Source organism: Eptesicus fuscus, chromosome 17 (assembly GCF_027574615.1).
Source record: "Eptesicus fuscus isolate TK198812 chromosome 17, DD_ASM_mEF_20220401, whole genome shotgun sequence".
NCBI classification, from domain to species: domain Eukaryota; kingdom Metazoa; phylum Chordata; class Mammalia; order Chiroptera; family Vespertilionidae; genus Eptesicus; species Eptesicus fuscus.
The window spans coordinates 11664600-11944988 of record NC_072489.1 but is presented as its reverse complement, the minus strand read 5'-3'; the positions used below and the strand labels follow the sequence as shown (position 1 = coordinate 11944988).

At 57.9% G+C, this 280389-nt stretch overlaps 1 protein-coding gene across 4 annotated transcripts; it reads left to right on the top strand.

Annotated features, from left to right (window-relative positions):
• Positions 1-57820: 57820 nt before the first annotated feature.
• Positions 57821-277605, top strand: ZMIZ1 (zinc finger MIZ-type containing 1). Of its 4 annotated transcripts, none has more exons than XM_054728695.1 (25): positions 57821-58099; positions 103283-103398; positions 121128-121216; positions 141656-141737; positions 176693-176801; positions 181679-181792; positions 188641-188746; positions 245853-245997; positions 254876-254990; positions 255923-256140; positions 257045-257243; positions 258143-258415; positions 261388-261570; positions 262704-262781; positions 263368-263542; positions 264063-264204; positions 265715-265925; positions 267041-267146; positions 268056-268216; positions 269171-269238; positions 269540-269608; positions 270040-270284; positions 271533-271699; positions 275697-275954; positions 277347-277605. In XM_054728695.1, the coding sequence occupies exons 5-25, from the start codon at positions 176742-176744 to the stop codon at positions 277452-277454; spliced, it is 3201 nt and encodes a 1066-aa protein (XP_054584670.1). In that variant the 5' UTR covers positions 57821-58099; positions 103283-103398; positions 121128-121216; positions 141656-141737; positions 176693-176741; the 3' UTR covers positions 277455-277605. The 4 variants fall into 4 exon arrangements, with proteins under 4 accessions (XP_054584670.1, XP_054584668.1, XP_054584669.1 ...); XM_054728693.1 differs by having other exon boundaries at positions 258125-258415; XM_054728694.1 differs by lacking the exon at positions 141656-141737 and having other exon boundaries at positions 258125-258415.
• Positions 277606-280389: the final 2784 nt, after the last annotated feature.

The following is a 280389-nucleotide window of genomic DNA, read 5'->3' as shown; positions in this document are numbered from 1 at the left end:
TTCAGGCCCCCAAAAGGCCTGAACTTGACCCTTATCCATAGGAGGGAGCGGGAGCATGAGAAGAATATGACTTGGCTTTGGGCTTTGATGGAGCTGAGTTTGAATGACCTGTTTAGGTCAGGCCCTCCCCCATACCAGGTCTGCTTCCCCCTCTGTCAAACATACGGGACAATCCCTTTTATGGAGAGCCTGCTACATGCCACCTATCATCCAGGTGTTAACTCAGTTCATCAGAGCGCTCATGCCGGGAGGCAGCTGCTGGGACTGTTATCAGCATGTTACAGATGAGGAAACTCAGGCCGGAGAATTAAATACCTCTTCCCATTGCGAATGGCACACCAGGAATCAAACACAGGCAGTCAGCTCATGTCTAAACCCTCGGCCACTCCACTTCTCTGCCTCTTGCCATGCCATGCGTGCCCATCTCTCGGGGCTTGTAAGGTTTCAACGAAATGCACTGACAGCGAGCTAGCGTCACAGTCAGTGTGCTGAAACAGGAACCAGAACTTTCCACGTGTTAACTCGCTGGGTCCTCACAATAACCTCTCAGGTAGGTACTACTGGGTCTCCATTTACAATGATGAAACCAAGAACAGAGAGGGTGGGCTACGTGCCTAAGTCACCAAGCTTGGGGTAGCAGAGTTGAGCCCAGGCAGTCTGGCTCCAGAATGCGACCTTGACCCTGTGCCAAGGCATGGAAGAGCCTCGCCCAGTGCCCAGCACATGGCACATAGCAGCGCCCAGTGAGGGGCCTTTCTTCCCCAGGGCAGCCCTTCTCCCTAAAAGGAAGCAGAATGCAGTAAACACCAGGAAGGCTCCTGCATGTACCTCCTGCAGGCCAGGCTCTGGGCAGGATCTGAGGTGTGCCTTCAGGCCCGGGTCCCAGGGCTCCCAGCCAGAGTGTAGAGTTAGAAGACTCAGAAATACATCTGGTTTGGGGAAGACTGGGGGCTTTTTGGTGGAGGTGAGCTGACAGGCAGGTAGGTGAGCAGGTGGGGTGAGTCTGAGAAGGGAGAGCACACGCCCAGTAAGCAACTGGACTGGAATAAAACCTGAGCGGTGAGAGGCTATCAGACATGCAGGGCTAAGGGAGCAGACAGACAGGAAGGATTGGCAGGATCTCCCACCAAAAAGTCCCCCAAATGCCTGTGGGCCAGGAACGTGGTCAAGGGAGCAGCGAGCGAGTGGACAGCTTCAGAGAGCGACAGGAGGAGCAGAGAGCCACGGGAGGGGCAGGCAGCTCCACCAACCTGGCATGCAGGCCCAGGCCAGCCCTGCCCCTGCCCAGGCAGGAACCCCAGGCCTTACTCCTAGGGACCTACCCTCCTCTCAGTACTTTTGCTCCTATCCTCCAGCCGCCTGGGACCCCACCCCTTAAATCATCCCTCCAGATCATTAAGCTGGAAGTCCGTAATGCTGACACTCCCTCGGAGAGCATTTATCTGGAAAGCCATAAAATCACACCACGAACGTTAATTAACGATTAGAGATGTTTATCCCTCCGCCATCTCTGGCCCGTGGGAGTCTGTCGTGGGGCCAGAGGCCAGCTTCTTTGCCCAGAGTGGAGGTGGGTGGCTGGCTGCCACTGCTGGGGTCCGCCATCAGAGCTGTGCCAATGGTGGAGGACAAGTCACCCCTGCAGGCCCTCACTGAGATCCTCAGTAGCTCACCAAGCCACCTTCCCTTCAAAGCCATTCAGGCTGGCTCCTAACACTCTGCCATTCCTACCTTCATGCCTTTGTGAGCTGTGCCCCTCACCAAGAATACTAGCCTGCCCACCCCTTCAGGCCCGACACCTCCATGGAGCCCTCCCTGACCAGTCGGTACAGATGTGCTCCCTCTCAGAGCCTCGGGGCTCTGGCCTCCTCTCACATTCGCCTGGACTGTGGACATCTCCGTGTGTGTCCAGTGGCTGCACCTTGATCCTCAGCCAGACTGGATGCTCCCATAAGATACAAATTCACTGTCCCCCATGCTCCACCCCTCCCATTCCCAGCACAGAGCTCTGCACCCAGTGAGACCTCAGAAATGAGCCATGACAGAGTGTTAGAGCTGCAAGAGGACCCACTCCATTCCTATGCAGCACTGAGCAAGCACGGACATCTGCATGCAGCTCTAAGGAGCAGGCCGGGCTCCATTTCACTGGGGCTGGTGACTCAGACAAGGCCACGGACCAGAGACACCACCTAGAAGCGGAGACCGGGACTAGCAGTTAGGAGCTGTCTTATGCTCTGACAGCACTTTGGGTGGTGGAGCCAGGACTTGAACCAGCGTCTTCAGATACCTAGGTCTGGCTCCCCAGAAAGTGTGCTGGCCCACCTAACATCACCTGGAGGAGGGGGGCTGCATGGCATCCAAGGCTCCAAGACCTAGGTCGGCTCTACCCTCAACAACCTATGGCACCCCAGGTGTGTCCCTGAACCCCTGTGCCTCAGGGTGCAGATGGCAAGTAGATGATAAATCCATGCTGCATGGGCAGGGTCTGAGTAGAGGACTGGCCAACGCGCCCATCTAACCTAAATCCGGAAGGATCTGGGTTGGGAGAGGGCTCTGGGGGCCAAGCGGGCTCTCATTTCTCCTTGCACACAGGTGTTAACACATGTGCCGCCCCTTCGTCCAGCCTGCCTGGCTCCCTGCAGGTGTGGCTGCTCGTGGCTGCCCGGGGAGGAGGTGAAGGCCAGGCCAGCTCGCCAGAGCCCTGGTCCCCCCAGGGCTGTCATTCACCCACCCGGGCCCAGTGCTTCCTCCGATTGAGCCAACGCCAGGCAGCAGCCAGTTTGACTCACAGTGTTCTTATCTATTCTGAGCAGCCAGCACCCACCACCCACACACCACATGGAGCCTCCCTCTGACCTATGAGTCACTAAAGCCCAGTATTAGGTCATCTAGCCCACTTCGCCTGGAGGCTCGCCCCAAGACGCTCTGTGGGGGTGAAGAGGGCTCGGTAATCGGTAATCGGGAGAGCTGTGCAGCAGAGCTGGCCGAGGAGGCCGAGAGCCCGAGGCATGTAAAGCTCGGCAAGGCTTTCAGGAGAAAGCAGGACAAGGCTCTCAGACATCCTATGTCTGTGTGCATGCGTTTGCGCTTGTGTTCCATGAGCACGGAGAGGGATGGGTAGACACAGCCCAGGCTTTAGCATCGCTCGCTCTGCAAAGTGAGAATTCGGAGGGTGGTGAGTATTGGCATTTGCCTTATATGACCCTATGCTCCTCGCTGGTCACAGTGAGGATGCATCTCATCTTCATTAAATCAATTGTTTAAGTAAAGTGTTAGCAAAAGAAAATGGCTAAATGGTTTAACCCAGCATTTCCCCAAATCCTTTGGTGATGAATTGTTGTTTGTGTACTGCCTAGAAGCTTCCACTGGAACTGGGATGTGCATGGGATATGCTTTGGAGACAGGCAAACTTGTCTAGTTTTTAATAGAAAAAACCACGGTCCCTTCTGCCTCAGAGAGCCAGAGAGAGGAAGAGGCTTGCAGATGCCTCATCAGTATCAGAGCTAGACTGTGGTCACAGCTCCCTCTGTCCCCCCCACGCCCTGCTGCTCTGCCAGGCTCCCTCTCTGAGTTGGGGTAAGCTGAGGGCGGGGAGGCGAGGGGGTGAAGCAGTGACAGGAGAAACACCTTGTGAGAAAGTGACAGGGCCACAGAGGAGTGGGCAAAGCCGGCACTGGGGGCGGCACGCACGAGCCCTCTTGGAAGGAACGGAAATCAGGTGGCGCTGCACAGCCCCTCGCATCCTGCCATCGAGAGCCAAATCCCTGCTCCGGCCCTCCCGGCTCTGTGGCCAGCAGGCTGCTGGATGCCTCTGCCATGGCGTGGGCTGGTGAGATGACCTCTTCGGTCCCTCCAGCCCCAGAGTCCATGATTCTGGGCTTCGCAGTGGTCGCGGTAGGTGCAATCCTGTGGGTGACCTCCACTTTACAGATGGCGTAACGAACTGAGACCCTGAAAGGATAATTGGCTTCTTCAAGATCAACTGAGAAAACATGGAGTCCAACATGGCCGTCCTGCCGCCGGCCTTGCCGAGGGGAGCGCTCTGCTTCGTGGCCTCAGGAGCTGCTGCCTGGGTCCAGCCAGCCCAGAGTCTGGCCACCTGGACCTCAAGTACTGGCTTCCCGGGTTATAGGCGTGTGGCTTGGACCTGTTGATTAGCCTCTCTGAGCCTCCGTTTACTCCTCTGCAACTGAGAATACTACCTCATTGACTCCATTCAAATCCAGCACGGGGCCCAGCACACTCAGGTCTTAGAAAAATGAGAATTACTATCATGCCTCTAACTCTAAATCATCCCACAGTTGAGAGAAGAAGGAGAAGTAGGGTTTGATCTCAAGGATACTGGCCTGAGGGTCCAGGGACTCGTGTGCCCCAGACAGACCCTGGCCTGTCTTCCACAGACCGAGCCAACTCCCAGGGCAGCAGCCAGTTTGCTGCCCATTTGAGGCTCCCATTTGGAGCCTTGGTTGCCCCCGCTGTAGCAGAAGGGGCAGGATGGGTGACCTCTGAGAGCCCGCAGCTCTGTCATCTGAATGGGATAATGTCTCCCATGCAGCGCTCTCTTCCCACCATGGGGAAGCGTGCCTCCAGCAGCCTGCCGTCCTTTCTAAATGGGGGCAGGGGGGGGGGGGAATGTACATGATTCACAAGGAAGAAGGGCCAGGACAGGCCAGAGCTAAAGAGAACATGAACAGGGTGCTTTCCGTATGTCAGCCACTGCTCCAGGAGCTTCCCACAGGTGACATCATTCTGTCCCATGAACAAGCCTATGAGGCCCAAATCATTAACCCACTGAGAAAACTGACATCCAAAGAGATTCAGCAACATGCCCACGCTCACAGGGCAGCCTAGGCACGTTTCAAGGAGAGGAGTGGGAATCCCATCCGGGAACCAAGTTTGCCTTCATTCAGGTTCTGTTGAGTCTCAGGGTCATTGTGCCCAGGTCAGGAAAGGCAGAACCCTCTCCCTGTGGGGTTGCAGAGGGTCCCTGCCTTCCCATCACCAGGAAGGAGGCGCCTGCTGGCCTGAGAGAGAAGCTGGACCTGGACCGCTTTGTCTGGTGGCCACTGGGCCAGGGAGCTGCTCCGTCCACCCTGGTCACTCGAGTCCGTGGCCCCCACTACAGCCATGCACTCCAAGGCAGTTTGCTCCTCGATGCTGCGTGTAGAATATTTGTCAGTTCTTGACACTAATATTATTTAAGGCCCAACGTCTAATGTAAGGCTTCCTTTTAGCGAGATTGTCTCATTTAATAAAACTCCCTGTCTCGGTTCCCCCAAGGTAATCACGTTGATGATCACGCATTCCCTGCACTCTGATTTGATCTGGGAATAGAATTATCACGCAGGCCTGCTTTGTTGTCAGATCAGAGGTTTGACTGTTTTCCCCTAGAATAGATGAACAGAAGCCATCCAGGTGAAAGGCAGTCCTTTGCTCACCTGGGGCCTTCAGTCGCTGGCCTCCTTACTGGGCCACACCCTGTCCACCCTGTCAAGAGTCACTCTTTCACTCATTCATTCACTCACTCTTTCATTGATTTCATCGACAAACACTTCCCCAGTGCCAGTACCCTAGCCCAGTGGTCGACAAACTGCGGCTCGTGAGCCACATGCAGCTCGTGAGCCGCGGTTTGCCTCTCTGTTGACTAATGAGTTTGCCGACCACTGCCCTAGCCTATACCCAGGCTCTGAGATGGGACTTGGGGCGGACTAAGACAACAATGCCCTACCCTGAAGGAACAGAGGACTTAGTGGACTGGCTCTATCCCTTGTCTTCCTGCAAGTGTTCCCCACCTGAGGTGGCACCAATATGGCAGCCAGGAGAAAATTTAGTCACTCAAACAGAGGTGACACGGAGAGGAGACCTGGGCTCAAAGTGGACCCTGGCCCAGCATCACTGTGGCCTAAGGTGAGTCTCCTGACCCGCCTGAGGCTGTTGGTTCACAGGAGGGAAGGACATAAGGAGACCATGGATTCAGGGTTGGACAGAGCTGGGTTCAAATCTAAGCTCTGCTTCCTATTAATTGTGTGACCCCGTGGCGTGGTGCCACCATTGAGACACCACCTCCTTCACAGAGACATTGTGGGCAGCGTGGGACGAGAGGCGCATCTTTAAGTGGAAGCTCACGCAGGAGCCCCTCTGCACTTGCACAGCCTGAGAGGGCGGCCTCCAAAATGTGTGCACTCAGAAGAAGGAGGACGATGAGATGAGAAGATGCGGGACAAGGGCCCAGCTGGTGGCACATGCTCAGTAAACTCCTGTGTCATTAGCATCACTGCTGTTACTCATCAAGTGAGAAGCAGAAGCTGTTTAAGAACTCTGGGTGTGCAGAACGGATGCTGGGCTCGGAGTTCCCGTCTCCCATGCTGGCGATGAAGGGTGAGTCCCTTCACCTCTCCAGCCTAGGTGTCCAGCTGTGGCCTGGTGACCCAGTGGGTGTGAGCAGGTGGGGGGCATGTCACTCACCCTTCTGTGCCCTCTGTCGCTGAGCTAGTTGACCCAAGGAAGGCCAGGGGTCTGATGAACCCCAGAGAATCCCCCAGCCTGGGGATGCATGAATAAGGTCGGCAGCTGAGCCCAGGAGGCAAAGAGGGGGTGCTTGAGGGCTTCCAGGGAACCGGCTCCGGGGCTCAGCTGGCCCAGCTGTGTGATGAGCATCTCCTGACTACACCTCACTAGCGGTGTCCTGGAAACGGGCACAGGACATGGAACCAGGAAACCCTGCCTCCTCCGGGCACTGACCGTGGGACTCCGACACTCAGAGCCTAAGGTTTCTTCCATGGCGTTTGGTGTATCAGCGACGGTCCTGGCTGGAAATGGCCCTCAAGAGGGTGACTGAAGAGAGTCTAAGGAAGGGACTTTTAAAAAGCATGGGAGCTGCTCCCACCCCTGGATGAAAGCCGAGGGGAAAGGAATGACTCCAGAGCCCTTCTGTGGGGAAAGAGAAGAAAGCCAACAGGAGCTGTGGCATTTGGTAGAGGAGGATGATCATTACTAATCCACCTGGGGAGGAAGCCATGGAATGTGTATTGATTGAATCACTGAGTGAGTAGGTGAATGAATGAATCTGACCTCCTGCTGATTCATCCTGTGGCAGATCTCATTCCAAATGACTGATCCAGTGTCTCCCATCCCACACATTCTTCTTACAAAGGGACTTCAACACTCAAATCCAAGCACAACTGTGATTCCCACAGAAGTGACATGGCGTGACCCCCGTTGGGCCACAAAAGGCGAGCCAGCATGGCTCTCTTTGGAGTGCTCACTCTTGGAACAGCCACCATGCCATGAGGAAGCTCAAGCAGCCACAGGGAGAAGCCACATCCAGGTGTTCCAATGACTGCCACACTGAGGTCCCAGCCCGTAGGTCAGCTTCGACTGTCACGCCTCTGAGTGAGTGAGCCCTCAAAGCGTCCTACCCTCAGCCTTTGAGGTTTCCGACCCCAGGTCCCAGACACCATGGGGCAGAGGCGAGCTGCCCCTGCTGTGCTTTTTCCAAATGCCTGGCCTACAGTATCCATAGGCATAACGAAAGGTGGGCGCTTCAGGCCACAGTATCTTCAGTAGTTAGTTACCCAAAATGTTTGCTTCAGTGCATAGGGGCCACCCTTCCAGAGTACAGAGCAGGCTGAGCCAGTGGAGCGTGGCTTTGAGGGGGATGGAGAAGACTCAGCAGCACAGATGGAATGTCTAGGCCAGGGTGTTAGGGCCTGATGAGCGCCGTCCAGCGAGGCAGACTGTGAAACCCTACTCTGACATGAAGGTTAGTCTACTAATAATCCGCACTAGTGCCTCAGCTGCCTAAACAGCCTTCGCATCTCCTGCCTGTCTTCCCCACCCTGCCCGGCCCTGTCCACACTGCCCGAGAACCAGCAGCCCTCTAGCTGGTCACGCCCTGACTTCCCGCCGGAGCTGCCCCATCCCCAGGGCACCCCAGCACAAACTCCTTGGCCAGTGAAAGCTCAGCGCACTCTGAGCAGCAGGGGAAGGAAGGGGAGTGGCAGGGTGCCTGGGGGACTGGCCTGGTCACTCTGCCCTACACACACCAGACACATGCACACCCTTGCCCTGTCCCTCACCTGGAATTCCCTCCCCACCACACATGCAACGACACCTTCCAACAGTTAACCCGCAGCTATGGGCTGCATGTTTTGTCCCCTTAAATCCATATGTTGGGCCCTAATCCCCAATGCAATGCTGTTTGGAGGCAGGGTCTTGGGAAGTTAACCAGGTCATGAAACCCTCATAATAGGATTAGTTCCCTTATAAGAAGAGACAGGAGAGAGATGGTCTCCGTGCCAAGTGAGGACGCAGCAAAAAGGCAGCCACCTGCAAACCAGGAAGCGAGCCCTCCCCAGACACCAGCTCCCTGATCTGGACTTCCAGCTCAGAGCCGACAAGTAAATGTTCGTTGATGAAGCACCCAGTCGGTCTCCCCAGAAATCTAGAAAGATCTGCTCTCAATGGCATTCCTAACAAAACAACATCACACTCAGTATTTCAGTCACTATTAATAACGACAATGCACTTCCTCATTTAATCCTCACAACAGCACCACGAGGAAGGTTCTAGCATCACTCCCACTTCACATAGAGGGGAGGTGACTGGCCCAAGATCACCGAGGCAGTGAGGACCAGAGCGGGATACAGAGTCTGTCTGCTGACTTCGAGGCTGCTGCTCTCTCTCGCCTCCTAACGGTTCCCACCCGCCAGCTCCAACTCTGAGTGTGGGCCTGGGCCCAGAGCAGGCACTCAACAAATATTTGTGGAACTAATAAAACCTCAACAAATGCTCCCCGCAGGACTAAAGCTCTGGTACCGAGTAGAAACCGGGCACCTCGGCGAGCTCCCGTTCACACGCTCCGTTGGCGTCTGCACGCTGATGCACCGACGGCTCTTGTGTTTGGAGGCGTTGCGTTGCCTTCGGCAGCAAGTCTGCATGAGCAGGTACACGGAGTCCCCCGGGGAATCCTTCCAGCACAGCATTCGCATGTGAGGCAGGGAAACATTCTAGAACAAATAGGTTCTGGTCTTCACAACACCACTGAGAGGGAGGTGGCAAGGACTCGGGGTCCCATTTAACGAATGGCAAACTCAGGCCCCAGAGTCAAAGGAGGTCACTCAGAGAGGGAGGGCCCCACCAGCTGCCTTGATGTCCAGGAGGGGCTTGCAATTGCCCGGCTCCCACCACGGCCATTGTGACCGGCATTGGACCCCTCAGCCCCGTAGGAAGCAGAAAGGGTGCGGCCTAGGGAAAACATGGCAGCCTCACTTGATCAGAGGGCGGGCTCGGAATTCTGCGTAGGCCTCCCTCATCCCAGACACCTCCTCAGCCTCCCCTCCCGCCTCTGCACCCAGCAGAGCAGCCCAGCGTGCGGACTGAATCTCCTGAAACCAGGCAGCTTTGCAGGGGAAAGGAAGGAGACTTGGTTCTCAGAGGACTGTGCCCTTGAAGGCTGTCCTTGCCAGGGAGTGAGTGACAGGAGAAACCCCTCACCCCAGTCTCCCCTGGAGTGTCAGGCCCCACCGCTAGGGTGGGAGGAGGTGTGGTGAGGTGGACCCACCCCCAGGCTGAAGGCAAAAGCCCCCTGGTCCTTTGACTTCCTAGGTGACCTTGGGCAAATCACATCCTTCCGGGCCTGTTTCCCCATTTGAACCCTCCATTGCTACTGCCAGGGGGAAGTGCTCTTCTCCGGAGATGAAACAATGGCACAACGTCACACTGACCTTGTGATGAGCTCCCGGCCCCTAATCCTGACTCACGCTGTCAAGCTGTCCGGCACAAGGGCAGCCTGGGTGACCAAGTGTGGTTGCCTATGCCAAATGGAATCGGACTGCATCCAAGGGACAAGTCTCAGCTGAGCAGGGAGCCAGGCCAGTTTCTCAGGAACGGTACCCAGCATCGACACAGAAGCGAGATCAGGACCCACAGAGAGGAGGGTGGTCAGGAAGCCAGCGCAGGGCGGGGAGCCAACCGCTCAGGAAGGAGGCTGTGACAAGACCCATTCTTGTCAGGGAATGGCCACCCAGGCATAGTCCCGGCTGCCAAGGATCTGCGTGGCCAGAACCTGGAGGGAGATGGGCCCGCGTGGTCCCGAGCAGACCCAGCGCCGGCACTCTTCAGCGGGTATTTGTGCAATTGAACCCCGGATCAGCTGAGGAATAGTGCGCGCAAAGGTACAGTGTGTGTGACTTAGTTGTATCCTGCCTGTTCCAAGGGATTTATTTGCAAGGATAGCTAAAGTACAGCAACGAAACATTCATTAGAAATTGATAGGAAGGTAAAAGGCAAAACCGAGGAAAAGACATTAAATAAACCGGAAACCTGACTAGTTCAAAAATGAAGACTACAAAGTCCTAAACATATTTCAAGGGATAAAATTTTAAATCGGAACTTCCTAGTAACAAGTGCAAAAGGGGAAACCGGGTCAGTTACTGATGCCCATGGAATTACATGTACCTGGTGTGTATATATGGCCTGATGTTTAGGAAAATCATAACTGCCTCTGGCTGTAAAGCAAGGATTTTTCCTGGCAGCCTTTTATTACAAAATTCTCAGAATAGACACAAAGACCGGTCTCATGGAGATGTTTTCTGGGGAGTAACATCATACAAACAGTCATTCGATAAAGGCAGCCCTCCAGGGACCAACACAACATGCTAGGGAAGTCACCCTCTCCCGGCCTGGCTTAAAGCATAGGCACATGAGGCTAAGACACCTTATTTTATTTTTTAATTTATTGGGGTAGCATTGGTTAATAAAATTATATAAGTTTTAATTCTGTAACACATCATCTGTGTATTGTATTGTACTGTGTGTTCACCATCCCAAGTCAAGTCTCCTCCCATCACCACTTATGCTCCCTCTACCCTCTCCTATCTCCTTTCCCTCTGGTAAGACATTACGGAGTATTATTGCTATTACTACTAACAGCATTTGCCATTAGTTTATTTTTCTAAAATTCACTCATGCAGCCTGTACTTCCTGAGCACCTGGTTCGTGCCAGCATTGTAGGGGGCATTGGAGAAGCAGTGCTGAGTTGAGCAGACATGGACCCTGGGCTCCTAGGGCTTAGGTTCTTGGAGGCAACCTGTAAGCAAACAGTCAATTACTGACCACAATGGAACAAGGGTCCTAAGGGAAACCCCGAGCATTATTGGAGGGCCGAGGAAAGGCCAGACACTGCACATCCAGGAAGGCTGCCTGGAGGAAGTGAGACCTGAGGTGGGCCTGTAAGAAAAAAAAGCTGTCAGGGAAAGACCTGGCAGGAGAAGTGGCTAGACCACCAGAAGTCAGGAGGCTGAAGAACCCATCATTGCCCAGAGCTGCCACTGGGAACGGCCTTGGAAGGGCCCCCAAGAGGCCAGGCCTGGTTGGGTTGGGCCCATCACCAGGCCACACTGAGAGGATCAAGCTCGGGCAAAACCGCAAGTGTGGCGGAGCTGGGAGCAAATGGCCCAGCCCCCAGCAGCCTCTCTGGGTCCTTCCCTGGTGGTGCCCCTTCCCTCCTTCTCAGGGCTTGGCCCTGCTGCCCAGACTCAGGGATGCGGGCCCTCTTGGGTTGTTCACAGCCAGGACAGCCTCAGCTAACAGAGGAGCAGCAGGCAGTGCTGTGGGCAAGCCACCCCCAGATATGAAAACCAGCTTGGTTGTTCTAGAGCCGAAAGGGCCCTTCACTATCAGCCAGCCCAACTCTCTCATCTTACAGAGGGGGAACCGAGACCCAGAAATGGGAAGGGGGTCTTTCAAAGCCACATGGTGACGACTCCAGTCCAGGGGCAGAGCGAGCAGAAGTAAGGAGACAAGGCGAGTCAGCAGGGTCTTTAGGGGGACACGGAGGAAAACTCTGGCAGAGGCTCCGTGAGAACAGGAGAAGGAGACCACATCTCAGACCAGGGCCAGGTCCCAGAGCTGCAGTTTCCTCATCTGTTCCATGGCAGTGATACCAACCCCTCCCACAGTGTTCCTGGGAGAACGGGAGAGCACCCTGTAGACTGTACAGTCCTGTGCACACGGAGATGGCACACGGGGCCAGTAAGAGGGCGATGTGAGGGATAATAATAAAGGGCCACACTCATTAGAGCACTCACTGTGGGTGAAGCACTGCTCTGACAACAACCCTCAGCATCTGCATCTCGCAGACTGAACAACTGAGTAAAGCGCATCAGTCCCCCCTTATCCGCAGGGGATACCTTCCAAGACCCCCAGTGGATGCCTGAAACCACAGACAGTACCAAACCCTACACATAGTATGTTTTTCCTACACATACACACCTAATCAAGTTAACTTTATAAATTAGGCATTGTAAGAGATTAACAACAAGGGACTACTAATAAAATAGAAGTTATATAGATAATATACTATAATAAAAGTTACATGAATAGCTTTGGGATCATCACTAAGTAAAATAAGAGTTACTTGAACACATGCCATGAGATTCGACGATAGTCGATCTGATAACTGAGACAGCTGCGCAGTGACTCAGAGGTGGGTGACGTACCCAGCGTGGATGCGCAGCCTAAAGGAATGATTCATGTCCCAGGCGGGACAGAGCAGGACAGCATGAAATTTCATCATGCTACTCAGAATGGCACACAATTTAAAACTTACAAATTGTTTATTTCTGGAATCTTTCATTTAATCTTTTGGATCCTCGTTGACCATAAGCAACAGAAACGGCGGAAAGCAAAACTGTAAATGAGGCGGGAGTTTCGTAACTTGCCAAGGGTCTCACGGTTTACAAGAGGTGGTGCAGGGATCAGGACTCTTAATCATACACAAGAGGGCCTGATTCGGGTGCCTCAGCTCTGAGAAGGGTGCTGAGCGACAGAACCAGGAGATGCAGAGCCCCCAGGTCTCAGTACTCTCTGCTTGGAGCAGTGTTTTGCCCTGCCGCAGCCAGCCTCCTAGGGGCTGGGAGGGTAGGACGGTCTGGGTGGGCCCCCTGAGGTGACCCTGGTGGGCCCCAGCTGGCAGAGCTGTCCTCATTATCTATTGCTACGCAACAAATCACCACAAAACTTAACTCCCAGATTCTGTGGGTCAGCGGTTCCGAGCGAGCACAGCAGGAATCGGCTGTATCTGCTCCATGGCGTCTCAGGTCTCGGCGGGAAACCTCAAACAGTTGGGGAGGCTGGGTGGCTGGGCTCAGCTGGGACTGTTGACCAGAGCACCTAGACATGGCCTCTGCATGTGGCTTGGGCTTCCTCTCAACATGGCAGCCTCAGGCTAGTGATTTTTCTTACTTCTTACTGGGTGGCTGAGGGCTCTAAGAACAAGTGTTAACGAAATGGAAGTTGCATTGATTTTACCTACTTAGCACCACTTCTGTCTTCTGTCTTTCTGTGTGGGATGAAGCAGTCACAGATCTGTCCAGATTCAAGAGGGCGGGACATAGACCCTGTCTTTCCATGAGAGGGGTGTTAAAGAATCTGTGACATGTTTTAAACCAGCACAGTTGCCACAGTTGGGCCAGCAGCCTGCTAGGAGAGCACAGCAGGGACCCATCCCTCCATGGCAGATTCTCAGAGGCTAAAGAAAGGCGTGGTCAGTCAGGGCAGAACCAGGACTCAGCCAGGCCCACCTAGGCCTCCTCTCCCTGTGCTCCTGGCCTCCTGCACCCCACCTGTGACTCAAACATCCTCCCCTAGAATGAGCGGGATGTTAGACCAGGCACTCACAAAGGCAGGGCCGCACATCTCACCGCTGCTGCAGAGGGATGGCCTGGAGTGGGTCATGGGACATCCCAGGGCCTCGGGCTCCTCGCCTGCACAGTGGTGATGCTTCTTGCCTCCCAGGGTCCTGGGGAGGAATGGAAGCGAGAACATAGGTGAGACCAGACATCCAGTAAGCTCCCAGTGACTGCGGTTTCCCTCCAGGGAGAAAGGGGTGGGGCGGTGCCACATGAAGGCAGAGGATCTGCGGACCTGACTCACCGGGTTCTCTCCCGGGGACTTAACCAGAGCAGCGTGTCTGCACTTGAAGCTGCGGAGGCACCTCCAGGGCCTGTGGCTCCCAGCTCTAATTACAGCTTTCTGGACAGGTTTCCTGTTTGGGAGCTGGGGGGTCCCCTCAGAGGAGCCACAGATAATGAGCAGCTGGCTGTAGAGCCTCCATCCATGGGACACTGACCTCGGAGCAGGCCCAAGCAGGCCCACCTTGGAGGGCAGAAGGCTCTCAATGTCTCAACACTGCCTACACACACACATGCACACGCACACATGCAGACACACCACCATGGCCACAGGATTTCCCCGTCTCTACTTGCACAGCTCCAGTGAGAGGGAGCTCACCACCTCACAGGCAGCCTGCTAACCTTTGGACAGTGAGGTGGTTAGAAGCACGTCCCAGATCAGCCTGCCCTTCCACTTCTAGGTACCGGTCCCCAGATCCATCAAGAGTAAGGCAACGGGGAACAGAAAAAAAGGGTGGCCCCGGGGGTCAGGAGGAACTGGGTTCGAGTTTAGATTCCACAGCCTTGGTCAAGTCCCTCCACTTCTTTGAGTCTCAGTTTCCCCAGCTGGAAAATTGAAAATAATACTACCCAGTGTGAAGGGAAGCTGGAGGGTGAGATGCCACAGCACCTGTGAAAATGTCCAGCATACAGTAGGTGCCAAATAAATGTTGTTTCCTCTCCCTTCCCCCTTGGACTCTGCATTAGGTGCTGCTTTAGGCTTAGCGAGCAGAGGCACACTCAGATGAAAGCAAGTGACTGTCTGGCAGACCCACGGGGACACCTGCTGAATTAGAGAGGGCACGAGGCCACCGCCCCAGCCACACCGCAAAGCCTCCTGGCAAGCTGGGAGCAGGGGGCAGCTTTCCCATTTCAACTTCTAAGTGCAAGTAAATGTCTATCGAATAAAGCACGGATGGATGGATGGATAGATGGATGGACGGACAGACAACGGACTAGTTTAAACAAGCTTCTAAGTCTAACCAGGAAACACTCACCCCCTTTTAGTTCCAGCCCTACTGGATGTCATATTTTTGTGGAGAAAGGGTGTAAGGCAGTGATTTCTTAACTTTTATAAGCATCAGAAGAGAACTCGTAAAACACCGATTCCTGAGTCCACGTCCGGAGATGTAGACACTGAGGGCCTGGGTGGGGCCTCGGTCTGCTTTCCTGCAGCTGCCTGTGCGGCTGCCGCTGCTCGTGTGGGAAGGTCTGGAGAGAAGCAGAACAGCCCCCAGTAGGAAACAGGCCCACGGCCAAACTGGCTAAGCTGGGCTCGGGGACGGTAGCAGCGGGAGAAGGAAGGGGCCCCTCCCAGCCCTGGGAGGCAAAGGGTCATATGACACCACCTCCACTTCCCATCTCTTCAAATCTCCTCCCGTCTCACTGCCATACTCAGAGCAGCCAGCCTGGGCTCTCGGACACTGAGATGGTCTTATTAGGTTCAAAGACAGCACCTCCTGGCGAGGAGTTCGGGCTGCACAAAATTCCAAATGAATAGGTAAGGTGTGCAGGAGCCAGGCAGACCAGCCACCCATGACAAGCCTTCAGGCAGGAGGGGAAACCCCTGGAAAGAAGAGCCTCCTGGCGCTCCAAGACATGCACACATATGCATGCATGCATGCACATGCACACATGCATGCATGCACATGCAATGGAAGAAGCTCCAGCCCCGCCCCCAGACGCCCTTCCTTTCTGTGGTTCCCTGGCTGATGGAGCAGAGCTTCCGTTCAGGATTCAGCACAGGCACTAACTTGCTGCTTGAAGGGCCCTGACCAAGTCCCTTCCCCTCGCTGTGTCTTGATTTCCTGCCTGAGGTGGCTGGACGAGGCCTTGCCTGGAGGAGGACCTGGCAGTACCTGAGCCACTGATGTGCTCATTTATTAATTCTTTAGTTCCACGGATATTCATTGAGCAACCCCTGTGAGCCCAGCTCTGATCTATAGCCCTGAACAGAAGTGGGATGAAGTTCATGCCTCAGCTGGCCCCATGGTCTGTACAAAGCTCTATCCCTTCCATGTCCCCCTCACCTTCACCGTCGCACAGCACCTTCAGACAGCAGTGTGAGATGATGTCCTCCTCCCTGCTTTACAGATGAGGAGACTGAGGCTCAGAATAGGTGGCAGAGCTGGGGTTCAGACACTCATAGGGTCCCTGAGCCATCACTCAGCCCTGACAGCTCTGCCCCTGACCGAGCCCTCCCATCCTCTGACGATCAGCTGGGTGGGGGGCATTCCTTTAGGAGAGGTCCCCCCTCTGCCCTCCAAGGTCCACCACTCCACACGGAAGTGGAGGACCAGAGGCCATGGAGTCTGAGCCCACCCCACCTCAGATTTGAGGATTCCAGGCCAGGCCCTAACTTCCACCACCCCACCCCGGGGAGGGCAATCCAGGCCAGGCCGTGGGTGCCCCGAGTCCCCTGATGCTCCAGGAGTACCAACAGATCCTCTCAGTCCCCATCGCCACGCACCCTCTCATCACTCTCCCCGAGGGCCTGCACATGACCCCAGAGGCAGAGCAAGCCCACGCATCAGGCACTCACTCTACATGACACCGAAAAATGAGGCAAGTTCAGTTTCTGCTCACTTGTCCCGTGTTTTGCAATCCAGAAACTAGAAGGAGCTGTTTCAGCTTCAACATACAAGGAAGCCTAGTGTCAGCAGGGAAGATAAATCTTGTTCCATGTTTCTCTGCAGGGTGGGAGTGAGCACCAGGACCTTCTGAGGGCTTGGGACCCGAAAGGTCTCGGCCAGCCTTGGCCCCGCCTCTCCGGCCTACGCTGAAGTGTGCACAGTCCCTTCCCACGGCCTAGGGGAAACTCTCCCCGCTCTGCCTCTCCAGATCTGCCCTCGGTGTGCTTCCTTCCCGGGAGTCCTCCAGGAAGCAGCTCACAGCCCCACTTTCTCTCCAGTCCCCACGGAGCTGAGCTGCATGAAATTCCAGGGATCCCTGCACTCCTGGACCCCACATCCTGCCTCAGGTGGCTGCCCTTCCTAGGCAACTCGTCAGGTCTCAGAGGGCACAGCACACCCCGGAGCCCGGCTCAGGCCACACCCGGGCCATCTAAGACCAGCTCTTCCAGAGGCTCTGTGAGGCGGAGTGCTGTTTGCCTAATACGCTCTCTCCTCTGCAAGTGAACGGATTTTCCAGAGGCTCCAACAGGTAAATGCAGAAGCAGGAAGGACAACCCAGCTGTCTTCTCTTAAGTAAACCACTGAAGAGACTTGCAAAAATGGAAAGTGATGGCGCTCCGAAGTATTTTTATCTTAGAAAACAGTTATTTCACATGAAAAATATATCAACATGTAATGGTTTACTCTTCTTCTTCAAGAATAAATATTTTATGACTTGTCATTTCTAATTTCTAATGTGGTACATGAACAAAAGCTCTTTCAGGTCTCCAGTAATTTTAAGAGTGTGACAGGGTCCCTGAGGCCACATTGGAGAACTCTTGGGTGCAGAGAAAGTGCCCCATCCACTGCAGGTGACCACACAAGAGGTGGGAGGTGGGGCTAACCAGCAGGCAGTCCAATCCAGAAGCAGAAGGGGCAGGGACCTGCGGGGGAGGTGACCGGGGCTGCCCTTGAATTGGGAAATAAGAAGTTAGTTGGGCAGGCAGCCAGGGGCAAGACCTGGGAGGAGGGAGACCTGGACAGAGACCGGGGGAGAGTTGGGAAAGGCAGCCACATGTATGAGGAGGGGGGACTGCAGCCCAGAGCAGGTGTGCAGAGGGAGAGGGTCACATGGAGTAGCATGGGACAGAGAAGCCGGGGCGGGCAGAGGAGGCCCACTGCGGGCAATGCCTGCACTGCAGCCCCTGGTTCTGCAAGGGCATCTCCCTGGGCTGCAGACGGCAGTCTAGCTCTGCCTGCAGGCCAAGGAGTTGGCTTCACCCCCAGGAGCCCAGGACCTTTCCCTTCTCACTCAGCCCTCCCTTATATGAGGTCAGTTGAATATTTCTGTTCCTTGTCACCCTCAGAGCCCCAACAAAATAGCCTTGACTTCTGTCCTAGCTCTAGGACCCTGGGCTAGTACAGAGCATCTGTCCCCACGTTGTCAGCACAGAGATGCTGAGTCCAGCTGCCAGAGCAGGGGAGGGCTCATGAGGACTGCCTCAAGACACATGCAGAGGGCCTGGCGCGTGCTCTGCCCTCAACAGGTGCAGCTAATATTAGTATGCTTGCTCCTGCCTCGACGGCCACTGTTATTATTAGTGCTGGTATTAATATCCCGGCAGGAAATGGTGCTCAAGGTCACAGAGCTCCCAATGTGACTGAGGGACAAACAGGAAGGGCAGGAGCGGTCAGAGGCAGAGCTGGAGTCAGAACCCACTCCCCTGTCCCACCCAGCGTGTCCCAGGGCGACTACCAGCGCCTGGAGGCTGGGAACATGCCAGCACCATCCACACTCCCAACACCACGCACTCCTCTCTCAGCAGTTATTTTTTTGGACACATCTCATGGGTTAGGCACTGTCTGCCCACAAGACTTGGCCCAAAATTGGCTCAGTCAGTGTTTGTAGATCAATCGTTGGCCTCGCCCATCTGGCTGGCCACTGGGCATCTAGGATGGAGGTGGGGTGTGGGAAGGGTTCTCTGAGCCACCCCTCCGACCATCAGTACCAAAAGCACAGTCGTACCTGCCATGACTCTGGGATCCCTCTGAGCAAGACCTGGGTCCTCACCCCCTTTCAGGCAAGGAAACAAGGCCTAGGGAGGTCTAATGACCATGTCTGGATCCACAGCCAGGCCTGGGAAAGCACAGTGCAGGTTCCAGGTCCCAGAGCGTGGCTGGGGTGGCCACAGCGGCTCAGGCAAGCAGACAGGGCTCAGGACACGCCTGAGAGCGGGAAGTGGAGAGCAGGGTCTCAGGGGTCTTCACGGGCAAAGGGGAAGGTCTAGGAGGGGAGCCTGTGTCAGAAACCCCCCTAGAACAGCCACTCCTCCCACTCTGCTCCAAGGAGCAGCTCCGGCCTCAGCTGCTTACTTCCCACTCACATAGCAGAGCGTCCGTGCAGACAGAGCCAGCTGTCCTGAAGGAAGGAGGCTGGAGCCTTGCAGAGCCGCCGGCCTAGCCCGGGCTCGGGCATGGAGGAGAGGCAGTGGCCTGAGAATGCTCGCTGGCAGAGCAGCCAGGTGGGCAAGAGGAAGATTGAGGGGCGGGGGCCAGGGGCACTATGGCAGAGGAACCAGCTTGAACTAAAACTGGGAATCCACAGGCCCCAGGGGAGCAGGGGGAGCCCAGGAAGTCAGGGTCAGGGTCAGGGTCAGGGCCAGGGCCAGGGCCAGGAGGAGGTGGGTCTAATGTGGGACCCTTCCCTCCCTCCCTTCCTACCCTGTACTTCTCTGTCCCCTCCAGAGTCAAGGTATGTCTTCCCAATCATGAGGCTCCTGAAGCAGGCCCAGGTCATCCTGTCCATTTCCAAACCCAGGACCTGGCCAGAGCATGCTCAGTAGCACTCCTGAGCAGATGCTGCAGAGGCCGGCTCCGGACCCAGGGCAAGCTCAGAAAACAACACTGCTCTGACAGGCTTTCCTGATTTGTTTTTGGGTGTTGAGACCCAATGGAAAAGGGGGTGGCAGAGAGGAGGTCCTGGAGTGGGGGTGAGCCAGCCAAGGTGACAGTGAGACTGAGGCGGGTGTCAGGCCCCACGCACAGCAGCAGCTCTGCGCACAGCTGAGGCAGGGCTCCCAGGCCCAGAGGCCCCGGACACCCCATTGTGAGCTGAGGCTGAGGCTGATCTTTGGCCTCCACTAGAGTCTGCAGCTGATCTGGGCCTCCCTGATTGGGGCCCGCTTGGCAGAGAGCGGGATCTGGGGACAAACCCTCCTCAGGAGGCGCCTGGCAGGAGCAATGCTGCTGGGCCTGGGGCCTGGTGTGCCCAGGGAAGGAGGTGGGATCAGCGCAGCCCAAGGACAGCAACTCTTGCACGAATTATGGAGGGAAGAAATGGCACTTTGCTCAAGGAGCCCCTGTGGGGAGGAGCAGGAGGGCGGTGGGACTTGACAAGGTCTGCCCTTGGTAGGACCGCGTTCTGGTCCAGCGCTGCCTCTGGTTTCTGGGTCTCCTTGGCCGAGTCAGTGATCACTGTCTCTGAAGAGCTAGGAAGGCTCTGCCATTGGGTGAGACCCACAGCTAGGTCTGTACCCCCAATCTCCCTCACACACATGCATGCACACACAAACACACATGCGCGCGCACACATGCATGCACCACAGCACGCATGCCCAGCGTGGCTCCATAAGTGCTCCTGGCCTGCAGGGGAAGGAAGCAAGGAAGCGGCAGCCCAGGCAGCAGGCCCAGCAGGGCCCCTAACAAAGGCGGTGGGGGGAGACGTTGGCAGCCAGAGGAGTGGGGGAGGGCGGCTCTGGCTGGGGAGAGATGTGGCTGGGAGCCTAACAGGCCACCAGCAGCCGCAGCATCTGCTTTTTCTCACCTCTAAAGGGAATCGATTTGTCTCTGACTGATTTCCCTGACGTCTAGTTTTCCTCTCTGCCCGGCTGTCAGCCCAGCCACTGTGTGCAGGGGAAGCGGGGAAGCGCCCTGGCCGCCTGCCTGCCTGCGCTCTCCCCCACTCACCACCCCCACACACTCACATCACACGCTGCACTCACACTCACATGCCCAACAAAGAACCCACACCCGCACCATAGCCACCAGACAGCCGCTCCCACATCCAGATTGACAGACACCACACAGACACACACACACACACACACACACACAGACACCATACAACACGAGCACATGCACACACCACACACACATACCTCTGCACTCACATCCCAGCACTGCAGAAATACGACCACAACCCACACTCACCATGTACTCACAAGGTCACACTCACAATCCACACACACACCTACTACACTGCCACTCACACCAAAGCGGACATGTACACACACTGTAACTCACCCAGTCTCACACTCCCAGATAGCGCTGACGTGTCCACACACTACATAGTCAACCAGGCTACATCCCTGCTCACACAGACACCCCTCCACACACACACACACACGTTCTCACACCTCTGTCCCCCACCGTGGCCCCACCAAGCTGCTGTGAACCACAGCTCCTCAGAGTCTCCTGGGACCCTGAGTGTGATGATGTCACTGCTGCGGCCGACACCTGTGCTCAGCAAGGGAATCTGGTGGGAAAGTCTTGGCCGGACACTGGCACCCAAGCCCTGGGCGAGGGAGGATGGGCGTGGCCAGAGGAGCCGCTCAGGAGGCGCAGTGCGCAGGCTGAGGCCCAGCGGCCTTTCGGGCCCACGGGCTTGCTGCAGAGCCCCGGGGTGAGAAGCTAACCCTGGAGGGTGCTGGTGATTTGGAGTGTGGAGTGCGGGTGTTGAGCCCTCCAGGTTACCAAGATCTGGCATGTTTCCTGGTCACAGGCACATCGACGGGGATTCCCAGGGCTCCATAGAACCCTGGCTAATCAACAGCCATAACGGGAGTAAACAGCAACAATAATGCAAACGGACCTTCTCAATGTTCGTGGATCAAGTTTACTTCCGTGGCAGCATCTGACTGGCTCCTGGAAATATCCACTCAGGTATTTTTATTATTATTCCCGTCTCATGAATGAGGACACTGAGGTCTGGCCTGGGAAAGGGACTCACCACGATCCACACGGTTAGTGAATTTAGACCTCAGGCTCGAATCCAGGTCTCCTGTTCCACGGCCTGAGATTCAGACCAAACCAGCCAGCTCCAGATAACGGTCCACCTGCTCTCAGCAGCCCCGCAAGGCCAGTCCCTGCGGCACCACGCCGCCTGGGGAGCACCAGGGAGCCCCAGCGTGGGTGCTGGCAAGGTGTGTGTGAGGATGTTCGTGTGGGCACACGTACTTGCTGGAGATACGCAGAGGGTGTGTGATTGTCAAGGCACGGGACAGGTGTGTGGAGGGGAGGCATGTGGGAGCAGGCTCTGTGGGCAGTTGTTGGGAGAGCGTGAGTCTACATAGGATGCGTGTGACTGCATGTGAGCAGCCAGGTGTGCAGGGGACGTGCTGCAAGAGAGGTCCAGGTGTGACTGTGGGTTCATGTGCACTAGGAGGGTTGTGTGAGGGTGAGGAGCTGGTGGATGCGTGAGAGGTGATGGCTGCCCAAAGATGCACACATCAGTGTGAGAGCATGGGGGCACCCCCATCACAGTGCATGCCCACCAGGTGAGGGGCAGGCTCCGCTTGCTCCCCTGTCTGTTGCCTGGCCCCTGCCCCTCGCTCGGGGCTTTATCTGGCCAGGCAGCTCTGCTCTCGCAGGCAGCGGGTGATTGATTCATAGAACTGGTTCTCAGCTCTTCAAGGTCTGGCTAGAGATAAGACACGAGCACCAACCCAGAGTGGATGCTGAAGATTCAAGGACCACAGACGCCCCGTCCTGAGCCTTTGCCCCCCTCCTCTGCTGCCAGTGCCCCTCACACCCACCACAGCGGCACACAGAAGTCCACGCCTTCCAGCGAGCACCTGGAGGGCAAGGCTGAGGCAGGGGCCCACCTCCCGCCACGCCTGGCGCAGACCAAGCCATGCATGGTGAGTTAATCCCCAGCTGAACACCTCGTGGCTTCCTTCACGGGTCCATTCATTCTGACACCTGACTGAGCGCCTACTAAGCACCCAGCGGAGGGGCTCCTGGAGCCAGGAGGCCAATCAGACACAGGCCCTACCGCACAGTATGTGTGGCGATGGGCCCACTCCAGGCCAGCGGCAAGGAGCCCAGCCGGCGTGGCTCAGTGATTGAGCACCGGCCTATGAACCAGGAGGTCAGGGTTCGATTCTGGGTCAGGGCACATCCCTGGGTTGCAGGCTCAATCCCCAGTGTGGGGCGTGCAGGAGGCAGCCGATCGATGATTCTCTCTCATCACTTATGTTTCTATCTCTTTCTCCCTCTCCCTTCCTCTCTAAAATCAACAAAATAAAATGTTAAGGAGGCAGGAACGTAACCCCAAAGCCTGCTCACATGAGCAGAAGCGCAGGGCTCAGCTCTGCAGTTGCTTTGTGGGGGGCTCCCTGGCAGGTGCCAGGAGGACAGCAGATTGGAGAATGGCACTGACAGCAATGCCACCTCCTCCCCTTATTGTCTGTCACGTGCCAGACGTTGTGCCACCAAGCAGTTCAGTGACTGTCGCTCTACCTTGTCCAAAGCCTTATGAGGTGAGCACTGTTATTACCCAAGCTAAGGCCCTATCCACAGGATTTGAGAGCATGAGGGCGGTGGACAGAGGAGGCTTACAGAGGCCCAGCCCCTGCCCTTGGTGGGTAAGAGAAAGACGATTGTCAACCTCTTGCAGGGCTCCTGCCAGGCTGCTCCCAGCTCTCCCAGGACCAGGTCCCCAGCGTGGGTAGGGCTCCCGGGATGAGGGCAAGAAGGCCAAGTGTGGGGGAGGGGATGAGAGGCCTGCCCTTCGCTCAGGCGGGGGAGGGCTAGCTCGAGGTTGGGGCCTCTGGGGCCAGGGACCACCGGGCTCCTCCCTGTACGGAGCAGCCATGGCCAGTTGGCTGCTGGGAAGGGCTGCCTCCACCCCGCAGGCAGCCCTTCTAGGACATCCCCACCATCCTAGCCTGGCCCAACAGGGCGCCCCCTCACTTCCTCAACGTGGCCCCCTGCAGACCGGTGATTCTGAGGATGGTCTCGGGCCAGGGCCTGGGGACCTGTCTGACGGGTGGGGAAGCTACAGGTCTCGGAGCAGGTCTCGGATCCGGGTTCAAGTCTCCCAATGCGCTGCGCACCTCACACGGAGGCCATCTGACGTGAGAGGGAGTCAGTTCTCCACCCTTCTTCTCTTCCTCCCACCCTGCCTCCTCTTCCTCCTTTTGCTCTCCTCCTGCTTCTCCCTGTGCCTCGCCTTTAAGTGAAGCAGTGAAGTGTCCTCTGCTTCCCGAGGAGGAATCCCTGTGTGAGGGAGAACCGGAGAGCGGCCACCTGAGGGCCGCAGCGGCCATGGTGTGTGACCGCGAAGGGAGGGCCGGGTCGGAAAGCAGGCGCCCCTGGAAGCTAGAGGAGGCGAAGAACTGGGTTCTCCCCCAGAGCCCCCGAAGAACTGACTTCAGCCCAGTGGGACCCATTTGGGCGTCTGACCTCTATAACGGCACGACAGTAAGTGTGTGTTGTTTTAAGCTACAGCTGCCGTGGTCCCTTGTCACAGCAGCAAGGGGAAGCCGTACGCCGTTGTGTGTGCCCAGCACCCTCCAGTGACAGGGAACTCCCTCCAGCGCAGCCAGCTCCCCTCATTACCAACCCCCTCCTGGGGTCCAAAGCGTTCCCTGGGGACTGCTTTCCAGTGTGCCAGCTCTGCCTCCCGGCATAAGGCAGTGATGGTGGCCTGACCCCCCTCCAGGCTTTCCCTCTCTGCCCAGCATCCGGGAATTCTCCTCAGATTGCCCCACCAGAAACTCCTCTCAGAAAGATCTTACTTTCTGTTCCTAGTCTTCTTCTGAGTTCTGGGGCCAGTCATGCCCAGGCCAACATTTTCAGGAGCATAGACTCAGCCTGTTTACCCAGAAGGCATTGCGGTAGGATGCAGTCGTGGATTCTGCTAGCTGTGTGGCCTTAGATAAAACCACACCCCCTCTGGACCTCTGATGTCCCATCTGTGCAATGGGGTGAAACCTCAGGAGCTCTGAGGATGGCCATCTTACCTGCCCTGATTCCTTTGCCAGGACACAACTCTGAAGTACCTGTCTTCTCTCCATGTTTCTTGTCATTAATAGGAAAGAGGAGGAAAGGGGGAAAGAGGGAGAGGAGAGGAGAGTAAAGGAGAGGAGAGGAGAGTAAAGGAGAGGAGATGAGAAGAAAGGAGAGGAGGGGAGAGGAGGGGAGAAAGGGAGGAGAGAGGGATGGGAGGGGAGAGGAGAGGAGGGGAGGGAAGAGCAGGGGAGGGGAGGGAAAAGGTAGGGAGGGAGGAGAAAGGGAGAGGAGAGGAGGGGAGGGGAAGGGTGGGAAGGGAGAAGAAAGGGAGGGGAAAGGTAGGGAGGGGAGGGGGGAATGGTGGGGAGGGAAGAAAGGGAGGGAAGAAAGGGAGGGGAGAGGTAGGGAAGGGAAGGGTGGGGAGGGGAGGGGAAGGGTGGGAAGGGAGGGGAAAGGTGGGGAGAGGAGGGGAGGGAAGAAAGGGAGGGGAGAGGTAGGGAGAGGAAGGGTGGGGAAGTGAGGGGAAGAGTGGGAAGGGAGGAGAAAGGGAGGGGAAAGGTAGGGAGGGGAGGGGTGGAGAGGGAAGAGGAGGGGAGGGAGGAGGGGAGAGGAGTAGAGGGGAGGGGAGGGGAGGAGAGGGGAGGGGAAGGGAGGGAGGGGAGGGGAGATGGGGGCAGAGATGTAGGTCCCTACAGAAATTGTATTCGAATGCTTTATTACGTGCTCTGGCTTGGGCAGCACCTTAGTTAATGGTGTGTCAGATGATGGTACAAATTTATAGCTGAAGGTTTACATCACAGGCAGCTGGAATGAATGACAATAAATTAATTTAAAGTGCTACCAAAGTGTTCCCCAAAGTATATGTGCTTATGAGCTCTGGGCTAATAATTTATAAATGCATGCCTTTTATAATCCTGGTCTTAAGTCTTGAAAGCAGCTAGTTAAAAAGCAGTCACATGACATAAATTATTTTTATTAATATCACTAGTGCATGATTAGGGTGGCGGGAGTGGTGGTCACCAGCCCATGGTTTCTGCAGCCAAGCACCTCCTCCCTCCCTGTCCTCCTCAAACCTCACAGCCCAGGCTCCATCCCATCCCAAGAACCTCTTGGGCTGCCAGAGCTTGAGCTGATGCCCCATCCCTGATCCCTCTCCCTCCTGGGATGAGAATCCCACTCCATCTCCACGTGGGTTCCCTTCCCTAAGGAGTTGTTACCACACCTATGTGCTCCTCAGATAGGAGGGAACAAATATCTTTATGTGCAATCAGAGAAAGAGATTTGTTGAGCCTCAGTTGCTCTATCTGTAAAATGGGCATCATGACATTAATTTCGATTTACCTCAGAGGGCCATTGAGAGAATTAAGGCCACAAATTAGCTTTCAATAATATGTGTTGTTCTTGAGGGCTTCTCTCCACTTACTACCTGTCCTACAAAAGAGAGAGGGAAAATTTTGAAGTGGTTTATATGACCCAGAACCTTGTGGTTGTTGACCTGCTCAGATCTTCTTGATAAAGTATAAGATGACCCTCCCCTCCCAGAACCCCACTTCAAGGTCTTCTTCTCTCTCAAGCCAATCCTACTACATGTGCCCTGAGCCCCAAGTACTGTCACTTTTTTGATGGATCCATCAATTATCTTCTTATGGCTTCACCTTCTCCTATGTTATGTTAAAGACTGCCCAAATCTTAACAGCACCTCTCATCAAGAGATGGAATATCCTCCCTCCCTTGAGTGGGAGTAGCCTGAGATTTGCTTTGACTTATAGGATGTGGTGGGAGTGACACTGCATAACTTACAAGACTGGATCTTAAGATATCTGCAGCATAGCCCTGGCCGGGTAGCTCACTTGGTTAGAACACAGTCCTGATATACCAAGGTTGTGGGTTCCATCTCCGGTCAGCACACAGACAAGAATCAACCAATGAATGCATAAATGAGGGGAACAACAAATCAATCTCTCTCTCTCTCTCTCTCTCTCTCTCAAATCAATTAAAATTACATATATCTGGAGCCTCTGCTTTGGAGTGGGTATTTGAAATACTCCCTCTTGGACTCCAGCTGTTATGCTGTAAGGAAGGCCACATGGAGGAGAACCAAGAAGCTCCGGTCAGCAGCCCCAGCCGAGCTCCCGGCCAACGGCCAGCACCAGCTGTCAGCCATGTGAGGGGCCATCCTGATGTTCTAGTCAGACCTACAGGCAACTACAGCCCAGGTGAACAAGCTGAACCCAGGCAATCCAAGAACTGTGAAAGCTAATAAATGGTGGTTGTTTTAAACATTAGTGTGGGGTGGTTTGTTACATGGCAATGGATAACCAGAGCACCCCTCTCTACTGGCTGATTCCCGTCAGCATTTAAACACACCCAAGCTTCTCTCATCTAAAACCCTCCTTGGCCCTGGCCAGATAGCTAGTTGGTTAGAGCATTGTCCTGCTATGCCAAGGTTGCAGGTTCAATCCTGCTCAGGTCACATGTAAGAAGCAACCAATGAATGCATGAACAAGTGAAACAACAAATTGCGCTCGCTCTCTCTCTCTCTCTCTCTCTCTCTCTCTCTCTCTCTCAAATATAAATAAATAAATAAATAAATAAATAAATAAATAAATAAATAAATCCTTCCCTTGATGCCATGTCCTCAACCTTAACTCACACTCCTGTTCACAACCAAACTGCAAGGCAGAGCAATTGGTCCCAATGATGTCTCCTTCCATCCCTATCACTACTCCTCAGCCAGGCTTCTGGCTTTCACTTTTCCCACTCCTCTAAGGGACTCAGCTCATGGTCACCAGGGACTGGCCATCCTTGAGTCTTGCAGGTCACCTGACTTGACCCTTGGGCAGCATGCCTCTTGGTGTCCCTGCCTCTCCTTTCAACTTGGTCCCCCTCTGCTCCTTCACACACTCCTTGGTCCACACCCCTAATTCTTCATGCCATTTCCTTGGTCTTGCTTGAACACCTCTTTTCCTCCTCTTTAAATCCTCGTGTTCCTCAGGTCTCTGTCTTGAGCCCTCGGCCTTCACTCATTTCCAGGGAAGTTCATACACTCCCTCCTCCATGCCAATGTCTCCCAAATCTGTGTCTCTAGCCATGATTCCCTTTCCAGGCCAAATATCCAACTGCCTCCTCGACTCTCATTTGGATATCTTCCAGGCCCTTTAACCTCAATAATTCCCACACTTCCTCACTCATTGTCTCTACACTTCCTACCCCCTCCTGACATGCTCCTCTTCAAGGGATTAGCACTATCTTCTGTTGGTTGCCCAAGCCTCAAATCTGGGATCTACTCTTATTCCATCCTGCCCCTTTCCCCACAGAAAAATCAGTCATCAGATCCTGGTAAGTCTACCACTAAGTGGGACTATAATCTATTCTTCCATTGTCCTTATCCAGGTCCCCACCATCCTTTACCTGGGGTACTTATAACACCCCTGACTGGTCTTCCTACATGACTCACGCATCCAATCCTTTCTCCACTCTGAACTACAGAAACCCTAATTAGATCACGTTGCAACTTCAGTTTTTCAATTGATCCCCTCTTCATGTGTCTCACGACCAAAGCTAACCATTTCCCACATTCACACTGGGCTCATTCCTCCAACCTGTTGTGTGCTGTCTCATGTTCTTCCTGCCCGGCACACCTCCTCTGAGGTCCAGCAATCACCTCCTCCTCAGGCCTTGATTTTCCTGGGGAAGCCTTGTCTGTCCCACCCACCCACACGCACCCTGCCCTCTCTATCTCCCACCTTCACCCTGCCCTGGCCTTCTCCCTGCCTTGCCCTGCTTTCCCTTTCTCCCAGCACTTATCTCCCTTGATGTTAACTGCTTGGTGAGCTGTCTTCTCAGCTCAACAGTCAGCTCTGGAGGGGCAGGAATTGTGTATTATGACCTAGCACAGTAGTTGGCATAGAGTGGATACTCAATCACTATGTGTGAATTAATGAATGATAAATGAGTCTTGAGAAAACGTCACCTTGCCTCCTCCAACCCCTGTCAAAGCCCGGCTCTAAAGGTTTGGAGAGGAGTCCCCATTTTCACCTTTCATTCACCCACTCAGCGACTCAACACCCACTTATTGAACATCTATTGTGTGCCCAGCGATGGGATGGACCAATAAATGTCCAATGCATGAATTAACAAAACACCTCAGAAATAAAAAGGACCAAACTGCAGATACACACAACAACATGGACGAATCGCAAAAGCAATGTGCTAAGAAAAAGAAGCTGAACAGCAGACTACACACTGGATGACTCCATTTATATGACCTTCTAGAAAAGGCAAAACTGTAGGGACAGAAACCAGATCAGGACTCCCAAGGCATGTGTCACAAGAGGACAAGTCAGGCAGGAGCAGAGTTGTCTTTTGAAAATGAGCCTCAAAAATCACGCAGCTCTGTTTCTGCCACATTCTATTCATTAGAAGTGAGTCACTAAAGTTGGCCTGGATTGACGGGGGTGGAAATTATGGCCCACCTTTGATGGGAAGAGCTTCAAAGAATTTGAGGACATCATTTTAAACCAGCATAGGGACCACCTGACTGCCAGCAATGCCATGTCCACCAGGCCTGGTGGCCACGTGTACTAACATTCACAGTATCTGTGGGCATGAAGCACCTGGGTGGCCCAAAGGCAGCTCCTTTTCATTGTAAGAACATTATTATTATTATTATTATTATTATTATTATTATTATTATATTAGAAGAGTATTTTTGGAAGAAAAGAAAATCTTCACTATCTGCTACTTGTTCTCTGTGTGACTATACATCATTTACCTTCTCTCTGCCTCAATTTCCTGATCTGTAAAATAGACGTAGTTATAATCTCTACCACATAGTGTTATTGTAAATGAGGTCATTGTGTAAAGTGTTTAGAAAAACACATAGCACATGGCAATTCCTAATAGCACTGTAGTCTTTTATGAGCTGGCTGGAGGAGCTCATGAGCTTAATAAATGAGATGATCCATGGAAAGAGCTTAGAGCAGGGACTGCTTGGCACATGAAAATAAATCAATTACATGTTACTGTTATTATAGTTATAATTACTAGCTTTCGCCTCCTCAAGACCTCAAGGATAATGTGCAAACTCCTAGACTGTCATTCAAGGTCCTTTGCATATACATCCCTGCCTATCACCTCTAACACTCCCCTCACACACATCCCTGAACTTGCCTCAGAACTTTCACCTATGCAGCCCCTTCTTCGAAGGTGCCCTCCTCCATCTCTCCCTGGTGAATGTCTATTCATCATGAACATTGAACTGGGAGTCAATGATGTCAACTTCTAGCTATGACAGAGTAAATGGTAATTAGACTAGCCCTATCACCATAAACAAAAGAAAGGATTCCCTGACCGGTTTGGTTCAATGGATAGAGCATTGGCCTGCGGACTGAAGGGTCCCAGGTTCGATTCCAGTCAAGGACATGTACCTTGGTTGCAGACACATCCCCAGTACGGGGTGTGCAGGAGGCAGCTGATCAATGTTTCTCTCTCATCCATGGTTCTAACTCTATCCCTCTCCCTTCCTCTCTGTAAAAAATCAATAAACAATATTTTTTAAAAAAGAAAGAAAGGACAAAAGAAAACTGAGCAAACATAGAAAAACCTATTTTCACATAGAAGCATAGGTCGGTGATCCTGAGAGAAGGAAAACAGATTAGGTAAGCTCTATGATTGCCTCAGTTTTCTAATTAGAGACATGTTCCAGGCCACTGAACAAAGAGAGAGAATCCAAGTGGAGCACAGCAGTCTCACTGAGCTAATGAGACAGAGACTAGAGCATAGGCAGCCTGAGGATGCTGGAAGTTATGGTCAGAATACTAGAGAGGAGGGAGCTAGGCAGAGAAAGATCTAGAAATCTTCATAGCAGTCTTCTTGAGCCTTACAATGAATTAAAAACTGTATATGTCTAAGATGAGACTTGATGGAGCCAGTCAAAGACCAGCTATCAGAGAAATAATTACTATCAGGGAGCTATGAGTTTAACAACTACCAGAGCTCACAGAAAGATGAGAGACTTTGAGTTCCAACCAGTCAGAATAGAGGTTGGATCAATTTAATAAACCTTAAAAATGAGCCTCAAAAGGAGCAGCTTGATCCACAAGTAAACTAACTGCCTGTCAAAGCAATATATTTAATACTCTTTCAACAAGACAACAAAAGACAAACACCCTGAAATGGAACATCGCATGTCCAGCATCCAAACAAAAACTCCTAGACATGCAGGAAAGCAGGAAAATGAAACCCACAACCACAAGAAAAATAATTCAATAGAAACAGACCTAGATTGCAGAAATTATGGAATTAGAAGACAATGAGATTAAAATAGCTATTATAAAAATATTCAAAGATTTAAAAGAAAATATGATGAAGTGAGAAATGGGAACCATAAAAAGAAACAAATAGAACTTCTAAAGCTAAAAAATATAATCTATTAAATTAAAATTTTACAGAAATAAATTAATAGCATCTACAACACTGCAGATAAAAGCATCTGTGAAGTTGACGGCAGACAACAGAAATATCAAGGGAAATTTAAAAATATTTTGAACTGAAATAAAAATATAATATATCAATATTTGTAGGATGCAGCCTAAAAGAGTGTCTGAGGTAAGTGTATAGCATTAAATGTTTATATTAGATAAAATAAAAGTTTTAAACATTTGTGCAGAAAGAAGTTAACAGAACAAGCCTGAGATTGATACCCTTAGAGAAGCCTGCTTAAAAGGTTGACTCTTGACTGACATCTGGGAACATATATCTCAGAAGAGTTCCCATGCTTTCTTTATAAAAGTGTCTTATTGTAAATAATGTGGTTTATGCTCAACACCACTTTCTTTTGGTAGTTTGGAGGTTTGGTATGTGCCCGGTAGAAGGTTCCTGTGTGATGAGCCCCCAATGAAAACCCTGAGCACTGAATCTCTAATGAACTTCTCTGGTAGACAACATTTTACATGTGTTGTCACAGCTCCGTGCTGGGGGAATTGAGTGCATGCTTATAGCTCCACTCACTGCGAGAAGACTCTGGGAAGCTTGTGTCTGATTTCCTTCACACTTCATATCATGTGCCTTTGCCCTTTGCAATTTTGCTTTGAATCTTTTGTTGTAATAACTCTAAACAATGAGTATGACTGTATGCTCAGTCCTGTAAGTACCCCTAGAAATTCCCTGAAGCTGGGGGTGGTCTTGAAAATTTCAACACACCATGGATTCTCCATAAAAAGTTTGGGGAAAAGCCCAGCCAGTATGGCTCAGTGATTGAGTGTCAACCCATGAACCAAGAGGTCCCTGATTAGATTTCCAGTCAGGGCACATGCTCAGGTTTTGGGGTCAATCCTCAGTGAGAGGTGTGCATGAGGCAGCCAATCTATATTTTTCTCTCATCGATGTTCCTATCTCTCTATCCCTCTGCCTTCTCCTCTCTCTAAAATATATATATTTAAGATTTTTGGGGAAAAAGACTAAGTTAAACCGAAAGTGAGTAGAAGGAAGGAAATAATAAAAAGTAAAAGTCAATGAACTAGAAAAATGAATGTACACTAAAGAAACTCAATAAAACCAATAGCTTATTGTTTTAAAGAGATCAATAAACATCAATAAACCTGTAGCAAGAAAAAAGAAATAAAACATAAATGATCAATATCAGGTATCAGCATGGGTTCATCACTACAGATTTTACAGATGTTTTAAAACTAATGAAAGAAATTTTGAACAGCTTTGAGATAATAACTTTGGCAACCTAAATGAAATAATCAAATTCCTTGAAAAACAAAAATTGACACAAGAAGAAACAGAAATCATAAGTAGTTTGATACCTATTACAGAAATTTAATTCATAAAATCTTACATAAAGAAAATTCCAGGCCCATCAAATGTTTAAATAAAAAAATATTAATTAAACAAACTCTTTTAAAATCTAGAGGAGAATAAAATACTTCCCAACTCTTTCATAAGGTCAACATTACCCTGATATCAATACCAGAAGGAAATATTTCAAGAAAACTACAAACCAATGAAAAAATAGAGCAGACTTTTTAAAATACAGAAATTAATAGGCTGGTTCTAAAAATTATTTGAAAATGAAAAGGGCCTAGAACATCCAAAACAAATTTGAAAAATAAAAACAAGCTTGAAAGATTCACATTGCTTGATTTCAAGACTTTCTATATAGTTATAGTGGTCAATTGAGTGTGGTATTGGTGTAAGATACAACATATGGCACGAAGTGGCAAAACAGACCCATACACCTGTGATCAATTGAATTTTTTTTAAACAAAGGTGACAAGGTTATTCAATGGACAAAGGATTATTTTTGTAGGAAAATGTGTTAAAACACATGGATATCAGACTTCCAATTTCTAGCCTGGCATCTAAGGAGCTCTCCTATCTTCATAATAAGAAAAAAAAGCTAAACAAACTGAAAATCAGCAACTCTTCTTAGATTCATTAAAGTCATGAGTCAAATTACTGCCTCTAAAAGTGAGGAGACAGACAGGTAGATAAGACAAATGCCCAGAATCACACCTTACTGGAGCAGGAACCTATGAGCAGGAACCTCTGTGGGAACCAGGACCACATTTCTTTTATCTACTACATCAAGTCTGGCGTTCAATGAAAAAAAAATTACAAAACATAATAAAAGAGGGGAAAGCAGTTTGAAGAGACAGAGAAAGCATTAGAACCAGACTCAGATATTTTAGGAATATTGGAATTATCAGACCAAAGATTTAAAATAACTATGATTCATATGCTAAGGGGGAAATAGGCAATATGCAAGAATAGATGAGTAATATAAGCAGAGAGATAGAAATTCTAAAAAAAGAATTAAAGTAAAATGCTGGAAATCAAAAGCACTGTGACAAAAAACGAAGACTGGTTCATTCTCAGACTGGAAGCAGCTGAGGAAAGAATCTCTACTCTTGAGGCGATCTCTATAGAAACCTCTCAAACTCAAAAAGACAAAGGAAATCCCCAGAAGATCCAAGAACTATAGGACAACTACAAAAAGTGTAACATACATATAATGGGAATAACAGAAAAGAAAAAAGAGAAACAAAAGAAATAATTGAAGGAATAATGACTGAAATTTTCCAAAAATTAATATCAGACACCAAATCACATATTCCAGGAAGCTCAGAGAACACCAATTAGGATAAATGCCAAAAACCTATACCTAGACATATAGTATTCAAAGTGAAAAATGTCAGAGATAAAAAGTCTTACAAGCCCTGGCCCGTTAGAGCATCATCTCATACATCAAAAAGGTTGCTGGTTCAATTCCCAGTCAGGGCACATGCCTAGTTTACAGGTTTGATCACCAGTCAGGGCACATATAGGAGGCAACCCATGATGTTATTCTCTCACATGGATCTCTCTCTCTCTCTCTCTCTCTCTCTCTCTCTCTCTCTCTCTCTCTCTTCCTTTCTCTCAAAATCAATAAAAAGCATATCCTTGAGTGAGGATTTTTTTTTTTTAAGTCTTAAAAGTAGCCAGGGTCAGGGTAAGGAATAACAATTCTTATGTATAGATGAGCAAAGATTTTTATCAGACTTCTCAGAAACCATCCAAGCAAGAAAGAGTGAAGTAAAATAAAGTGTTGAAAGAAAAAAATCATCTCGCTAGAATTCTATATCCTGCCAAATTATCTCCTCCAAAAGCAAAAGAGAAATAAAGACTTTCCCAGACAAACAAAAATTGAGATAATTTGTTGCCAGTAGACCTGCCTTTCAAGAAATGTTGAAAGAAGTTCTTCAGGGAGAAGGAAAATTATATAGATCAGTAACCAAGATCTCCCTAAATAAAGGTAGAGCATTAGAGAAGGAATAAGTGAAGGTAAAATATAAACTTTCATTTTTCTTATTCTTAATTGATCTAACAGATAATGGTTGTTCAACATAATAGCCACAACATATTTGATTATTATAGCTTCTGAGTAGGTGAAATAAATGTTCACCCAGAAAATCCTAAAACTGGAAACAACCCAAATGTATAGGAACAGATAAACAAATGGTTGTATTCCTATTCCTTCCTCAGCAAGGAAAGGGCCAAGCTACCAATACATGATGCAGCATGGATGGGTCTACACCAAAGGCCACACATGCTTAATTCCATTTATAGGAAGTCATAGAACACACAAAACTAATTGATAGCTTTAGAAATCAAACCAATGGTTTCCTGAGTAGGGAGAAAGATTGATTTGGAAGGGGCATGAAGAAACTTTGCCGAATGATGGACATGTGCCAAATCTTGAGTATGTCAATGCTTATCTCATTATCTACATTTGTCCAAACTCATTGAGCTGTACAATTAAGTTTGTGTGTTTCGTAAATTATTCCTCAATAAAATTGACTTTAAAAAAAAAAGAAATGATTGGAAGGAGGAAAGGAATGTAGTGTTGGGAGAAGGAAAGGGTGGGGCCTGGAGACTGCAGAGGACCCCTTGAAGGGTTTGAGCACCATTCCAGGGGTTCTCAGGAGTCCCTGGGGTTGTCTTTTCCTCTTGCCTTAGCAGAAGCAGCCCTGGAAATGGCAAGGCCAGGGCCACAGGACCTGAAGACCTGATCCTTTGTGGTATTTATTTCGGTTCAATTTGGAAATAACTTATTGAGCACCACCTGCATGCAATCTTCTATATGCCAGGAGATGTATTCACATTAATCTCTTACAGACTTTGAAGTCGGACTGCCTGGATTCCAACCCTGGCTCATGATCTTGACCAAGTTCTCAACTTGCCTGTGTTTCCTTCTATAGAAAGTAGAGATTAAAATCGTGTCTCCTTGCATGTTTGTTGTAGGAATGAAAGGGGGTGGTTCTTGTAAAGCACTTGGCTAGCTTACAATGCAAATGCGAACGATTGCAGTTGTCCTGTTTACTCCCATCAGGCCTCCAGGCTGCATACCCTGTCTGCGCCTCTCACTGGCTGTACTTCAGCCCCTCTGAGTCTCCATTCCCCAGAAGGTAGACATTGTGTCCAGCCTCCCTCATGAGGCAGTTGAGGATTAAAGAGGTAATAGAAGAAACTCTCTCGGCTCAGTGCCTGGCACATTGTAAGTGCTTAAGAAATGTGGACTACTCTTACTCTTTGTCTGACCATTGCATTTTATTTATTTATTTTAAAATATATTTTTATTGATTTCAGAGAGGAAGAGAGAGGGGGGGAGAGAGAGAAACATCAAGAGGAAACCAGGAGTCTCGGGGCTGCCCCTGCCCCTGGGAGCCCAGGGAAACAAAGATGGAGCAGGTGCTGCCCAATAGCAGGGCACTGACCCCTCCAGCCTACAACAAGGGGGTCACCTGTCCTTCCAGGCTCAGACCAGGTGCCACCTCTTCTGAAGCCATTTGGGCTGTGTCCTTAGACTCATCATACGAAAGACTAAAAATAAAGCGTTTCATTTCATTTTCAGCTCAGATTCAAGTCTTAGCACTGTGATGGGGGCCTATGGGGAGAGAAGGCTTCAGGGGGCATTTGGCACAGGGTCAGCCCCGCAGATATTAGGACTGACTTAATATTAGTGTCCTTCAGAGTCAAAGGAATGGGCTTCGTTATTCCCGTTTTATTCACAGGGAAACTGAGCGGCTCGGGCCCGAGGACACAGCTTCCTTCATGCCTGCCCTCGTCCTAGGACAACAATGACTGCAGAATGGGAGAAATAAGGCCAGAGAAGGCAAGTGACTAACCAAGGCCACATAGCTACTGGCAGAACCCAGACTTGACCCTGGAGCTCCTGACACCAAACTTGACCACACCCCCATAGAGGCTCAGACTGAGCTGGTGGGTGTTGCTATCCAGGCCCAGACCCCATGGGGAGGAAGAGCTCATGGCAGGGCCTGCTGCCACCTCTAGGACTGAGACACAACTTCTGTGGGCCCAGGGCAGGCTCTGCAGCTGAGCAGGGGCTGTGGGGAGCTGGGGAGCAGGCCAGACCTTCTCCACACTGAGCAGAGGGCCTGGAGGCCTGGCGTGGGTCCCCGGATGAAGAAGGAGGAAGCTGGATAGGCCCTGGGCAGACTGGTGTCTCGGAGCAGACTTGGGTTCCTTCCTCACTGCCTAGCTGTGCCACTTGCCCACCTGGGCCTTAGTTGTCCCATCTGTCCCCTAAGTGGGGTGGTCTTGCCAGCCCAGGAAGCATTAAAAAAGGTAAAAATCTACAGCTTTGACATGAACAAACCAAGGTTCTGGTCCCTGATCTCCCAGTTCCAAGTAAAATGTCTTTAGATCATCACAAACTCTCTGCGCCTGTTTTTTCATCTGTCCAATGGGGCTATGACTAGATCATGATGCTATACCAAAATTTACAGCTGTGACAAGTATCACATTCTGGATTTTTCTTTCAGGAAATGAAATTCTGAGCACCCCATCTTTCATCATCGGGCTGTGTTTCCTCGGCCTCAGAGAAGGGAGGCTCCGCAGGGCCTCGTGCTCTGAGACGGAGGCCCCTCACGTTCTGCAGTGTCTTGCTTCTCTGCACGTAAGGCTGGATCGGGTGCAGGACTGGCCTCCCAGGCATGCCCAGGCCATTTCACACGCCAAGGCCAGGTCCTCTTTTCCTGCTTCCCTTCCCAGTCTGCCTCCCTCATCTACTCCCACAACCTCAGCCCCCGAAACTTGGAGCAGTTTCTGCTCCAGCGCTCAGACCCCTCAGGTAAAGGAACACAATGGCCTGGTCAGCACGGGAATGACAGGTGTGGTCTCTGTAGACATCCTCCTGCACGGGGTGAATGATCAGTGGGGTCTGTGAGGCCCACTCCATTGTCACACCTGGGTCTGCTGTGAAGACAAATGAAACCCTACAGAAGGTGCCAGCCCTTTGCTGGCCCACAGCAAGGGTTTCCAATCCTCTGTGCCCATATCCTTCGATCCCTGCCTTCCCAGGAGGCAGACATTGCAGATGGTGTAAGAGAGGCCCAGAGAGGGTAAAAGCCTTGGGGAGGGTCACACAGTAAAACAGGGTACCCAAGGCCTGCAGCGCGCACTCTTTCCCTGTCCTGGAGGCCTTGACCACCAGGAGAGAGGGTGAGGCAGGCACACTCCTGGGGTGTCTCATTGCCAGCCCTGTAGTGATGTGGGTCCTGATGATAGTTAAAATTAGAACTAATTAGAGAACTGTTTTTATTACAGGGATGAGCATGTGGGCAGCGGATGAGCCAGCACGGCAGGGATAGGCGCAGGGCTGGCAAGGACCAGCATCCCACGGAGACTCTGTGCTGGCCAGGAACCCAGGGAGTCAGCCTCTTAATATGAGCAAGGAGGCCTAGGCACTCACACCTTAGTTTTCCTGTCTGGGAAACGGGTACAAGGGCCACAGAGAGGCTGTGAGCCTCAGACACTTTATTCTTCTCACATTAAAGTATCTTTGAGAGAACAAGTTTGCTGTGGTCTGAATGTTTGTGTCCCTCCAAAATTCATACGTTAAATCCTAATCCCTATCATGATGGTATTGGGAGCTGGGGCCTTTGGGAGGTGATTAGGTTATGAGGGTGGGCATGATGAATGGGATCAGAGCTCTTATAAGAGAGACCCAGAGAGCTCCCTCGCCCCATCCACCGTGTGAGGGCACAGCGAGAACGTGGCTATGAGGCAGGAAGTGTCCTTCACCAAACACGGAGTCTGCTGGAGCCCTGACCTTGGACTTCCCCCTCCAGACCGTGCGAACTAGATGTGTGTGGTTCAGAAGCCACCCAGTCTGGGGAACCTGTTACAGCAGCCTCTCGGACTGAGACAAAGGTGGTCCCACTCTCCACACCCTCCAGCCCACAAATTTCGGGAGAAGAGGACAGGAGAGTGTCCGCAGGTGTCGTGGCCTCCCTGCGCTTCTCTACCCCCCGGGGTCTCCCCAGGAAACCCGCCACTGGGGGCGGAGAACTGTTCACCTGTAGGAATGCCTGTGACACTCACAGGCCGTCAGGGACTCATTCACTTTACAGATAGGCACTTATTTCAGAGAAGGAGATGCCATGGGCGACGCGGAGGTGGTGGGGAAATGCAGACCACCTGGCTTCCTCCTCCATAGATGGTCTCAAAGCTGGGGTGACGTCGGGATGCTTGAAACAAGATCTAGGAAACCCAGTGGATGGGGTTCAGTGAGAAATGAAAGCCACAGTTCTCAGGGGGGCCTAGGTTACCAACACCTCTCAGGCACACTGGGACTACTGATAAGAGGACACCCCCAGTCTCACCCCTGGCTGCTGGGTGGGCTGGGGTTCAGGACCCCACGGGGAAGCTGGGAGGAGGCCGAGAGCAAGGAGCCTAGCTGCCCTGAGTAGGGCCCCAGTGTTCCCTAATGGTCTGGCCTCCACAATTTCCGCTCCAGCTGGGGTGTGGGGCACCTTCTTTTCCTGAAAAGTGGGTTACAGCCCCTTCACCTGCCTCCCAGCCTCCACCTTTGCCTGTAGTCCTCCCCCTCTGCTGCCCACATGGTCCTTCTGGAGCCTGGTCTTGACCGTGGCACGCTTGCTCACCCACCTTTGGCAGCTCCCATCACCTCCGTCAGTTTCCCCAACCTGGCTGGCAACGGAAACTTCCCGAGGCCCTTGTTACGTAGACAGAGGCTCCAGCCCTCGGCCCGACAGACTTCGGAGTTCACCAGGCTCTCTCCAAGACTCCCCCAAGCTCCTTATCTGATGGCTAAGCCATCTCATGCTCAGAGAGGCTAAGTGACTTGCCAGAGGTCACACAGCAGGACTGGAAACTTGAATCCAGTTCTGGTGACTTGGTTAAAATCAACACCCTATCTACAGAGGGGCCAGGAGCCCAAGACAGCAGCTCCGGGAAGCTGTGCCCTTGGCTGGGCAAAGCTGGCCCCCGGTGTGGGTGGGGGAAATGTCAGGTAAGGAAGGAGGGGGTTGAATGGCGAGCTCTGAAGGAAGGCAGCACCGTGCAATGGGCAGAGGCCCGACCATCGATCCAGAGGCTTGGGCCCAGCTGCCTTCGCTGAGCCTCAGGGCCTCTGCGGGAAATGGGTAGTCAATACTCTGACCTCACACGTGTGCAGCGGGTGCTGCAGAGCCAGCTCGGAGCCGGGCGCACGGCAGGTGTTTATGCAAGCCCCTGCCTTGGCACAGGATCCAGAGGCTCAGGAGTGTGGGTGTAGGCACTGCCAGCCCCAGATCTGCACGCCCTCCCCAGCTGCAGCCCACAGTGGGGCTGTGCAAGCCCAGTAAACAACCCTCCACCCCCCTTGCCAAAAAGAAACTTTTTTAAAGCAACAGAAACCAACATCTCTGCATGCTGGGTGTTGGTGACAGGAAAAGGCTTCAGAAAGGAAAGGGCTACCAGGGGTGGGGGCGGAGGCCAGGCAGAGAGGAGGGGAGAAACGGAGATCTGATAAGGGAGCTCTGCTGTCTGCGCCCAGGACTAGCCCACGAGACTGGGGCATGGGGCGCCAGCGAGGCTTAGCCCTCTGCAGCCCCTGCAACCGCTGAGCTGGACCTGGGGTCCGGAGGGCTCCCCGGGGCGGCACCCAGCCCTGCTGGGCACTAGACAATAGTGTCCTGGGCTCAGTGAGGACCCCTCCTTGGGGCAAGCTGTTTCCCTGAACCAGCCCGAGGTTCAAAGGTTGGTGGTCCCTTTGTCTAGCTCAGCAGCCAACTCACCCATGGCCTTGGGCCAATCTCTGCCCCACTGAGCCTCAGTGTCCCCCTCCCTGCAAAGGAGGTGCTGGCTGTCTGTGGTGACAGCACCAGGACACAGTGCTAGCCTAGAAATGGGAGGTTCAGGGTCACGGGCTCACTGTGGGGCCCTGAGTAAGCGGCTGTAGCTCGCCTGACCGAGGCTGTCCCCATCTGGCACTGAGAGTCTGCACCCAGGACACCTCACACCCGGGGACCCGCTGGTCGCCCTTTGCTGGTCTGGGCTAGAATCTCCTCTGATGAGACTTCAGAGGTCTCCCCAGCTCCCGGATGGTGCTCCCCATGACTGAGGACCTGTCCTCCTGGACAGACTCACAGCCTGGCTGGAGAGACTGGCCTTGAACCTTCTTCCCCAGGCGCCCAGGCAGCCTCCAGGACAGGAACCAGCGGGGAGCAGGTACAGAAGGCCCAGTGTGGCCTGGGCCTCATGGGAGGGTCTGACAAGCAGAGAAGAGCAGCAGTGGGCATCCTAATGGGGTGACAGCTGGGGTCATGGGAGGCTGGACAGTGGCCGTGCCAAGCACCCTGTTGGGTGGGGGTACCGGGCGGTGTCTGTGCCGAGCACCTGCTGGGTTGGGGGCCCCGGCTGGCCCTCACGGGCCCCACAGCTGCATTTCTAAATGCACTGCCTCTGTTTCCAACTGCCTTAGCTGCATCCACTGCCAAATGATTTGCATCAAAACAGACACATAAAAAGGAAAAATGCAGCAAGGTGTTGTTTATTGTTGTTGAGTGAAGATGGGCCTTTCACTGACTGAATCCTGAAGGGTGCTCTGGAAGAGGGTGCCCAGGCCTCGCCCATCACGCTTCCCTGACCCCCGCACAGCCATCCCGGTAGGGACAGACCACCCGAGAGAACCGGGAGGCCTGGTGGAGGGGACCTGCTGACACCCAGGCCCCCACCCCCACCCCAACACATGGGCAGCTCTGCCCGGCACTGCCCACCGCCAAACCCACCGCCTCAAAGCAGCTCACCAACGGCGTCAGGATGGCAGGGAGTCACCAGCCATCCTAGTTTCTTGTGCCCAAGAGACCTCACACTTCCTAGCAAGTCACTCACCTCTGAGCCTCAGTTACCTCGCCTGTAAAGGAGGGAGTAAGACAGGCTCGGGGGTGTGGCCCATGGGGCAAGCTCAGGGGGCTGAGGGCTGCCAGGAAGCCCCGCACACTCATTCCCAACCTGCCCGGAAACCGCCCCCGGGAGGAGCCGGGAGCTCGGGCTCTGCTGGAGAAGAGGAGGGGCGGGGGGGGGGGGGGAGGGTACTGGTAAATGCTGGCACTGGCGCTGGCACTGTGGCCACCTCAGCAGGCCTGCGGCCTCAGTGGGGCCGGTGCTGGGTCTGCCCTTCCTCGCTGAGCACGTGCTGAACAGCTCCAGCCTCTCACTAGGCGGTCACATGACTTCATGCCCTCACATACATGCCGGGAGTCATGCCCTCCTCCCACTTGCCTGTTCACTCTGTGTTCTCGGTGATCCTCTCCAGAAGGCCTTGGTGTTCCATTTCCAGAAGCAGTAAACTGAGGCCAGGGAGGCAGTAACTGGCCCAGCATCCCACTGCATGGAGTGGAGCAAGGACTGGACCAGGTCAGCCCAGAGCTCTGGGCTCTCTCCGCTGCGCACCAAGTCCCAAAGGAAAGGGCTGTTTGCGAGCCACCAAGGTTTCTGGGCGGGGGAGTGGCCTGTTGGGCGGCTGTGCAAGTTGCACAGAGGGCCCTGAGCCTGGAGACAGCAAGACCAACAAGGAGGCCACGAAAAAGGTGCAGGCAACCGGCGGAGCAGAGGGGAGGGGTGTTTGAGGGATGCTGGGAGGGCAGACCACCACGCTCCCAGCCTATGGGGACTCGGAGGCAGGAAGAGGAGGCACGTGGGGGGAGCAGGTTGGGGTGGGGAGGACATCTGGGGCGCACAGCACCCACACTCAGCGCCACCTTCCATTCCTCTGCGGGGTCATTACCCCTCCTCCCGGACAGGAGCAGTGGGGACTGCAACTCCCCCAGTACAACCTGGCCGGTGCGAGGTGGTGCCCACACCCACCCCGCCCCAGGCTACTGCACCCCTACATTCCCCAGGCGGATTCCCCACGCCAGATTGATGAACAACATAATAAACGGGGCAATCACATTATTCCTGAGTGCATTTTAATAAAAATCAAATAAAAGCAATTATGTGAATTTTCAAGAGGATCACCTCTCCTCCTTTCCCCAAGGTAGGAAACAGAATGAATTCAGGAAATCATTAAAATCAGAAAGCCAAGCTGTGCCACCGCGGCTGGCGCTGCCACGCAAAGCGGCAGGGAAGCAGGCCCAGCGCACGGCCCTTCCCCAGCTCTTTGAGTGAAAGTCCACCTGTGGGTGGAGAAGGGGGACGAAGGGCCGGAAGGTGCTTTGGATCCAGGCTGCCTTTGCCCAACCAGGAGGAACTTACTAGCTTCAAAGGGCCCTCGGCCTCCCCGAGGGGGAGCGCCTAGCCTGGCAGCCGGGCTGCGGCCTGCAGGGTGCCCAGGTGAACACGGCTCACCCTTCTGTGGAGGACATAGACTCTCAGGCCAGCTGGACGCCAGCGTGCTGGGTCTGGGTGCAGAGGACAGGGTCCCTCCAGTGGCAATGGTCACCTGTGCCCACTCCAGCACCCCTGCAATCTACAAGGCTTTCCTGTCTGAGCGGGCACGCTAGCGCCACGTGACCCTCAGACAGATGGGCTCATTTGGAGCTGAGGTGGCTGGGGTCAGAGGGGCCCCGTGACCCACCCGAGGCAGTGCCAGGACTGGAGCTCAGTTCTCCTGGGGCCCCGAGGCAGGGCCAAGTCACCTGGCCGGGTGGCCCAAACACAGTGCGGCTTGGTCTTCCATGGGCACTTACAAGAACAAGCCCTGACCACCGCACTGCCATCTCCCGGGCACTGGCCTGCGCACCGTCTCCCAACACCGTGCAGCGTGTTCGTCTTCTTGGCACAGGTTCAGGGCTGAGCTGCAGCGAAATGACGCAACCTGCCCACAACCCCACAGCTAGAAGCAAGGAACCCTGGGTTGCCCAGGTCTGCCAGGGTCCAGAACCAAAGATCCTGATTGCCAAGCCACAGTGCCACCTTCGTCACAGGAGCGAGGCCGGCCTCAGGGCCTCCGGTTGCACTCGGGTGAGGGGAAGGAAAGACAGGGATCTTCACTTGCCCGGCCCTTGTACTCACGTGGGCTAACCCACGCCACCCTCCACCCGAAGGGGAAGCCAGGGGTGCTCCAGAAGGAGCACCCTATCACCCCAAGACCATCTTCCTCAGACACAGGAGCCTGGGTCTCCGCTGGAGGCAAGCTGGAGAACTGGCCGCCTAGGTCCCCTTCTAGGGCAGCCTGAGTTAAAGGACCAGCCCGGGGGCTGGGAGGAGAGAGCCAGCATTGTTTGCGTGTGACCTTAGACCTCTCTGGATGTGCAAGTGTGTGTGTGCACTGGGCATATTTGTGTGCCTATAAGTCTGAGCGTGTGTGCGTGCGTGTGTGCGTGTGTGTGCGTGCGTTGGGGTTAGGGGTGATCGGTCCCCAGTTCAGATATTCGGTACTGTCCCACACTGTCTCCCCTGACTCAGATCAGAGATACCCTTAATCCCTGCTGCTGCTAACAGCTATGGCGCCCTCCTACAGGACGCTCAGGGAACTGTCACCCCAAAACTGAGGTTGTCATGGAGGGGAAAGGATTCCGTGTGGCCCCTCCCAATGCCAGGCTTCCCTGGCAGCAGGGTTTCTGGCGGCCCTGCACCATCTGCTCCCAGGATCTCATCCCATCTCCACCGGTGCCCGCTCTGGCCTCTGGACCTCAGGGGCCACATAGGGACGTGGAGGCAGGGGCACCTGGCTTTCAGAGCCAGTGCCCAGGGGAGAGCAGACCAGGGAGACATGTGAACACTCCTTCATTCCTGCCCCCTCGGTGGCCAGCTGCCCCCACACTGCTCTGGCGGCCTCTCTGGTTTGGCACAAAGCAGGCATCCCATAAATGCGTGCTGTGCAGGACTCAGGAGAAGCGGACCTGTCCAGCAGCTGGGGGAGGGGGGGGGGGGAGTTGCAAGCAGGGAAAGGAAGTGCCCCTGCGTGCTCTGCAGGGCCTGTGGACTTAGGACCACATGTGTGCACATGCATCTGTAGGCATGTGCATTGACGTGTGCGCTCCTGTGACCACACCCACCTGCTGGCAAAGCCCCAGACCTGCACACACGTCTTGCACACACCCATCAACACAGCAGATAGATAAGCAGCAGCCCCAAGCCCTGGGCATCTCCTCTCAGCTTGCCTCCAAGTTCCCCACCCAGACAGGCCTTGGGGCCAACTGGCTAGGACCATGAAGGTCCTGGCCCATGCGGTTCCACAGGGATGTCATTGGTCATGTCTTGGTCATTCTGGAAGCATCTGTCTGGGTCTAATGCCTGACTGTGCCTGGGATCTGGGGATAAAGTCTGCTCTTAGTAGCTTCTAGAACATCTGCCCTGGGATAAGGGCTAAAGAGGGATGCCCAAGGACTCTGACTGGGTAGGGAAGGGCACATCCAACTATGCTGTGTGGTGGTGGTGGGGGCGGTGAGTGCAAGGGGGCACGGAAAAAACCTCCCCCCAAGATGAAAGCTTGGAGTTGGACCTCGATGGAACTGGGTTTCCCAAGCCAACTAGATGGGAAGGGCATTCCAGGTGCAGGGAACAGCTTATGCAAAGGCATGGCGGCATGCCTTGTTCAGGGCTGCCCAGCAGCCCGGGTGCCGGCCCTGTTTCTGCTGGCTGCACCAGGAAGAAATATCCTTTTATTCTCTGGAGTGAGGGCAAAGCGGGGCATCCGCTGCACAGACCCCGGAGCGTGGTTAGGGCAGAAGGCAGCCCTGGTGGGAAGGTGCTCCTCAAAGCTCCTCCTGGGAGTGCAGCATAGAATTCAATACCTCAACAGTGCAGTTACCCGAGGGATCCCACGCAGGAGCTAGAATTGTTTGTTAAAAAGAGGAAGGGAGTGATGGATGACTCTCAGGCAGTGGTTCCCTCTACGAAGCAAGAGCCAGGGAGACAGAGTGTCACCGATGTCCACAATACTCTAGTTCCGAAATGCAGTGGTCATGGCTGTTCATTTGAATGTGTGTAGTCTTTTATATGTATGAATCACAATGCAATAAAGTTTTCATTGTGTTTATGCCCGAGTTCATGGGGCTGTCCCAAGGCCAGGTTGGAGGAGATGCCTCTACGTGACTACCTGAGTGTGATCCTCACAGGTGCCCATCTCCTGCTCTGGGCAGTGTAGGGGCCTAGTCTCTTGTCCCAGCTCCCCTGGGTCCAGAGAAGATTCTAATCATTTCCAGAACAAGGCTGGTGCAGCTAGAAAGTGAGTGATGGATACCCAGCCAACTTGCTGTACGGGCTTCCCTCCTCTGGGTCTGTTCCCTCTGTATAGTGAGGGACTCTGCTCGTGTCCTGGGTTTGACGGCTTAGCAGCACGGCTACCCGAAGCAGTTTCCCTACCTGTAAAGTAAGGACCATAACAGAGGTGCTGTGAGGACTGAATGAGATGATGCCCTTTAAGACACAGTTCCTGGTATGCAGCGACTAGTGGTGCTAAAACAGCCACGGAGCAAAGACCCTCAGTGGAAAGGGAAGGATTGGAAGATGGAAGACAGTGCTGCAGGTCTCCACCCACCCCTCACTGGCCCAAAGCCTCTGATCCTTTTACCCCGGCCTCACTTTGCTTCTGTATAAAGTGAGAAAGAATGAGAAAGCTCTGGCAAAGGAGAGCTTGTTGCAAACGCCAGGGCCAGCAACCAGGGCTCTAATCCCCAAGACCCCTCCCCAGGGGAGAAACCCCAATCTGCCACGGGAGGGGATCTACAGGCTCAGGCCAGCCCAGCGCCTGCTCCTGCTCCTGCTCCGAGTTAGGGGCCTGGGCTAGGGGAGTGGATCAAAGGCAGAGGGAATTAGCATCACAGAGAGCCTGGAGGAGGGGAGGCCAGGATTAATCCACTCTCCCCTTCCTGCTGTTCCTTCCGCTGCCCCAGGAGTGGGGGGAAGGGTGAGCGGCCAGCCCCCAAGTCCCTACCACACCCCTGAGGCCCCGTTCCTAGGGAAAGAGGCAGAGCAGGGGCAGTGATTTGGGTGAGGCCTGCAGTCCACAGTGGACACACTGCACATGCTCTGAAGAATGAAGATGCCTGAGCCAAAGGGATGTCTGCAGAGGCTGGAGCCTGGACAGGGGGCACGGGGCCTGCCATGGGAGACCACAGATCCCACTGTGCCATTCGGAGGACACAGGAGCCTGTGTGTAGGGATGGGGGCACTCACATGGGTATCTTTCAGTCGGCATGGACCACGTGGGCGCCTGGGTGAGAGTGTGCAGCTCTGTGTGGCCGGGTGGGAACAGCGCCTGCACCGCCAGCCTCGGGGTGAGTGTCTGTGTGAGCTGGGTGACTCCGGTGTCGGTGCTGAGTGTGCGAACATTTGGGTTTGCATGCGACAGAGGAGCTGCCGGAGAACTGTGACATGAGGGCACGTGTGAGGGGCTCAGAACTGTAGTATTTCCAATCTGGGAACCATCTAGAAGGGTCCAGACGACCCTCTGGCAGGCCTGCTTCCGGTTTCCACTGGCTTCACCTTTCCTGCCATGGAACTGCACTGGGATGACCTGGCTGAGTCTTTTTGTGCCTCAGTTTCCTCATTTTAAACGGGGGTGATCACAGTGTGGTTGTGAGGATTAAATTAGTTAATACATGGGAGGTGTTTAAAGCAGTCATTGGCACGCAGTGAGTGCTCTCACAGGGCTCTATAGCACCGGAGTGCTACCTGGAGAGGGGACGGCAGGGTTGGACCGGGCTGGCAGGAGGAACAGGGTCAGCCCGGAGCCTGCCGAGAGCTGTCCTTGCAGAGGCCTGGGAGGAAGATTGCTTCTCGGCCAGCAGAGCTGGGCAGGCTTTGGCAGGGCCGGGGAAATGGAGCATGTGGTGTTGGGAGAATCACGAGGCACAACCTGAGCCAATTTGGCAGGCTTGGCACTCACTGGCCTTCACATAGAGCTCCTCCCAACCCTCCCCTTCCAGCTTTCCATTCCCTCCAAGTACCTCCCACCTACTTCCTGTCCCAGGAGTGGCAGGCACATCACTCCGCCAGCTCTGATTCATCCTTCGACTGGCTGGCAAGGTCCACTCTTCATGCCCATTTTGCAGATAGTGAAACTGAGGCTCAGAGACATGGAGGGACGAGACCAAGAGGCAGAGCTATCGATTCAGGCGCCTAGGACTTTGGAATCTCAGAGTAGTTCACAGAGAAGCAAAATGCCCATCTGGCCCCTAGGGCAGCCCAATTGGCTCTCAACCCTTCAGGGTCCACAGGCTTTCGAAGCCTCTGAAACAGTTCCCTTAGCTGTTTCTGAATCACAGACTGAGCAACACTCCCCTGCCCACATTTACTGTCTGTGCTCCACCCACCCTCCAGAATGCCTAGCCCGGCACTTAAATGAAGCCTTAATACACCTCTCCCACCGCTACACCTTTGCTCCTGCTGTTCCCGCTGCTTTGTTCATCCCCGTCCAAATCCTCCTCACCCGTCAGGGCCCATTGCAAATGCCAGTGCTTTCATGAAGACTTCTCTGCTTGCTTTGTCCATGAGTGATCTCAGTCCCTCTGAGTCTGAGTCCTCGCTCAGCATTAACCAGTTTACCTTGGGGTGGTCCTCTAGGCAGACCAGGAGCTCCTCTATACAGCCTCCCCCCCTCCCCACAGGTCTGGGGTGTTCCCAGACTGGGGGGCAGCGTGTGCACTCACACCCACACTGCTCCAGAAGCCCCTCCAAGCCCTTTATTGTGACCATATAACAGCACTCGACCGACCGCTAAGGAGCAGATTTTCCTGGATTCAAATCTCAGCTCTCCCACTCACTAGCCGTGTGACCTGGGGCCTGTTATCTAGCCCGTCTTTGCCTCAGGTTGCTCATCTATGAACAGGAATAGGAATAGTCCCATTACCACGAGATTGTTGTGAGAATGAAACGGGTTGATATACGTGTTTTAGACTAATACCCTACACATGGCAATTGCTGCATGAGTGTTTGCCACTGTTAGTATTTATACTGCTGATGTTATAACCAGGAGAACGCAAAAAGGCGCTGTCCCCGAGCGGGTGGGAGTCCCGACAGGAACCGGAAAGGGGTTTACATCTGTAATCTCCTGTAATGGTCAAACCACCTTGGAAGTAATCATCGTCAGCCCCACTCTACAGATAAGGAAACTGAGGCTGCAAAAGGTGGCATGAATGCCCTGAGGGCCCACAGCTCTAAGCGGCGGGGCTGGATTCGGAGCCGGGCCTGAGGCTCCAAAGTCCACGCTCTTTCAACAAGCCCGCGCAGCCTCTCAGTCTGGCAGCGAGATAAGCCTTGTACACAAATAGCTGTGATCCAAGGTAGAAAGTGATAAGTGCCAAACAGGGACGATAAAGGCTCTGGGAGGGCGGGGGCCTGTCCACCTCCGGGCGGCGGGGGGGGGGGGGGGGGGGGGGGCGGGGGGGGGGGGCGCGGTGTGGAGGCGGGGAAGGCGTAGGTCAGAGCAGGCTTCTGAGAGTAGGTGGCATCTGAGCGCAGCCTCCAAGGTGGAAAGGCTGAGCGGGGACACTTTCCAATTGGACAGGCCAGTGTGACGGAGGACATGGGCCACTGTGCCCACAGTACCTGGCACAGCGCCCGATGTGTCCTCGAGGCCCGAGAAATATATGTGGGAGGCGGGGAAGGAGGGAAGGAAGGAAGAAGGGAGAGGGGGCGGGGAGGGCAGAGAGGGAAAGCGAATATACCCTGGCCCCACTTGGTCCAGGAACTTCCCTCCTCACAGAGAGACAGGGTCAGTCCCTCCAGTTCTCTGAAGGACTTCCTGGAGCCTAGGGTTCCCGTTGTCCTGTGACACCCCAGAGAAGTAGCTCAGGACATCCAGGCCAGAAGTCCTGACAATGAGATGTTTTGCTCAATACCAGGAAGAACTTTCTGACAAGTCAAGCCGGACAGGGCTTCTCTGAGGGGTGGAGCAGTGGTCTGTTGGAGCCAGCTCCAACCGGCTCACGAGGGCTGACGGACACATTTGTGGGGCCTGTGTGAGCTGGTTGATGTTCAAGTGGCAGCCTGAAATTGGCCACGGTGGGAGTATTTACACCATGGAAATCGGTCAATGCTATAAATCAGGTTTTCCCCACTTTGGAGAGCCAGGTGTTACACATTTACCAGCACACCACTAGGCAGCGTCTGCTCTATGAGGCCGCAAGCACCCATTCCCAGGAGGATGCTAGCAGGCACAGTCACCCCCTGGAAAGAATGAGGCCGGGGGCTTCTGCCTCGGAGAGGGGCTCAGATGAGATGGCCTCAGTAGCCCCTTTCTGGCCCTGAGAGCCTATGAAATGTCAGGTTTTAAAAAAACTAATCAGGCTAATCATTCATGCCAGGAAATCATTAACTACTTGACTCAGAGGCTGGGAGTAGGGAAGGGACCTCAGCAAATATGAGAAGACCACATACTTGCAAATGTCACAGGTGGAAAACCTCATCCAACGTCACACAGAGAATTAGGGGCAACTCTGGGGCTAGAATCTGCCTCTGCAGCCACCCAGCCGGGACTTCTCCCAGCGCATTGGGGCTGGTACAGACGGAGGTTTTCCACCCAGTCTGGTGTGTGTCTCCTCACCAGGATATCAGCCTGTGACAGCATGGGCCACCCTGTTTCATTCACTGTTGGATCCCCAGTGCCTAGTCTCGTGCCTGGCACATTGCAGGTATTCAATAGCTATTAGTTGAATGAATCAATGTGTCTGGGATCCTGTCTCCTGGCAGCATTTGGAGAGCTGGGAATGCCATCCTCTGAGACCATTACCCCCCGGGTCTCCACTCCTGCCTAGTGACATGGAATCAAGAGACCAGCGTTCAAATACCAACTCTGCCCTTGCTTGTATGGCCTTGGCCAATCCTCTGGCACCCTCAGTTGATTCCTCTGCAGAGTGGGTTGTGCAATCTCTGCCTGCATCTTCAGGCTACTGTGGCACTCAGGTGAGACATAAAGTGCTTTTCATAAACTCTAAAGTGCTGTGCCCACTGGAGTAAGTGGGGAGCTCCGAAAGCTGGCTTTGATGGCAGGGCCCAGCCCAAGGGTTCTGGTGGACACTGGATGCTGGCCAGGCTGCTGTTCTCAGGGCTGCTGCTTGGGGTAATATGGGCCTGACCAGCTTGTGATGGGGGAGGGTGTGTGTGTGTGCAAAAGGGAGCTCAAGGTTTTAAAGGGGCAGGTACAGGAGAATAAATGACAATAGCCAGGGAGAGTTTGGGGAACCCTTTCCCACCTAAGACCAGTCTCTTGGAGCAGAAGGAACAGATGAACCAGTGAGTTTATTTTTATTTATTGGTTGACTTTAAAGAGAGAGGAAGGGGGAGAGAAAGGAAGGAGGGAAGGGGGAGAGAGAGAGAGCATCGATTTGTTGTTCCACTTATTCATGCATTCATTGGTTGATTCTCATATGGACCGTGACCTGGGATCAAACCCGCAATGTTGGTGTATCGGGACGATGCTCTAACCAACCGAGCTACCCACCCAGGGCTGAACCAGTGACTTTATTTTTTTTTTAAATATATATTTTATTGAATTTTACAGAGAGGAAGGGAGAGGGACAGAGAGTTAGAAACATCGATGAGAGAGAAACATCGATCAGCTGCCTCCTGCACACTCCCTACTGGGTATGTGCCCGCAACCAAGGTACATGTCCTTGACCGGAACCGAACCTGGGACCCTTGCGTCTGCAGGCCAATGCTCTATCCACTGAGCCAAACTGGTTAGGGCTGAACCAGTGACTTTAAAAGCCATTTTTGTGTCTCTGCAAACTGTTTGTCTTCCCCCACCCCCACTTTCCCCCTCCCTCCCCCATCGCCACCCAGCAACCCAGCAACCCCCAGGCCTTCACCACTGTAAACTGCCTTAATGGGTGAGCCTGGACTGGCAGCTACCAAGTCAGAGGGAGGGGAGAATGGAAATTCCTGGCATGTTCTGAAGTCAAACCAGTGTTCCCAATGATTCCATGGAGGTAGGATTTCTGCCACTCTCCCAGGCTGGCATCTGAGAGCCGTCTGGGAGGGTGGGGGGACAGGCCGGCAGGGAGGGAGGGAGACAGCTCACCTCAGGCTGTGGGTCAATGCGGAAGGAAAGCAGGGGTGGCAGTACTGCCACAGCCCTTCCAAGTGGCATCTGATTTTTGCAAAGAGAGTGAGGGCAGTAGGAGCCCCAGAACTGGGGCCAGGAGGGCAGGTGAAGAGGGTTCCCGTGGAGGGGCCGCAGCGACAGCCGGGCCCCCAGCAGAAAGCACAATAGAAAGGCCCTGTGTCAGCAGCCAGGCCCCTGGGCGGCCGAGCTCTCAGCTCCATTCTGTTCGGCGGGATTCTAGTTGGCACCAGCTGCAGTCAGGGACAATGCCTGGATTTCTTTCTTTCTTCTTCTTTAAGAAAAAATTTTAATAGAGGGGAGAGAAGGACTGGAGCCACTCATTGAACAGCTCAGCATCGTGGAGGCGTCTGGGACCGAGTGTCCTTGAAAAAGAGCACAGACACAGAGGCCCCACAGCTGGCTGCAAGGTGCAAGGAGGTGCAAGGAGGTACGACATGCTGAGGGCCGGGGTCTCAACCCAGATGCTGCCTCGCACTGGCTGTGTGACCTTGCGCAGTCCATGCCTCCCTCTGGTCTGTTTCCCCACGGCCCCCAGCAGAGCTTGCCGTCCAGAGCCCGCTCCACGTGAACTCCTCTCCTTCCCCCAAACGGTTAGAGTGGCATGTGGTGTGGGCAGTCCTTCCTGATAGCTCGTGAGCTCCTGCAGGGCTGAGTCTGGCTCACCCGTGTGTGAGCCCTGCACTGCACCCGACTGCCCTCAGTCACTGAGCACGGTGCTGGCTGGTGGGACAGAGCACTGAGTCAGCCTGCACCTCACTCTTGCTGGGAGGTGGACTGTGGTGGGGGGATATGGGTACACGTCATCAAAATAACCTCCTGGACTGGTGAGGTGTCACAGTGGGCAAACGAAACTCCTTCTGCCTCAGTTTCCTCATCTGTAAAATGGATGTTACTCCTCCTCATCAGCTCGTGAGAAGGCTGGAGGAGTTCATGTGTAGGGGATACTTACTCCCCACACACAGAGTTTGATAAGTAACTGCTATGGTGATAATGACACTGGAGGCAGGGACAGCAGCAGACAGGGGTTGAGACAGGTAGACAGCACATCACTAGAATGATCAGGTTAGGATTCTGGCCTGGAGGGCGGAGGGGTGTGTCCCAGGAGGCAGGACCAGCATGAGGGAAGAGTGTGTATGGCATGCTGGCAGTGCTAGAAGCTACCCAGCTCCAAGGGGCTGGCAAGCAGGGAGGAGCCTTGGGGCTGGACGACTTCTGTCCAGGTGAGGAGGGGAGGTGCTGAGGCTGATCGCTTCTTCCACTCCCCCAGTGCAGAAGGAGACTCCCCCCTCGGGTGCAGGAGCTGTCAGGACAGAGGGAGGAGGCTAGGCCCCCCTCCAGACATCCCCCTGGCAGTGCTGGGTGGAACACTGGCTCCCAGATTGCTCCTCTAAGGCACCGGCACAGGGAGAGGGCGCTGGATTGGGAGGCCCAGTCCTCGATCCAGCTCTGGCACTTCCCAGCCAGGAGGCCATGGGAAAACCACCACCTCCCTTTGGGACTCAATTTAGGCACAGGTAAAAGGGCCGATGTGAGGCTCAGAGGGTGAGAGGTACCCCATGAAGCAAGGTGTTAAGGTCATTGCCTAGTCACAGCTCCCTCTGTGTACACCAGGGGCTGTCTGAGTGCACCCCCCAAAGCAGGGTCCCCCTCAACCCCGAATTCCACTGTAGCTTAGTCCAAGGGTTGAAGACTCAGACCTGCAGAATCACAGGACACTCAAAGGCAAAAGCTCCACCCAGCACCCCCTGTGTGTTCCACGTTAACTTGACAGACGAGGAAGCGGAGCGCAGGGAGTCGGTGATGTGCTCAAGCCGCACAGCCGTTGGGCAGCGGCCTGTTGGGGCGAGTGTCCCTGCTCAGGGGCAGCTCTGTCTCCTCTCGGGGACCTCCCTTTGGAAGAAGGGGGTGGTAGCTGAGCTGTGTCTGAGACCACGGGGCAGAGCTCTGGATGGAAACCGAGAAGACAGCGTGCTTGGTGGAAGGGCCTAGAGAGCCGAGGAGGCTGGGAAGGTGTGGCCTCAGAGAACAGAGGGGCAATGGACATGGGAAGCAGGTGGACCAGGGCAGCCTGATGTGCTGAAGGGAATCCACTACTGACGGGACCCAACCACCACCCTGAGAGGCATAGGCCCCCGAGCTGGGCAGTAACCAAATCCTCCTGGATCCACCAAGGCAAGAAGACTAAATGGACTCCCTGTTACCCCACTGCCCTGGGGTGGGCCCTGATCATTCCCCAGTAGGTGAGTGAGGGGCCAGTGCTGGTGCTGAGATGAAGACAAGTCCCCATTCTCAACCCTCAGGCCCAGCCCAGTCCTGAACCCATCCCAGCCACACTGAGCAGGTCACTTAACCTCTCTGAGCTTTACTGGGGGGGGGGGGGGGGGGGTGCGGAGGGAGGAGGAATTACATTTTCTGGTTTGTGGAAAGGACAGAATGAGAGAGTATTTCCAAAGTGTTTGGCACACAGTAAGCACTCAATAAGTGACCTTCCTTCTGCCCCTTTCTCCCTGGCTCCCTTTTGGGAAGTGAGGGGTGGAGAGTGAAACAGAGAAGGCAGTCCTGGAGAAGTAGGAATCCACCCCCACGCGTGCCAGTTCTCTGGTCCCCAGCCCACAGAGGGGCCCAGGATGAGGCTGAACTCCCCGCACCCTACACAGGTCCTCTGCTTTGCCCCAGGACCTAAAGCCTCCCACCCCTGCCTTCCTCCTGGCTCCCTGGACTTCTTGGCTCCCTGCTCCCTTGGTCCAGGCCTAACCAATGGTGGGTGTGGGCCTGCCCCTGCATTGGTGCCCACAGGCCGACCCGTGTAGCCTGCACCTTCCTGATGACACTGAAGCTGCCTCTGCAGCCAGGTGATTTGTGGGTCTGTACTAGCTGATAGGACCCACTTCCCGCTCTCAGTGGGTGGAAAGTGAAGCACTCCCCTCACTGCTTCACCCCCAGAGATCCAGGCCCACGGAGGCCAAGGCCCAGAGAGCAGGCTCAGGACATACAATCCCCAAAGAAGCCTGACCACTGCCATAAACCTTGCCCTTGGTTTACAGAAACCCAGAGAGGGCTAGCAACTTGCCTAGGATCACACAGAGAGTGGATGGATGAGGATGCAGAGCTGGGGCTGAGAGGCCAGAAGGAACGTCTGTTAATGAGAGTCTGAATTCTATCAGGATTGACCTTGGGCAAGTCACTCAACAATACACTCTTCTCTGAAGGGGAGATGGTAATAGCACCTAACTCCAGGCAATGTGAAAATTTAGTAAGTTAATGCCAAGAGGCCTTCATCAGAGTACCCAGCACACAGTAGGTACAAAATAATCATGGCTTCTTTCAAGACCCCACAGGGATCCAACCTGCCTTGTTATTTCCCTGAAAGATGAATAGAGACAGCAAAGGCCTGAGCCCCAAGAACGGGAGCCCAGCGTCCCCCAGGCGGCTTGGGCCCAGGTGAGATTTCTTCGTCTTGCTGCCATCAAGTGTCATGCTTGCCCGTGGGAAGAGCTGGAATTTTCTGAGGCTTCATGCTACAGAGTGATGGGCTTGCTTTTGTGCTGGGCTGGGCTCCTCTGCCATCTCTAGTAGCTTCCCAGTTTTCAGATGTAAAGGGAACTGGGTGGGGGTGGGGTGGGAGTCTTCTGGACAGGAGCTTTTAAACATGAGTGACCATCCCCAAGGTCACCTGCATCCTCTACCTCCTGGAGGTGGTGAGCCCTCACACATTGAGAAATGTTCGGAGGACAGAGCATCCTGACCTAGATGGTCATCAAAGCAACAGGAACTGGTCTAGATTCTGCCCTTCAGGTCCTTAACCATCAGACACTCTGCCCTGAGGTTTTGGACATGGGTGAGGGTGGCACTGCGGCTGTTGCAATGCTATGAATTGCTGGGAGTGGAGGGCAGCTGTGGCTCCAGCCACCATTTAGCAAGCTGAGTTCCCACCTGCCAGCCCTGGGTCAGGCCAAGGGTTTCTCAGGTCCTTGCTTAGGAAACTGGGCCATCCAGAGGCTGAGGGGGAGGGGCTTCCTCCCACAGAAATGCGCTGGGACCATGCCTCCCTGGTGTCCCTAGAGGTCTGGAGCTTTCATACCATCCATCCTCTCCAGGGATGTTCAGCTGCCACCTGTGCCAGAGCAGTGAGAACGCAGTCCATGTGACAGTTCGGAAGACTGAGGCCCAGAAAGGAGTGCCTTCCCTGCACCTAATAGCACAGGGAGGCAAGATTTCCCCTGGAAAACCAAGCAGGCTCCCGGCATCCCCACGCCCCCTCGTCCCGTGGACCTGAGCGGCAGTCCTCTGAGCCCTCAGGAATCCAGGCTGAGTTCGCGGGCTGTCAGGCTAGTGCAGCTTTGAGAATGAAATCAGGGCTGGCAAATTCATTTTGCCTCCTCTCCCTCGGCGGTTAAAGGAGTGATCTCGCTGGCCCTGGAGGAGTTCAAGCCGAGGTCAGAGAAGCTTTCTGAAAGATGTTTAAAATGGGGCCAAGGAGGGTACTCCGGCCTGCGCCCGCATTGGCCCAGGGTCCGTGCTGATCACTGCCCGGGAGGCCGGGGGCGACCCCCGAGTCTTCGTGGCACATCCGCACTCCCAAGCGGGCCTCGTCCATCAGGCAGCAGCCCCAGCCGAGCCAGGACGTCTTCCGCTTGTCTCAGGCCCCGCGGGAGACCCCCGCCCCGCTGCCTCCCGGTGTCCGCCCCCGGCGGTGTCATTGTTCTCTGACGTCACGCCTCGGCCCCGCCCCTCGACCCCCACTCTCCCTCACCCCCACCTCCAGCTCCTGGCGCCCGAGACTCTGCAGCCTCCCAAGCCTTGGCCAAGCAGGGCTCCCCCCGCGGCCCGGCCGGGGCTGCGCCCCCTTGCGCTCTCCCCAACTTGCCTTTGTTATTCCAGCTCCCTTCCTCGCCTCGCCTCCGACACCGCGGCGGACTGCAAAACATGGAGAGCGGAGTCGCCGCCACACCTGGAACCCGCTCCGGGAGCGGGGCTGAAGCCTCCCCGGCTTGTGTGGGGAGGGAAGCGCGTGCGGGCGCGCGAGTGTCTGTGTCTGTGTCCAACCCGTGCTGCTCGAGCGGCGATTATGATTTGGGACTGAGGCACCATGAGTGGTGGGCTTGAGGAAGGGGTGTGGAAGAGGAAGGGAGGAGGAGGTGTGTTTGTGTGTGTACGTGAACGTGAGGATTTAGTGCACAGGGTAATGTTTTGTTTTTTGAGTGTATGTGTGGTTGCACACCGATGTGTGTGTGCCTGTGAAATTGCGTGCGTCTGTGAGTGTGCTTGCTATGGCCGTGTACACGCATATTTGTTAGGGTAAGTGTGCGTGTTTGCGTGTGTACGCGCGAGGAAGCGTGCTTGTAATACTGAGTGTGGGCGCCAATGTGTGTGCCATTTGTGTAGGAGTTTCCGTGTGAGTGGCAGTGGACGGGAGCCAAGGTGGGCGCCCACTTAGATGCTCTCAGGGGTGGGTCTGCGAGAGAAATGCCGCGAGTGGGAGCACCCAACTGCGCCGTGTGAGCGCCAACGCTCTCCGCAGACCCCGAGGCGGTGTCCAGCTCCAGACTGAGGGCTGGGCCCGGGTCCGGACGCCTCCCCGCCGCCCGCGAGTATTGGGCCCAGGGCACTCCCTAGGGCCTTCAGGGAATCTACACGCCCCCAGATGCGATGGGTACCCGAGACGGACCACGCGCACCTCTCCTTCCCAGCCGTCGGAGTGCAGCGCACCAGCCTCCCCCCACATCGCCCTTGGTGGTGGTGGTGATGTGTCCTCTGCTCGCCCCACCCACCCGTCCCCGGGCTTTGGGGAGAATCCCAAAGCCCCCTGCAGAGGAAGGCGTAGACGACCTTGTTAGCAACTCGCTCACCCCCAATTCGGGGACCTGACTGCGTTCGCAGCCGGGTGTGCATTCCAGTCGGGGGCGTGCGACCGAAGGGGGGTCACTCCAGTGAACCGGGTGATTTTAGCCCCCTTCCCAGTGTGGCCCCTTCCAAGCTCAGCATTTCTCTCCTACTCCAAAGTTGCTGGGGTAGAGGTGGGGGCGGTCTGGGAGTAGTGGTGGGAGTAGGAGAGAAAAGGGAGGTGGGTGGCTGGGGTGGGGGGTGTTACGTGAAGTCCATCAGAGCCAGAGAGGGGGAAAGCTTGAAGAGGGCTCAGACCGAGGAGCCGGTAAGAAAGAAAGCAAAAGAAGGGAAAGGAAAGGAGGGAAAGAAAGAGGAGAAAGGGAAAGGGAAAGAGAGCGGAGAGAGCGCGCGAGCAGAGGAGAGCCGAGCGGCAGCGGCAGCGGCAGTGGCAGCGGCGGCTGGGCGCCCCGCTCCGTCTGATACTCCGCACCGGCTTTTGCGGGCGGCCGGCGGCGCGGGGCCCTTTGGAAATAGAATAGCCAATGTAATCTGACACTTCAACTTGCTCGGCTCCGGGCGAGTTGATTCACTTACTCACCCCCTAACGCCGAGTTCCTTTTCACTGTCTGTGGACATTAAACAGCGAGCGGCGGCGGCGACCGGGAGCGAGCGGCCGGGCGGCGGGCGGGCGGGCGAGCGGCGATCGGGCGGCCGAGCTAGTGAGCAGCGCCGGCGCAGCGCGGCGACCCCAGCCCCGGTCCGCGCGGAACAGGAGCCGGAGCGGAGCCAATCTCGGCGCCCTCGCAGCGCGCCTCCCGGCCCGAGCCAGCCCTGCGCGGCGGCGGCGGCGGCGCGTCCTCCGGCGGCGGCAGCGGCGCTCGCAGTGCCTGGTAAGTTTGAAGCCAGACCCGGGCGCCCGCTGGCCCCGGGCCTTCCTCCCGCTCGCCATGGACTCTTGGGGTGCGAGCGTGGGGCGCCCGATGCTTGGGGCTTTTCCGTCTAAGGGTCCGCTGGGGCTAGGAGAGCAAGGCGGGCGAGCGGCCGGCAACCGGGCTCCGCTGCGCTCCCCGTGGCGGCCGGGGGCCGAGGCCCAGGCGACCAGCGAACGCCTGGCGGTGCGGAGCCGGCCGGGGCTGCTCGCGGGGGCCGGGCTCATCGGGTGTGCGGGACTGGTGCGGCTGTGTGCGCGCGGACCCGGTGCCCGCCTCCTGCCGGTGCGCCTCCAGCCTTCGTTCTACACCCCGGGGCCGGGCAGGACCGGGATTCGCGGAAGGAGGGAGGGAGGGAGCGAAGGATTGGGCTAGGAACACCTCCGTCTCCCTCGCTTCCTCTGCGAAGACGCGAAGTTGTGAGCCTGTCTGTAGGAGAACCGCCAGGGACCGCGGCGGATTTCGGGGTGGCTAGGGGTGGCGGTATTAAGTTGTGCATCTAAATTTCCAGGGAAAACACACACTTTTGTAAATGGGAGGTGGGGGCGCGGTTAAGTTGTTTGTGTGTGAATTGCCCGAGGAGACGTGGTGCGCAGCACCGGCGTTCCCCGCCGAGGGGTGTGTGTAGGGGCTTCCTGTCGGTCTTGAGAATCCGGAGGGGCATTAAAGGCAGCGCCTGGATGGGGCTGCCCCGGCCAGGAGGGGAGCCCCGAGGGAAGATATGCGTGTGTGCGCGCGCGCGCGTCGCAAATACGAAAGTAATTTCCCCGGGTTCTTTCTTCCTCTTCGTCTCCGGCGGCGGCGGCTGCGGCCCCTGGGGAGTGGGAGGCCAGCCGGGGCGGAGGTTGGGGGGCCGGGCCAGGGCTGGAGCTGGGGTGGGGGGCGGGCTCTGGAAGCTTGTTTCACATTCCTGGCGTCTGGGCTGGGGAGAAAACAGTGGGGAGCGCGGCCTCGGCGTCTGGGGCGCGGGCAGCGGGCGCGCGTCGCCCCCTCGCCAGGGACATCTGTCCAGGAAGCCAGCCGGGCGGGGAGAAGGCCCGGTAAGGAGGGCAGGCTCCCCGCCCCGGAGCAGCGGGGGCGCGGGCGAGGGGCGGCCGCCTTCCCGGCCATTGTGCGCCAGCAGATTTTCACGGGAGACTGCCCCGGAGCCTCCGGAGAAGGCCGGGAGCCGGCCTCAGCCCTGGGTTTAAAAGACACTCCAGGAATGTAAACAACCCGGGCGGGAGCGCGCCAGGGCAGCCGCCCGGGCCCCCCCCCCCTCCCCGAGGGGCTGCCCGACGGTGGGGCCGCCCGGCCCTCCCCCTTTACCTGCCCCAAACTTTTCTTCCTCTGCTTCCCTTACCACCTCTACTCTCCCGTGGGGCACGGAGCGAGGGCCACTCCCCAGGCGCGGGCCCAGGGCCGCTGGCACCTGGTGCCAGACCCCCGAGGCCTGGCGGCCGGGCCCCCGCTTGGGTGTCCAGAGTTGCGGCTGCGCCTCCCTGGGAGCCGCCAGCTTCCAGAGCAGGCAGTGCCTGAGTAACTGGGGCTCCGAGAGGTTGCTCGCCTGCCTGCCTGCCTCCCTCCCTCCTTCCCTCCCGCTGCTCCTTCCCCCGCGCTCCCCCTTCTCCTCTCCCCTGACTGCTTTTCCAATGCCCTGACATGAGGGAGGAAGATTTAACTTGGCAGCCCAAACAAATGTTCTCTCAGAGGTCCTCCAAGAAGCTGGCGGCTGGGCTGGCAGGGTGAGGGCACTGCTCCGCCAGCCTTTTCCTCCTCCCTGTTCTGCCATGGTCATTTGGAGCCCCCTGGGTAGATGCCCGGGGCATGGGAGAGTAAGACCCACCACCACAGATTTAAAAGGGTAGTGGGAAGCCTCCTGCGGAAGCCGCTGGCTTGGTGCTGGGTAGGAGCCACCGGAGCTGCCTTGTGATGCCAAGGGTTTTCTGGAGGACTTTCTTGAGCAACAGTTTGTCTGCTGCAACCCGGGGACAGGGCCTGGTGGACCAGAGGGCTAACCAGGGCTGTCTCCTCCTCCCTGTGGGTGTGAGGACAGGCTGGTTACACAGGTCAGGGCAGGAGGCCAGAGGCTGTTCCCAGAGGAGCCTGGCTTTGCTTATTTTTGTTTTTTTGAAGGTGGAGATAAAGGGGCAGGCGCTCTGGCTGCAGAATGGGCAGCTTGGCTGGTGATGAACTCCAACTTGCCTTCACTGGTGTTTGTACGGTTCTGGGGGTGTAACGTGGCTTGTAAGCTATCTGGGAAGTTTAGAAGAGGGATCAAGCCCCTAATTTTGTCCTGGCTGCTTTTGGAGGGGGTCCAGAGTGGGGGGAATTCCTGGCCCCTGGCCTGCTCGCTTGCCTGGCCCTGGTAGCGTGGTTTGTGAATGCCCCAAGCCTGTGCTGACCTTTCTTTCTTCAAGTTGAGGATGTTGAAACACAAGCATCAAACAAAAGACACATTGAAAGCTGTATCTGCCACAGAGCACGTGTGACTTTGGGGCCAAGGGAATGCATTTGGAGGGAGATGATGTTTTCTTCTGAGTTTTATGATTTCGGTTGGGTTTTGTTTTTCCCAAAAGGACAGAACCATCTCCTTGTCCCAAGTCACGAGGTTATGAAATGCTGTTTTCACATGCAAATCTCCAAACTTTCAACTTCTGAGAGTTGGTGGCAGTGACCTGGGGCAGGAGAGTAAGAAAATTTCAAAAGTTTTAAGTGGTTTTGGATTGAGTTTTGAGGCACTCGGTGTATGGCTCACAGAGAAAAGTTGGGAATAAGAAATTACTGGACTTATGGGAAATTTTGATAACTAGCCCTGTCTATGCAGGAAAGGATTGCTGGCTTCTTTGTGGGGACAAAATGTCCCTTTTTCCTCCCAAGGAAAGCGGGAAGGCCCATCCTCCTCTTCACAGCCAGGAGCAAGGTCAAGAAAGGCCAGAGACGGTGGGGTTTGGCCACAGAGCCATGGTCGGTCTGTCTGTCTGTCTCTCTCTCTCTCTCTCTCTCTCTCTCTCTCTCTCTCTCTCTCACACACACACACACACACACACACACACTCCCCTAGCGAAAGTCACACAAACTTATCTCCATTCCTGGTCCCCAGAGATGGGCCTCCACTGGACAGGTGTCCATTGTCAACTGACCCTGGAAAATTGCAGAGGGAAGGACTCAACTCAGAAGAGCTGCAGACTTCACTTTCCCCTGATTGACAGAGATGGAGGTGGATAAGGAAGGCAGACACTTTGAGGCCTGCTGTGTCCTCTAAGAGTTTTGTCACAAGAGTACCCGTGTGTGAAGCCACTGATACTAAGTTCTCTGGCCTTGGCCAGAGTCCAGTAGACGCTGTGACCCCAGGCCCAGGGAGAGACGTTGCTGTAAGAAATTCAGGAACCAACAAGTTAATTTCCGGAAGCTTCTTTGGGCACTCTGTCACGGAACCAGGAAGCAGGGCCTGCCAGGCCATGACTGGGTCCCATACGTTTTCATTCATAACTTTGCTCCCGAGGGCTCTTGCCTGGCTTCTATCACTGCCTCATCTTTATGAGGTTCCTTAGGTTTTGTATGGACAACAAAGGCCGGGCTGCGGTAATTACCCTGGACACCGCTGTAGTCTTGCCTAGTGACAACTCTGGCCTCTCAGCAGGACACTGTGGCCTCAGCCCACCCTTTGGGGGCGGGGGAGAGGGCGCTCTTTGTCCCTAGAGCCCCCGAGGATGAAGGGAGACAGAGCGTGGTCAGGGCTGTAAGCTCCAGGGAGGAGTCTAAGGTATGAGGTTGGGCCCTGCCCTCAGGGAGGATAAAGCGAGGCTGAAAAAACAGCCCCAGGCACAGGCTCTGGAAAAAGAGTCCAGAAATCGGTGTGATTATGTGGGTCTTCCCATTACCTGAGGCGATGGGGGAGAAGTGTCAGGAGGCTGTAGCTGGCTGGCTCCTTTGGGCCAGTGGCTTCACTCTGCTGGGCCTCAGTTTCCTCACCTGTAAAATGGATCCAAAGGCAGAACCCCTCTCACCCACTTGGTTGCTGTGAGGATGAGACAGATGTTGCCACACAAGAGTCCTGGGAGTGTATCCCCCAAAGTCCTGGCAGGCTCTGGGCACAGAATGGATGGAGCACAAAGGGGTTGGATTGGGGTGCTAGAAACATTTTCCAGGTGCTGTTCTCCCACCCAACCTACCTCCCTGACAGCTTATTGTCTAGCCTTGGCTTGCATGCCCCCCACGACAGGGCGCTCACCACCTATGGGCAGCTTCTGCCTTCAGTGGACAGCTCTGGCTGTTAGCATGCTCTACTGCATGGCATACCTTCTGGAAATCAACACCTCCTGACCCTCACCCTGCTCCTGCAGATCCCAGCTTTGTTCTTTCCGGAATGATCGGAGTCAAGCCCCCAAGGATGAGGGAGGCAGAGGCTGCCTGGGCTGGAAGCTTCAGGCATAATCTGAGGTTGGACCCTGCCCAAGCAAGCCACACTGTTATGGGATGGGGAGGGGGGGGGGGCACCCTTCAAGTGGCTGCTTCCAGCCTTACTGGGCGTGACCTGTGCGGAGTGGGGAAGGGTCTGCCCAGGGGCTCACCGTCCTGTCTTTGTGTGCTGGGCTTGCCTCTTGGCACTTCTCTCGTTGGATCCGGGATGAGGAGAAGGAAGGAGATACATAAAGGGGTGGGGTTTGGTCAGGGGCCCAGCATTGTTGCCATAGATATTTCCTGAGAGCCCACGGTGTGAGGACTGTGGCCCGTGAGACCCAGAAATGTGTAAGTCGGTTCCTGTTGCTTCGGAGTTTCCAGCCCAGTCAGGGCAGGAAGATCAGTCTAAATAAATAATTAACCACTACCAGCTGGCTGCCTGCCACGGGGCGCGCGATGCAGCAATAACCGCGGCCCTTGCCTTTGTGTGGCACTGGGTGGATTTGGAAGCACTCTCCCACTTTGATTAACCCCAGTAATAACAGTGCAGCTAGCTACTATTTGGAATTACCCCCATTTAACAGAAGAAAACCGAGATTCACAGAGGTGACACGGCTGTGACTAAGCCAGGACTCAACTTCAGGCCTTACAGATGCCACCACTCTTGTGCTGCCACCTTCCCAGCTCACCGACCAGACAGGACCCGGATGCAGAGGCTGGCCGGGACCCCGAGAATAGGGGTGGGGGCCTTAGGTTAAGCAGGAGGAGCTGTGCCCAGGAAGGGCCACAGGTGGGCTCACCTGTCCCTGCTCCCACTTTTGGCAGCACACCGCCCACCCCACCTGCAGCTGTGCCCCTGAGCTTTCTGTGCCCGCCCCCCCCCCCCCCCAATCCTTCCATGACTTCCTGGGTGCACATGTTTGTGCATGGGCCTTCACCACCATCCCTGGCCCTGGATCAGGAAGCAGAAATGTTTTTAGGCCCCAGGTTCCTGTGCAGCCCAAGGCTCTTCCCTGGGCTGCGATGGTTTCTATAGATACAGACGTTGACTCAGCCTGCCCCTCCTCTGGCTGAGTCAGTGCCCAGGCCCTGTGGGGTAGCTGCCCTGTGGGAGCTCTTGGGTTCCTTCTGCATAGCCTGCCTGCTGCCTAGGACCTGTGCCTGCTTTTCTGAAGCTCATCTGAGTGCCACCCCAGGACAGGGCTGCATCGGGTGGGGTCCAGAGTAGGGAGCAGCTGGGCAGGCTGGGCTGGCACCTCCCCGGGAAGCCTGGCCCAGTTTGGCACACCTGCACAGGTAATGACTGTAGCCTGGGAGGGCCCCGGGCCCCACCTGTCAGGCCCAGCTGCTGGGGTTACTGCAGGATCATGCTGGGGGAGGCCGGGGTGTCTGAGCTAATTAGATTTCTTAGATTTCAATGCGCCCCTAATCCTGTTAGCCCGGCTGTAATTGTAACCACTTGAAGGTTTCAGCTGTGGCAGGCTGTTGAGGACAGACGGTGTGGGGACTCCACTCTGCCCCAGCCCCAGCTTAGACAGCCGGCTGGGGACTGGGGACTCCTTCCCAGGTCTCTGGGGTGGGGCCTGAGTGGTGGTAGGTGGTGTAGAATCTTAGCATCACCCGCTGTCAGAGCAGGCATGGCCGCTAGACATTGTCGGCTTCAACCCTTCACTGGACACATGGGGAAACTGAGCCTGCCTGGCTCAGGGCCTCGATGGCTAGAAGTGGCAGTGTCTCTGGGACTTGCGTTGGTCTGACTTTGTGATCCTTTTCCCTGGAAAATTCAGGGCAGGTCTGGAATTGCCCAGGGGCTAGCGCACCCTCCAGATGTGTTTTCCCCAGAAATAGGGGCTTGGGGGCTTCATTGGCATTACTTATTCTCTTTCCGATTCCCGTTGGCATTACCTATTCTCCCCTCTCCCCCCAACACACACACACACACACACACACACACACACACACACGTGAATTCTGGGCCCACAGGATTGCAGCCTCTGCTGGCCCGGGTGTCTGCGGAGAACCAACGCCTGCCTCTCCCAGGCTCCCAGACATGGGGCTCCCCGCTCCCCCACAGTCTTTCCCAGATTTTTGGTCTCTTGGAGGGTCCAATTCAATGCAGATAATTGCTTTGCCAAGAAAACAGCAAAGCTATTCTGATGGTGGGGGGAGTGTTGTTAAAATATAATCTCTTCCAAATTTATTTTTTTTGGTGTCTGGCTTTAATAGGAACTGCGCCCATTCCCATCTTTTTTCCTGCCCTACCCCAGTTCTCATTTCCCCACAACTCCAGCCATCCACCCGCAAGGTTGGCACTTGTGGTGGGAGGGGGGGGGGCTGTGCCACCTCAGAACCCCTGCCCTGGAGTGTCCCACCAGAAGTTGCATCGTGTCCTCCTCTTCGCTTTGGAGCACTGGGGGAGAAGTGTGAAACCTCCGTCCCTCCGGAAGCTCCCTGGCTCAGGGTTTTGCCCCCTGGTTGCCTAGTCTGACCTTTACTTTTCTAACCCAAGACACAACTGTGGAAACAATTGGCCATATCCAAGGACAGCGGCGAATTAGTGGCAGAGCCAGGCCTGGAACCCTGTCTCTTCAGCCCATTAGATCATTAAACATTTATTGAGCATGTACTGTCAGCCAGGTGCAGCCCTGTTAGCCCCCCTCCAGATCTCGGACTGACTGCTGCTCCTGTTGTTTTTTGTTTTTGTTTTGTTTTTTAATATATTCTTATTGATTTCAGAGAGGAAGGAGAGGGAGAGAGAGAGATAGAAACACCACTGATGAGAGAGAATCATTGATCGGCTGCCTCCCTTCACTTCTCCTACTGGGGATCGAGCCCACAACCCAGGCATGTGCCCTGACTGGGAATCGAACCATGACCTCCTGGTTCATAGGTCGACACTCAACCACTGAGCCACACCAGCCGGGCTTCTCCTCTTTGACTTGGGAAGGGCCAGCTGAACCGGGAGGACGGGGCTCATCTCTGAACTCGGGGTCAGAAATAAGGGACGATTTCAGCAGTACCCCAGGTCCTGCCAGCATCTCAGTATATATTTAAAAAGTAATAGAAGGTTGGTTGCATTGCAGATTTGAAGGAATTAAGACTTAAACCCTCTAGGGAGGGTACAAGGTGTCTCATCTGCCTAGGCCTGTTTATTCCAAGAAGATGGGTGGCTTCTTCCGCCTGCCCCCTCCACGTACTGTAATGGCCCCTGCTGCCTGGTTCCTGCTGTCACTTCCTCTGTGCGTGGAAAAGCAGAGAAGGAGCCCTCTGGGTCCTCCCTGGGAGTCACCCTCCTCAGGCCCAGGTGACAGGATGTGAGGAAGAGCCAGTGGGCTCAGGACAAGGGAGGAGATGCCGGTGCCTGGCCTTTGCCTGGTCTTCTGGCTCTCCCCAAACTCCCACCCAGCTCCCTGGTGAGTTGGGCTGAAGGTGGGGAACAAGGCAGACGTCTCGGACCAGCCGGCACCCTGGCGGAGGGACAGCGGGGGCACAGAGACCTGGTGGGAAGGGTCCTGAAACCCTTACTTGGCACTTGCAAGTGGGAAGGGCCCTTCGAGGATCTATGTCCAACCTTCTTGTTTGCAGGTGGGGGGACCCGAAGCCCAGAGAGATGAAGGGACTGGCGCAGGTCACACAGCGAGGTAGCTCCCTGCACCCCGGTGTCTCACCAGGGCGGGGCTGAGAGGTCTGGGTGGGGAGGGGTAGAAGTTTCTATTGATGTGCTTTGGGGCTCCTGCTGTTGTTTACATCTTTAAAACAACTTGCCAGAGCCTCCCATCCATATCACAATAGCCAGCATTTCCTGGGCAACTGTTTTGTTTTAGGCTCTTCGACTGACTGCCTGGGTTCGGCTCTCAGCTTCGCCTCTGGGGATCTCTGTGACTATGGGCGAGTTAGGGCTACCTTCTCCAACTTTGGGCTCCACATCTGCAAATCAGGCTTGTTAATAGCATAAGAATAACATACCGCCTTCCCCATAGGTTGAGAAGATGGAGCACAGACAGTGCCTGACACATAGTAGGTACTCAAGAAATGGTAGCCTCAGTCATTGTCATGACCATTGCTCCCGTGACACCTGGTGCAGCCGTTAGCATTGCATTACCGCCAACTTACAGATGAGGAGACTCAGGTCAGGCGGATTGCCCAAGGCCACCTGGTATCTCAGAACCAACCGAAGCCGGCCTGGGATCCAGGCTCTCCCCAGCCCTGCCGTTATTCATAGTTTCCCTTTGTAGCAGAAAGGGCTGCTGGCAGGTTATCTCTGAGAGCGTGGAGATCTGCAGACCTGCGTGCCTGCCTCAGCACCTTGCTTTCCCACCTGTAAGTCGAGGCCAGTGATGCTACCTCCCCCTCGGTCCGTTCCTTTGTGGGGCAGAGGACGGAGGGACTGAGCCTTGTCAACCAAAATCGCTGTGAACCGGAACTAACTATGGGACCTTCTGCCGGTCACGAATCCCTCCTGGTCCTCAGTTTCCTCATCCTCATCATGAGCTAAGACCACATGAAGGTTTCCCAGCGTGGGTTCTCAGGGACCCTCGCCCACAAAAGGGAGGAAAGTGGATCACTCTCTCCCTCTCCTGGGAACCCTTTGGCTCAGTGTTTCCCCAAAAACCCAGTGTTTCCTAAACTCCAGGATGCTCCTCTCACCTCCCTTTTTAAAAAGAATATATATTTTTATTGATTTCAGAGAGGAAGGGAGAGGGAGAGACAGATAGAAACATCAATGATAAGAGAGAATAGCCGATTGGCTGCCTCCTGTACGCCCCACTCTGGGGATGGAGCCCACAACCCGGGCATGTGCCCTGACGGAATAAACCTCGATCTCCTGGTTCATAGGTCAATGCTCAACCACTGAGCCTCGCCGGCCGGGCCCACCTCCCTTCTTTATATAGTGGTGCATCCTGGGAAATGCCAAGCCAGATGGTCCCTTCCAGCTCTGGCATGGGTGGTGTCCAGAGGATGGTTTCCCTGCCTGAGGCCACCTTCCTGGGGCACCGCTCCTGCTGGCGAGACGGACAGCTTCTGCATGGACAGAAACCTCCCCAGCCGGTGCTTCTTGGCACCTTTCCCCCTCAAAGCTGCAAGTTCTCTGCCACTTTCTCTGGCCTCCGCTTCTTTTATTGTTAGCAGACCACGAATCTGTTTGTGGTGGGGCAGTCCCAAAAGCAAGGCCCCCGTGGCAGAGGGGTGGCAGCTCTGCGGTGTCCCTAGAGATGGGCCTCAAAGACTTGCCAGCTGTCAGCAGGAAGGGCCTTGGACCCAGCCTGCAGGGCCGTGAACCCCTAAACCTGCGTGCACATCTTTGAAAACGGGTATTTTTCTGCCGAGATGACCCACGGTTTATGCATATCCCTCAGTCAGTTTGGATGCCCGAGAGCAGCGTACGGACATTGGCCTTCATCCGAGGGGCTAAAATTACCCTGGCCCTTGAGTGGAACTGTTGTGTCGTCTCTCCCCTCCTCCTGCCCACAAACCCTTTCATTCCAAGTCATTTGTGTCACCTCGCTAGCCACAGAGGCATTGTGTATGTGACTCCTGCTTCCCTTCCAGCCGGGCGTGTACGAGTGAGGAAACTGAGGCCGAGGGAGGGGAAGGGACCTAACCAAGGTCACTAACAGGGACATAGACCTGGCAATGGAGCAGATGGCCCAGTGCTGGCTGACCTCACTGCTGAAGCTGTCCAGTCTCGTCCGCTATGAGATGTGCCAGTGTCAGGCGAGAACACCCCCAAAAGAGCAGGTGGGGATCAGGGTGAGGGGAGGAAGGCCCGCCCCTCCCTCTAGGAAGGCTAGCAGGCTGGTTTACTAGTAGGGCTGACCTCCTGTGTCAGGCGGCTGATTTCAACCCTGCTGGCTGCTCTGCCTGTTTATCCCGCTCCGGTTAATGTTTCCTCCTCATGGGCCGTGGGCCCACTGACATTTACACAGAGAGGCACTCGGCAGGGTGTACGAGCCACTTGTGAGCCCTTGGCGGGGGGTGTGGTGCTGCTGTTAGTAGGAGAGGCAGCTGGGCCGTGGGGAGAGCTCTGGCCCCAGCTGGGTCCCCGAGCCGGCAGGAACACTGTGTGACCAGGACGAGTCCCCCGCCTGCTCCCAGTCCTCAGGTCCCTGACTTTCTGGGACTCTGAGGAGTGGGCTTTGTGGCCGGCAGGGAGCAGGTCAGGGGCTGCTTGGCCATCAGCCTCCCTGCTTTGCTCAGACCCCTGCGCTCCAGGGCCTCCTCGTGCATCTGATCCTGGAAAAAGGGAGGAAACCGCAGGTGCTATTTGTTGTCTGCTGTTGGGGACAGGCTGTGACTGTGAAAGGAGTTTCCTTAAGGCTGTGCGTGCAGCGTTGACTTACCTTCTGCGGAAGCGCTGGTTCCTCCAACGCCAGCCCGTGACACCTTCAGTGTCCTTTGTGCTTCGTCTGAGGGTCGGTCCCTGGCAGGAGTGGAGCTGCTTTGGAGCTTGGAATCTTGTGGGCCCTGGAATTCTCAGGGCTTTCTGCCTTGGGGATGGCTGCCCTCCTGGGCCGCTCCCTAGAGGTGTCTGGGCCAGCACAAGACCAAATCCTCCTGCCCTTCCCCCCCCCCCCCCCCAAGGGTTCCAGATACTTCTTTCCCCGGTATTCACGGGACCTGTGATTTGCAAGACCACAGGGGAGCTTGGTGGCCACCTCATCTGAAGCCTGTTACACAGCATCCCCACAGCACCTTCGGGTGTGGGTTTGCACACCTCCAGGGACAGGCCGCTCCCTGCCTCCCAGCGGCCCCTCCACCTAGGAACTTCCACCTGTTATGGGGCCGGGAAGGATGCCTTCTCTACTTCTCATCTCGGGACCATGCGAAATGTGGTGAACTTGGGTCTCGGAACTCCCTTCTGTACTCAGCATCAGAGATGTGTTCCCAGAGGCTTCTCCTCTCTGCGCTGAGTGCAAGGCTGGACTCGGCAGAGCAGGCTACCTGGAGGAGGTGGCCTTCCTCGATCCCCTTATTATCTCTGCCTCTGGTGAGAGCCTGGGCAGCTTGGAGGCCTTGGGCCCGACCTGGAAACGGTCTAACTCAGGTCGTGAAACGTGGAAGTAGGCTGGGGAGGTCCCAGCAGTGGCTCATTGGGGTCCCAGGGAACGAATGTGGCCCCGGCATCTGCTCCTCCAGCTGAGCCAGACATGCTAAATGGTTCCAGAAGGCTGGCACCTTCCTGGCTGCTTCCAGCATACTCACCTGCCCCCTGGCACTGGGGTCCTTTGCTGGGAGGAGGCCAAGGAGCTGTGAGTAGTGCTTCCTCCCTGCCGGCCTCCTCCTCACCGAGCCCCTCTCTGCCCAGCTCTGCTCCCTGCCACTCTGTCAGGGAACACCCTGCCTAAGTGTCCTGAGGCCCCAGAGACCTGGGGTGTCTGCAAAGAGCACTGGATTTGGAGTCTGAACTGCCTCCTACTGACGTCTCCCGGGGGCTGTTGTGGAGTCGGGGGAGGACTAGCACTTTGCATGCTGCGCAAGCGTCCGAGCAGCGGCGGGAATGTAATGTTTTATTACCTTGTGCAGTGATGATAATGTCAGCACAGAAAGGCGTTGGAAATCATCCAGGCCAACCCTCTCATTTAGCTGCTGAGTCTGACCCCAGAGAGGACAGAGGCCATCCCAAGGTCACAGCAAGTCCGTGGCAGAGCTGGAGCTAACCCCCAGGCATCCTGACCATCAGCCATGCCCAGGCCCTGCCTTGTCATTTGACAGAAACCTTTTGCTGGAGCGAGACACAGGGAAGGCTCCCATGGGTGTGGCACTGGCACCTGGCTGGCCTGGTCCTTACTACCCACATCTCACAAAGCTTCTGGTGCTTACACCTATGGCTGGGCTAAACGGAGTGCTGAGCCCTGGGGTCCCCATAAGACAGCCAGCTCCCCCAGCCTGGGGCCCCTGCCCTGTGACAGGGCGCTCCCCTCCACCTCCTGGTTCAGACTGGGTTGCCTTGTACTCTGCCTCCTGTCACCTGGAATGGAAACAGGATTTCCAGGAGCCCACCTGAGACCCCTTGCCCACGTGTCTGGCCCAGCTGGCTGCAGGATGTTACCCTGGCCTGGGGCCATGGCCCTAGTTTCAATCTGGTGGGACCCCTCCCAGGGCTCTGAAGACCCAAAGATGCCCAGACTGTTGGAGCAGGAGGGAGCCGGGCCACCAGCTTTTCTCATCCTCTTCTCATCCCCATTTCCCAGATTAGGAAACTGAGATCCAGAGAGGGAAGGAAGCTGGCTGCAAAACCAGTAGGGTACCAACTCCTCCCACCCTAGCCAGCCTGGCCTCCTCCTGTCTCCTGCTCCCTGAGGTTGATTCTTGGGCTGCCCAGGCCTAGTGAATGTGCAAACAGGGACACGGGGCAGGCGAGGCCTTGCTCCCCTTTCTGGTTTGGGGGCCAGTGCCCTGGGAGGTCAGCACATATTTCCTGTGGATGGGTCCCCCTGCCAGCCTGAGCATAAGGTTTCCTGTCTGCACCTACTGTGTGCCAGGCACTATTCCAGGCCTTGGAGATAGAGTGGTGAACTTGGGTGGGGATACAGAGGCTCTGCTTATATTCTCATAAGTGAGACAGATAGTCAATAAGTCTACGACTTAATGTATATTTTAAAGAAAAATAAATTAGGATAAGGTGATATAGGGAGGTGGGTGGCAGATTGAGCTTCTTTAGATGGAGCGATTAGGGAGGCTTCTCTGAAGAGGCTGCATTTGAGCAGATACCAAGCCTCAGGGAGGTAAAGGGGTGAACCCATGAACCTTTGGGAGAAGAACACTCCAGGCAGCGAGCACAGCATGTGCAAAGGCCCGGTGGCAGGATCATGCCTGACATGCCGGGAGGCTAGAGTGGCTGGGTGGAGGGGGAAAGGGAAGGAGATAGAGAGAAAGGGAGGAAGGCGATCAGGGGCCAGATCACAGAGCGCCTTATGCAGCATGGGAAGGGCTCCGACTTCCTGCTCAGTGATTTGGAAGCCACCGGAGGATTTTAATGAAAGGACATGAGACTGTCTGATGTGCCCTCTGTGAAGGTCCCTCTGGCTAGTGAGCTGAGAATAGATTGTAGGGACAAGGGTGGCAGCAATGAGCCAACCCCGCAGCTTTTACAAGAATCCAGATGAGGATGTTGGTGGTCAGATCCTGGATGTATTTTGAAGGTTGACCAAGGTTATGCCCATCAGCCCACGGGAAGTGCCTGTCTATCTTCACAACGCAGGTTGAGCAGTCAGGGTTGGAGAGCTGGCCCAGGTCTCCAAGTCCTGTGGGTCCAAGCCCTTTGCCTTGTATGCCTGTCACCTCCCATGTAGCCGTAAGCTACTCTGTCATAAGATGCCCATTTAACAGTTGGAAAAACAGAGGCGTGGTGAGGTGCTCCTTGTACACTTGTAGTTTTGCCATGCTGCATTTGGCCGCCACCGCGAGCCTTCCATCCGTCTCCAGCACTTTCATTTCCTCTGCTTCACGCGCTGGTGTTTTCCCACATGCTGGCACGCTCAAGCCCTGGGGCCTTCGCCTATGTCAGCTTCTTCACCCCCACAGTTTTATCTGGTTAACTCCGATGCACCCCCTAAGGGCCCAGCTCAAAAGCTGCCAGCTCTGAACTCTTCCCTGCCACTTTCAGACACTGGGGATTTCTTCCTCCACTGACCATTCTTCGGTTTCTCTCCCTCTTGTCCTCCACTGCCTGGGATCAGCCCGAACTGAGGCTTGGTCTGTGCCTCCCTGCACATCCCCTCCTCCTTTCCTCTCTGTCCCCACAGCCTGGCCCAGGGCCAGCACAGAGGAGGGAGCAAAAACATTTAGTGTATTCCTGGAGCAGTAGCTGGTTACTATGGAAACAAGGAAGTGTTGCAATTCCCCTAACTTTTGAGATTGGGGTCACAGAGGGCAGCTCTATCTTGGCCCCATAGGATCAACCCAGGATGACCATCCTAGGGTTCTTGATTCAAAGTCATCTTAAGCCGGTCCCTTGGGCCTCAGTTTCCCATTAGTAACATGGGGGGGCGGGGGCACTGGGACTGCGTGGTGGTTTCCAGCTGTAACATCCCATATTCCTGTGTCTCTAACCCTTCCTCAGGCAGGCCCTCTGCCCTCTCTGTGCCTCCATTTCCCCATTTTGTTCATCTCTCCCTTCCAGGAGGATACCTGCCAGCGTCAGGAAACTCCAGATCGCAGTGTCCACAGCCAAGCGGCCCTCGATAACTAAACGGGCACTCTGTGACTTGCAGAGGCACAAACAGCGAGCCCTGCTTCCCGGGGTGGCAGCAGGGGAGCAGGAAGGTGGGCTGGGGAGAAGCCAGGCCAGCTCGCTCTGGTCTGAACCTGCACGAGCCCCCGGGTCTCTCCTTCCCTCACCTTGAAGGTGGCAGAGCCAGTGTGCGTACGGTGGGCCCTGTCTCAGCTGGACGCTGCCCGCTCAGCCCCAAAGGCCGCCCGAGGCCGGCAGTGGCGCTGAGTGGGTGGGCAGTGCCTCTTGCCATGTCTCTCCTCTCTCCACTTCGTTGCTCAGAAGCCAAGAGTTAGCCGAGCGCAAAACCGCAGCCTGGCTGCCAGCACCCTCCAGAGCCCTGCTGCGCGGCAGGGCAGTTCTGGGGACTCCACACCAGCCTGCAGGGTTCAGACTGGGGAGGCCAGGGGTCCCAGGTGCCCAGCATGGGGCCAGGCCCTGAGCCAGGTCCCCACCTGCCATTTGTACCTGCCATTGAGCTCAGTGGGCAGAGGCCTCAGCCTGGTGAAACCCCACCTGAGTGCTGCTTCGGAGTGACTAGCCGCCTCCATCAGGCCCGGAAAGAGGGTGACTTGGGGTGAGAGCCTGTGGGGCTCTCGGGGCCTGCTCGCTCATCTGTAAAATGGGTGGAGAGTGCCCCCTTCCCCGGGCTGCTGGGAGCGGAGGCCGAGGAAGGCAGTGTGTGCCTAATACAAACGCTGGTTAGGGCTGCCAGAGGGCAGCGAGCAAGACCTCGGCCAGAGATCCCTCTGAGCATCTTTTTCGAGAAACGAAAGCCTGAAACTTCAAGAATGAGAATCTGGCTCTGCGTGGGAAGCACCGCCCCTCTGTTGCTAAGCAGTGCCCAGGGACCTGGCCGGCCATCGGTGTGCCTTTCCTACTGGCCCCGCTCCCTGGGCAGCTCTGGGCACTGGACGGGGCCCTGGCCACTCCCATCTACAACACGGGTCAGCTCCCTGACCTTGTCAAGACCCCGGCGCTCTCTGCCCTCAGTTTCCCCATCTGTTCACTGAGACCCCTTCTAGCTAGGACTCCCATGGAAGCCTGTTTGAGCAATTGCACCTCCAGGCTAGGCGAGGCTTCGACTCCCGCCTCCCCCAAAACCGAATGCTGTCTACCTCATCTTTGCTCACAAAGTTCTCGCTTTGGTTACAAAGGGCCTGCCAGCTGTCACCAGGGCTTTAGCCTTCAGGTGGGCGGTGGCCTGGGTCCCCCAGCTCCTCTTGATTGGCATGCCTCAGTTTGGTCATTGCCTCCTCCTGGGGGCTCTCAGGTGGCTCCCTCTGTACTCCCCAGGCCTCCATGTGCTCCCCACTGGACTGTCTCCTCCACAAAGGTACCAGCTCCATCTCATGCCTGTGTCAGACGCAGAGCAGAGAAGGTATTCATTAAAACTCCGGGAGCTGGGTGATGGGACGGAGACCCTCAGCTGTCCAGACAGTTCAATTTTCTCAGCACATGGGCTCCACTCCGCTCTGTTCACTTGCTGGGGTTTTGCTCAGTATATAGGATTTTTTTTAAATCAATTTTTTTGTGAGCTCTAAGGCCAGGACTGGTTTTCTATACTTTTGATCAATCCCCCTCTTCAAGCAGATGCTTTCTGACTTGCGTTTTTGCATTTCCTTTGTTTACCTGGTTTGAGTAGCTACTTTTTTTTTCCGTTTTGGATTCCATATAGTAAATAATGCCACCTCTCGTTTGATTCAGATTTCACATACCCAAGAGGCAGCGAGGTTAGTAAACATTCTGCGCTGTTTCTTCTCGGCTTTGTTGTGTTTTTAGTTTGTGTATTAGATTTTATCTGCCTTTTCTTCCTGCCGGAGCCCCGGCACTGCATCTTCCCAGGGCTTGCTCAGAGGCACTGTGTCTGCTAGGACTGCCAAGTGGGATAGTGTAGGTTGCACCTTGTACAACTTGGGGGCATTGACCTTGTAGTCCCCATACTTTGTACATACAGGTTTCTAGTGGATGGTGGCAAAGTGTTTTGAGGAATGGGAGCCTTGTTCTCATTCTTACAAAGCCGCTGTAAGGACTGGAAGCAGGACTGCCATTGGCCCACTGCCCCGACTGAAACTTGAGAGTCACCCTTAACTCCTCCCCAGAACTGCGGGCTGTGACATTGGGTGTCCATGTCCCCACTGTCCTGCCCAGAGCCTGGCCTGTGGGGGCATGTAATCAGGGAACTGATGCCTTTGGGCTCCACCTTCCGAATGTTCTCGGAGCCACCTCTTCTCTCCACCCCAGGCTGTGGCCTCCCCTCTCCTGTCCTCTCTCTACTTGGCCACCAGTGTGACCTTAATGAAAAGCAGCTCTGATCCTGTTACCTCCTCTGCTCTACTTACAGCGCCTTCGTGGCTTCCTACCACCTACAGCCTGGCGCTCAGGGCCCTTCATTCTCTGGCCCCAGCTGAACTTTCACTTTGTGCTTTGCACATTCTGTTCTTTGCTCTGTCTGCCTGGTGAACTCCTAGGCATCCTGCAAAGCCCTGCTCAAGCCTTGGCTTACCCTTATGCACCAGCCAGGTCAAGTGGAGGTTCCTGCCTTTGCCCCCGCTCCGCCAGCACTGTTTTCCGACCACTGCCGAAGCCCTCATCTGGCAGGATCACAGCTACCTTCAGGGCACCCCAGCCACCACATTTGGCATCTAGCAAGCATTCCAAAATGCTGAATAGGTGGATGAATAAAAGACAGCTACACTTTACATAGAGCTGATAGGTTTTGTGATTTGGGAATCTATCTATTATCTATCTATCTATCTATCTATCTATCTATCTATCTATCTATCTATCTATCTATCATCTTTGCACTCACAGTGGGTGCCTTGGAAGTGACTTGCACACTTCGTTTGAGAAAGAATTGAATAGCTCAGCCCCAGACTCACAGCTGCTTGTGTACATGATCTGAGCCCTTGGCTCCTTCGTTTGCCTCCCCTTTCCAGTTAGAGCCAGAGGGGTGTTGGGGCCAGGCCTGGTTCCCAAGAGCACCTCCTAGCCTGGGTGGTTTGCCCAAAGCTGCCAAAGTCTGAGGCCACCTGGGTGTCCGCTGTGCCCACGTTGCTGCCCTCCTCAGGTTGGCTTCCGGGGAGAATTGGCTCAGCAGCAAGAGCCTAGCCAGGGTGCAGCGCCTCTTGGGCAAGTCTCCCTGGGCAGGGCCGGGGCTGGAGCCTCGTACACACGGCCTACGCACCAGGCGAGTCTGCGGGCAAATGGGCTCCAGCTTGCCATGATACTGGGGGTGGGGGGAGGGAGGGCCACCCTCCTGTTGGGTAAACATGGGTGTTCAGACCTGCCTAGACACATCCCTGTGCTGTGTCGGTTAGAGGCGCAGGATGGCATTTCACTGAGCTGGAGTTGCCAGGTGTCAGCCAGAGGGTGACGAGGAGGAATGCTTGAGCCTCCACAGGCCTTGCCTGGGGCTCGGCCCCTCCAGTCTTTGCTAGAAACAGAGCAGAACAGAGATGAACAGAGGGGGGAAATGGAGGCACAGAGAGGGCAGAGGGCCTGACTGCTGTCCCGCCCACCCCTGATGATCTTGTCTCCACCTCAACATTGGCAGCTCCCTAGGACCTGGGGAGAGTGGGCGGCCGGGGAAGGTGACTTTGCTAAGCCATGACTGAGGTCAGAGCTTCTGGCCTGGCTGTCCTCACTGCAAATGCCTTTCAATCGGCGTCATCTGAGGCAAAGCTGACATCCTCGGGAACACCCATTGTGCACCAGGCAGGGCTCTGGTGTGCCGGAGGGTCACGAAGCCCTCAGAAGCAGGTGTTGTTCCCACTTTAACCCGGAGGAAGGAGCTGAGGAGTGACGTGCTTCAGGCCCCACAGCTGCCCAGGGGAATCTGGTCTCTTTCTCCATGTGACCCCCTTCTCGATTTTTCTTTTTCAATGTATGCCCGTTGGTACAAATGAGTATCCCTGTGGGCATAGTTACCAGCCCTGCTTCTGACTGGAGTGCTGCCCTGGAGGTGGTGGACGGCGGCCGCAGAGTTGGAGCAGCTGGCGGCGTTTACTGCTGCTGCGGAGAGCATCTCTGGTCCAGGCTAGAATATGGGCGTGTTGCAACGTTTCCCCCGCACACAGCTGGAGCCCAGGGGCCTGCGTCAGTGGAGGGCAGTGTTCCCTGGGCACTGTGTAAGCAGAATGAAGGCCACCACAGACAGAGAACTGGAGATGCCACCCGGAGCCCAGCATCGAGGGCAGGATGCTCACTTTCTCTCCCTGCGATGGACTTGCCTAGGGGTTTCCTGTCTTCTGCGGTTTCCTCTCAGCTGGCCTCGGCCCAGGGCTGTTGGAGGCCCTGCCTCACTTAAGGGGAAGCAGTGCACCCCTCTCCCTGGGCCCTGAAAACCTGTGTCTACAGTGTTGGATCAGACGGGAGTCAGGTAGAAATTGGGGGTGCTGAGCCTCATGGGCACTTGGAGTGCCAGCTGTGTGCTTCCCAAAGGTGAAATCCCATGCAGGGCATGTCAGCCAGATGTGTTCTTCATTTGTAAATGGGATTAACCCCTGGCTGGGGGGAGGGGGGCAGCTGGAGCATCACTTGCACCGGCTGCACCTGGAATGGGAACCAACTGGCCATTCCCAGCACAGCGTCCAGCTCTTCCTTCTCGTTTGTCCCTCCCTCTCCCACTCCCCTAACCCCACCCCGGCCACCTGCTCCCTTGTGCCCACGCGAACGTGTCCATATGTGCACATGTGGGTCCCTGGTTTTTGGAAGAGAGTGGGGACGGGTTGTAGGGAGGCAGAGCCCAAGTGTAATTTTATTTCTGTGGTTCTCCTTTCAAGCTGTCACAGTAAATCTGTTTTACGTGTCACTTTGTAAATCATTATGCAGGATTAAGCCTTTTACCAGCTTTTAAGCCTTCTGCAGCCATCGACGCCCCACCTCTTTCCCCATCCTGCCTTCCGAGCGCCCCGCTGCTCTGGGCACTGGCCTCCATGCTGTTCCTTCCCTCCTCACTCCCCTCCTTCAGGCCCGATCGGTTAGAATGAGAGTGGGGACCTGGGAGACAGCACCCGTTTCCCATTTTCTGATGGAGGAACAAGCTCAGGAGGGCAGGGACGCCCTGGCCTAGTGTGCAAGATGCTCAGTTGTTTTCTGAGGCCCCTGACGCAGTGGGGAGGGAGGCTGCTGGCAGTAACCAGGGCAGTGCAGCTGGAGGGTATTCCTTGCCACCCCTTGGAGCCTGGACACCTCTCTCTACCCCGTGGCTGTGGCCAGATCACTCAAGAACCAAAGAGAACTCCAGCTCAGGAGAGATTTTGAGGGTCAGGGTCAGGGTGGGCAGCCCAGATGTGTTTGTAGCCAGTGAAGGGCCTTCTGCCCCCTCCCGGGGTGCAGGGCCAAGGACACAAGCTGGGGTGACAGGGAGCTGGAGATGGGGGTATGGTCAGAGGCCGCGCTGGCATGTGGGATCTCATTATTTATTCCTCAGAAACCCTTGCCCTTCTCCAGAGAAGGATTCGGGATGCAGAACAGTGACGCCATTGGCTGAGATGTTCGGAGGTGTTCAGAGTTTGAGACGGCGGCCCCTCCTGCCAGGCCGAGAGCCAGCGGTGTGCCCTGTGCATCTCCCAGCACCACCCGCAGGGCCCCGGGCACTCTGAATGGCCAGGCTTGGATGCCCCCCTCCCCCAGCCCTATTTCTCACGGCCTTTTCCATCAGGTGGACCAGCCCCCGCCCAGGCCGGAGGATTCCAACGCTTGCTGGTAAAGGCCCTGGCCTCGGCTTTGGAGGCTAACACTTGCCCAAGCTGCCTCCACCACTGCCGCTCTCAGACCCCCTTTGTCTTGAGACCTGACAGATTGACCACTTGCCTGCAGTTTCAGCCCACCAGGAGGCCCTCTGGGGTGGTTCCTTGGGGCAGGGCCCTGTCCTTGGCACGTGAGGGCTCCCGATGGAGGACAAGAACCTGACTGGGCAACATTCCCAAAGCTCCTGCTTTCTGCCGCAGCCCTCACCGTGCCGGATGGCAACTGCCTGTTTGTTTTCCCGTTTCTAGACTTGAGCTCCTTCTAGCAGGCCAGGCCTTGCCTCTTGTAGCCCCTAGCACAGTGGTCGGCAAACCGCGGCTCGCGAGCCACGTGCGGCTCTTTGGCCCCTTGAGTGTGTGGCTCTTCCACAAAATACCACGTGCGGGCGCACACGCACAGTGCGATTGAAACTTCGTGGCCCGTGCGCAGAAGTCGGTTTTCGGCCTGAGCGAGTCTATTTTGAAGAAGTGGTTCTCACGCCGAGCCACACTCAAGGGGCCAAAGAGCCGCATGTGGCTCGTGAGCCGCGGTTTGCCGACCACTGCCCTAGCATGTTGGTGAGGGCCTGGGGGCACAGGCTAAGCCAGAGTTTCTTGGTGGAAGGATGGCTAAACATATATCCGGAGACCTTGGCTTCAAGGAGTTTCACAGCCCATTTGGAAATTAAGCCTTGGCTACTTGGCAAATCAGGAACGACCTATCCTGAAAGCGCCAGAGAAATCAGCTAAGGCGTTCCAAGGAGAACTTGGACCAAGTGAGAGATGAGAATGGACCAGTGTGGTCAGGGAGGGCTTCCTGGAGGAAGAGGCTTTAGCTAGAACGAGGCAAGGAGGACGTGGAGGAAAGACACCTCTGGGAAAGGCCTGAACAAAGAAAAGGAAGTGTGCCCACCTGAGGGTCTGGGGGAGCTCAGCCTGCGCTCATTTCTTCAAGAAGTAACCTGGACCCAGTTTCCAGGGGTAGCTGGGACCCCAGAGGGAAGGCACAGTTAGGAGGGGACCCTATACTGGACACAGGAAGGGCAGTGTTTTAGGAGATTAATGAGGTAGCAGGGAGCTGCCTGGATTGGAGGGGGAGACCAGAACGCTGTAAATAACACGGGTGAGTGGAGCCCCGCAGGTGTACTTCAGAACCACCCAACCTGTGCTGGGTGGGAGGACCGGTGAGGGTGGTGCTAGGGGGCTGACCGCTCCTGCAACCTGGCGCCTCGCTCCATGCTGAGAGGGTGAGGAGGAGGTGCAAGCAGCAGCGGGTTCTGAAGGTCTGGGTGCAGGCTCGGCCTGGCTACTCCCTCACAGGGCGAGGTGGCCCTGAGCCTCTGTCCTCAACCTGCAAATGGGGGACTTGAACAACCCCCACCAAGCCCTCTGCCGGCTGCTGTGAGGAGTAAGCTATGCTCAGGGAAGGGAAGGGCTCTGTGAGCTGCCGTGGTCAGGTCGTTCATCCAGTTCCAGGAAATTGGGGGCCACAGTAGCATGCCCATTGCACAGCGGCTGGCCTCCCCAGTTCTCCAGATGGAGGGAGCCTGGGGACCTGAGTGTCATTACCAACAAATCCTCTGCCCGTCACTTCCCTCCTTCAGGCCTCAGCTTCCTGTAACTGGGTCCATGCTGGTCATCCCTGCCTCCCTGGGTGCTGCGTTGTGGTGACAGTGTGCCGTGTGCACCGTCGCCAGTGTTCCCTGCTAGGAGACCGAGGCTGGGCGGGCTTCTGTGGGCAAGGCCGGTTGTCACGACAGCATTTAAGCCGTGGTGCCTCCACCGAGAGCTCCCCTGCACGTCTCTTGGTCTCTGGGGACTTCTAGGTCCGTTTTGCATTTCCTTGCACTCCTGCCCACTCTCCAGACGCCCCGTGTTACCCAAGTGGGCAATGAACCCTTATCAGATGCCCCCACCCCCACCCCGCGAGCCCTGCACATGGCTCGTGGCTGTTAACAAACCCCAACACCCGCGGGCAGAGGGGAGGTCAGGCAGCTCGCTTTTCTATAAGACAGGTGGCTTTTTTTTTTTTTTTAGAACAGATCTTGTTCTTCTGATAAAAGAGCCCTGGAGAGAATGAAGAGACAGGGTATAGGAAACAGCACCCCCAAAGCTGTTTGAATAAGATGCAGGCAGTTGAGGGGCTGATCTACCAGCCACTACGACAAAGGCTCCTGGGAGCTTTACAGTGGGGGAGGGTAAGGCTCAGAGAGCAAAAGGGACCGTGCTAAAGCCACTGAGCGAGGGCGACTGGCTAGGGTTTCAGCGCTGTGCCATTATCTCACTTAATTATCCGTGTGCATTATCTCATTTAATTCTCCAAAGAAGCCTCAGGAGGAAGCGATGACTTTTATCCGCGTTGAACATACGTGCACAAGTGGAGTGGGGCTCGGAGAGATTAAGGCCACAAAGCTAGACCGTGTCGGAAGCAGGATTTGAACACAAGTCTCAGATTCTGCGCCATTCCCCCTCGTAGGGATGCCGCAAGGAGGGCCTCTCCCTGGGCCAGCACTCTCCCCCCACCCCCTGCCCCCCGTGAAGTGCTGTGAGGACAGCTTCCTCTTTCTAGGATGTGTGGGTGCAGAGGGCTCTCTGTATTGGGGAGATAAAAGAGCCCGTTTGGGATGATTTTATCAGCTTAGCAAGCCGGTTTGACTTACAGGAAGAAGCCAATTTGCATTTTGGGAAAGAGTTGAGTGTAAAGGCCGCGGGGAGCGCTGGGTGGATTTATAAATAAACAGTTGGCCAAGGGCATTGTGTGTCCCCAGTTGTACAATGCTGGGCTCGTATTGACACCACAGACCCGTTCCGCACGTCACAGCTGCCCTTTGGACAGAAAGGGCCCAATTGAGTAAGAGCACGCCGCCAGAAATGCCAGGGAGCCGTCCTCTGAGCTGGCTCCCCGGGCAGGCAGGCAGGCCGGCCGGGTGAGTCCGGCTGCGACCGGGTCTGTGTACTGTGCCTGCTGGCACCGTGGGCAGGTGAGAACCCACCGGTGATGCCACGTGAGGACAAAGGAGGCTGTGAGCGCTGGGGCCGGCAGCCTCCGCTCTTCCCACAGCTGGAACGGAGGCACCTGAGCCCGGTTCCAGACGCTTGGGCTGCCTGCACACTGGCCACCACACAGCCTCCAGGACTGGGCCACCCCTCGCGCTGCCCCCAGCAGTCCTCATGCTTTCTGTAGGACTTACTTCCAGGTGATTTTGAATATTCAGTGAGGCGGCGTCAACAGGAGACTTCCCCGTCGTCCTTGCCCTGCCCTGCGGTAATGGGGTGAAGTGGGGCACGTCTAATGCCTCCCTGGGCCTCACGTTCCTCTTGGAAAAGCAATGGGGCTGCATGCTGGCGGGGGGCCTGGGGACCCTCAGGCCAGAGGGCGCTGCTCTGGCTCCCAGTTCCTACCTGGATCAGCTGGAGTCAAAGCCTCCATCTTTCACCTGCGGCACCTCCAGCGCTCCACTTCCCTTCTCATCACCTCGGTTTTCCTGGGTGTAAAGTGAGGATAATGGAGCGTATTAGGAGGACGGAATATAATAATGTATGGTCAGTGCTTAGCATCGAACCAGGCACTTGCTAAATGCTCATTAATAAATTGTAGATGAAATACCTATTTCGGGGTCGGGGGGGGGGATCCGTTTTCAAATCAGAACACTAGTAAGTCAAATATTCTGATTTGATTCCAGATGATAAAGATAATAGCCATAACACGTAGTTAGAAGACTGCCCCACCAGGCCCATCTGTTCACCTGCCGCTTCCAGAACTTCCACGGGAACCCGTCACTGCCGATCCCACTCGCCGAACTTCACGGGTTCTCCCGTGGTGTCTTAGCTTTTCTGGGGTCCAGCTCACCTCTTCGCTCAAGTAAGGATCATCACGCCTTTCTTATTTGACGGCTATGAGGGCGGATGTGTTGCTCCCCCCAGCCTCCCCTTGCACCTGTTTCCTTGGTAATGGAATGCACCTAACAAATTGCACGGCATGAACCAGGGCCCTTGGGACCTGTCCACCCAGAGACACCCCCTGCACCCCTAGGCGCCCAGTTATTCTACAGGGTATGGTAGGTCCCTTCCCCTTAAAGCCCAGTCTTCAGTGGAGATCCACGTCTCCTGGCCACTTGGGATTCTGCCCCTCAGTCCTCATGGTCAGTTTAGGCGCGGCAGACAGCAGCGCTGAAGGCACCGTAGGCTTGTACTGTGTGGCCGCTTAGGGAAACACCTCCTTTGGTTGCTGAAACTGCCATCTCCTGAGATCCCTTTGAGACGGGAGTCTCCTCGTCCATTTCAGAGGGAGGTAATTGGGCGGAACTTGGTACAGTGAATTACATCTCTGCTTCGGTGGCAAGGTAGGGATTTGAACCTGGCTCCTGACCTAACCTCAAGCCCTCCACTTCCTGGCCCTGCTGTGGAGAGTTCCTGGAAGAAGCTGAGGGTGAAGGGTGGGAAAAGGAGAGGAAGGAAGTGAGTCCTGATGGACAAATGTTTGTACCAGCAGCTAGAAGGAAAAGGGCTTCACCGAGCTTCTAGTGTGGAGGTCAGGGGTGGGAGGAGGAAAACCGCCCGGAGACAACAGGCCATGTTGGTGAGAACTTGACCTAAATGCTGCCCCGGGCATTGACAGAAACTGGCTCCTCAGTCCCTGCCTACTGTCAGACCCAGGCGCTCATCCACAGTGGGTGTGGGGGCTGCAGGGGGCAGCACCCAGAGGCTCTGGGGCCACGGGGCGACCAGAACTGATAAGCTCCCTGTCTGCAGGGACCCAGAGGGGGGAAATGGGTCAACAGGACGATCGGTGCCCCCTTGTATAAATTACGATAAGTGTTAAGGAAAACACAAGTAGGGTGCTGGATGGGGAGTACCAAGGGGTGGACGTGGGGGGGCCTTTAGGCAGGAAGCCTTTCTGAGGAGGGCCGTGAGGTGATGGGTAGAGAGGAGAGAACCTGCAGCCAGGCAGGCCCTGGCCCTGGAAACAGCCTGAGCTTGACATGTTCTAGAAATGGAAAGGAATCTCGTGTGGCTGGAAGATAGCGGGTAAGAGGCCAGGTGGCCTGAGACGAGGTGGGCACCATTCACGTCTTCCACTTGCCCCCGATAGCAAGCTGGGCTGCCAGGCTTGTGTGAGCCTGGGCTCATATCTGCGTGTGGGTTCCGTACAGGCCAGTTCCCTGCCCCGGCCAAGGGGCAGGTGACAGATGACATCAATGGCTATTTCTGCCTCTTGCCAGCCACCTCCATCTTTGTAGCATGAATGGGAGGCCTGGCCTGAGCTCCTGTTTGTCCCCAGCTCGTCTCTCCACAGGGATTCCATGCTTGGCACTCACCCAGGGGCCCAGGACACACCCAGGCTCTCCCACCTGAGGTCAGCCCTGGCCCCACAACCTTTATTTACTTTGGTCCTTGCTCAAAAACTCCGGTAGCAAGCTGCCTGGAATGAAACGCGAAGAACTCAAGATAATAATAAAATCAATTGGACTGTTTCCTCAGTAATTCTAGAGACTGATGCATCATTAATGTTGGTAATACAGTGCCTGTCAGATCACAAACTTCTCAATAAATGTGCAGCTGGCAAGCCCTGATAGAAATTGGAGGCAAGCAGAGAATGAGATTTGGGGCCTTTGATATATGGGGTGTCAGCAGTGCGGTGAAGTTTTTATCAATTTCTGTCACTTTGGGCTTTTGTGCTCACTACATATGTGGTCTTCATGGCACCTCTCTGCAGGCTCCCTGGTTGCTAACTGCACCCCAGGAGTGTGAAGAAGAAATGCTGCTCGGGGGACCTCCACACTCGGCCTGGAACCTTGTGTGGGGCCTCGCTACTGAGAACTGCCCAGGCCACATGGTGGGGAGGATGGGCAAAGCCAGAGGCTTTGGACCTGACCTCATGCGTCACTCAGCTACTCCACAAGCATTTATTGAGTCTGTGCTGGGTCCAGGATGCCACTGGGCCCTGCCCTTGTCAGTTCTAGGGTCTTTGATGGAAGCCTAGGGCGTGGGGAGTAGTCAAGGGGTCATTTCTACCTGAGGGTCAAGGGTCAGAGCAAAGTAGGAGTTCCGGAGCTAACGTAGCAGTCAGTGTCTGCCAGGTAGTCGGGCACTCAGGCCCAGAAGCACGGTGGCCCTGGAGTTTAGGGGGAGGGAGGCTTGGAAGGGCTAGGCCCCAATGGCATTGGAGAGAAGGTAGGAGCCCCTGGAGGCAGCAGCGCATGGCGGTCAGTGCGTGGGCTCTGGAGCCAGAGTGCTGGGGCCAAATCCAAGCTCCCATGCTCACCAGCTGGGCAGCCTCAGAGAAGTAACTCAGCTACTCTGTGCCTCAGTTTCTTCATCTGTGAAATGGGGATTTAGTAGCAGCAACACCTACCTCCAGGGGATCTTGTGAGCATGAATGGATGAATGCTGGTACCGAGCTTAGAACAGGATCTGGTCCACTGTGAGCACCTGGCCAATACTGGCATTGCTTCTGCCCATTTATTTCCGTTAGCCCTCCAGCGACCTGAGAGCCAGCCACACAGATGGGATTCAGAGAGGTGAAGGGGGGCGTCCAAACGTATGCAGCCCGTAGGAAGCAGAGCTGGGATTTGAGCCCTGCTGCTGAGCCGGGGCTCTTGTGCCGTGGGCCTCAGGTGCCCGGGGAGAGGAGTGGCATGGGGACGGGCCCAGTCTGACACCCTGCAGAGGACTAGAACTATGTGGTCAAGTCGTTAGCAGGGAGGTTAATGAGCAGGGCAGGCAGTAGGTGGGCTTAAGCTTTGTTGGTGACTTCTGGGGCTGGAGAAATTCTGAGACTCGGGACTTGAGTATGGGGTGTCAGGGTTGGCTCCCGAGGTTTGGCAGGAGAAGGTGGGCACCGTGTGGCAGATGAGCCAGATAGGAACCACTTTGTTAGCAAGTCCCAGCAGCGGGCAGGGTTCCAATGTTCCTACCGCCCCCTGCCAGGGAGCAGGCCCTGAGAGCCAGCAAGGCCTGCAGCCTCCTGGACGCCCGCCCCAGAGCCATGGCCTGGGAAACACAGTGAGAGGACCCCGGGCCGTTTGGAGGACGGGTCGGGGGGTGCATTCGGATGCAGCCATGGCTGCGTGGACTGCTGGGGCCCACCCCGAGGGCCTGGGAGTTGGGTGTGCCCACGCTGGGAGGCCAGTGCTCCTTGGGGTCTCCTGGGCACAGGGCCTCCCACCCCACTGGGCAGGGGTTCTCCCCAATCTGCCTTTAATGTGTTCCTCCCATGGCTTCATGGGAACCCCAGCATTTACTGTTGGCTCTTTATCTGTGTTTGCTTTGAAAGGAAGGCAGGGTTGCCAGGTCCCCTGGGGCTTCAGGAAAGAGGAAGCAACCTTGTTAGACTGAGGTGTGGGAAAGACAGAGAGACGTGTGCTTGGAGCAAGGAGAAGGGGTATCTGGGTCCAGGTCTGCCCCAGGCTCTCTCTGCACCCCTTCAGGCCTCCGTGATCCCTACGAGATCCAGGTGCTGAGCCTGGGACGCTGCTACTTGTTCTAGGTTAGGGAGGGCTCGCATTTCACAGGTGACTCCCCTGAGAGGCATCTCTTTCCATAACCCCACCCCCCACCATGGGTTGGGCTTGGAGGAAGGGTCCCCTCCCACCCAGTAACTTGCCCTGGTGGTAGTGGGGGCTGGGGTCTTTCCACTACCTGGAGGCAGGAGGCAGGTAGGAGCATGGGTGCCGGCTGATTCCATCCTGAGTGGGTCCCACCACCACTGTATATGACCTGAACAAATTCTCAGCCCCTCTGAACATCACTTTCCATGTCACCACAGTGGGGATCCTCGTACCCACAGGATTGCGGGCCTTGTAGGCCATGCCTGGTGATGCTCAGAACATGTGTGCTGTTGAGTGCCAGCCTGGGACCAGGCTCTAAATGAGCGATCCTGGTTTGACCCAGGAGCTCAAGGCCTTGCTAGGGAATAAGACAGGCCATCATCTTCCTATAGCAGGAGAGCCTAGTCGCCCGTGGAGCAGCGCAGGCCAGCCTGCTGGCTGGGCATTCGGGGAGCGCTTTCCAGAAGAGGTGACCTTCAAGCTCACTCCCCCCCCCCAAAAAAAGGATGAGTCAGGGAATGCTCAGCAAAAAGGGGACAGCAGACAGTATCAGACCTGGGTAGGTAGGAGGCAAGGCCAGGGAACTCAGCGAGGGCCTGATCATGTCTTAAAGGGCCTTAAATGCCATCATGCCTTAAAGTGTATCCTTGACACAGGTTCAACAAAAAAAGATTTTGGGGTGAGGAGTGACGTAGCCGGATCAAATCTGTAGAATGATCACTGTGGTGGCCACCTGGCAGCGGTTCTCACAGAGGCCTGAGGCATCCTGCCACTGTCCAGGAGAGAGGGCATGAGCTGCCCCCACAATAGGGCCTGGGCACGGGAGCAGGGGGCGCAGCAGGGGTGGGGTGGTCTGCAGGGCCATGGGGTACTGTGATTTCCTAGGGACATTAGTTCCAACTGCCTTGGGGTGCCCTGGGCCCTTGGGGCTTCTGCACACAGAACCCCCCAAGCTCCTGTTTAGCTGTGCAGATTCTGGGCCTCTTGCTGCATATCTGAGCAGGTGTATTTAGAAACCTGGTCTCACGCCGCAGGCCTGATGGGACATGGAGGCTGGGGCGCAGAGGGTCCCGAGAGGACAGCCGCCTCTGGAGGGAAATGGTGGAGCTGATTACAGGTTGCAGAATCGTGGAGCGATGCCCGGGGCCACTGTAGAGGGTGGACTTCATCACCAGGAGGCGAGAAGACCGAGTGAAGTCAGCAGACAGTTGCCGAGCCCCTTCCTTTTCGGGCTCTGCAGGTGTCCAGGGGGAGCTGCTGGCTGTCTAATGACAGGGCACAGGGCACTGTCAGCACTGAGCTCACTCCGCTGGGAGGAGTGGGAAATCCCCAGGCCAAGAAGTGAGGGAAAGGCATCTGAGGCAGAGGGAACAGCACCTACGGAGCCTCATAGTACCAGAGGACTGCTGTCAGAGGGCACAGCCCTCAGTCAGGCCACAGGCATGGACTTCGTTCCCATCTGGCCTCTCCAGTGAGAGAAGAAAAGCCAAGGGTTGCCGGATTCTGGGGAGCCTGAGCTCCTCACCACGGCGGCCATGTGGGGTGAGGGGGCCGGCGGTGCTTGCCAGGCGCTGCATGCCCAAGGAGGGTGGCTGACCGACACGCCGCCCTCTGGCAGCCTGCGTGTTTCTTGGCATGGCCACATTGACGGGAGCCGTGCGGTGGAGAAGGGCCTGTTTGCCCAGGAGGCGGGGCTGTCCCTAGCTGGCGACTGGCACCTGCCCCTCCGGTGTCAAAGTCCATCCGGGCGACCTGGGGCAGGCAGGGAGGAGGGTGGCCAGGTGACGGCCATCCTGGCAGGTGTGCCTGTCATCCCAAAGACAAGCCACAGGTCCCAGGGGCCTGCTCTGTCCCTTGCACTGACCCCCCCTCCTAAACACACACACACACACACACACACACACACACACACTGAGGATGGACCGTCAGCCCTCCACACTCAGGGGACGTGACGTAAGGAACAAGGTGTCAGTTATTTACCACCAGTTGCCACAACACAGAGAGGTAACTGAGGACCAGACAGGGGGCGTGGCCTGCCCCGGGTTACATACACAGGGAGGACCAGCGGCTGCTCCCAGGCTTCCCCATGGCACAATGGCCCCCAAAACTTTGGGAAGAGCTGGCTGGGCCCCTCGTGGCTCAGGATCTGGCCACCTCCGCCGTTGCTCTTGCCGTCCTGCATCTCTGATCTCCGGGAGGAGGAGCTGTCTGCCAGCAGTGAGCAGTCTCCTCCTGGGATCACAGCCGTGGGCAGCTTTCCTCACCTCCCTCCACCCACAGCCGCCCAAGGAAACAAACCCCAAAGCCCTGGTCCTCGCCAGCCCAGTAGAAGGTGTGCGGCGGGGACGTGGGCACAGTGAAATCTCGAGCCCCCCTGGCAGGGCGGCAGAAACCCAGCTCTGGAAGTGTGTAAACATGGTTATTTTTAGCCCTCGGAGGGCTGTGGGCGCAGCAGCGTGACCCGCATTTGGCTCAGCCCCTTCCTTCTGCCCCACCCAGAGAGGAGGCCTCCTGTGGCCCCCCGGCCGCCCCCATCCGTCTCGAGGCTGGGCCAGTGAACTCCAGGACCCTCTCGGAGGGGAGCCTGGTGGAGGCCTCAGCGAAGCTGCCCAGAGCTGGGAGCTGAGGCCAAGGCTGGCTCACAAGGGGCAGGATGTGGTTTTCAGAGAAGCGACATTTCAAGCTGCAAGAGAAATATTGGAGCCACACAATTTCATGCGTTTTCCATGGGCTCTTATCCTCTCAATCCTCGTGCCTTCCCTGGTCGAGGCGTTAGGAGGCCTGGTCCCAAACCATTGTGCTGCCACTTTCGCCATCGTGGCTCCCCGGGGGGTAGGGTGCCTCATCCAAGCCCTCACCCGTGAAGTGGGATAATTCCCACCCTGGCTGGTGGGGGCAGGGGGGGGCTAATGAGATCATGGACGTCCACTCACTTGTTCATTCAACAAACACTGATGAGCATCGATTTTGTGCCAGACACTGTTCTAACCACTGGATAGACGCAGGGAGCCAGCCTGACAAGGGGCTGGGCCTGACATCGTCAGGGTGGGGGCGAGAGACAGATAATAAGTGAGTGCCTACAGAAGCAATAATCATCTTGCAGTACCTGCAATACAGGGACAGTATGGAGTGGTGTGTTATGGAGTGACTGCATTTTAGACAACGACAATCTGGAAGGGCCCGTTGAGAGACTTAAATAAAATAGAGCCGCCATGGTGGAGACTGCCCACCACACCCTCCCGCCAGCCCACCATCGGGGCTGGGACACCAATGGGGCAGGCGGGCAGCGATGGTGGTGGGCAGGCATGTACTGGGTGAGGTGAGCAGGGCCCAGATGCAGGCCATGTGGGCCGTGGGGGATGCCTTGGGGAGGCCATAAACAGGAAAAGGTGTACTTTACAGCTACAAAGGAGAGCAAGGGGGAAGTGAGAGTGGGAGGCCAGTGAGGGGCTGTTGCCTTTGCCCAGGCAAAAGGGCTGGCAAGAGGCGGGCAGATTAGAACACAGGAAGGGTGAACACATACAATATACAGATGATGTGGTATGAATGGCACACCTAAAAACCTATATAATTTTATTAACCAATGTCACCCCAATAAATTCAATAAAAAAAAAAAGGGAACACAGGAAGGGTGAGCCAACCGTGGAAACGGCAGATGGCTTGGCTAAGAGGGAGCATCAGAATCCAGGAGGCTCCGTGACTTTTGGATTTGATACCCGGATTGGGGGTGCGGAGAGCAATTGATTCTGAAGAGGCCAGGCACTGGAAGGGTGGAGGGAGACCAGGATCTCGGGGGACAGAGCTAACTGGACACGTGCGTTTGCAATGTCTGTCAAAATGCGAGTGGAGAGGACCGCTCAGGGGAGTGGTGACATGGGGAGCGCCAGGCCCCAGTCTGGCACCGATCCCCTCGGGGGGCTCTCTGCCAGCCTCAAGCCAGGCTGTGTAGGGGGGTGCTCCCTCTGGGTCTGGCCTGGGGTTTGTCCCAGTGCATCATGGAAGAAGGCTTTCTGGTTCCCTGGCTGGTGGGAGGGCGTGGTGCGCAGTGCCTGCAGCCTCGGTGGGAGGGAGTGGGAGGCTCTGTGTGGACGGCTGGGCTGGCTGGACTAGAGACATCCAGCTGGGAACACGAGCACCGTGTGCCGCTGGTGGGCCCGAGCCCTAGGTCTCGCTACCAAGCCTCCTCCTGAGCTGCATTGACTTCTTACTATGAAGCAGCAAGGATGCTTCTCGTGCGGCTGGACCCAGGTGCCAAGGACAGAGGGAGGGGCAACATGCTTGGGATTTTTAACAACAAACCTGGTTCCTTTTATTTTGTCAGCAGCCAGCTTTGTGACCCCCAAACACATCCCCTCCCCGTCCCCTCCCTGGGCCTTGGGGTTCCCCCCTGAGACACCAGGATGGAGCAAAAGATCCTCAGAGTCCTACAGCGAGTCTGCCTCCCTCTCTAGACTCCGCATTCTGGGGGCAGAGGTTTGGTGTTGAGGGTCAGGGAGTGAGACAAGGCCTGGAGCCCAGAATGTGGAGGCGCCTGGCAGGGCCCCGGGGAGCAGGTAGCATAGGGGCCACTCAGAGGACGGTCACGGGAAATGAGGTAGGGATTCCCGGCTGCCTGTGGGAGTCAAAGGGACCAGCTTACCATAGAAGCAGCTGTGCCCTTGGGAAAATCTCTTGGCTTGTTAAAGCCTCAGTTTTGCCATCTGCAAAATGGGAGTAATGAACGTCACTGGCCTCAGAAGGGTGAATAACTACTGAGGTAGCACGAGGAGAGCAACTGGCTCAGCTCCAGCTCGGAGACCACCTTCGATTTCTGGAGGTTGCCCTCCCCTTGTCCCTCTCCAGGGCTCTTCGGCTGTTGGGGCTTCCTGTGAGAGCCATAATCCTGGGCCTGGGAGTCCGGCCAAACCCCACTCAGGCAGTGAGCCTCGCCGTGGCCTCGGGGACTGGCCCATTGCCGTGGCTCTCTGGGCGCGAGCACAGGTACGGCTAGAGGAGGCAGTGATGCGCTCTCTGAAATCACACCGGTTTTGCGCTTTATTGCTCCAGAAGAGCGGGCTTTGCCTTCCCATCAGCATTGACGTGGTTGTTGTGTTGCTGCTGTTGTTGTTATTGTTGTTGTTGTGTGTTTTAACTGCTCTGGGCTTTAGAGCTGTGGTGGAAAGTGAGGAAAATAGCAGATGCTGTATCCATTTGCCACCAAACTGTCTGGAAATGCTATAAATATTTTCTATAAAGACAAGCTTCCCTAGCCCGATGTGTTAGTTACCTCCTCCCTGACAGAGTGATTTCCGAAAATTAAGACAAATAACCTCTTAAATCACAGTCGTTAACCTCAGGTGTAAAAACCGTTAGCACGCCAGCCGTGGGCCAGAGACTCCGCGCTAAGTGACTGCGTGTGGCGTTGAGAGGCGGCGGCAGCCACAAGGAAGGAACGCTGTGCGTGGTCAGAAGGCCTGAGCCAGAGGCTGGCTCTGCGTGCCCCTCGCTGCTGTGCGACCTCAGGCTGGTGGGCTCGCCTCTCGGAGCCAGCGGGCGCACCGAGCTGTGCTGTGTTCCTCCAAGTACACAAAGGTGACCCTGAGGTCTGTGCCCTGCATTAATCGCGGCTGAGCGCAGCCCTCTGCCCAGTCCCCTCCGCCCCCTGGCTGCGTTGAGGACAGCGCCCAGCGCCTGGGCCCGGCATGCTTGCTGGTCTCCTTTCCAACAGAGGGACCTTGGAGCCTCCAGCAGGCAGGCAGCAGAGAAATGCGTTTGCTCTCCTGCCCTTGTTTTCACATTTAACTTCTATTCGTGGTGAGAGAGGCTGATTTTGTATTTAAGGTAACAGGACAAAGTTTTTTGTAAGTAAGTATACTTTGGCAAAAACTGTGAATTGATTTCAAGAAAAATATTAAATAGATGGCAGCCTAGATGGCAGGAGGAAATGACAAAACCCAGAAGTTGGTTAGGGGACGTGAGGGGCTCAGCAAACTGTCCGGGTTTCCCTTTTCTCTCCCATCACCTCCGTGGACTTTTACCTCCTTCACCTTTTATCTCCTTGTAGAGGGGTGGACAGGGAGGGGCTACTGGTAGGACATGTTGATCAATTGTCTTCCAACAACACAATACTCAGAGGTGAACACTACACCCCATAACATGGGGCTGAGGGACTCCCTCTGTCAGGGCGCAGACTCCACCCCTGCCCAGCATGGTTGACCCCTGCGGGAGTGTAGTAGTTGCTCCACTAACGGGGATGTGGAACGCTACAGGTTTTGGAGCGACAGCCTAGAGTGCTATTTAGAAAAGTCATTCCAAGGTCACGTTTGAACTCTGCTAGAGAGTATGGGGATCGATTGGTAATGTCTGCCACAGGTGTGGGACAGCAGCTGGGTGACATGTCTGCATTTCTGTCGCTTGGGTGCCCCCTAAGCCTGCGGCTGAGTCCTGTCTGCTTTGCACCCCCAGCGCCAGGCATGGCGGTCAGCCAGTGACGGAGCTGGTGCTCCTGGAGCAGCCCTGGCCCATTATGCAGGGGGCATCCCCCAACTAAGTCACAGGCCCCAGAGGGTCGCACCTGGCCCTGTGCTCATGAAGCCCCTGCACTTCCTGTGTCCCCTCCCCACCATGGCCAGCCCAGGCTGCACACGGGGCAGCTGCCCAGGAAGTGTGCTCATCAGACCCCAACAATGGATGTGCTGCCCAGGTTTCCGATCCCTCGTCCGTTATTCTGGGGATCCCCGCTGGAGCGGGCGTACAGGCGTTTGGTTTGGAAGTCCTGGCTGCCACATGTACTGGTACACACATCATGATCCTGCTTTGTTCTGCCGTTGTCCTCAGAGTGCTCACTCTACACTGTCTTCATAGCTGACCTGCAGACCAGGCAGCCTGATTTGCCCCTATTTTACAGGTGAAGAAACTGAGGCCCAGGGTTGACAAGTGACTTGCTTGAGGTCACATAATCAGTTAATGCAAAGACCCTGCCTGAACCCATGACATTCATCTCTTGGCCACTTTTCCTTCCACTTACAAAAATAGCTCAAAGGACTTGATGCATCCTGGTATTTAAACTTCATTCATTCGTTCACTCAGAATCTTTGTAGCCTTGTGGGGAGGAGCCCTGGAGCCAATGGCCTGCTTTGCATTTCAACCACTTCCTGGCCATATGACCTTTGGCACGTTCTCCTCTCTCTCTCTGTGCCTCACTTTCCCCATCTATGAAATGGGCATAAATACCACCTGGGGCTGTTGAGACGAGTAACATGTTAAGAGTGCCTGGCTCAGGGTGAGGGTTGAGTTCAGCTGGGGCCCCTCCCGTGCGGGCACTGAGGAATTGTGGAAGTGAGCTGGCAAGAGCAGCTCATGGTCTGATGACTGGGAGGTGAGAGTGGATGTGCACACCAAGAGGGCATTTTAGGCAGACAGGCAAAGTCAAGTGTGCCAACCACCGTGGGCCGGTGGGAGGAGGGATGGGGCCTTGAGAAAGGCTTACCCCCCAGAGGGAGGCCATCAGAACGGGGCTTGCGGAGGGCAGGCGGACCTGCCAGGCGGAGGAACCTGAGTGCACAAGGACACGGGGCAGGAACTGGGGTGGCCCGGGTTCCAGTCCTAGGGTGCTGGTGGGGGGGAGGGAGGGCTGGCCTGGCCCTGGCAGATAACAGTATCCAGGACTTCTGGACAGAGGATCGCTCCCATCCCCACTCCCTTTCACCCCTGCAGCTGAGGCCTCTGGGGTGGGGTGAGGGCTGAGGAGAAGCAGAAAGGCCAGGTATTGGTGTGTCCCGTGGGAGGCAGTGAGAATCTTGCCCGAGCGCTTTGGCACCGGTAATTGTCTATTGTTCATCGGGTGATGAGCCAGCTCCCTGCCATCTGTCTGTCTGCCTGCCTGCCTGTCTGTCTCTCCTCTCCTGCGTCTGTCTGTGCACTGCAGTACCAACAGCCCCTCCTTAACACACAGCCCCCACAGATCTGCTTGCAGGCCCGGAGTTAACCCCCCCCCCGCACACCCAAGACCCATTTATTCTGCGGGGGCCTGGGCCCACTTGAAATCCTCCTCGCTCCACCACAAGATACAGATGGTTGTATTATTAATAGTCGTGATTAATCGGCATCCGTGGAGGCGCTTTCCCCTGGGCAGCACATCCCCAGGACAAGCAGCCCCAGGAGGTCCCTCTCTAGTCCCCACTTGCAGGGGGCGGGGAGGCCAGACCAGAGGTGACTCACAGGAGATGCAGCTGGGAGTGGCCCAGGCCTGGATCCCAGTCTGGTGGCAGCACCCCATTGTTCTGCCCAGAAGTGGAATCTTCCCCACACCCATCTTCAGCCCCAGCACAGCTCAGTCCTGGGGTGCTGGTTGCTAGGAGAAGCCCTCAGCACTGGGGGTAGGAGGGCAGCGCTCAGCTTGTGGGTGAACCCAGGCATCTCGGGTGAGAGCAGAGGACGGAGGTAGAATGGGAAGCCAGAGGGAAGCAGGGCCTCAGGAGGGAGCAGGAGAGGGATCTCACGGGGCGGGGCTGAGGACAGGGAGGTAGCCTGGGGTGGGGTGGGTGCTAAATAACAGGTCCCCTCCACCCCCACCCAGACGGTGGGCCTGGACCAGATGCCGGCTCCTTCTCTGTTCTAAGCGCTGCGTCCTAGGGATGATTTAATGCCTGCAGCAGGCGGCTTCCTGATTGATGGGCTGTGCTTGACAGGCCTGACTCCATGAGCACAGCGGCGGCGAGGGGCCCTCGCTCAGTTCCGCAGATGGATGCTTGCCCACCTGCTGCCCTCGCCCCTCTCCTGGGCCCTGTGTGTGTGTGCATCAGAGCTGTCCACGTCCCTGCTCGGTGGTCCCCCAGTGCCTGAATGCAGGTGTGTGCTGTTCTGGGCGTGAGCATGTGTGTAGATGAGCACATGTGTGCCCGACAAACACGTGTGCCTGCATACACGAGTGAGGGGAGTGCATACCTGTGTGTGCCTGTGTCAGGGTGACAGGTACACACAGGCGGTCACCAGCTCATCTGGTTTTCCTCAGATGGTTGCGGTCCACAGCCACACACCCACACACTCATACACACCTGGTGACCTGTGTGGCTGGCCGAGAGACATCGCAGCCTGATCAGTAAGAGTTTGCCCTGATAACTGAGCGCAGAGTGCCCTGGCCTGGGGGTCCTGCAGGGAGGTGGGAGGTGGGCTCATCCTCAGAGCATCTCTGGCCCATCCCCATAAGGGACCACGTTTGGAACGCAGGTGGATGCACAGTGTGCGCTGTATTAACATCATGTTACAATAGCACCTGCTTCCAGCCCTCGGTTCCATCCGTCCCCACCCAAGAAGAATGTTCAGGGCAGCTCAGAGGGGCTGTGGTGAAATCGCACTCCTGCCTGCAGGATGTGCCCTGGGGATGGAGGGGGTCAGTGCTGACTCTGCTCCCTCCTGGGAATCAGGGTGCCATGCCCCACCACAGCCCCCTGGCTGTCCAGGAGGAGGCTGGCGGTCACCTCTGCCCCTACCTCAACTGCATCCCCTCTGACCTGAGGCCTGAAAGGGGGCCCGGAGGGGACTGTGACGTGTCACCTGAGAAGGTGGGACTGCAGACCCCACGCCGAGGCGCTTCCTCCTCCTGCTGGCTGCAGACTGACCCCAGGAACAACCTCATCCTCACGTTGGGCTCTTTGGTCAGTGCCCCGCTTTGTGCCAGCTGCTGGGGTCCAGAAGATGTGCAGAGTCTCCTTCCCGGCAGGTGCTTCCCTGAAGAAAGGAGCCCCTGGTACCCAGGCCAGGGCAGGCAGATGCAGCCAGGGCTCTAAGGGCCCAGAGGTGTGGGGGCCACTGTGGGCCCAGATGGGCAGGGAAGAGAGGCCGCCAGGGCTGCAAGGACAAGGGGATTTAGCTTGCTGGAAGGGACAGCATTCCAGAAGGACAGAAGTGTGTGGGCAAAGGTTTGGAGTCGTTCCTGGGAAAAGGCATGCCCTCTCCCGCAAGACATCTGGGCTGTTCTGGCCCAGGCAGCCTCAGCTCTCCATGCCCAGTGGCCATGGGGTGAAGCAGATGGCTGGCGGGGGGCGGGGCCACCTCCGCCCAAGCCAAGTGAGGCCAAGTGGCCCACACAGGCCAGAGCCTGAGACCTTGGCACCAGCCACTCGGAGCTCTCAGCTCGAGAGTTAATGATTCATTTGTGGCCAATTTCTGCTGGCCTTTGCCTGGCAATTCCCAAGCCTGCCCCTTCCCTCGGCTCCAGGAGTCCAAGAGCACAGGCTCACTTTCACTTGGCCGAGAACATCTCACCCACTCTCCAGGGAATGGTTTTTAAAATTACAGCAGGAGCGATGCAGGTTAGCCATTAAGAAGAACTAACTCTGGGCTGCAGGCCGGGGCTGGGGTGGTTGGTTTGACTGTACCAAGTGCTGAAGGAAGGAGCCCTGTTGCTGTTCAAGGTGTCCCTCCCTCCCCCCCTCTTCCCCCCATTTAGTTCAGAGCAGATGCGAACAGAATCCAGTTTATTATAATGCAAAAAGTTACAAAGGGGTAAGTAGAGCTTGACCCAGAGCAGGACTTGCCTGGGGTTAAAGAAAGTGATAACACATGCAAAGGCCCTGGGGCACGCAAGTCCAGGGGAGGTTGTTCTGGAAGGTTGAGGAGTTATGGTATGGCTGGAGTCTAGAGGGTGTGAGAGACTTCTAGAAGTATGGACACAACGGACAGGTGGTTTGACAGTGGGAGATGCTGGCAGTGAGGAGTCAGGGCTGGTACCTCAGCAGGGACAGGTGTGTTTGATTGGGGTTTTGGGGTCACGTGTGTCTTGTTTCTGTGGGTCAGCACACCTTCCTTGGCAGGCTGCTCTGCGCCAGCTCAGGCCCTCGCCCTGCACAGGTCCCTGTGCCTGCGTGGAGGGAGACTGGAGGGAAGGGGTCCTGTGCGGCTACAAGGTGGCGGAGCCCAGTGCCCTTGGTGTGAGCGCAGGGCTGTGCAGAGTGGCTGATGACTTTCAGACCCACCCAGGCCCGTCACCCCACGCCCCTGAGTGACTGGCAGGGGTGTTGGGCAGCCTTAGGAGCCGTGTTCCCCATAGACTGTGGGCAGAACCCCGGGAGGTTAGCCCTGTCCTGTAAGATCAGCCTGGTCTTACTGAGTCCACATGGGAAGACGTGTGCCCCCAGAGAGGCACAGCCCCGGCCCCCACCTCCCAGGCCTGGCTGGGGGCACACGTATCCCCCTACCCCCTGCACATTTGAGAACATTTCCTCAAACCGGGCAACATAGAACAGCCTGATTCTCTAGGTCACAGTGTCCAGGGGCTTGGGGCAGGGCTTCCGTGATATCTTTCCCACGTTGCAAATTTAATTTCTTCTGATTATTTCTTGACAGTCCCAGGCGTTGGTGGTAAACAACCGCTCTCCCCAGAATGTTTCCCTGTGACAGCAGCTTTCTCTGGCGAGGGTGCTATCAACACTTGGCAGGGCCTCTTCCCAGCTCCCTGCTCCTGCGAAGCTGGGGCTTCTGAAAGACGTTCAGGAATGTGGCGCTATCCCTGTGTGCTGGGGGAAGGGGCTGGGCGGGCATAGGCTCAGCCTCTTGTTCGCCGCCGCAGCCAGCAGCTCAGCCTGGCCTCGGCCTGGCCTGGGAGCCTCAGATGGCCCCTGGTGGTGGATGGTCCCCAAGAGAGGGTGGAGTGGGATCGGGTGTCCTCTGGCTTCCACAGCCCTCGTTTTTGGGTCCTTGGCACAGCTCAGGGCAGGAGGGAGCCCGACTCCCCCGGGCAGCTCTGCCAGGCCTGTCTGTGGCCAGGAGACCAGTGGTGTCCCAGCCCCGCAGCCTCCACGGCCTGCGTCATGCTGGCTTAGGTGTCCTGAGTCAGAGCCAGGAAATGGATCTGCTGTGCGGGGGTGGAGGTGCGGCTGCCCTGGCAGCTGGGGTGAACCCCAACCTCCTGCTTGTCCACGTTGTGGGGGGCGGGGGCTGGCTTCGTGCATCCCTCCCCTGGCCTCGCCTGGATTGGACTGGTGCTTGGAGGAGAGGCTGAGGTGACAGCTCCCTGCTCTATTTACTGTGCCCAAGCCCCTAACCCCGCAGGCAGTGACTGACATTGACAGGAAGGAGGCTGGGACGCAGCACAGCTAGGCTGCTGTGCCTTCGCTGGGGCTGGACCGGCACCCCTTTCCTGGAATGCCTTCCAGGCGTGGCCTCTGGGCAAGAATTTACCACGAATTGCCTCTTTGGTGAAACCTTCCTGGGCAGCCCCTCCTCCAGCGCAGCTGTCCCTTTTCCTGCAGCCACCCCCTCGGCCTTCCCTCAGGACTCCTGTTACAGTGTTCCGGTTACAACGTGTGTGATCGCCTTTTCCTCAGGGCCCCCACGGTTACCTGTGTGAGTGCTCAGGGTGTGATGTTTCTGTGTATCCCGCATGCCCGATACATAGTAGACACTCAATAAAGGCAGGCTGGATTTAATTAGGGGGTTCCCGAAGGCAGTGTTGGAGTATCATTTGTCAGTGAGCTGGTGAAGCGGGGAGGCCGGCCCTCCTGCGCCAGAGCCCCTCCGCAGCCTCAGCGGCCCGGGTAGTGCTGGGGGCTGCAGCGGCCCCCCCCTCTCCATCCAGCCAGTGCCTGCCTGGCCGCTGCAGCCAGCTCCCCGGGTTACCCGTGTGATCACTCTCCAGAAAACACCCCAGTGGAAACTGCATGAATGATTGATAAGAGCTGAGAGCTGTTTAATTTTTTCCCCCTGTTTAATGGCTATCAATAATTTAATACGCTCTCTGTATGTTTTTAAGAAATAGCACCCATTTTGCCGTCTCCGGTTTAGCGGGCTAAATGATTTAAGTGTTGGAAATGTGCTTGAGGATGGAAGTTGAGTGAGTCAGAGCAATCTGGAGGCCGGGTTGGGGAGAGGCGGGTTCAGAGCCAGCCAGTATCTTGGCCTGGATGGGTGTGTGTGTGTGTGTGTGTGTGTGTGTGTGTGTGTGTGAAGGTGGGCGGGAGGGAGGTGGGAGGGGGCGGGTAAAAGCCAGTGGCTTTCTGCTAAGAGCAAGATAATTGCTTTTCCGGGTCTCACTGAGCAGCAGCTGAACAGCTGTCAGCTCCCTCCCCCCACCCCCAATGCAGAGCTTTTCTAGATGATTCTGGGGGGCCAGGGTGGGGGCTAAGAAGGAACTGCTGCTGGTACCACCATGGGCTGAGAAACCCCCTCCCCCTGACATCTTGGCCCCGTCCAAAGCTTTCAAATCATTTTTAATGATGCAGTTAGTTTGCTGCCTGTGTGTCTTCCAGATGGGGTATGGTTAGTGTGGAGTGGGGTCTCAGAACCACTAATCTTGGGCCCCAGAGGGGCTTGGAAGGTCATCTGCCAGTGCTCCCCCAAACTTTCCAGATGCAAAGGATCACCTGGGAGGACTTATTAAAAATTTAAATTTCTGGGCTTTATTCCAGACCCACAGACTTCCATTCTCAGGGGAGAGGCCTAGGAAGCTGTAGGTTTAACAGGCAGCCCAGGTGATTCTTATCGTCAGAGGAGTTGGGGAAATACAGAGGCCAGCTCCAGCTCTGATGCCTGTAGCACCCACAGCACCATGTGGCTGATCCCCTTGGCTTGCATGCCTCTGGGGATGGGGAGCTCATTACCCGAGACAGCATACCCACCTGTGGAAGGCTGGACCCAGCCAGCTGCCCTCCTGTGCATGGAGTTACCTCTTCTGCAGGGGAGACTGCCTCTCCTGGGTTATCTGTGCCTCTTGGTTGGGCAAGGAGCTTTCTTTCTTAGCAAAGGCCTTGGAGAACAGAGAAAATGCCCCAGGGTGAGCCCAGGCATCGGGTGGGGAGGCACTCTCCTTCCTCTCCAGGCTGGCTGCTGTGGCCTCCCTAGCGGACTGCAGTGGGCACAGGAGCTCACAGCGGCAGTGAGGACCCCCAGGGAGGCAGGAAGGCTGCTGGGCCTCAGCACTGTCTTGGCCTGTGGGGCAGTCCTCCCGCAGGATAGAAAGCGGGGTCTCATCTGAGCCTGTTGACGAGGCAGCATCTCTCAGATGGCAGTGGGAGGACTGAGGGCACAGGGGGCTCCCCCAAGGTCACACCTCCATTGAGGACAGAGCTGGAACTGAACAGGTGGGACGGGGGGCCCTGAGAGGGGCATCCAGGACTAAGGCCCTGGTGCTGGGGGTCAGTCGAGATCCCACCCCAGCCGTACGAGAGCTGCCGGGGTGAGTGGGGGGAGGCCTCTCACCTGGATGGGTGCTGACGGAGACCGAAGGGTTTCAGACCGCGGTGCCTGTCTGTCTGCCGGGCTTCACCGCGCCCCTTTGCTTTGCCTGGCCGCTTGCTTTGTGTGGGCAGCGCTGACTGGAGGTCAAGCTTGCCGCTTTATTTTGGTCGACAGTGAAGAGGAAAGGGGTGGTGCGCATTTCACGGGTGTCGCCGTCCACTGTACAACGGAGGCCCCTGAAGTCCTCCCCCACTCTGTAGGTCCCCTTTGGAACCCCAAATTCATTCCCGCCCCGATCTATTTGGGAGAAGCCCAGGTCCAGGAAAGTGCTGCCCTACAAATGGGACTTGTCATGGCCAGACCGCTCCCCTTCACAGCCCCCCAAGTCTGCTCTGATCATCACAGCATTACCGGAGGGGGTTTCAACCCCGGGGGAAGAGGAAGAGGGGTGCCTATCCCTGACAGGGCCCCTGTTTGGAGAGCTGCAAGAGCTGGGGAGACAGAAGGGAAAGACTTAACTCCACGCTCAGGAAGGCCCAGGCCAGGAAGAGGGCCGTGTGAATATGGACACCTGGGCAAGGCCTGGGGAGCTCCGGGAAGGCTTCCGGGAGGAGGTGCCACCTGCCCTCAGGCTTGAAGCACATGGGAACGGGAAGGGCACCCCCGTGCAGAGGTGTGAGGCAGCGCTGTGAGTGCAGAGAGGAGAGCTGGTGCAGGCGGGCCGGGGCGGGCTGGATCTGGTACACCGGGCGGGCAGAGAGCCCCAGAGGTTGGTTTGTTTTTAGCTTCTATTGAAGTATTCCATCCACTCAGGAAAGTGTGCATGTCCTAAATGTGGCTTGACAAATGGTCATGAAATGAACACACTCGTATCTGCCACACTCCGAGAAATAACATTCCAGACCCCTCGGCCCCCTCGTGTGCTCCCCTCCAGTCACTGCTGCCCCCCAAGGATGAGGACTGTCCTCACCTCCACAGCTGCTGTCAGTTGCCTGTCGCTGCCCCGCACCACCTGAAACGCGGTGAAATGAAGAACTGCCATCGACTAGGCTCGGGCCCTGTGGTTTGCCTGGGCATCCTCTGCTGCTTTCCCCTGCGCTCGCGTCACTCCAGGCACCTGAAGGGCTGGCTGGGCCGGAAGGAGGAAGGAGGCCTTAGTCACGTCTGGCAGTTGGTGCTGGCTGTTGGCTGCGCGGCCTCAGTTCTCCTCAGCCCCCCCGGTAAGGCGGACTGGACTGGCTTCCTGCCAGGGCCAGGCAGGGTTCCAAGAGGGTCGAGGCCAGAAACAGCAGGATCTCATGAGGCCTAGTCTCCGTAAGTCACACAATGCCACTTCCATCAAATCCTACTGGTCAAAACGCGTCTGGAGGCCAGCCCAGACTCACGGTGACCAGCAGCCTCCACCTTGGATAAGAGGCGCTGCGAAGAACCCGGGCGCATTGGGTCCCCCTCAAGCACAGAGGAGTCGCTGTGCCTGTCTTTGGCCTGTATCTAAATGGACCCCTTAAACGTGTTCTCCACTGTGTCTGGGTTTTCCGGTCAACATTAGGTTCATAAGATTGATCTCTATTGGGATATAGTTGCAGGTCGTTTGTTCGTTCGTTCATTGCTGTGTGGTATTCCGTCCCGTGCGTAGTCAGTGCTGATGGTTATTTGGGAAGTTCTCATTTGGGGGCCATTATGAAGACCCCGCTGTGAACATACCAGCACACGTCTTTGGGTGACCACATGCCCATGTTTCTGTGGAAGTGGGAATGCTGGGCCACGGATAGACCACAGGCTAGGAGATAGGCTCAAACTGTTATCCACGGTGGTGAGCAGTGTGTGCCCCACCAGCAGCATTTGGAAGTTCTGCGAGGGCTTTGTGGAGGGGAGTGAGGAGGTTGGGGTGGGGGTTAGAAAAGCCCCCAAGCTGAGGATGGGTGGAGGGATATCTCTGACCCTGGTGCTCCCTGTCATGTCTGTTCTCGGCCCTCCCCTAGCCTCGCACCTCCACGCTGGGGGGAGTTGGGCCCTCAGACCAGATGGCACTTTTCTGCGTGTGACCTCACCTACTGTACTTTTTCCCACCCCAGGGTCCTCCCAGGCCCTCTCTCTTTTACTCAGCAGCTGCCTTCCATGGCTGGCCTGACCCGCCCACAGTCAGCGAAGCTAGGTGCCTGCGGAGCTGATGCGTGAGGACCAGGAGTGGGGGAATGGCCATAGCGGCCTCGGCCCAGATGTGGGCAGTGGGCAAGGCCAGGAGACTGGTTCTGCTTCCAACCTTGCACTCTCCTGCTGTGGGATCCTGGAGGAGATCCCCTATCAGGGCCTCAGTTTCCTCATTTGTAAAATGATAGACAAGGCTACCGACCTCACCAAGTCTCCTTCCTCTCACCAGCCTGAGCCCTGTATTCCAGAATCTACGAAGGAATGGCGTCAGGAGGCCCTGGGAAAGCTCAGCAGGCTTCCTGATTTCAGGGCGCATGTCAGATGCCTGATTTTGTTCAGCTTGTTCACTGAATACCTTTGCTGCACCATTTATCAGTCACTCACTCATTCACTCATTCATTCATTCATCCGTAACATCAAGCAGTTTATGCGGCTGTGCCTGCTTCAGGGGACAGAGAGAGGAGCTAGACTTCATTCCTGGTGCCCCGCGCTCTGCCCAGGGAGGAGACCGGCCTGTAGAAAGCTGGAGGGGACATGGCCAGTGAGACCCAAGGCCACTGGGGGATGCACAAGGACCAGGGGGTTCCACGAAGGCAGCTGAGCTGAGTCTCAAAGGCCAGGGGCTTTGAAAGACAGGAATGTGGGGTACGGGCTCCAGGCAGGGAACCCAGCACATCCCAGCTAGCTTCACTGCTGCTTGGGGTACAGGGTACCTAGGGATTGACCTCACTGCTGGGCTGGTTCTGAGATTCTAACGCAAAGTTCAGGAGATGGGCCTTCATTGGGGTGTTGGGGAGCAGCATTCAGTTTCTAGGGTGGCTCCACTTCCCTGGCCAGCTCAGCCTTCCGGGAGATGGCCCGAGGGGTCTGGGCAGGCGAGACCTAGAGTTCGCTGAGAGCGGGTGCGAGCCACCCCCAGGGTAAGACTTGGAGCTCACTGTGCCCTCTTCTGCCTCCACAGGATTCAGCTGTGCTTGGCCAGGTTGGACTGCTGGACCCCTGCCTCCTTACCCCCACCTCCTTTTCCTGACACTCTCAGCAGCCTTGAGTGCTGATCGTGAGCAGAGGCCTTAGCAGGTAAGCGGCATGGGCTGGCCCTTCACACTGTGTCTGCTGGTGGGGCCCTGCTGAGCGGCTGGTGCTATTTCAGGTCTGGAAATCCAGGAGCGAGGCTGTCATCTCTGAGGAAATAGGGAAGGGGCTTACTTCTGAGTATGGGAGTATGGAATCCAGGAAGGCTTCTTGGAGGAGGTGGAGCAGGTTGTGGTCCAGAATGTCTCTGACAGGGCTGAGATTTTCATGAGGAAGAAGGTGATTTGGGCGGCCTCGTTACACATGGGCCTGATGCTCTCCTCTATAAGTACAGATACACATACAAGTCCCAAGGATACTTAAGCACACAGACACATGTGTACTTGTAAAGCTGTCCATGCATGCTAAGGGTAGACAGGTGTGCATGCGCACACATACAAGAATGGTTGTGTGTACACAAAGACATACTCCCTCATGTGCATATATACACAGACATCATCCAGGCATGCTACAGACATTCTCGTGTGCACACAGACGGACTCACATGCACATGCATGCTCACAGACACATGGTCATAAACTTCTGTGTTGACGCTCCACACAGGCACAGGTTCTCACAACACATGGCATTCTCCACACAGGGACATGCTCACAGGCACTCACGGGCAGAGATGGGTTCCAAGGAGAAGGGGCTGTTCAGGGCTCACTGGCTTCTCGCCCGCAAAAGCTCCCAGCAGCCCCTGTAGTCGCTGCACAGTTCTGGGCCCAGGCTGAGCCATGGCTTCTGTAGGAATGTCAGGGAGGGTGTCTGAGGGGCAGCCGTGTGGCCATGGATAAGCTCTTGCTCTCTGTGGCCTCAGCTTCTTCATCTGGAACCAAGAGCAGTCACTGTCTCCCCCCACCTCCTGGACAGGGTGTTGGTGAGGATTAGGGACCACCGGTGCCCAGTGCCGAGGCAGTTCCTGACGCCAGGGCTCCAGCAAGTTGGAACTGTCATTTTTATGAGAAGGAAGCAGGTGGAGGATTTGTGGGTGCTGCCGAGGGATGTTCATGGGTCCCTGTTCCTCATCCCCTGGGGACTCCATCCTAGCTCCCTGGAGCCTGGATGTCCTCTGAGTCTTGGGCACAGCCAGCTGGCGGGTCTGTGTCATCCATCAGCACTTCCCCTGTTGGTTCCTGAGGAGTTGGGGTCTGTGGCACCAGTTTCATTATCTCAGCCGCACTAGAGTCCCTGTGGGGAGACCGGCACATTACCTACATGAGCTCACTAAGTATCCCCAAGAATCCTGAGAGGGAGGCCTCACCAGTTTCCAGATGAGGAAACCGAGGCTCAGGGCAGGTTGGTGAGGTCCTCAGGGACACCTGCTCACTCGTGTTGGAGCTGAGCTCCTGTCCCTGTCATTGGAGGCCAGGATTTGTGCTCTTTTCTCCACGGTGCTCCCTTCAGGGGAAGGTCATTTCATAATGAGGAAACTGAGGCTCTTAGTGGTTGGGCTTCAAAGCCAGGAAGTGGCAGCTGCACCCCAGATTCAAGACTTCCTTTTCCCTTCCTTCTCTTGTCCCAGTAGGGCCCTTACAAGTTATTTGGGTTTTAGCCTGACCCGGAATTCCACAGGCAAAAGTGTCAATTTTTTTTGCAAAAGAAGGTGGGCTATTCTCTGGGATCCACTATCTGGGCAAAATCTAGTAACTTCCTCTTTGAAACCCCTTTGTAAATGTCCTTAGTGTGGTCCTTGGAAACCTGGCCAGCAGGAATCTCTAGGGTACCCAGTGCAAATCAGGTAGCTGGTTCTGATTCTAGGAGCTTCTGATGGCCGCTGGTAGGGGGAGGGGAAAGGGCCAGTGAATGAACTTGCACTTCTCTGGGACTTCACGAGAGTCAGGCTCTCCACGTGGTCTTCCTTTTCCTTCTATAGCAACCCAGCAAATGTCTCCGCACCTCCCAGGGCCCCTGACCTGCCACCTCCTGGAGCTCCTTCCCAGAGGGGCTGCCGGTCCGCCCTCGCTGAAGCCCCAGTGCGAGTGGAAGACTAGCTTTTCCCCTGTAAGGAGCTCCGCCCCTGCCCCGGAGAGGCCCCTGAGGTGCCTGGTGGAGCCAGAGGCCTGGCCAGCTGGAGTAGACAAGCCCCCAGCCGGGCGGACTGCAGCCAGGTGTGTGTGGCTCTGAGTCCCACAGAGGCAGGCAGGGGCGAGAGGGCCCCAGCGGGTCTGAGCCCTAACAGCCGCAAAGACTGGACATAGTGAAAGGGTATCTCGTGGAGGGCATGACAGCTGTCCCATCTGGCTGGCATGTAAAAGACACTCAAAACCCCTTTGGTGGGTGAATGTAGAGGGCACTGACATGACTCAGGGGTCGACTCTGGGCCTAGGCTTGGGGTTTTCCAGCTCTGCCACTCCTCTCTGCGTGACTCCAGAGTAGGGGCTTAACCTCTCTGTGCCTCATTTCCTCATCTGGAAAGTAGGGACAGAGAACCTGCCTCACTGAGCGATGAGGCATTCAGTGAAGTAAGCCCTCTAAATCCTCAGCCTGGACCGTTAGTGCTCCACGCAAATGGGTCGATGGTGAGCCAGCAGACAGAGGTGAGTGAGGGAGCTAGCCCCGAGGGCTGTGCCACATGGGGCAGTGACATGGTTAGATTGACATTTTAAAAAGAATGGAGGGGACAGCAGGGATTGGGGTTAGGCCAGATTTGGGTTTCATTGGAGGCAGTCCCAAACAGCTGTTGATTAGAGCTCTGTGGGCGGGACCTAAGGTGGCCTCCAGCCCCTAGTTTGTGGCTTCAAGCTGCCAGCATGTGCCATCAGCTGTCAGTCAGCAGACTTCCAAGGTTACATGGGTGCAGGGCAGGTTCGTGCTGGCTGCAAAGACCTTGAATGTCAAACTCAGCTCATAGCATGCCTGGCTACGCAGAGCTGGGTTTCCAGGGTCCCCATGTGGCATGCCTGTCAGTCTTCGGCACCAGCTGAGAATGCAGCCCCCTCCCTGCCTGGAATCTGTTGCCTATAGTCCAGGCCCCTCAACCTCCAGCCTTTGCAGCCTGCCCTGACCCTGAAACCCCTGCCCCAGCTTGGAGCTGAATATAGTCTACAGCCCACTGGTCATTCCTGCCTGAGGTAGAACCCTCCCTGGGTGAGCAGGATGGGGCTGCTGTCCTGGCAGACCCTCTGAGCACGTCTCTCAAGCCTCAGTCCTGCTGCAAACCTGTCTTGTGATCTTGGACAAGTCACTGCCTCTCTCTGAGCAGTTGTTCATTGAACTGTAAAACCAGAGGGCTGGGACAGGGTAGGGGTCACCAACTACAATGATCTCAAGGGTCCCAACAACTCAGTGAAGCTTGGGAGTCTCCCACCATGCAGATGAGGAAGCTCAAAGCACAGAGAGGTTAAGAAACGTATACAGGGTCACAGAGCTCTTGGTGCAGCTGGGATTCAGCCCAACTTCACCTGATATCATTATACGTTTCCCCCCACTACATCAAACTGATACCTACCCAAGTTTGCTGGGCGATCCATTCACTTCATCAGCCAGAGAGTGTTATGCTAGACACTGGCATCCAAAAGTAAATCTGCATTCGAGGAACTGGGGGAACACAGCCCCAGGCTCAGGCAAAGGTCGGAGTCTCCAGGACTCTTCCCTGATGCTGGAGGAGGCAGGCAGGGGAGACTGCCTGGAGGAGGGGGCTGGATCCCTATATAGTGGAGTGGAGGTGAAGGGTTTTCCTGGGGTCTCTGCACAAAAGGGGGCTATAGAGCAGCAGCAGCTCCTCTGTGAAGGCTGGGAGGAGAGAGCTGGACTCTGCACAAGAGCTGAGGCTCATAGCTCACCCAGAGACTGTGGAGGAGCAGGGCTGGGGGCTTGTCTACTCTAGCTGGCCGGGCCTCCGGCTCTGCCAGGCCCTTTGCAGCACCCTGCCTCTTCTGGGGTCCCTCCGGGACCGGAGGCCGGAGCTTTTTATCAGAGGAAAAGCCAGTCTTCTAAAATGCTGAAATATGAAGCTGCCCAGGGTGGTGCCCAGGTGCCACCCTCTATTGCCACTGTCTGTGCCCCTGTCTGATATGGGCCTGACCTCAGACTAGGGCTGGGGTTGGAAGGGAGACACGGATGGATCTGTTCAGTGATGTAATGGGGACAGAGAGGCCCAGAAACCAGCTCAGGGTCATGCAGCATCATCATGGCAGGTGCAGGAGGTGAGCAGGCCGAGCAGGAGGCATCCCTCCCGGGGCTGGGTCCCTCCCCTGGCTCCCACAGAGTCCAAGGGGCTCCTTGTGGATTGTATGTGTTCACCTGTGTGGGTGTGTGTGGCTGCACGTGGACTCGAGGGACCCCTTACCTTGGCCACCCGAGGGGCTTTGCAAGGACAAGTCGGATTGGGAGGGTTGGCAAACTACACCTTGAAGGGTTCCTTTGGTGTTACTCAGGCGGGTGCTTCCCTCCAGCTGGTGTTTGCTCACCAGACTCACACTGAGCTGTGGAGTTTGAGGACAGCCCCGCCCCTGCCCTGGGTCCCAGGTCCAAAGCCTCTGTGACCTTGCAGGGAGGGAGCAGATACTGGGTGGGGCTGCAAGGGCGGCATCTTTATTTGAATCATCGCATCCTGGCCGCCTTCGGGAGTCTTTAGAAATTATCTGGCCCAACCCCTCCGAGCCTCAGATGGGGAAACTGAGGTTCAGAGAGAGAAGGGTGCACCCCAGGGCCTCCCAGCGTGGCGCTCCCAGGCTTTCCGCTGACCTCACTGCTCCAATGCAGGGAATGCATGGTGAGTGTAGCTGCTGTAGGGCAAGACCTGCAGCAAAGTGACCTAGGCTTGGGGCACGGGACACTGGCTGTTTGCAGAAAGGCAGGACTGACCCCAGAGGGGCAGGGACCTGAGCAGGCCTGAGAGCTATCTATGCAGGGCTTAGTTTGCCCTGGTTTTATTCCACCTCCTGTAACCACCGCCTCCTGCTGAGCCTGCCACCATTAGGGCTTCTCCTCCCATCTGTTTACCCTGAGAGCCAAAGAGGCCTGGAGGTTTGCAGGCCTGAGGCCATGGCAGAGAGAATGAATCTCTAGAGTCAGGGCCGATTTGAAGCTGACAAGATGCAAGGGGGTGAGGAAGAAAAGTGGACTTGAGAAAGAGGGCCATCCATATTCCTGGTCAGTCCCCTTCACCGAGCCCAGCGGGGGTTGGCGGCCTGCAGCCTGGAAGGCTGCTGGACCTTTCGTAGCAGGGACAAGTGTCTAGGTGCTTTGAGTGACAAGAGGGCAGGGCGGGCTCTCTGGAGTAGGTGGACCTTCAGCTGGGCCCTGAAGAATGAACTAGACTTTAAACTGAAAACGTTCCACACAAAGGGACCATCTGGGCCAAGGCCCAGCGGCAGGCATACTTGGGGCAAATCAGTGGGGCTGAGACTGGGCAGTGGAGGAATGAGGCTAGAGATGCCCCCTAGAGGCCAGATGGCAGAAGGAGGAGGAAGTATTTTGTACTTCGCTTCTGACTTGCTAAGTGTCCCTGAGCCGATCACTGGCCCACTTCTGTGCCTCAGTTTCCCTTGGATCTCCCTGGGGCTTCAGGCACCTGGGAGCCACAGCAAGGCAGTGCTTCGGTGGAAGGTCAGCCGTTGGGGAGGGTTTAGCGGGCACCAGGATCCTGGGCTTTTTTCCTCCCGCCAGAGTTGGACAGCTGGCCCAGGACATTGCTGCTAGACCCAGGGCATCTCTGGCTGGGAGAGTGGACCTCAAACTTGGGAGGTCTGCCAGGAGTCTCCCCAGTAAAGATAAAGGGAATATCAGCACCCTGGGACAGACCCACCTAGGGACTAAGAAACAGTGCTGAGAGTTTGGGGTAGGCTTCCCCTCTCCTTCCTGCTTCTGGGGAAGAGAGGGAGTAGGTGGCCCTCCCCAAGGCTGTGGGTGGGCTTAGCGCCCAATGGAGAGGAGCTGTGTCAGGCCTGTGATCTGCTGTGGGCTCTGGGTGCCTGGCGCCCTCTGGGTGCGGGCCCTCCGTGGCTCTGGGCTCAGCCCAGGTTGTATTTGCAGCAGCCTCTCGGTCACCCTCTCCTGTCAGGAGAGTGGCAGCCACAGGCTCTTGGATTCCCAGTCCCCGGGATTGCGCAAATCCTCCCGGCAGTCAGCTCAGGCCAGTCCCCTGGGGACCGGCCCGGGTCCCACTTGGGAAGCCCGGACCTCTTCTCTGGAATAATACTGCAACCTCACCACAGCAGGGAGGGCAAGCCGCGCTCAGGCTGAGCTTCTTCGTGACCCCAGCTCCTGTCATGACCCTCGTAATATCCAGTAGGCTTAGCAGGGGCCCATTTTCCAGAGGAGGAAAGTAGAGTCCGAGAAGACACATGGGACTTGCCCAGAGACATGCATTAAGCCAGACTCAAGCCCAGGACTCCAGGCCATGGGTCCAGCTCCTTCTGAGACCGAGCCAGTATTTCTTGCTCAGGCCCCCAGACGGGGGCGGGGAGGGGGGGGCGGGGAGGGGCAGGGCCTGGCAAGAGAAGATGGAGGAAGACCTTTAGGGGGTCGAGAAGCTGGAGGCAGAGGGCCAAGTCACTGTCTCTGCCCCTCGGCTCCAGCCACTTGGATTCGCTGGGTCTTCCAGTGGCAGCGACATTTACCTGGGGGGGAGGGGATGCGGGGGGCAGGCGGGGAGGGCCTCCTCCCTCTTGAATCCAGGTGCTAAAAATAACTAGGCCCAGCTTCCTGGGGCCCCTGCCCAGCCAGTGCCTGCTGGCCTCGGCCACCTTTTTCCTGGGTGCTGGAAGCCGGTTGCTTTTGAGCATGTAGTTCCTATGCTGGGGACTTCCTAGGAGTTGGGACAGCAGTGGCATTGCATGCTCAACTCCTGAGACTGAAGACGGGTCCGTGCAAGGCCTACCTGCTCCCCAGGGCTCCTGCCTGAACGCTGGCACCCATCCTCTTTTCTCCCTGGCCAGGCTGGACACCCCCCCCCCCCAGGGCCCCCCCCCCCCGCTTCCTTGAGCTGCTGGAGTTTTTCCTGGGTTACGTGGACTCTAAGGGGAGGGGAGACTGTGGCTCGCACCCTCAGAGTTATTAGCACTCACCTTGAGTTCTGTACCGTGCCCCACACAGATGTATAGTCGTGGCCCCTGTCCTCACGCTGGGCGTCATCCTGTCACAAAGCTGCCCAGAGGAGCCCAGATTTGGGGGCTGGATACGTTTAAATCCCGCTGTGCGATCTTAGCCTCCGTATTCTCATCTCTGAGGAGAGCAGCTTGACCTTGGAGTGTTATTGCAGGAGTGAAATGAGGTCATGTGCAGAAACGGCCAGATCCAAAGAGCCGGGCCCATGGGCCAGTAGGAGGCCCAGCGCCTCTGGGGCTTGCCTTTCTCTTGCTGGGTAAATAGACCCTGAAACCCCAATACATTTGGTTGATGTGTCTGGACCAGGAGGGGGAGGTCTGCCCATTCCTTGCACCTCCAGAGTGGCCTGCGACCCCTGCCTCCCGGTGTTAGTCCAGTTCTTGCCCTGGGTCAGTGTGGCCAGAACGGTGTTGACATTGGCCTACATGCCCCTGGCTGTGGGGCTAGCCCAGGGGAAATGGAGATGGTTTTCTGAACTCGCCCACTCTGAGAACTGGGGCCAGTGGGTCAGCTCCTCCACACCTCAGTTTCCCCATCTGAAAGTGGGATAATTAGTGGCCCTTACCCATAAGCGTTGTGAGATTAAATTAGGAACGTACGTACTGTGTTTGGAAGCGGGTCTTGCACGGGGTGAGCACTTGGGGTGTGTTAGCCGGTCCTGTAGCAGCAACAGTAGCAGTCGGTGGCAGGAACCGTGGCCACCTGCCATTTGTTGACTGTATTAGTGTCAGATGCTAAGCCCTTTACATACATTATTTAATCTTCGTGGCAACCATATGAAAGGCCCTCCTATAAGCTCTGTGTTCCAGATGAGGGACCCGAGGCACAGAGAGAGCACCCAGTCTGAGAGTGGTACAACTGAAAACCTATCTCAGAGCCCTGCCAGGGTGACCAGCCGCCTGGGTTTGCCTGGGACCATCCCAGTCTTAGAGCTGGAAGTTCCACATCCTGGAGACCTCTCTGTTCCAGGCCCACCAGAGGGTCTAAGCCCGCTGAGCCGGCCCCGTCCTTGGCTACAGGGCTGGCTGCTGCATTCTGGGCTGGGCCCCCTCCCACACCTCATAGATCCCTCTTCCAGCCCCATCACCCTCGCCAGCTGGAGGGCCTGGGTCGTGTCCAGTGCGTCCTGGGCTGCGCCTCACCGGTCCTCAGTCTCACCATGTGCACCGAGAGCTTGGGCACCTCTGCTCCCTGCTTTCTAGAGATGCTGGAAAGTCCCTTAAAGGAGAGAAGGCGAGTGCGCCCCGCCCCAGCCCTGGCTGGGCAGCCTGGAGAGGTAGCACTGGCCCTTCCGGTGCATTGATGGAGAGCGCTGCTGACAAAGGAGAAAGGTCAGCAGGGGGACAGAGCGGACTTGGTGGCGGCCTGCTAGTCTCAGTGCCCTCCCCCCACCCCGGGGACAGGGCTTCCTGGGGGAGGGGCCCCGTGCTCCTTGGGGTCCTGGTCAATCCACATTGACTCACGCAGGCGTGGGGTCAGGGAAGCGGCTGGGGAGATGCCTGAGTCGCCCTTGACACCTCTGTCTCCCTCACCCCCACACCTGACAGTTGGTTTGACACCTTAACCATCTCTGGTTCTGTGTGCCACTTAGTGCCCACATCCTCTCCTGGCATTCAGGTATCACCATCTTCTTGCCTCTCAATGACTGAACCCTTCCCAGCCCTCCACTGCCCCCCATGACTTCCCTCTGTCATCAGGAATAAGGTACAAACTCTGGGGCCGGCATTAAGGCCCTCTTAGTTCAGTGAGGCAGCCCAAAGCTGCCAGTCCTTCCTCAGGCTGCAGTCGACTGCAGACGAGGTCTGAGCCTTCCTGGCCCTCTCTCTGTGCCTGGGCATCTTCTCTCCAGACATGCCTTTCCAGGGCCTAGCCCATAGCTTTTCTCCCCAGAGGCCGTGGGGGCAGATGGAAGAGGTCACGTGTGAGGTTGCAGTGTATGTACCCTGAGTGCCCACCCAGCTTGTCCCGTGTGCCAGCCTCACCTAGGCTGCAGCGCTGAGCCCACTGTGACCAGGAGACCAGCCTGATGCATGGACCACTCCGTGCCGTTCCTCAGACTCGGCCTTGAACTGTCCGCTGCATCTCATGCTCCAGCTCCTGGAGGGGAGGGCAGGAGCCGTCTGTCTCCCCAACTCACAGGAGGCCAAGCCCCCATCAGGGCAGGATATCAGTGGTTAGTGCACAGGCTCTGGGGTCTCATCCCAGCTTCATCCTTTACTAGCTGTGTGACCTCGGGCAGTCACTTAACTTCTCTGAGCCTCAGTGGTGGTTTGTGAAATGTGGGTAACAATAGTCCGTCTGCCACAGGATGGTGAGATTCCATGAAATGACACATGTTAAGTGTTCCCAGGGTCCTGGACCATTTGAGGATTAATAAAGTTAGCTTTCATCATCATTATCGTCATCATTATCAGCACAGGCAGGTCCCATATCCAAGAAGTGAGGGCCCTCCTGCAAGTGGGTGTCTCCTGGTTATTGGGACCCTCCACTTCTGGCCCCCACTGTCCCTCTTTGTCCTTCGTCCTGTCCCTGCACCCCTCTCCCACATTTCCTAAAACCCCAGGAAGACCAGCCCTCCTGGCCTCCTGTTGTCACCCGCCTTTTCCCCTGGGCCCCACGGATGCCTTTGGGTCTGGGGCCAGCATTTATCATCGGTTTCTCCGAGGCCTCTCACAAGTGCCTCGAGAACAGTAGGCGCCTAAGGAGAGTTGGGTTGAACTGATGTTCCCCGAGCCCAAGTCACTTCCGAGAACAACACAGCAATGACTAGCCGGGCCTGTGGGCTCATCCGAAGGCCCTTGAGGGGCATTTCTGAAGCCAGACCTGAGCCCCCTCACACCGGGTCACAGCACGTGTCCACTCTGGCCTCCTGGATTCAGGGGTTTGGGGGCGGGCCGGGGGGGGGGGGGGAGGCGCAGCGCTGGGGTTGGGCCTCTCTGGAGGAAGGTGTTTCAAGGCTGCTTCCTCTCAGGGCCTCTGAGCTGTCGCTCCTCGTTTTGTTTGACCCGGCCCTTTCCCCACCCCCACAGTCCTCTGTTAAATTGTGTTATTATATTTAAACAAATCAATTCCATTGCAGAGTTTTTCCTGTCCTAATGATGAGTTTGCAGCACAAATGCCATTGATTTCTCACAGCCCTGAAAACCAGTTGATGAATAGCACCGGCTTGTCTTTGGAGAGGCACTTAGAGCAGTTCTGCAGGGCCCCTCACCCACCCGTGCACTGTCCCTGTCACCCCCACCCCACCCCACGGCACTGCTGCCTGCAGGGGGCGAGGCTGTGTGACCGAGGGAGGCTGCAGCGGTGGAATGTCATCGCAAGGGCCTGCCCTTGTGCTGGTGAAACAGTCACAGTGGAGATTTTTATTGATTTTGGCCGAAGGCAGGAGCACAACTTACAGGGCAGAGAAGTGGTGCCGTGTGATCTTTGTCCTCCTTACAAGTTCAGAGCTCACGGTCCTGACAGTGACAGCAGCTCTCATTCTAGACCTTGACGGGGCTGCCAGTCACTGCTCTTTTAAAGGGGCGGTCCCCGAGGTCAGAGAGCTGTCCTACTGGAGAGCGGGAACTTCCCTCTGTGAAGTCCTTGGGAACCTCTGCCATCAAAGTCAAGGCTAAACCGCTAGGCAGGGCTTTGCCTTTCAGATCACTGCCAGGAGTCAGGACCTGTTTGAGCTTTTTGATGACCCTAGAGCTTGGGTGGGCAGCTGTTTTTGTTCCCAATTTAGAGGAGGGCAGCCTGAGTCAAGGGCAGCCACTGGATTGGGAAAGGGCTGCTGGTGCTGAGACCAGCCCTGGTGGCCTGAGTGCGGCCTTTGTGCTCCCATCTGTCCCACAGGGAAGCCCCTCTTCCTACCAGACTTTCTCCCACCCGTTCCCCACCCCTGAGCTTTCTGTCTGCTGAGCCCAGACTGCCGTGTGGGTCACTGAGCAGGGGTCTCAGCTCCGTGCCTGCAGCATGCCAGGCAGCCTGTGAACTGGGCTGGGGCAAGGCAGGAGGGCTTGGCAGGGACTGGCACACTGGAAAGTGCCCGCCTCACCTAAACCCGTAAAAGTCACAGGGTTCTAAGAAACTGTACGGGATAGGACTGTGGGCTGAATTTGCCACCGCCTCTCAGGAATTCTAATTCAGGCCTTTGTTTTAGAGACAAGAATGTGTGGCCTGGAGTTGGGAGTGGCTCTTCAAGGTCACACCACTTGGCAATGGTGGAGCAGGGGTTTGAGCTGGAAAGGGGGGGGGGGCAGCTCTCAGGGAGTGCTGCTCCCCTCCCCCAGCAGTCAGGGCTGGGGGCTCAGTTCTAGGGGAGATAGGCCCCTCCCTCAGGAGACCCAGTGGCCCAGCATACCCCCCCCTTTCCCTTTGCCCCCAGTGCGGTTACCCTCCCCCACAGACAAACCTCCTGTCCCTCCTAATCAGGTTAGCCTCCTGCTCCATGCCTGCTCTGCTGAGTTGTACCAGCTGCCTCTAATGGCCTGCCGACCTGGCCCTCTCCTGGCTCTGCGCGTGGGGGAGGGGAAGCTAGGCTAGAGCTGTGTGTGGGAAGGGTGCTCCATTCCCTCCCTCCGTTCAGACCTTTCCGCGCCTTCTAGGATCAAGTCCAAATCCTTAGCTTGGCATCCAGGACCCATCACAACGAGACCCGGCTTGTTCCTCCAGCCTCCACACCCCTGGTGCTCTTTGCCACAGTCTCGGGATGCTATTTGCTACCTCCCTGCCTTTGCATATGTAGGTTCTTTGGCGACCTCCCACCTCCGAAAACTTCTACACGTCCTTCAAAACCCAACTCTTGGGCTGCCTCCCCGCAGGACTCCTGCCCATAGACTCCCACTGGGTGCTCCACTGGTCTGGAACTTAACCATTAATAGTACTGTTGGGTGCATTGCTCCTAGACCTGGATCCCCTTGAGTTCCTGGAGGAAAGGGAGAACGTTCTAGAAGACTATGCATCAGGGTACAGCGTAGAGAAGTGCTCAGTGAATGGGGCCAGCAAAGAAGAGAGGAATGGGGACCAAGGCGAGGGAAAGAGAAAGACAGGAGTGCATGGAACAGCTGCTCCCAGCCCCTCCGCACCACTCCAGCCTACTTCCTGACAGGGAGGTCATTCTCCCCGACACGTGTGGGGCCTGAAATAGACACACGTGGGGCCTTGGTGGGGCACAGTCTCAGGCCAATGTTAAGCAGCCCAGCCCCCCATTCCCTGGGCACTGACGCTCCCTCTCCACCCAGGGCCCTGCCCTGCAGCGCAGACCCCTCCCCCAGCAGTGCCCAGGCCTCTTCGCTCTGTTCCTGCTAACTTTGTTTTATAAATAAACTGTATAAATAGGTTCCTCTGATTCCTCGGGAGCTTGCAGCCGCAGCGTTTAAGGATTGGGGCACTGCTGTAGGCATAATTGTACTACCGAATCCATCAGCTGCCTAATTACCATTCATTTTGCATTTATTTCTGCTAATTAAAAAGAGAGAAACTCCTAACAACTTTTACGTAAATACTATATTTGTTCTATGTTAAGATGGGATGCTAATTTGCTGGTAATTAGCTGATTATCTAATTTTATAGCTATCACACAGGACGGCCCTGTCTCCCCTTCTCACCCCAGATACCACTCGAGGCCTCCCTCCGATCAGGTGTTAGAGGAGAGGGTCAAGGGAGGTCCCCGAGGGTTGATAGAGGGTCTGTCTGAGGCTCGGGGATCACCAGAAGCAGGGCGTGTTGTCCGGGCTCGGGGGGCGCGGTTTGACTGATCGAGCTGGGAGGAATCTTTGGTTCACACACTATTCTGTACAGATGTAGACACTGAGGCTCAGGGAGGCCCAGCATCCCCCAGAAAGGCAGTGGTAGAGACAGACCCCCGGCCACGTGTTTGGGCTACCCCTCCAGCGCTCACCCCACTGTATGGAGCACTGTCAGGAGGAATTTGCAGGGCGATGGCTTTATCTGCAGCTAGAGAAATATCTGGGCCCAACTCCATCCCAAGTGAGGGGAAGAGGTTGCCTGGTCAAAGCCTATGGCGCAAACCAAACCCTCTCGTACCCTTCTGGAAACTTCTGCTTCCTCCCACTTCCCCGTCCAGCACAGGGCTCTGCTCCCACAGCCCCCCGGCTCCCTTTCCAAGCCTCACTCCCCCAGCCGCACCAGCCCGGGCCTGTGCACGGTGGACGCCAGCACGTATGCAAGGCTCTGGTTTCCAGACCGTAACACTATGTATTTTTGTGTGAATTAGAAAAAAAGCCCATAATTTTACAGACTGTATTGCCTTGGCTCACTAAAAAGAAAGTGGTTGGTTCGAAATGATTTAAATAACAATATGTAAATAATTGAGGTGGAACACAGGATGTGGCTTACAGGATCTAGTAACTGAAGTTGGGGACACACTCGGGGAGGGTCTGAGAGCATCAGGTCAGGAGAGCAGGTGGAGGAGGCCAAGGGCAGCAGAGGGACCCCAGGGCAGGGTTGGCCAGTCCCTAGCCTGGTCTGCAGGCCACCACTGCCCCATCCCCTACCCAGGATGACAGGCCCCCGGGGTCATGCCCTCCTCTCCTCGGCCCTGCAATCAGCAGGAATTAGCCCACCACAGAGAAATCACTGGCTTTCAGAGTCAGTTTAAATGGGGCTCTGTTTCGGGGAAGCCAGGAAGTCAGACTGCTGCATCTCACCCCTGTGACCAGGGGCAGATGAGTGACTTTTCGGGGACTCCCTGGCTGGCCCAGCTCCCCAGGCATTGGTGGGTGAGTCCCTGACTGGCCTTTTTCTCTCTCTCCTGAGCAGTCTGTGACGGCCAGTTTTAGACGTAAAGGGAAAATGGCTTTGACTAGGCCAGGTGTCACCTGGGCGGCCAAAGCGGTCAGGGCCAGGGTTGGCATGGCCTGATGGAAATCCCAGAGGTCAGGCTGTGCTTTCTGGAACCTCCGGCTCCTCCTCTGTAAGTTGGAGACTGTCATGCTTTCCTTCCAGGGTTGCTGGGAGGGGCCTCAGAGCCGCGGGCAGAGCGCCCCGGAGAGGAGCGCTCAGTGCAGCTGGTGGAGAGCCCGATGACCCGCCCAGGGCCCCCCTCGGCCACCCACCCGCCCGCCGCCACTGTGTCTGTGCGAGGTGACCCCACTGCCGCCAGCGATCTCCCGCTCATCTGCCCTTTTATCGCCCTGCACACAATCAGGGGAAGCCGGGAAGGCCACGGGGGCTGGGCAGATGGAAAACAAAGAGAGAAAACAAAGGCACTGCTCCGAGGAGGCCAAAAGGCAGGCTGCCTCCTCCCTCTGCTGCCTGGCCAGCCTGGCCCACCAGCGCCTGGCCTTGGCCACCCCCAGGCTGCCGGTGACCTGCCCCACCCCCGTGGAGACGAGCCTCAGACCTCACATGGTGCCTCCACTCGCTGGGTGACCCCTTGACCAGTCACTTCTCCAAGCCACCCTTTTCCTGTTGGTAAAATGAGAGAGTTGGACCGCACGCTGCAGGACCTTCAGCAAACCCGCCCCCTCTCCCTACCCCTGGGCAGGGGTCCCGTTGAGGCTGTTCAATTCATCTCTAGGACACCCCCCAGCCTCAGAACGTCAAGGTGGGCCCACTTCTGCCCCTAGAGAGGACCCCAGCGTGCCCTGGCGGAGCAAGGCAAGCACGAGGCCCTACACTATCAAGATCTCGGTATCTCGGTGCGGGTCTGTAAGCATTCGTGTGGAACGGAGGAATGGTTTAATCAGAGGGGGCTTAACCCGCGTCGGCCCTTGGTGGCTGCTGCTGCTGGAGCCTTGAGAGACGGACACTCTCCCGGGCCCTCCAGGGCAGCAGTGAGGAGGAGGTTCCTAACAGCACCGGGCGAGGCCAGGCTATCTGGGCCATGCTGTGTGACCTTGGGCTGCTTTCTAAACCTTTCTGTGTCTGTATTCTCATCTGTTAAAATGGGTATAGTGCCTACCTCGTAGGTTGTGGTTAGATTGAGTGAGTTAATTCACATACAGTACGTTGAACACTACCAGATGAAGGTCTACAATGTGAGGTACCGCTCTTGTCATCAGTTTCAGCACTCTCACTGGTTAGGGGTGGACATACCGGGTCACCACAGAGCTTCAGCCTCCAAGCCCCTCCCCTGCACTGCGTGGCCAGGGTGGGCGTTTTCCTGGCAGCTGCGGAGGGTGCCAAGTGGGAGGGCAGGTTGCTGGGAGGTGCGTTTCTGGGTAAGCATTTCCGGTAGCGGTTGAAAGGGGCCAGGATTCCCAAGGCTCTGGGAATTTGTCGTCATTTACTTTCTCATTCTAAATATTCAGTTGTGATTTTATGTCTATTTCTAAAGAGGGCCTCCGGAATAGTGTAAGCTTCAGGTCCTGCCCACCTGGACCTGCTTGTTTCTGTCACCGTTATTGTATTTTCAGGGCTGGCGCTGGCCTGCCCGCTTTCGGCCCCGGCAGGAGGTGGGCCTGGGCCTGGGAGCTGGAGGGACCCAGCTCTCTCCCTGTAGACAGCCTGCCTCCGAGCACCCCAGACGCAGCCTGCAGCCCAGGCTGAGGAAGCCTGAGGGGGGGCAGGCGAAGAGAATGGGACCTCAGGGAAGGTCTCCTGGAGGAGACCCCAGATGTGCAGGGGCCCCTGCGCTGTAGGCTGGGGCCCTGTCCTCTCCCTCCTCCCTGCTCCCCATCTTGTGTGTGCCCCGTGGGCAGGCGCAGGGGCCGTTGGGGAGCAGGTTGCTGAGTTGGAACAGTTGCCCCTGAGGCTGCCACCAGGCTGGCTGGCTGTGTGCCGAGTCCCGGGTTTAGTGCCTGGTGGAGGCCCAGGTTGGCCCCTGCCCTCAGAGCTCTTGCGGTAGCTGGAGGGGCGGGGAGTGGGGGAGGGGTGGCGGTATTAGAGAGGAGCGAAGAGAGCCCAGAGGTCCGAGGGCTGGGCCCTTGGGGAGGGCGGGCCCTTGGCTGGGAGGCCCCGGAGGAGTGGAGCCGTGGGCCCTGGCGCCTCCACTGGCAGCAGGGCCTCTTGTCCCGGGCTCTGACAGGGACATTTATAACTCACAGCTGTGCCGTCCTGGGCCCAACTGACTGGTAAACCGATCTGGCTTCAGGAAGTCTCGTCCCGAGGCCACTCCCCACCCCGACCCCACACTCTCTTTCACCTCCTGATACCACATCCTGTTCTCCGCAGAGGGGCCCAGCCGGGGTCTCCAGCCATGGGCAGAGCTGGAGGAGTCAGAGAAGTTCAGCGGGGCCTGAGACTCTCAAGGTGGGGCCTCTGGGGTCACTAGGATCTACCCCCGAAGGCACCCCCAGGGGACCCAGGCACATAGGGAGCCAGAGGGAGGGCACCCCAGAAGCTCACAGGAGCTGAGGGCAGGAGCTCAGATGGTGGAGCCCAGGACTGCGTTCTGTGCTTCCGAATCTAACCAGAGGGGGATAGACTTCCAGCCCCTGCTGACCAACTCCGGCCTGGGGGAGTCGAAAGGAAAGGGGCCAAGGGGAACCGGAGGCCTCAGGGCACCTGGGAGAGACGCATCTCGGACCCTCGGCAGCCCTGCATGGCCTGGCGTCCTGCGCTGGGTGGTCCCCTCCTGGGGCCAATTCACTCACAAGGCCTGGAGCCCAGTGCCTAGGTTCTCACAGCAGAGTCCACGCTGGGTGAAGGGTCTCGCCCAGCGGTGGGAAGAAAGGACAGCATTAAACACGGCATGCTCGCTGGCTCGGCCCCTCCCCTCCCGTGCCCTTATTTGCTAACTTTTCTGGGGTCCTGTCTACCAAGCACCCCTCCCATGCCTCTCTCCTTCCGCACAGAAGAGGGTCGATAAACAATAGTGAGTCTGCCAGAGCTTGGCCTTCGGAACCCCGGTAACCTGTGAAAAGTTTCTAGAATTAGTGCCCGAAAGAGCGTATATTTTTGTTTCCTTAGTTAAATATTTATCAAGGTGTATTAGAAATATATACCTAGCATATCAAACCAGCTATTTCACGGATATGATTGCGTTGGACAAGACCAGATTGGAGCTAAAAAAAAAAAAAAAAGCGAGTTGAAGTAAAGATAAATATTAAGTCATCGCTCAGATAGGACTCAGCGAGGACCAAGAGTCACCAAGGCCTGAACTTCGGGGAACGCAAAATGAGTGATGGCCAGGGCTCGTCTCTGTTTTAAACTCTGGTTCTGAGCTTCCCGTCAGCTGTAAGCAAACCGCGTGGCCCTGCACGCGGGGGAGGCGGGACGCCAGCCGGTTCTGCGGGGAGGTGCGCGCACATAAAATGGCTCCGAGTGTGGTCAGAGGTCTGGTGAGCGATTCATAATGAGGAAGGAATTCAGGCAGGGGTCACAGAGTGGCTTTGGAAGTGGCTGCCGGCCGTGTGAGATAATTCCCCGGAGCCAGGCAGGCCCAGCGAGGGAACACTGCGGGGCTCTTAGGCCGCTAAAAATACCCGCCACTTCTCCCGTCCCCCTGCCCGGGCGCACAGGGGGCCGCACGGGGGGGCCACGGCTCTCTGCTTTTCTCACCAGGAAGAAAGAGACAGCACAAAGCCCCTGAGCCCCAGAAGAAGCAAAACAGATATATTGACCACATTTTTAAGACTCCTGCTAGGAGGCGTTGGCTTGGCGTGCGCAGGCTGGGGAGCTGCTTCAGGGGCCCAAGAGGCGCCCAGAGCCAGCGGTGGGAGCAGAGGTGGGAGGCCGTGGGCGGCTGTCTGTCCCTGGCTGCTCACACGTGTCCGTCTCTCTTGTGTCCCCAGGACGAGGAGGAGGCCGTTGGCGTCAGGCCAATGCTGCGAGGGGTGTGAAAAGAGCCGAGGTCCATCACTCCGCTGCCAGACCTAGAAAGGTAACACCAGATCCCCGGCGCCCTGATGCCCAGGCCACTGAGCCTTCTCCTGAGACCTGGCCGGGGGCGCGGTGGCCAGACTTTCCCCCAGCCTTTCCTGACCCAGGCTGCAGGCTTCTTGCACCTCCTTGTGTGTCCAGCACAAAGTGCTGCTGGGCTTCAGTTTGTCCATCTCTAAAATGGGTCCCCTAATTCTTGAGAACTCTGAATCAGGGGTCCCGGCTCTGGTGGGAGTAGCATGGAGGCCACGAGGTCAGCAGGGCCCCTCGGGGCTTGGGAAGAGGGTTCCTAATGCAGGCTTGGCTGAGAGGCATCTCACTGGAGCTGTGGCTGTGGCTGTGGTAGTATTTAAACTCCAAAGGGATTTCTCTGCGTAAGAATTGTTATCGGTATTTTTAGACCACAAGACCAAGGCACAGGGAAGTTAATGGGCTTGCCAAGGGTCCGCAGCCAGCTCTGGCCACATCGGAGCAGCTCTGCTGTATCCCATTTGCCATATCAGCTTCTACACTTGGACTGCACGGCACTGGTCTGGCCTGTCCTCCCCAGAGAAGTCCAGCTGTCGATCCCACGCAACTAACTGCCAGTCTTACTTGTGTGCCTGTGTTGGGCCTGTCCATCCACCCACCGCTTATCCACTCACCTAGCCAGCTTTCTCTCCATCCTCCCATCCAACCATCCTTCCATTTACTCCTTCATCTGTCCATCTGCTCATCTACCCATCCACCCATCTTCTAACCATCCGTTTACTCATTAATTCACTCACCGCTTACACCAGGCCCGGCCCACGCTGAGGGCTGGCTTTTGAAGACGATCAGATCCAGCCCTGCCCTGAAAAAGTGCAGTCAGCGATGGAGGGGGACACCTGGTCCCAGAGCCAGACCCACCTCCATCAGCTCAGTGCTCAAGGCCTGCGTAGTGTCTGCCTGCACGGGGAGGGGCCGTGTGCCGGCTCGGCAGGCAGGCATTCGGGGAAGGCTTCCCGGGGGAAGAGGCACTGTTCACTTATTCACGCCCCAATGTTTCCTGGGAAAGTCTCTGAGCTGGGAAAAACTGACAAAATTTCCTTTCCTCACGGCGCTTCCATTCTCACGAGCAGAAATGGACAATAAATACTCCGAACGTGGTATATAACATGTCCGGTGATGCTAAATTTCTAGAAGGGAAGTTAACTAAGTAAAGTAACCGCGTTTGCAGGTGGAGTAAAGTGATCTTTGACAAAGGATGGTCAAGGGAGGCCTCTGACCAGGTGGCATTGGAACAGAGACCTGAACCCAAGGAGGTAGGGACTGGGGTGCACTTGGGGTGCTCAAGGAAGTGGCAGAGAAGTCACGAGGCTGGAGTGAAGTGGGGGGTAGAAGGAGAAGGCAGAGAGAGCCTGGGGACCCCCTCATGTAGACGGGCAAGAGGGGAGCCCGGGGATGGCTGGGAGGCTGCGGGCCACATCCAGGCAGGGGTGGCGGCGGTAGGGGGAGAGGTGGTTGGGAAGCCATTGAGTCTGAATATAATTTAAAGATCTTGCGGCCGAGCTTGCGGCCGGTGGATTCGAGGTAGAGGATGAGAGAAGAGGGGGAGAGTCGAGGAAGGCTCTGGGTGTGAGACTGGAGCCCTGGCAGAGCAGAGAGGGTCCGTTTACTCAGCCAGGGCTGACGGCAGGGGAGGCTGAAGGAAGCGAGGAGCTGTGTTTAGACAAGTTACGTTTGCGATGGCTTTGAGGCTTCCAAGTGGAAGGGCTGAGCAGGCAGTCGGATGGATGAGTCTGGGAGGCAGCGTGCGTCCCGACTGGAGGTACATATGTGGTAGCTGTCGTGTATGGATGCTGTTGCGGGAGGGAGTGGAGCTAGAGCAGACCACAGCCTGAGTCTGTGTGACTGTCACCGGGCACCCAGCCCCTGGAGGGAGGGAAGGAGGGGGGTGGGCAGTAAGCAGACCGAGAAGGTGTAGCCAGGCAGGGAGGAGAACTGAGACAGCGGGCTCTTCATGGATGGGGAAGGTTTTGCTGGCAAAGAGGGAAAGGACGCCTCAGGCAGAGGGAACAGCATTAACGAAGGCTCAGAGGCCTCAATAAAATGAGCCATGTGTGGAGAGAGGTGGTAGGGAGGGAGAAGGGACCAGAGCAGCTTCCACACCTGGCCACACAGGGGCCCAGGCCCTGGGTGTCTGGCTGGGCTGTGGGTTTGCTCATGTGCGGGACCCTCCCTGTCACTCTGGCGGGCATTCCTTGGGCTCAGCCGAACCTCTTGCCCTGAGGTCTGCATACTTGGCGCTTTCTTTTAAGAAGCTTCCCCTCCCTCTCCTGACCTCCTCCCTCCTCTCTGGGGCTCTTGGGCCCCTGAGGCCTCCCCTTTGCCTGGAGTGCTTGTCTGAAAACACTGGCTCTAGAGGTGGCTGCCTGCAGGGGGAAGGGCACCCAACACCTCCCTATTGAACCCCTAAGCACTGTCTGGATCCTTGATCTTAAAAGAAACTGTGGAAACTTCGAGGACTGTGAGTGCGCGTCAGAGCTGCCTGCTGATGCCCAGCAGTTAGAGCAGCCGAGCGCTCTGCCTTTGGTGGGCAGGTGTGTGCGTTGGGGGTCGGGGGTCGGGGGAAGGCGTCCGCCCTTGTGCGTCTGCTGTGTTTCTCACTTGGCACTCAGCTCTCAGTGGAGAGAGGGGCCCGGCCCGTTCACGGCGCCTGCGAGAGGCCCCTGTCCCTGAACCGGCCTTGAGGATAGGGTGGGCCAGTGCTCAGCGTGGTGCTCCGGGTGGGATGAGGGTGGGAGGAGCATGCACACCACACCGCCGGGGGGTTGCAGGGGCACGGACCAGCCCGACCGCCAGAGGCTGATGGGACTGGGGTGTGGGGGAGGCTTGGGAGACTTCTCCACACTGAGACTAGGAGGGGGAGCCCAGCAGGGACTTTGTGACCCCTGAGTCCCTCAGGGATGTCTGCCTCTGGCTGCTTCGGGGACTGGGTGGGGGAGCTGAGGGAAGCTGCTCGGATGATGCGTGCTCCATGGCAGGCCGCCCCGGTCATCTCATTAGTGTGCCCCTCGGATGGGACAAGTAATCCTGTGCCTTAGACTCACTTTTCTTTAAGCCTGTCCCCACCGATATCTCCCTAAATCCGCCCTCCCCCGCCCCCCGCCTGTGTGACGTTGGGCACGCGTGGACATATCCCCATTGAGCAGATGGGTAAATCAGGGCCGGAGAGGGCGAAGCTGGCATGATGCCAGAGCTAATTAGTGGTGGGGGTGGAGCTGTGAACTAGGTCTGTCTGAATCCTGAGCACTCTTGCCCGCTGCCCTCTGCCACCTCCCGGGTTCTTCTACAATATCCGGCCCTGCAGGCCACGTAAACCCGCTCTCCAGCTTCCTCCTTTTGTAGGTGAGGAAACAGAGGGCCAGAGAAGGTAAGACACTAGGCCATGGCCACACAGCAAGTCAAGGGCAGAACCTACACCAGAATCTGATCTGGCTTACTGTGTCCACCCACCCCCACCCAGCCGACCTGGACCCCGCCCACTTCCTCTTGGAGCTCCCACTGCCTTCTGTCCCCCCCTGGCCTTGGGCATTCGCTCAGATTGAAGGCACCAAGTTCCTCATCAGAAGGCTCCATTGTGCCTATTGTTTAAATATAGATTACTAATGAAATGCCTTTTCATTGCCTTCCCCGTGAATAGTTTCCGTGTAAAGTTAATTTGCAGTGTTATGTAAATTCTGTTTAACTTCAATCAAGTTTCTAATTATGTTTTTACCGCAGTAATTCCCATTTGATTTGTCATCTCCTGTTAGGTATTTAATGTTCGGTGGGCGGCTGTGCTTTCTCTCTGTCTCTCCCGTTACCAAGGCCCTCTCCTGCCCTGACCTCCCTCTGCCTGTGTCTTTCTCCTTCGCTCCTGCTCGCTCCATCCTCTGGCCCTTCCCTGTGGGTCACCTCCCACCTCCTCTCCTTCCTTCCTTCCTCCCTCCCTTCCTCCCTCCCTCCCTCCCTCCCTCCCTCCCTCCCTCCCTCCCTCCCTCCCTCCCTCCCTCCCTCCCTCCCTTCCTTCCTTCCTTCCTTCCTTCCTTCCTTCCTTCCCTTCTTCCTCTCGAGCTGCTCCTTCTTCCCTCTGTTCGCCTCTGTTCTCTCTGGCTTTGCTTTCCCTGCCCCTCTCCTTCCTCCCTCCCTCCTTCCTGCCCTCTTTCCCAGTGCTGTTTCTCCCATCTTCTCTCTCCATTTCTCTGTCACTCCTTCTCTCTTTCACTCTTGCTGTTCTTCCATTTCCGATTTTTCTCCACTATCTCCCACCCCACCCTAACTCTCTCTCTCTCTCTCTCTCTCTCTCTCTCTCTCTCTCTCTCTGTTCTTGTTTGTACCCCACGTTCTCCCCTTCCCCACATTTTCTTCTCTTTTATGTCTCCACCTCTTCCTCTTCCATCCTAGAGCCCTTCACAAAGCCACGTGCCAGGGCTGCTCCGAGTGGTGGGACAGGCGGAGGAGGAGGAGGGGCTGGCTGGGTGTGCGTCCCTGGAGAATGAGGGCCTGGCCCTGAGTATCTGCTTAGAGCTCTGTGCCCAGCCCTGTCCAGGCGCCGGCCTCTGGTACCCCGGGAACTGGTAGGACACGAACGCCAGAGCTGGCCTCTCTGGGTGCAGCTCCTGATCCAACCCTTACCAACCGTGGCAGTCAGGTTGCTGACCCCCCGTCTGTAAACGGGGTGACAACATGACCGCCTCATAGGGCTGTGGTGAGAACGTAGTGAGACAGCATAGGAGAGGGGCTTGGTTCTTATTCGGGAGCTCTGGCCATGCCCCTCACCTCCTCGTGCCCTGCCCCAGGCGCCTCTGCAGCGCTGCTGCTAGGGTCGGGGCCCGGCTTGAGGCGGGGGGGATGGAAGCCACTCAGACGCCCTCCCCCCGCCCCCCACAGAGCTGGTGCGTGGTCCACCTGGAACAGGTCTCAGCCCTGCCTGCCAGGAGAGGTGGCTCGCCTCAGGGCTGTGATGACAGGCTGCCAGTCTGTGGGGGCATCTGAGGCATAGACCCCCCAAAGCTAGAGCAGCCCTCAAGACCCTGGTCTAGGAAACCGTAGCCAGTCACGTGGCCAGACCTTTCCCAAACAGCAGCCCAAAGGCAGCCGTGCTCTGCCAGGTGGACTGGAAGCTCCCTTCTCCACCGTTCTCGTTCCCTGGACGCCCGGGGCCGGGCTGTGGAGTCCAACTGGCAAACCGCTGCTCCGGGTGCAAGGCCTTACAGGCCTGTCTCTGTCTCCCTCGGAGAAAACCTCGGCTCCCCTCCTGCCCCACATCCGCGTTCTGGGCTCTGGATTCTCCCTGCGTGAGAGCCGAGAGCCGGAGAGCCGGAGAGCCGCTGGGCCACCACAGTTTCCCAGCAGGCATCTGCCCTCTGGGTGGGGAGGGCGGAAGGAAAACACCAGACCGAGGGCCAGGAGGCGTGTGTCCTTCCCTCCACTCCCCCTTCTCCCCGCACTCCCCCCCATTCCCATCCAGCACGTCCCTGGCGTGTCCAGGAAGCAGAAAACAAGTGTTTGGAGAAGGCATTCTTTTGGGTGAGGAAAGGCAGGCCGATCACTTGTCCTTCAGAGACAAGAAACCTGAGCCAGCCCAGTCCCTGCCCTGCTGGGCCACATAACCAACCACCTGACCTGCAGCGAGTGTGCGTGTGCGTGTGTGTGTGTGTGTGTGTGTGTGTGTGTGTGCGTGCGTGTGTGTGTGTGTGTGTGTGTGTCCCTGGTCTAGGAAACCTTAGCCAGTCACGTGGCCACTTTCCCTGTTTGTTTAAGTAAGCAGTTCAGGCTGGCTGTAGCCAGGCAGCTAAGACATGGAGCCAGGGGAGGGGGCCACACAGGCGTGGGCGGCGACGTGAAGATCGCGGGGACAGAGGGCAGCCCTGAGCCGGGCATGCAGTTCTTGGGCCTCTGGATTCGGTGTGAGGAGGCCTGGCCTGGGAATGGCCCTGCTCTGATCCCCTGCTCTCCCTGGCTCCCCACCTCCACCTGTCAAGAGAAGGTATTAGACTTGCTGACTACAGAGAACGCTCCCAGCCCCGAAACAGAGAGGGCAGGGACTCTCTGTCCAAGGGGAGCTCAAAGAGGCAGAGCCCTGGCCAGAGAGAGGGGCACATGTGGGCATGGCCACTGTCTGTCGTGTCCCCGGAGTGGCTGCTGAGCCCTGACCCCTCGGCAGGAAAGCCCACGTCAGGCCTTCCCTCATGTGTCCAGCAAGCCTCTGCTTAAGTCAACAGATGGAGCACCTACTGTGTGCCAGGACCTGTGCCGGGCTGGGGCGTGGGGTTGTCAGAATCCCATACCCCTGCCATGCTTTCCTCCTGTCGGAGGGGCAGGACCATTTTTCATAGAGCAAAGACCCTGGTCCTCACCGCTGCCATTCCAGGAGGTGAACCCCCGAGCTGGGTAGGGGGTGGCAGGCAAGGGGGAGAGATGTCACTGAGTCCCTTGTAGGCTGAGCAGCTGGGGCTCAGGTCCCAGGGTCCCCTTCCTTCAGAGTGGTGGAGCTGGAGCCAGGCTTCCCAAACAGATAACAGCAGAGCGAAGGGACTTCTGGGGCCTCCGGGGCCTCCCCACGCCCCTCTGGGCAGCAGAGCCTCAGGAGAAATGGCAGGTGTCCTTCTGCCTTCCTCCAGGTTTGCCTGGCCTGTTGTAAGGGCACAGTGCCCCTCGGGCCTGGTGGAGGAGGGGGCTGTAGTGGCCTTGGGTCCATGCTTCTGAGGGCCCATCCTGTGTCCGTGTGCTCCCCTCTCCTTCTTTGACAAACCATTCCTGGCAGCCAAGTCTGTGCCAGGCCTGTGCTCAGTGAGACACATGTGCCCTGCCCAGCCCACCTCCAGCAGCATCTCCGGGGCTGCGGGTCCAGGGTAAGGTGACGCCCAGGAGAGGGGCCATCATGGGGTGGGGGTCAGGGTTAGCAGACCCCACAGGCTGCCCTGGGTTCTTGGGAAGCTTAGGCATACTTTTCCTCAGGTGGGCTGGTGTCTGAGCACATGGAGCGTGGGAAGACCTGGTCTCGCTTGTGATAGATTTGAGGGTGTCCTACCGGGCTTGGCTCCTGAGCTCAAGGCTGTTCCAGCTGGGAAGCTCCCATACAGAAAAGGGATGGAGCTGGTGGCCAGTGGCTGAGCTGGTGACACAGGCCAGCCATCCTGCCGCCCATGACGACAGGTGGATTCTGGCCTGGGGTGGCTATAAGCTCCTGGGCCAGCGTTCCGGAAGCCTGCCTAGGCCCGAGTGTCCTGGCCTGGCCTCGCATGCCCCCAGGGTCAAGAGGCTCAGTACTGCACATGGCTGTCTTAGAAACTCTTCCTGGTAACTTGTGCCCTGGCCGCCCAGTGGGCTGAAGCCTGGCTCTGTGGTCCACCCTGCTCACTTCAGGCCTTCAGCCTCCTGACCGAGCCCCTCTCAAGAGTTGCTCCCTCCAGGCAGAAGCTCAGCGGAGTCCGCAGACCGCCCAGCGCCTGTTGGATGGGAGTAGTGTGGGCAGTGTCCTGCGCTGGGCAGCCCCGCCTTCCCAGCATGGCCCCGGGGACTGCTGTGAGTTTGGCTGTCAGCCTTCACGGGGAGGTCCTTGAGGTGCCCCTGGTACAGGCGGGAGCCCTGAACCCCAGCTCTGCCCCTGTCCCTGGGGTGCTCTCAGACAAGACCAGCCCATTCAGCCCCAAACTGAGCGACGAGAGGCTTTTGTCCATGGAGGGCCCACAGGCAGCTGGAGGGGTCCCGCTCGCGCTGGCAGTGCTTTCTGAGGCACCTGTTTCCAGAGCAGCCTGAGAGAGACCTGAGCTGCCACGACCTCCTGTAGCCAGTGCCCTAGGAAAGCAGGGGAGGGCCTCTGTTCAAACCGCTCCCCCTCACTGGGCCAGGCCACCAACCTCTCCACTCCAGCATACCCTCCTGGAGGACAGGTGAGCCCAGCTCCTGAGGCCCAGACCATGGTGGGCCCACAGCACCCTGGGCCAAGCTCCCATCCCACCCAGACGGCTGGCACTTTAAGGACCCAGGCATGCGAAGCTGGGTGGGATGAAGGGGTCTTGCTATGAGGGTTTGATGTCACCTTGTCCCTAGTGTGGGGGCTGTGCTGCCCGGCTGGGAGGCCACCCCTCTGCAGGACCTGCCACACAGCTGCTCATCTCTGACCACTAGGAAGTCCTGCCTTGGAGGCCTGAAATGGGTCCCGCTTCAGCTTCTTCCTTGTCCTAGTCCCTTCGTCATGGCCCAAAAATGACCCTGCCCCTCTGCCCAGAGTTGGGGGAGCAGTGATCCGACTGCTCGGGGCGGGCAGGGGGCTGATCCTGCTCAGCTGTGTCTGAAGTTGTGAGTTACTAGGAAAACACCCCCGTGGTACTTCTGCCAAGGCCTCCTGCTAGAAAACAAATCGCTGGAGGTTGAGATCAGAGGTCAGAGGCCACCGAGCAGGCCAGGGCGGCCTGCCCACTCCTGCTCCAGAAAACTTTGGCATTTCTGAGGAGGCTCCACGGGGCCCTCCCTGCCTCCCAGGCTGGGTGGGACCTATGGGACAGGAAGCCAGGGCGGGCCTGGAGGATGGGACTCAGGGTGAACTGGGTCTGAGCCAGGGATGAGGCGAAACCCAATGCTGGCCTGGCCCCAGGGCCACAGCCACACAGGTCACTGGGCCTCAGTAAGTGGCCACCGCCCCCACAACAGGAAACCCTGCCCAGGCACCCCCCGTCCCACCCCATGTTCCCAAGGGTGGCGCTTCTACTATTTCCCGTGGGAGCTGCTGCCAGGAATCATGCCCTCTTGAGAGAGGAAGCGGGACCTCAGCTCTGGGCTGCCCTGCCCCTGACCTGTTCTGACCCCCTCCCGCTGGTGGAAGCTCTGGGCCCACACCCATTCCTCACCCCACACATGCTGATGACTTATCTTCTCCCAGACAGCCAGGCACCTTTATGGGCTGGAGAGAGAAGCTCTAAGTGGGGCTAGGCCTGGGAGCCCAGAGAACGGGGTTTGGGGTCTAGGATCTACCACCAGCTTGCTGGTCCCTTGAGCAAGTCACTCAACCCCTCTGGCCTCATCTGTAGAAAGGAAGGCCAGAGAAAGGAGCTCTGCCCAGCTGCGAGCATCCCATGGACAAAGGGTTGGGGTAGGGTGAATTTTGTATCCTTTAAGGGCAACCACATTGGGATTAACTGCCCAGACTCCTGTCACGCATCCCAGCCAAGGGCGCTTTGTCCATGATGACCCCGAAGCAGGGAGAGAGACATGGGTGCCTGCCGGTGTCTCCGTGGCAGACAGGGTGATGCTGGCATGGCCCCTCTCTGGGTCATTCCATCGCTGGCAACACGGGCAAAGCTGGGTACCTCTGCCCAGGAAGGAGCCCTCCTTTTTCCCTCCCCCGGAGCTGGAGGTGGGGCGTGGGGGATCCCTCTGCTGCCATTAGGCATGTGGGCCAGGTTAGCAGGCCTGTGGCTGGGGCTGGAGAGAGCAGTGCTAAGGGACAGCGCCCGCCACCCTCCGCCTCCCTCCAGGAGGTGCTCTGAGGCCTTGGGTTTGCCTTTGGATGTGGTGTTGAGCCTAAGGTGCAGGGAGGAACAGGGTAGTAATACTTACTGCTCCAAACGCTAGGACAGCACCCCATGGAGGGGCTGCTCTCGTACTTTCCTTACAGAAGTTCATGGTCATCACAGCGACTCCGGGAGGTGGAAACAGACACAGAGAGGTGAATCGGCCTGCCCAGGATGGTTACACTGGGCTTTGCACTGGGCAGCTGGCCCCAGAGTCAGTGCCCTTGCCCCCAACAATTGTGCAGCATGTCTGATCCATGACACCTCCCCCTGGGCAGCCCCCAGCCCAAACCCAGCTTAGTGTCAGCTGGGGCTAACGCCCAGGATTAGCTGTTTTCTCAAGGGGGCCGAAGGGAGAGTCAGGACACCAAGGTGAGTAGACCCAAGTCGCCATGACTTTGGATGGTTAACACAGACTCGGCGCCACCCTGAGCTCGCGGGCCAGCCGAAAGCTTGTCAGCGACAGGGACACCATAGGTCCCAGCAACCCAAGTTCCTCCCAGTGGGTGGTGACAGCTCAGCCGCAGTCTGCATCTGCCTTTCAGAGCCAGTGTCAGGAGGATCTGTGAGGAGTCCTGGAGACCTGGGAGCAGGGTCTGGACCCCTGTGGCCCTGGTGGGTGTTAATTTCTTTCCCAGGGTGAGAGTCCACACGGGCCAGGGCATTCCAGGCCTCGGGTACAGAGGTCGAGACACAGACGTGTAGGGGAAGGTTATAGGGCCTTGAATATGAGGCTGAAGAGTTAGAGCTGACCCTTGTAGACAGTGGGAGCCATGGAAGGTTCTCGGACGGAGGGCGAATGCATTCTCAGGGAGAGGAACTGGCGGTGGGAAAGCCTGGCATGCTCATCCAGGTGTGGGGAATCACGTGGCTACGGAAGTCGGCCCAGGTGGGCGTCGGTGCCAGCTGGGCTCGGCAGGCCTCAGTTTCCCTCCTGTAGACCCGAGGTGCACAGGGCGGGGGCTAGCGCAGGCTGGGAGAATGCGGTACTGCAGGGCGGGGCAGGGGTCAGCACCAGTGCCGCTTCCTCTGCGTGTCCCAGCGTTGTCCTCCCCGCCCCCAGCTCGGGGTAGTCTGGGTTTCCCACCCAGCTCTGGGTGGGGCCCCACTGCTTCTTCCTCCCTCTGTGGCTTTCTGGTCCGAAATGGGAGGTGACTGGTGGCTGCAGTGGGCTGTGGGGTAGAAGCCAGGGTGGGGACACTGGCGGTGGGTGGAGTCACAGGATGGGTGGCCGTGAGTCAGGAATGGCTGGGCCTGTGTGTCATCTGGCTGCTCACTGTTCTAGCTTCCCTGCGCCTGTCTGCCTCCGCTCTCCCGCCCACACCTGCACCGTGGGCGGCTGGCTGCAGGGATGGTGCACTGTTGCTATGAGCTGAAAGCCCACGATGGAGAAGTCAGGGGGCTGGACTTCAGATCACAGGCTCCCCCTCCCCAATGTGCGGGGAGACCTGGGGCGTGTCCCCTCCCTCTCCGAACCAGTTTCCCCATTGCGGAGTAAGGGTGGGGCTGGCCAGGGGTTCTCAGCCCCTGCCCATGGGGGAGCCAGAGCAGCTTAGAAAGACAGCCCACCCACACCAATTAAATCAGACCCTGGGGGCGGGGCCTGCAGCCCTGGGGGAAACCTCTGTCTGCAGCCTCGGAAGGTCTGCTCTCCAGGACACGCGGGACAGCGTGTGGATCCTGGAGCCCAGGGCCGGCACTCAATCAGCTCTGCCACTTTCTAACACTGCGCAGGCGACGTCCGTCTCCGAGCCTCTGTGAAATGGGGATGACATTGCTTTATAGAACTGCTGCGGAGACCGAGTGGGTTTGCTATATAAATAGTGTCTGTAGGGCCGGACCTGGTACGGACGTGGTCAGCACCACGCAAGTGCTAACCTCTGTGTGCTCTGATCTGCATCTGTTTCCCACCACACCTCCCACCACCGCTCATTCGTTCATCCAGCAAACGTTCTGGGGGCTCATTCCTGCAAGCCCTGTGCTGGGTGCTGTGGGCAACAGGCAGAAGTCCATCATGGCGCTGGCCTTGGCCCCTCCTCTTAGCCCATCAGGGGCCCAGCCCTAGCAAACAGGCTGCCAGTCCCCAGGAGTGATGGACAGGTGTGTGGGGAGATCCCCCGATAATCTCACTGAGTTGCTGGGCTGAGGGAGCCCCTCTTTCTGAGAGAAGGGAGAAGAAAGGGGCACCCTCTGCTGGTCCTGCAGGCCTTGGCTGGGAAGCACCTGGGGGTCCCTCGTGCCTCCTGGTGGGAGCCCTGGGACGGGCTCTGGGTGTGTGGTGCTTTGACGGGGCTGGGCCCTGGGGCGCCTGGGAAGGTAAGCGTAGCCAAGGCCGGCCGTGTGTGGAACAGAACAGGGAACCTCCTCGAAGCCCGTCGCCGGGGCGGGCCATGTCCTCCGTCTCCTAGAGTCCTTTCAGCAGCCCAGGGATTAAGCAGGCATTATTCCTCCCACTCTGCAGACAGAGTGAGGGAGGCTTCAGGGGGGAGGGAGCTCTCGCCCTGGTCAGGGAGGGTGAGGGCTCAGGCCGGACTGGAACCTTCCTCCGTGTGTGCAGGATCCAGTGGGGCTAGTTGAGCTTCCCTGGGTGACTATACGTGTGGAGCACCTTGGACAGGTGGCAAAGTGCAGTGTGAGGATTAACACTCCCCACAATCCCCGGCCTTCCCACCGGTTTCTCTGTAGCCAGCACTGGGCTGCCCCTCGGGGGAGAGCTGGCTTTCCTACAAACAGGAAGAGCTCCCGTGGCCTGGTTCCTCCCGGGCCAGGGGTTGGCCCCGCACTTGCCCCAGTTAGACCTTCTCCCTCCCCACTGCACCATTGAGTAAACTGAGGTAGGGGAGGCTCGGGAACTTGGCTAAGGCCATATGGCCTGCAAGTGGCAGAACCAGGATTTTGTTCGGGCCTGGGTGGCATTAGTGCTGTGCTCAGACCCACCACTTCCCGCTAGCAAGAACAGACCTTCCTTTGTCCAGCGTTTGTAAACCTGGCCCTTGGCCATCACTGCAGACTGGCCTGGCCCACGTGTGGCCAGAATCCCAGAGGGATGCCTGTTTGGAGAGGGTGACCGCCAGGGGACTGGCCCTGGCCCGGGAATGGGGTCATTGGGACACTTGGTGATAGGCGGTTTGCGTGGGCCTGTGCCCTTCAGCCTCTCGATGGTCCCACCTGCCTCCTCGAGTGGAGGGAGCACAGGGCCTGGGTCCAGGCTGCCCCACGAGCTGACGACACGATGAGGGTGCTGCCCAGCCCTGTGCCAGTCATGGGTGTGACGTCAGCTCAGCTAATCCTCCAGCCAGTGTAGCCCCAGCTGAGGAAACAGACCTGGAGGGGCAGTCCAGCCTCCAGCACCAGGCTGTCCTTCCGCAGACTCATGTCCCCTCTGTAAGGTGGCAGCTTGGACTCGGGCCCTCCAAGGACTTTGCGGACAGCCTCTGCCAGGCCCCGTTAAAGCTGCAGGGGGTTGGGAATTGGGAATTGGGGCGACCCAGGGGTGTTTCTCCAGGGCAGCCTTCACATGGGCAGTGCAGGACCAGGTGCCAGGTGCCAGGCCACCACAAGCAGAGTGGACAGAGGTGAGGAACAGAGCTCCTAACGGGGCTGCTGACAGAAAATTCGGTTTTGACCATTGTCATTGGGAGTGGCAGATGCCCAGGTGGGTGCCAAAGGGCACAGGTTTGGCCAACTCCAGCTAGGTGCCCCTCTAGGCAAGACCCTGACCCTGGACAAGGGGGAGGCTCTGCCCACCCATGGGACCCGATGAGATGGAGGGTGTGGAAGGGAGCACAGAGCTTGCACCTGGAGGGTGCTCAGTGCCCCGGCCTTTCTGTGGGAGCAGGTGACCCTCGTGAAGCCCGTCTCCCGGAAGCAGATCCCCTGGGGCTGCTCCTGAGTTGGCTCCAGAGTCCTGGGCCTTTCTCCCTATCTGTGATAAGGGGTCCAGTGTCTCCACACGGGTCAACCCCAAGTCTGCACTTGGCAGCCAGCCTAAGCCAGGGATAATGACAGTCCTTCTTTATTGAGCATCCTGTGCAAGTTGCAGTATGGGAATAATGTTAAGTCCTTACAATTCTGTGAGTGTAGTGATTCTTGTTATCCCATTTTACAGATGAGGAAACTGAGGCCCAGAGAGGCTAAGTTTATTGCCCAACATTACACACCTCAGTAAGTGACAGAGCTGAACTCCAACTCCGGTATATAAGAACCCTAAAGCCACACTCTGCACCATCAATCTGTGTGGAGTCCTCGCCCTTGATTAGAGAAGAAATTGTCCATTTGATGACTTGAGGATAGAAGAGACCCTTTCCTCTTCCTCTAGTATGAGTGGCCGACAAGCCAGAGCTCAGGGCTTCTGGTTGGTAGGAGGTGTGGACTAGACCAGTCAGGAGGCTTCTGGGTGAGAACGTGATGCAGATTTGCAGCAAAGGAGAGCCAGTCCCTGACTGGGGCCTGATTGCTCTGTGAGCTTGGGTAGGATCCTTCCTCTCTCTGGTGTCATTTGCCCCTTGGTACAGGCCCAATACCAAGGGGCGAGTGGGGGCAAGGCACGCGAGTGTGCATCATGAGCCGGAGCACTGGAGAGACAGGCTGGGTGGACATCACTCCTTGGGCCTGGGCAATGCCCACTGAGCAAATGAGGACTTGCGGGCCCAACAGGGTCTCTGGAGCAGGTGCCACTCCAACGTGGCCTTGAAGACACATTAGATTAGGATTGGGCAGGGGTGAAGCCCTGGCGGGACCCCGGGGATGTGTCTGCCTGTGCCCAGGGAAGCTGGTGTCCCTGCCCTGTGAATGCAGTGTTCCCTGTTGCCACCTTACTGGTGCCACCTATAATTCTTCAGCCCAGAGCCTTTCTCCTGCCAGGCCTCTGGGCCTTTGCCTCGGAGGGGTGCCCTCCTGCGTGAGAGACTCTGCCCAAGGGGATGATGCCCCTGACCCCCCGTTTTGCTGTCAGGCTGAATCAGGCACGCCTTCTAGCACTTTGTCCTAGAATTGCCCTTCTTTGGGGTCTCACCCACTTTGCCTTAGACAACGCACCAACACCCGTGGGAAGCACACAGGCTGGGCAAGTGTACCGGCTGGCTTTTGGCCCTGCCTTCATTCTCCACACCCAGCCATCCCCAATTTCTTTCTTCTCCTCCTCCTTTTCCTCTTCTGGCAGCTAGTAGGCACTGTCATTAGTTGTTGTAAGAAGGAAATGGATGCATGGATGGGTTGATGGATGGATGTATCGATGGAATGAACAAATAAATAAACAACCCCCTAGGAGTTGGTTTATACCCCCTGTTTTCAAAATAAGGAAACCAAGTCTCAGAGGTGTTAGGTGGGTGAGCGGACAGTTCTAAGAGCCACTACCCTTCCCCAGCACTCGCTCTCTGGGTCCCCCCTGGTGCCAGGGTGTGGCCCTCGTTTGCACTGGCCTCTGTCCACTGAAGCTTTTTCCACCTGGAGGTGTCCCTGAGGGCCCAGCACAGACTGGCGTTCCATGCGTCCGCAGCAGGTTGGCGGGACCCTGCTGGTCTGCCTCTCCTAAGAGCGCAGAGGAGCGAGGCAGGTGGGAAGCCCAGGGGCGGCTAGCAAGGGCCCGGCACGCTGGGCGTCCTCGGGCCTGGGAGTGGGCTGACTGTCAGGGCAGCTCGAAATCATCTCAGAGGAAGTGAAGACAGACAGGAGGATTGACCAAGGGCACCCCCTGGTTCTCAGGCAGCCCTGCCCAGGAGGCCCCTCCACCCCAAACAGCCAGCTCACTGGGGCTTTCTTACCTGCTCCCAAGGCTGCCTGCAGCCACTCCTGTTCTTTCGTGGAAAGACTTGGGGTTTCAGCCCTTCCCGAGCACTCGGGGCCACCCGAGGCCCGAGCCCCGCTTTGCTATGCCTGCAGCGGGTATGACAGGCTCTCCCAGCAGGAGAGGTGACCAGGCCCCCAATTTTGATTATGCAAGGAGAGCGAAAGGAACCCATCAAACACTCTGGGAGTTCAGAAAAGGGAAAAGGCACTTGGGATGGGGCCTATCGGGAAGGCAGCCTGGGGGACGTGGTGCTTTGGGCACGGAAGGATGGGCAGGGTTCTGATGGGGCCACCCCGCTGTGGAAAGTCTGGGGTGAGGCAGCGCATGTCCTCCCACTTGCAGCTCCGTGACCTCTGGCCTTTGCTGGGCAGTTTCTTCATCAGTGAAGTGGACACTACAGCTCCCCGATGACAGGGCTGTGCTGAGGTGGAGTGAGGCCACGAGAGCTGCTGGGGCTGAGGAGGAAGAGCCCTGGCAAGCGGGAGAGTTGCCGTGTGTGTGCGGGCTGCGTGGCTCCCTCCATGGGCACGGGCATGTGTGTGTGCGCGTGTGTGTTTGTGAGAGAGAGCGAGAGAGAGAGAGAGAGAGAGAGAGAGAGAGAGAGAGAGAGAGAGAGAGAAGCAGGTGTGAGGAGCTGCCTAAAGGAGGCCCAGAGGTGGCATTTATGTAGCCCCTTCCCCACCACACCACACTGGCTCCCACCAGGCCCAGGGCGCTCCGCGGCCTGGCGCTGACCCACGGCTGTCTGGATGCCTCCCCCAGCCCCCTAACATGGTGAGGTCAGGGAACATGTATTCCAGGAATGCAGGAGGCGGGGCGGCCGGCACGTCTGGATAACCATCGGGGTAAATATTTGCCTTGCTCCTGGAGCCAGCACTGGCCGCCAGGGAAGGACAGGGCCTGCTCCAGGGTCACGCAAGGGGAGGCCTCCCGGTGGGTCTCAGGTGCGGGAGCCCGTGTCCCCCCAGAGAGCCTGGGAGCTGGGTCAGAGGCCACCCTTCCTGTGCGGGGCCAGAGGCAGAGCCCCTGGCTGTTTGACCCCTGACCAGCCGCTGCTTGGCCATCTGTAAAATGGGCATAGAGACAGCTGTGGTCCAGCGAGGCGAGGCAGGTCCGAGTGGCCAGAGCTGGTTCGGGTCAGGTCAGCCACTGGAGCAGCAGGGTAGGGCTGGTTTGGGTGCTCACCTGACCAGGTTTCTGGCCCACAGATGGCCACTTAAGACCTTGAGCAGTGATCCCTCACCCTAACTTTAACAGTCACCATTCGTTGACCTGTCCCTTACTCCTTGGCACCCATATCTACTCACCCAATGTCTCATTAAGCTCTCACAGCCACCAGGACACGAGGGGCACATATGTGTCACTTAGCAGCAGGTGACAGGAGCCCTGAACTCTGACTGACATGCCATCAGTGTACCCCCTGCCGTACAGACCACACTGGGGCAGTCCCACCCCCTCCCCCAGTTACCTACAGGGCAGCCTGGAGCCTCTCTTGGTGGGTGAGTAGCTGGAGGAGCAATTAATCCTTGTTTAGAGCCAAGATGGAGGCTCAGAAATGCCCAAAACTTGCTCAAGGTCACCGAGAAATAAAGGGCAACCAGGGAATCAGACCCAGCTCTACCCACCTTTTCCCTTGACCTCCCCACTGCAGACAGGGCCAGGGCTCCAGCCCAGAATGTGGGCTCCCACCCCGTGGCAGCTGTAGAGAAAAACTGGACACTTAGCTGCAGGCTAGAGCCACAAGCACGGGCCTTCATGGTGCCCCACGTCCTGGACACCCTGAGGCACAGGCACCTCTGTCCTGCAGGGATCCGGGACCAGCCTGCATCGCTCTGGGCCAGCCACAGCCACAGCCACAGCCACAGCCACAGCCAGCCTGGCTTGGTGCCTCCCCTAAGCCCACACCCTGCTCTTCCCAGGGGATCCCAGGAGCCGGAGGGGATGGAAAGGTGGGTGTGGTTGGGAGAACGCATCTGGGTCCTGGGACAGTCTCCAATCCAAGTGGCCTCTGCCGTGTTCCAGGCCCCATCTTACTCGGCAGGGTGGGCACTGTTACTGCCTTGCCCTGCCCTGGGAGCTCCTGGCATGAGGGAGTGAGAGCACGGTTCAGTCTGCGGTCTGCACGCTGCCCCTTCCTGCCCTCACAGTCACTGGGGCCTCACCCCTCCACCCACCCCCAGAGTGAGGAGCCCACAAGAGCCCTCTGGGCAGGGGGGGAGGGAGGAGTGGGGCCCACCATCTCAAAGGGAGCCCGGTTGGGCCCCACCCCCGCTAGGCCCTGAGGCTCAAGCTACACCCACTCCATGGCTCCAGTGCTTTTCGAGCAGAGAACACCCCCCTGCAGGGGACCCACATGTTTATGCCTGTGGTCAGTCAGGCTGTGAGCAGGACACCGGTTCGTCCCACTGTCTCTCCTTGGTCTCACCAGATGGCCAAGCCCACACCAGGTGTGAGCCACACCTGAGGTCACCAAGCATGAGGATGGATGATATTGCCACTGTTCATAGCCTGAGCCCCCGCCTGACTGGCATCCAGTGGGAGGGGGTGGCAGGAAAGCCTGCGTGCCCGGCCCTGGTTCTGAGCAGGACCGTTGTGGGCTCCCTGCTGGTCGCCTGGTAGTGGGCAGAGTATGAACAGGGACAGACCAACTGCCCGTGTCATAGCTCTGCTCTTACCACTTTCTAGCTCCTGGTTACCTATGTGTGACCTTAGGAAGTTAGGGGACCTCTCGGGGCCCGAGTGTCACTGGGGGATGCTAGCTCGGTTTCTGCCTCACAGCTTTTCACCAATGGTCAGAGAAGCATCCCAGGCAGAGCCCACTATACAGCTCAGCCAAGGCGAGCGTCCCACTCCTCTATCTCCCCAGGTTGGGGGCCAATGCAGGCCCGCGAGGAAGGGGGTCAGTCCCCGAGCAGCGCCCGAGCTCTTATCCTGGTCCCCTGTGTGGTGCCCTCACTATGTGACCTTGGCCAGGTCTGTTTGTCCCTTTGCCCAAGCCCACACCAAAGAACTGGCGCTGGGGACAGCGAGGTGCACGTGTGCACCGTGAGCCGGGTCACCTCGGAGGCAGGACGGCCGGCATCATTCCCTGAGGCCTGGATGATGCCCACGAAGTGAGCGAGCACTTTCCGGCTCGGGCTTCTGTCTCAGCTGCCAAAATAATGATTTCCTCTTTGTCAGCGGGTCCGCGGGCCAGCTCGCCTTTGGGAAAGGCCCGAGCTGGGTGCTGATTCCACTTCTGCCCCAGCCACTGACTTGCTTCATGACAGCGGGATGGGGGCAGTCGCTGCCCCTCTCCAGGCCTCAGTTTTCTCCTCTGTGAAATGGGGAGCAGGAGTCAGTGAACCCAAGGGCCATTTGTGTTCCCATGGTGCAGAGTATGGGGCTGCTAGAGCCCAAGCGTTAGGACACAGAGACCTCCTTCCGTGCTGGGGTGCGGATGGCAGCTCTGAGGGCTTGGGGCTCAGACCCAGCGCACCATGGAGCCCCGAGCCAGCCACTGCCGGGTACCGTAACTCATGCTTCAGCTGACGTGCCTGGACAGCTGCCTGCGTGTCCACAGTTGTGAGCCTAATACAGTCTGTACAGCTCCGAGGGAGATCTCCTATCATCCCCGCACCCTTTGCACAGACGAGGAAGCTGAGGCACAGAGAGGTTTAAGGAACTTGCCCAAAGCCACCCACTTCCTAAGAGGATGAACCCAGGACTTGAACCAGGTCGTTCTCATTACTGAGCCCACACCTCCAACACCAGGCTGTGCGGTGCCTCTTATAGGGGGGCATCCACTTCTCTCCCTGGGAGCCCTGCCTGCTGCACAGTGAGGTGTGGCCGGGGTCTGAGGCCTCTCGCCCCCTGGCACAGGTGGGAGCCCACGTTTAGCATGGGTGTGCACTCCCTCTCCCACTGTTGGCCACGGGCCCCATCCTGGGCTGCACTCAGCCCTGCGTGCAGGTGTAGGGAACATGGTGACTGCAGGAGCCACCCGCAGGGCGCCTGCACAGCTGGGACTCAAACGGACTCTGCAGCTCCCACCACAGCAGGCCGGGGGGGTCCTCTCCTGGAGTGCTGGGGGGCAGTGAGGGGCGGGAGTACTGGTGGCACATTGAGAAGAGGGGCCAACTGGGCCCGCATAACAGATGATCATGTCCTTTCAGCCCACTGCTTCCTCCAAGCCCAAGCCACTGATGTGAAGGGGGTGTCCGCGCCTCTTTCCTCCCTCTGTCACACCCCACACTCAGCACCGGCAGGTCCACTTCTGTCTTCTGCTCCTTCTGCTCTGAGCACCTGTCTCTGGCCTGGACCCCTGGAGCAGCCGCCCCACTGGTTTCCCTGCTTCCTACTGTCCCTCCCAAGGCCTTCCTCCCCAGCAGCATGGAGAGCCTCTCACACCAGAACTCGGGTCATATCCCTCGGCTCTCAGACCCTCCTGTGCTCCTGTCCACCTTCTCGACAGCTCCCCCCACTCCCTGACTGCACCCACCACACCAGCCACTCTCAGGTCGTCCGCTGGGCCAGGCTTTCCCCATGTTGGAGTCTCCACATGTGCTGTTCGCTCTGCGAGAAATGCTGCTCCATGCATCTTGGCCTGCCTCTCTCAGGCTCATCCTTCAACTTCACCTCCCCAGAGCGGGGCCCTGAACCCTGGGTCTATGCTGCACAGCCCCTGGACTCATTCTTTCCGGCAGACACCACTTTTAATTACGTGTTTGCTCATTCTCAGAATTTTACGAGGGCAGGTCCCACTATCCTGTTCACAGCTCTGGTGTGTTAAATATTTGTTGAGTGAATGAATGAAATGAATGCCAAGTGCTGTGTCGCCATAGATCCTAGATCCTCTCAGATCCCCGGGATCACGATGTCTGAGGTATCGTGATCCCATTTGACGGGTGAGGAAACTGAAACGCAGGGAGGTCAGGAGCATGTTCACAATTCAGAGCTGGCAGCTGACAGATGGGTGCCAGGGGCCTGTTTGGTCATGGGGCCCCTTTTCCTCTCGGTCCTTCAGATGCCCCGTCTGTGGCGTGGGATGATTCGGTTTTGCCGTTTCAGCGGGTGGGCGGCTGGGCTGTGGCAGTGTGCTCAGTTCCCGCTGAGCCAGGCGTGGACCCGCTGACCAGCCTTCTCGTTGCAGCAGGATGGAGATGGAGTGAGGCAGAGGCGCCGCGAACTGCTGACCGACCAGAACGTGAGACGCTGGTGATTCTTGGGTCGCTGAGGTAGGTGTGCAGCTGGGCTTGGCCTGATGCTTGGGGAAGGGACAGTGGTGTCCCAGCACCCTGAGCCTGTCACTGGGGCCACAGGTGGAATTGGGTACAGCCACCCTGCTGAGACCTTGCCAGACCCTGAAAGGGCCCCCAGGGGCCTCTTAGGCCTAATCTCTCTAGAGAGGCTGCGAGGGCAGGGGTGTTGGGATGCGCCCCAGGGAAGGGGCAGCTTTGGTGTCCCCAGCCTTGGCACAGCAGCCATCTGTACCACTCTGCACCCCGTGTCATGTGGGCCTCACGCAGGAAGAGGCCTGGGTGAGTGGAGGCCTGTTACTGGCCTGGGTGCTGTGGCTGCCCACCCTCCTCTCCCCCAAATACACCGAGGTGGGCACATGAGCGCTCGCACATCTCTGGGTGCTGGGGACGGAGTGCCTGCCTCAAATCCCAGCTCTGCCACTTGTCCACCATGAGGTTGTGCAGTTTCTCTGTGCCTCAGTTTACCTGTCTATGAAAGAAGGATGGGGGATCGCAGCACCTGCCACCCCTGGGGGCGGGGGGAACAGGCACACCTACCACCAGTAAATGCTCAGGGTATGCCAGCGTGTTCCTCAAGGATGCTGGGGCCTTGCTTCTTCCCACGTGCCTCAGTTTCTCCCTGAGGACCAACAAATGCCAGGATGGACACAAACTGGCTCTCCAGCCTAGGAGGGTCTGGGCCCCTCAGAGAGCTTGCAGGCCTCGGGCCTGGACACCAGCGTGCTTTATCACCAAGTGGCATTTGAGTTGATCGCACTTGGCCTTGTGCTTGAGGGCGACCTGTGTGACCCCTCTCTGTAGCTCCTGACCCAGGGATGAGAAGCCTCACAAAGATGCTCACGTGGGCCAGGGCCCTTTGTCCTGAGGTTCTGGGGCCCCGCGTGGGGAGCCGGAGTCTTCGCCCTGGCATGAGGCCATGCCAGTTCGCCTCCCTGCTGCCCTCAGCTTCTCTCCTCGGGCCTCACTGCTCCCAGGTGCTGAGAGGCTGGGCCACGCGAGCCCCGGGGATTCTCCTTGCTTCACTCCGGCACCAGGGCACAGTACTCAGCCTTCCTTCCTGCTGTCAGCTGTGTGACCTTGGGTTAGTCCTTTTCCTTCTAGGACAGTCAGTTCTGAAAATGAAGATAAATTATACCAACACTGCTGAGAGGGCTGGTGTGAGGAGGCTTAGGAGCCTGGTGTATTTTTAAATGTTATAGCTGGTGAGATTGTATGTGTCCCGGGTACTCTGTGCCTTAAATGTATGTTTCTTTCCCCAGTTCCCCTGAGGTGTGTTTAGTGCCTCCCTCGCCAGAGGCCCAAAGTGGTTAGGAAACCCATGGAGCTAGTGGTGGAGTGGGGATTTGAACCGTGGTCCCTTAGAATTAAGCATCATATGATGCTTTAGAGGCGGGGGCAGAGCCACGAGGCAGACTCACGGTAGGTGCTCAGAAAACCACCTCTGTTCCTGCCTTGCCGCCTCTGCCCAGGCCTCCAAGCCCGGCTGACCTCAGAGCCAGAGGGTGGCCCCGAAGGCTGGCAGCCTGCCCTCCCCGAGGGCCTGCCGGCAGCTCAATAAGGCCGCGGGAACCCACTGCTAATTGTGAGGTAACCTTTGAAATTCTCCTTCACGGTGGGTTCTCTTTTCGGATGTTTTTCAAGGTAATTCATTCCCTTTCCAGAAATTGCCAGTGGTGGAGCATTAGGCAGCTGGTAATTAATCATAGGAGCGGCTTGGAGTGTATTCTTTAAAAAAAAAAAAAAAAAGGAGAAACAGAAAGCCGTGGTGGAAGAAGAAAAGGGCGAGGTGGTAATCAATACCTCTGTGTCCCAGAAATGCTGGGACAGGAATGGCAGGTGGGCAGCTTCTCCCTTTCTTCCCGGGGCTGGACGTGGTCTGCCTGCCGCAGCACGCGAGAGGCTCTGCCCAGGACCATCGGCTCCCTGTGTGACTTGAGCAAGTCGCTGCCTTTCCTGGACTCAGCATTGCCACCTGTAAAATGGGTGAGAGGCCGGTGTCAGACTAGAACAGAGTGTTAAATGATTATACGTGCTCACTACCACATCCTAGTGCCTGGCACAATTTATGCTTTATTAACTGAATGAAAGGTTATCTTGGGTCCTAGTTAGCTATCCTAAGATGGATGGAGGACATCTTTTCTCTAGATCTATTATAATTCGGAGTGACAGCCAAGGTGATGGGCCAACCCTGTCACTTTCCAACCTAATGATGAAAGGACTGTCTGGCCAACAGCTCAAGCCCCTAGGTGGCAGCCATGCTGTCTCCCTCACATCCTCTAGTTTAACTTCCCAAGGGTCTGAGCTGCCTGGACTTTTTTGAAAGCTGCTTTCTGGGTAGTTGGTGAGTTCCTCGTCATTAAAATGTATGCAAACAGGCCGGGGCTGCACAGGGCACTGGGGCAGCGGATTTGAAGGGCTCAGAGCATTCCTGAGTCTGGGCGACCCGTGCGGTTCTCTGGGATGGACACTGGGAGGCTGGACTGGCCGAGGGGAGCCCCTTCCCTAAGGCTAGAGGAGGCAGCTGAGAAGCAGGGTTGCCCGTGCAGGACTCAGATGCTTTGTGCCCATTTCCCTGGAGAGGAGGGTGTGCAGGGGTGTGTGTGCATCATGAGTGAGTGTGAGGATGTGTGTGAATATGTGAGTGTGCCCACCCCTGTGTGAGAGCCACCTCTACCCCCTGTGCAGCTCCTGTCAAGAACCTGGCGCCTCAGACCTCACATTCGGACTGGCCAGTGGGGTCCTGTCACCCCACTGACCACGCAGAGTGGGCTGGGGTGGACCAAGGGACCTGAGGGACCCCGAGGGGAAGCATGCCCAGGTCAAGCACACTGACCTCCCGCCCCGCTGCTGGCTCTCCTGGGTGCTCCCCGCGGTCATGGAGGAGACGGCTCTTGGAGGTCCGTGCCTCCTGCTCTGGACGCCCAAGCCCTGGGCACCTGGTCTGGAGTGTTGGGATGGGCCCAGTGCCCCTGGCAGGGCAGGCCGACTATTTGGGGAGCCCTCTGAGCAGCCTGGCACACTTGGTGCTAGTTGTTTCTTTACTTCTTCTCTCCTTGGCCTCCAACCCCTGCTCAGGGGTGTGTGTGTGTGTGTGTGTGTGTGTGTGTGTGTGTGTGTCTGCCCGTCCATGGACTCTGTCTCTTTCTGTTTGGTACGTTCTGTGCCAACACCTCGCTCCTTCCCGCCTCCCTCCTCACAGCCAGCCCCACTGCCACCTCCTAGCTCAGCCGCTCTCTCCCTGTCCTTTTCACGCCTGAGACCCCTCACACCCCGTCTGGATTGTCTTCCTGAGTCTGGACCTCCTCACTCCGCTCCTTTCCCTTGGAGTCACTCCCTGCCCGGCGTGCAGGCAGCACCTCTGCTCTGTCATCACCGCCGTCGTCGCCCGGGCTCAGCAGAACGGAGACCCCTGGGCGCCCAGCCTGCCACCTTCGCCTTGTTTACCCAGCTCTGGCCAACACACAGCTCTGTCCCTCCAGCTCCTGGAGGTGTTTGAGGCAGTGCCCTCCGCTTTCAGCTGCTTGGAGGCTGTGTACTGTGTGTGGCCAACTGCTGAGGGGGGCACCATCCCATCCCATGGACCCGCCGCCGACCGCTCAGGATGGAGCCCGGTCTCGGGGTGCAGAAAATCTGCTCGGTAGCCGCGCTGTGCTGTCCTGGGCCAGGGCCACCGCCATGGCTAGAGCGGGGGAGCCTGCAGGGCCGCTTCAAACCCGGTTTCCTCCGGCACCAATGGAATCCCCACTATAATTAGAAGTGAGGTGTCCAGAAGCTGCTGCCTGTGAGGGCGGGCATATGCTCATGAATAAACCAACTGTCCTCCCCTGGGGACCAGGAGCCGTGGGTGGGCTCCTGGAAGCCACAGGCCTGAGGTCTGATCTGCGAGCTGGGCCGTGGGCCCTGGCGCCACACACCCTCCCCTGCCCTGCATGCTGTTGGGGAGCTCCCTGGGTCACAGCCTTTCTGGGGTGCCTGCTGTGTACCCGCCGACAGCCTGGCATTTGAAGCCCCGCCATCTGGCCCGGCCTCCTTTCACGGCCAGATCACACACTAGCGTCTGTCGTGCCCCCGACCCCCCACTTTTATCACCTTTGCTCCTAAACTTCCTCCACCTCAGAGGTCCTCTGCCCTTGTCACCCACCACCTAGCCTACCACCTACCCACCACCCACGCCCACCTACGACTTGAGCCTCCCTCAAGCCACGCCTCCTCCTCAAGGTCAGACATGGCCCCGTCAGCTTGGGGCCCCTCAGACTCCACCTGTCAGAGGCCATGGTTGATTCCTCCCCGAGTCTCCTAAACCCGAAACTCTGCCCTTCACGCCCTTCACGGTGCTCATCAGACTGCTGCGTCGTCTTGTACGATGTGTTATGTATTGGAATGATAATATTGGCTATTTTACATTCTTTCCTCCTCCTAAGTCATTGCAACTGGTGTGTGTTTAACATATTCACCACAGAGCAGACGCTGGTCTCAGTCCCGTGTGGCTCCTGGCTGCTGTGCTGGACCACACAGCCTGGGAGGGCCCAGTCTTCTCCTCTGCAGGCAGGGAAACTGAGGCTGGGGAAGCCGTCTTGCAGATGAGAGTTTGCAGAGCAAGTATGCTCCTTGTAGGCCAGGCCGCTTCTGCTCCGCAGTCCAAAATAAGGAATGGCCCTGCGGCGTGGCTCAGTGGTTGAGCGTCAACCTATGAACCAGGAGGTCACGGTTCGATTCCCAGTCAGGGCACATGCCCGGGTTGTGGGCTTGATCCCCAGTGTGGGGCGTGCAGAAGGCAGCCGATCGATGTTTCTCTCACATCATTGATGTTCTATCTTTGTCTCCCTCTCCCTTCCTCTCTGAAGTCAATAAAAATGTATTTTAAAAAAATAAGGAATGGAGGCACGCTGGTCAAAAAGGTAAATCGAGGCAAGCAGGACTGTTGCTAGAGCCCAAGCAACCAAGCTCAATAGGAACAGAGGGAAGATGATCTCAAGGTTCCTTCCTCCCCCCCGCCCCTCCCCCGCCCCGCAGTGGGTTCCAGGCTCCAGGCTTCTCCACCGAATAACCACACAGCCCTGAACAAGGTGGGCTCATTCCCACCCCTGGGCTCTTCCAGCTGCCTAACAGCAAGCACACAGCCTAGGATGCAGAGGCTCTGGGGGGAGGGTGGGAAGTGCCAGCTCCTCCCATGAAGGAAGGGCCTCCCTGGCTCCAGACCCGCTCATGGATCCCAGAGATTCCCTGCAGGGTGGCGGCTGCCTGGGGCAGGCAGGATTGTCTGCCCGTGCCTGGCCCTGCCCCTGCCAGCCTGAAGGGCTCTCCAGAGGCGAGCTGTTTCCCAGGAGCCAGGCCAGCAGGGAGCAGACAACCCGCCCCAGAGCCGATTGTCCCCTTTGCTCCTCTGCTGCACTTGGCTGCCTCTCTGTCGACAGTCGGACCCATTTGCCGCTCTGCTCAGGCAGGGTGGCGGGAAGTCACAGAAGGCGCTGGTGCTGGGCTTGTCTGGCTCCCTGGGTGCCCCGCCACAGGCAGGGTTGGGACTCGAACCCCTCCAAGGGGCTGCCTCCTGCCAGCCTCTGGGGGCTGCAGAGCTTGTGTGCGCTGAGCTGGCCCAGTGGACACAGCCGTCCCCTCCTTCAGCCTTTTCTTGTCTCTGTCCTCCAGGCTGGCTGCCTGCTGTCTCCCTGATAGGCTGTAAGCATCTTGAAGGCTCAGGCAAGCTCCGAACCGTGCCCTCAGCACAGTGCCTGGCATGCTGGTGCTGAATGGCAGCAGGAAGCCAGCAGGCACCCCGCCATGTGCCCTCGGCCTCCTCTAAGGATGGAAGGCTTTCTTCGGGATGCCAGTTCTTTATGCGCTGGGTGGACCGTGTTAGGAAGGACTCTGAGGCCGTGCACAGGCCTGTGAGAAAGTGGCATGCGCTGCGTGGCTTACGTTGCCCTCTCCGCCCTCACTCCCCAGGCAGCAGGTCTACTTGTCAGGGTTTCAGTTATGGCTTATGGGCAGTGCAGGCATAGCGAGGGGGCAGTGACCTCAGTGTGGCCTCACAGGGGTCAATTCATCCTGACTGTTGGGCAAACTGCGCCCCAGAGGACCCTCTAGAGCCCTGGGTTCTGAGGACTGCAGGTGCACCCCCCACCCCCACTCTCAGCCCAGTTGGTTTCTGGGGGCCTGTGGCAGCTTTCCCCTCACATCTGTCTTCCCTGGTAAGTGCTTCGCGCCCTTCTTCAGTTCCGGTTTGGGAAGCAGCACATCTTGCCTCCCAGCTGTTTGGGACCCTCCGCTGCTTCCCTGCGGCATCTTTGGGGGCCTCTTTTGGAGCCTGTGGAGCATCTCTGCTTCATAGCCGTCGTAGAATGCGCTCACGGTGCCTGGTCCATCTGGCCCATACTCCAGTGGGACAGCCTAACTAACATGTGACAGCTCTCACTGGGTGGCCTGGGGAGCTCTCAGCCCCACCCCCACCCAGACTCCCCACCGCAGCTCCTTTCCCCACCCACCTCCCAGGCCCTGTAGCTGCCTGGGGAGCCAGCCCCTTGAACCCCTGCCCTCCCAGCCGAGGCACCCAGCCATCTCCTGGCCCACAGCTCCAGGGTGGCCATGGATGGAGCCAGGAGGTCTGTGATGAACTGGAACCTGTAAACAATCGGGGACATTTTTCTCTGCGTGTGGAGGGAACACAGAGAACACCCTTGCATCCTTAGCCGGCCCAGCCCCGTCCTCAGTCACAGCGCCCGGAGGGCTGGTCGGGGTCACCTCGGGCCTGCTACTTGCACACCTCCACTGCTGAGAGCTCACCACAGGCTCACTCATGTGAATTTCAGTGTGGCAAAGGGTGCGGTGACATGTGGTTGAAGCAAGGGTTTTCGGGACAGACAGTTTGGGGTTCAAACCCCTGCTCTGCCATCTATCAGCTGGGCCAGTCTGGACACGTGACTTCATCTCTGATGCCCTCAGTTTCCTCATCTGTAAAGTGGGAAGAAGCCCGCCTACCTGCACGGGGTGCTTTGGGGATGGAATGCAACACTAGCTACGCCAGTCCTCTCTCTTAACAGTAGACCGATGCTCTCAGGGAGCCGTCTGCTATCTCAGCACTGGGGCATCTGCTTGAGGTTGGCGTCCTTAGCTCTGGTACCCACATACTTCCTTCCCCAGGGATACTGGCCGCCCAGATCCTCTCTGCAGCTCGGGTGGGACTTTCAGGACGACACTTGAAGATAGAGACACAACAGGCACAGGCCACCTGGGCACGTGTCTACATGCGTATTCCCCGGCCCCTCCCCGGGAGCTGATTCTCTGGGTCTGGAGATGGGCCCAGGGCTCTGAATGTTCAGACACGATCCATACAATACCTGTGACTGGGCCATCCTGGCACACTGCTGCCTGCAACGGGGAGCTGGCCTGGAGCTAGGACCCTGGACCAGGTCACGGCCTCACTGGGTGAATTTGGCAGAGCCTGTCCCTCTCCGTGGCTCACTTTCCTCCCCAATAAACCAGGAGTTTAGATGATCTGCTCCTAAAACACCATGATGTTTATCTTCGTTCCCATGGAGTTCAGTTAATGTTATAATAATAATAGAAAATAAAAGTAATAAAATCGTTTTTACAGTAAATATCAGAAGGATGTTCCCTGGTGTCCCCTCTGCCAGGCTCCCGGAGGCAGCTCTGGGGGTTTCAGCCCCATCCCTCTGGCCACAGAGTGGTCGTGTCAACAGCCTCCTGCCAGGCAGAGAGCCCAGAGTCAGAAAAGCTGTTCCTGGGCTGTGACTCGACTTTTAGAGGAGGGTCCCCTGGGCCTTCCAGGAGGCGAGATCCGCAGCCATCTGCCAGGTCCACTCACAACTGGAGGGTGGCCCTGTGGAGCCTCTTCCGTTATAGATTGGGAAACTGAGGCCCAGGGTAGGACATGCCTCGCCAGGTCATTCATGGGGAACAGGCCCCTGGGCATACAGTCTGGCCTCGGGGCTGTGCCACTCCTCTCTGTGGGCAGTGCATCTGGGATGGGCAGCCCATCAGACCTGAGCCTTACACCAGCCTCTGCAGCCCCTGGGAAGAGACGGGGCCATCTCAGGACAGGGACCAAGGGGCCACCGGCGCCCGAACACACTGGGGCCTTTTGCCCCAAACTGTCAGCCTAAATCAACAGACAGCGCTCGGCTCCCAGGTCCTCCTGCCCCAGCCAGGTCAGCTCCGTGGAAGTTTTCCAGGAATATCCACGCAGAGGGCGACGTGCTCCCAAAACGAAAAGGCTCTCTCTCGCTGGCTCCCTCCCATTTTCCACTCACTGGTGCTCAAGAAGGGAGTTAATACGCAGAGGTGAAGAGGCGGCCCTGTCCTAATAAGACCTCGCTTGAGGCGACTAGGCCCTGGCAGGTGTCGGGGAGGAATTATTCACTGTCGGGCCTTCCCTCCTGGCCTGGGATGATTCTCAGGGCTGGGGCTCGGGATCTGGGCTGCAGAACCACGAGGGACCAGCGCTCCTCTGGCCACGGGCATCCTTCTTGCACAGCAAACCTGTCTTCTCCCTGGGCTGGGAGCCCAGCTGAGTCCTCTCTTCATCCCTGGCACCTGGTACAGGGCCCAGCCCTTTGCATAAGCCGGTCCCTCCTCCCCACACTGTCTGCAGTCAGTAAGGCAGTGGTATGTAGTAAGCACCTACTGTGTGTGGGGGTCTGTGCTCAGCTCTTGAGGAAACAAGGAAGCAGCAGATTCTATGCCAGCCTTCAGGTAGTGCACAGTTTTCTAGGCCAAGGCTCTCATGCAGGGAACAGAATTAGGGGTCCCCAGGGCCCCTGGGGCCAGGGAGATGTTGAGATCCATGAGGAGTCTTTGGGGGATGAGGTTATGGAAAGCTCATTATGGAGGAGGCTGGCTGGAGCAGATGGACATTTCAGAGGATTTCAAGATTTGGGTGGGGCCAGGGGTGAGATAGGAAAAGCCACAACCTTAAGGCAGGATATGACCCAAACCAGGACCCTGGATGTGTGCCTGTGTCAATGCATCATCTGATTTCATCTTCGTAGAGCCTGTTTTGCAAGTAAGTGAACTGTGGAACAGAGAAGTTAAGTAGCAGGTCCACGGTCACACAGCTGCTGGGCGGCGGGGCCAACATTTGCAGCCAGCTTCATCCGACTTTCAGGCCTTAGCCCTCAGCCAGACCCACGGTACAGAGCACCCACTTCGGTTGCAGGGGGAGAGCCTCTTGCCAACCAGGGAGAGCAGAGGGGGCTTCCTGGAGGTACGTGAGTTTCGCCTTCCACAGGCCTGAACTGTAACCTCCAGGTGCTGAGCTGGGCGAGGCCAGGTCACCTGACTTCTCAGGGGCTCTTCCTCTTTACCCTAGAATGAAGAGAGTAGGGCTCCTCCATGGGGCCTGAGAGGATTGGGCACGTAGTAGGTGCCTGCCCGGAGTCAGCTGGAGCTGCTGGAGTGGCCCTCGCAGCCAGGATCAGGCCTGCTCCCATCAGGATGTGCCCAGAGCTGTTCCCAGCATGGACGGTTCTCGCGGACAGGTGGGCTCGACTGCAGGGCCTCCTGGGACACAGAGCTCCCACTGGGAGGGACAGGGAGGGGCCGAGACAAAGTGAATAGAACAGCGTAAGAGAAGACAGGGCACTGCCAATCCCCAACCACCCGGCTGTTGGCTCCAGAGAGCGAGTAGGAGGAGGGGCTGTGATGAGGCCTGGGGGATTGCACCTCTAGCTGAGGGAACCACTGAAGGTTTTGATCTGTAGAAAGACTCAGCCACTTCATCCCTCACGGGCTTTCACTGAACCCAGCATGTCCGAGAAGACACTGAATGTGGGCAGGGAGGGGGTCCCTCCCCTGGGTGCTGGCAGGGGAAGGGGTGTCATCTTGGGGAGCCCCTTTGTAGCTGAGATGAACTTTTATAAGTCTGGGCTTTCAAAGGCAAGTCCAATGAGCTTGGGGTTTGGAAGAGTTCAAAGAGTTCATTCAGAAACGGGTGGAGGGGAGGTGGGGGAGCAGGGTATAGGAGGATAAACGTGATGAACGGAGATTGGCTTGGGGTAATGCGCGCACAGTACAGTGTATGGGTGGCGTGTTACGGAATTGTGCACCTGAAACCTGTATAGTTTTGTTAACCGGTGTCACCCCAATACATTCAATAAAAAGGAAAAAAGGAAATGGGGGCGAGGCGGAGAGGACCCAGAACACATGGGGCACACAGACGCCAGCTACATGTGAGATTCTGGAGACACAGGGTGTGAGGGACCCGGGAGCAAAGGACAGCAGCTTCCTCCTCTGGATGGAGTGAACTGAGGCCCAGAGACGAAGGGCTGGTCCAAAGGGGCTGCTCTGCCTGCCTCTCCTCCGGGCCTCTCCCTGAGCTCCGCGGAGGCCAGGGAAGGAGCGGTGGGGGAGGGCAGGGTCGCTGCACTCCGTCTGGGGCACCTGGCTAGGCCTTGGAGGGCGAAGGGCAAGGGGGCCTCGTGGGACACAGTGGGGCCTCAGCAGCCATCTTTCTCGGTTCCTCTGGACCTCCCAGCACCTACCCAGGGAAGGAGGCTGGTAGCAGGAAGCCTTCCCAGGAAAGTCCACCGGAGCGTAGAGCTGCCACGGCCACAGTGCTCCGTCGGCCCCACTGCCACCTTCGCTCTGCCTGCCTGTCTGCCTCTCTCATCCACCTGCCCTTGCGGCCCTCCCTCTCACGCTCATCCTTCCCGCGCTGGGTCTTTTTCACGCATCTGTTTTGTCTGTCCCCTCGGCAGCTCTCTGCGTGTGTCCTGCCCAGGGCAGCTGCGCTGCACACTCCAGGGGGCGCCCTTTCCACAGATGCTCTCTGTCTCTGGGCCTCTCTGACTCCATCTCAGTCCTGGTTTGTCTCTTGTGCCCTAGCTTGTGCCCTCTTCCTTACTTACTGGATGGTTTCTCCCTCTTTTTTCAATCTCTTTTTCCCCCTCTCTGGGGTGTGTGCATGCATGTTTGCGTGCCTGTGTGTGTGTCCTTCCTCCCATCTCCTGCATGTGCGCACACACAATACACACACACACACACACACACACACACACACAGTCCCTGCCCCTCTGTGGACTAGGCAGGGCACAGGTTTCTCCCAATTCTAAGGGCAGCCTGGAGCTGGAGCCCCGAGTCCCCGCCACCTCCATGGCAGCCTGGTATTCCCCATGCTGAGAAGGCTCTGTGTCCGCGTCTCCTGGGCCTCCCTGCCCAGCTCCCAGGACTCCAGGGAGCCAGTGTGAGCCTGGCCATCACACCTAGAAAGTGGCTCCGTTTGGGAACAGCAATGCCCTGGACAGGAAGAAGCAGGGAGGGGACAGTTCATGGGAAAACAAACAAACAAACAAGCAAGGAATTACGATCCCCAAAATGTGCCCTTTGTTTAGTGCTGGAACTCAGTGAGTCCAGAAAGTGAGCAGTGGGGTATGGGGAGGGCTTTGTGCAGATGGGACCTGGGCTGGAAGCCGCCTGAGACGGGGCCGCCTTTTCCCCAGAAACACTGTAAATTCGTAGCTAATGGGAAGAGCCTCCAGGTCTCTTCAAACCCACAGTGTGAAGAGAGCCCCTCCTCCCCCACCCAATCACGACTCCTCAGTCATCCCACAGATGTTTATTAAGCACCTACTATCTACCTGCACGTCTTTGTGTTTGGAATACCTCAGTGAGCAAGAGACCAGATCCCTGGGAAGAGGCGCATGGGTCATTAGACCTGCAAGGCCTTGCCGTGTGCGGCAGGGAGGTGGGGTGGCAGCCCGAGGCTCTCCTGTGCGCACAGCCTCCTGCCCATCAGCGCAGCCCTAGGCCCTCAGCGCACACTGGCTGAATGGACCTGCTGCTGGCATCACTCCGCTCATTGGGAATTCCCAGAAGCACCCAAAGGTGGGAGTTGCTGGCAGGGCCTGCATGGTAGTGAGAGTTTCTGCCAGCCTGGACAAGGAAAACCAGGAAACCAGGAAGGGGTGGAGAGGGACAGCTCTGCGGTGCGGTCCGGAACTTGCAGCCGCATGAGCCTACAGAGTTTCTTAAACCTCTGGGCCTCCGTTTCCAATCGTTCTGTAAGACGGAGGTCAGACAGCTTGGTCTTTCTCTGTGGCTTAAAGGCAAGGATGGTGCCTGGCCATGGTGTGTGGTGGAGGCCAGCTGTCATCACCAGGGGGCAAGCAGGACAGTCCACTTTGCTAGGGTCCCGGTTGGGGATCTGCCAATGTGGGGTGAGGTGGTTCTTTCTTCACTAGTAATCCGGTGGCACTGGAAGCCTCTTTTCTCTGTGTCCCACCAAGGAGTAAGTAAGGCTTGCTGATGTGGGAGCCAGGAGGCCAGGGATCGGAGTTTGTAGTGAGAAGTCACCAGGCGCATCAGCTGCTGCAAAGCCCTATCGACTGCGCCAGGCATCACTGGCCGGAGCTGCCCCAGAGCGCGGCTCCCCCCGGCCCGCCGTACGTTCCCAGCCGCCACGGGGCCTGGCCTTGCTCTCCCTGCACAGCTAGGCTGGTGGAGCGCGGGCAGCTCGCTGCACCTGGCAGGGACCCGTAAATTGAAAACATGGTGTTTCCTGTCGGAGGCCAGCGCGGGGCTGGACTCGGTGTGGCCTTGGAAAGCTGGCCTGGCTCTCAGGAAGCCCTGCTCCCCACAGCACTGCCACAAAAACAGTGGAAAAGTGAAACCTTTTCAAGTCTGTGTTTCCACTGTAAACAGGGGATGAAAGCTGGCCCCTCGCCTCCTGGCTGCTCAGCCACTCCCCCGCCTGGCCCCAGCTTGCCTGGTCTTTGGAGGCACCTCAGCTGCCCCCTCTGTCCACACGGTGCCCCTCCAATCAGAGAAGCGCTGTGCCCTAATCCATCTAGTCTTCCAAGTTCAGTTGAAGTTTGCCCGGGCCCGTGAGTCCTCAGCACCCAGCCTGGCAGGGGAGCACACCTATGCACAGTGAGGTGTGGACTCACCCACAGTCACAGGGCACAGGGCAGCCCGGGCCCCTCCTTCCTGCCTGCAGTGACCCCAGAGTCTGCAGGCCACAACCGAGGCTCCTGTGGGGGGCAGTGGTGCCCGAGCAAAGCTGCCGGCTGACCAGCAGGAGTCTCTGTCCTGTGAGTGGAGAAGCTCACACAAGTGGCGTTTAGTGGGAGTGACTTATTTATTTTAAACCTGATTGCACCCTTTTTCCTCATTGTACAAGTAATGCCTGCTTACTGCAGGAAGTCTGCACGTCTCGGGCAAGTGGAAAAAGAAAAATGAAATCTGCCCAGAATCCTCCCACCTAGAGGTCACGCTGGTCAACATTCTGTAGTATTTCTTTCTGGTCACTTTATACTTTCTTTCCTTCCTTTGGGACTTGGGGTTATGAGCAGGTTTCTGAGGCATTCAGTGTTCCTAGGAAACGTGATTGTTAACGGCCCGCTGAGGGGCCCCGGGGGAGGGCCGGGTCCCGTCCACAGTCGGCGTGGCCCCGCCTGGGCTGTTGTGATGTGGCACTGCCAGGGACGTGGTGGGGAGAGTGCCCAACCTTGCAGTTCACAGGGAAGGTGGCCTGGCCTGGACCCCTGGCTGGAGAACCCAAGCGGCTCTGACTTGCCCATGACTTTGGGCCGGTCTGGCCTGTCTTCCTTTGTGGGAAATGGTCAAGTGGGTGAACGGGCTCTCTGAGTCCTTGCGTCTGGTCAGCCTGCTGCAAAGGTCCTGCTCACTGGCGCCTGCAGATGCAGCGATGCATCCCTTCTTCTGTCCATCCGACATTGAGTGCCTACTGTGTGCAGGTGGTAGTGAACCTCTGGACGAGAAGCCCCTGTTCACAGCCCTGTTCTCCCCCTTGTTGCATCTCCCATAGCCCTTTTCCTTTTAACCCACAAGCCCTCCCAGCCCCTCCTCTCCTACCCTGCAGCAGGCAGGCACTGGAGCCCAGCTGGGCAGGGTTGGTGGGGGTCCCGGGAGGAGCCATCTCCGGCCTCCTCCGCCTGCCAACGTCCTTGGTGGCCCTTAGACAGCTTTATGGAGGACGAATTGAGGCTGTCTCCCTCCTGGCAGGTTTATTTCTTCATTTTTCAAGCCCTGCTCTGATTTTTCCATGTCGGCCTTCCTGGTCTCCCACCCCTCCCCCCGGCATGTCTCCCCTTCCTCCCCCCCTCATCTGTCAGCCCAGCCAGGAGAGAGGGCCACTGGCCTCCAAGGTGATTGAATTATTGGGGGGGAGACAGGCCAGGGTTTTCTGCGTGAGTGCTTTTGGCTTCCTGCCCTTCGAGGAGGTTGGGGGAGGGGGTATGATGGCGGCGACTGTGGGCTGTGGTTTTCCAAGACAGCCCTGCTCTCCCTGGTCTGGGCCTAGAATGAGTCCTGCCACGGATAGGCTGGCCAAGGGCCACTGCTTTATCACCCAGTCTCTGCCCAGCCAAGCCCTGCTCAGGCCTCAGTTTCACCTTCAGCCAAATGGGCAGGTCTCTAACCAGAGGAGGAAGGACAGACTTTAGGGCAGTTGTGACTTCTGGCTTACATACGAGAACTTCTGAAACATCTGTTCTCTCTGTGCTGCAGGCCAGACACCCAGGATGAAGGGGAAAAAAGGGAGGCTAGCACTAATAAAGCACCTACTGTGTGCGCCAGGCACGTTCACATGCATGCCATCATATGAACCTTTCAATAGTAACTCAAAGACAGGCAGCAACAGGTAAGAGTTACTGGCCTTATTTTTATAGCTGAGACAGGTACCCAGTGTAAGCTGCTGCTTCTGATAACCTGTGGGCTTGTGGAAAACAGGGGCTCTGTCTGCGTCTCCTCTGGATCTCTGGGAGGGCAGAAGGCCAGACACTCAGAAGGGACTCAATAAATGCTTGGTGAACTTGGTTGTGCTGATATAAGACCAGAGAGGTGAAGCCACTAACCCAAGGTCACACAGCTAGAAATGAAGTCCCGCTTTGTCTGGCTGCAAGCCACTTCTCCTGGTCTGGGTGTTGGCCTTTCCAGCCAGCATTGTCCACTGACATGACTGCTGTGGTAGGCGAGAGCTTGGTGGCTCCAGGTCGCACCCCTTTTCTGCTGGTGTGTGGGGCTCCGCCTGTCAGACCCATACCTTCTCTTTCCAGCCTGCCTCTTCCCCCAGAGGAGGGGCTGAAAAGGGAAAGCCCCTCTCCCGCTCGGCTCGCACTCCAGCTCATGGAAATGAAAAACACATTGGCTTCATTATCTCGGACTGAATGAGCAGGGTTGCCATGGCGACAGCCATCTCTGGCCCGTGAGGGGGCAGGGAAGGGGCTGGTGAGGCCATGGCAAGTGGGGACCGGGCAGCGGGTGAGCAGGCACGCTGAGCAGACAAGCCACTGGAACAATTGCCACTCATGCCACCTGCCCTGGCACTGGGCCCCCAGCTTCAGATCCCCATCCTTGGGCAGACAGAAGCAGGCAAGCCCTACTTCCACGATAGCTCCTTGCCCACCTGTCCACCGCCAGTCCATCTGTCTCCTTCCCAGAGGGGCACCGGGGATGTAGGTGGACCCGTGCCTCACACCATCCTGGAGGTCAAGAGGGAAGGTGAAGAGGGAGGTGGGGCACTGGGAGGGGCAGTGGCCTGTTCCCAGCAGAGACCAGCCCTGGGCCTTCACTGGCATGGACCGAGGAAATGCCGAGGGGTGCCAGGCTGTGCACACCCCAGCTCTCACCCATCACTCCTGCGTGACCAGGGTCGTCCTGGTGACCCTGTCCTCAAGCTGAGCCCTCTTTAAAAGAGGTTGAGTCCCCACATTTCAAACAGGACAGCGGGTGTGATATCGTGGCTGTGGTGATGTCAGCATGAGTCCTGGCCCAGCAAGGCCTGTAACTGGGAAGGCCCGGGCAGTGCCCTTGGCTGCAGACCGGAGCTGGGCCATCCCCATGGCCCTCACCCGGGCCAAAGCCAAGTGCCCTGATGCCCAAATGCGCCCTTCCTTAGGTCCCCTGCCCCATCGCCTGTCACGTCACCCAGGTCTTGAGTCTCAGAGCAGCCTGTGCTCAGGCTGGGCCGAGGGAGGCTGGCTGCACCTTCGCCTCCAGACTCCCTGGTGGTGCGGGAGCCCACGCTGGCCCTCTGAGTGGCCCCAAGCAGACACGGCTGCCTCCCTCTGGGTGGTCCCTCCTGCAGTCCAGAGACACTGAGGCAGCTGCCCACCGACTTTCCTTTCAGACAGTGCCAGTCAGATAAACCCAACGCTGTCCCCAACTAAACTTTCAACCTTGACCCTGACCCTAACTCCAGACCCAGCCCCCACCCCAGCCTCCTGACACAGCCCACCTGGGCGCGTGTGCACTGCTCTCCCACCCAGCTTTACGGAAGCCATTCCTCCACCCTGAACGCTCCTCCCTCCCGGCTGCCCAGCCCCACATGCGACTCCTCTCATTTCCTGTTATTCTCTAGGAACCCGGGCCAGGAGAGTGCAAGTGACTTGTCCAAGGCCAAGGAGAGCCAGGGCAGCAGGGCTGGGGGCGGGATGTCCTTTGCCAGGAGGCCAAGCCTTCGGTTCCCACCGACATGGGCCCAGGGTCCGCGTGGCCCTGGATGGAGTCGAGCAAGTTTGGGGCTGGGTTTTAGCTTACTGTTGGCTGTTGTCGGGGCGGGGGGGCGGGGGAGGGGAAGGGGAGAGCGGGGAAGGGAGGGGGCCAGCAGCAGTGCTCCCTGCGAACCCGGATGGCTGGGCCTTAGTAAACAGGGACAGTCCTGCAGCCCCACCCACCAATGGGCACGTGCCTCTGAGGGGACAAGTGTTGAGCAGCCAAGCTTAGCAGATGTGGTCAGAGTGCCCATGGCACTGCCCGTGGCCTGGCCCTCCTGCCACATGGAGGCGGGTGCCGAGGGGACAGCGGCACAAGCAGGAGGAACCCCAGCACCTTCCTGGAGCAGAGAAGTCCAGGGTTCCCAAGCAGCTCATTCTAAAATGCAGAGCCCCAGGCCCGGCCCTGGTCTCCCTGCAGTCAGTGTTCGCAGCTTCCCAAACCCCAAACCGCGGGCACTGCTGGCCTTGCTTCTTCCAAGGGCCAAGCCAGCCTGCCTCAGTGTCTCAGGCCCGTGCTTCTGGTTCCAGGGTCATGACCCCTTGCTGACCCTCTCTGGGCCTTGTCCTGCAGAGGGTCAGCCTCAGACCAGCCCTGAGCCTCGTGCCCACCCCCCTCTCTTCCCTCTCATTCATCATCTGCCCACCCCAAAGCCCACAGTCCCCATGGCATCTGTCCCCGCCATTGACCTCCCCTGACTCGGCAGCTCTGTGTCCCAGGCCTACCTTCCAGCCACCACCATGGCCACCGCCCGCCTCCCCGCCCACCAGCTGAGGGTGGCTGCTGGGCGAGGCTGTCATTTCCCTGCCGGTGATTATAGGTTTGGGGCTGAGTGAGTCTGAGCTGGAGGACGAGGAGAAGCCAGGCTTCTCACCCTGATGCCAGGGCCCAGAGACACCCCCAGGAAGGGCAGCCTGGTGCAGGGTGCTCTTGGGACCGCGACGGGGATTCCTGTAACCCGATGCCACCAGCTGTGTGTGCATGTATGCGTGTGAGTGTGAACATGTGTGCATGCCTGTGTACATGTCTCCAAAGGGTGGAGGGATCCCTTGTGCTCATTTACATTAATCCTCGCATAAGCCTGCAGGCAAGCCCAGTCTATTTTCCAGGAAAAAAAGACAAAACTCAGGGAGGGCAGTGGACTGGCCTGGGTCACACAGCAGGTTAGGGCAGAGCCAAGAGACAGGGGCCTACTGCTGCCCTTGTCGCCGCCCAGCGTGTCAGCCTCCTTCTTGCCCTGCCCTCGCCCATCCTGAAGGATGGGGCATCAGGGAATGGACGGGGCTGTCACAGCCCTCCGAGGGGCTGAGTGCTGGGTGCCACCTTCACAGGGTAGTGCCATCACCATGCCCCCCAGGGCTGGGTTCGGCCGGGACACTGTGAACGGGACTCGGAGTGCAGCAGCTCCAGTTCCAGGTCTGCGGAAGCTGGAAACGCCTCCCACGTTCCCAGCTGCGGAAGTTGGGACAGGGTAGAACACAGATGAGGTGGCCCCCACCGGACCCAAACCTGGGCCCTCCCATTGTCCCCTCTTGGGGAAAGGGAGGCAGTGTGAGTGTCAGGGACAGGGCCGAAGGGCCGTCAGCGGGTTTGAGGACCTGAGGGTAGAGTGGTTCCCAGCCCAGGCTCTAGAATCAGGCCGCCCGTGTTCGGATCCAGGGCCCAAGCCACGTCACCGCTCTGAGCCTTGATGTGCTGATCACACGAGACAAGGGGAAACAATGAGTGTAGCCCAGGTGCACCGTACGTGTTGCCAGTGTCCATTGCTCAGTTCTGTGGGTGCCAACGGCCCTGCTCTGAGCAGTGAGGCAAGTGTGAGGGCAGGCGATGTGGGGGACCAGCCGGGAGGGACGGTCACCTGTGCCACATGGGGCTTCCCCAGGGCCAGGCCACTCAGGAGCCAGCGTTTCTGAGGAACAGGACTGGGCCTTCTGGGTCGGCGGCCACTCCCAGGGCCCAGCTGGCCAGACTGCCGGCCACCAGAGGACCCTGGCCCCCAGGGCTCAGTCCCGGAGCCGGGAGCACGAGGGAGCCCAGGCTGGTGGAGGGCTGCCTGTGCCTGGCAATTCACAGCATGTCTGCCTGTCACAGTACCTCGATAGGGAAGATTTGTGGGTGAGATTTGCAATTCTGTTTTCTGTACGGGTTATAAATCAGCTGCACGCACACTCGGGATGCAGCGCAGGCCTGAGGCGTGCGCACTGGCACTCACACACACACACACCCCAAGATGCGGTCTGGCCCCTGCCTGATGTGTCCAGGGCGGGGAAGGAGCTCTCCAGGGCTCTTCCTGGCTCAAGAAAGAGAGAAACCTGGGCAACCAATGGCTGCCTGGCCTCTGGGATCCCAGAACCACCCAGGATCAAGGACTCCAGGCTGGGAGACAGGGTGCTCCTGTGATTAGAGAAACAGCCATCCCACAGGTTATAAGTACGAGCTCAGCTGCCTGCCTGGCTGCGTCCAAATCCTGGCCTACAGTTTCCTAGCTGTGAGCCCTTGGCCATGTTGCCTACAGAGCTCCGTGCCTCCGTTTCCCCGTCCGTGAAATGAAGCTAAGTATAGTGTGTACTGCATAGCATGGTGGAGAGAATAAACTAAATTAATACGCATGGAGTCCTTGAAACGGTACGAGCACCTGGGAGAGCTCAGGAAGGTTGGCTTCCATCATCATCATCATCATCACACCGTCATTATTTAAGACCCCGCCTAGATTTCCACGTAAGGTCAGGGCCCGAACCCAGCTCTGTGTTTTGCTAGCTGTGTGAACTTGGACACGCTACTGAGCCCCCACCGTTCGTCTGTAAAATGGACTGTCACTGCCTACTTTGCGGGGCTGTCCTGGGCTTTCACGGAGATAAAGCTCCTGAAGGATGCAGCATCAGGACACGTCAGCCTCAAGGTGGGCCTCTGGGGAAGGCCTGTCTTCCTGGGGAATGCTTAGATAGGGGAGGCTCTGTGTGTGGGGGGGCGGGGGGCTTCTGGGAACCTCTGTCCCCCTTTTGCCACCAGGGAAGTAAACCGCTTTCCATCCAGCCCTCCTCTTCCCGCTGCCACTCCTTCTACCCCCTCCTGAGAAGAGGGCTCTGAGACTGGCAGGTGAGACCCACAGCTCTGCCACTCGCTTACTGGATGGCCTTGGGCAGGTCACGCCCCGCCTCAGTTTCCTCCAGCAAGGGCCAATCGCACCTGCTGCAGCCGGCCGCTGGGGAGCCAGTTAACTGAGATAGGGAGCACTCAGCACGGTGCCAGCGGCCGGGTGAGTGTTCCGCAAATGCCGTCGCTGGCCCCCTCTCCGCCTCCTCTGCGCTCCTTCTCCCGTCCCCTCCCACATCCGATGCCCAAAAAGCATCTTCCCAGGCCAGACCTTTAAATATTTCTCTCTAAAGAGATGGGCTCTAAGATCCACGAGGCGCCTCTGGAGCGAGTCTGGGCGGAGGAAGGTGATTCAGAAATTCAGACCTGCTCTCATCTGATAGTTCCCTGTGCAGCCACTGAAGGCCGGAGTCTGCTGGCCAGGAGGCCTGGCCTCGCTAGCCCATCGGCCACCCACCTCAGAGCTGTCCCGCTCCCTCCGGGTCCTGGGTGCTAGCAAACACAGGCTTGCTTCCTAGCTGTTTCCCGGCATTTCTACCTGCTCAGCCCTGAAGCCCTGGAAAGCGGGGATCTGGGGATGAGTAGCTGCTTGCACAAGTCGGGGAGCGGGGGGTGGGACACCAGTGCCCGCAGTTTTGCAGAGCTGACATTTTTGCACCTCTCCCGCTCAGCTCACTGCCCCTGCAAGCAGCATGGCGCAGCCTTGGCCGTGGGTAATTGCTGGGAGCATCCCAGGCCAGGCCTTGGTCTTTGAGCAGAACTTTGGAGGCTGGACTTCTCTGTTGCCAGGGAAACCAAAGGGTTCCCAGGAAAGGAAACCACAGCAGCGCGTTGGCTGTTAAGAAGCACCCCCTCCCTCCCCCCAAAATGAGTTCCCTCTAAAAGTGTTTCCCCCAAAACTGTCGAGTCGGCAGCATCCTGCCTCCTCCCTGCGCCTGCTGAAATGGTAGAAAATGAAATCTGCCCCTGGCCTTGTGCTTTTCACCTCTTTTAAACATTCCGCGGCAACACAAGGACATGTTTTGTTTTTTCTTATTTGTCTTCCTCCCATGCCTCTGAGACCTCTCTCCTCTTGTTGACTAGAGCCAGAAGGGAAAGGACTTCCACTTCTCTTTTCCTTTTTTTTTTCATTCGGCTGTCAGTAGAGCTAAAACAAGCAGGTTTGTATTTGGAAAGCAGAGGAGGGTCTCAGCCGCCAGATCCGCTGTGTGCTGTGTCCGGGGTAGGTCACAGCCTTTGTAACCCCTCATGCAACAAGGGCTTGAAATTTGATCCGCAGATTTGCAGAGTGCGGGGTGACTGCAGCAAGCTTGCTTTATGCACGTTGACTTTTAAATGCCATTGGAGGAGCATGGGGACTCTTCAGTGGCTGGCAACACAGAGCCTAGGAAGAGATGGTTCTAGAAAAGAATCCCCTGAGCAGTGGAGGTGCGGGCACGGTCCGGAGTGCCCACAGTTCCTTCCCATCCATCATCCGATGCTGTGCAAGGAGGCAGGGAGCTTTCACCCCGATTCACAGGCCGGGCAGCTGGGCCTCAGTGGGGTGTTGAGATTCTCTCAGGAGTGAAGTGAGGACACCCCGCGGTTATTTTGTTAGGAGACAAAACACAACAGGAAAGAAGGGAGAGAGAAGCATGGCCAGTGTTCACTTTCAGATCCCTGGATGCTTTGGGGGACTCAGTAGAGAAGGAAAAGAGACTTTGATCCAAATCCCAGACAAGCCCCCCACCCCCACCCCCATCCCCCGCCCGCCCTGGGTCTGGGTCTCCCTGTCTGAACAACTGCTTCAGACCTGCGTCCTGGAGGCCCCTCCGGGTCTGCCCCACAGGCAGTGTTCCCACGGCCACTGTAGTGATCCGAGCTGTTATTTTTCACCTGGAACTGACTCTGTGTTCCGTAAGTAATTTTAAACAAATTCTGTTCCTGTCCCTGCACTTCCGTGGGGAAAAAATAAGACCCAGCTGGGTTTTCCACTGTCCTCAGCAGACCAGGGTTTGCAGGCCGCGTGCCCGTTAGAGCTCCGGTCTGCGCTGGTCCAGCTCCAACAGCACAGAGGCCGGGCCTCAGGTCAAGCGGCTGGTCCCGAGGAGGTGTATTGATGGGGTCTCGAGGCCTTCTCAGCCTCATTCGGGATTGTCAATGGAAATTTTTGGTGATTCCTGAAACCCTCTGTCAGATCTTGTTATTAGCACGAGGCTCTCAGAGTGTAGAGTAAACTAATGAATTACAGCATGATTACACAGCACATAATTAACTTTGTAATTAATATGCAACTGCCACTTAAGCTAAAACACTGCTTATAGAGATGTACGGCAGTAGTAAATCACAGGTCAGAAACAGCACTTTGGAATTTTCAAAAGAATGAGCGTAAGCAGGGAATCACTTAAGGCAGCAGGGTGAGTTAATTAAAAAACAGATGAATTGTGAGCATTCTGCTTCATTTCAATGCCTTCTCCCTTAAGAAAGTCCCTCATGCCACCCTGCCAGGCTGACTAGCCAGGCCTGGTCAAAAGGGCACTGGGCATGTGGTTTTATTTCCGAAATAAGCCTGGCCTTCTCTGCCGCATCCCTGCCCATTCCCAAGTCTTGGCCCTCTGCCCAGCCACACTGTCCCTGGGGACCAAACCTCCTGGCCCTCTGGGCCTCACTCCATTTCGCCTCCTGCAGAAAGACTGGGGATGCCCCCCGCCCGGCCCTGGTCTAGCCCCTGAGGTGGGGATTGCCAGCAGGTGTGGGGGTGGGGGGCACAGCTTGTCACCTGGATTTTAGGCTTCTGGAAGGCAGGGTTGTCATCTTACTTTTTTTGTTTACTCCTTTCTTCCCCAGCCTCCTGCCAGAGCATGAAAGCTAGAAAATGCCTTAGGGGTCATCTCACCCTGTTTCACGAGGCCAGAGAGTCAGGGGGCTGAGTGCCTGGCTCGCACAGTGACCTGGCCTGGCAGGAACCCCTCTCCTGCACCCTGTGCTAGTCCTGCATCAGGCTGGGTGGGCCTTTGAAGTGACTCTAGTCTAGGTTCCAATCTAGGCAACCTCACTGCCCCACCGTGTGACCTTAGGCAAGTTACATAACCTCTCTGGGCCGCCGTTTCCTTACTGTAAAGTCTGAGAACTGATGCCCACCTCCCTGGGTGAGTGTGAGAATTAGGTGAGATGCCAGGTGTGAAAGGATAGCGTTAGAGGGCACAGGGAGAAGTGTGTCCCATCTCCAAGAGTCCCATCCTGAGAGGACAGGCCCAGGGAGGTCTACTGTGTCCACAGCAGTGCACGTATGTTGGCATGCTTGGGGACACCCCCCTGTGGGATCTGGTGCCCCCTGAGGACAGACGCCTCTTGTCTGTGTCCCACTCAGCTGGGCACAACCAATGTGCAGAGCTGGCACAGAGTGTGTCGGGTGAATGGCTGAGCTGAAGGGCCTCCTTCAGGGCAGCCTGGAGCCCAGCCGTCTGTGGCACCATTTTCACTGGAAGCTAGTGTGGTTTAGCAGGTGGATGCTGGGTCTGACAGACGTGGATTTGAAGCACGCTTTGCCATTTTCTGATCTTGGGCTAGCTCCGTAACCACTTCTGTCTTAGTTTTCCCATTTTGGGACAGTGCTAATCACTCTAATTTCGGGTACAGTATCTACACTAATAAGAGAGAAACATGCTAATTGACTGTACCTTCGTGATGCCTACCAGCCAATCAGGAGTGTGTATGCAAATTAACCCAGCAAAGATGGTGGGTTAATTTGCATACACAGGCACTGAGCGGCTGGGGGCGGGGCGGGATGCTTGAGTTGTTCCGCACCACCCCAGCTGCTGGGGGCCTCTGGGCAGCATGGGAAGACGGAAAGGCCAGAGCGAAGGCAGTGCCGGCAGCCAGAGGAAGGAAGGCCCATTCTTGCACGAATCTTGGTGCATCGGGCCTCTAGTACTGTTATAAAGATAATGCACATAAAATGCCAAAGGTGCTCCCGAACACTCAGTAGATACTAAGATACCTGTATTGTTCTCATTGTTATTCAAATTAAGAACTGAGATTTCTGAGGCTGCCCACCCCACAGCCTCAGGGAGAGAACTCTGGCTGTCTGGGCCACCTTGGCCTGTAACTTGTGGTTCCTGTGGCCGGGGTGTCCTCTCTTTAGAGTTCATGGCTTGGGTGGTGCAGAGAAAGGGCCAGTCTCCCAGCCAACCTAGCCTGTGCCTCAGGCAGCTCATAGGACCTTCCAGCTCTGGTCTTTGCCCTCACAGCAAGTGGCCTGCGGCACAGAGCCCAGGGGGCCCTCGGGCAGGCAAGTTCCTGGCTGGTTAGGTCTGTGGAGATGGTGGCTTCATGAAGTTGGCCATGATATTGGAGTCAGAATTTGGGGCCCCAGTCCTGATGGGAGGGGTTTCAGACCGTTAGCGAGGGTGCCCTGTGGCTTCTCTTCCGGCAGACACTTCCGTTTCTGGCCCGCTGCCCGCCGCCCGCCTTCCCCTGCCTTCTCTCTCCTGCTGCCCAGCCTCTCCACCCTGCAGCCACTTTCCTTAGGTCTGAATTTCTGTGAGTTCCGGGAAAACTAGTTCTATGGGATTTTAAAATGTGTTTAGTGGAAAAAGTGTTTTCCATCCAATAGCTTTGGGAAAGCCAGATTCTAAGTCCCTTCACAGGTGAGGGGTTCAGTAACCCCCCGGGGAGTAGAATCTGAGCTGGCCCCCAGCAGCCTCGAGCAGAGAATCCTTTGTTCAGGGAGGATCGGACCTCAGGCATTTGGCCTCCTTTTGCCCGGAGGAGACAGTGGTTCCTCCCTGGTCTCCCTGCCTTCGTCCATGACACTGCCCGCCCGGACAGACATCACTGGGCGTCCAGGCCGCTGCACTGGAGGAGCAGTGCTCTGCTCATGTATCCTGAAGGTCCTAACCCTATCCCTCCTTCCTTCTGGAACTTTCGACGGCTGGCCTTTGCCACCAGGACACCCCCCTCCAGCTCCTCAACCTGGCCTCTGGTCAGTGGCTACAGAGCCCCTGCCTCAGCCACCCACGGCCTCTGAGGCCTGGCACTGAGCCTGTAAGCTGGTTCCCAGAGACCCTGTGTGAGGGTGAGTGAGGGGCAGCCTCACCCCTCCGTCCGGAGCATGGCCCCTTCCATTGCTGCATAAATGGATCTTCTGCCTAAGATGTTGTTGCAATCTTTAAAAAAATACGTTTTTAGAATAGGATTTTTTTTTTTAAAGGTTGAAGATCTTAGTTGGAGCAGCGAGTCAGCATGTGGCCGTGGGGCAGCGGGTGTGAATTTTTGTCTTGTGGACTTCAGGAAGCATGTTCAGGTGGCCTGTGGGTGCCTAGCTTGTCCCTGGAGGGTTCCATGAATGAGGCCCCCACTCCCAGCCTGGGATGGGGAGGCCCAGTCCCCAAGTAGCCTCATCCCCAGACACTTCTCGATACAGACCAGATGACAGGCTGGGTGATGGGCACCAGACCCAGCTGAACCCAACCCCACCCCACCCAGAGGGCCTCTGGAGAGATGGGGGCTTGTGGGGTCTGTGCCAGCCTCAGCCCAGCTGAGATGGTGAAAATCTCCACACAGATCCACCGGGTCCTCTTCTGCCAGGGAAACCGCAGTTTCCCAGTGGGAGCAGAGCCTGCTCCTTCCCGGCACATGGCCTGCCGTCACCCTGTCCTACCCCCACCCTCCAGGCTGCTGGGAGCGCGGCCGGGCAGGCCCTCTGTATCTGAGCTGTCTGTGACCTGGCCTGGACAGGCATCGGCAAGGGGGTGCCTCCACCAAATTAGGGCCAGAGAGAGCCGAGAAGTTCAGGGAACTGGGGTGTGAGCCCTGACCTCCCACTTCTGACTCACGATGGGGCCTCAAGTCTCTGCTCTCCCTCCACTTGACCCTTGCCCTGGGCCTCTGTTTCCTCATATGTAGATAGGCCTGAGCAGGTCCCGAGATCCCCTCCAGACCTAAGCCATGAGGACTTTTGGTGTGGTTTTTTTTTTTCATTTTCGACTTTTAGCTCAAGTAAATTTGTCTACTTTCTGATTTGTTTCTCTAATATTTTATTTTATGAGCATTAAGAAAAATCTGACAGTTCATAACAGTTAACTAAAGGAGAAGGCATGTCCAGTTAGTGATAGTGAAAGCCCAGACTCCATGCTTCCTGTGTGACCCGAAGAAAGCACCCGTCTACTCTGAGCCTCAGTTTTCTCATCTGCAAAAGGGGGTAGTACTTGCCTGCAAGCGGCCGTGAGGCTGTGACATAGGTCGCTGCAGCGTGGCTGGCTCACCGGAGTGGGCCATATATGGGCTCTCAACTCCAGAGGAGCCTGGCTCTGAGTCACAGTTCAGGGGAAAGGGCCCAAAGTCAGAAATCAGGAAGTCTGCATGCGGCTGTGCTCAGGCCTGACGGGCTGCTGACCTCAGGCGAAGCCCTTCTTCCAAAGATGGGCTGACTCAGGTGATTCAGGATCAGGATGGCTGGGCAGAGGGTGTGTGGAGGATGGGCAAGACATGGCCGGACTCAACCGGAAGAGTGGTGATTGATTCGCCATGCCTGCCATGGGTGTGAGGTGGAGGTGGTGTGCCGTACCCCATCGTCCTGCCATCCCTGTGCCAGGTGATCCTTAAGGGCTCATCTAACTCTGGCTCTCCCTGACATGCCATTGGCCCCGTGCCTGTCTGTGCCTCCCCGAGAATGCCAGGTGGGTAGATTTGGAGCCTTGAGGAGCTGGGCTTAGGGAGGGGCAACAGGGAACACCTCTTTGTCCCTAGAGCTGTGAGAGTCTGCAGGGTATTTACAACCTGCTAGAGGGCACAGCTGGTGGTTAGGGGGCCTGGCTCCATCTCCAGCCTCATTCCACCCCATGTCCTCCAAGGGCCCTCAGGGAACTCCCACCCTCTCTCTTCTCCATTTCATGGCATCCAAACCTTGGGACCAGAGACAAGAGCCTCTAGACGAAGGCAGGCCGGGGCCACTGCATGGGCACTGCTATCCTGAAGGGTCGTGGCCGGCCCAGCACCCGCAGCACCAGCCAGGACGTGACACTGTCCTCGTGTGCCGACAGTGGGGGCCAGCGAAGGCCTGCCACATTCCCATGGAGAGTGTGATTCAGGAAAACGTCATGGGCTTTGTAGTCAGACAGGAGTTCAAGTCCAAGGTCACTAGTGTGACCTTGAGCAAGTCATTGGACCTCTCTGAGCCTGTTGGGTAATAGTAGTTGGGACATCACAGGAGATGTCTGAGGCTCACAGTGAGGTGAGCTGAGTAACCTCGTGGCTGACATGTAGAGTAGTTGTTCCGTGTCCCCTCCCACTCGCAGCCGTGGGGATGGCTGTACACCCTGCGTTTGCTGACCTTGCCCAGAGCTGCATCTGGCCCTCCTTCACCTTTTGGGGAGAGGAACTGCCAAAGGAAGTTCGCCCCGAGGTCAGAGACTCTGAATACCGCAGAGGATGGCAGGAAGGTTTGGCCTCCAGGGCATGGCCTGCGCCAGCTGAGGCCTCACAAGCTTGGGGCTAAGGCTCCCCCGGAAAACGCAGCTGGAACTCCCATCCCCGCGTGGGTCTGACCAGTGGGCCAGCCCCTCTGTCAGGGCAGCATCAACACATGTTCCCCCAGTAAGTCTCCTCCCTCTGGGTTAACGGTGGTGTCCCAGAGCAGGTTGGCAGAGGTGGCAGTGTGGGGCCGCCCTCAGGAAGCCCCACTCTGATTCACTGTGTTATCCCACAGACCACCCTTGACAGGGGGTGTTCCTGTAGACGAGGGTGGGTGCTCGGAGATTGGGTCTTGGGGAGAAGTGGGTCCACCCTTCCAGGAATCCCAAGTGCAAGCCAGTGTCCGAACTCTGGCCAGGAAGTAGGGAGCCCTGTTAGGCCTCGGCACAGGCATTCCCCGAGTGGAGGGAGCAACTGGATTTGGAAGAGCTGGTGTCCAAGTCAGAGTTAACCTTTTCAGACCACTGTCCCCGAAGTGACTGCATGTCGTCGGCTCCTCAGGCCAGTGGGGCAGTGAGGGGCACTTCCTGTCGGACAGTGGAGGACACAGACTCAGGGCGATAAAGTAGCTGCTCACCACCCCAGAGAGCGGGGAGGTTTGACTCAGGGCCACCCCTCCCCAGGAGCCTCGCCCTGCTCCAGGCCCTCAAGCTGGCCCACGACCTGCTCCAGCCGCCTGGCCAAGAGTGGGAGCAGCTGGTCCTGGGCAGCTGCCCAGAGCGGCCTCTCGCCTCCCTCTGTCCTCAGCTCCTGTCCCTCTGCCCTTCCCTGACTTCCCTGGGTCAAGGCACAAAGCCACTTTCTTCGGCCTATCTCTGCTTCACCTCCACCCTCTTCCGGCCGGGCAGCATGCAGTCCCCTAAGGATCGGGAGTGGGAGAGTCACAAACGTGTGACTACGGGCAGTCCCTGCCGCTCTCTGAGCGTCTGCTCCTTCACCGTGACGATGAGGAGGGTATCGGGCTGTATCAGTCCTTCCCTAACCTCAGTCTCTTCATTCCCTTTATGCTGTTTAAAGTGATTCCTTAACCCACTGAGGTCTGCCATCACTCCCTAATTTACCCTTGTCCTATATAATAACCCTATATAATGAAAGGCTAATATACAAATTGTCCCCTCAACTGGGAGTTTGATCAGGAGTTCGACCAGGGGGCAAGGCCAACCTGCCAACTGCCCTCGGCCCCTCCCCCTGGCCGACCCTGCCCCCGATCACCTCCCTCCCCCTGATCAGGGGCGGGGCTGGCCCTTCAACCTCCAACTTCCCCTTCCCCCGCCCAGCCTGACCCTATCAGCCCCTATCAGGGTGGGCTGGCCAGAACCCACCCATGCACAAATTCGTGCACTGGGCCTCTAGTTCTCAATAACATGCACAAACTCAGCAGTGATCATTGTTCTAGTCCAAGTGCGTCACTAAGAATATCTACGAGGTTTCTGTGGACCACCTAAAAGCATTCTTCTCCGCTGCTGGTACATGCATCACTCTTTGGGAACCCTGGACTCAGTTACTGGAGCCTCTCCCAGTCCCAAGGCCCTCTGATTAGGCTGGGCCATTGGATATTCAGCTCTTGCCACTCTGGATCACAATGGCTGTCCATCCACCCGTTTGTCCGTCCATCTAATGAGCATTGCTGAGCACCTGCTGGGTACCAGACCCTGGGCTAGGCTCTGGGAATTCATAACCGGATGACATCCCGGCTGATGTGGGAGATGGATGCAAAGATACACCACTGTCTAGTACCGCCGAGATGGGGTGCAGGGCAGAGACACTGGGGACATAGAAGTGAGTGGCTCTGCTGGGGGAAACCAACAGAGAGTGACAGTTGAAGCAGGCCTAGATGGATGAAGGGGCCAGGCGCTCGGGGCTGAGGGGCAGAGGCAAAACAGGGAGGTATGATGATCAGAGCACCGTCCAGGAGATGGAGCAGCCCCATGTGGAGGACCCGGGGTGTGACTGGAAGTGGTGGAAGGTGGAGATCAAGCGAGAAGGCCTTGGACTGTCACATGCAGGGGTGGCAGGTCACTGCTGAACCCAGGGCCCATGCTATCTGCCCCTCTCGGAGTCTGAGAGCTGGTAAAGGGGCTGGCAGGGACAGGTCCCCGGGACCCCTACGACCTCCCACCAGGCTGAGCTGTGGGCAGGTCCCAAGCTCACTGGCCCTGGCGCTGTCTTGGAATGCAGCCTCTGCTCTGCAAGCTGTGGGCACAGGCCCTCCACCCCCACTGCCCGCTCCGCTCGCCCAGGGACCTGCGCTGCAGATGCAGGGTGATTGAGTCATTTCTGCACACCACTGCTCGCACGGCTCCCCGGGGACCCGCCGCTTGCCTGTGCAAGCTGTCATGAGATGTGTGTGCTCAAGTGCATCTGTGCATCGCTCAGTGTGTGCACGTACTTAGCCTCAAGTATGCAAAGGAGCACATATGTGTGTAAGTATGCACACACGTAAGCAAACCTCTGCCCCAGATGCATGCGTGTTAAGAGGACTGGTTAACTTGTTTGGCCTCAAAAGTGAAAAATAAAACACACTGGTGTTCGCACGGCTCATGTTGGCCCAGCATCCTAGGGAGCTGCCTCCAGGGCTCCGTCCACATTTCTATGGGGCAGCTAAGAGCACCCCACTTCCCACGTGCTGGGAGGAGCCCACCGAGGCCATGTGCCTCCCCCAACCTTTCCGACCAGGAGACATGCTTTCAGAGAACCCACAGACAACCTGGGCCCAACTTAGAACAGCCAGGTGGGCTTCAGTCCCACTCGGCCATTGTCTCCTTCTGTGACCTTCCCTCTTCCAGCCCCTTCCCCCAGTCCTGCCTCATGCGGGTACAGGACCAGGTGGTCCCCAGGCGTCCTTTCAGCTCCCAGCATTCTCCCTCTGAGCAGCCCTGTGTGCATAATAGCAGCTAACTTTTCTGGAGCGCGTCCCGGTGCTGGGCACCGCTAAGGTAAACTTGGCCAGCGCTGTGCTAGGTGCTAAGAAGTGTAAACCAGAAGCTTGGCCCTCCGAGAGCTCAGCTAGGCGCTGGGAAGACTAGCCCACCCAGATGTCACCATCAGTCAGAAAACATACCTTTGAGCAGTGAGGCCAAGCTGAGCGCAGGTGCCAGGGCAGTGTGAGGCTGAGAAAGGCAGCGGCGGGTCCTGGGGCTGCCTCGGGACGGGCTTGCTGTGCTCTTTGGAGCCGAGCTTCTACATTTGTCGAGATGGAGCATTCAAACAGCTGCAACTCCGGATAGAAATCCTAGGATGTTGGAGTCTGAAGGGCTGCCAAAGGCTGGCTAGCCTTCCTGTTACAGAAGGGGAAACTGAGGCCTGGAGGCCGTGGCAGAGCGGGGTCTTCTCCCGGCCCCCAGGCTGACTAGCGTTGCATCTCCTACAGGCTCCAGTCTGCTCAGACCAGGAGAGAAGCCAGAGGCCAGGCGAGGGGGGCGGGCCTGCTTGAGCCCCTCTTTCAGAGGCGGACAGCGGCGGAAGGGCTGGGCCATGGGTGCACTCGGGGCCAGGCCCGCAGTCTCCAGTTGGGAGGGAATGCCACGGTGGGCACTGGAGCTGCAGCCTCGGAGGATTTGTAGGACTTGTAAAGGCTTATAGGAATCCAGGCTCTGAGGAGGGAGGCAGCCGTGGCCAGCAACGCTCCCACGGTGGAGGGCGACCTCTGCTGGCCACTGAACACTGGTCACTTCGTGAGACAGCCAGCATGCTGGGAGCCCAGTGGCTTTGGAAGTGAGTGGGTGGGTGGATTTGGACAGTTTGGGTGGAACCAAGGGGACACCCCAGTCACAGCCCGGGGCGGGGGCGGGGAGGGGGACTTCCAGGAGGCCTCATTCTTGGTAGAGTGGAAGAAACAACATAGAAATAGTTAGAAAGGCAGATGATTTGAATCTCAGCAAGCTGTGCCACCTCTCTGAGCCTTTTAGGACTAAATAAATTAGCACCACACAGGACCAGGACTGGTGCCTGCACATAGCAGGTGCAGAACTCATGGGAGAGTCCAGACCACCCCTCAGGGAGCGCCCTCTCCCGTGCCTACTTTAGCCCCCCGCCCCTTCTCTCTCTAGGCCTGGGGCCCTTAGCCTTCCAGGTCCTGACCCCTCTTCTGCAGGGGCTGCAGCTGCCAGCCACATCTGTTCCTGCTGTTGATAACCCTGATTTTCCATTGATCTCAGCAGTTTAAAAATGTCCCCTCACCTGTGAGTGCCTCCATAATCAGCCAGACATTCTGTTCTTTTACTATAGACGACACACCATTGTGACCTGTGCCGTCTCTCCTGCTAGCTGCCACCCCGTCTCTGGGTCTCACAGACGTCCCCGGCCCACCTGTCCATTTCTTGGCTCCTCCAGTCAGGAGCCCTAGCCTGGAAGAAGAGCCCCCTGTGCTGTGTGGCTTTGGACAAACTCCTGCAGGCCTCGGGCTCCCCCAAATAAAACCAGCTGAGCTGTTAGGCTAGTGGGAGACTTTAAAGGACCTTTGGGTATTGATATTCGGAGAATCTTCGACTCTAGAAGCCAACTCCGACCAGCCGCTGACTTCCAGACAGATGGCCACGAGCTGCCTGGAGCCCGGCCTGAGCTTGGACAGTTCGTTCCCTTCCCTTCCGCCTCTGTTTGCTTCCTAACGTGAGAACTGTGGCCCCACTGCCTCTGGGCCCAAAGGTGACTGCCTGCGGGCTCTGGACTCCCCATGCCTGCTGGGGGCTTCCCTGGGTGGCCCAAGCGCCCCAGGCTCCAGAAATGATCTGTCAGTCATTTGACAGGTGCCTTATCAAAAGCCCTACTAGGTCCCTCACCCTAGACCAGATGCTGTGCCCATCCTGGGCACAGTTCCTACTTAGAGATGGAGCTTCACGAGGCCAATCGGATCCCTCACCCTCACCATCCTGCTCTACAAAAGGGGAAACAAACGAAGGCCTAGCTGCCAGAGAAGCCTGCGTGAAGCCCCTCTGGGCACGTAGGCTTGTCAACAGTGCCCCCTGCTGGCCTCTTGGGTCACTGCAGGCCCTTTGTCCTGGTTGGCTGCGGCCTGAGGACAGGATTGAGGCCTGCACGACCAGTGGAGCTAGCCTGGGGCAAAATGTTGCCCTCTGGCTGGCTGTGGAAACCACTCCTTGATGGGGACCCTGGCAGCCAATGTGCCCGTGCCCACATGCTTTGTCTCTGGCCCCAGGAGCACTCGCCACGTGAGGCTGGCTGAAGCTCTGTGCGTGTAAACTCAGCCCCTGCTTCAGGGACACCCTCCCCTCTTCCTTCTCCCCAGTGCACATGTGTACATCAGAGAACCCTCCTGCAGGGCCTCCCTGTTCCTGTACAGTTTAGGCTGTGATGGGAAAGCCGGGATTCTGAAGCTAGTTTCTACTATCACCTCTGAGCCTCGGTTTCTTCATCTGTAAAGTGGGAGGGGGCATAGTAACAGTGTCTGTCTGTGCCCAGGGCCTGAGACACCTGACTTACAGGAGGAGCTCAACAAATAGTCACCTGGAAGGTCACCTGGAGTGAATACAGACTTAGACCAAGAGTTTCTTGGACGTTGTAAACTTAATTCATTTTCATCTCTGCATGCCCCGTAGACCTAGCATAGGACCGGCACGGTCCCGGTGCGGGAAAGCACTCGCTGGGAGAGTTGGAAGCAGCCATGGATGGGCAAGTGGACACTACAGATGTGTGCACGGGTGCAGGGGCCATAAGCCTCTGTTCAGTGCCCCGGATCTGACCGTGTGTCTGAAATGCCCACTGAGTTGTGGGACAGGCATGTAGTTGGATCAACGATGGGTGGAGAAGTCGGGCATCTGGGTATATAAATGTGTGCTAAGTGGGGTGAGTGGAGGGATGGTTGGTGGGGTGAGGGTAGAAGAAATAAATACGGACACTCCCTCATTGTGATCTGTCTGCGGAAGAGCTTCAAGATGGAGTGAACCCAGAAAGCACGTACCAGAAGGACGAGGCCCCAGTGAGGCAGCAGCTTGGCCTTTAAGAGCGTGTTCTCCAGGTTCATCCACACGGGGGTGGTGTGGCCAACACACAGGTGACCTGCACCACTGTGTGCAGTAATGACATGTGGCGATGGCTTCGGCTTTATCACTCCGAGCAGGAGGCCGTGACTAGGGCCTCGCCCCTTAGAGCAGCACCTGGTGGGGGCAGGTGATTCGTCCGTACCTTGGGATTCTGTGCAACCATGAAAAAACGGAGAGGCTCTTTATGTCTTGATGTGGAGTAAACTCTGAGATGTCATTAAAGAGGGGGAAAAAATCAAGGTTTGGATAGTGTGTGTACAGTGCTTTCGTTTTCTGGTTTTTAAGGGGTGGCAGGGAGAAGACACGTAGATATTTGCTTCTCCAAGATGAGCCCCTCTTCCCCCTACCCCCTCCCCCCCTCCCGCCGCTTCCCCTGGGAGACTGGTGACTGGTCCTCCCAGGAAGAGCGCCGAGAGCTGGGGAATGGCCAGCGCTTCACTGGATTCCCTTGTGGACTTTCTCAGTCGTGAACCAGGCAAATAAGTTGTCTTGTCAAGCACAGACTGAACAGCGTGGAGCTCAGACCTCCTGGGAGGAGGAGTCAGCCTTTGTCCCCAGGCTGGGGCCGGGCGTGCTGCGAGGGCACTCGCACTGGGGCCAGAGCCCAGGCCTGGAAGCAGACAGGCATGTGGACCCAGTCCAGACACCTAGTAGCCGTGGGGACTTGGCAGGTCTCAGGACCTCAGTTTCCTCATCTGTAAAATGGAGATAATTCTAGTCTTAGAGAGTGAGCATGAGCAGTAAAGAGAGCACATAAATATGCCCAGTAAGTGGGGCCAGAGGTGAGGAACCTTTGGGGGGCAGTGTCTCAGAATTGCAGAGAGGCCTGGGCCATAAGCCTCTGTTCAGTGTCCCGGGTCTGACCGTGTGTCTGAAATGCCCACTGAGTTGTGGGAGGGCAAACCCACCCAGCGCTGGGCGGACTTCTGCTTTGGCCCAAGGACCTGGACCTCTGAGGGTGGGGACGCCAGAGCTGAACACTCCGCCTCTCTATCTCCCTCTCCCCTTTATCCGCGCGGCCGCCCTGCAGGGCCTGGAGTCTCCAGGGTCTTTGGAGCTGAGGGGGCCTCTCCCACTTGGCTTCACCCCCTGGGAGGAGTGGCACCCACGTTAGTGCTCCCACCGGCCGTTCAGGGAGAGTGAGTCTGGGGGCCAGGACCACTCAGCCACGGGTGAGCACTGTGCACCCTGAGTAGCTCCCTTCCTCCCTGCGAGCCTCCGTTTCCTTATCCAGAGAGTGGAGACGGTAGTAATTGCCTCCTCCTTCTTTCCCGGAGGGCTAAGGGGAAAATGGAGTTGGAGTGGTCTGTAAAGTGTGAAGAACTCTAAAGAGGAGGCACGCGACACTCATGCACTTACACCAAGTGCAGTGGAGGTCGTCACGTGGGAAGATCCCACCACACACACACATGCTCATACACATACATGCTCTCACACACACATGTTCACACACATACATGCTCTCACACACACATGTTCACACACATACATGCTCTCACACACATAGCCACATCGAGTGGGCTAAGCCCTGAACCAGAATCTGGAAATGAAGTTGCCATCCCACCACCACCACCTAACACACACGTGTGCATCGAAATGCATGTGCCTGAGTGTGCGTTGCACGTCCCATGGTGGACACGCCTGCCCAGTGCTCACATCAGTCACCACAGAGAACACCCGGGAGCACCTCCCATTTTCAGTCCGGATGGGGCTCCCAGGGCCATGCTGGGCAGCTGGGGCCACGGTTCCTCCCTCCAGCGCAGGGCTGCCTGGGGCAGAGGCCGCCATGGCTCGCAGAGGGCCCAGGAACCCGCTGGGAGCCTCCAGGGCCGGCACGTCAGTGTGGGGGTTGGAGGGTGGCTGTAAGGCTGGCGGGCCTGGCGCAACCCCAGTGACGCCCCCGCTCCTCTCTCTCCGCAGGCTGGACAACGTTCATGGCTCTCGGGTAGAACCCAGCGAAACGGCCAGAATGAATTCTATGGACAGGCACATCCAGCAGACCAATGACCGCCTGCAGTGCATCAAGCAGGTGGGTGTGTGCCGGGCTCGCTCCTCTGCAGGGACAGGCAGTAGGGGTGCTGGCTGCCCTGTAGCTGCGCATCTGGGGCCCAGGATGGAGGTGATGGTGGATATGGGTCGACTGCCTGGGGCTACCTGACCACCCATCTTGGGAGAGCATTGCTGGCATGGAGCATCCTGACTGGAGTCACACACCTAGGTTCAAATGCCGGCTCTGCCTCGTCCCTGCCCCTCTCCCAGCTGTGTCAGGCCCTCTCTGGGCTCTGCTGTGCACCGTGAGGATGCAGTGAGTGCCTGATCTCCTTCCCAGACCTCAGCTCTGGGAGGGTTGTGCCCACCCACCCTCTGAGCTTGGCCTCCCTGCAGCTCCGAGTGGCAGCATCTGTGCAGGCTCCGGAATGTTATTTCACCCCAGGGAGGAGCAGATGCGGGGAAGGGGTGTGGCTTTGATAGCAAACAGACCTGGGCCCAGTCCTCACAGCTCCATGTGCCCACAGTGTGCTGTCCTTTTGTTTTCGGGATCTCAGTTTCTCCATCTGTCAGCTGGGGCCGATAGGCCCACCTGGTAGGATGCTGTGAGGATATTGTGGGTGAAGCCACCCCCCACGATACAGTCATGCCCCCTGTGCGTGAGACTGCCAGGCACACAGCTGCTCCTGAGGCCTGCTCAGCACTTGCCCTTCCTACCCCCGCCTGGATCTGCGTCACCAGGAATCAGGGTGCCCTGGCGTGTGGCAGGTGACAGCGAATGGTGGCAAGGCTGTTGTCCTCCGTGTCTCAGGGACAGGGAGGGCAGTGCTGGGGCACGTCCCCTGGCTTCAGCGGGTTTGGCAGGGAGCTCAGGTAACCAGCGTGGGCCACTGGCCTAGCACCCCAGCCCCCACCCTCCCCACCCTCCCCACCCCCCCACAGCAGGTCCTCCCTGGGCTCGGGGCGGGTGGAGCTGAGGCTGGTCCCGGGAATGAGGATGTGTCCTCCCATTAGCATCAAGCAGAGCAATCTCGGAAGCCTGTGCACAGGCTGAGGAGAGGAAATTGAAGAGGACTTGTTACAGATTGAACTCAGCCCGAGCTGCTCTCCCAAATGCCAATTACGCCTCTGTTCACGGTCACAGAATAGAAACCAGACGTGCGCGCCCTCCTCCCCTGCCTCCCTCCTCCTCCTCTGCAGGGCTCTGCCTTTGACCCAGTTTCTCCAGCCCATGAGGGATCGCTGTGAGGGGCCTCCACCCCCCCACGATACAGTCATGCCCCCTGTGCGTGAGACTGCCAGGCACGCAGCTGCTCCTGAGGCCTGCTCAGCACTTGCCCTTCCTACCCGCGCCTGGCTCTGCGTCACCAGGAGTCAGGGTGCCCTTTACTCTCCGGGTCCAGCCCTCTCGAAGTGGGGTGCCCAGAGCTCAGACTTACTAGCGAACCTGAGTCCAGCCCTCACTAGCTACCTGACCTTGGTTAAATTGCCACTTTTATCTTGCTTTGCCTGCCGAGTGGGCATGGTAACGCATGCCCAGCCATAGAGTGCGGAGGGCTGGAAGGCAGGGATCACGGCAGCTGCTCTTCTCAGTCTGCCCGCACACCGTGTGCACACACCCACGGAGCTCTGCGTTTGGGCCAGACAGTGGCATGTTTGTGAGGGCGAGCAAGCTGCCCAGATGCCCTCCTCGCCATTCAGAGCTCTCTGCATCCTCCACGCCCCCTCCCACACCTCGGGTCAGACGCTCCCCAGCTGCCCCAGAGGGTGGCCGCAGCTGGCTGAGGACTGTTGATTCTCAGACGTCCTGTATCCTAATCAGAAGAGAAAGGCGGGCAGGTCTGCATGCTGAGGATGATGGATGTGGCGGCTATGCCTACCTCTCTCTGGGAGGGCTCCAGTCAGGGGCCTCCAGCCTGCAGCCTCCGACTCCCCACTCTCCGCTCTGCCCCTCTTCTACAGCAGAGTCTTCCCTCCCCCACCGCCCGCCCTGTTCTAGCCATCGCTGCACTCACCATCCCCCGCACCCCGCTGCCCATCTTCCCTCTAGGCCTCTGGCTCAGCTGCCTTTTCCCCTTCTCATCCTCGGGCACCAGAAGAATCAGTGCCCTCTACAACGTGCCCCACTCAGACGTCAGGCACATCTGGGCTTTACCTGCAAAGCCATGCAAATCGGCTCCTTTCTGCCCAGCAGCCTCCCCAAACCCCGGTGCTCATCTCTGAATTCCAGTGCTTCCTGGGCACCCAGCTGCCTCACCCTTCCTGTTCTTTCTCCCTTCAGCTGTAGGCCCTGCAGGGCATATATCAGGCCCCTCACCAGGCTAAGTTCCTTGGGAGCAGAAGATGTGCTATATCCATCTCTATGTCTAGCTTAGTGCCCAGGCCAAGGTGAGGCCAAGAATGCTGGGGGAAGGGGGCATGGTGGACTGATAAGTGGGTAGCGATGAGAATGAATAAATGGGTGGGTGGACGGACAAGTGGATGGGCAGTGAGGTGGTTGGATGGTGGGGATATTTAGATGATGGATGGATAAGTGGATGAATGAATGGATGAGTTGGTGGTTGGATAAATTCTGGATGGATAGGTAGATAGGTAGGTAGATGAGTGGATGGATGAGTGATGGATAAAGTAGTGAATGGCTGAATGGGTGGGTGGGTAAGTGGATGGATGGTTATGAACTGATTCATATTTGGGTGGATGGATGGATGGATCATTTGATTTAGAGGTGGATTGACAGGAAAAGGCATTCATCACTTGGTCTGGGTAGCCAATTCCTGGTCTGGGCTGTCCGCTACTCCTGCCCCAACAGACTCAGTGGCAGTGGAGAGAGCCCAGATCTCCTGAGGAACTGTGGAGATGGGCAGGCTTCCTGATGGCGACGGGGGATTAGTGTCCTCCCTGCCACAGCCAGGGAGGCCTGTGCCTGTGGTTCAGACCTGTGCTCCCATGCCCAGCCCATCCACGGCTGGCCAGCCTCACCCACCAGCCTCTCCGTGTGCCCCTGGGACCTGTTCTGAAGTGGTCAGCTTGCTGGCCCCTCCAGATGGACCCTCCTTTGGACAGTTAGCTGCTCACTGACCCCCTGTGCGGGCCTGGCCTTGTGCCATCTCCAGGTCCAGAGGTGGACAGAGCGTTGTTTCTACGCTCAAGACGCTCGTAGAAGAAACGAGAGACAGTGCAAAGGTCTCAGCATGCAGAGCAGTAGCCACTGTCCCCTGGCCCTCCTCTGGGGGCGGAGGGGGGAGGAAGATGTCATCAGGGGTATCGTTTCTATCCCTTGCAGCAGCCCTGCGAGCTATCATCACCCCCTTTACAGATGAGGGATCTGCAGCTCGGAACACAGCCGGGGCTGTGTGGCTCAGTGGCTGAGGTGGGGTTTGGTCCAGGTCTGTCCCGCTCACTTCACTACGTCACTCAGTCTCTCCGTGCCCGCCAGTCACCTCAGAGTGGAAACGGGCAACCAGCACACAGAGAAGCGAGGGGCTTGGCCAGAGCCACAGAGCCACTGAGCAACAGCCACTGAATGGGATGCCTGGCATTCTTTCTACCAATGAGTGGTGCCCACGGGTGACCACTCAGAGCCCAAGCTGATGGCCCCTGAGCCTGCCCTCATAGGCCACTTGTGAGCCCAGAGCCCCAAAGGAGGGTGCCAAGGGTGGGGGTGCTGCGGGCAGGCAGCTCAGAGAGCAGCCTGTGGCTGCTGCTGCCCCTGCTAATGTGGTGTGACATCATGTAAATAAACGTAATAACTCAGTTAGCGAAAGGAGGCTGCGGGGCAGGGAACTGGCCAATGTGCCTGGCTTTCCTGGTGCAGCCAGGTGCTGCCCGAGGCCTCGGAGGGGACCAGTCACCTGTGCGCACAAGGACAGAGGTGAGGACCACTGTGCCCTCCCAAAGGGCGTGCTTCTATATGTCGAAGTTCCTCCCGGGCGCTGCAACTGAAGCGCAGAGCTCTGCCTTTGCAGAGAGAGTGCTGGGTGGAGCCAGGGCTGCAAGCTGCGAGCTCAGCCGTGCTTCCCAGACAGCCTTGGGGAGGCGGACACGGCCAAGGGCAGCCCCACACGGGCACACCCCACACGCCAAGTGCTCTGCCGGGGCCGGGTGAGCCTCCTGTTTCGTCCCCACCCGGCCCTGTGACAGGGCTGTGTGGCTGCACGCTTGCCCTCTTCCTTTCCTTCATCTCCCCTTCTCCTTGTTCTTTCATGGGAGGAGGGTATTCTCATTCGTTCCACTTGCTTCCACCATTTTTAAACCTTGCCTTGCACAAGGCACGTTGTATAGAACAACCGTCGTAGAACCCTAAGTAGAAGAAACACACATTTCCACCACCGTCCCGTGAGCTTCCGTACCCTAGCTCAGCAGCTAGTAAGAGGTGAAGGCAGAGTGTGATCCTCAGAGGCCCTGCCCCAGAGGCTCACACAGCACATTCCACTTCCTTCCCACTTCTGGCACCTGCAGCCCTGAGACCCCTCCCCGCCTTGGCACAGGCTGACTCGTGCTGCAGGTGGGGAGGCTGCAGTCCCCGGGGCAGCTCCTGTTCCATGTGTCTCCCAGCACCAAGGCCACAGGAAGCTCAGAAGGGACAGCCTTCCCCTTTGCAGCTGCTTACACTCCGACTTTTGTGGACATCCAGGAGAGGTCCCGCTGGAGGACCCACACTTAGTCACCCCCAACGCGGGACTCCCAGCTTCTCCCCACCTGCTGCCTGGGAAGACACGGCTACGTGTTAAGTCAAGGAGGGAAGGCCTGAGTCCGAGGCCGGGTCTAGAGGCCTTGGCACCAGAATCAGTTTCTGTTGATTAGACCCCGACTGGGAGGGGCCTGGGCTCGGCTGGGACCCCTCCCAACAATGCTGACAGCCCCGAGCTGAGCTGTCTGCATTCCTGGGACCTCATGTTGTCTCCTTTCCCCCCGCAGCACTTACAGAACCCTGCCAACTTCCACAATGCCGCCACAGAGCTGCTGGACTGGTGTGGAGACCCACGCGCCTTCCAGCGGCCCTTCGAGCAGAGCCTGATGGGCTGTTTGACGGTGAGTCCGCACCCTCCCTACCTGCACATGCCCAGAGAAGATGGCTGGGACCAGCATGCCTGGCCAGGGGCAGGGGAGGCCACAGGTGATGGGGGATGAGAGATAGGAAGACATCCCTGATGGAAGGGATGGTCCTCTGTGCTCACCCCTGACATACAGGCACCATAGGAAACTGGTCTGATGGGGAGACACAGTCCCCATGATGATGTGGGTTCCCCACATTTGGTGAGAGAGACCAGGCCTGCTTTGGCGAGTTGTAAGTCTGATGGGGTAAATGTTCCATCGTGAGCAAAGCAGAGAGGCTCTTGAAGGGGTTGCCCATCTACCCAGTCATTTGTTCCTTGACTTAGGTAAACATCTATTGAGCTATTTTTATGGTCATCCATCCACGTAGCTACTCACATAAGCATTTATTGAGCTCCTATTACATCCATCCACCTATCTAAATGAAGACTGATGGATCCCTCGTTTATCACGTACAATCCCCTGTGAACCCAGTGATGAATAAGGCTCTGCCGAGCCCGATTTCCTCTTTAGTAGCGGAGGCAGACATGGACATGGAAAGAGATGGCTGAGAAAATTGTGTATCAAGGTGGAGGAGACACAGAGAAAGGGAGCTTTACCTGGGAGATGGGTGGGCGGATCACAGGACGCTGAGAAAAGGAGCCACTTCGCCATCTACAGGACTGGTCCACCTGCTCAAGCAGCTGAGCGTAGCCCGAGGGTCCCGGGCACCTGGGGCACGTGCAAAGGCCCAGATGCACACGAGACCCTGAGAACTGAAGTTAACTCAGCTGGGTGAGGATCGAGGCTGTGAGCTCAGCGGAGGCGAGGCCCGAGCTGGCGGTGTGGTTGGCCAAGCTTAGAAGCTTGCTGGCTGACAGCCACAGGGAAGGAGCCCGACGCTCGTGAGTGTCCCCAGCCAGTGACCTGTCTCGGTCAGTGTGAGGGCACCTCGGTGGCCAGTGAGGGCAGCTGCTCAGAGGGCCTGAGTCAGCTTTAAAGAGAATGTGGGTGAACAGTTTGCTGGGGAGCCCCGCTACCCCAAGGCGTGGGCAGGAGAGACTAAGAGGGAGGCCTGGCCAGGGGAAACAAAGGGTAAAGCCTGGGGGCATCACACTTCCTGTGAAGCTGCAGCCAGGAGGGAGGCCAAAGGCCCAGAGCGTCCTGGCCTGGAGTGAGAGGAATAGCGGACCATAACGTGGGCCATCGTTACCAAGCGCCTCTTCTCTGCCTGACGCTGAGCTTGGCCCACCGGACACGCCTTCTCTCGGAACCCTCACACCCACTCTGTGCAGCTGGGCCTGCCACCTTCCCCGTGTTACAGAGGAGGAAACGGAGGCTTGTGACTGACCTCCCAAGGTCCCACAGCCCGTGGGCAACAGACCTGGGATTCAAGCTGAGACCCATCTGCCTCCACAGCAAAGCTCCTGGCCGTTAGGCATGCCGGGCAGGGATGCCGCCAGGCCCCTCCCAGGCTCCTCTATTTGTCCAAAGCCGACACCATCTGGCCCCCATTGGGAACACCAGGCCAACTCAGGTTGCCACCTGCATTGCCCAGCAGCTCTCCTCAACCTTCAGCCCACTGTGCTCTCCCTCCCTCCCTCCCTGCCCAGCTCCCTTAATCCTCTTTGTGGGGATCCTGGTTCAGGCTAAGCCCTGTGGGCAGGGACAGATGTTACAGAGGCCCTCACTCCCGCCCTAGCTGCAGGCCGCCAGAGTGAAGGAGGAGGTGGGCATCACCCAGAACACATGGCCAGACAGGCTGCCACGTTCCCCAGCACCCTGCCCCGAGCCTGGCCCTGCCTAGGACGTGGGGCTTGAAGCTGAATCAGACAATGGCCCTGACTGGGCTGGATTGGCAGGTGGGCATGAGATGGCCAGTAACTGCTCCGCCCTAGCCTTGTCATTCATCCACTCATTAATACTCATTACTACTCAATAAATACTCATCAAGTCCCTGCAGTGGGCCCGGCCCTGTGCTGGGCACAGAGGGAGTGCGGTGAGTGCAGCAGACAGACCTCTCCCAAGCAGCTAACTTTCCAGTGGAGGCTGATACTAAGGACACACGCCCGTGAGAAGGACAGGCTGGTGGTCAGGAAAAGCCTCCTGAGGCGGTGACCTCCAGCTGAGACCTGATGGCAAGGAGTCAGCTTCGATGAGAGGGAAGGGTCCTCAGGCAGAGGGAACTGCTAGTGCAAAGGCCCTGGGGCTTGATTTGTTCAAGGTACAGAGCACGCGAAAGGGGGAGGGGTACAAGATGAGGCTGGAGAGGAAGCAGAAAGCAGCTAACACAGGGCCAGCAGGCCAAGCGAGAAGAGTTTGCGTATTTGAAGGGCGGTGGCCAGCCCGTGAAAGGTCTTCAGCGGAAGAGTGATGGGATACGATTTGTGTGGGGATAGGAGCTCTGAAGAGGAGCATCCTCAGAGGGCAGGATGGAGGGATTGTGGAGGGCTTCCCGGAGGAGGAAGTCCAGGGAGGACCCGTAGGATCTGACTGGACAGGGGAGGGGCTGTGCAGGGGAGGGGAACCTGGACAAAGGCACAGCGCCACTCTGCTGGGCCTCCCCTCATTGCACCCCTGCTTAAGGCATACGCTTGGTTGAACAGCCACCTTTGCCCGCCACTCCCCCCGCCTGCTGCTTAGTCAGAAAGGGGTCCTTGGCCCACCAGCCACAGCTGCAGAGACCCGAGTCTGACTGTCCTTGGAGCTCAGTAGAACCAGTGGGAGAGAAAGGTGAGGGGAGGGTCACAGAAGACACCCTCAGTGCCCAAGGCACTTTCCTGGGCATTGCCCCCTTCAAGGTAGGCAGAGAAGGTATCATCACCCTGTTTTACAAACAAGGCAACTGAGATCAGGGGAGCAGCTGGCCGTAGTCTCAGCTGGTAACGCTGACCACCCGCAGGTGCCCCAGGGCCATTCTGCCAGTCTTCCCCTCCCCCAGACACCCTTAGTCCAAGCCCTGCCCACAGAGAGGGATGGGTTGGGGCGGTCAGAGACCCCAAGGGCCCTAGCCGGCAAGGCTGTCCAGCCCCCACGAAACACATGTACCCCGCCCCATCCAGGTGGCAGCCTGCGCTTCCCAGGTTGCCACAATCCCCTGGGTGACTTCGGGGAGCAAATTCCTCTGGATCCGGCTTACTTAGAGGATATAAATTAAAAACCACTTAGCCCGGCAGAAAACTGACACATTCGTGCCGAACTGCTTTACTGCTTCCCAGCAGCTCTGGCACGATTCAAGTGACTGGCTCTGGGCCCCATTGGGCCCCTGGCAGGCCTCTGTTCACCCTTCTCTTCATGCCCTCTGACCCCAGGATTCAGAAGTGCAGGAGCCTGGGGCACCTCCCCCCCCCCCCCACACTCAGGACCAGGTTTTTCCTGATGGTGCTGACTGCTCACTCCCCGGCCCCCCATCTTAGTGACAGAGCCAGGATTTTTCTCTGGGTGTCCCCCTCACAGTCAGGCCTCCCTGGACTTGCTGCCTCTTCCTCCTGTTGGAAGGCTCAGGGGAGGGGAGCAGGTAGAAGGTGGAAGAAGGGAACAGAGACCAGTTAGCACATCAACAGGAGCCTTCTCTCTCCTGTGAGGAAGTCCCCGCAGCCTCCAAGCCCCTCTCACTGCCAAAGCCCTGGGCGGACGTTCACATACAGCATTCATTGAACTCTGTGCTGGCGGTCACCCTTGCAAGGAGGGCATTTTGTACCCATTTCACACCTGAGGACCCTGAGGCCCAGAGAGGTTAAGTCACTTGAGTGAGCGAGAACAGCTAGTAAGTGGCAGAACCAGAACCCAGTCTCACGCCTGACTCCAAAGCAGCAGCACAAAGACCAGCCCAGCCCTGTGCTGAGTCTGGTAGCGAAGTGCCCTGAGGGGTTAGGGTACAGCCACGAGACTGAACATGGCAGGGCCCCTTACACACAGCTGTGGAAAAGGAGGTCATCCTCAAACCTTCATAGGGCGGAACCTGAGGTTCAGAGAGGTTGTGTGACTGAGCCATAGGTTGCACAGGATAGAGGGGAGCAGGATTAGCGCACAGGCCCAGCATGCCTCCAGTTCCCCGACTGTTGGAGTCAGAAGGGGCTGGCTGTGTGTCTGGCCCCCCAGGGGAGCAGAAACCTTCTCTGACCTCTCCCAGACAGCCTGTCCTGCTTCCTGGCCAGAAGGCTCACCACTTTTCAAAGCAACACACTCGCTTCATGGGATTTACGTATTTGCCACGTGACCTTGAGCACACCCCCTCTCTTGAGGTGGAAGAAGGAAACAGAGACCAGTTAGCACATCTACAGGAGCCTCAATCTGGGCTTCCGTTTCCCCCTGTGGCATGAGTGGCTGGATTTTCCGACCTGTCGGTCCCGGGCATGGGGTCCGGGTCTCAGCCAGCCAGCCTGAGGAGGGCTGAGCTGGGTGGGCCCTGCCGCCAGCAGAGGGCAGCAGCATGAGGCTGCTTGCCACAGCCTTTGTGGAAGAGGGTCTTCCTCCCACGGGACCCCACAGAGGGTGCTGCCCATTCCGGGGGGAGCAGGCCTCGGAAACACGACAGGCTGCTCAGCTGGGCCCACTTCGTGGGACTTTCCCAGGGTCCTCAGGCTGGGCCCAGAAGCCAGGGGGGCACATGCGCACTTTGGGGTCACGGGGTCCAGCTTAGCACGCTCGGCCACACCTGTGCTGTGTGACCTTCAACGAGCTTCTGCCTCCTCCGGGCTTCAGCCTCCTTGTCAGTGACTCTTCTAAAGGCTGGCGCTCGGGGGACGTGGTGACATACTTCCGCTCCTCTGAAGGGTCCGGCCCAGCCTGCAGGACAGCCCTTGTACCAGCACCAGGCCCCTCTTGCTCAATTTAGCGAGTTTTTCTTTTTCTTGAAACCAGAGCAACAGGATTAGCCAGTGTTGGCCAAACAGTGGGACCTTTACCTTCCTGCCCTCAAACTAGGGCCTGAGGGTTCTCCAGGCCAGGCCTTTGGAAGCTGTGGCCTTAACCCTTTGTGGGCTGAGAAAGAGGCCCTCTCTTGGGAAGAGCTGACCGTGCCGGGGGGCCTGGCTGCCTGGGGTCACATTCTGGCCCTCTCGTGGCCCTTGGGCTGTTTGTTTTACCCGTGGTTTCCTCATCTGTAAAACAGATAATAACACCCCCTCACAAGCTGTTGTAAGAATTTGGAGCATCTCTGCTTACAGAACGTTTACTCTTTACTCGGCCCTCAGTGCCCGGAGCCAACTCTCTTACTATACTGCTCGCCCGTGTTGACATTTCCCATAAACAGCAGCCTCATTGATGCTCCAGTCCACACGGACTCCCTGTGCAAACTGCTCACAGCCCAGGGCTCTCCTCCCTGGGGAGGGCTCGGCAGTGTCTGTCTGCAGACCTGTCTGTCTGCCATAAAGAGTTAGGGGCCTTGTTTTCCTGCTTGAACATTGAGACTCACAGTGAGGATACCTCCGCCCTGGGGTGGCCCAGAGATTCTGGAACATGGTGTGTGTGTGTCAGGAGAGAATAGAGCCCATGGGAAAGAGGCCTTGGCAGGGGAGGGCGGGGGGGACGAAGACCTCTGCATCAGGGGCTTCTGTTTGAGGCTGAGAAGCTGAGCAAACATTCTAACCTGAGAAAGTCACGTTTCCTCCTTACAGGGGGTTCCCAGGAGATGGGGTGGGGAGGCCGGGCGCCATTCCAAGAGGCTCCGGTGGTCCTGGGAAGGGGATCCACCGCTCTTCCCTGATTCACCACGGACACTCTCCAGGGTCTGCATTTTTTAAATGAAAGGGTCGGCCTAGATTAGTGGTGTTCCCACCCTTTTTAGCCCTAGAGTCCTTGTAAGGACCCCCTAAATAGAAAGCACATTATGGGGAACTGTTCTCATGGCCACAGGGGCCAGGCCCAGCCCCGTGACACCCTGGGGCCTTCTGAGGGCTCCGGGGCCTGATGGTGAGCCTCCCTCTCTCAAGGGAGAGCCCCACCTCTGCACTCCTTTCCCAGTCAGCCTGAGCCGCCCAGCTGCTTCCTGAAGCGACTCCATTTTCCAAGGTCCTTGCTTCTTAATAAGGAACCTAATTTGCCTGCTGTTAATGAGGAAGGCGGGCGGGAGGGAGCAGAGCTGGCAGGCGCAGGACACCTGGGAGCGGGAGGGGAGGGAGTGGTGCCTGATGGCCGTGAGCCTGTGGGCCACGTGCAGGGCCCCAGGAGCACCCTGGCCCACACTACTGCCTGGGGACGGCCAGCCCTCCCGGACCTCCCCTCTCCCTCCCGGGCCATACTTGTAGGGTCACAGGACATGGGTGGGACCTCCAGGCTCCAGATACGCAGCCATTGGTGATGTTCTTACGGAAGCCGCCTGTGTGCGAGCCAGCGCTTGGCCCTGGAGACTGACCCAGGCCACCCGTGTGAGCCGTACAGTTTCTGGGCTGGGGTCCGAAGGCTGCAAGGGGCTTGGCCCAGTGCTGAGCACCGGGGAGTGGAGGAGTGTCTGTCTGGGGAAGCCCTGGCAGTTGGGCAACTCCAAGCTGAACCTCCATGGGAGGCCAGTGTCCTAAGTCCGTGTTTCCCCTTACGGGCAGATTTGGATTCGGTGAAGGGGGGTGTCAGTGCTCTGGGAGGGGACCTTGCTTGGAGTATGAGGGCAGCAAGGCCCCGAGACGGTGGTACAGGAGATCTATAATGGTGGCGGGGAGGAGGTGGGCATGGGCCTTCTGGGGTCCGGGAGGCCTGGCGGGGAAGATGTGCTTGTCCCTGTTTGCTGAGTGACGGACGAGGCCTCAGCCTGCCCGCCTCACCCATACAATGGGCACATCTGCTCCTTAGGCTAAGGCCTGGGGTAGGCAGTGACTCACCCCTGCCCTCCCTTCCCCTCTTGCTGGCAGGTGGTCAGTCGGGTGGCAGCTCAGCAAGGGTTCGACCTGGACCTCGGCTACAGACTGCTGGCTGTGTGTGCCGCGAACCGAGACAAGTTCACTCCGAAGTCTGCCGGTAGGTGACGACGGGGGCTCCATGGACATCATCGGGACGTGGGAGGGGAACTGGACTCTAACCCAGGGCTGTTCGCCACCCCCGTTGGCTGGTGCCGAGGTTTATCCAGATGTGGTGTGAGCCTCCAGGTGCAGCCGGGCTCAGAGCCCGTGGGCGGGACTGGTTCCTTGTCTCGGGAAGTATTCTTACCTTCAGGGGCACTTCAGGGCCAGCAGGTGGTCCAAGGCACACCGCACCCCAACAGCAGGCTAAAGGGAGCCGTACATTGTCTCATTTCATCACCACAGTGACCCCTGGGCATGAGCACTCTGATCATTCCCATCTTATAGATGAAGAAACTGAGGCTTAGAGACGCCGAAGAGATTTCCCCGGGTCACTCAGCTGAAAAGTGTCAGAGCTGGGATTTAAGTCCGTGTCTGTACTCCTGAGTCCACATTCTTAACTCTGACACTCCACTGTAGTCATTCAAAAAATTGTTCAATAAAAATAAATCAGCACATCCAGGCTTCTAACAGGGACCTCATGGCCCTGTCTTACATAGAGGCCCTGAGAGGCAGGCGGCGTTCTGTCTGTGAGGGCTCCACGCCCACCGGGCAGGTACAGCTGCACACTCCCCGCCATCCTCATCGCCGAAGCCGGGGTGCAGTGTAAGCTTTAGTCCTCCAAGGGCCTGTCCCAACCCAGCCCGGCCACCTGCTGAGCGTGTGGTCTCTGAGCCTCAGCTCCTCTCCCCAGGAAGGCTGGAATGACCATGTGGCCGACCTTGCAGTGATCACTGTAAGTTCTAGAAAGATGTAGAGCGCCAAGCACAGTGTCTCGCTGTTGTTAACATTCTTATCAAGTCAGAACAACTCATTGAAAAAGAAAAAAAAATCAACGATTTCTCCGTATAAGGACAAAACAGACGTTTTCTCTGAGTTCGTCGACCAGGTCTTTGGAGTGGATGTAGAAAGAGCCTTAATGAAAACATTCAAAGGGCGTCTCGTGGTGTGTGTTCCTAAGTCCCAATCTCTTGAATGAGGGGTTGGGCTCCCTCTCACGTCTGCGGGCGGTCGTGCACCGGGTCGTGGGCACCTCTGGACGGTGGGGCAGGGTCGCGGGGGCCAGGAGCTGCTGTGGGATCCTGGGTGCGCCGGCCTGGGTTGAGAAGTCACTGTTGTATTGAACTGCTTGCCAGAAATGCTCTTGGAATCTCGTAAGTGATGTCTGTTCCTGATGGAATCTGCAGTTTTCATAATAACTTAAGTCAATACAATTTTGACAAGGTAAAAATCGCTCCTTATCCAAGAAACATATGCATCCATGTCTCTGATAAGCACCTGCTCTGTGCAGGCACCTGGCCAGGGCTGGGCTTCATGTGAAATAAAACAGACACGGCCCCACCTTGGCAGACTTGCAGTCTGGAGCAGGGATTGGCGAACTTTTTCTGTAAAGGGCCTGGTGGTCAATAGTTTAGGCCTCACAGTCCGTACGAAAGCAACCAAAGGCGCTATGAATGAGTGTGGCTAGTCCCAATAAAACCTTTTTCGTGAAAGCAGGTATAGGCCATAGTTTCCTGGCCCCTGGTCTAGAGAGAGTGAAAAGCACTGATCAAATAATCACAGGTGTATGCGCGTGTGTGCATTTGTGTATGTGTGAGTATGCATGTGTGTAAATTTAAGCTGTGATAAGTGCCATGAAGGAAAATTCAGGGATGCCATGAGACCACGCGGGAGTGGCGGAAGGCTGAGTAAGAGTTGAATAGATGAAGAAAAGGAGGGAGAGCTTCTTCCCAGGTAAAGGGAACAACCGTCTGTGCAAAGGCCCTGAGGTAGAAGGAAGCATGGGTTTTGGCAGAACTAACAGGGCAGAGGCTCCGGAGCCCAGAGTCAGCAGCAGTGAGAACCCACAGGGCCTGTCTTGAGGATGAGGTCTTTGTTCTAAAAGTAATGAGAACATGGCTAAATTCTCATTTTGTAAAGAGTGTTCCAGCTAGAAGAGGTTGCAGGGGTGGGGTGGGGGGCAGGAAGGGAACTGGTTGACAGATCGCTGGGGACATTAGGACAAGAATGCTGGTGGCTGGACCAGGAAACTCCACTTCTTGTGGAGTTGGGAGGAGACAAGGGGATGAATCTAGAAATAGGGGTGGGGAACATCTGGCACACGGCCATATAAGGCCCTCGAATTTTGGTCTGGCCTTGCCAAGGCAATAGGGCTGAGTTAATTAAGTGTTTGACCAAATATAGCAGGCTAATTTTTAAGTTGATAATTTTGCCTGGCCCTCGAATGATGTTATAAATATCCAAATGGCCCTTGGCAGAAAAATGGTTCCCCGCCCCTTGTCTAAAGGATAGGTCAAAGGCAAAACCAAGGCAGGAAAGCGTGTCAAAGGGTTAGGGGTAAGCAGGAAAGTGGGGTCCCCCAGAAGCCCCAGCTTTTCCCTGTCGGGGGGAGAGGTCATGCCCCGTGCAGCCCTCCCTCACGGGTCTCTTATGGCCCTGCTGACGCGTGCTGGGTGCTCCCCGACCTTGCTGCAGCCCCAGCTTTGTGAGACGGGGTGTTACCTACACCCATGAAGGAGGGAGCTGAAGCTCAGAGAGACCTTGTGACTTGCCTGTTGTTGCACAGCTCTCCTCTGCTCTCCTTCCCCAAGGCTCTGTGGGGGCATGACCTGTGTGACCCACCTCTAGTACAGCTGTGGGGGTCCCTGTGGCCACCCTGCCCACAGCTGAGCCTGCCCAGGCCCCTCCCAGTCAGGCCTCTGCAGTTCTAGAACGTTCTCTGTCCTCAGAGCTCTTGCAGCCAGCGTGTGCTGCCTCTCTGCTCTCCAGTCTTTCAGTCTCCATCTGGGCTCCCACCATGTCTGATTGGCTTGTGCAGTTTTCACCTTCCCGGTCTCTCCCCTCCTTTCTCTCTGGGGGTCTCTGATGTTGTCTCTCTGTCTCTGTCCGTCCTTCCCTTCCCTCCACATCTCAGATTTTCTCCTTGGTGTTTGTGTGTGCACGCATGTCTGTGTGTGTGAGATGGTGAGTGTGTCTCGGGGGGATGCATTAGGGGGCTTGTGTGCGTGCGTGCGTGTGTGTGTGTGTGTGTGTGTGTGTGTGTGTGTGTGTCGGGGAGCTGTGGGCATGTCTTTGTGTGTCTGTGTGTGTCTCTCCCCTTCTCTCGCTGCCTCCCCCACCCTTCCTCCTGCTCCATCTCCCTGTCTGTCTCTCTTGTCAGGAGGCCAAGCTGGGGCCAGATGAGGGCTGGTGGGATGAGATCATGCAGTAAGGAGCGGTGCTTTGTCAGGAGGGATGGCGCTGGGCTGGGCGGGCTGTGCTCGCCAGCATTGGTGGGCTCTGGAGCTGGAGCAGGCCTGGGGGCAGTGCTCTTCGTGAGTGAGTGTGTGTGTGTGTGTGAGAGAGAGAGAGAGAGAGAGAGAGCGAGCAGACACTGCAGCAAACCGCCAAGTCAGGCGTCTCCACGTGGGCCCCTCAGATACCCAGCCCCCAGCTCTTTGTTCTGGTGCAGCCTTTAGCCTGACGCTCGCACACAGGAGCAGGCGCACACGCGGCGGGCAGGAGCCTCCTCCCGGGGAAGGTCCTTGGGGGCCAAGCTGCTCCCTCCTCTGCCTTAGTACGGAAGGTCACCTGGCCTGTCCCCCAGGACTGCAGCATGCCCACCCGCCCCCACTGCCACTGCGTGCCAGCCCGCAGCAGCTTGGCAGGCAGCACAGAAATGCCAGCCTCCTCGGCACTTGAGCGGGCCCATGCCTGCTGGCTCCGTGGGCGCCAAGCACCAAGCAGTCACCACATCCACGGTCCCCATGACCTCTGCGTGCTTCAGCTACTGTCCACGCCTGAGTGCCTCTGTGTCCCCTCAGCTGACCTCTAAGCAGCCCAGCAGCATGTTAAAATAATAGGAATGCCAGAACCCAAAGGATGGGGAGGCCGGGTCCAGGGAAGGGGGGACTGCCCCTGGTCACAGCAAGGCAGCCAGAGCCTGGACGAGAGGCTGGGGTGCAGGGGCGTGTCCTCGTGCCCTGCCCGTCTCCCGGGACAGGTCAGTGATGACTGGGCTCTCATCTGGGAGATGCGAGGGACGGGCTGTTGGCAGAGTGGCACGTGTGGAGAGAGCAGCAGGTAGGGGGGTGCCAGGGTGTCCGGGCAGCATCCTGGGAGAGGCAGCCTGTACGTGCCTGGCGAAGGGAGGACAAGGGAGCAGAGCACTCAGGAGAGAGGGGGCGCTGAAAGAGGCAGCCCCTGAAGCCCAAGGAGAGGAGCTCAACCTTCCTCAGTGAGCGGTGGGGAGGGTGGCTGTCAATCACCCGCCCTGAGCTGGAGGTGGCCCACAGGCATCTGAGGTCCTACTGCAGGTTAGCTGCCCACATTTGCTCTCTGGGAGACTTCACTGTCTAGTCACGTGCCTACTTTTCAGTGGGGGCCTTGAGCCCACAACTCACTGGTGGTGGCTGACCTGCTGCAGGAGGGCCATGCTCCCCCATTGTCCCACACTGAGCATTTCCCACAGTCGGACACACCCAGGCCCTGTGGCTTGTGCGCTTCCCACCTCTATTCCAAGCACACCCTCACCTGCCAACACAGCTGAGCCCTGGACCGGGAGGGGAAGCCCCACAGAGTGGATGGCTTACTGGTGTTGACCAGCATCTGCTTGCTCCGGTTTCCCTGATGTGTTGACAGCACCAGGGGAGTGGCAGCAGACCCTGGGAAGGGGACCAAGACTCGCCCTGGGCCCCAGCCGGCCAGGGAGGTGAAGAATCAGGATGTGATGGGCCCTGCCTTGCTCCTCCTGGTCTGGGGACCACGCAGGAGGGGCCACACAGGACTCTGTCTGACCTGGAGCCCTCAGCCCCAGGGCTTCCTCAGCAGTCCCAGCGCTCAGAGACAGACCCCGACCCCGGGCCCGCGGTGGGAGTCCCACCTCCTTCAGACGGTTGGGATGGACCAGGGCACAGGCATTAGGGGCCAGCCAGGTCAGTTCTCCACCTCTCCCCAGGCTCCTTAAGCAGGAGAAGGCGGATCACAAACCCTCTGTCTTTGAAAACAATGCTTGCTCCCACCTGGCTGAACAAGGCGGTCAGGCATCCACGGTGGTGGGACATCCCTGGCCTATCTCCACCTTCACACATCCCCCATGGCCTCCCTATCCCCCCCCCCCCTCCCCGCCACCTCTTGCCCACTCCAGAGCACTCAGCCAGCCGCCTTCCCGTCACCATCACCGGGGAGGACAAATGGCCTCATTCAGGGACACCCTGCCAGATCTGTCTCTCTAAAACAAAGCTGTGCGCAGCTCTGCGTGAAAAACGGCTTGCGGCTGCCCGGCGAGCAGGCGGGATTGGTGGGTGCAAATTGCAGGGGATTTGTTAATGCCTGCGGCTCTCCCAGAGACAGTGGGCAGGCAGGCCCTCCCTTGCCCTTGAAATGCCAGGCCGCCTGGTTGGGCGCCTTGTCAAGGCCAGGGACGGACTTCCTCCTGCACATCAGCCCCCACCCGTCCTCGTGTGAGCTCCGCAGAGCTGGGATGTGGGGGAGGGACCTGCCTGCCTTCCTCCTGCCCTGGGCCCTGCACTGCAGGCAGCTCCTGCTCAGGAAAGGACTCCGGCCTTTATCGCCAGGCCCCTGGGAACTGGCTTGCAATCAGCCCTGTTTAATGGACCAAACCTTTCACGCGCTCACCCCCTGCCAGTTCAGTTGGAGAGGCCACTGGGGCTCTGACAGCATGCCCATTTTATAGAGGAGGAAACTGAGGCTCCAACTGGGAAGAGAAGTCCATGGCTTCCCAGGGCTGGAAGCAGGACATGGACCTCCGAGTGACCCTGAGCAAGCAGGTGGGGCAGGTTGTCCTGGGCCAGGAGCCCCTGGCTCTCCTCCCCTCCCCCAGCTCCCTGAGGGCTGAGGCCTGGGATCCGGTGGCCTTTTGGAGAAAAAACAGTGGGAGGAGCCATGGGACAGAGGGTTTGTGGACACATGGTTCCCAGGCTAAGGAATTGGGGGGAGGGGTGGCTGTGATGGTCCCTGGGGTGTCCGGCGTGAACAGCCAGGAGGGCGCAGTGCCATGGAAGGATGAGAGAAGGCATATTTAGAAACAGCTCGAGTCCCCAGAAAAGGGAGCTCAGTATTTCGGTGGCCACTCCACAGCCATTGAAAACGAGCTCTCCCAGGAATCATTGCCATGGGGGAGTGCTCACGACATTCGTTTTTTTATGAGGGAACAAAATGGGATGTTCTATGTGACTTCAACCAGGTACAAATACATGTAAGACATACACGTATGTAGGCACAGGAAACAGAAAACGGAGGGAACACACCAAAATGTCTACTTACAACTATTGACTCTCTCAGGTCGGGTGGGGTGCCTTGATTTCGCACGTTTTTCTCAGGGAGCCCGGGTCCTGTTTCTAAGCAGAAGCAGCAAAGGTCGCTGTGGGTTCCTCCTGAGTTTGGCTGCAGTTGGCAAGGGCGGGGAGACAAGAGCGCCCTTGTCTCCAGGCCGGCTCAGCAGTTTTCCCGGTGCCGGCCTCGCTGGTTCCCCAGAGCCCGGGGCAGGCCTCTGCTCGCGGGGAGGCTGCTCTCCCCGTCCACGTCTGCTGCAGGATTAGCTCATCGCTGGCTCCCCGACGGAGCCGGCCGTGCGGGGGCAGTGCGGCCGAGGCCCAGCTGCTGCAGCTCTGTTTTCCAGACCTGTCCGAAGTGAGAATGGGTGGCCGGAGTAGACATCGCCCCTGGCAGGGGTGCCTGGGGGCCAGGACCCTGACAGGCGGTGCAGAAGCCTCTCAACATGGGGCTGCCTCTCTTACCTGCACCCGGGGACTCCTCGGCCTGGGCACATGATTGGGACCGGGGCCTTCAGGGGACGGGGCGGGATCGATGAGGCACACGGTAGGGAAAGGCAGGGCTGCTGGAGGAGCCCCAATGGAATGATGTGTCTGAGTTCAGGTCCCACCAGGTGCAGACCCTGCGATGAGACTTATTCAGGGGGGTCCCCGAAAACACTGGTAGAGAAGCAGGGAAAAGAGACACGGGCAGGAGGGGGAAGGCTGGTGAAAGGTGTGGTGAAACAAGCTACCTGCTGTGGGACCTGCAAGGAGCTCTGGGAGACTGAGTAGGACGTCCTCCTCCGTCTGAGAGGCAAGGGCGAGGGGGCATTGATCCAGCGTCGGGCGTCCACTGTTGGTTGAGGGCTGCGTGGGGTTGGGGCGTGGAGGCACCTTGGCTGAGCCACGCGCCCCGTGGGCAGAGGGCGTGAGGAGGCACCTGGGCTCCCGCAGTAGAGCGCCCTCCCAGCACCAGTCATTGCATCCCAGCCTCGCCATCCCGCCGCTTCCCAGTCCCGCTCGTATCAGGGTCGTATTTTCATATTGTTTCTCGCTCGTTTTGACGTCCAGATGGGCATTTTTAAAGGAAACTCTCTATCTTACATCACTACCATAACTGGCAGACCAGTGTCCCTTGCCCCCGAAACTGAAATTAACGACAATAGAGACCGCCCTGTGTTGGGTTCAGCTACAGGTCCCGGTTCCACAGCTAGAGCCTGGGCCAGCTTTCCGCCCACTAAAAGCAGGACAGGCCTTTAGGAATGAGACTCCCCTCCGTGAAACAGCAGCATCCCAGGCACGGGAGGAGAGCTGGCTGGTGGTGGTTTCCTCACTGGGCCACTCACGCCGTCTCAGGGGCCACACCTGAAGGTGCCTCACTCAGAGGACAGAGCTGATGATGCCATGGGGGTCTGGGGGACACTCTACCTCCGTCTCCCTTGGGCGGCGGTGCCCTGCCCAGCATCAATTTCTTCCAGTCTAATGCATCTACAGTGTAGACTCGACACCATTTCTCCACCTTCACCGCAACAAGACGTGTGATGAGGTCACGGACATGAGGATGCCTGTCAAAATGAAAAGATATTAAAAGGGAGTTGCCTCTACATCCTCACCAACTCTTGTTTGTTGATTTATTGGTGGTAGCCATTCTGACAGGTGTGGCTTTGATTTGCATCTCTCTGATGATGAGTCACGATGAGCATCCTTTCATATGTCTATCGGCCATCTGTATGTCCTCTTTGGAGAAGTGTCTATTCAGGTCCTTTGCCCATTTCTTAATTGGATTATTTGTTTTTTTGGTGTCGGGTTTTATGAGTTCCTTATAAATTTTAGATATTAATCCCTTATCAGATGTATCAGCCAATATGTTCTCCCACTTGGGGTTGTAAACACACAATACAATATATAGATGATGTAGAATTGTATACCTGAAACCTGTATGATTTTATTAACCAATGTCACCCCAATAAATTCAATTAAAAATAATTTTTTTAAAAAAGGAATTTTTAGGACAAGGAACGATTAGCGTCTTGTGCCAGGCCCACTCTGCACTGAGCACAGGGCTATAAATGCATATAAAGGCACCACACACAGTCTCCACTCTCAAGGTTTGAAATCAACGAATGCCCCATTCTGTAGGGGAGAAATGACAGTCATCCTACACCAGTGGTCGGCAAACTCATTAGTCAACAGAGCCAAATATCAACAGTACAACAATTGAAATTTCTTTTGAGAGCCGAAAACAGACTTCTGCGCCTGGGCCACGAAGTTTCAATCCCACTGTACGTGCGCGCCCGCACGTGGTATTTTGTGGAAGAGCCACACTCAAGGGGCCAAAGAGCCGCATGTGGCTCTCGAGCCGCAGTTTGCCGACTACTGTCCTGCACCCAGCACAGCCTTTTACACGGCCTTCCTTGTCCAGTCTCATGAGACCCCCAAGACAGGCTGATTCCCACTGAAAGATAAGGAGAGACAGAGGCTCTGAGGGATGGGGAGGTGGCCCCGGTAGGGGCAGAAGTGGGACCAGAACTGTAGCTCTCCTGCTTCTCTGCAGGTGTCCCCCGAGGCTGGTAGCCCCTGGGGAGATCCGGGGCCACAGGGTTACCACCTTTCAGGCACCCAGGTTGCCACGTGCAGCCACAGTGCTGCCTTCGGCTGCCCAGGCCAAAGGGGCATCGGGACAGAGGTCCTGCCAAAGGCCCCCTGACCCGGGCTGCCCTGCAGGTGCCATGGCTGCCCCTGGGACGTGAATAAAGCCATTGGCAGCAATTAATTGCACAGAGCAAAGAGCCAGGTAAGAGGATTAAGGGAGCCAGAGCTTTGGTTTTAAGATGGAGCTTAGCATTCTCCCCCCAGAGGAGGGATTTCATGGGATTCGAGGGTGTGAGAGTGAAATGGAGCAGGGACTTGGCAGAAAGTGGGTGTGGTGGTTCGGGAACTTTTTAAGCAAGCATTGCAAGCCACAGCCTTGTAAATACTTTCTGGGTGAGACAGACAGGCAGGAATTAACGATGGTGCAGGTGTCATCAGTCTTGCCCATGTAGACTTACAGGGCCAGGGCATTTGGATTAGGAAAGCAATCTGATGATGATAGTAAATGTTTGGTCAGCATTTTTGCAGAACCAGGCACCATGTATGAGCATCCATGAACTCACTTATTCCATGTGATCCCAGACCCATGTCTCCTCTTTTCACAGAGTATGAAATGGGCTTTAGGAAGGCTGGGCAATTTAACCAAGGCCACTTGGTTACAAAGAGCAGGAATTGTGATTCAAGCAAGAATATCTGACCCTGAGGCCATAAGCTGCCCTTTAATGAGCAAGTTGACATGAAATCCTGGAAAAGGATGGTAATGGCTCAAGCGAGCTTGTCATGGTTACAGGAAATGTTTGGAGGTGGAGATTTATTTTTTTAAATATACTTCAGAGAGGAAGGGAGCGAGAGCAAGAGATAGAAACATCAATGGTGAGAGAGAATCATTGATCGGCTGCCACCTGCAAGCCCCCTACTGGGGATTGATCCTGCAACCCCGGCATGTGCCCTGATGGGGAATCGAACTGTGACCTCCTGGTTCATAGGTTGACGCTCTCAACCACTGGGCCACACTGTCCAGGCAATTTATTTTTTTTTTTAGAGAGAGAGAGATAGGAAGAGGAAGGAAGAAGGAGAGAGAGAGAGAGAGAGAGAGAGAGAGAGAGAGAGAGAGACATCACGTTGTTGTTCCATTTATTTACGTATTCATTGGTTGATTCTTGGATGTGTTGTGACCGGGGATTGAACCTACAAACTTGGTGCATCAGAACAACACTCTAACCAGCTGAGTTACCCAGCCAGGGCCGGAGGTGGAAACGTTAAGTACAGTATTTGATGATGATTTGTCCTTGTTGGTGGGTTAAGTACCCACCCATCTTTGAGCTCATTCAGTATTCATGGCCCCAAGGTGGTGAGTGGCAGAGCCTGGCACAAAGCGAACATTCAGTACATGTCAGCTCTTACTGCCTCATTTCCTGGTTGGCCCCAGTTTCAAGTATATTTTCCAGAAACCCTTCATCTGTTTTATAGAGAGGAGCTGTAATTAAAAGCCCGGACTCCGGAGCAGCTTGCCTGGGTGTGAGTCCCACCCAGCCCTCCACCTGTCAGCCAAGTGACCTCGGAAAAGTCACTTAACTTCTCTCCCACGGTCACTTCAGTTGATAAAAGGTGATAATAATCATGCCTACATCATGGATAACGTATATACAGGCTTAGAATAAGGCCTGGTGTCTAGTAAGTGCTGTATACATGTTAGCCATCTTATTCCCACATATTGGCACCCAGACTTCTTCAGAATGCCCGTCCTACCTGGAGGTAGCTGAAAACCCTGTGCCTGATGCTGTGCTGTGGTGTGAGGTTTGGAAAAGATGGAACCTGTGTGGGTAGGTAGGGGCAATGTAAATACCAACCACATTCACCTCCAAGAGAGTAGATGAGTGGGACCCTCTTAACTCGGGCAGGGTACAGCCCCTTCCTGAGGCTCCAGGCCAGAGCCCAAGGCTGTCTCCAGGACAGCACAGGCTGACGTGGGGGTAAGAGCACCTCCTTTCTCCCAAGCAGAGGATGCAGGAGAGGAGAGGAGAGGAGAGGAGAGGAGAGGAGAGAGCTGAGGGAGGCTGCACAGGGCAAGCAGCACCTGTCTGTGCCTCGGGCTGGGGAGGTTTGAGGGCCTGTGTCTCACCAAGTCTCCCAGCAACCCTTCCCAAGAGTCTTTCGAGAGAGAAAGTCACGTTTAAAGTGCTGTCTCTTGAGCTCCTTCTCCATGCCAAGCACTGTGCTGGATATGTTATAAACGTCAGCACTGATACAATGGCCCAACCCATTTTATAGATTGGAAACTGGCACACCAAGAGATTTATTAACTTTCTAAAGTAACTCAAATCCTTTGTGTAAGAAGGCAAGGAATGAATGAGTAGATGGCTCTGAATGGATGGCTTTATGCATGGCTGAGACTGAAGAGGAGGCAAGAAGCAAGAATATGAGGAAGGAAGGGTGTGGACCAGGATGGAAGGGCCTGCCCCAACTTCAAATACTTGCTCCGTCTTCTGGAAACTGTGGGTCTCAGCCTGCGGGCCCCCAGCTTGGCTGACCTCCACGCTTCCAGTGGCCTTCTGGATGGGGCCTACTAGGATGGGGCGGTCTACTAGGATGGGTCTAGTCTCAGGACATGCACAACCTGGGGGCAGCATGGGACAGGGGTCCAAGCTCAGGTTTCAGAATCAGGCTGACTGGTCTCAGCTTAGCTCCATCACTTCCATGCCACGTGTGACCGCGGCCAAGCCTCCCAGCCTCTCTCAAAATAATGGGTACAAAGTACTTAGCACAAGCTGGCATCGCAAAAGGGCTTCGTACGTAATTGTTCTGATTCTTAAATCCTGCCTTGCCATGCAGGCTCTTAGACCTACTTGCTGTGTGGCTTTATGCAAATCACTACACTTCTCTAAGCGTGGGGTCCAGCCCATCTACAATCCCAGTCTCCTGGCTGGAGAGGCAGTGATTCTGTTTCCGTGGCAACCCATCTGCCTCTCAAGGGACCATCTGGATCACATCATCCTGGCAAGGTGCTGCCCAGGCAACCAGGTGTTTGTGTTTTGCAGTGAAGCCCTGCATGGTGGTAATTCTCCTCACTGGGGACAGGGTGGTGGCCAGGCAGGTGGCTGGAAGGAAGCATGGCCACCTAGGCCAAGTCTGCCCTTGCTATTCCTGGGCCCAGAGAGACGCAGACCCCAGAGTTCAGGGCTCTGGCCAGTGACTTTCCTTGAGGAGCTGTTTATTACCAGTGGCTTCCTTATATTCCTAGGCGCATCTCCCGGCTTGTTGAGGCTGGCCAGGTGGGAACCGGTGCCTGCGGCTGGGCTCCTGTAGGTAATTCCAAAGGACCCAGTTTCACCTGTTTGGGATGAAGAGCACTATTGTCTACAGCAGGAAACAGGAATTACTGGGGGCGGGGGGCGGGGGATTAGGAGTCTGCCTTTGAAACAGGCACGTAATTACAACGCCAGCAGAAACTCGGTGCAAAGGCTAAACTACTTCACCCTTCCACGGTGGGGCACGGGCACGCATTTATATGCCGGCGTGGGGATTGGCACTCAGGGGACCCCCAGGAGCTCACAGACCTGGAGGTGCTTAGGGAAAGCATCAAGTCAACAGACCCACGTGGGCAAAGGGGGAGCTAAGAAGAGGGGCACCTCCTGGGCCAGCCGCTCCCAGCAGTAAGCGCCCAGCCCCGAAGGGTCGGAAAACCGAGGGTCAGTGCAGGGATAGCCCCTGGCCACCGTCACCTCACGTAGGAGAGCCTCTGACTCTCCCACAGGGAGAGTTCTGTCCCCTTTTCCAGACGGGGAAACTGACGCTCAGAAAAGTGACGGCCGTGCCCAGGGTCCCAGCAGGGCCAGAGCAGGAATGGGTCCCTCCGCCTTCAGGGTGCTGCTCTCCTGGTGGGCTGGCTGCCAGGGAGCTCCGCGTCCTGGGAGCCCGAGGCCTCGAAGCTGAGCAAAATAGTCCTCTGCCTCTGTCCTTCCCTCTCTTCCCCTCTCCCGCTCCTCGTTTCGCTCCTCCCTCCCCTCTTCGCTCTCTCCCTCTCCTGCCCCCTTTCTTCTCTCCCTCTATCCCTCCCTCTCTTTCCTTCTCTTGCCCTCATTGCCTTTGTCTCCCCTGTCCTCTGGATTGCAGCTCAGCTCTGCCTGGAGTCCCTGCATCCTCTGCCCTGGGCCCCAGGCTCACTGTCCACAGATGCCCCCGATCTGCCCCAGCCCAGGCCCGGACTGTGCCCCAGAAATGCCTGCTGCTGTTCTGTGCTGCCCCCTCCTGAGCACCCTCAGCTGAGGAAGTGACATAATTGTATGTATTGCCATTTCCTCCAGGCTCCGTGTGGTCTTGAGCCCACTCTCAGATGTGCACCCCAGATGTTTAGAATCACTTCCTCCCAATTAAGCGTCTGCCCGGAGGCCGGGAGGCAGGGGGCCCTGTGTGCGAAGGGCTCACGTCTGTGAGATGGATCTTGGGAGAGAGAAGATGGGAACGCGCCCTCCCCATGCAGACAGCAGGCAGGAAATGGGAGTGCTGTTGTGCTCCGTGGGGAAGCCGAGTGCAGGCAAGTGTGGCCAGATCGCCGGCTGCTTGGCTGTGAGCTGCTGTGGAAGTGAGGCTCTTGGGTGGTCTCGGGGGGAAGACTGCTGTGCCATCCCCGGGGGACAGGGCTTTTGCATCTGGTTCTTCTCCTCCCACCCCAAATGGAGAGAGGACTGTGAGAGAGAGAAAATAGTAAGAGAGGAGGAGAAAGGCACTGACCCTCTAGAGAGAGAGGACGGGGTGTGGAGGTGGCCTTGCAGGTGACAGTCTGTTTCCTCCAAGGCACTGTTGTCCTGGTCCATCCAGGCTGGGCGCTGGGGTCCGGGGTCTCTCCTTGTGCAGAAAAGGCTGCCTCAGCTCAGTGTCACAGGCCCCCACGTGCTCACAGCCCGAAGCTGACACGGGGAGGGGTGGCATCCAGGAGAAAGGCCCTGGCTGGCTCTGGGGGATCCAGCGCCCCCCGGCGGGGCAGCCTCTGTGCAGGGGACCACCTGAGACCACACGAGACACATGCCCAGAACTAGCAGGGCTTCCAATTCAGCAAGAAAACTCGGGAGGTTTTTTACGTCATTGGCCACCTCTTGTTTGAGACCCAGCGCCGGCCAGTCCAGCTGTGGCTGCCGCTGGCTCTCAGGTGGCCGTGGAAGCAGGGACTTCAATCTTGGGGACCAAGGCAGAGGCAGGTGGGCCGTGCCTGGTGGGTGGAGGAAGGGTCCGTCTGTAGAGTACATGGGACTGTGTCCTCTTCCTTGAATACACAGAGACCTCATGCCCTCTCAGCAGGGGAGGGCTGGGACTGAGGAGCACCTGAGTGGGTCTGGGGGTGGGGAGGGGCAGGACCCGTTAAGGTGTAGAAAGCTCCTGCATGGCAAGTGTCCAGCCATGGAGGTAGGCCATGCTGGGCGTGCATCCTGCTCCCTTGCTTTCAAGCTGTGTGGCTGTAGATAACTGACACCACCTCTCTGAGCTTTAGCTGTAGCAGGAAATGGGGCTAACCATACCTCCCTCCTAGGGTTGTTGGTGTTGAGGATTGGATGGGATGATGTGGGGGAAGCTGTGCCCTGCATGTTGTGGAAACTCGTATCCATTTGCCACATCCAGTCACTGAGGTGAAACTATTAGGTAGAGAATACATCCCGCCGGAAAAATAGCTGAGAGAGGAAGAAGGCTGGGTTGGGAAGGAGGATGCTGTGTGCTGGAGAGGAAGGGGAGGCAGGAGGCAGTGCCTCTGGGAGAACATGAGGCCTATGATAAGTAGAAATAGTAAGTATCTATCGTGGTATTGTTTTTATCGCAGCTGTTACTCTCTGGCGTGGAGGTCAGAGTGCAGAGGGCCTTTCAGGATCACCTGGCCCAACCCCCTACTTTCATCTGAGAGGAGATTGGCACAGAGAGAGGGAGCAGTCATCCCAGTGTCCCTCATTGTGCCAGGTTGGGGCTGGCATGATAAAACACCACGAATACTCTTCCCAATACTACTAGTACTGGTACTCCCAGGACAAGCTACTATTACTCTAATACTGCCATGCTAAACTTCTAATACTCCCATTATTCTACTACTACAGCTAGTCAATTAAGGAGTTAACTTGTATTGAGTCCTTACTTACCCTGGTCCAGATGCTGGGCAAAATACTGCAGATACATCCTCTTCTTTCATCTTTACAAAGATATTAAGAAAAAACTGATACTCAGAGAGGTTAATTACTTGCTTAAGGCCACACAGCCAGCAAGTGGCAGGGCTAGAATTACACCCAGGCAGTCCTGCTCCAGACCCTCACACTTGGGTACCAGGTCAGACCATCTCCCAAAAGGAGGCAGGAGGCCCAAGGCTTGACAAGCCTGAGTCCTGGATGAATGGAGGCCTCATGCATTCTGGGAGCAGAGCTGCCTTGTGAATTAGCCCAATGGGCAGCTGCCTCTGCCCTGCCTTGTCTCATGAGCTCTGAAATTCCACCATTCACATGGTTCTCTGTGGATTAAAGTACTTGTCCTTCTGTAAGTTAGCCTTGTTCATTCGCTCACAGCTCAGTGAGGCGCAGTGAGGCCAGGTCCCAGATTTGGGCAGGCCTGGCTTCCAGCTCTGGCTCTTTGCAAGCTGAGTGACCCTGGGCCTGTCCCTTCGCCCCCCGACAGTGGGATCTTGTATCTGCAGCCCCAGCTCAGGGCCTCAGAGTGGACCTCCTGTCCATCCACTCTGGAGGCCAGTATGTCCGGAGGGTGCGTCTGCCCCGCAGCATCACTCAGCTCCCCTCTGACACTAAGGGACTCCTGGCAGAGCCCCAGGTGCAATACTCCTTGTAGATGAGACCCTCACCCCCAAGACTGAGGCCAGAGGTGGCAGGAAACCAATTGACTGTGTCTGGAAAAGGCCCAGAATGCACAGGTTATTCAGCAAACAGGTGTGAGCACCACGGTGCCCTGGGCCTGTGCTGGATGCTGGGCAGTATAAGCGAGGCGGCTGTAGCCCTGGTCTTCCAGGAGCGCCAGACTTGGAATAAGTGCCCTTCGCCCTTATGATGGAATCCTTGATGGGTTCTACAAAGGCAGGTGGAGGGGACCAGGAGCCTGGAGCTCACTCAGCACTGTCAGGAAAGGAGGGAGGGGAGTGCACCGAGTGATGACGGATTCCTGATGATGTCATCATTGGTGGAGGGGACCACGAGTCTGGGAGCTTAGAGAAGTCTTTCTTGAGGAAATGACCTTAGCAGGAAGGCTGCAAGGAGAAAATATGCCCAGAGAGGAGGCTGAAGAAAGGCATTCCAGGCAGAGGGAACAGCATGTGCAAAGGCCCCAGGTGCAGAAGGAATGTGGGTTCAAATGTCCTCTCTACGTCTCTGACTTGGTGTCCCTTGTGCAACATGCTTCTCTCTGAACCTCAGTTTCCTCACCTTTAGAATGGGAACAGTGACACCAGGGTTCCAAGCCACCTGGGGGTTAAGGGATATGAAGGTGCCAGTTCCTGGCACTGCTTCCCTGAATGCCTACCGAGGCAATCTGGGGACTGCCTCGTGGCTCCTGGCTTCCCACCACCCGAGGTCTCTGTCAGTACTGGTTGTTCCTCAGTGCAATTAGGTAATTAGGCCAAATTCAATTACACACCACACTCCCGGGTCTGTCTGGGGCCCGAGGGGTGCATGGGCTCCCCTTGCTGAGGGGGACCAGTGTTCCCAGGGCTGCAGCTTTCTACCATTCATCCCAGAATATTGCCTGCATCCCTAATGGGGAAATTGAGGCAGTGAAGAGGCCGTACTGCTTGGCCCCAACCATAGCATCCTAAGGGCTGAGATCCCAGGGCTGATTTTTTTTCCCTTCTTAAGAGCCCCGACCCACGATGCTGGCCATGGCTTGCCCTGCCTTTCAGTTCATCAAGGGTGTCTGGCGCCTCATCCCCTTGGAAAGGCCCCCAGATTGAAGGGTGGGGGCGCAGCTTCCCTGCCACTTTTGGGTTTGTGGCAGTTTCCCTTCCCAGCTGCATGCTGGCACCCAGACACTGTTCAACTATGATTGGCAGTAGGTTTTGAGGGAGAGCCTGCCTCCAAACCAGGATTATAAATGCCTTTAAGGAATTTGTTGGAGGCACCCGGGCAGGAGCAACCCAGGTTGAGAGTTGCAAAAGGGCCCTTCCGGAAACTATGCATGAGACTTCCAGGGCCTTGAATGCCTAAGGAACCCAAACTTGAATTTGAAACTTGATTCTGAGAGTACTGGGGAGCCATGGATGGTTTTAGACAAGGGAGTGACACGATCAGATTTGTCTCTTAGAAAGTCTCAGCAGGCAGAGGAGGAACCTAGGGGTCAGAGGGCAGGAAAACAGTGTGGAGGCTATTTCAGGAGTCCAGACAAGAGACGGCTGGGCTGGCACTGTGCCACGTGAGAGGGAAAGGATGCCTATTGCCCATGTCATGCTCAGGCCACCCACAGGCTGGGCCTTGAAGAGCACGTGGTTACGCCGAGTCGTTCTGTGCTTGACTCTCAAGTTATTGCTTCTGAAGATGGTGCACAGCACCTTTATTTGGGGGAGGGCGGCGGGGAACGGAGTCTTAACTTTGGATTCACTTAACTCGAAAATGAAAGTGGTTTTATGGGGTGTTTATTTCTAATCACAAAAATAATACATACTCCTTGTAAACAATTAAGAAAATTATCAAAAAAAAAAAGTAAAGAATAGCTGAAATCCCACTACCATGGGATAACTTGGTGAATAACCATTATTCAACAAATATTTGTTGAGTGCCTACTATGTTCTGGGTACAGAGCCACCGAGGATATAGCAGTGATCAAAACAGACAGAAATCCCTGCCCTTATGGAATTCATAGTGCACCAAAAATGGAATGCCTACAGATGCACTGCCAATGAATTGACAAGAATGGGAGCATAATGGGCCCTCTACTTTGGAACTGGCTTTGTCTTAAGAGGACCACATGTGTCATAGGCATCTTTTCTGGCCTGCCCCGGCCTCTATCGGAAATCAGTGGGGTCAGCTCAGGAGTGACACTTCTTGGGGCTTTCTCAGCCGGACTTGGGGAGACCAGTGCCCTCAGCAGCCATTGAGATCCAGCACCTGCACTACATGTCGTCACTGGGGGGATGGGGTGGCGGCTGTAGCCCAGAGAGAGGGAGTGACCTGCTCTTGGTCACACAGCAAGTCCCCCAGTCTCTCTCCCAGGCAGAGTCTATCTCAGTTGGGTACTTGGCGTCAGGCAGGGTGGTGTGCTGTTCCCACCTGCCAAGGGCAGCTCTGCAGATCCTGATTTCAACATCAGGCCTCCCACTCCTTGCCCTGCCCTGACGGCCACTTTGGATTTTCCCCAGACAGACATTCCTACATGGCCTGTCTGCTCAAGTCCAAAGCCCCAGGGAGTGGGGGACCCCTGGGCCCACACTGGGGATAAAGGAAGCCACTGGATCCCTGGGCTGCCATGGCCTGGGAGCAAGAGGCTGGGTGTGAGCAGGCATCTCACTGTCCAGAGAGGAGGGCGGGGATGCACCTGGTGATGCCGGGTCCTGGTGAGCTGTAATGGGCTTGGACGTTTGTACGCCTTCTGTACTGCTGCCCAGAACATACTGAGGTGCTTCGGCGTGCTTCTCCACCACTCTTCCTCGGCTCGTACTAACCATAGCACCCCAAAGCAAGTAGAGGCTCGGTAGGGAAAAGTGCTGGACACAATAGGCCCTGCAAGATTAGGGGCACAGTGGAGTCAGATGCTGGGCTCCAGCAACCACATGACCCCAGTGTAACCCCGAGTCTGCACTCAGCTCTGGGTCAGACTGTGTGTGTGGCCTTAAGTCCTCCCCCCTCCTCCACTCCCCCCCCCCCTCCCTGCTGAGCCCCGTTTCTCCCTCTGCAAAGTGGACGGCATCCTCCTGGGCCTGCACGAGCCTTTGTCTGGGGAGTATCAGGAGTGGAATTCGGCTGCTCCAGCCCAGACGGGAGGTGTGCTGCACAGCCAGGCAGTGAGACAGACAGGCAGGCAGCTTCAACAGTAAAGGAAATTGCCTTTCCAACTGCAGGGAGCTTATGTCAGTTCAACCCGGGGGCCATCCGGAAGCCCCTGTCAAAGCTGAGTCCTGGGAGAAGCAATAAAACCCCAGGACTGCTGAGGCATGGACATTCGAGCTGCCTTGCTGTCCCTGGCCTTCAAAGGCGACTCCAGAAATCAATGGGGAAAGATTCATTAGAGGCCTGGGTGTTGAGCTCCCACCACCTCCGGCAGCCCCTTTGTTAGCCGGCCGGAGCTTCCTGTCTGAGCAGGCTGCCTCCACTGAGAAACAACCGTGTTCTTCCAGACAGCAGGCTGGGGACCTGGTCTCTGGGTGGGCAGGCAGGGGAGGCAGGGCTCACAGACCCTGCTGCTCACTCATTCGTTCCTGACTCCCTCACTCATTCAGGCAGCAAATAGCACACATCTGCCTGCATATTTCAGGGACTGTTGAAATAGCCTGTGCAGAAGGAATAAAAGTCATCGTCGACAGGGAGCTTGCCTTCCGGAAGGAAGGCAGAGGGAACAAGAGAAGTCATTCACCTACACCAGCCACAGTGTGCAGGCAGAGCCCAGTCAGGGACGAGTGCAGAAGGGCGGCCAGTGTGGCTGAGGAGGGCCTCCCCGAGAAGGGGTCACCTAGGGAAAGCCTGCAGGAGGCAGGGGGAGCCTGGAACCAGAGAAGAGCTGCAAACCCCTGAGGGTGCATCTGGGGCGTCGGCAGCCAGAGGGGAGCGAGGCGGGAGCGGAGTAACCCTGGGAGGAAACGAGGTCGGGGAGGTGAGGGCCAGGCCACCGGGGTCTTGTGGGCCATAATAAGTACTTGGGTTTTGCACTGAGTGAGCCAGAGCCGCTGGAGGAAGGGATAGGAGCCGAGGAGGGATGTGCTGCAACTTCCGTTTTCACAGCGTCACCGTGGGTAGGAATTGCTGGGGCTGCCATGACAAAGACTCACAGACCTTAAACCCCAGAAACATACGCTCACAGTTCTGGGGGCCAGACGTCCAAGATCAAGGTGCGGTATTGGCCCGGCCGTGCCCCCTCTGACGGCTGTAGGGAGGGTCTGTTCCAGGCCCTTTTCTAGCTTCTGGTGTCCCTGACATGTGGCTCCTCACATGACATTCTCCCTGTGTGCATGTCTCTCTCTCTCTCTCTCTCTCTCTCTCTCTCTCTCTCTCTCTCTGTCCAAATTTCTGCTTTTTATAAGTCCACCAGTCATGTGGGACCAAGGGCCACCCCAACAGCCTCATCCTATTTCCAAATAATGTCCCGGTCACAGGACTTCAACATCTTTGGGGGACACAGTTCCACCCACAACAGCAGGCTCCCAACCTCTGGAGAATCATCGCTGTTATCTCCTTTCGTCCTCCCTGGTCCTCCCTCGGACGAACCTGGTGTTCGGTGTCCTCAGTCCCATGATACAAACGAGGAGGCGGAGCCCCGGGAAGCCTGAGTGACTTGTCCAGGGCACCAGCTAGTCAGCACTTGTTTCCTGAGTCCCGGCCTCCAAACCCAGGCCTGTCCCCTCCCTCCGCAGCTCGTTAATAGGTGACATGGACAGTTCCTTCCTGATCCACTCTAGCCCCTGTTTGCTGGCTTCTCTGCCCACATGACACCCTGGTGGCTGAGTGGCTGCGGGCAGCCCAGTGGCAGGGGCAGACAGCCTTTGGGGTGGCCACCTTCCCAGCTGAGCAGGTAGAGAGGCGGCAGCTCTTGGAGGCTGAAGCCACCTCCGTGGCCTTTATGTACCTGGTTCCGGGTTGCCTACTCGCTCCTCTCTCCTTCAGCCTGGCAGGAGGCTTTCCTGGGCCCCCAATCACCTCGCAATTGTAGGGCTTCTCGGGGGGTGCGGAAAAGGAGGTGTGGGGCAGGGGTGAGTTCTGTTTTCTTAATGGAATGAGGATAAGATTTGGGCAGAAGCCAAATGCAGACTGCTGGGAGTGCAGTCTGAGCTTAGGACGAGGGCCCTGGTGGGGCGGGTAAAGCAGGAGAGGGGAGGGGTGCAGTGAGGAGGAGGACCCCAGAGGGTCTCCACTTCCTTGTCCCCCAGCCCACCTCAGGTGGAGTCCCAGCCAACCCCAGTGCCAGCTGCTTACTAAACACAAAAAAAGAAGCACAAGGAAAGGAATTAGTTCAGGCTGCGCAGTGTGTGCTGGAAAGAATATAAAAGGCGTCGGGGCGCCTCTGTCATCACAGCCCTCGGTGTGTCTGTCGGCCTCTCTGCTCTGAGCCTCGGAGCCCATCTTGGAAATGGGGGGCTTTGGTTACCGTGCACTTGCCGTCCGATTGCTGGGTCGTTTAAATCGTGCAGCGGGTGGTGTACACCTCTCTGTGCCTCGATGTTGTTGTCTGTAGAGTAGAAACAATAATCACACCTTATCAGAGAGGGCTGTTGGTGAGGACGGCGGGTTGATACTTGGAAAGTGCCTGGACCCGAGCCTGGCAACCCGCAAGCACTCTGTCGCCGTGGGTTCTGCGCTATTCCGGACAGAGCGGAGGCCTGGATCCGGCTTCGGCCCAGCTCTGTGTCCCAGGTGGGCGTGTGCCCTCCTGCTGTCCCTGTGTGTGGGCAGGGTTCTGAGGCCTGGGGGACACCTGCCTTGGCCAGGAGCTGAACCTCAACTGTGCCTTTCCTATTGAAGACCGGACAGGTAGAATTGAGGTTGACCAGGGCAGAGGGAACATTATCGAAAGACACAGGAGTTTGTGCCCGGTCCCCTCAGAGGTGAGAGGACAGAAGCCCCACAGAAAGGTCCCTGGAAGCGGCGCCCCTGAGTCAGCACCCAGGACCGCTGCCCGAGCTGTCGGGGAGACGTGCTCCGGGGAGACTCCTGGGCCTGTGTGTGTCCTTTTACCAACTTCTGCCCGGTGCTCCCTTCCATGCATGTTGCAAAGGACCAATTGTCTGAAGGTGGATGGCCCACCGACCTGCCCAGGGCCTTCCTGTCTACCTCCCTCTCCCTGTGAGTGCTTGAGCCTGCATGGGTGACATCTCTGAGTCCTTGGGATCCGTGTTGAGACCTACTGAAGGAGCAGGGCCTGAATCAGGAAGACCGAGTGCCCGAAGAGCCACCTCTGGGCCTGCAGCCTCCGGGGAGGGAGCTTGGCTTTCGTGTGCCCCGAGGCCTCCCACTACTCAAAGCTCTGCACCCAGCCCTGAGCCACTTCCCACCCCAGGGTGACCTACATCCTAGGTGGCTTTACTCTTTTTCTCCTTACTGCCCTGGACTGCTGGTTCAGGGTCTGGGAGCCCCATCCCTCTGTAGGTGAGCTGGGATCCTGGAGGGGGCTTCTCCCACACCCCAGACCCAACCCTAGCAGTCCCCTCCCTCCAGGGCCTGGCTGGTCCTGTAGAGGTGGGTTCCACGTGACAGGCTTCCCGAGCTGGGGCAGCATCCTCCCTCCACCCTCCTCCCTTCCTGGCTGCAGTGCTGTGATTTATTGGCCGCCCCTCCTCGACAGGGCTCACAGCAGGAGGAGTTCAAACACGCGCAAGAAAAGCCACCCGCTATTGATCCCCGAGTCAGGCTTCGAGAGCGCTCTCGGGCATTCATCAAGGAGCCAGGGCCCCGGGGCGCAGCTCTCCCTTTTTTCTTCCTTTCTCCTGCCTCCCAAGTCATTCCCCGGGCTGGGCCCCCCTCGCTGAGGTCACTCGGAGAGCGCACAGAGTGACTGAGCGCTGAGGTGGAGCTGCTTTGTCTGTGCCCCTTTCCTGTAGATCCTTATCAAGGCGGGCGCCCAGGGGGTGGGACGGCCCACTGTGGGCCCCAGGCTTTTGAGCAAATCGTTGGAAGTTAGAGAAGTGGAGTTGGAATGTGAGGTTAGTAGGGAGAAGCCTTTCTGAAGCAGGAACTGGTGGGAGTTCCCGGATTTCCTTAGGCTGGGAAGTGTAGTATTGACGAGAGCTTGCTACCAGTTGGGCAGGAGAGGTCCCTGAGTGGGACCCTGAGCAGACCTTGAAATTAGCATGTGAAAATCCTCGCTTTGGCTGGCGAATGCAAGCTTGAAAATAATTTGTTTTCCTAATTATGTCAATCTGCTAGTGGAGAGTATTTACTTGGGGGAGGGGGGTTCTTACCCGGAGAAAGTAAAAATCTGTGGGCCCCAGGCCAGAGAAGCTTAAATGTTAGCATATCAATGCTCTTCTACCCCACCCTAGGGCTTTTCCCTGAGTGGGTCGCTGGAAGGGGGGGGAGGGGGGACTGGGGGGGGGCTATCTGTTTCCCAGGCAGTGCCTCCAGGTGAGTCCCTCTGGTGTAAACCTCTGCTCAATTCCTGGAACCAATTCTAGCTCAACCTATAGGAGCGGTTTTCTGAACTAAGTGCCTGGGGCTGGCCACACAGTACCAACTCGTACAGGGCATTTCAAGAATGACCCTGGGAGCTCTAAATCTTGGGTCGTCGGTGGCTCCGAACTATGGTTGCACAGAACTTCTAGGAAGGGAGGTTCCAGGCGGAAAGGGACCTACTTGCTTGAGGTCTTGGCTGTTTGGATTCTATATCAAACCCTGACATTAGGTTAAAACCAAAAGTTAGAAACCGGGACTGAGAGACACCCATCTCAGTGTTTCTTCTGAAAGGTGGGCCAAATCGCCATGCCCTTCTGCTTCTGGGTGTCTCGGCCGAGCACTGGGCTTTGGAGTATGTTGTCCTGGGGTCTGCAGTGGGGACTGGGCCACGCAAAGAAAGAGGAGAGTTCTCGCTGGCCACAGGGCTTCTCCCTCTGGGATCCCAAACCCGGTGGGGCTGCTGGGGATGGGCAGGACCCTAGTGAATGTCTCAGCAAATGAATGATTGTCCTCAAGGAAGCCATTGTAACCCAGGATGTGGGAAGTCCTTAGAGGAGGTGAGATGAGCAAAGCGTGGAATCTGTGCCGGGCAGAGAAGTAAGTCTTTTTCCCCTGGAGGCCCTGAGCTTGGCCCCCGGGGAGGGGACGCCAATGAATCTCTCTTGCAGGGAGCTAGTTCTTGTCCAAAAGGCGGCGTGTTATAAAGTCTGAATTAGTCCGTTTAACCATCTCCTCGGAGGGGAAACCCTCATGACAACTGCATTGCCAAATGCCAACCCCAAAAGAGGTATTTCAAGCATCACTGGGTGGGATTAGAAGGCTCGAACCGTTTATGTCAAAGGAGGAGCAAGAAATAATTTCTAGATAAGTGATTTGTCTCCACTTCCAGGGTGGGCAGTGGGACAGTCAGGAAGGTTTAGGGGGCAGCCAGAGGCTCAGACTGAAAAGGGTGGGGGTGGGGTAAGCCCGGAATGAAGTCGTAGAAGCAATGGCAAAGGCTAGTGAACCTGATCAATTTCCTGAGATGGCGAGGGGAGCAGTGCAGGGCACTCCAACATAGAGATTTTAAGGACGGTTCTGGCTACCTTAGGATGAATGATGGCGTCCCACTTACCTTCCTAATTGTTTGGGGCAGTTAGGTCACCATTCAAGAAACTTTCACCGGCGGGTGGGCGGGGCTTGGGGGGAGAGGGCTATAAAATAGCTCCTCCCGCCTAGGGGATGATAGTGATGGGAAGTGCCCACAAAAGAGGGCGGGGCGAAGAGCGCTTTGGGGTAGGGCAGCGGGTGGGCGTCCAGGGGTGTCTGTGGTGCGGAGGGGTACACCTGGGCTCAGCTCAGCTCAGTGCCAGGAGCTTCTGCGACAGACAGGCTGGAAGGAAGAGGCCACGGCCACCACAGGATGCAAAGTCAGGAAGGCAGCAGCTCCCGGGGAAGGGCGGGGCCTCAGGCAGCTGCGGCCCCCGGCTTCCCTACCGCCGCTGGCTCCAGGGCACAGGAACTCCCCGAAGTCGAAGAACTCAAGTGTACGTGCGCCCGCTCATCCAGCCCCGGGCTCCACGCTCGGGGAATCCCTGGGTGGCAGGGGCCCCCATGCCTGGGAAGATACCATGCTGCCTGCCTTCTCCGCCCCCAACCCGTTCCGAAAATCCTTTAAACCAGCGTCGCAATCCGGATCGCCCAGTCGTGCCCGCCTCCTCCCTCCCCCCACCCCCCCCACCCCCGGGCCGCGGCCGCCTCCAGGCCAACTCCCTTCTCCGCCTTCACCACGCGGGGTACCCTCATTAGCATGACCACTTGGGATGATTCGCTGCAGGGGGTTAGGGAGGTGGGAGACACCCGAAGTCATCCCCCACCAGCGCCCTCCCGGTGGCCCCCTCGGGGCGACAGCGCTCTGGGAGCCCCACTTGTACTAGTGTTGCTTCCAATTAATTGCCTAGGCGGAGGGGGGTGGGGTGGGGAGGGGACCTGGCCGCCGCCCCCGCCCGGAGGCAGGAGCGCCGCTGGTCGGGCGGTGCGTTCGCTCCGCGGCGGCGTGCACCAGCACCACCCCTGCGTGCAAGTTTGAAATGTGAGCTGCCTCCGATTCATACTCGCTCGTGCTCCCTCGCAGCAAAGTGGCTGGGCTGGCCGTCTGCGCGCGAGTGAGTGCGGGCCGCGGGCTGGGGGCGGGGGTGTGGGCGGCGAGGCTCGCGGGGCGGGTAAGGCGCGCGCGAGCCGAGGTTCCCTGGAGACACCGAGACAGGTCTGCTAGCCTTTCATCTTCCTCCCGCGCTCCTCCTCCCTCCCCTCCCCCCTCCCCCCGCCGCGGCGCGCCCGACCTCCCCCACTAGCCCTCTAGCCCCACGCGGGCGCACGCAGGGTGGGTGGTCGCGCCGGCGGGGTCCGGGCGCGGGCCGTGGGCCGTGGGAAGTTTCGCTGGCGCGCCCCCTTCGCCCCCGCCTCCCGCGCGCCCCCGGCCCATCCCCGTCCCCGGAGGGCTGTCGCTTGCGCCCGGGCGCGCGGCTGGCTGCCTCCTCGGCGGCGGCGGCCCCATTAGCGGAGCCTCCGCCTGTGATTGGCTTCGCCCGGGAAGCTGGAGACGGGCGATGAATAATTGATGTGTGCGGTGCGGTAGCCGGACGGCGGCGGCGGTGGCGGGCAGCAGCGAGCGGGAGCGCGGGAGCCGGAGCGCCCTCGGAGCGGGCTGCGCCGAGCAAGCGGGCGCCGCAGCTGCCGGGGCCCCCGCGTCGCCGCCGCCGCCGCCGCCGGGGCGCGGAGCGGGGATGCAGGCGGCGCCCGCTGCCTGCGTGCAGCCTTTGTTCGGCGCCGGCTGAAACCTGCCCAGAGTCGCTCGCTGCGGCCGGGGGCGGCCGGGCCCCAGCCCACCGCGGGCGCCAGGGCGGGACCGCGGCCGGTGCAACTTCCAGGTAAGTGTGTGCCTGGAGGGGTCGGCGACGGGTCGCCCGCGGGCCGGGCCCGGACTCCCTCCGGGAGCGGGGGTGAGTGTGCGTGCCTGTGTGTGACAGAGAGGGCCGGTGCATTGTGGGTAGCGCCGTGTGCTGCATGGTGTCAGCCCGAGGCTTGGCCGCCGAGAGTGGCACCGGCGTGTACCGGGCCGTTTTGTGCGCCCATAGAAGGGGTCCTCATTTCTCCTCTGGGCCCCGGGCCAGGGGCTTCCCCGAACCCTCTCCCCGAAGGCGAAATGCTGGCTCTCCAGCAGACATTTTACAAGGCTCAGTCCTCAATAGGCTCCTATGGCAAAAAGAAGAATGGCCAGGAGGCCTTCCGCGGAGGCGGCGGCCAAGGGTCCTTAACTTCAAGCTGCTCCTTTGTCGGGATGCAGCCCTAATGCTAAAAGCGTCCAGAGACCCCCCCACGGTGGCTGGTGAGGCCACCTTTGCCGCAGGGCTCTCTTTGGGGTGGTGATAGGTGCAAACCAGACTTCTGACAAGTGTTTGCTAGGGAGGCCGGCTGGAGGAGGAGAGAGACAGGTTTGCACTGGAGAGCAGGAAGGGGCCTTTCTGGGGTGCCTGACACCAGCCTGTAAAGATCTTTAAGACCTTAGAGTAGGTTTCTCAGGTCCCTGCCCTGGGGCTAAAAGGAGGTGTGAGCCAGTGGTTTTGGTGTTGGGATCTTATAAGCCTTGTTACCCATGGCACTGGTTAGGTCCCAGTTCCTGGATCCAACTGGGAACCAGGCTGGGTGAGCCTAGAAGAGGGCAGGGATCTGACTTTCCCTGCCCTAACCCTTTGCACCAGTGGAGGGAGGTGGCCCTCCTTAGATGGGCTTCAGGAGACCTTCATTCTCAGGGTGGGGGCCCGGGTCCCCTGCCCTTGACTATGAGGCCGAACTGCCAGATGGGCGCTGGGCATGGCTGGTGCCTTCTTTAGCAGGAAGGTTTTGTGGGGCAGCTGGTAAGCAGTTGGTGCCTGAGTGCTTCTTAAAGGCCCATCCTTGAGAGTGGGCTACAGTGGGCCAGAAACCTGGCTGGGAAGTGTGGGTGAGGGCAAAGTGGTACTACCCTGAAATCAGGGTGACCCCAGATGGTGTATAGGGACTTAGGCCCCTCCAGTTCTGGGACTCTGCACATGAAACCCCTCTCCCATCCAATACAGAGCCCAGGCCCTGTCCCACTATGTGTTGGGGGATTTAGGGGGGGGGACAGTGAGTCTTGAGATCCATGTGGCTACTAATACACCTCTTCCCTTTTCTTACTTAGTAGCCAGGCAATGAATAACCCCCACCCCCCCACCCCGAACTAGTTGGATTCAAGTCCCCTCCTGAGCTATTTTTACCCTGAACTTCCTTAGTGAGAAACCACCAAACAGCAATGCTTTGGTGAGAATCTGGGTCTCTACCGGAAGCAGCAGCCGGCACAGAGTTTGAGACTGGCTTCCTAATGCTATCCCTGCTCAGCCTTCCACCCGCCAGAGCCCCTTCACCTGTCTCTTCTTGCCTCTTAGTTCTCACCAGTCTGTGCACTCAGGACTTGCCTCCCCGCCCCCCCCCCCCCCGCCCCTTTTCAGATGGGAAACTGATGGGTCTGAGGTCAACCACCCAGTAGGGCCTGGAGCAAGGCCTTGACTGTGAGCTCCATGAAGGCAGGAGCCATGTGTTTACTCATCACTGTCTGCCCCAGTGCCAATCACAGCGCCCCGCAAGTGGTACATGCTCGATGACAGATGACTGCTGAGTGACGGAATGAGGGGACAGCTGGTCCGGGGCTGTTTTCCCTATTGGAGTGGGAGGCGCTGGAGGGATGGAAAGAGCACTTCTGGATTTAAGTCGGTTTTGGCTGAGAACTGGTGTCGGCCAGTCACACTGAGAGGCGCTCCCACAGATGTTCAGCCCGAGTCCCGCCCGGGAGCTTCCTGAAGGCTCTTTCTGGGTCACGCCTCAGAGCGAGGATGAGGGAGCGGCACCTGGAACTCTGCAGCCAGTATGGTAGTCACTCGCCACATCTCACCTGTCCAGCAGCCACACGTGGCTGGTGGCTGGTGGCTGTCAAGCTAGGGCTCAGATTGGAGCATTTTCACTGTGGCAGGAAGTTCCTCTGGACCGCTTTGGCCTAGAAGGACGGAGATTTAGGACAGAAGTGAGCTGAGGACACTAGTCCAAGAGCCCTCAGGAGTGGCCGTGCCGGGTGAGTCCGTTTGATAAAGGCACCTTCCGTTTTCTTAGCACTTTATTTTGACAGCCTCCCAGTGAAGGGCGTATAGATAAGCCAGCTGCTCCCATTTAGTCCAGGAGAAAGCTGAGGCTCCGTTTTGCCCAAGGTCACCCAGGAAGTGGCATGAGCTCCAGCTCTCCGACTCCTCTGCCAGGGCTCCGCCACCCAGCGGAGGTCAGCCAGGGGGCAGGGGTAGGCCGCCGCCCCAGGAGCAGCCTCAGACCTCCCTCAGGACTGTCGTGGTGCCTGGTAGGCGTCAGGCTGTGTGAACTCACCCATCGATCGGGCGGGAGAGCCAGCTCAGCTCCAGGTCCGGGAACAGAGAGTTCTGAGCTGGCAGAGCTGGAAGGAGAGGGAGCGAGGCTCCGGGCGAGGGAGGTGTTTACCTGATCAACACGGTCCTGAGGGAGAGTCTGGCTCGTCCCCCCGGGGAAGGACTGTCAGCGGGCCGGTGGCCAGGTTCGTCAGCACCACCCCGGAGAAGTGCGCAGGCCCCAGTCCTGGGGTAGGAGAATGTGGGGACATTTGCCCTGCCAGGGCCTGCTGCCCCTCATGCCATGGGCCGTGGCTGCGCCACGCTCCCCAGAAGCCGCAGCTGCGGGCGGAAAGTCTCTGGGGCCGGCGGAGAAGCAGCAGCCCACGAGGGAGGCTGCTCGGGGGGAAAAACAAGGCCCCTCCCCGACACACTGCCAGCTCCGCGGGGAGCCCTGGCCGCTCACCACGCCCGGGACCCGGGAAGGACAGGCGGCCGCTGCCCCGGGGTGGGCGAAGGGCCTCCTGCCCAAGGTCACGCGCGCAGCGCCGTGTGAAGGAAGCTAAGGCCCTCACGGTGCGCTGTAAATCCCACCTTCCAGCCTGCCATTTTGAACTTGAGACTTAGATAAGGTTTAATTGTGCTTGGCTTCCGTTTCCTGCTCCGACCCTGAGGTGAGGTCACTTTGCTCTGGCCTTGTCCTTGTGTCCTGAGGTGCCCACCTCTGCCCAGCATCAGGCTCACCGCAGCCTCTAGCTCCCCATTGCCCCTGAGCTGACTGGAGGGGAGGTCTGACTGGGGGTGGCCCCTGGCCAGGGGTCCCAGCACACCTGAAAGTGGGTCTTCAAGGCCCATCCAGTGGAGCTTGAGGGTTGAGAGGACCTTTGGGGACACTCCCAGGTGCCCAGGCTGGAGTGTGGTAGGGGGGTGTTCAAGGCCCCTGCTCACTGTGCCTTTCCCTGGAGTCAGGGTGTCCCCCTGCCCCCCACCCCCGGGCATGCCCACAGCACTCTTGTTCCCCAGGGTCTGATTTGTCCTGTGTGCCCTTCAAAACTGACTGACCCCGCCTCCCAGAGCATTGGGCTGAGCCTGCCGGGCAATCTGCTATCCTCCTGCCCGAGCAGCTTCGGGAAGTGGGCCCTTTCCTCCCTCTCAGTAGCCCCAGCCATGGCACCGACTCCAGCTTGGAGCTAGCTGCAGGGGCCTCTCCAGACCCCCACAGCTCTGCTGGGTTCTCCCCCTGCCCCCACCCACCGTGGGACCAGGCCAGGCCTTCTGAGTGCCCAGCCTGGGGCAGTAGTGGGCACTTCATGCATGTGTGTTGAATTAGGGGCTTTAGCCAGGACACCCACATTCCAGGAGGCCAAGGCTCCCGGTCACCTTGGCGGATTGGCAGTTCTGGGGTCAGGCGCAGCCTCTGGGTTCGGGCTTTGGTTTCACAAAGTCTGCCCAGATAATTCCGACACTCTGCGTGCAAACATGGCTGTCCGGGCCTAGCCCCCAAGTGATCCTGTCTGTGATCTGGTGTCAAATTAGTGTGTGACCTTTGGCAAGTCACTTCCCCTTTGGGGGCCTCTGTTCTCATCTCTGTACTGAGAACGTTGCTGTGTTCTCATCTGTAAAAGGGAAGACGGCACTCCAGAGTCCAGCTACTCATCTTATGCTGGGGGCGGGGGTGAGAGGGGGCGCAAAGGCAGGAACCGCGTCTGAGGACGCAGTGGGAATATTGGTGCAGCAGGGCAAGGAGAACTGAATGAGCAGCGGCCCACGCTCCGCACCCTAAGAGCTGTAGAAAGAAGAGGGGGCCGTGGTGACCTGGGGGCTGGAGAGGCCTGCTCTTCCCAGGCCTCACGGGGAGCTGCACCTGGAACTCTGCCGTCCGTATTGGAGTCACTCACTCGCCACGTCTCAGATGTTCGGCAGCCACATGTGGCCGGTGGCTGTCAGACTGGGCAGCTCCATTAGAGCATGTTTCCACTGTGGCAGAAAGTGCCTCTGGACAACTTAGGCCTAGAGCCGTGGTCGGCAAACCGCGGCTCGCGAGCCACATGCGGCTCTTTGGCCCCTTGAGTGTGGCTCTTCCACAAAATACCACGGCCTGGGCGAGTCTACTTTGAAGAAGTGGCGTTAGAAGAAGTTTAAGTTTAGAAAATCTGGCTCTCAAAAGAAATTTCAGTCGTTGTACTGTTGACATTTGGCTCTGTTGACTAATGAGTTTGCCGACCACTGGCCTAGAAGGATGGAGATTCAGGACAGAAGTGAACTGAGGACACGACTCCAAGAGCCCACAGGTGGCACTTGGTTTTGGAAATGGGTAGGATGTGGGTGGGAGGACCTGTAGGTGCAAAGGCTGGGGAATGAGGAGAGGTGTGGCACTCCAGGAGAAGGGAGGATGTCCCTCCGGATGACTCGGTGGGGGTGAGTGCAGGAAGTGGAGTCAGTGCTGAGAGCCCGCTGGGGAGCACAGATCTTACCCCGGGGCAGTGAGCCACAGAGGACGTCCAGGAGTAGCTGCTGCCGAGCTGTAGGCCGGAGTCCGTGCAGGGAAGTGGGGAGGCATGCGAGGCTAGGGCTCTGCTGCGGGAATGCCCCTGCCTCCGCTGACGCAATGGAAAGCCTGCCCTGTCACAGGGTTCCTGTTTTGTGGTCGCCCGTGGTGGGGGGCGAGGGCAGCCAGCCCTTCTGAGGAGCTCTGGGAACTTGGTGGAACTTGTCCAGACCTCCCCTTGGCGCCCTCTGCTCTCTCCTGGAAAAGGGGGCCGTGTTTGTGGAGCCTCCCCAGTCTCCGGGGTGACCGCTAGGCCCGGGAGGTTTTAAATCAATGGGGGCCATTCAGCTCTCCGGGCTGGGACTGCAGGGACAGGTGACAGGGGGCAGCCTCTGGGCTGATAGAGTCAGGCCTCGGGCCCTCTCCCTGCTTCATCGGTCAGAGCCTGGGGCAGCAGGAGACTCATGGGCACCCTCTCCGCCTCCTAAGGTGCAACCTGGTTGGTGATTCACAGATTTAACAGGTTCTGTGTCAGCCCCTACATATAGCGGGAGGGCTGTGAAAATAGGGGGGAGGGGGACCCGTTTCAGAGGGGAGGGAAAAAGGACCCAAGGCGCCCTTCTTTTTGTCTCCTCCATCCACCTGCTCCCAGGCCCTGCTCAAATGTCACCACCCGGAGCCCTCCCTGGTCCCCCGCCTCAGGCACCCACACAGGCACGGACCCTGCCTCCTGCATTCCTTCCACTCCTTTGCACGCCCAGGACCCGCACTTCCATCAGTCTGTCTGTGGGGTCACTTGCGCACTGGGTGTCGGCCCCGCTATATTGTGAGTGGCAGGAGGGGACACCCATGACCTGTCTTAGTGCTGGGTGCTCAACCACTGTCTCTTAAACGACCACCCTGGGCATCGATGGGTCACAGCAAAGGCAGTCACCCGGGAAGAAAGGAGGAGGCCCGAGTTCTTGGCCAGCGGTGGTTTTCCAAGTTGACCGTGTGACGTGGGGGAGCCCTCGTCGGGCCCCCAGCTGGATCACTGTGCTGTCCTATGCAGCCACTAGCCACATGTGGCCATTTAAATGTCTATTAAATTAAATTAAAACCTCAGCTCAGTATCACACTGGCCACATTTCAGTTTTCAGTGGCCCCATCAGCACAGGAAGTTGTGTGGGTTGGTGCTGCGCCTGCGTGTCTGTGTCAAGGCCCTTGGAGCTGTCATCGCCATCCCCCAAGGAGCAGGGCCCAGGGCCTGAAAGACGGGCACTGCCTGCCTCCTGTCAGCAGCTCCAGTCGCTGCTCCTACCCCAACCTCCCTGCACAGGGCTTGGGCCTCCCTCCTGCCCTTTCTGAAGCACAGGGCCCTGAAGGACCTCCCTGCCCCACCCCTGAGGCTCTTAAAATGGGGCCACCCAGTGTCTTTCCCAAGGCAGTGTCGGGAGTCATTATGAAACCCACATCTGTCATTTGCTGGGTGACTTTGGGTAAGTCACTTAACTTCTCTAATCCTCTTTCTTCTAATCAATAAGATTGAGCTGCCTGTGCCTGCCTGCCTGGCACCCTGGCGGTGGAGCATCACGAGGTGGGCTGAGAGGGCTCCGCTCAGTGTCTGGCACCTGCTGACTACGTGGCAGCTCTCAGCACTAACCAGGTTGATGTGATTCTGCACAGCAGACATTTAGCTCCCAAACCAGCTGGGCTTTTGGTCTCTCTTGAGTTCCTGAGCCTGAGAAACTGGTTGCTTCTTTGTCCCAGCTCCATCTCCAGCCTCAGTTTCCTTTTCTGTAAGATGTCCTCGGAGGTGTTGTGAGCAGACAGGTAGGTCTTGCTGTGTAGTGTGGAGGGCGGGCCGCCCCGGGGTTGCTCCCCCGCCGGCGTGACGGTGGCTGTTGCAGACTGAGAGCCTGGAGAAACCAGTGGGGGAGAGGGGGTGCGAATGTCCCTCGTTCTGTCCTGATGAGCGGTCGCAGGTCTTTCCCCGGTGGCGGCCGCCTTGGAGGCCCCGGTGTGTGCCCCAGGCCTGAAGGAAGCACGCATGGCCGGCACACGCCCGCTTTCATTTCCCTCTTGAGGAAGTCTGCACCTGGGGCCTCTGAAGCCCTCTGGTGCACAAGAACTCTCTTCTCCCCTCTGAGGGCCATGGAGAGTTTGTTGGGGTCTAGGAGCCCCCAAATTGTGCAGGGTGCATTTTCTGGGTAGAGGGTCCATGAGCTGTGCCACGTTGAGGTGGTTCTGGGGTCAGGCCCGGGGCCAAGCCTGGCTGCCAGCTGTCCAGAGGGCTCCAGGAAAGGAACACGGGGACAGGAAATTCTAGGGATTGCGGGAAGGTCTCAGGAGCCAGTGCGCCGCTTCCTCTCTCACCCCAGGCCTTGACAGCGCTGCCGTGTGCCTGGCGGTGGGCTCCAGAGGCTGAGCAGCACTCAGCCCGGGCCTGGGGGACCAGACTGCACACAGGGAGAATGCTGGGGCAGCTGGGTGGGGAACTGAGGGGGTTCCAGGTGGGAGGACGTGGCCCTCCTGTGCCCCCCCCCCCATTAGGGCTGGAGGCCCTCACTCCTTAGAGGTTTCTCCTCCTGAGCCTTGCTCATCATTATATCCCCCTCCCTCTACTGTCCACACTCTAGGACCTCTATCTAACCCTCTGCAGGCCTCGGTTTCCTCATCTGTAAAATGGAATAGTACCTAGCTCACAGGGTTGTGGGAGCGTTAGAGTATATTCCAGCTGTAGCTTTGAATACAGTGCTAGGACCTGGTCAGCCCTGAGGAAACAGCAGCTGTCCTTGCTGCTCTGTCGTGGATCGCCTTGCATTTGTGCAAGGCCTGTTACACTGGGGACATGTCCTCCTACTTCCCTACCTTGTAATCTTCCATCACAGCCAGTACTTGTGGGAATGCCCTGCACCCCCACCCGCCCACCAGCCTGTGTGGGGGCCTTTACTCCAGTACAACACACGGAATGCTCGGCTCTCTCCCCCGCACCCCTACCTGGCCTCTGGGGCCCCAGGCCTCTTGGCCGAGGCTCAGGACTGCCTCAGTGTTTGCTAAGAGAAACTTGTGGCTGCTCTGCAGGCATGAGGACAACTTGTATAACCCTCAGTTGGGTCTGCTTCTCATTTGCTCACGAAAGGCCCTGAAAGCGCCAGGGCCCAGCACAGCCCTGGATGGAGGGCACACCTGCCGTCCTGGGAGCTCAGGGCGGCAGCGCCCAAAGCAGCGAACACCCACACACACCTTTCCAGACTCAGGGCAGCCTCACCCACTGGGTCTCAGTAACTTCTGGGGGTCCCTGCCCCACCTCAGGGGACTGCTCTTCTTCCTCTTTGGGGGAGAAGGGTGCAGGGAGGGCACACACCCGGGCTCCCTTTGAGGGCACGGGCTCTGGCTTCTGTCCAGGCCACTCTGACCTGAAACAGGGGTGGCTCCTCCACCCTCTCTGTGCCCCTGCCTGAAGGCACAGTGAGCAGCAGGTACCCTGGCAGGCAGGCTCCTGCCGCAGACGAGGGGGCATCACTGCCCAGCCACCCTCTAGCCCAGCACCCTCACGCCACCGCGGAATTAAGCCTCCCCGGACGGGACCGGCAGGCAGATAGTCCTCGGGGGCTCCGAACCTTCCTGAGAAATACATTCGATGACAGGATGAGATTTTGTTCTCCGCGATGGAGCTTTCTTCCCAGGCAGGGCTTCCTGGTGCCCATGCCCCTCACAGGAGTGTGCAGTGCTCCTGTGCTCACCTCTGGACAGGCCTGGCCCAGGCGGGCTTTTCTGGACACCTCCCTGGTCTGAGACACCTGGTACCCCCAGCCTCACTGGCACCCCGCCCAGCGATCTAGAGTTTGATACTTGAGTTGCCTCTTCTATAAATGGGGGCGCCCTCACCCGGTAGGCCTGTGGTAACAGCGGGCAGGGCTGAGTGTCCTGCTGGGCACTGCATCCCACAGCCTCCGTGCTGTGTGCTCACTAATGTCCACGCCTGCGCCCCTCGCGGTTCACGGGGCAGTAATTACAGCGCTCAGTCCAGCCCTGGGTTGTGCAGGAACATTGTATTCAAGTTCATGGCTACAGCTCATTCAAGTTTGGATGTGCTGCATTCAGATGGGCTACAGTACACACTAATATGTTTTGAGTGAGTGAATGAACAAACGGAGAGCTGGCTCTGGGTGGGATCCGGTGGGAATGTGAAAAACACAGGGACCCTGACCTCGGGGAGCTTAAGGTCCCCAGGTGAAGATGTTGGGGGTGGAGGAAAGGCAGAGGGTATGCAGGACTGTGCGTGTGCCTGGGAGTAAAGTGGGGTGAGCCCGTTGCGGGGGGAGGTGGGACTAGAGAATAGAAGTATAGGATGGAATGTTTTAGAAACGTTATGTGCAGTTTGCATCTGCACATGTATGTCATGAACCCATGCAACTGAACATGCATGTGTCCTATTGGACCCGTGTGGGACATTTGCATATTGGATGATTGTTGATCGAGTGTATGTGGAGGTGTTCTCATGGGTTTGTGCAGATTTGCTAACACGCAGTGTTGGCGGGTGTCTGTGGCATGGGAGCTGGGTGGCGTGTGAAGTGAACACGTCCCGATTCCTCTGGGGCGTGCCGGTGCCCACGTCATCTCTCCCACCATGTAAGGGCGAGGCAGGGCCAGTCTGTGTGACCTCAGGCAGGTCTGCGATGCCTCCACCTCCACATCCACAAACTGGGATGGTAATAGCAGTGGCCGCGAGATCGCTGTGAGGACCGCCGAGTCCACGTGCCTGGCACAAAGGATGCATTTCCTGTTAGCTGCTGTCGTCATGCTGAGGTAGGAGGGGTGTCCCGTGCAGGCAGGCCCTTGGCCCACTCCAACCAGAGGGCAGACCCGGGGCTCTGAGAGGGGCTCACTCTGAGGCCTGGACATTTCTGGGCACATTCCCCTCTGCCCCCAGGTGGCCAAAAGCATCTGGCACAGCGGCATTGCTCACGGCACTGCTCCCGGGACCGGGGGAGTCCTGGGAAGGCCCGCTGGTGCGGACCCAGAAGGCCTGTCCCATCTTTGGGAAGATGATTGGACCTAGACCTCCAGGGAAGGGCGTTCTGTGGCTTCCCCGGGAAATCGGCCCTGGCTGGCCACAGCTTCCTCTCTGCCTGTCTCGGGGATGGCAGAAGAATTCTGTGACTATTCTCAGAGCGCCCTGCAGACACAGACTCTTGGACTGTTGCTGTAGAGAGCCCTGCAGAGTCAGAGGGCTGCCTGCGCGTTCCACTCCTCGCCTCTCAGGGCCCCGACTTGCCCCATCTGAAAAATGGGGTTGTTGATTCCTATCCTACTTAGCACCAGGATTAAAGGACCTGGGGTAGGCTGGGCCTCTGAGCCCTCACAGCCTTGTTTCCTAGGCACAGCCACTGGGGCGGGAACAGGCCCCTCCATATCCTGCTGCCAGCCGTGCACACTCACCTGGGCTGCTCTTCCCCTTTGGGGGAGAAGGGTGCGGGGAGGGCAAACACCCTGGCCAGGGGCCTTCCCCTAAACTGCTCACCCCGGGACCGGACTTCGGGGTGCTCAGTCAGCAGGAGTCAGGGTTACAAGTTGGAGCAGGAAGTAAAAATAGCGATGTTTCTAGAGCTCTTCAGCCTCCTGAGAGGGGAGCTGCTGTCATCAACACTGAGCAGAGGGGAACTGCGGGCGGGGGTGGGAATGTCAGGGTGAAGTTCACGCTCCCACTCTGGCCTTCACCTTCAGAGTGTGTGTCTTTAGTGCCCACCAGGAGACCTCCGCCTGCCTCCCCGACAGCCCTGAGCCAGCCCTGAGCCAGCGTGGTGTTCAGACCGCAGGATCTGAGGTGTGGTTAGGGATCCCTGAGCAGAGCAAGGTTGAAACTGTGACCCCAAAAAAGATCCCACATACCCTGTGTGGTCACCCAGGCCACGCACACGAACACACGCACACATGTGCTCTCCACCCCGGCGTGTCCCTCTCTGTTGAGGCAACTCCAGTGCAAGGTAACCCCTCCCGGTGGCCAGCCCTGTGACTGTGGGAGACCATCTCTTGTTTGTGCACACACTCCAGAAGCCGATTCCCCGGGGAGAGTCATCTGTTTTCCTAGGCTGAGTCCTGGAAGTAGAATTAGGAGTGATTGCTCCCCCTCTGAGGTTTTCCACGGCTGCCTGGAATGCCCTGTGGAACCCCAGTTAGGCAGCTGGGGCACCTCAGTTCAGGGGCCCGCCTGGCTGGGGGTGGCCTGTTGGAGGGCCTGGCCAGGGCAAGCGCGGCCTGAGCCCAGGCCCAGGAGGGCCTACAGGAGAGGGACGGTCCCCTCCTTTATTCAAGGAGGGCCGGGCTCACTGCCCACCATCCCGGGCCCTGCCTGTCCTTGAGACGGCAGGCGGGCACAGCAGCAGAGTCGGGGTGCCCTGGGTCGGAGGGAGGCCACGTCATCAGGTGGGGGGACTTCCGTGCCAAGGCTAACACTGCGGGGAAGGCTCTGATGCTGCTCTCGCTCTAGCCATTGGGAGGTCACCGTGCTGAGGGATGGCCTGCCAGTCCCCGTTACTGTTGAAACAAGCTGCGAAGGCCCTGAGCCGGGCCTGTGGGCCGCCCAAGTCCTGCATCGCCAGTCAGCCTGACATTCGGTGCCCTGGGCCCGGGAGAGAGAGGTCCAGCTGGGTGAGGAAGGGCCTCCATGGAGAGGCGGCAGAACTGTGGAACCTGGAGGGCCATTTAGACAGAGAGGGGCAGCCACCCAAGGAGAGCTAGCAGAGGTGAAGGGCGTCGAACCTGGTATTGTTCGCCACAGCGATTTTCGGTGCTTGCTTGCATGGTCTCCGTGCACTTCTGCTGGGGAAGAAGGGTGTGTAGTTGAAAAAAGCATATGCCTTGTAGCCAAGCTCAACCTGCAACCGAGAGGTTTGTCTGAGCTGCACATAACAGCTGGTGCCTACTCACTCCCTGCGGGGCCTTGGCCTCCAGCCTGGACCGGCTTAGTCCTGTGGTGCCATGGAGTGTGCCCATGACTGCCCTGGGAGCCGTTGCCCCTCACCCAGCCCAAGCCTGTTCCCTGCAGCCTCTGGGAGGTTCGGGTTTCTGCCCGCCAGGTGGGCAGCTCTCCATTCCCCACAGCAGCAGCAGCAGCTCACAGCACTGCCCTGCTCCTGCCACCTGAGCCCCCAGGTGCCATCTGCCACCCTGTTTTCAGGCGGTCTTGGGGTAAGGGCAAGGAGAGGCAAGCAGATCCCAGATGGGGCAGGTAGGGCACTCCAGCCTTGACGGGCAGGTAGTATCTGGCCTGCCACCTGGCACCTGGTTGTCCCCACCTCTCCAGGAGTGGCGAGGGCAGGTGTGGTCCAGTGTGGGTGTGTGTAAAAGGGATCTCCTAGTATCTCTCTTGGCGTCTCTGCATTGTGAGCAGTGGGGTCTGTCTGGGCATCCTGTGTGGATCTGACCATCTCTGTCCCAAGCCTGGCCATTCCTGCCTGCCTCCCTGTGTCTCTACCTCTCCACCTGGACCTTCCATGTCGCGCTCACTGTCTGTGTCCCTGCCTCTGTCTCAGTTCTGAGCCAATGAGAGTGCCTTTACCGTCAGAGCCACCGCCACCACCACTCTCCCCCCCCACCCATTGGATTGCTCTACTTAATTTCATTTTCTCAGGGCTCCAACTCTCAAAAATAAACCCTCCCTCCCCACCCCTGCACTTTTTTGATTTAACAAGCCTGCTGGAAAACAATAGTGATTTCCGCATCGATCATAAACAGAAGTGATTACCATACAATTACAGCCTGAACCATCAGCCTCGATGCAATCACTGAGCCGCATTGTAAATCGGAAGACAATTGCCTGCAGAATTACCCCCAAATTGGTTTAAGTGGCAACAAAAGAGTGTTGGCATTTTGGGGAGGGCTGAGGGAACGCTGGTGATCCCAGCAGCGGGGTCTCCATTGGGGAGATCTCGGAGTCTTGCCTTTGAGGAAGTGGCTGGCTAGGGAGAGTGCCTGCCGTCTTCCCCACCCCATTCTTTTCCCTTCAATCACTTGCGCATCTTGGCACAGTTTGTTATGAACTCATTTATACTCATGTGTGAGTGGCTAAGCATACCTTCAACTGAGATGGCGGAGAAGGGTGCATCTGGGGGGAGGTGTCCCAGGGAGGCCTCCTCAGCTCCCCCGTATACTCTCCCCAAATCCCATCTCACCTCTGGCTCGGCCAGGCACCTTGTCCCGGAAGGCTCTTCTCCTGTCTGGCTCGCACCCTGCTGCCTTCCCTCCCCCATCTCCCAGCCTGGTGGTGATTTCCTGCCAGGAACCTCCTCCATTCCATCCAGGGCAGCCTACTCCTCCTGCAGCTGCACCAGCTGCAGGCCACAGTGCCCAGCCCCGTGGGCCAGGTCAGCCCACTCCTGGGAGCTTGCCAGCCACGGCTACAGCAAGTTCCGAGGGGGCTCACCAGGCACGCTGCCGGTGACCGGCCTGCCTCTTCCCGGCTCTGGTCCTGTGGGAAGTCCTGCCAGTGGGGCATCTCTCAAGTGTCGGGAGACCGGACTCCTGATCGCCTGCTGTTTCTGCGGGGCGCTTGTCTCCGCTTGGGGAGCCTGTTTCTCTGCAGGTCAGGCCACTCTGAAGTTACTGGGAAGCCTGCCCACTGGCACGCTCAGATTCCAGCAGATTTGTTCACATCTAGGTTCTAAGAGCTTTTGCATGTCTCATCTGATCCTCGCTGAAGGGTTCGCACATGCTTATGATTTTATGCTTGTTTTTCATAAAGGAGACCCCAAGGGTGACGCAGCTCATGGCAGGTCACACCGTCGATCCTTGAGGAATGAAGTCTCGGGCCCCTGCTGGAGTGCCACCCTCACCAGCCTTCCGAGGCCCGCAGGACGCAGGCTGGGCTGGGGCTGGGGCTGGGCCCGGGTGGGGGATCGTCTCCCCGGACCTTGGGCCTGCCCCGAGACCTCCGAGACCTCCAGCAATACCAGTCATTTGAATAGGCGCTGTGGGGTGCTGCGTCTGTTCACACATTCATTTGCACCTCTCATCCCCACCGCAGCCCTGGGGGCCCTCAGGTTCATTCCTGGCCCAGAAGCTGGTTTGGACCCCCGTGCTCACTGGCATCCTGTAAAGCAGGCAGAAGCCTGGTGGTCCTGAGCTCTCCTGGTCCAAGTGCCCCTGAGGCTCCTTGTCAGATTGCCCTGGTCACTGCTAAAGCCTCAGGCCCGGCCCATCTAGAGTTTGTATATTTAGAACCAAAAATTCTGTGGGTTACTCTGGCTCTGCCCTGTGCTGGGAGGGACCTCAGTGCTTGCCCTGGGCTTGGCCTGGCGGGGTTGGGGCATGCTGGGCAGGGCCTGGCCTGGAGGCGACTCTGGGGTACCCCTGTGCCTGGCACCCTCCTCCTCAGCACTGGCATTGAGAGGAGGACACCAGTCTAGAGAAGCTGACCGATGTAGTACCAGGGAGAGGCTGCCACCCGCCTCCTGCCCAACAGACCTGCCTCACCTGCCCCACCCTGGACCTTGCTCCCGCTGTGCGTCTCCTAGGTCGCCAGGGGTCCAGCGGGAAGGCAGAGCCACAAAGACATGAGTCTGTCTCTGCCACTGCATGGTTTGTGCCATCTTTACCTGGGCGCCTCAGTGCTTTCCCTTAGAACGGAGCCCGCTGACCTAATGGACTGTGAGACGGCAAAGGTGACCGCCTTGTCAGTTCAGGGTTTTCAGAGAGTGGCTGCTGTTCTCCTCGGCCTCAGAGGGCAGCCCTCCCTTCCAGGAGAGCGGGCCCAGCCTCTGGAGAGCATTTGCCACGTGCAGAGTTTGCACGGGGCAGTGTAAGCTGCCTCGTTGACCCTCCACTACACCCCCAGAAAGGCAGCGACCACTTGTATCCTCCGTGTCTGATGGCGGAGCCAGAGCCCCACGTGGCCGTTTACACTTAAATGTAATGAAGTCAAGTTAAATAAAATGTAAAACTCAGCTCCTCAGCCACACCAGCCACACACACCGTCCACTGCTCTTTTCAAGTGCTCCCCAGTCACACGGGCTGGTGGCTCCCGGTCTGAACAGCACAGACAGGAGGTTTCCGTCCTGCAGAGCTCTGTTGGACAGCGCTGCTCCCTTGTCCTGTTCCACGGGTGTGCGGTTGAGGATACGGGGCCCCACTTGTGGAACAGATGAAGGGAGGAGCGGCTGAGCGAGCCCCGCCTGCTGAAACTGAGGGTGCTCCCCTCCCCTCCTGCAGGAGGAGGCACAGGGCCAGCTGTGGGGAGTGATGGATGGCCCGTGCCTGAGATAAATGTGGCAGTCAAGGTAATCGGATTGGGTGAGACGGTCTAATTTGTAGGCGAGGGTAGGAAGCGCCCAGCCGTGCCTCGCCCCCGCCACCCATATTAGTTTAATCAAATGTCCAGCATCTAAATGGCTGGGCCCCGTGATGGATGGTGTGAGCTTTGTTAACTGCTCTTGCCCTGTCAAGCCAAACTTCCCGAGGCCACCAGGCTCCTGGGCTCTTGGATTTGCTTTTTCTTGCTTGGTTGTCTTAAGCCTCTGATTTCTCAGGGAGGAGGCGGGAGAGGCAAGAGCTGGGGGACGAGTGAGATGGAGTCAACCTCCCCCTCTTTTGCGCAGCCTTCCTGGGTGGCTGCAGACCATCTTGAGGAGCCTGACTCCCTAGAGCCCTGGACCTGGGCCTCACCGTGGCTTCCGTCTCTCTGGGCTAGCCTTCTCATTCTCTTAATGGAGTATTTTGATAGGCCAGAAGTTGTTGGCTTTAATGTTGGAAAATTGGTCATCTTTTCCTGATTAGTGCTTGTTGTGGCTCCTTTGAGAATCTTCCCCAATCCCAAGGTCATGGAGATAATTTCCTATATCATCTTCTAGACAATGTATTGTATTGCCTTTTATTTGTTTGTTTGTTTATTTATTTATTTACACTGAGTGGCCAGATTATTATGATCTCTGAACGCATAATAATCCGGCCACTCAGTGTGCGTGCGTGTGTGTGTGTGTGTGTGTGTGTGTGTGTGTGTGTGTATATAATTAGAGGCCCAGTGCATGAATTTGTGCATGAGTGGGGTCGGCCAGCCTGGCCAGGGGCTGGGGACATGGGCAGTTGGCTGGCCTGCCTGCTGGTCGAACTCCTGGTCGAGGGGACAATTTGCATATTCGCCTTTTATTATATAGGATGTACACTGAGTGGCCAGATTATTATGTGTTCAGAGATCATAATAATCTGGCCACTCAGTGTATTTTGGTCTGTGGTGTGAGGTAGGGGTCAGGTCCTCAGCCAGTCATTCTGAGCATGTGCTGTGTGCCTCACACCAGGCTGGGTCCTTGGAGAGGCGAGGAGAAACAGGTGTTCGCAAACAGGAGGCTGAGAACAGCATGTATGACACGCCACCTTTGTGTCAGGGTGGGGTCTGCCCGTCCGTGCCAGGCCCATGCCAGCCATCCATTGGTGTTGACTGTTGCCCCAGTTTCAGGCACTGCTCCAGGCCCCGAGGACGTGGCAGTGACCACAGCATGTGGAAACCCTGCACTGGAGCAGAAGCTCTCCCGGTGCAGGGGGTGGGCCGTCGTGTAGTAAATACGAGAGGAAGTAGAAGGTGCCCAGTGCTCTGGAGGAGGATTAGCGGGGGAGCGCCGGGGAGGGAGTTGGTGCAGGGGGAGGGGTTGCAGTGTATAAGCTGGAAAGGTCAGGGAAGCCCTCGCCGGTAAAGAGTAAGGATGCGCCGCGAGGGGTGAGCCGCATGGGTATCCGGGGCCGGGACCCTGCAGGCAGGCTTTGGGAAGGCCGTGCTGCATGTAAACGACAGGATAGCCCTGGATGGAAACACTGAGCTGCTGGCGTGGTTCCCTGGTGAGAGGAACCGCAGCGAGGCTGGGATGGGGAGGCTGTTTTCAGTGCACACCCTTTTTCTACTTCTGGGTATTTTTAGTCACACTCACACATAACGTCTTCAAAATAACATTCTAAAGTGAAGGGAGGGGGACGCAAGGCACAGGGAGGTGGAACCATCAGGTGTGATGGGAAAAGTGGGCCTAATCCCTCTTCTGGAGTCTATCTGAAATGTTAGCTTTCTGAGGAGAATGGATTTATGTGTTACTTACGTAAATAAAAGGTACTTTTATTAAGTAAAATAAATAGTGCCCACTTGCCTGTGGTTGTGGCTGCTGTCCTTCTCTGAGCACCAGCTCCCTCCTGTGAGGTGGGGGTGGTGACCCCCACTCCAGGGGGGTGTCAGGAAAAGAAACTCAGGAGAGGAGGCTTGTGGGGCGTTCCTGCCTGGCCTGCAGCGGCCCCTCAGGGGGCATGTCCCGCACATGCCTGTCTCTCTTCGGGGCAGAGGCAGAGAATGGGTTCCTGGCCGCAGACTCTCCAAGGGCCCAGGAAGGCCCGGGCTCTGGGTTCCTGCTCCCTCGGAGGCAGTCAGATTTGCTCTGGGGCCCTGCCAGGTGGTCAGTTGTATCAGGACCCAGGTTGCCCAGCTGGTGCTTGCTGGGCTGGGCCGGCTGCCTCCCTCTCTCCCCTCCTGGTGTTGCCTTCTCTCCGGGTGCTGTGTTCATTTTTCACTGCCTCCATCAGAGGCAGAAGGCACAGAGTGTTTCCTGCAGGGACAGAGCAGGCGCTGGAGGGGGAGAGGGTGGGAGAGCTGGGTGGTGATTAAACACTGCAGAGACCTAAACAAATGGTGCTCCCTCCCCCAGCCGCTCTGCAGGAGAAACGGGGAGCTAGCCTGAACTGCAGATGGCCCAGGCTGCTGTCTGTCCCCGCCTGTGATGACAGCTGCCCCGGGCTGCTTCCTGGGAGCCTCAGCGTGCTGAGTGAGCGTGCTGAGTGAGTCTGTGGGGCCTAGCGCAGCCCTTCAGCACCCGGAGGCAGGCCCGGAGGGAGGGTGCGGGCCTCACAGCTGACACTAGCAAGTGGTGGGGCTGAGAACGTCCGTGGGGAGACAAGACTAGTGACCTCAGAGGAGAGAGTCTTGAATGAGCCGATGCATGTGACGTGCTCAGAACAGAGCCAGGCCTGAAGCAAGCTCTCCATCGGTAACAGCCACTGTCAGGATGGCCTCTCTATACCTTGCGAGCAGCTCGGTGAGAGGGGTTTCCATCAGGTGAAGACATAGGTGCACACACCTGCCAGGCTCTTGCCCAACACCACACAGTTCACGGCCAGTAGATGACAGCCAGGCGCACCCTCTTCTGACTCCCCGCCCCGTGTTCTTTCTTTTGTACCAAAACCAGGAAGAGTCCAGGTCAGAACCCCAGGGCCTTGAATGCGGAGATCAGGGAGGTGAGCAGCGATGTCGGAGACCATCTGCCAAGCACTCAGCTCTCCTGGTCCGAGAGCTTGTGTGCATTCTGAACTCAGAAGGGGCAAGGGAAGAATGGTTCCTTCCTCTCCCCCACCCCACCCCACCCCTTGTTCATGCCGCAAACGACCACGGAGCTCACCCACCATTCTAGACCAGTGCTTCTCAAAGCGGGGTCCCCGGACCAGCAGCACCAGCATCACCTGGGAACTGGTTAGAAATGTAAAGTCTTAGGCTCCACCCCAGACCCACTGAATCTCACACCACACTGGGTGTGAGGCACAGCAGGCTGTATTTTAACAAGCTTCCAGATCATTCTGATGCGCAGGTAAAATTGGGAACCCCTGGGCGAGACCTCTGTGGTTCACTCCTGCCCTGGGACCTCACCTTCCGGGACATACATTCACCCAGACGTCACCCAGGTGTGCTACACCCTGAGTAACAGGTGCAGCCAGGAAGCACTAGATGTAAATGGAACCCTTATAAGTGATTCTTATTTCATTGCAACAAGGCAGCTAGATATTTAAAGAAACCTCACAGAGAATCATCTCATCGCGTACGGGAGCTTCTGCTGAGGGAACGCTCTGCTCTCGTTTCCTGTCCCATTCTCCCCCCCCCCACCCCCCCCGCACCCGCACTCCCCCCCCAACCCGCACCCCACCCCCCCGCCCCGTGTTCTATAAATTCAGTCTCTCTGTCAGGTTTTCTTGGCATGGTGTCCACCTTTTCATAGCTAAAACAAGTAGATGGCATACTATGGAATGACAAGTAAAATAAGGAAACACGTTAAATAAAATAAAGAATGACAAGTAGTCTGGAAAACGCACAGGTGCCCCTGCCGTTGAGGAGAGTCCTGAGGGATGAGTGAAGGCCAGTCTGGTGTTCCGGGCAGCTGGGACATCCACTGCCAACCCCACTGGGCATGGGTGGATTCCAGGGCTCCTTCACACACTCGCACTCGGGGCTTCTTGGAAAAGGAGTGGTGTGACCGACTAGGAAGCCAGTATTTGGAAACGTGAAATGTACAAGCAGGCCCTCCACTGCTCTTGCTGCATAGATGGACGAGAGGGGAAACCCTGCCGCGTGGTTTTGGGTAGAGAACCCACAGTGCAGGGTCAAGAAGGAGCATCTGAATCTGCCACTGAACACCCGTGGGGCTGGGTCACGTGTCCCTGAGCTGAAACACCTGCCTGTGTGCAGAGTGACTGCAGCCGGAGGGTCCCTCTGCCTCTGAGGCAGCTGGCTGGCTCGGGCCTCAGCTCACAGGCCTGCAGCGGGGAGGAGGAGCACTCACAGTGTCTCTTGCACCAGGAACCTGAGACTCAAGATAACCAGGGCGCTCAGCCAGGGGAAGGAGGAGGAGGGTAGGTGCAAATGGTGGGAGGCAGGAGAGCTAGGGGTCTCGGCAGCAGGTTTTCCCGAATCAGCTTTCTCAGAGAGCAGTGACCTGAACCCAGCTCTCAGTAGTCAAGGGTCACCTGACAAAGTAATGCCCGCCCCACCCGCTCTCCCTCCCTGTCCCTGCAGCACACACCCTCAGTCACTGTTCAGGGCGGAGAGGTTTCTCAGGCGGCTCCTCTACAGAAACAAAGGTGCCTGGGTATTCTCGGGTCCGGGACCCAGGACGGCCTCTGTGCTGCTTCAGTCGCAGGCCGGAGAGGGGCGGGGGCAGGGGGGTGGGGGGAAGGCAACTGCCATTTGACAGTCGTGGGGTTGGACACAGGGGCCAGAGAGGATGGAGATAGTGCACAGCAAGGCCTCCCAGCACACATGAAGGCCGTGGTGTTTAGACTCCGGGTCTCGGTGACCTTGGGAAGGAACTGGAACTGGCCTCGCTCAGATCTCTCCTTATGCTGGCAGCAGGAGGACACCGCCAAACTGCAAGCACCCAGCTGGGAAGCTGTAGAAGAGTCAATTACCCAGGGAAGAAGCGGATTCCCGCAATCCCTCCTTACCCCCCTGGCTCCCTGGGAGCAAGTATGGGCAGTGGTGTTTAGCCCCCGGGAGAAACTGCGCGTACAGAATAGGAAGTAGGTTCTCCAGGCGGCCCCTGCTGGAATGAGGGGCATGGCTCCAGGCTGCAGAGGCCGGGCAGGTGTGGCTCGGGTCTTGTCTTGCAGACACACTGGGAGCATGTCTTGGTATAGGGAGAGCATCCTTGCTGCGCTGGGCGTCTTCCATTCTGCTCAGGTGCTGCCGCGGAATGAGTTGGAAGTGGGGAGACTGGTGACTCAGCACCACCACCCCCGCCCGCTATGGGTAGTCTGGTCAGTCCTGGGGTAGCCAAAGGGACTTGTCCTGTTGGAACCCATGTCCTCTCAATGTGGGGTGTAGGCACACAGAGGTCTCCTGGCCTCAGTCTCTCGCTTTGCTATTAACGCTGTATAGCTCTCAGCGGAGGTGGTCTAGATCCCACCCTTGCCCTGCTGCCTGCAAATCTCTCAGGCTAAGAGGAGGCAAACCTGCTCGGTCCTGGCCTGCTGAGCCAGGTTACCCTCTTCTCTGTGTCACCCCTCATGTCTAAAGTGGGGCCTGTGATACCCCCACCCCCTGGTGGCTTATGAGAGTCCGGGGGCCAGGGGTGTGTGACCCAGCCCCCTCGAGGGGACACAGTGCTCAGTGGCAGCTTCCTGCCAGCTGGTCTCCCCGGACAGCAACGCTGACCGACGCCCCTGCCCGAGCCCCTCCCTCAGGCTGGAGGACGGAGGCGCACCTACAGTAGGGGGGTAGCATTCTCTTTCTGACAAAACTGCTCACCTTGAGCTGCTTTGGGGTGTTTTTTCGTTGTACCTGCGTTATACAGGAAGGTTCAGATGGTGGTGGGAGGGAGGGAGTTTTCCAGGCTGGGATTTTCCTAAAGCCTCAGCCCGGACAGGCTCAGCCTGGCTGACTTCTCGGAGTCTGCGTCGCCTGCTCAGCAGGCCCAGCCTCCCCTGGGTGAGGGATGGACAGCCAAACCGGTTTGGGAATCAGCCCTGCCAGCTCTGAGGTCCCCAGAGTTCAGTTCCCAGGGTGAGTTCACACGCCTTGAGACTCCCAGCTCCTGCCAACTCGGGCATCCCTTGGGGAGAGGGGGGTGGGAACGGACCAGTGTTCCTGGAGGGAGGAAATGGCCGAGTCCCTCGGGCTGGGCTGGACCTCAGGACCTGCCAACCACTGGGAAGCAGGTAGGGCCCAGTGGGGTGGGCGGGCGGGGGGGGGGGGTTGTCATGAGCCTCCAGATGCATCCTGGGCCGGCCACACCATCACCTGGTCGGTCTCCCTGTGTGCGGGGCAGCCAAGAGGCCAGGCAGGAGAGGGGCAGGGTTGTTTTTTTTGTTGTTGTTTTTGAAATATATTTTTATTGATTTGTTACAGAGAGGAAAGGAGAGGGATAGAGAGCTAGAAACATCAATGAGAGAGAATCATCGATCAGCTGCCTCCTGCACACACCCTACTGGGTATGTGCCGCAACCAAGGTATATGCCCTTGACCGGAATCGAACCTGGGACCTTTCAGTCCGCAGGCCGACGCTCTATCCACTGAGCCAAACCAGTTCGGCAGGGGCAGGGTTGTTTTGACCTTCTTGCCTACACAGTGATAGGAGATGGCAGAGCAGGCAGCAGAGTGTGGGAATGATCTAGAAAAACCAGAAGTAGCTGAAACTCAGGACAGCGTGCTGCTGGGTGCTGTGATACGGCCGTTTTGCAGGAGAGCAGGATTTCCCCCAGGAAAACCTCTCTGGTTTTATGTCCCAAGGGTCAGCTGTCCGGGTCCCCTTCCAGAAAAGACATCTCCTCTAACCAGGGGGCATCTTCCTCCTTCAGCGTCCTCCCCTCCCAGCTCCCGTCACCCCTGGGTCCTGCACACACCAGCCGTCAGGCCTCAGGAGATACTCCCCACTCTGGGCTCTCGGCCTCAGTAAACCAAGCTCCTGGGCATGTGAGCTCTCTGGAGCCCCTCCCATCCACAGCCCACACCTGGTCGGGGCGAGTGTCCAGTCCAGGTGTGAGGCTGGGCAGCTCATCACAGCACCTGCAGGATTGAGAAGGGGTCGAGGCTGACCTCAGCTCCGGGAGATGTGGCCCCACTGTGAGGCCAGGGCTGAGTCCTGGGCCATCTGACGTCAGAGAGCCCAGCACCTGGTCTTTCACATCCGGCCCAGAGAGAGAGAGTTGCCCGAGGCGCCACAGGAAGTTGGTAGCAAACTGGGACAAGAAGCTGGGACAATGCCTGATCGTGGGAAGGTGGGCCGGAGTACAGAACTGTTGTCTGGGGGTTGTGCCTGCTCCCAGATACGTGACATCACAGATTTGTGGGGTGAAAGGGAACCGCCCTGGGCCGGCAGCAGAACCTCTGTCCTGCAGTGTGGTTGTGGGTGAACCACTCCCTCTTGGGCTGCCATTTCTGCTTCCTAAAACAGACAGGAAGAGTCCTCGGCCTGCCCCTCACTGCGTGTTGTGGGCTTCCATGAAGCAGAGGGCGCCAGGCTGTAGGGAAAACTAAAGGGCTGTCTGTGCGTCCCCCTGACCCCATTAGGTCTTCACTGTCCACGGTGGGGAGTGCCACTCCATTTCACAGACACGCCCACACAGCCCTGGGTTAGTGGTCATGATGGGACAGACACCTGGCTTCCTGAGGCCCAGCAGCCACGGCCCCGGCCCCGCCCCTCTGGTCATGTGCATCCTGTGCTGTTTCCTCCTGGGAGGAGATGACCCGAGAGAGATGGCAGGGAGGGGCTCTTTTTCCATTCCTGGGGGCGCCCAGCGGAGGTGGGCCTACAGAGGACAGCTAAGTAGCAGTATTTTATTTGGGCAACAGCACAGTAGATGGGAGACAGAAGCATCTTGATCCTAAAGGGGTATGTGCTCAATATCAACAACAAAAGAACAACGTACTCTTATATAGTCCTTCCTCTGTGTCAGGCATTGTACTAGCATACTATGTGTATTAGCTTGTTTAATTCTCATGACAATTTAGGAGCTGGTAATGTTTATTATCCCCATTTGACAAAAGGGAAAACCAGGGTACGGGAAGGTTAAGTAATGCCCCCAGGGTCACACAGCTGCTAAGTGGTTGAGCTGGGATTTGAGCCGCCTGGGTTCAAATGACCCTGATAGTCCGGGTCTCAGGCACAGTGTGCACAGGGCTCGGCCACTCTGCCTTCTGGAGGCAGCAGGCAGTCAGCATTCTATAGCTCCCAGGTTTCCAGCTGAGACTCTTGGGCACGGAACTAGCCACTTCTCACACGTGGTTTAAAGCTCGGGCCTTCCCTTCATTGTGGGGCCCCTCGCACCAGGCCTGAAGGCGGAGGGTCCTCCTGTTGCCGCCTCACTTTACAGCTGAGACAGACTCTCCCAGGCCTTTGTCATCGCCAACCCCATGTCCTCCCGCTTCACCCTCCCTCCAGGGCCTCACCTCTCCTCTGCATGGGTCTGGAATCTGGAACCCTGGTCCCCAGGTGCAGGCAGGAGTTCCCACGCTCCTGACCCCCACGCTTCCCTGGGCAGTGGTCCCAGGACTCCGTGTTGGGAGATGGAAGAGGAAGGTCAGAGGGTAGGAGGTGTGGCCTGGGCTGGGGAGGCAGGAAGAAAGCAGCAGCGTCCCCCGGGAGCGCTGGTGCGATGCTGTGGGAAGGCCGCGTGGGCAGACACCATTAACATGAAGACCGGGGCCAGCCCCTGAGCAGAGGGAACCCAGGGCTGCAGCCGGCCTCCCAAGTTAAACGAACTTGTTGTTTCTGTCAGCTGCTTACCTTCCAGTCCCCATTTGGCGAGGCTCACCATGGCTCTGCCGGTCGGTCACAAGACAAGGGTCACCTGACGTGGTTGTAGGTTGTGTTTGATGGAGCACCAGCCTCTGTACACCTCCGTGATGGAATTCCTCTCAGGCTAATGCCCCAGGGGCTAGGCCCCTGCCCTGGAGGGATGGGGAGCTGCTGGCAGGTTTAAAGGTCACGGCGGCAGGTCACGGGTATTACCCTGCTAGTCCGGGCCTCGGGCACAGCGTGCCCGGTGCCTGTCCCTCTCTCCCGTCCTTTGCCTATTGGGTTATCCAGCTGTGATTCGTTTCAGTGCCGTAGCCCTGTGTTTGCATAGCCTGTGCCGGACAGCGCTCTGGGTGCTGGGGTGGCAGCACTGAACCCCTCGGATCCCAGCGTGGCCCTCGGGGCTCCTGCTCTCGCTGTAGAACACCACAGCTTCCCCCAGGAGGCCACTGAGCCCCACTGTCCACCTGGACCGCCGCTGGGGACGCGGTCGGAGAGGTCCTCTCGCTGTCTTGCCCAGTGCGGGTTGCTGGGAGGCGGGTCTGGAGACCGAGAGAAAGGATAGGACACGCTTGTCATAATTCAGGGGAGAACAGACACGGCGGCAGAAGGTGACTGGGACAGAAAAGGAGCCAAAGGGACAGACTGCAGAGACGCAGGCCATGATGATCTGAGGGTGGGGCAGGAGAGGGCAATGGAGGGGCATCACCTGGGGTGGCTGAGGTGCTCCTGGGAATCCAGTGGCCGCGGCACCAGCACCTGAGGCAGCCGGGGGGGGGGCAGGGGGGCGGGGAGCCCAGCGTGAGAGGGGGGAGCCCAGCGTGGATGCCTGGTTCTTCCATCCTGACTCCCCAGTGCGGCCCTCCAGCTGTCAGGCCAGACTCCCGCCCTGGGAATGGGACCCCCATGCTCTGTTGCCATTTGTATGGATTTAGTTAAGTGGATGGTATGGGAGCATTTGAAAAGATGCCATTCGTGTTTTTCATTGGCAGTGAACCCCGGTTGCATGCTCCCGGGACCTCTCTCTGCCCCATTCTCCTCCCCGCTCCACCAGGGCACGGCTTGAGAGGGCCACGCCTGGCAGGTCGCCTCCTGGGCACCCAAGTCCTGTCCATCCTGGGTCTTGGAAGCCCCTCGCTCTCTCGCTCACACACACTGTTCCTCTGTCCGGCAGCAGCCTGTGTGCAGCTGGGGCGCTCTTCGATACAACACGCTTTTGTTTCATTTGCCGGAGGCGTCCCCAGGCGGCAGCACCTTTGATAAGCCTCCTGTTTGGCCCCCACGTCCAGGTCTCTGCCCTCCTCCTGGATGGCCCACTGCCGCTCCACCCCTTCCTGATGCCCAGGCCTGACCGGGAAAGAGCATCCCAGGCCAGCTCACCTCCCCCTGCTCGCCTCACGGGGAGAGCTGCCTTTTTTCCTGTGGCCACGATGGCTGCCTCTGGTTTCTGGCCCCTCTCCAAGCCTGAGTGCAGCCTGGGAGGGACAGCCGCCCGCACGTACCCAGCGAGCTTGTCTGCCCCTTCGATGCTCTGGCTTTCAGACCCCAGCCTCTGTCTCCCCTCCACCCCACCTGCTCCCTGTCCGCTGGCTAAGAGCTGCTCCGGAAAACGCAGCTCCACCTCCCTACCTGGAGCCCCGGCAGTTCCCACGCCGGGAATGCAGGCTCCTCCATCCACTGCCTCTCAGAGAAATGTTGCCCTGGCCCTGGTCCATCTGGTCAGCCCAGCCTGGGCGGCCGCTCTGCCGGAAGCTGCAAATACAGAGGCAAATGCAAGGCTGGTCACTGTCCCCGAGGGGGGCACACCGGGGACCCGCCAGGGCTAAGACTCCCCAGGACTCCACTGCAGACCCGCCTCACTCTTTCATCTCTTTGTTGTTGTTGTTGTTTCTTGTCCTTAAAGGACACGGTAGTGGGTGCGGGCTGCAAGGGGGGGTGGGGGGGTGCGGGAGGTGGCCAGGAAGATCTTGGGGCTCTCCCATGGCGCCCTTCCCTCAGACCTGCGGCCTGCACCCCCTGACTCTCAGGCCCAGCGTTCACTTCCATTTCTCTTCCAGAGGAGCTCATGGTGCCTTAGCCGTGGCGTCCTCTGGTGCAGGGCCCCTAGACACGTCTCCCGGAGCCCAGGAATGGAAGGTGCGCCACCCCTGGTCCACACACCCCCCATTTCCTGTCCCTCTGGTGCATGCCACACATGGCACAGCATCTGCCGTGAGGCACGTGCTGCTGGCAGGTGCCCTCGCTGTTTACATCCGTGGCAGGTCTGGAGTGGACCCCGGTGTCCCTTGGGGTTTCCGCGACTGGCTAGAGAGATGTGTCGGCAGTGGGAGCATCCCAGGTCAACCGTCGTGTCTTCTCCCTCCCAGGAGTCCCCTCTCCCTTCCACTGACCCCAATGGACATGGCCTTCTGGAATTTGGCTGCTAAAGGCCAGGGCTCAAGATGGTGCCAAGTGAAACCCCGGGCCTGGGTTGTGGCTGTTCTGGACCCTGAGGAGCCTGCCCCTGCCCACCCCATTCACAGCTGCGGGGGTTCCTAGTCGCCTGCCCGGGGCCTCGCACACACGGCGGCCCCCACCACCTGTGACTTGCAGAGCTCACGCCTACCCAGTTCACGTGTCTCGGTGCTCTGCCATGTGGTCAGCGTGCACAGAGATGCCAGGGCCCCGTCTGTCCTGGTGGTCACTCATCCGCCAGCCAAGGTCGGTCACACGAATGGCCGTTGTCACCAGCCCGCGGGTAGCACTGACTGTGTTGCCTGGCGCCGCTCCTGCGCTTCTCCCTGGTGACTTGGCTCCTCCTTACAACTATGATGGGAGTGGAGTTACCACCACTCCATTTTAGAGATGGAGAAACCGAGGCATAGGACGGTCAGATGCGTTGCTGAAGGTGCCACGTGGGTGGCGGAGACAGAGCTGGGATCAGGCCTTGCAGATCCGTTCCGGAGGCGGCGTCTCCCCAGCTTTCCTGGTGTTACGTGGTGCGGTGGTGGCTATTGGATTGAGGGGCTGTTTGCTGGGGCTGCTGTGGTCTCTGCCCCTCCTCCCTCCCTTTCTCGGGGACCCCTGCGGCTGGTTGACAGCAGGCATTACGGCTCAGGTCCACTCGCTGAGGTGGGCAGCTTCTGTGAAGCCCATTTCACAGATGTGGAAATCGGAGCTCCACGTGGTGAAGCGGCTTGAGTGGCGGGACACACCTTCTAAGTCCCGTCTGTGGGACTCGAGAGCCTGGGCTCTTAGCCCTGCTCCCCACGGCCTGCCCTCTGTGCCCCCCCTCCCCTCCCCTCTCCGGGGTGCTGTGGCACTGGTGTCCCTCAGGGCTTCTCTGACACCTTCTGGAGGGGCCTGGAGTGGCTTCCTCTCATTCACAGGGCACCTCACTGCCTGCGGGAAACAGCGCATACGCACGCACGTGTGCCCTCTGCCCTCGGGAGACCGCACGCAGCGTTTTCGAGGACCGTGTGCTCCCTACGCACCAGACACTGTTTTAGCCACCTGATGCGCGTTAGTGTCGTTCAGACATCAGGGTAATCCTACGGAGTGTGCATTCGTGTTATGCCCATTTAACAGATCAAAAAACTGAGGCCCAGAGAGCTTCTGTAAGTTGCCCGAGCTCACGTAGTTCTCAGTGGTGGAGCTCACAGGACGAGGGAAGGTGGCTCCCCGGACAGTAGGAGGGACACTCCTGACCCTGCCTGCACGGCTAGTGTCTCCCTGAAATTCTTATGACCGGTGTGCTCTGCGCACCACACCAGGCCTCCCACCTCCCTCCCCATCCCCGGACTCTTCATGCCCCGTAACCCCTCCCCCGTCCAGCGAGTGCCCGGAGCAGAGACACACAGGACAGCCAGGTCCGGGGCACATGCAGACACCCTCCCGGAGCCCTGGACACCCCCCACTCCCCCGCACTGGGCTGTCTGTGTGTGTGTAATCTCTCCCTGCCTCTGTCTGCCGGTCCTGCTGGTTCTGACAGCGCCCAGACTCCCTGTCTGGCTGCACATTCCCACACGTTGTCATTCACCAGCATTTGCCTCAGAACAGCCTGTGTTGGCTTAAGCCGTGATGACAGCATGCACTGGGTCCGTCTGCCGCGCATCTCCCCGCCCTGATGCGTCTCCCCGCCGTGTGTCTGCCGGGGTGGGGGGGCGGGGGGGGCGGCGGCCTCTGTGCTCAGGCCGAGGGGTGAGGGTGGTGCTTCCTCGCTCCCCATCCTGTCCCTCTTAGTTGTAGGAACGTGGCTGCCCTGGCATTTGTGTTGTGCACTGGCTGCCTAATGCCCACATCCCATCTGTCACAGCATCCTGAGCCCTGCCACGCCACCAGCCTCCCTTCATTTCATCGCCTGTAAGGAAAAGCACTCCATTAGTGATAGGAAGATGAGGGCGGTCCTTGACCAAGCAGGAGGGTGGCCCGTGTCGTTGGAGGAAAGCTCTGAATGCCTCCTGCATGGCTCGGTGGCCCCCAGGAGGAGCGAGGGGCGGGAGGGCAGGGCGGGCAGCGGCGCACCATCTGTGCCGTCCTTTGTGCTGGCAGCTGAGCAGTCCCTGCATCGCTGTGATCCAGCGCCTCGTGCTTGGCGTGCAAATGAGTTTCCAGATGCCCAGTGCCCCCCACACAAAGAAGCAGTAACTAGGGTCCTGGGAGAAGAATGGAGCAATCTAGAAATTCATTTCTGTTTGTGAATAGCTGCTCCCCCCTCCCCCCAGCTGCGGCAGACCTGTGCTGGGCACCCGATCTAGAGGGGTTGGCCTCGGTTTCTGAGCAGACACAGGCCAGGGTGGGGGCTTCTCTCCGGCGCGCTCCTCCCTGAGCGGTGGTGGCTAGATGAGCCCCCGGGAAGGGGCAGGACACAGCCTTTAAGACATAGCCCATTGGCACCGGCCTGGAGAGGGGCAGGGGTACTCTACGGGAGGGGGTGCATGCTGGGTCGTGGCCCCCACGGGCATCTTTGTGCACCACACAGCTGAGAAGATATGCCCAGCGGCCCTGGTGGGACCCCTCACCTTCCTGCCCCATTCCCTGTAAGAACCACTGCCCTTCCCTTGACCTTGGACCCCAGCCCGCCCATGGGAGCGTGGGCGCCTCTCGCCTGGCAGCTCACAGCCGGACTGGATGGGCGGAGTGCCTCCTGGACCCTGCCCACTCAGTGAGGGCAGGAAGGAACCCGCTGCTCCCCAAATGCTGGGCCCCGTTTTCTCCCCACTCCTGATAGAGCTTGCCTGGGCCACAGGCAGGGCCAGAGCCTGGCAGAGTCTCAGATGGTTCCCAGCCCTGCTGATGGGGGACCCTACTCAGATTCTGAGCGGTTTGAAGCGGCAGCTGCCCAGCCACCCCCGGGCGTCTTTCCCCAGTGCCAGCCCAACATGGGAAAGGGTGGACTCAGCCGAGGCCTGCGATTCTGTCCAAGGGGCTGGAGGCCATGCTGCTTGGTGTTTGCCTTCTGAAGGGTTTTCTCTCTTCCCCACATTCTGGTCCCATGTTAGACTCTATCACTGGGGCAAGGGCACCAGCTGTGTGTCTGGCCCTTGCTGGTTACTGTGGGCGAGTGACTTCGCCTGCCTGAGCCTCAGTCATCTCATCTGTAGAATGGGGATAATAGCTGACATCCTGGATCATGTGGGGCGGATTTGAGAAAAGGCCACAGAAGCATGTTGCACAGCGTTCGGATGGGAGACCCTGGAAATGAGGGAGTGGACTCTGTGTCCAGACAAGTGGCTGAAGCAGTCCTGGGTTCAAAAGGTCCCTGGCCACCTGGCCTGGTTGACTATTTCCAGAGCTATCAGATCAGTCTGGGGAACTGCTCATGCAGGAGTGGGGCATGGCCAGGGTGTGGTCCTCTCCCCCCGCCCCCGCCCCCCCCCCATTGGCTTCTGCACAGTCTCAGCAGTTCCCCCATCTGCTCCTCACCACAGCCCTGGGAGGAAATCAGGGCAAGAGTCATCATCACTCCTCTCCCCTGCAAGCAAGCTGAGGCCCAGAGAGGGTCTGCGAGCTCCCTCAGGTCACACAGCAAGCTGGTGACAGCCGAGCCCTCCTGACTCCTCCCTCCCTCGCCAGACCTCGGCTCCCTCTTGCACTTTGGAAAGACTGACCAGACATGCTGACCTTGAGGGTGCTTCTGGCCCCTGCTGGCCACACTGGGACAGTGAAGGATGGAAGAAAAAGGGCACTTTCCTACCTGTTCATTCGAGCCACTTTTCTCTTGGTTTTCAGGGCCTCTCGAAGGCTGGATGTGGAGGGTTCCCATGTGTTCCTGCCTTTGGTGCCCTTGGGAGACCCTGGCTTATCCCCCCACCCACCCCCCCGCCCCACCCCTGGGCAGCCCTCTGGCCTGGGAGTCCTGTCTTCTCCAGCCTTGGCCAGCAGCGCAGGGCCAGTCTGGGGTGTGACCGAAGCTGTGCGCACACTGCTCCGGGGAGCCCATGGTCGGAGGGGTTCCCGGGAGAACGGTGCAGGCACTCCTGGGCCATGGTCGGAGGGGTTCCCGGGAGAATGGTGCAGGCACTCCTGGGCCATGGTCGGAGGGGTTCCCGGGAGAACGGTGCAGGCACTCCTGGGCCATGGTCGGAGGGGTTCCCGGGAGAACGGTGCAGGCACTCCTGGGCTTGTCCACAGGCTCCGGGAAGGCTCTGGGCTTTGTTTCAACCTTGCGGTTTTGGCTCCGCCCATGGGGAGAAGCCACGTCCAGCTGCTTGTCCAGAGTCTGGGGGCGGGCTTCACTGAGACGCCTGGGGGCGCTGGCGGTGCTCTTTGGCTCCCCCTGGTCTCCCCTTGGCATCGACTCTGCCGTCCCCTCCACCATCTTGACTCTTCTTTGCCACTGAAATCGGCCCTCTGAGCTGCTCCTACAGCCATAAGCTTTTCAGGGGGTGTTAGTCCCACTTTACAGGTGGGAACACTGAGGCCTCCTGAGCAGGCCTAGTGCCTCTCCTGGTGTCACACGGAAGTGGGGAACGTCGCTAACACTGGGAGAGTGAGGTGGGGCGGGCACGTCTCGGTGGTGGCCGAGGTGACACTAATCGTCCTCTCTGTCCTTGCAGCCCTGCTGTCCTCCTGGTGCGAGGAGCTCGGCCGCCTGCTGCTGCTGCGACACCAGAAGAGCCGCCAGAGCGACCCCCCCGGGAAACTCCCCATGCAGCCCCCCCTCAACTCCATGAGCTCCATGAAACCCACTCTGTCGCACAGGTGAGCGGGCAGTGTCCCCCGGGCGGGGCCAGGGGCTGCTTGGGTGGGAGGCAGGCTTGGCCTCGAGGTTCAGGAGGAGGAAGGTGGCCAGGCCGACTGGCAGGAGGCTGCTCAGAGGACAGCCTGCATAACGCGGCTTGGACTGCACGGGTCGGTGGAAAAACCCGTCAGTGCACCTGCGCAGGCCAAACCCTCGCTGTTCAGGGTGAACTGGACTTTCCCAGAGAAGGTCCGCGCCGGTTCTGACTCTCCTCCTCCACACCTGTGCCGAGTGACGCGGAGGGAGAAAGCTCCTTTTGCCTTTTCATAAGGAGACGGTGGGCCGGGTGAGCGTGGGGGCCTGGATGTTCGGGACTTGGTGCTAGGAGGTGCCTGGCTGTTTGAAGATTCAGGTCCTGTTTGAGGGCTCTGAGGACAAGCAGACAGGAGAGGGTGAGGAATCCGGGAAGCTTGGATCCCCAGGCTGTTTTGGGGAGACTCTGTGACTTGGGTTTCTGTAGCTCAGGTAATGGAGTCACGCCCATTACAGGCCACAGAGGGAGAGGGGGTGCCACCGCACCAGGCTGTGGTTGGGGCCAGGGTCTCCAGGCGAGGCCCATGGTGCTGCCAGCACCCTGAGGAGGTGTCAGAAAAGGTCAGGTCACGGCAGCCCCGAGGCCCTGAGGTGAAGGCGGCCAGGAAGAACCTTGTGCCCACAGGCTTGCGTAGCGCTTTAGGTTCGGGAAGCAGCGTTGGGACTCGCTCCCTGTTGGTCCTGACCACGGAGCTGTAGGAGGTGCAGAGCCCTGCCCAGGAGGAGGGAAGCCTGGAGAGGCCAGCCCACCGCAGGAAGGGGCTCCGGCCTCGACCAGGCAGCAGGCCCCGCCCAGCCCCTGCACCGGGACCCCGACTTGACGCCAGCAAGCATTTCTGTCTTTTGCTCCCAGATTTTTAATGAGTGGTTAAAAAAGCCAATTGTGATTAACACATTGTCCATATGCAAATCAGTGCTGCAAAGGTAATTAAAAGCCTAATAAATCTTGTTTACACTCTTAATTTGATTACAATCAAAGCCCGAAGTTGCTGGGAAAGATTATGAGGCTGAAGGGTGCCACCTCTTCTGGGTGAGGGGTGTGTGACCCCAGCGGAGAGGCTCCTGGGCAGGGCGTTGGTGCTCACCTGATCCTGGGCAGGGCATTGGTGCTCCCCTGGACCTGGGCAGGGCATTGGTGCTCCCCTGGACCTGGGCAGGATGCTGGTGCTCCCCTGAACCTGGGCAGGGCGCTGGTGCTCCCTGGACCTGGGCAGGGCGCTGGTGCTCCCCTGGACCTGGGCAGTGTGCGGTGCTCCCTGGACCTGGGCAGGATATTGGTGCTCCCCTGGACCTGGGCAGGGTGCTGGTGCTCCCTGGACCTGGGCAGGGTGCTGGTGCTCCCTGGACCTGGGCAGTGTGCTGGTGCTCCCCTGGACCTGGGCAGGGCGCTGGTGCTCCCCTGGACCTGGGCAGGGCGCTGGTGCTCCCTGGACCTGGGCAGTGTGCTGGTGCTCCCCTGGACCTGGGCAGGGCGCTGGTGCTCCCCTGGACCTGGGCAGTGTGCTGGTGCTCCCTGAACCTGGGCAGGGCGCTGGTGCTCCCTGGACCTGGGCAGGGCGCTGGTGCTCCCTGGACCTGGGCAGGGCGCTGGTGCTCCCCTGGACCTGGGCAGGGCGCTGGTGCTCCCTGGACCTGGGCAGGGTGCTGGTGCTCCCTGGACCTGGGCAGGGTGCTGGTGCTCCCTGGACCTGGGCAGGGCGCTGGTGCTCCCTGGACCTGGGCAGGGCGCTGGTGCTCCCCTGGACCTGGGCAGTGTGCTGGTGCTCCCTGGACCTGGGCAGTGTGCTGGTGCTCCCTGGACCTGGGCAGGGTGCTGGTGCTCCCCTGGACCTGGGCAGTGTGCTGGTGCTCCCTGGACCTGGGCAGTGTGCGGTGCTCCCTGAACCTGGGCAGGGCGCTGGTGCTCCCCTGGACCTGGGCAGTGTGCTGGTGCTCCCTGGACCTGGGCAGTGTGCGGTGCTCCCTGGACCTGGGCAGTGTGCGGTGCTCCCTGGACCTGGGCAGTGTGCTGGTGCTCCCTGTACCTGGGCAGGGCGCTGGTGCTCCCTGGACCTGGGCAGTGTGCGGTGCTCCCTGGACCTGGGCAGTGTGCGGTGCTCCCTGGACCTGGGCAGTGTGCGGTGCTCCCTGGACCTGGGCAGTGTGCTGGTGCTCCCTGGACCTGGGCAGGGTGCTGGTGCTCCCCTGGACCTGGGCAGTGTGCTGGTGCTCCCTGGACCTGGGCAGGGTGCTGGTGCTCCCCTGGACCTGGGCAGTGTGCTGGTGCTCCCTGGACCTGGGCAGGGCGCTGGTGCTCCCCTGGACCTGGGCAGTGTGCTGGTGCTCCCCTGGACCTGGGCAGTGTGCGGTGCTCCCTGGACCTGGGCAGTGTGCTGGTGCTCCCTGAACCTGGGCAGGGCGCTGGTGCTCCCTGGACCTGGGCAGTGTGCGGTGCTCCCCTCTGCAGCAGGTTGGGGCATAGGCCCAGGAGCCAGGCTGCCGGGCGTTGACTTTCAGCTCTGCCGCCTTCTAGCTGGGTGACTTTGGAGCAGTTGCATAACCTCTCTGTGCCTCAGTTTCCTCATCTGTAGACATGGAAAAGCAGCAGCACAAGACCTACATGCTCGTCACCAGGCCTGCACGCAGGGAGCCCATCGGACTAGGTGTTATTCTCCCAACCCCAGCCTGGTGAACTCTGACTCTACTGTGGTCATTCGTGGTCAGCTGACAAAGACGGGGTCTTATTCCCTTGGTCATATCACACCACCTTCACCACTTTCATTTTTAACTGTTTGCACACCTACCTAAAAGTTCAGTTTGTCATTAACCCTTCTTCTTGCCCCCAGAAATTTATTTTTTAAAAGAAACAGTAAGTGAAAGGGAGATTGAAGGACTCATAAATCCTGCTCCATCAGTTCCAGGTTGCCAACATGCAAGGATCTTTTCCTTTCCTCCTTCCTATTGAAAAAAATTTAAGACCCTCCAGTATGCAGTTAGCTGCACCAGTTCCTCTCAGCTTCACCGCAGGGAGGAAAGAAGCCCCAGTAATTGTGATGATGGAGAGCGCTGTTAATGGTTCCCCTAAATTAAAGCGGGCGGGAGTTTGGCTCCTCGCCGCCTTGTGTTTCGTTAGTGATAACACTACAGCCTTGCACAGAGACGGGGCCAGTGGAGCTGGATCGGGGAAATTCATTAGGGTCTGACAATGCCCTTAATCGGAATTCGTTATTTCTCCCAAATAAAGTGGCTGTTAGAAGTGCAGGGGAAGAAATAACTCAGCCCCCCTCCTCTTCCCTCCTCGAAGGCCTGCAGACACTGCCACGGGAGGTACTCAGGAGCCAGGAATCATCCCTCCCTCTTCCTGGGCTTGACTCATGTCCCACATTTAGCAAACACCAGTCACTGCCCATGGAGCTGGCAAACACACCTATGAGCCATCCACTCTAACTGCAGTGTGAAGAGCTCTTTATAACACATATGAAAAATGTGCTGCGGGAACCGAGGAAAATTCTCTTGGTTCTGTTTAGGAGAGTCACAAAAGGAAGTATCCAGGCTGGGCTTTGAAGTATAGGTAGGAGTTCACTAGATAGAAAATGGAAGACGGAGGAACACTAAGAGGTTTGGAAGATATGTCCCAACAGTCAGCAATGATAACACCTCCTCCCATGGATAGCATATTTGCAAAACTTCCAAGCTCCTTCATTGTATCATCTTTAAGTGAATATGGGTACTTACAAGGCCATCAGGCTGGAGAATGGGAAAGAAAAATGTAAGAACAGTTGAACAGGGGCTGTCTGCCAGGCACTGTGCTAAACTTTACCTGTATTTGTATGTTTCATCCTAGCAGAGTGTTAGTCCCACTTTACAGATGGGAAAGTTGAGACTGACTTAAGTAACATGTCCCCAGATCATAGAAATCACCAGTACCAAAGCCAGGACTCCCCAAAAAGTTAAGTTCAGAGCCCAGATAGGTAAGCACTGTCCTGCGAGGCCTCCCTGTGCCATTTGAATGTTAACTTCAAAAATGTTAAGTCAAGAGTCCTTGAATATTTGCCAGTACACTGAGTTCAGGCCAAAGCTAGTGATTTGATGTAGAAAGTGCTGTTTTCCTGGGACACTAGTTGGGTTTTCTCTGCAGCTGTCTTTGAGGCCAGACTTTACATATCCTCTGTCCCTTCATGCCGGTGGCTTCCCAAGATGGCGTCCCGGGAAGCCCTGCAGCTGTCCCTTCCTCGGTCCTCCTCGCAGCGCGTGCCTCCTTGCATTGTAGCCATCTCTGTAGGGGCAGCTCTGCCTGCTGGGCCCTAAGCTCCCTTAGAGGGAGGGATGGGCGGCCCACTGCGCCCTGGCCCTTGAGCTCTGGGACCCAGTGACCCTCAGCTCCTAAGAGCTGCTTCCGTTGAGCTCACTTTAAGGAATTAAACGAGTTCTAAGTGAAAGTCCCTTCACATTGTCTCTGTGTGTAGAAGCCACTAAATACATCATAACAAGAACAACAATAACCGCAGCCAACGGTTTTAGGTGCCGAGATGTGCTGGAGTCAGTCATTTTGCCTTACACATGTGGGCTCGCTTAATCCCCATGACAACCTCTGGAGGGAGGGGCAGTTACCATCCCCCTTTTACAGGTGACACTGAGGCACGGAGAGAGTAGTGGCTTTGTTCACCTGCCTCCGTCCCTCTTTCTGGAGGGCAGGACCGCCCACTTCCTGGGTGCAGGTGCCTCTGGCCGCAAGCACATGTAGGTGGTCGGCAATCAGACTTAATGCACGGACGCTTTCATTCATTCCAGGGCACCCGCGGAGGATGAGCACGGTTGGTGCTGAGTCTCCCTGGCACTCCGATTAGCAAGGGCTCCTCAATCCTTGGTGCGGGTGGGAAGGCTTCTTGCCAGGAACAGGGAGCCCGAGAACCCCGGGCTCCTAGGCAGGGGGCTCATGCAGACCCCAAAAGCAGGAGGAGTAAGTGGACATGGCCAGGGCTTCCTGAAGAAAGTGGCCTTTGGAGGAGGAGCCTCGAGAGGATGAGTGGCATTTTTCAGGGTGGGGACGAAGCATCCAGCTGAGCGGAGGTGCAGCGGTGGGAAAGCAGCGAGCTGCCCCGTGTGTTAGAAGGCGCTCGGCAGGGAACACCGCTGAGATCGCACGCGGCTCCTGGCACAGGTGCCTCTGCAGGAGGAACAGGGTTTGAGGCTGTTCTGGCTGCAGGACTGTGGCTGGGGGCGGCTCAGGCCTGAGGCCGGGTCATGCTGGATCAAGGATGTGCAGAGCTAGGCAGGATTACTAAGCATGGGGTTCTCGGATCCTGGGGGCTCTGGCTTCCTCTGCCCAGTGGGCAGCGGAATAATGCCAAGGACCTCTGACCTGGGCTGAGCATATCTGCTGGTGAAATAGGACTTGGCCAAGGGGAGGAAAGGAGCCTTGGGACACCCCTCCACACACACACACACACACACACACACACACACACACACACGCGTCTTATCTTTGTCACCCTGGGCCCCCTCTCATCCTGTAGGGCCCAGGAGCCTGGCTTGTCCTTGATCCTTGGGCACAGAGCCTGGGCAAGCCCCAGTGGTGATGTCTGGGTCTGGGCAATGGCACCGGCAGGGCTGAGTGCCACGTCTGTGGGGGCGAGAGTCTTCACTGTGACAGCAGGAGCTGTCTCCCCAGGAGATGAGTCACAGCCGTGTTGGTGCGGCTGCCACTTCTGCTTCGGCAGCAGGTGCGAGTGGAGGCGAGTGAGTCCCCGAGACCACCCCTGTGTGTGCCCGTCTCCTCCCCGGAGTGTGCACAGCAGCCTGCCAGCAGGGCTTGTGCGTATGCACACATACGTGTCCCCCATACAGCAGCTTGCCCACATGCTTGTGCGTATGCACACATACGTGTCCCTCATACACATGCTTGGTGTGCGCCTGGGCTCTGGGGGAGCCTACCAGCCAGACGGCGGAATGCCCAGTTTGGGAACATTGGCTAAGTTTGCTTCTCACCGAGTTTGGGGTAGAGGGGGCGAAACAGGAAGGAGCCGGTTTCCGCCCACAAGGCCCACCCACGGAGCGGCAGGCAGGCAGCGGAGCTGTTTGTGGGCCTGTGAAGGATCCTGGTGAGCTGGGGCCTCCCCGCTGAGGTGGTGAGGCAGCAGCTGCTGGCCTCTGGGGCTCGCAGGGGCTTTACTTCCTCAACCTGCCAGGTGCCATAGCGGGCGTCAGCCTGCCGGTGGGTGGAGCTTGTGGGGCAGGAGATCTGGGGGAGAGAGGACAGACCCGGCTCGTGCTCTGGGCAGTTGCTGGGGGTCCTGAGTTCCATCCAACCACACCTAGGATGGGGGCCCCGCATGAGAGGGGGGGTCCAGCCGTTTCCTCTTCGTTGTTGGGCAGGATTACTAAGAGTGGGGTTCTCAGACCCCAGGCGCTCTGGCCTCCCTCTGAATGGCAGCCAGATATGGACAGAGGAGGGCAGTACCTCCCAGCGGGCAGCCGGAAAGGCCAGGGACCTCGGCCTGGAGAGCAGAGGTTCTTCCGGCCCCGCCGCACTGCGGAGCCGGCTCGTTGCTCGCTTTGCTGTGCTTCTCCTCCCGCCCGGGTTCTCTGGGTCCCCAGTCAGCACCCCCAGGTGTACTGTGAGCTGTCTGTCCCCTTTGGCCTGTGCCTCTGGGCCGCAGCCCCTCTCCGATGACCCCTTCGGTGGGTGTCTGGCCAGCAGGGAGCCGGCAGGAGGGCTGGTCCCTGAGAGCAGCTCCTCTCCCCCAGTTCTCGGCCCGCTGTTTTCCCCGGGAGTCATGAGTACGCCAGGCTGGGTCACTTTCCAGCTCAGAAAGCCTCTGTCTGCATTCTCCTCTGACTCACCTCAGGCGCACTGCCAAGGCCCGTGTTGTTCGAGCCTACCTGACCCACAGGGACTGTGCACATCACACCGTGGCCCAGGGCGCATCTATACTGTCCATGAAATCAAGACATAAGGTCAAGGACAACATTCAGCCTTACCGAGTGCTCTCGCTCGATGGCTTTGTTTTGGTCCCTCTTTTCCCCCCAGCACCCGTTTGATGTCATGACCCACTCGTGTTCCGTGACCAGCATCTGGAAAACACTGAGTGGGTGGGGGTGGGGGAGGGCGCCATTCTTAGGCCCACTTTTCACAGATGAGGATGCTGAATGCATCAGGCTCGGAAACGTGCACCAGGTCCCTGAGGCAGGCAGGGTCAGGACCAGGACTTGTACCCAGGCTACCAAAAGAGGCCGGGCAAGAGGAGAGGGGATGGAGTGGGGTTGCTCTCACACCAGGAGGGCGGGACAGGCCCGCCAGGGAATGACTGGTGAGCAGAGGTCAGAGGGAAGCCCAGGCCAGGCAAGGGAAGAGCCAGCATGGGCACACGGTGACACCGCCCTGCCCTTCAGCCTGAACGCCTGCAGGTGCCCACCCGACCACCCACACTGCCAAGGGCTCCACCTGGCAGCAGGTGCAAGACCCCCAGCAGCGCCCCCCCCCCCATGCCTGTGGCACAGGACAGCTCTCCCTCCTGGAAGTCCTGGCCTCCGGGTGTGAGGGAAGGTCTTTGTCTTCTGCTGACTTCCTGCAATGAAGGCACAAGCCAGACGGAGGCATGCGATGCCCTCTGCCACGCCACCCTCCTCCAGAGCTGCTCCCCCAAGTACCCAGCAGTGCCGCCTTGCAGGCCTCATTCCTTCCGGAATGCCGTGGGCCAAGGTGGGACCCCAATTGTGGGCTCTCTGCCTTATGTCCTTCCCGGGGCCGTACGTCTTGTGTGCAAGGTGCCAGAGAGTCAGTGCAGGAGTGGCTGAGGGACGAGGCAGCCCAGCCTGGCACCCCCGGACCTGAGACCCTGCCAGCCCTCTCTCTGGGGCTGTGTCCGGATCCTCTCTCCCCTGGGTCAGCTGGGCCTCACTCTCCGCCTGCACCATGGCCACTAATAATAGGAAGCCACTATTGAGCGCTTACTGTGTGTAGGGCAGGGCCTGAGGTTAGGTCCTGGCCTCTGGTGTTTGGGGGTTCCTCGAGAGATGTCACCAAACAAGGTGGGTCCTGCTGGGCCTAGCGAGGTGACTGGGAAGACGTGGGAACAGCAGGGGCGGGGGGTGTTCCAGGACCGGCGGGGGGAGCCAAGGCGGGAAGCGTGCGGGGTGTGGTCCGGGTAAGTCATTCCGCAGTGTCTGTTTGGACTTTGCCTTGTAACATGGGGCAATGGAAACCTCTGATTGTGCCCAGTTTAGGGGCTGGAGCGCTTAGCCTGGCGGGTGAGCACAGAGGCGGGCGGGAGAGGTGGCCTACAGCTGTGGTCTGGAGTGGGAAGAATGTGACAGAGGACGCTCCTTCCAACAGCCACGCGGGCCGGCCGGGCAGCCAGCCCCCCACGAGGGCTGGGGAAGAAGGGGGAGAGCCAGCACTCAGGCTGGGGCCTTCTGACCTTTTCTGAGAAGGGCCCGGGAAGTTCCGAGGGGAAGCTGGTGCGGGGGAGCGAGAGGTCATTCTAGACAGCCACTTAGAGTCCGAGCGTGGCTGCAGGGGGCGCTTAGAGTCAGCCTGCGGTCTCTCTCTTCCTCCTCCATAGTTTGGCCTGTGGACCTCAGGCTCCGGTGACACAGACAGCCTGGGGGCCCCCCTTCAGTGATGTGGGTGGCAGGGGAGGTGGTTACCCTTGCAGTCTGTCACCACTGAGGTACACCTGTCCTGCACCGGCCTCCGTGCCAGGCCTTGGGGATGCAGAACTGCCTAGGCTTGGCTGGGAGCCGCAGAGCACGGCGGGGTGGTGGGCACGCCCTGGCCTGGTCAGTGTCCGCAGCCCCTGAGGACCCCTCTGTCTCCCTTTGCAGTGATGGGTCATTCCCCTATGACCCTGTCCCCTGGCAGCAGAACACCAACCAGCCTCCCGGCTCCCTCTCTGTGGTCACCACGGTGTGGGGAGTAACCAACACATCCCAGAGCCAGGTAAGAGCCTGTCCTGCCCCCACCCATAGCCCCTCCAGAGGGGACCATCCCTCGGGTCACAGGCCAGCCCTCCTTGCTATCCCGGGCTCTGCCGAGCTGGAAGACCAGCGTTCAGGGCACACCCAGCCGTGGGCACGCCTCCACCCAGGATGGGCTCACACCTGCCTCCGCAGGGCAGCATCTGGCCCCTGGGCACTGCCCCATCCTAGGGCCTTTCTGGGGGAATAGCTTTCATCTCACAGACGGACAGCAGGGCTGCTTCCCTAGCCCGTGGTTCCTTGGCTGGATAAACAGCAGGACTTCCTGAGTGTTAATGACATCAGGGCTCCAGCGTCTGGGGTCTTTGACCCTGGATGACCTGGGTTAGATTTCAGCAGAATGTGAAGCCTAAACTCTGACAGATCCCTGGTGAACCCTGCCTCCCACTCTCGTGCCTTCCTCTTTTCTCCACTCCTTCCTCTTACCCGCCCGCCTCCGTCCCTCCCCACCATGGCCTCGAGGCCGGCTCAGGGCTAGTGCTGCCCTGGAGGGAATCACCTGGGTCTTGGGCCACAGGGGCCCCTCAGCCAGGATTCTGCTGCCCTCCATCGCTGCCAAGTTGGGCTTCTCTTTGCCGTCACATGGCAGCCACCGGGGCCTCCGCGTGGCCGCCCTCTGGGCATCCTGGCCCCTTTGCTTCCCCGCCTGCTGCCGGTGCAGGCCCAGCTCCTCGCTTCCCACTGGCTGAGGTCTTCTCTGCTGCCGGCTTCTGGCTGGGTAACTCCTCTGATCATCGTGCCCTCTGGGCACAATAGATGCCCCTTTCGTCTCCTTTTCCTCTCTTGCCCTCCGTCTGCTTCATTTTCTCCACCGCCCTTTCCCGTTTCTTCTTTGTTCTCTCCATGTCACCTGGGGTCACTCGCTCGAGTGACAGCCACCCTTTCTGCCCACAGGTCCTCGGGAACCCTATGGCCAATGCCAACAACCCCATGAATCCAGGCGGCAACCCCATGGCGTCGGGCATGACCACCAGCAACCCCGGCCTCAACTCCCCCCAGTTTGCTGGGCAGCAGCAGCAGTTCTCAGCCAAGGCGGGTCCCGCACAGCCCTACATCCAGCAGGGCATGTACGGCCGGCCCAACTACCCTGGCAGCGGGGGCTTCGGGGCCAGGTGAGCCTCAGAGCGCCGGGCACCCTGCTCTGCCCCTCATTCAGGCAGAAGAGTCCGATTTAAGTCCCGGTGCCATGCTTCCTGGCCTGTAGGGCGGGCGAGCCCAGGCACCTCTGCCCCTAGCCGTCCCATCAGGTGCCCACAGCAGCTGGGTGGCATAGTGACAGCTATCAGGCCCATGGGCATAGAAGGACCCCATTCCTCAAAATATGCCTCCTCCTCACAGTGTAAGTGGGAAGACACTGAAAGCTGAATCAGGGGAGTTCAAGGGCAGCTACAGATGGGGCTTGGGAGCTCAGCCCTACCTGCTGCTGACAGAGGCCAAGCTGTGCAGAGGCTGAGAGTCCCCAGTTCGTGGGAAGGGAGAAGGGCAAGGAACCCCCCAGAAGGTGCTCCGGGGACATGGGTGGGGTGGAGGTGCCCCATTTCTCCTCTTGCTGCCCTGCTCTGTCCAAGACCGCCTTCTTGACCTCACCCCTCCCCAGCTCCCAGGGCTGACCGCAGCCCTGCAGGGTACCAGCGCAGTAGGTGGTTAAACGCAGGTGCCATACACACCTGAAGCTGCATCGCCAGCCCATCCGCCTCTGGAGGGCTCTGGGCGTGCTGCTCGGGTTCTCTGAGATTGCACATCCTCCTCCAGGGCTGAGCAGGGCGGACAAGTGCAGTGATTTAATGCACATGACAGTGAGCGTCGGCCACGTCGAGCCAGGGCTCCAGGAACACAGCAGCTCGGTGGTCGCCAAGCGGCATGAATGGCTGCAGACCCACAAGAGGCCCCTGTCCCCTCTGGGCTCTGAGTCTAGACACCTCCCCGCTGTGAGCAGAGGGCAGGAGGGCCTGGAACGGCCCCATCCTCTCCCTCCCAGCCCAGCCATATCTAACTCTTCCCTTCTCTCCCTCGCAGTTACCCCGGGGGTCCTAACGCCCCCGCAAGCATGGGCATCCCTCCGCACACCAGGCCGCCTGCTGACTTCAGTCAGCCGGCCGCCGCTGCCGCCGCAGCTGCAGTGGCAGCAGCAGCAGCCACGGCCACAGCCACGGCCACTGCCACTGTGGCAGCCTTGCAGGAGACGCAGAATAAGGATATAAACCAATACGGACCGGTAAGGGCCCCTCTAGTCCTGGTCCAGTCTCGCCCAGCCAGCCCGGCAGAGCCCCCGGGTATCAGAGCTGGGGTGTTGGTGCCTGTGGGGCTGTGTATGCTGAGGGAGCTGATGGTGTCGGGGTACATTGGGTTTTCGTGGGAGCACATGGAGATTGTGTTAGGGTGTGGCTGTGTCTGGTTGGGTGTATGTCTGCATGTGGGCAGAGGTTCCATATTGCTCTCTGGGCCCCTACTCCCCAAAGCGGGGATCCGTGTCTAGCACAGCCTTGTCACCAGCTTGTCCCCTGCGTGCCTCTGAGGGCCATTGCTCTCCTAGTCAGCATCTGTGAATTCCGCCCAGGTCCTAGCTCTGCCCTCCTGACCTTCAGGAGGACCGGATGGGGTTTGAGGAGGGGGCAGCCCCCACAGGAATGCAGGACAGGTATGGGGGTGAGGATAGCAGGGCTGGTGGGCCAAGGTAGGAACTGGGCCACATCTGGATGGAGGGTGTATCTCCATTGGCCAAGGACCAAGAGCGGGGCCAGGGCTTCCAGGAAAGGGGCTCCTGCCTCCATCCTCATCCGCCTCCATCCTCCCACGTCCTGCCCGCCCCTGCACCCTCTCACCATTTCCTGCCTGCCTCTCCCTGGAAATGCTGCCTGTGCATTGGAGTGACCATGCCCCACCCCTAACCCCTCGGGCTGCATCTTTCCTGTGCGGTCTGCAGAGGGCAGCAGTGAGCCCAGGAGGCTGGCTGCTCCTAGGGGCCTGGTCACCAGTGGCAACCACACAGGAAAGTGCCCCCCACCCCAAGCCCCCCACCTCCCTACCCTTCCCTCCCTGCACTTTCAATGCATGTGGCATTTTATTCTTTTTTTTTTTCTTCTTCTCCCGTTGAAGGTCTGTTCCTCTTTCCAGATGGGTCCCACCCAGGCGTATAACAGCCAATTCATGAACCAGCCCGGGCCACGGGGGCCTGCCTCCATGGGGGGCAGCATGAACCCTGCAAGCATGGCGGCTGGCATGACACCCTCCGGGATGAGCGGCCCTCCCATGGGCATGAACCAGCCCCGGCCGCCCGGCATCAGCCCCTTTGGCACACATGGGCAGCGGATGCCCCAGCAGACCTACCCGGGCCCCCGGCCCCAGTCCCTTCCCATTCAGAGCATAAAGAGGCCATACCCAGGAGAGGTGAGTGTGCCCACAGGCAGGGGGTTGGCAGGGCTGGAGGAGGGAGGATCCTGGGGCTTGAAGACCCAGGGTTGTGGGAAGTACCTGGGAAAGGGATTGACCCCCTTGGAAAACCTGGGTGCCAGCAGCCCTGCTGGCCGGGCTACGGAGGCCCTTGTGGCCCAGAGGAGTCAGGGGCTCCTGGGTTTAAGCCCAGCTCTGCCATTTCCCCGCTGGGAGACCTTGAGCAAGTCCTCCCTGAGGCTCAGCCTCGTCACCTGGAAAGGCGGTGGCGCTCCAGCCTCCCTCCGAGGGCTGCTCGTGGGACTCGAGTGAGGAGGCACGAGGAGCTTCGCCCTGGGCTGGCGCGGGAGGGCCCTTGACAAGCCGCGGCCTCTGTTAGCGTTCACGTTTGTCTCACGCAGACAGTAGCTGGGACGGTTTGGTAAGGAACTACACTCCCGTAGGCCCACAGCCTCCCGCCCGCACCAGGGCTTCCCCACGTCCCTCCAAGAGTGAGAGGGAAACGTTAAAGACTGGCCACGTCGGAGAGGAGGTTGGAAGGCAGGCAGCGTGTTCCATCCGTCGTCAGCTGCTCTGCGGCTGCCCAGCCAGCGGGGCCACGCACGGCGTGTGAAGATTTAGGAAGGTCAGGTCCACACCTCCTGCCTCTGGGATCCGAGGCTTCGCAGGAAAGATAGGTCTGAGCAGGGACCCCCATGGGGCTCCAAGTGAGGTCACGGAAGGAAGGCCTTCTGGGGGTGTCCCCAGGCCTGCAGGGAGCGCTCGGACCACGAGCTGGTAGCAAGTGGCCTGTCTGGTCAACTGCAAAAGACACGGGGACCCCAGAACCCTGGGCTGGCGCACATCCCCCAGGAAGCCTGCCTTGATTCCTCCCCCGGACAGAGCCCTTCCGAGCGTCTCCCAGCACTCGGCTTGTGTGCCCATTCTCAGGTCAGCTGCACCCCTTTGTCTCGGAACTGTGGCCTTCCGCTGGGGCTCACAGTGCCTTTAAAGCCTGAAGACTGTAAGTCCCTGGAAGGTCTGTGGGGTTCCTCGGCGTTCACCTTAGCTTGGGCTAGCACAGGGGTCGGCAAACTCGTTAGTCAACAGAGCCAAATATCAACAGCACAACGATTGAAATTTCTTCTGAGAGCCAAATTTTTTTAACTTAAACTTCTTCTAACGCCACTTCTTCAAAATAGACTCGCCCAGGCTGTGGTATTTTGTGGAAGAGCCACACTCAAGGGGCCAAAGAGCCGCATGTGGCTCGCGAGCCGCAGTTTGCCGACCATGGGGCTAGCAGGTGGCTTGGCCATTGGTGAGGTGTCCTGAGTCCTCAGGGAGAGGTCAGAGATCTCCAAAATCACCCAGGAGCCTGGGCCAGGCCCCGACATGCCTTCAGGTTGACACCAGTTCAGGAAGGGGCCAGGAGGCAATTGGCCCCCAAGATCCTGGCTGTTCTCGGGGGACCTCGCGCTGTGCTGTTGGCCTCACTCCTGTGCTCAGCCCTCTCGGCCTTCTCTGGGCTCAAACTCCTGTCGTCCCCACTGTCTGGGCCACAGGGGCCTCCGTAGCCTGGCCAGCAGGGCTGCTGGCACCCAAGGAGCTGTCCATGGAAAAGGCGGGGGCTTCCCGGTCGTCAGCCCGACATCGGCCCAGCGCCCGCCCCAGGGCCCCGCTCCCTGCTGTCCTGCCGCAGCAGGGCCCACCAGAGGCTCTTGATTCTTTTTGCTAGATCATCCTCTCCCTAGAACGCTGGGGCGACCGGTGCAAAGTGCCTGACCCTGGGCTGTGACACGGTGACAGCCGGCACAGCCTGGCCCTGTCTGGGAAGCCGGCGTCAGCTTGCACTGGCACACCCCCAGAGTCTGTGAACTGCTGGGCTCCTGGGGTGGGGCTGAGTCAGGGCCCTTGACAAGCCACGGCCTCTGTTAGCGTTCACGTTTGTCTCACGCAGGATCCTGTCCCGTACAGGATCCCTTCTCCAGCCTGGGGGGCCGGCGCAGCCTCCAGGGATGTGGGGGGGACCTCGCTGTCGCAGAGCCCCCCGTTTGCAGCACGGAGTTAGAGTTCCTCGGCACTGACAGGCGCCTCCCCCTCTGTGCTTTATCCGGTCCTTCCTTCGCTCCTTGAGCGAGTGCTTACTGAGGGCCTGTTTTGTGCCAGGCACTGGGACAGCGTCTCCTAGACCTCTGAGGCCAGAGGGCAAGAGAGACGATTAATAGACAAGGGGTTTCAACAAACAGGAGGAGAAAGCACTGACCCTGCAGCACATAATGGCTGGGTGTCTGGGTGGCCCGGAGGGTCTTGATCTTACTGATGGGGAAGGTGGCTGAGGGTGGAGACCAGCACGAGCAGAAGTGGCATGTGCCACGTCATAGCTCTCTGAGGACGGTGCCCCTGCCTGCCCCTCCCCCTCTCTGGAGCTGTCTCCTCTCCTCTCCCCTCCCCTCCTCTCCTCTCCCCTCTCCTCCCAAGTGCCTCCCCTGAGAGGGTTTTCTTAGCCCTTTGCCACCCTGGTCTCCTGACTTCTGCGCGGATGGCCCAGAACTAAGCAGTGTGTTCCACTCGGTGTGGGGTGTGGGGTGTGGGGACATTGCCCTCCAGACAGCCTCAGGTGCAGGGCGGGGTCACCTTTCCGGAGGTGCAGCCCGTGGTCTGTGTGCCCATCACATACCAAGCACCAGGGGAGAGAGACACAAGCCCCCACACAATGGTGTTAACAAGAGGCTTTAGCGGTACCCCCAGAGTTCAGAGGGCACGGTGCTTCGAAAAGACGGCGCAGAGCCAGTTGGACAGAATGTAATGTCCCCGCGTGTCCAGGCAAGAAGCGCCCCAATCTCAGGCTCCACCTCCGTTTCCAGGTGGGGAGGGATTCTGCGGGTGGGAAACGGCAGGGACGGATGAGAGAGGTGGGCGGTCCTGGCAGTCCAGCCAGCGGCTCAGCTCCCGGACACTGACGACTCCCCGCTCTTCCTCTGCTGCCACAGCCCAACTATGGAAACCAGCAATACGGACCAAACAGCCAGTTCCCCACACAGCCCGGCCAGTACCCCACCCCCAACCCCCCGCGGCCGCTCACCTCACCCAACTACCCTGGGCAAAGGATGCCCAGCCAGCCGAGCACCGGGCAGTACCCGCCCCCCACGGTCAACATGGGGCAGTATTACAAGGTGAGTCCCTCCCCACCCCCCACCCCACCGTGTCTCCTAGGCTTAGGTGTCCCCTGCAGTCGCCAGGGCGTGTCCTTGCTTGGAGGGCTGCATGGAGTGGCCAGAGGCCCGGCTGGCTTCTCTTGGTTCCTCTTCTCACGGGCTCAGATGATGGTTTTCCTTCTCCTTTGGCTATTTGCAGCACACCCAAGATAATAACAATAAAGGAAATACGTCTTTTAAAGGGAAAGCACCCTGAATGCATTAACATTTCATCAAAACCTTGTTTCTCCACATGCATGTCCAACATGTTGTAGAGTTGTGGCTGTGATTTTTTTTTTTTTTTTTTTTTAATCCTCACCCGCGGATATTTTTTCCATTGATTTTTTAGAGAGAGTGGAAGGGAGAGGAAGAGACAGAAACACTGATGTGAGAGAGACACATTAATTGGTTGCCTCCTGTATGCCCCCGACCAGGGCCAAGAGTCTGCAACCAAGATATATGCTCTTGACTGGAACCGAACCCGGGACCCTTCAGTCCTCAGGCCGACGCTCTATCCACTGAGCCAAACCGGCCAGGGCGTGGGTGTAATTTTTTAATCTCTGTCACTTGACATGAGATGATGAGCATGCCACTTGTTGCCTAGGTGTCTCGTGGTTCCACTTGCGCTGGCCGCCTAGCATTCCCCTGAGGTAACGGCCGTATTTACCCCTCCTTTCTGGTGGACATTGGGCTTTCTGACGTGGCGCTTTTGAAATGGTACTGTGATGAATGTCTTCAGGCACAGAGTGTCTCCCTTCCTCGGGGTTATGATAAAGTGCGTTCTCAGGAGTGGAGAAGACTCCGGAAATAGCTTACATGTATTTGCCGGGGAATTATGTCAACTGACACGGCCACCTGCCGTGTGGCATTACTATTTTTGCTCCAACTTCGGCACAATACTGTTTGTGTTTTTGCACGCTCGTTTGCTAAGTTAGTAACTGTGGACAGAGAGAAGGGGAACCCTGCCCCCAGGGGGTGACCTGCTCTACCCGCTCTGCTCCCCACCCAGCACGGGGGCCTCTTCAGCACCCCCTGAGCTCCCGGCAGATCTCATGGCAGGAGGGAGAGCAGCTTCCTCTCTACTCACGGCGCTCTCGATCTTGCTTTCACAGCCGGAGCAGTTTAACGGACAGAATAACACCTTCTCGGGAAGCAGCTACAGTAACTACAGCCAAGGGAACGTCAGTAGGGTGCGTGGTTTCTGTCTTAGGAACTATACCCAGAGTGCCGCTCTCACCCCAGCCTCTGGATGTGAGGGGGGCCTGGCGATGGGGTTCTCTGCCTGGCCAGAGAATCCGCAGCTTCGGGGAGAGGGGGGCAGGAGGGGCGGACCTGGCCGGTCCTGGAAGAAAGCAAGGTGGGGACTAAGAAAGGGAGAGGGGCTCCTGGGGAGCCACTGCCCTATGATGCTGCAGGCCTGGCTCTGTCTGGGGACCCCCGTGGGCTGGCCCAGAGTCATGATGTGGGAGCGGGAACCCTGGGCTTGCCCCAGCTCTTTCCTCCCGGGGTTACATCAGACCAGTCCCCATCACCCAGGGCCTGAGTCCCCATTGGTAAATGGGCTGGGGGACCCTTCACCTCCTACCTGTTTTCTGATGGGGTCAGAAGCCTGGGTGCAGCCAGGAAGGAGGGAGTGGTTTTTCCGGGGGCTCTCCTCCCTCAGGGGAGCAGGGCCCATAGCCTAGGACCTGGGTTGGGTGGGGTACATGTCCACAGCCATGGATCCTTCCATCTCTGTGACCCCATAACCGATGTGTGGTTTCTCTTTCCTTCCAGCCTCCCAGGCCAGTTCCTGTGGCAAATTACCCCCACTCACCTGTTCCAGGGAATCCCACACCCCCCATGACCCCCGGGAGCAGCATCCCCCCGTACCTGTCCCCCAGCCAAGATGTTAAGCCACCCTTCCCGCCTGACATCAAGCCAAATATGAGTGCTCTGCCACCACCCCCAGGTGAGCGCCCCCCTCTCCCTGCCTGTGTCCGGCCAGGAGCCAGGGGCTTGGAAGTTGGCCTGCCTCTGGGGGCTGGGCATGTAGAAAGGGCAGGAGGGCTTGAAAGCCACACCCAGAAGGGAAATCGGAGGTGGGGTTCAGCTGCCAGCACCCTCACCACCTGCCAGCAGCCCTCATCGCCGGCCTGACACCTGAGGCTGGGGGAGAGGCAGCTGGGAAGGGGCTGGGAGAGGACGCCGGGGCTTCCAGAGCAGGGAGCTTGTGGGCGGGAGGAGGAGACAGGGATGGGCGGGATGGGGCCTGGAGACGGGGAGAAGTGACGGCTCCCTGGTGTGTGCTGGACCACACAGCCCAGCTCCTGTGGCCGTGCTTGCACCCACACCTGTGTGTGCCTCTGAGCACGCAGCCAAGGGTGCATGTCATGTGGGTGAGTGAGCCCCACCCACGGCCCCGGAGCCCACGCTTCTGTGCGCCCATGGCGGCCAGAGGCCTGTGGCTCATCGGCTCCTCCCCCACCCAGCCACCCACAATGACGAGCTGCGGCTCACGTTCCCCGTGCGGGATGGCGTGGTGCTGGAGCCCTTCCGCCTTGAGCACAACCTGGCCGTCAGCAACCATGTCTTTCACCTGCGGCCCACAGTCCACCAGACGCTGATGTGGAGGTGAGTGTCAGGGCAGGGGCACGGGCCGGGCTGGGTGGAGAAGGCCCTGTGGCAGCATCAGCCTGCCACCTTCCCCTGTTCAGCAACGTTGACTGGCCCTCTGTGCGCCAGGCCCTGGGGATGTCATGGGGAACCTGACGGTGCAGGAGAGACAGACAAGCTACCTTCCCTGTGGCCTGAGGGAAGAGAGAGCTGTCACTCACCCAGTCCCAAGAGAGTGGTCAGGGACGACTTCCCAGACCTGAAGGCTGAGCGCAGGGTGTTACCCTGCAGAGGCCCTGAGCTGGCAAGAGGAACTTGAGAGCGGCTCCTTGTGGCCAGAGCAGGGATGTGGAGGGAGAAGCTAGAGTGGGAACAGGGCTGGGTGGGGCAGAACAGACAAGCCTTGCAGACTGTGGGGACTGCCACCTGGTGGGGCTGCTGCTCAGACACCAGGAGGGGCGGCTGAGCGGCTGGAGGTCCCTGCTGGGCCAGGCCCTGTGTTCCCTGCCTTCCATGCCTGATCTTTGACCTTTTGAGTAGGCAGTGCTTACCGGGTTAACAATGAGGAAACGGAGGCCAGAGAAGCTGATTAGCTTGGGGGTGGGGGGGAGGTTCTCACAGCTGGCAAGGGGCGGAGCTGGGACATGGGCCTGGGTCTCTTGGATGCCAGAACCTGATGGTGTCTGCACCCTCAGTCCTTCCTCCTCAGGCAGGACTCAGTTCCATGCCATGCCTGTGACCAGGGCCGCTCAGCTGCCCAGTGAGCACTTCCGAGGCGGGAGATGGGTCTGAGATGGGGCATGCCCACACCTGCCACCTCTAGCAGGCTGCAGTGAGGGCCAGGGACAGACAGACAGCTGGGTGGCGTGAGGGCATGCGGCTCAGGTGCTCAGCAGGAAGGTGGAGAGACCCTGGTGCAGGGCCCTGCTCCCCCACCCCTGCTTACCCATGAGTGCCCTGTCTACGAGGTTTCCTGGAGCCCTGTTGGGTTTCAGGCGTATGTGGTCACTGCTGGTTTCGTGGGGACTCCCTTTAGTGATGTGTCTTCAAGGCCCATTCGGGGGGACTAAGCCAGTCCCCACCCTGGCCTGCGTGCTTCTCCCCTGCAACAGGAGCCTTGCAATGGGCATAATCAGCCTCTCAGGTGGTCTTGTCAAATTAGTGTCTTTTTGTTTCTCTGTCCCTGTTGGGGGGGTGGGGAGAGAGCGGGGGGGCAGGCATAGCCCTTATAGAGTAGGGGCTGGAGATCATGGCTGGTGGGGGGCGGCTGGAGTGAATGGGTAAGTGGAGTTATGGGGGGACTGGGTTGTTGGGATGGGTTTTGATTGGAGGTGGAGCAGTGGGAATATCCAGGGTGAGAGAGGAGAGCTTGGGGAGGCTGGGGGAGCAGTTGAGGCCAAGGATAGGGTCTGCATGACACATGGGGCTGTATTGAGTTCGGGATGCGTGGCCTGGCGAGGTGTCATGGAGGCCACGGGCAGCCTGGCAGAGCCGACCTGAGCCCCGCCTCACCCCGCCTCACCCCCAGGTCTGACTTGGAGCTGCAGTTCAAGTGCTACCACCACGAGGACCGGCAGATGAATACCAACTGGCCGGCCTCGGTGCAGGTCAGCGTGAACGCCACGCCCCTCACCATCGAGCGCGGTGACAATAAGACCTCCCACAAGCCCCTGCACCTCAAGCACGTGTGCCAGCCGGGCCGCAACACCATCCAGATCACCGTCACGGCCTGCTGCTGTGTGAGTGTGTGGGCAGCGCTGGGCACGGCGCAGGGAGCCAAGGTCCTCGACCCCCCTTCTCAGCCTTGTCCTTGGGTCTCCATACCCCATCCCCACAGCCACTGCAGTGATCTTTCAGGAACACCCCCCAGAAACATACAGAGGCCCCGGGCTGTGGAATAAAAGCCTCCGAGGCCGCTATGCTCGGGCCTCTCCCCTACACCGCAGCCTCCGTGCAGTCTGCACTCTCGCTCCCTTCCTCCTATTGGCCCCTCCTTCATCCTCCATCTCCCTTGAGGCTCTGTGTGCCTCAAAGCGAGGCTCTGTTCTGGCTTCATCCGCAAGAAATTGTTATATTCTAGTCACCTTTTCCCCCCGGGCCAGCTCCACCAAGTCTGGAGTTATCAACTCCTTCCCTTCCTCAGTCCATCCTCTCTCAGAATCACATGTGTGTGTGTCCCTGACCTGTGACTCATTGCTCTAGGGCCACATCTGAGCCACACCTCTGTCCCCAGAGACCAGGGCTTGGCACAAGGGCTTGCGTGGAAGTGCATGGCCTGCCTTGTTCTGGAGCCTCTCGGGACACAGGAGAGGGAAAAGCTTTGGTCTTGACTTTACGAGCATTGGGGCTGTGAGGCCTCCTGGAGATAGGAGTCACAGGACGGGATGCTCTCCGAGTGAAGAGCCTGTGGGGACTTGTTGGAGTGTGCAGTCCTGGAAGGCTTCCTGGAGGAGTGAAGATAGGGACACTCTCAGGCAGAAAGGGTGGAGGATGCATGGGGGCAGGGGGGCAGTGGTGGGCAGAGCTGGGAAGTGAGGCAGGCTCCAGTCCTGCTGCCCAGTGTCCCCTGACCCATCCCAGGGTGCTTCAGTGTCTGTCATAGCCTTGTCGGCTTAGAGCAGAGACAGCTGCTCCCAGGTAGTGACCCCAGCCTGGGTCCCTTGACTCCCAGGTCCAAGGACACGTCCTGGTCCTTGAGGGCTTTCTCCCGCAGGTCTCGGGGCACCTGCTCCTGAAGTGTGTCACTGTGGACATGGCCTCCTAGGGGCCTCGGGTACAGGGGCAGCCGAAGAGGCTGCAGGTCGGGGGGCCATGGGGGCCGGGGGACAGGACCAAGCATCACTCTTCCTCGCAGTCCCACCTCTTCGTGCTGCAGCTGGTCCACCGGCCGTCCGTGCGCTCCGTGCTGCAAGGCCTCCTCAAGAAGCGCCTCCTGCCCGCTGAGCACTGCATCACCAAAAGTGAGTGAGGGCCAGGCCCCAGCCTCCCAGGCACGGTCCCTCGGGGACCTTTGGTTCCGTGTGCGACACCCCGGGGCCCTGAGTGGTCCTCCTGGAGGCCAGCCCTGGCTCCTGCCCTCCTCTGGGTCCATGGCGATGATCCGATGAGCAGGGAACTGTAGGAGCCGGTGGGAATCCTGACCCACCTGGTGCACATCACAGGATGTGAGGCTGGTGAACACAAGACTGTCCTGTGGTGTAGACAGGCCAGGTGGGCTTCCTGGAGGAGGTGAGCACCTGGAAGGATGGGAAGACCTGGAGAGGGAGGAATCTTCACTGGGAGCGAGGCCCCAGCAGCTCATGCCTCACTGTAGACAGAACGACCTGTCTCAGCGTCCATTCCTTTGGAGGAGTCCCCAGGTGACCGTTCTGGGGGTGCCATGCGGGGAGGTGCCCTGCTGCTCCTCCCTGTGATTATGCTGCACGTTGCCTCCTGCTCCCGAGAATCCCGCCGGGCGGTCCGTTGTCCATTCTCATTTCCACACTCGCAGAACTGAGTGCAGAGGCGCCTGAGGAGGCTCCGCTGACCCAGAAAATCCGTGGAGAAGTGCCAGACGGGGTTTCTGCACGTTTTGCAGAAAGTCCCCTTCTTGGGAAGGCGGGGCTTGTTCTGCGGAGCCTGGGGCACTGACGCAGTCCCCTCCAAGTGCACGTGCACCCCACACGCATCGCACATGGGGCTGCCGTTGCAGAGTGCGGGGCGGCCTGGGGTACCCGGCAGGCGGAGCTCCCTTCGCTAGTTATTCCCAGAACCTCCCAGTTTCAGGGTGGGGATAGAGAACCAAAGTGTTTCAGCTGCTTGAGGAAGTGGGGAGGGGCGTGTGGAGCAGGGCCTGCCCTCCTCACCCACCTGTGCCTCCCACCCCACAGTCAAGCGGAATTTCAGCAGCGTGGCAGCCTCGTCAGGCAACACAACCCTCAATGGGGAAGATGGCGTGGAGCAGACGGCCATCAAAGTGTCTCTGAAGTGCCCCATCACATTCCGGCGCATCCAGCTGCCTGCTCGAGGTCACGACTGCAAGCACGTCCAGGTGAGCCGTCCGCAGAGCCGCTGGCATCTGGTCGGGGTGGGGAGGGGTCAGCATGGGGCCACAGGGCCTGCCTCTGACCTCTGAAGGACACTGTAGCCACCAGCCGTGATTCCACCATGTCAGCCATCATTTACTCTTTGAGCATCTGTGTGCTCAGGGCTGGGGCCGGGAGGCTGCAGAACTAGATTTAGGCTGTTCCTGCCCCGGCAGATGGCAGGTGCCAGCTGGAAATCCCGCCCATACAGCCACGGCTGGTTCAGGACCTGAGACAGGGACGCCTCTCCTGGTCACTGCTGTGTTCCTGGGCCTTGCCCGAGCCGGTGCTCAGGAAATGAGTGACTGTCACAGTCCGGGTGGCTACAGCAGACACTGCAGATGCGGGCAGCCGGGTGGCAGGGTTCGCTGTGCTGGGGCTGCTCAGGAAAGGAACCCCAGAAGAGGGGTGTGGGGAGCCGTCTGGGAGGAGCTGGGTGTGGCCTGCGGGGTGGGCAGGAGGAGAATAGGCTTCGGGCCGGCCAGCTGCCTTCTCAGCCCCACCCTCCCACTCACCCTCCCAGAGCTTCCTGTGGGAGAATGATGTGGGCAGGATGGACATCTGGTCACTTATTTGACACGCTGATGAACTGGACCACATGCGTCCTCAGTACCTGGGCTGGGCGGATGGGAGACCGGAGTCCATGCTGCCCCCAGCTCCACCTGTGAGGGGTGGCTGCGGGGGAACCAGGAAGGATGTAGGCACAGGGTGGTGTGAGGGGGGCTGGGCAGAGGCGTGCGGGGACAGAAAAGTAACCCCACCCGACAGCCAGCCCTGCGTCTGTCCACCATGTCTCCCTCCCTGGTGAGAGGCCTTCATAGGGTCTCGGGAGCAGTAACGTTGCATCAAAGCAGTGTCTGAGAGTCCTGATCTCTTCTGTCTGTCCATCTGTCTGTCTGTCTGTCTGTCGGCCTCCACAGTGCTTTGACCTGGAGTCATACCTGCAGCTGAATTGTGAGAGAGGGACCTGGCGGTGTCCTGTGTGCAAGTGAGTGACGCCCACCCCAGCGGAGCTCCTCAGGCCTCCCTCCGGCCCTGCTCTTTGGGGTCCAGCACCTCCGCCGGCCCTAAAAGCTAGCGAGAACCCACAAACAGCAGAGGCTGGGATGACAGGAGCTGTACATAGTCACACTCCCCTGTGTCAGGCAGTCACAGGGCTGCCTCCTGGCAGTGCCTGCAGCATAACCAGCAGCGGGGACGGAGTGTGGTTGACACAGTGGGTGGGACGGGCTGTGCCCCCACCCCTTAGGGTCCAGGAGCACGGCCAAGCCTTTTCTCTCCTTTTCCAGTAAAACTGCTCTGCTGGAAGGCCTGGAGGTGGATCAGTACATGTGGGGCATCCTGAATGCCATCCAACAGTAAGTGGCTCCCAGCAAGGGACACGGGGAGCGGGAGAGGGGGGGGCGGGGGGGGCAGGGGGGGCGGGCGGGGATGGCAGCCTGGATTGGGTGCGTGAGCATGTCAACATCCCTGACACCCTGGGCTAGAAAACCACTGACCCATCTCTCACCTTCCTCTGACTTTATCTCTGGGGGCAAATGCACTTTCCGGAAAGGACCAAACTCAGCCAGGGTAGGAAGCTGACAGTGCCCCCAACAGCCACTTCCTGGGTGGGGCCAGCTGCCCTGTGCCCGGCCACTTGCTTTTCCTAGCCTCAGTCTCCCCCTCTCTCACATGATGTAAAAACCCCATACCTCTGTCATAGGCCTGAGGCAGGGGACCTGGGCAGGGACACCTCCTATTCACAGCTCTGCCCCCGCGGCCTCAGCTCTGCCCCCGCCTCCCCCAGCTCCGAGTTTGAAGAGGTCACCATCGACCCCACGTGCAGCTGGCGGCCAGTGCCCATCAAGTCGGACCTGCACATTAAGGATGACCCTGACGGCATCCCCTCCAAGCGGTTCAAGACCATGAGTCCCAGCCAGATGATCATGCCCAATGTTATGGAGATGATCGCAGCCCTGGGCCCTGGCCCGTCCCCCTACCCACTCCCGCCTCCGCCTGGGGCCAACAACTCCAACGACTACAGCAACCAAGGTGGGTGACGCCAAACGAGGAGGGCAGCACCGGGTCCCAGCGGGGGCAAAGGACTTCTTTGCTGATGGTGGCAGTTGGAGGAGGGGTGGTGGGAAGAGGCAGAGGTGGCATACGCCGCCAGGACAATCCCACATCACTGGACTTGGGGGTACGGCGGCCCATGCACCTCCCATCTTAGTCCAACTGCCTGTTCCATCCAGCCCTGTGGTTGGCGCCCAGCTGGGAAGCCTGAGTGAAGAGCTGCCCCCTGAGCCAGTCTCCTGCCTCTCCCACCCCCCCGCTCCACCTGGCCTCCTCCCGACTCCAGGCAGGCAGGTGCCAAGCCCAGGGGCTCCCGAGCCTGCTTTGCTGGGGGCACACTGCCACCCTTTCCCCAGACTCAGTGCTCACTGGGACCAGCAGAATACTCTCACGTGGAGCTCTCTGCCCTCCCCTCGTCTCTGACATCTATATTGTCCCTTCTCAGCAACGGTCCCACGCTGCCAGGGGCAGAGTCCCAGGGTTTGGAGCTTCAGCCTTGGGCTACCAAGGTCACCATCACTGACCTCTTACTCTCTGCTGCCAAACCAAGCTTCACCATATGGCCATTTCTAGAAAGTACCCACGCCCTCAAACACAGGGCAGCAGCTCCCTCATAGGATCCTGCTCTTAGGTCCACAGGGCTCCTGTGATACAGGCCCAGAGGGGCTAGCCCACCCAGCCAGCGGCCCACAGCATGTGTCCACAGCCGCCAAGGGCCCAGCTTCCCCGAGTGCTGATCGGACCCCTCGCCAAGGCCACGTGCTGGGGAACAGCAGCCGGGAGGCCAGACAGCTGGCTTCCAATGGTGTCATCCTGATTCCGACACAGTTTTCTTTGTGAATCTGGCAGAACCTGACCCGTTCTGGGATGGTCGTCCCAGCCATGAGGTGCAGCCCTGTGGCGGCTGTGGGGGAAGCACTTCCAGGGGCTAGCTCAGCATATCCTGTGGAGGCCTGAGCCGTGGGCCTCACTCCATGTCCCCTGCCCACAGGGGCCAGGCCCCCCTTTCTCCCACTCTGCCCCTCATAGCTGTAGAGCAGCACAGGCCCTGGGGCTGAGGCCCACTGGACAAGGTCGCATCGCTGCCCGTGGCAGAGCCCGGATGCTGAGGCTGCAGGAGCCAGCTGGGGCCTCAGAAGGACAGGACTTGGTTCTTAATTTATACACCGCCTGCAACCCAGGGGTGCTGTCTTCCCTGCAGTGACCCCGCCCATTTGTTCCCCGCAGGCAACAACTACCAGGGCCACGGCAACTTTGACTTCCCCCATGGGAACCCTGGCGGGACGTCCATGAACGACTTCATGCACGGGCCCCCCCAGCTCTCCCACCCGCCAGACATGCCCAACAACATGGCTGCCCTGGAGAAGCCCCTCAGCCACCCCATGCAGGAAACTGTGAGTACCGCTTCCTCATCCCACCCCCAGCCCCCACCTCTGCAGACGGCTCCCCCAGAACCTTCTAATGTTTGCCTCGTTCCTCCCAGGCCAAGGGGAGGACTGAGAATTAATTGGGTTTGGGGGCTCAGGAAGGAGTGAGAGACTACCTGGGGCTGCGTCATAGCCCATTGGCACCCTTGAACCTATTTCACCCAGGACACAGGCTCAGGAGATGGAAGCTTCAGGCTCCTCCCTGCATACACACATGCACACCCCCATGTACAACCTCACACTCATGTACATCCCCATGTATAGCCTCACACACTTACACATCCCATGTACAGCCTCACACACTTACACATCCCATGTACAGCCTCACACACTTACACATCCCATGTACAGCTTCACACACATGTATACCCCATGTATAGCCTCACACATATGCACACCCATCTACAACCTCACACAAACACCGTACACATCCCCACATGCCATTCCCTCCCTCTCTCCCCCACTTAGACACACTCTTACATTACCTTACTGTAGCCCCGGCCGTGTAGAATTTTGTCCTAAACCCAGGAACTTACTCCCCAGGGATCTGAATCCTTGGAGTATCACCACCTCCTGCAAAAAGAAATGCCGGGAAATCTGCTTCTCCTGGGCATACTCACTCTGGTCCCATTTTACCTGTTACACATCCCGGCACGGCTGAGAAGCCCTTGCGGGCAGGCTGTCCACTGCCACCCCGAGGCCTCCCCACCGCGTGGCCCTGGCGGCAGAGGTGGGAGGCCAGTGAGCACTGGATAATCGGATAATCCCACTCGCTTTACCAGGGGTTTCCTTAGCCTGGGCCCGGGCTGGGCCTTGTACCTGATGGAAGCAGGACAGACGCGGGCCTTGCACTAATGGAGCAAAGTCCTGGCAGGGCCTGAAGGGAGCAAGAACAGTCGGGGTTTGGGGGAAAGCCTGAGGGCCGAAGGCTGAGGCTTCAGTGATGCTGTCTGCTCCTGAGGAGAGGAGGAGCGGGAGGAGGGTGCTGAGGCCCAGCAGTGGGTCCTGGGCCACATGGCAGGAGGGAAGGTCAGGGCTCCCTCAGAGGGCTCCTGTGTGGCAGCAGGTTGGGTCATCTTACACCAGAAGGCTCCATTCAGGCCCTTCATCACGTGGCCTGGAAGGAAGGGGCCTCTGGGCTGGGCCGTGTTCCACACACCTGACATGGAGGTGGCCCTGCCACTGAGAGTGGGCTGTCCGGGGCCAGAGCGACCCGATGGTTAGCGCAGTGGCAGAACCAGGAGTCTGCGTGAGGGGCGCTCTAGCAGCTTTCCCGCAGGACCCCGAATGCCAGGTCAGAAATAGGTGCTTTCTCGGGGCTTCGGCTAGGTACTTTCTGCCCTATGGGGCCCTCTACTTCTGGGGGCCTTTCCCAGCCCTGCCCCCCAGGACCTTAGCATTCCATGGACAGCACCCCACACTCCCGACTCTCACATGCTGCACATCGGAGCCCTCACAGTCCCCAGCACCCCGCACCCCCGACTCTCACATGCTGCACATTGATCGGAGCCCTCACAGTCCCCAGCACCCCACACCCCCAACTCTCACATGCTGCACATCGGAGCCCTCACAGTCCCCAGCACCCCACACCCCCAACTCTCACATGCTGCACATCGGAACCCTCACAGTCCCCAGCACCCCACACCCCCGACTCTCACATGCTGCACGTCGGAGCCCTCACAGTCCCCAGCACCCCACACCCCCGACTCTCACATGCTGCACGTCGGAGCCCTCACAGTCCCCAGCACCCCACACCCCCGACTCTCACATGCTGCACCTCGGAGCCCTCACAGTCCCCAGCACCCCACACCCCCGACTCTCACATGCTGCACGTCGGAGCCCTCACAGTCCCCAGCACCCCACACCCCCGACTCTCACATGCTGCACATCGGAGCCCTCACAGTCCCCAGCACCCCACACCCCCGACTCACATGCTGCACGTCGGAGCCCTCACAGTCCCCAGCACCCCACACCCCCGACTCTCACATGCTGCACGTCGGAGCCCTCACAGTCCCCAGCACCCCACACCCCCGACTCTCACATGCTGCACGTCGGAGCCCTCACAATCCCCAGCACCCCACACCCCTGACTCACATGCTGCACATCGGAGCCCTCCCAAACCCCAGCGCAGGCAAATGTCAGTGGATGTCCTTCGCCTCCTGTGTCCAGCGGGACTTTCTCTTGCCTTGTTAGCCCTGCGTCTGGTTCCTCGGGGATCTAAGCCTGTGAGTTGACTTCATGGTCCCCCAGGAGGCTCCCCAAATATGCACTGTCCTTCCCCGTTTCTGGGCTCTCCGTAGATGGCAACTGGACCCAGAAGTACAGCGGTGCAAGGTGGGGTGGGGTGGGGTGGTGCGGTCACAGATGAACTCCCCCCACACCTGCCCCAGCTGGGCAGGATCCCCTGTGCGCAGGGACTGGCGGGAGGGCTTCAGCCAGGTGCTGGCTCACTCAAGGCCCGTGCCAGGTGGCAGGTCAACAGGTATTATCAGCAGGTCCAGAGAGCACGTGCCCCTCTGGGTCCTGAGACACTCCAGCAAAATGTCAGGGCCAAAGGGAACAGCTGTGTCAGCACATCTGGAGACTGTCCTGGGCTGGGGTGCCGCGGGAGTATGGAGCCCCTTCCTTCCCCCCCAGAACGTGCGCTGTGGGGCATCCACAGGCATGGGTGGGAGTCAGCGGCTGGCCCTCTCCCTCCAGCTCCTCCTGGTCCTTCTCACCTCATGCGTACCCCACACTCGGTGCCCTGGGCCCCAGTCTCAGGGCCTCAGCTGGAGGGGCACTGCTACGAGGGGCCACCTGGGCCAAGGGCAGAGGCCAGCCCCCAGCCAGAGGGAACAGGAAGAGGAACTATCTAGAGATCAGGGAAGGTGTGGCTGCCGTGTTCAAACCCACAAAGGGAAAAGGGATGCTTCGTGTGGCCCTGAGGTGGGGGGGGAGGACGTACCAGAGACCAGGGAGACGTTTGCTCACCAGGCTGCCCTGGTGGGTCGTGTGCTCCCCTCACTGGCAGTGCGTGTGGGCTGAGGGCCTGACAGGTGTGCTGGGGGCAGGTGAGGGCTTGCACTCAGCCTTTCTCTTCAAGACCTAAGCTCTGAAGGAAGGGGGACAGCAAACAGACTAGCAGGGGAAGTTTAGGTCCCACCCACCACCTCCCCTGCCCACCCACAGCCCCCATGCCCAGTGCGTACGCCCATGGGAGAAAGTGGGTCCTCTAGTTCACCTGTCAAAGGCACCACCCACCTCCACCTTAGCAAGGCGGCCCCGGGCGAGCCCTGGTGCCTAGTGGTGGGGAGGGGCCTGCCTTCCGTAGCACCCCGGGGTACAGCCGGTAGGTGGGTGGCAGGGGGAAGAGTCTGGGAGGCCCCCCTCGGCTCCTTTGACTGGGGCTCAGTTCTCCCTGCCCCAGGGCATCAGGCAGGGCCAGTCCTGAGGCTCCTGGAGGAAACCTGTGTGCCCACTTGGGGGGCGCAGACCCATGAGCTGCTCGCCTGCCCCATGCTGTCTGTCCGTGTCTGCTCTCCTCCCCCGGCCCTCGGGCGCCCGCACCATGCTGCCAGCAGCACCCTCCCACCCCCCGCCCTGGAAACATGCCCATTGTGCTTGTCCATCCTGCCCTCGCTGTTGTTCATTGTGGTGGAGTCCGGGCTGGGAGGCGGCGGGCTCCCGGCCGCGCTGTCTGCTCATCTCCGAGCCCCTGGCCGCCTCCCTCCTGGGCCCACAGCCTCAGAGGCCCCTTCCCCACCTTGCCCTCCACAACCTCCCCGACTGGCAGTTTGGGGGGAGAATTTTGTTTGTTTCTCTGCAAAAAAAAACCAAAGCAGCATTCAGCTTTGTAGGGGTTGGCTCTGTTTTGGGGGTTTGTTGTTTTCCTGGTTTTGTTTGGTTCTCATTTCTCCAGGCATCCCGTCGCTGTACCTCGTCACCTCACCTTTCTTTTCTCCTGCTCTCTCCTCCTCCACAGATGCCACACGCTGGCAGTTCTGACCAGCCCCATCCCTCCATACAACAAGGTTTGCACGTCCCACACCCCAGCAGCCAGTCAGGGCCTCCATTACATCACAGTGGGGCTCCTCCTCCTCCTTCCCAGCCTCCCCGGCAACCGCCACAGGCCGCTCCCAGCAACCATCCACACAGCGACCTGACCTTTAACCCCTCCTCAGCCTTAGAGGGTCAGGCCGGAGCGCAGGGAGCATCCGACATGCCGGAGCCTTCGCTGGATGTAAGTTGGGGTCCCCACTTGCCTTGGCCTGGGGCTAGGCCTGGCGCCCGAGACCTGCCCAAAGAGCAGGGCTGGGTGTTGAGGCTCAAGGCCCGGGTGGAGGAGGTGTAGCTGTGAGGGGCTGGGTGGGTGGCGTGTGGGCCCAGGCAGCTTGTCTCCCCAGGCTTCAACAGGAAACCCCACCATGGGGAAGCCTCACTGAGGGTCTGAGGGTCCCCTCCCTGCCCTAGCAGCCCCTGCCCCTCACCCCTTGGCCACGGTCCTGCAGCCCAGCCTCGCCCCACCTTCCCCAGGCTCTCACAGAGTCCCTCTGGGCCGGTCCGGAGGCAGCACAGGAGGCTCCTGCCCTTCTCCCCCTCCCTCCTCCCCCTCTCCGCCCACATTGAGTTTGCCATCTCCGTGTCTGCCACACTCTGGCCCCGGGCAGGGGAGGGGCTGGGATGACAGCCCCTCTGTCTCACTGGTGTGTGTCTGTCTCCAGTTTCTTGTCCGTGTGTTATCCATGCCCTTGCTTCTGCTTGCTCCATCGCTCACTCTGAGACAGGCCCCTGGATGGGGTGAGGGGCCCGCCTCCGGTCACGGGGCTACTGAGGCGGATGTGGGAGGCTGACACTCAGTCTCCCACCTGAGACCTGGATGGTCTGAAAGTTGGGAAGAGATGCTGGGAATGCTGGGGGCGGGGCCAGGGCTGGGGTGGGGGGGACCTGCAGAACTTGCCCTGCCTCCCAGCCCCCAGCTCTAGATTCCCAGGAAGGAGGCCTGCCCTCTCCTCAGCCACTCCTGCCCTGCAGCCCCAGCCCCGTCACCCTTGGCCCCGCAGTGTCAGTCGGGGGTGAATGGGTGCCCTCGCTGTGCGGTCACCGTGGGCTCTGCCCAGCTCTCCACCAACCAGGCCAGGGGGTGCCTTAGATTCACGAGGACCCCCGTGTGACAGGAAGACACCAAGGACCTCAGGGTAGAGGGTAGGGACCGTGCAGCCTCTGCCCAGGGCCGGTGCTGCCAGCCCGCCACGGGCCTGCCAAGGAGCGGAGAGCTCCTGAGAGCCAGAGATCCGGGAGGCAGGAGCTGCAGGGGCCGCCTCCGTGCACAGCGGGTTCCGCTGGGAGGCCCACTGGACCTGCAGCTCCTTGGGGCAGGTGCCGGGGCCAGAGGAACTGCTGCGAGGAAGCCTCTGCCCCGCCAGGGGCCTTCCCAGCTGGTGGGCTTGAAACAAGCATCGGTGCCCCAGACCACACGTGGCCACGTGCATTTGGGGACAGCCCGCACGGTTAGCTTCCCCTGTGGGGCCAGGACCCTGGGAGGCAGGCAGGCAAGGGAACGGGCATGGGATGCCCCATGTCCCTCACCGGCCCCTCAGCAGCACCTCATCTGGCTTCTGTGTTTCTTTTCCAGCTCCTGCCAGAACTCACAAATCCCGACGAGCTCCTCTCGTACCTGGACCCCCCGGACCTGCCGAGCAATAGTAACGATGACCTCCTGTCTCTCTTTGAGAACAACTGAAGCCCGCCCTCCGCCGGGGCCATCCCTCCCCACTCCGCTCCTTCCCGTCGTCCCACACACTTTCCCGCTGGGAGCCGAGTCCTCAGACCCTCCCCCCTGCCATGGCCTCAGCGCGGAGGGGCGGAGGGCGCCCTGTGAAGGCCGTGGTCTGGCGCCGGCGCGCGGAGCAGGCCCGGAAGATGACCCTCACGATGGAAGCGCGGTGAGAGGACACCCGACAGCTTCCTGGTCCCTCCGTGTGCTGACCCCCCGCGACCTCCAGTGGCCGCCAGGTTCTTCCAGTTTCCAAACTGTAACCCTGCCCCCCTGCTTCCTGGCCCAGAGCCTCCTCTGTGACTGAGCCCGAAAGAAGCCCCCAGCCCCAGGCGGCCGAGCCCTGGGGAGCAGTGACAGTTGGCTGCAGGGAGAACAGCCCGCCCACCACCATCACCCACCACAGAAAAGCACAAGCCTCTGGGACAGCGCACTCACGGAGGGCCAAGGCTGCCACTTGACCCTGACCTCTAGCCAAGATACCCTGTAGGCACTCGCTCAGCAAGCAGAGAAGGACGCGATGCTGTGTCTGAGAGAGGGTGTGCCATTCCTGCTTGGGGACTGTGGGGAGAGGGTCAGGGCCTCCTCAGAGCCAGGACAGCACAGCAGGTGGCTCCACGACCTTGGACTCTAACGGGCCTGGGAGGGCAGAGAGCGAGTGCCCAGCGGAAATTATTGTGCCCTTAGTTGGGGGCGGGGGAATGCCGCCAGGTGGTCAGTAGGAACGGCAACTTAAAACTGCTCCAGGCCACTCCTGTTTTTGAACAACAGCCTAAAGCTACAAAGTCATCTGGGGAAAAGAACATTGGACTTGGACAGCAAGCAAACGGTTTCTCCCCACGTGTTCCGTGTCCTCCCTCCTGCTCCTCTCCCACCTCCCCCAGACTGCTGCGTGGAACACCCACTTCCCTCTCTACTGATTCCCCTTTGTCCCCCCCCCCGGACGGCAAGGTGGGATGGTGGAAAGGCATGGGAGATGCCGGCTCGGGTGTGTGCAGGCGTAGCAGCAGGAACCCGGCATCGGTATCTCCAGCCCCCGCTGTCTGGCTGCCGGTGTCCGAGGCTGCCCGTGTGTGCTGGGGTGCACCCACAAGCATCGAGGGTGTCTTCATGGCGGCCTCAGACGCCGCGCTTGGCTGCCAGCCGCTCCCCTCTGTGTCCCTCCGCCGTCGAAAGCTCACCCCACACTCCTGCTGGTTCAGACAGAAGCAGCCTCTGGTTTCCCTCCACCACGTGGCTCCACTCAGCCGACTGCTCTGAGTCTCCAGGTAGCTGTGTCCTCCGCTCCCTCCACCGCACGGCCTGGGACGCTGCCAGGCCGGCGGGTCACTTGTGTCTCGTCTGTAAATTCGCCGCGCCCCTCCCTGCTGCTGCCTGGGGCCTCCTGCTCTCCGGTCCACCGGTCCACCGTGTGTGCCCAGTCTCCGGCCCCCTCGGGTCGGGGCGGGGCGGGGCGGGTGGTCCCAGCACTCCTCTGCCTCTGACCGGGACGGGCCCAGCTGTCGATTCCCAGTCACTACGCGGCCAGCACAACGATTCCTGAGGGAAAGCTGCCGCTGTCCGCTCCCACCTTGTTTCCTTGTCCCGTTGTTGAGGTTTTTTCAAAAAGTGTGGTGTTCAGTATGCAAATCAATTATTTTAAGAATTGCTTTTGTAAATATCTTTGTGAATATTTTAGTATTGTCTTTGATAATCTTCAGCATTTTCATGACCTGGTTATAGCCTTTGCTGGTGTTTTTAAAATGCCTTGACTCAACGACAAAGACCGAGTCCTTTTTTAAAAAAAACACACAAAAACAAAAAAGCATTCAGGGCTATGTGTACCAATGAAGGGACGAAGCGCAGAGGTGGCTGTGCCGGGAGTTAGAGACCAGGCTGCCCAGTGGGAGAGCCACGCCCAGGCTGGTGGGACGGGACGCAGCAGGGAGCACGTGGCCGTCCTTGCCCAGTGCAGACAGCCCCGGCTGGTGGGCGGTGTGTCCGGTGTGTGGGAATGTTCCGCCCCAGACAGACTTACAGACACCTTCCCTAGAAGTTCCTGCTTCCTGCCATGTACTTCTCTCCCCAGAGAGGCCTGGGGTTCATTCTGGTTCTTGTCGGGGTGTCCCTGCTCTGCTCAGCTGACCTGCCCACAGCTTCCTAGTGCAGGAGGTCACTGCACCCACAGCCGGGTCCAGGCACCTCCTCCGCCCTCTGGGGGAGCCCGGGCCCCGACCCGAGGTAGGTTACCTGGATCCCCTTTCTCGTGAGCCCCCACTAGCAAGTTCAGCAAAGAGCCTTCCTGAACCAAGGTGTCGAAGCCCGCCCTCCGGGGACGAACTCTTCCAGAGCGATTTGGGGGCCAGGCCAGGGGGCCAGGGAGGCATGAAGGCTCCCGGGCTGGGAAAGCCCCAGCTGATGGCAGATTCCGGGGGCAGCCTCCCCCGGCAGGGCAATTCTGAGCTCAGGAGATGCTTCCCTGATCCTGTTTGGATGACCACTTGGAGCCATAAGTAACCTCAGCAAAAACGAGGCCTCGGCAAGCCCCCTCTCCGCGCCAGGCATGCACCAGGCCACAGGCTGCCACTCCACAGACGGACAGGGCACAGACGGACAGGGCGCCGGCGGCCAGCAGGGAGGCCCCAGTGCAGGCAATCACCCCATCTCCTTGGTTTGAAGCTTTACCCATGTATCATGTTCCCTGTACCCATTTTATTTTTTAAGAAACGTCTAATACTTTGTCCCTAATGGAAGCCCTACACCCCCAGAGAGCTACATGTCTGCTCCCTCCGCCTGACCCACCCGGGCAGGTGATGTCAGCAGCAGCGACTCCAGGGACGTGTGTACATATGTAAATGAGAAATAGAGACATGTTAACAGATGCATTCATTTCCCTTGGAATGTGTATTGTTTTTATTTTGCA

Excerpts from the sequence above, each read along its gene's own strand:
- ZMIZ1 (XM_054728694.1), top strand. The coding sequence starts at position 176,742 with ATGAATTCTATGGACAGGCACATCCAGCAGACCAATGACCGCCTGCAG. Across the intron at positions 176,802-181,678 it reads GCCTGCAGTGCATCAAGCAG|CACTTACAGAACCCTGCCAA; the intron begins GTGGGTGTGTGC and ends TTCCCCCCGCAG. Across the intron at positions 188,747-245,852 it reads GTTCACTCCGAAGTCTGCCG|CCCTGCTGTCCTCCTGGTGC; the intron begins GTAGGTGACGAC and ends CTGTCCTTGCAG.